At 41.7% G+C, this 288,358-nt stretch overlaps 2 protein-coding genes and 1 long non-coding RNA gene across 7 annotated transcripts; 1 reads left to right on the top strand and 2 right to left on the bottom strand.

Annotated features, from left to right (window-relative positions):
- Window positions 1–152,153: 152,153 nt before the first annotated feature.
- On the bottom strand, window positions 152,154–179,235 carry PSAT1 (phosphoserine aminotransferase 1). Its single transcript, XM_010952790.3, has 9 exons — window positions 179,081–179,235; window positions 175,636–175,696; window positions 174,607–174,676; window positions 172,663–172,868; window positions 171,736–171,908; window positions 169,993–170,162; window positions 163,222–163,350; window positions 154,048–154,185; window positions 152,154–153,272 (listed from the first exon to the last, which is right to left on the bottom strand). The coding sequence occupies exons 1-9, from the start codon at window positions 179,138–179,140 to the stop codon at window positions 153,167–153,169; spliced, it is 1,113 nt and encodes a 370-aa protein (XP_010951092.1). The 5' UTR covers window positions 179,141–179,235; the 3' UTR covers window positions 152,154–153,166.
- An 11,671-nt stretch (window positions 179,236–190,906) lies between these two features.
- On the bottom strand, window positions 190,907–233,803 carry CEP78 (centrosomal protein 78). 4 transcript variants are annotated; one of them, XM_074361737.1, is made up of 17 exons: window positions 233,297–233,803; window positions 230,300–230,472; window positions 230,133–230,205; window positions 228,968–229,071; window positions 227,008–227,182; window positions 225,102–225,215; window positions 223,346–223,410; window positions 222,944–223,055; window positions 220,487–220,622; window positions 219,254–219,299; window positions 217,751–217,879; window positions 209,980–210,057; window positions 208,599–208,765; window positions 207,734–207,905; window positions 207,356–207,403; window positions 206,436–206,811; window positions 190,907–203,776 (listed from the first exon to the last, which is right to left on the bottom strand). In XM_074361737.1, exons 1-17 carry the CDS (start codon window positions 233,547–233,549, stop codon window positions 203,772–203,774), a joined length of 2,226 nt encoding a protein of 741 aa, XP_074217838.1. In that variant the 5' UTR covers window positions 233,550–233,803; the 3' UTR covers window positions 190,907–203,771. The 4 variants fall into 4 exon arrangements, with proteins under 4 accessions (XP_074217838.1, XP_074217837.1, XP_074217836.1 ...); XM_074361736.1 differs by lacking the exon at window positions 190,907–203,776 and having other exon boundaries at window positions 206,200–206,811; window positions 217,751–217,876; XM_074361735.1 differs by lacking the exon at window positions 190,907–203,776 and having other exon boundaries at window positions 206,200–206,811; window positions 233,297–233,802.
- An 11-nt stretch (window positions 233,804–233,814) lies between these two features.
- LOC105067299 (uncharacterized) lies at window positions 233,815–272,275 on the top strand. 2 transcript variants are annotated; one of them, XR_012506405.1, is made up of 5 exons: window positions 233,815–233,960; window positions 263,245–263,398; window positions 269,604–269,696; window positions 270,405–270,594; window positions 272,088–272,275. It is a non-coding gene; the product is annotated as an uncharacterized LOC105067299 (long non-coding RNA). The 2 variants fall into 2 exon arrangements; XR_835140.3 differs by having other exon boundaries at window positions 233,817–233,960; window positions 270,484–270,594.
- Window positions 272,276–288,358: the final 16,083 nt, after the last annotated feature.

Below are 288,358 nucleotides of genomic sequence, written 5' to 3'. Positions count from 1 at the left end.
CATGGATATTAATATTATATTCCCTGCCCTGCAAACCTTTTATAACATTCTGTGGTCTGTCAGTCAACAACAGTTATTGAGTGTCCACTCTGGAAAGTTTGTTGCTCTTCTAAGGAGAGATGAAGGAAGAAAAGGGCTTCTACTTTTTTTTTCTTTTTTTTTTTTTTTACACTAGTAAAAGTTCCATCTTGTTCTCCACCTCCTGCTCCTCGGAATTCCTCAACCCCCAGCATCTGCCTCCAACCACTGGAGCGACACCTGCCATGTTTTGGCCCTTGCAAGCACCCATTCTCTTGGTTTCGTAGAGAACTCTTTATAGCACCTATAATGTGGCCAATCCATAGTCAGTTACACCCCATCAGACCCAAAAAAGGTCATAAAAGAGGTAGTGAACTAAAATCCATGAACCCCATTGATGTGTCAGAGATACTTCACATTTCATATATCATTTATTCCTCAAGACTACACACAAGACAGCCAACATTCCCATCTTCCAGATGGTCTAAGTAGGGATCAGAAAGGTTACGTCACTTGCCTGAGGGCTGTGAAAGTAGCAAGGGGGCAGAGCAAACTCAGCTGGCTGGTTCGGAAAAACTTCCACAGAAAACAAATTGATCTTTTGCAGTTGGGCCGGGGAAAATTTCACATTTCTCTATGAAAATTCTGAGTTAGGATTAAGAAATTCAGATTATCCTGTGGACCGGTGCATTTACACTCTAAGCAGCGGTAGCACAAGTCATCAGGGTATAAAGAAAAGGGTTTAGGTTTACACATGGGGAAGAATAAAGAAAATCAAAATGGAAAGCAAGTTTGCAAGGGCTTGAGGAATAATGGCAGACAAATATCAGCAAAAGAACCGAACAATTTCCTGGGAATTATCTGGTGAGGATCCAGCCTGTTACCAAGGTGGATGTTCTTGGGAAGAGCATCGGGAGAAGTGACAGTAGCTGCAGCAACACTGTTCTCGAGGGCAGGTCTCCTCTCTCCTGCTGGAGGCTTCCCTGCATGACTGCCCACGTTGATGCTTCAAGGTGCAGAGCATGAGCTACTGCCACAAACGGCTTCTCGAGAGATAGGAGGGTTGAAATACTGGTGTCTGGTGCTTTTGCTATTAAACCAATCTCAAAGCATCACTGTGACATCAGCTAGCCATACCACTCAAAGCCCAGATGGTCCCAGTCAAAGCCACATGTAGCTACTTTATGACATAAGGCATCGGGAATCAAAACAGTTAACTGGTGAGATCCTCACACAGCGTTTCACAAATGACTAGTTCTCACAATCACTGCTCAAACCCTCTACTTCTGCATTTGTAAAATGGGGGGGGGGGTGTCCACTCAAATGCCGACAGGGAAAGGCAGGTCAAGTTAGCAAGTGGCAGTGGGCAAAGGTAGGACCTTTGGGAAATAGGTGTTAAATGTCTCCTCTAAAGAGAGGAGCCACTACTTGGTGAAGATAATTATTGACAAGTGAGAATAGATGTCCCCTATTGTTAGATTTTTCCATCTTTCAAGATAATCTGGAAATATAAAGCTTACATGCATCCACTGGAGTTTTTCATTTGGCAACTAGTAAAACATTCTGAAAGGTCATATTTGTGCTGGGAGCTATTCCATGTGGCCCACTGACCACAAATTTGGATCACCTCCCAAGTTCTCTTCCATCCTGAATTTCCTTGGTTCTGTCATTGGGCCAGATTTCTGTGCTCAATACAAGGTGTTCCACCCACTAACTGAGGTTAGGTATGCATGTTCTGTAAAACCAGAGCAGCTACTGCCAGTCCTGTAATGCACCCTCTCTCCGCCTTGCATCTCACCTATCAATGTTCAGTTGTCCTCACATGAGCAACCTAAGTACATCCATATGTTCTCTTCAATCCTGTGACTTCGAAGTTGTCCAATTCAGTTTGTTGGTAGAAGTGCCTGATCCCCCCCACCACCACCAAATTTGCTACACCTCTTTTGGACTGTCACTTAAGCTCCTGTAGCCACCAACGACAAACACATAATCATCAGTATCATGAGCAAAAAGTTACTAGATACACTTGACCAAGCTACCTGCCAACTGTATCCTACGATCCAGTTTACTTCCCATAGGTAGTGTTGTATAATGATTACCAGCAAGTTACCTGGGTCCGGCTGTCTGGGTTTGAATCCTACTTCTTTCACTTACTTAGCTGTTTAACTTTGAACAAATCACTCAACTTCTCTGTGCCTCCATTAATGGCCTCAACTTTAAAAAGGTGATTATAACCATCCCTACATCAAAGGTGGGTTGTAAGGATGAAATGAGTTGTTTTATACAGACCCTTCAAAATGATGTCTGCCCCATAACACACGTGATACAGGTTTGCTGGTATTATAATTCCGAAGGATGAAGTGGCATGATTAGTACAGGTCTCGCCAGAATGGGATGCTGATGAACAGAGATGGAGAACTGAAGGCAGAACAAAGGCTCTGAGCTGCCTGATCGAATCCCACTACCACCCTCCCTCCATCAGTCACTCCTCCCCAGGAGGTCACAGAAAGAAACGCACAAAGGACAAGGCAAGGTAGCACTGTAGCACAGACTGAGCTGCAGTCAGTCAGATACTGAGGCTGAGGTGGGTCTGACCCGGGGCTCAGGCTAGGGTCCCCCATGTGGAGCTCTGGAGAACTAGGCTGGAGCCCACAGAGGACCGCCGTGGCCCAGCCTCTGCAGCTACGAGTGGTCTAGAACTGAACTCTACCAGAGTCCTCCTTTTCCCCAAAACCTAAACTTAAACGTCTGATGCAGCCCTGGCTGGAAAGAGGCATCCCCTACACCTACACACACACACACGCTTCTAGAGGCCACAAACAAGAGTCCTCTGGTTTCATTGCACAGAAGGGAATTGGTATAAGCAACTATTTCTGGTCTCTTCTGGATGGACAGCAACTTCTGGAAGGCTGTGGGGAGAAGGGAGAGGAGAGAACAGATGTGGGGCCCTCTCACGTCCCCAGACTTCTAGAGGAAAGAAAACAACTTCTAAGGGGAAAGCCAAGGCAGTCCCTCCCCTAGAGCTGTGGACACTTCAGCGGCCTCGAACTTGGTCATCACTGTTTCTTCCCCACTGGAAACGGAGTCACTACCTTGACCTTGACACACCTTGGAGAGGAGGAAAGTGCGGAGGGCAGAGGCAGAGAGAGGAACCTTGAGGCCAACTGTAAACAAGAAATATAGCAGGAGACACCCTGACATCTTTGTAGCCCTCAAATTTCCTGACCTGTGAAGTGAGGCCTGGACTAATGGTTGGTTAGTTCCTTCTTGCTCGAATGCTCTATACTCTCTAAGGCCATGAGCCCAGGTGCCACATCATACCTCGGCTTAAGTATAAAGACCATATGGCTGTAACCTTGGTCCTTAGAGAAGCTACTGAAAGCTGAGTCACTGAACTTCATGAGCCTAATTTTATGCCTCACTCCCTTTAGGGAAGTGCCTTCACCTTTCATGTTCCTTGAAGAACTTCCGTCCATGGGGGGAGCTTTCAGAGGTGGAACTCTGAGCCAAGCGGAAACTCACTTCAAAAAACAAGCTCTCTGGGTTGTGAGGAGCAGGGCACTGTGTTGGTCAAGGGTACGGGGACATCAGGCACTTCTGACTTGCTGAAAACAATTACCGCTTGTTCTGTGATTCTTCATGCTTGTTCTCAGCTCAAATTCTACCCAGACGTTTCAGAGTTAGCAGAGCATGTAAAGGGGGGTGTTTTTCACCCACTCACAGACATTTTTCAGATGCTTTTGGTAATTGGAGAACTCAAACGTAGCTTTGTTTTAAACCTTCCGACACGTTCTGATATTGATGGAAAAAGGAAATTGACAGGCAAGGGAGATGTTACCCTCATTTTGACTCTTACATGAAAGAATGGGGAAGATTTGAGGAGGGGTTCAGTTTACCATCACAAATATGGCCCCATAATGAAAGAGGCCACTCAAAGCATCATCAAAAAAAAAAAAAAATAGAGCTTCATTTAGGACATAAAAAGGACAGAATCAACAATTCAAATTCTATGTGACAATCCCAGTTTCCTGCACAAGAACAGCTTTAGGTTATGTAAAGCTTTCTTTGCAATGAAAAAAATAATTGAGAGCTGGCTGTGATTTGACACCATATTGCAATGCTGTTATTTAGAAAACTAAACATATGTATATATAATTTTTCAAACAAAGATGTTGTTGTTTTAAGTGTAAAGCCCACAGCAGTTCTACTTGTTACAAACACTGGGTCTAATCCGGGGTGGGGGTGGGGGGGATTAATTTTTCTGCCACAAGAAGTCTTACTTCCATTAGCCCCAGAATCCAGCTTTTCAAAATTAGTCTCCACTTGGACCCCAAGAAAATATGAGGATGGAGAACTGGCTTTAGATCTTTGCTCATATAAATTACTATATTTTAAAGATTAAAAGAGCAGGGAAGGACCCTGGAATAATCCTTAGAAATCAATTCACTTTTCCTTTCCATATAAGGACCAAAAAGGGGAGCAAATAAAATAAGGTTGTTCACAGCATCACTATTTACAATAGCCAAGCCATGGAAGTAATCTATATGTTCGACAGGGGACTGGATAAAGTTGTGGTGTATTTATACAATGGAATACTACTCAGCCATAAGAAAGAATAAAATTTAACACCATTTGCAGCAACGTAAGTGGACCTGGAGATCGTCATTCTAAGTGAACTAAGCCAGAAAGAGAAAGAAAAATACCATCTGGTATCACTAATATGTGGAAACTTTAAAAAAAAAAAAAAAAGACAAATGAACTTATTTACCAAACAGACTCACAGACATAGAAAACAAACTTATAGTTACCAGGGGGAAAGGAGGTGGGAAGAGATAAATTGGGAGTTCAAGATTTGCAGATACTAATTACTGTATGTAAAATAGATAAACAAGTTTATAGTGTATAGCCATTAATTTTCTTAGTAAGGGAGGAAGCTAGAAGACGAACCTAAGCAATGTGGCTATACATTTTTAAACCCTACATCTTTACATAGTGTCCACTACATGCAATGCTAAGACTTTGCTAGATGCTTCAAATTTATCATCTCATTTAATCCTCAGACCACTGTAGATTTCCACACCCCAGTTTATAGGTGAGACAAAGTCGGATCAAAAGGACCTAAGTAACTAGGCAAAAGGTGCACAGTAGGTAAGTGGCAGAACCAGGATTTGAACCCAGACCTGCCAGATTTCAAAGTTTATACAAAGTTGTATGTCATGCACCCTGTGCTGGGAGCTAGGAATTCATGGAAAACAAAAGACATGGTCAATGTGCATGCACAAAGGTTACGCCCCACCTAGAGAAGACGACAGAGAAGGAAAGAGATGTTACAGTATAGTGTGATCATTGCAAAAGGTCCGTATTTTGCAACCACTAGACTCAGATCTTAGAGTTTAACAGTAGTTTCTTATTCATCTTCGTAACTGTCCATTGAATATATGTCCTGGATTAGTAGGTGTACCATGTTTGTTTCGGTGATTTTCTGAAGTATAGAAGCAATCCCAGGCAATCTATGACCTTCTCTAATGCATTCAGAGATTCTATTCCAACACTTTCCTGACAAAGCAAGTGTAGCCTGAGTTTTTCAAAATGAACTCAGTAGTTCTGAGAGATTAGAAGAGTTACATAAATATAGAAAGCTTGAAGACAGAATTGGAGACTGAAATAATGGGAGAAGAGGAAGCCAGGAGTCCTACCAACTTGGCTGCTGGGACCAAATATTTCATTCTGTTTCTAAATTTGGTCCTGGACGTATAACCAAAACTAGGGTACTCTGTCTATGTGAATGAACACTGGTCCTTCTGACTTCCAGGTGTGAGTCAGACGGTGAAAAAAGAGTGAAAAACTTAGACCTATCTGCTTGGATGATTGATAGTGGGGAAAAAAACCCATCTTTCACAAATTATGGGCCCTTTTTTACTGCTAGTAATGCACAGAAGATTAAAGTGGAGTCTATATTTCACAAATGGGAGGACCAAATGATTTAAAACCTTGGTTATAATGACCTACTTTGGAGTGAAGAATCAATTTCTTTTACAGCAAGAATCTGTTAATTTAGGGAAAGGGAGAGGGAGGTAAGAAGCACAGGGACTGAGCAGAAGAGAAAAGGAGGAAAACAGTGGCGAGAGAAAATAGCTTAAGAAGTCTGCTAGGGTTCTTCTTGCTGCTTTTCTTTATCAAGCCACTGAGAGGTCACTTTGCATACGGAAAGAGGATCAACTTTGGAGTCTGGTTTGTCACGGCTCTGTCCTTAGGTGCTGTGTTAGTTCCCTATTACTGCTAGAACAAATTAACACACATTAGAGGCTTAAAACACAAACGTATTATCTTTCAGCTCTTTTGGTGTGGAGTCTGACGCAGGTCTCACTGGACTAAAATCTTGGTTGACGGAGCTGCATTCCCTCTGGAGGCTCTGGGAAAGAATCCATTTCCTTTTTCAGCTTCTCCGGGCCCTCCACATTCCTGAACTCGTGGCCTCCTCTCATCAATAAAGCAGCAATGGCCGGGGTTGTCTTTCTCGTATCACATCACTTTGACCCTGACTCTTCTTCTGCCTCCCTGGCTCATGTTTAAGGACCACTGTGATTACACCGGGCTCTCCCAGATTACCCAAGATAATCTCCCTCTCAGGACAGCTGATTGGTAACTAATTCTGTCTGCAAGCCTAATCCCCTTTCATGTAACCTAACAAATGCACAGGTTCTAGGGATTAGGACAGATATCTTTGAGGTGGGGGCATTATTCTGTTGTGGGACCTTGGCAACTTAGCTATTAACCCTCAGTTTCCTTATCTGTCAAATGGGAATAAACAAAACTGCTTCATAGGATATCTGCAAAAATTCAACAATAATGCATCTGTAACTCCTCAGGAAGACTGGGCTGCAGTAACTAGTGCCTAACATTACCATTATTAGCTCTTAATGAACTTGTGGCTTTGAAGAAGGCAGCAATGTCTGTGAACCCTATCCTAATGACCCGAGGAGTCACTTCACAGTATGTGTGGACAATTCTATTTTAAGCTTTTTTCTTCCTTTTTCATTATCTCAAGCTCTGGAATGTGTCTGGCAAGCTGCCTTCAGCAGAAGTACATCCACATGCTCCCGCAGCCTGGCCCAGGCCTGGCAGGAAATAGCAAATTCGGTTTTCCACTTAAGCCAAGGGGCTTTTTCCACCTTTGCTCTCTACACAGAACCCCACCTGGAGTCAAGGGGAGCTGAGAAAACGGAAAAGAACACGTGTCACATGAAGCAACAGGATCTCCCCAGCAGGAGCCCCTTCACGTATCAGTAGGTCCAAAGCCCCTCGGTGCCCTGCCAGAGGAAATGGCAGTGCCTCTCACTATAAAGGTAGAAAGTTCTAAATCACAGAGGAGAAAAATAAGACAGCTGCCAAGCACAGGCACCTTCCTCCTTTCAGCACTACAGTGAAGTGGCTCTCAAATATTGCCTAATTATTACCCCAACATCCTGAGTGAGCTCCCCTTTGGTGGGGCTAAGCATTGCTGGAAGTTCTGCCAGGTGCCCACTGACTAACTAGATCCTTGATTTCACTCCTACTGGGCCTGTCTGAAATTCAAGGAAGTTGTCCCAAATAGTTAGCCAGGTGCAAGATTCACCTGAAGATGGAGAAAGAGCTTTTGGAGGTAGAGCCAAGCCACAGCTGATCAGGGGTCAGGAAATGGAGGGTTTCTCTATGGTTCCCATAAAGCTGGTGACCCCTAACAAGCACTTCTGGGTCAAATCATTCTGTTCCCCAAAACTATGGATACTAGGACCAGTAGCTAGCACACACCAACCACAGAACTCCAGGGACCTTAATTCCCCAACAGCTTCTCCCCAGGCCCTGTCCTACGAGCTCCAGCCATCAACCCTTTCTGTCGTGGGGTGGCAGCCTTCCTGTCAATGAATGAGTTGAATGAATAAATGAATGTTTCAGCCATGGTCATCTGACGAAACAGAACTGAAACTAAAATGACATCTCATTCTGTAGCTTTTCCCCACCATACCAGGATGCCCATTTAAATTGAGGAAGGAGGAAGAGCAGGAGGGTGAAGGGAAAAAAAGAGAAGGGAGACAGGGGGAGGAAGGGGAAGAAGGCAAAGAAGAGTCTTGTAGTAACCTATGGTGAAAAAATATGAAAATGAATGTATGTATGTTCATGTATGACTGAAGCTTTACGCCAGAAATTGACACAACATTGTAAACTGACTACACTTCAATTAAAAATACACATACAAAAAGGCAAGGAAGAGAGGAAAGTCGGGGGTGGGGGTGAGAAGAGGAAGCAGACGAGGAAGCAGAAGCAGCCACCACCATCAGAGTATGTCCAGGCCAGTATAATGTAATAAATGGTATTTAGTGTCATTCACCTTTGACAGGAGTAAAATTTTGCATTTTTCCATAATCCACAATCCACTGGTAGTCTGTTCTCTTAGAGAAAACAAACTCTCCAAATTATCTGCACCCTGCCTCTGTCCTCTGATCTATTCTCGAAGGCTCAGGGAATAGCACACTCCATGGCAGCTTCATCCAGCATCTGGGAGTCAGAACTTCCCAGAATGGCAAGGGCAGTAACGGGTAAAAGCAGAGCCCTCAAGCCAAACACACTCACAGACACACACCCCTTCAGGCAGCTGAGGCTGCGCACGGAAAAGTGAAAGGCGAGGATTCCAGGGCCAGAAGAGGGGTGGCAGCCAACCAGCCATGCATCCGATGCTATCTCCCTCTGATACACGCGTGGAAGAATGGAGCAGACAGAAAACAATCAATTGTCAAAATGGCATAACTTTATGCAATCACTGAGAGCACTAATGTGGCTACACACACACTCACAAGTCCTGTGAAATACAACCTCATGCTGCCTTATGAATTTTCACACTCCTCTGTGACCCATCACAGCCAATATTACATCCCAACGACCATCTCTCACTAGGAGAACCACAGGCAGGCACATAGCACCAAGAGGACGCGCACTCCTGAAGGTGCCTCCCCTGACTTCTCACAAGCTATGAACTGAGAGCTCACTAAGGAACAACAGACTAAGGCAGCAGGCACTGAGTGGCACCTGCCTGGGGGTAGGGGCAGACAGGGCGCTATGTCCCAGTTTGGGAATTTATCTGCACCACACGCACAAAGCCAGGAATGCAGGGCAAGCCCTCAGCAGATTTCTACTAAACAAAGTCTTGCCTTTCTCTGTACCTCGCTTTCACACCTGAGTGACCCTGGAAATGTCCCAGTTTCTGGATTTTCCTGTGGAGGCTCCCCATCTTCCATCCATGAAATGGGCACCTTTAAGAAATTCTGAATTGAGTCCCCAGTACTTCCATTAGACCCTTCCCCACCTATCAATCTAGGGGCACAGGAGAAACAGTGGGGAAAATTAAACACGAGAGGGAGGAAAGACAAAAAAGACTGACCATGACCAGCACCTCCATACATATCATCTCATATCATCCTCACAACAATCCTAACAAGAGAGGATTATTTACTCTCATTTGACAGATGAGGTTAAAAAAAAAAAAAAACAGATTATTCGGTTTGTCTCTATGGTGAGATTGTTTCATGCTTTGCTTATTTTCTCAGAAGGGCAGCCAAAGCTAAGGGCAAGAGGCTGTGGTCACCCCACATCCTCAAGAGGAGTGGCTGGACCTATTCCTGCATCTCTCACTCAGCGGTGGAGCCGTCACACCTCTCATCCTTGGTACTGAGACCCAGAAGTTTGTTGAGAAGCAGAAAGGGGAGGAGAGTCATCAGCCCAACTAGGGGTCTCCAGGATGAGGAGATGGAGGGTCCAGTCCTTGGCTGGAGGCTTGCCGAGTCAAAGAAACTCAGTAGCCCTCCTGGCACAGCACACCAGGGGGGTGCAGTTCAAGAACGCTAGGGAAGGCTGGCCATCTGTGCCTTGGTGTCTGGAGATGAAACCATGGTGTGGTTACTGCCTCAAGGCCAGAAATGCAGACAATTGGGAGGGCAGGAGAGGTCCAGCCTGTTCTCCCTGAATGCACATGGTGCACCTCCCACAGGCCCACTACAGGCTGAGAAGGGGACCTGGCCTTATGCGTCTGGATGGGACCCAAGACAACTTCCTGCCAGGGCAAGAAGACCCAACACTGAGAGGCTGAGGGGTAACGGAGCCCACTGCAGGGAAAACATGAGGGGGATTTAAGAGAACAGCACCAGAATATTGTGCACTGCAGGCGGCCCCATAGGGTGCCCCTGAAGAACCCTCAGATGGCATGGAGAACATGATAGGTGCCATGGTAGCCAAGGGAAAACTGCAAATAGGACCAGCCAGGAGGAGTATCTCATCTTACCAACTGAAGAAAAAAAAAAAAAAAAAAGCACAACCTAGAAGTTGAGAGTTTTGTTTTATTCGGTGGACACTTCTAAGGACTTAAGCCTTGGATACAGCTTCTCAGATAGCTATAAGACTGCTCCAAGGAGGCAGGGGAGAAGCCAGATAACATAGGAGTTTTTGCAACAAAGACCAGGTAGTCAGAACATCAAAAGATTACTGTTAATTAAGGAAAACCAGTTACCTGAATGAATTTAGTGCTTCTACAGATGGGAAGGTGCAAAAGCCTGGGCTCAGTGAAATCGTTCCTTTGATATGCACCTAGCTATCTAAGGCCAGTACCCTGTTCTCTCCCATTCTGAGTTCCCTTGGGGTGCACCATTGGGGGTGGTGGCAGAGGCCAGGCTGCTGGCTTGTCTCCATCCTGAGTTCCCTCCACTCACTGTCAGGGGTGGCAGTAGTGGCTGATGATTTGATGGCCACAGCATCTGTTGGTTACTGATATGGCAAGAAATATTTTTCACTCACAGTCTCTTTTCCTCTACCTGCTCCAACTCTGGAAGATCCACAAAACAGGGAGGGATAAGAAATAAAGTAAGGAGACAGCTATAGGAAACCATGCCCACTTCCCCACTGCAGGTCTGGCCTAAGCTAGGGAATGGTAGGGATGGGGAAAGGGCCTGGAGAGGAAGAGAAAAGCTTCCTGGAACACGTGAGCCTCAGGTTTTAAAATAGACTGGCCTGGAGTCTTTAAATGTCTGAAAATGAGTCCTAATTGTCAAAATAAATTCTGACAATGGAAAGGCATTGAACAGCTTTGGGATCCTGGAGTGAGAAAGTGGGGTACAACATAACTGGATGGAAGGTGGTGTGAGAAAAATAGGAAAACACTGTTTTCCAACTTGGACCCTAACAAAGTCGGCCCGGCCAATAGGTTGGTTACAATGAAGGTCACAGGGGTTTGCAAAGTCAGAATATGAACTTTACTTTCCAGCTCCTAAGGCAGAGATCTTTCTAGTCCTACGGGGATAGAAATCAAAGGCAGTGGAAGTAATTAAAATTAGAGTGAATCCGATATTTTGGAATCACTTTTTCCTGCAGTTAGCAGCAGCAGCATAAATCTACTCCAGGAATTAAGATCTCCTTAAGTAATTACACAGGGGTCTGTAGTGCCAATCAGTCCATTCCCAAATAATTTTTTCCACTATTGGGTCAAAGTTGGTAGGTTGAGAACACCTTGGCTGGTCAACTTACTGAAAGACACCGGGAAGTGCAGTTGACCCTTGAACAATGCAGAGGTTGGGGCACCAACACCCTCTGCCGTGTACTTGAAAATCTGCATGTAATTTTACAGTCGGTGCTCCCTGGCTAAGGTTCCTGGGACCCAAGGTGCATCCTGGGATTCAACCAACCATGGATCGTGTAGTAGTATAACAGATACCGAGTGAAAAAAATCCACGTCTAAGAGGACTTGCACAGTTCAAATTCATATTGTTCAAGGGTCAACTGTACTAAGACTCCCCCCTTAACCTAAGTTTAGTTAGACATCTCTGAGCCCTCTGGATAAGGCCTCAACCTTGGGTAGATGAATTCTGTTTTTAGCAAGAACTGCTACATTAGTTTAGCAAGAATCCCCTACCCTCAAGGGACCAAATTCCTCATCCCCCACCTTTGGTGTCTAAATCCTTGTCCTACATTTAGCAAGAGTCCTGTTTGTCCAGTTTAGCAAGAAACCTCGTACCTTTGGCATCTCTTCTTAGTTATTTTCTATCTACTGACCCCCCCATTCTGACTATAAATTCCCAGCTGTCTTTGCTGCATTTGGAGTTAAGTTCAGTCTGTCTGTCTGTCTCTCTCTCTCTCCACCCCCCTATTGCAAATAGTCCTGAATAAAATCTGTCTTGCCCTCTTCACCAAGTGCCTGGTAAATAATTTCTCTTTAATAGTATATACTTCAGCAACTTTCCTGACCTAAACAGTGCAGAATGGTGACGATAACGGCTGCCTCTCTGACATGTGTCTGTGGTTTTGCCATGTCTGTTTTCGTTCACTGATGCCAAGTGCTTTCTGAATTTTCTCATCCTTTTCAGCTGTTCTAAAGAAAGACAAAGACTTGAAAAACAAACTTAAAAACATGAAGAAAATATTAAAAAGAAGCTGAGGGAAAGGATCAATTAGAATGCGTGACAGAGAGGCCCTGCATTAAAGGCATTAAAGTGAGGAAGGGGAGAGCAGGGACAGGAGAGGACGAGAAAGAGGTTTTCACCAAGCCAGGCTTATGGACAAAATGTTATAGCTTTATAAATTCCCAGAAGTACAGAAAAGATCTCAGTATACATAAAGCTTTTAAAAGTCACAGAAGGAAAAAGGAAATGAATTCAACTCGCTTGCTTTTGGGGCTGTCTTAAAAACAAAAAAAGAGGCAGATAAACGTTGCTAACAGAGCTCTTTGCAATGTTTCAAAATGAATAAATAAAACCTTCCCTGCCAACTTTTTTTTATTATTATGTCTGTCTCTGACTTTTTAAATGCTTTCCTTAAAAATGTTTTCATGCTTCCTTTTCCCTGAACGTTTTACAATTCACCTTCTTAAATTTCACTGGAGACCTGCAAATCAAGTTGCATCTTGCTGATTTGATAGCTGCTTTTACGCAGCCCAGCGGAAGGCAATGCCTTGGCATCACTCTTGCTGGGAAGAGGGTTTATTAGCAAGCCCTCTTCTGCGGGGCTGGCAGGAGGACGTGCTAGTAAGGCCAGACTGGGCTCGGCCTGGCCCAGGGGCCAGCTGGCAGGTGTCTGGATCTGGCGGATCAGGCCACTCTACGGTGACCTTCAGTCTCATAGCAACAACAAAGGAAATTACCTCTTTCTTCAAACATCATTAGCAACCCCTCGCTTCCCGCCCTGGTTGGGAGAGGGGAAGAGAAAGTAGGCAGAGGCAGCAGAAGAAAAATCCTTGTTTTGCAATCCCTGTAATTAGTCCTAGAGGATTTCTCCAACTGCTACTCCTGGCAGGAAGGCCTGGGAAAGGGAAGTCGCCAGGCTTGCTACACCGGACACCGCTGAGCCCGCTCCCTACTTGAAATTCAAATGAGAGCAGCTCTGACCTTTCCTATCACGTCTTTTATTTCAGAGACAGTTTACAAGGCCTCTCCACCATGCAGGTCATGTTTTAGTTTAAACAGAAATACTCTCGTCGATGTTAGATGCAAGTTAATGATTACACTGAAATCATTCTAATTAGGCTCTGTTGTTACATGCTGCCCTTTGGGGGCTGCCGCTGTTGTCACAGAAAGTATTTTGTAGAAAAATAATTGGTCTGAGATCCCTTCCTCCCTCTCCAACATACCCATCTCTCTCTCTCCCTCTTTTTTTTTTTTTCCTAAATAATTATTGATCTTTCAGCCTTTGATCAGGAAGATCCTTCACCTCCTAGTCCCTGTGGACCTTCTAAAAGGTATCAGGATTGTCAACTGCATCCAGGAGGTAGGCAGCTGTGGCCCATCCTTGGCCAGTCCAGGTCTGCGTGACCGTATGTATCAAAGGGGAAGTGAGAATGAAGTTTCTATTAGGGCTCTTCCAATAGAAAGGGCAGCCTCCTATTTTTGTTTTGTTCTGTTTCATTCTGGGGGAGCCTTATTCAGAAAGCTGTGTCATCCTCCCAGGCTGTGCTCGGTGTGAGGAACGACCAGGTGGGAGTTGGGGGCATTGGTTTCCCTCTGTGGTTCATTTGTCACTGACATACATACACCATGCCCAGCTCCCTCTCCAGCAGTTTTCAGTCGTAATACTGTTGGAATAACCAGTACCGGTATTTTTTTTTTTCCTTCTCTCAATTTCGTTTTTTCTCATTCACCTGGAATAACTGCCCCAGTGACTTTATAGAAAAAACACTTAGCAATAAGAGAGGCTATATTTAGCACTGCAAGAAGAATAAGTTGGAGGACATGAGAAGGGCTGGTGGGCCAGAACCAACAGCGTCTGTTCCAGAGAATGGACAACACTGATGAAGATGAGAGGGACCATTGCTTGGAGAAAAAACTATATTTTTCCTGAACCTCTGACAGTTAACAGATTGGCTGAAGAGTTAAGAGGAGCAGGAGGAGGCTTCAACTGAAGGAGAAAGGATTCAAACAGGGTAGGGTATGCTAACCTAATACCCCAACTAGGCTGAAAGGGTGCTAAATATCCCTGCCTATAACTGAGTTGGCTATCCTCTCTCAAATGGCTTACAATCTTAACTTATTTTTTTTAATTATCTGAAGCCAACCTGGCCCAGCTACTTTAACTCTACCTCCAGTGTCATCAGAAATTCAGAAAAATTAAAAAGAAATGAAGTTTTTGCATCAAAAAGCTGTTTCAGGCAGAGTGTCAAAAGTGTACTCATTCTAAATACAAAAAAAAGTGTAAAGAATAAAAAATTATAAAAGCAGAGCTATTGTTTACCTATCTTAAAAATTCAGTATCTCTAGGATTTACTGTCTGATCCATTAATCCTTGCTACTCAAAGCATGGTCCATGGACCAGCAGCTGGCTTCACCTGAAAGGGTATCAGAAACCCAGAACCTCAGGCCCCACACCAGACCTTCGGTATGAGAATTTGCACTTCACCAAAATCCCAGGTGATTCATGGGCACATTAAGTCTGAGATGCCTGATTTTCCACATTCCTACCTATCAGAATCACAGGATTTTCTTCCCCCCCCCTTTTTTTTTTTTTTTACTGTAGCTTAAAAAAACACCTTTATTGAGCTATAATTCACATACCATAAAATCCACCCATTTAAAGTGTACAGTTCAGTGTTTTTATAATCAAAGTGTTGTGGAACCATCATCATGCTCTAATTATAGAATATTTCATCACCCCCAAAGAAATCCCACACACATTAGCAGTTACTCCTCAGTCCCTGCCTCCTCCCAGCCTCTGGCAAGCATTAGTCTACTTTCAGTCCTTATAGATTTGCTTTTCTGGTCATTTCAAATAAACAGAATCATACCACATGTGCTCTTTTTGGCTGGCTTCTTTTACTTAGCGTAATGTTGTCAAGGGTCATCCATACTGTGTCATGTATCAGTACTTCATTCTTTTTTATAATAGATAATACTCCACTTTGTGACAGAATCACAGGATTTTCTTATTCCCTACATAAGCAAAGGATTCCTTAACTCTGGGACTCAATTTCTCTGAAATCCATCTCATTTATCTCTTAACCGTAGGAAGGCATCCCAGCTCCAGCTTCTCAGTTTCCCCAAGAAACTAAAAACAATAAAACAGAAACTCTAATTGGATTTTCAAGGAGAAAAAAAAGGCAGTAATGAAAACTTTTCTTCCTTGAGATATGTGCAGTGTGTTTTGCTTTTATTTTCATTTTGGCATGGGGGGGGGTGGGTATTCAGAAAGCCTTAAAACCCTTCAAAGAAAGTCATCAAAATTAGAATACAGTGTTAGAGACCTCACATCCTTTTTATCTTAAGAGCTAATGTGAGTCGTCAGTCCATAAAAATCCTTGCTTTTATGAATAAACATTCTGCCAGTGAGGCTAAGATTTCAATTAACATTCTATGCAAGTATGAGAGGACTAGTTTCCCACTGATTTGATTTGTTGGCACTTTGTAAGGATACAGTTTTGAGTTTTGTTTTCCCTAATACATTTTAGATAAAAATTCCCTCAAAAGCATATATAGAATACACTTATATTTATATGTATGTATATGTAGACAGCTAAAGACCCTGCTCCCTCTTCTCAACAATTAAGCAAGTTTATTCCAAGACCCCCCCACGAACCCTAGATCCTCCTGCCTGTCAATGCCTCCAATTGCAATGTATGTTGGTGGCACATTTGTCACTGCCTAAACAAGACATCAATAATTAAATTCCCATTTATAACAAGAGGAAATTATTCATGCCATCAGAACTCCCCATCAATAACAGGAGGAAACCTAACTATCTCATTACCCCATCACACTGTGTGCAAACACAACTGCCCATTGTTGACAATAAATATTTGATAAGTGAGGAAACAGGAAGGATAAACCAAGGATGCAGAGAAGGCAGCTTGAGCTTTGCCAGGGATCTGGCCTCGGGGTTAGGGTTTAATCTCATGGATCCTCCCCCAGATGGGCTTCTAGATTGGCCACAAACTGACCAAAGCTGAAAGGAATGCCGGCCATCTGGCTGCTTTTGGATCACACAGCCTTTCTTTATTCATGAGTAAAAATAAAAACAAACCTTGGTTCCCCTTTTTCCTTCTTTGCTTTTCCTATCAATTCCTAGAGAAGTTTCTCAATTTATGTTTTTAAAGGAGACTTTATATTTGAAACATTCTACTCAAACTCAACATCCTGACTGGAAGTTTAGAGGGAGATGCAGGGATCAAGATCAGTAATGTCCAGACCCACACTCTGCCTTCCTACCAACCTGCAAGGGAATCATGGGGAAGCTGCTTCACCCTTCTGTGCCTCAGTTCCCTCAATGCTCAACTGAGACATTTGGAAGACCTGGTTTCTCTCAGCTCTTAAAAATGCAAAGTTTCTTCTCATGGAAAGCCTCCCCCCAGAAAACAGAATACAGTCATCACTAAGTCTCCACGGGGGATTGGTTCCAGACCCCTGGGGACACCAAAATCCAAGGATGCTCATGTCCCTTGTACAATAAAATGGATTGGTACTGTCAACCCTTCTCATCCCCACGTTCCACATCTGCGAGTTCCAGATATGAAAGACCAACTATACAGGAAAATCACAAATGACTATAAAGCAGGGAGTGTCCTTTTCAGTTTGGTATTGACTTGGCTGCTGATCTTGAAGGAGTAACTCCAGCCCTTGTGTTTCTCTGCTCCACTGAATAGCTATAATGCTGATAATTTTCTTTGGTAAAATTACTCTCTGTGCCAACCCACCATTTATTCTTCACCCCATGGACCTTTCTGATATCTTGGGGAACTAACCTCAGCAGGCAGCATCATCCACTTTCCCTTGCTTTCTGGCTTCCTGTTGAAATGGGCCAATGGAAGGCTCCAACAAGAGTTCAGAAGGTGCTTAAGAATGCTGGGCTATGTCTTCATCACTCCCTCCCTGTCTCACAACCCTTCAGCAGCCATGTCTCCCCATAACTGCAGAACTCCCACTGAACAGCTCCGTTCTCACTGAGATCTGGAAGCCTATTTTGTCCCCTTCCACCCTCAGTCCTAGACATAGTAGAGCTCCCCACTGCTGCTCGCCTCTGGCTTCTTTGATCCAGCCCACATCTCTGTAAGTAGCCCTTCCAAAAAAGGCCCCTATTTCAGCCATATGAGGTCAGTTCCATCTCATGCCAAAAAAATCTAAGCAATACACAAGGTAAATATTAAGACTAACCAACTTGAAATAACTTCGGTACTGTATCAGTTTGCAAGGGCTGCCATGACCAAGTACCACAGACTGGGTGGCCTATTTCCTCCCAGTTCTGGCTAGAAGTCCAGATCAAGTTGCAGGCAGGGTTAGGATTTTAACAGGACACAATTCAGCCCACAACAGGTACTTTCAACTGAATTAAGCCACATGTTGTTAAGAATGAAACTTGGCTATGTTTTCAGCATATCCTCCAAGTTCTCCTAAATCATAAGCCCAAACCACAACCAGTGCCATGCTCTCAAGAGGATAAGTGGCATCAAACATGAACTCCTATCACATATCAGTCAGTAAGACTGGTTTTACCCAGTTCAGCCAGAGGAAACTGACCAGAAAGGGGGTATGCCAGGGTGGGACAGCCTAGTTGGGAGGCAGAAGATGGGGCTTCTATGCACGTGACCTTGACCATCACTCAATGTCTCAGATGCTCCATTTCTGCATTCATAAAATAATACTAGTATCAAATATCAAATATCTCATGAGGTTATTAAAAGAATCAAAGGAAATAAAGATAGTACATGAAAACTCTTTTGCAAACTTAAAATATCATTCTTCTATAGCTGAAATTCTAGAACTGAACCTAGTAGTTTTTTGTGTGACTTTATGTAATTGAGGACTTTCCCCCCTCATTGTCTAAGTATGAACATTTTTCCTACTTCAAGGATTTATTAATAAATTAAATAAAGCCTCTTTAAAAAATCATCTTAAGTAAATAATAAAATTGTCCTGAATTCAATCCCAGAATTTTCTGTTTTTCAGAGCGTTAAGTGCTCAAAAACAAATTCTTTGAAGGTAGGAAATTTGGTCATACGCTAATTTTATTTCTTCCAGGGCCCCTAGCTAGGCACATAGTGGACTGCCAATACATATTACTTGAATTAAAATTTCAGGAATGTAGTGTTTATCAAGTCACTATTAATTAAAAAGCAAAACATTCAACAAAGGCACCTAGTTTCAAAAGATGAAACTAAAAATATCTATTAGCTTGCCCATTAAAAATCAAGTTTATGAGAATTTCCCAAAATTTTTGCCAGTATCTTTCTGTAATATTACATCAATACATTTAGAATGTATTCAGAAAAATATTTATCAGTATTGCTTCCAGGAGCCATCAGATTTGGTGTATAATTCTTGTCCAATGATGCAAGATCACCTGCAGCTTCCTAATCAGAGGGGGCCTTCCCTGTAATTGAATTTGAACCCAGCAACAGTGCCACTCTCTCATCACATCACAGGTTCACACTTACTGTGAAATTTTATTTTATGGCAGATTTAGCTTTGCATCACTCTTACATTATATTAAGTGGCACTGATTGCGGGAATCATAATTCTTCTTCAAATGAGGGAAACTTGAATGCGGGAAACTTCAATGACAAATACTAGGGATATCTAGCTGGAGGTAGGAAGTATCAAATGATGAGAATTGGAGATTACCAATTGAGATTTTTCACTCCAGGAAAAATACTTTTGAGTCTCAAGACCTTCTCCAGATCTCTTTCTACGAATCCCTTCATTTCAATTCACTACCACCTCACCCAGAGCATTGTGGGAGGTGGTCTTCCCTTGAGATAGGGCTGGTAGGTTTTCTCTGGTTTTGCTTAAGTATTATGATGGAAAGTATGATTTTTAGTTGAAGTAGAACTGTGATGTATGTTTCACTGTTTACATAGGAAGGGTTCCAGATAGGAAAGCAGCTATTTTATAATATTCCTGTATCATTATTACCAATCCACAAAAAGAAAGGGAAAGACAGAATTATGGAGACTTAACTGGCCTCCAACGACCTCCCACTTCAGATGCTAATATGTTATACTACCAGGAATGAAGAGAAGTCAGGAAAAGCTGAAAGACAGGGAAAGGGGTGGCTGGGAGACAGTTGTTTTGAGGGAAAGCAACAAAAAAAAATATATTATTTCTCCTGTTCTTGGATAGGAGAGTAAGGATGAACGTGATGGTGAACACAACAGGATATGAGCTCTGTAGTCAGACCAGCACGTTTCAAAGCAGGCCCTGGCACTTACTAGCTGTGTCAACTCGGGCACATTTCTTAACCTCTCTGTGCCTCAGTTGTCTCTTTTGTAAAAACAGTTTGATATGAATCCCTATTTCATAGGGTTGTTCTCTGGATTAAAAATAGCTAATTAATGTAAAGGGCACAGAACTGAGCCTGGCAAATAATAAGGTTTGAATAAACATTAACTGTTGTTGTTACTGTTATTTTAAAAAAAATCTTCAGTCTTCCTTAAGTCAGAATTTTGCCACTGGTTAAGATTTTTTGAAGTGCATTAACCTTTGACTTAAATATAGGAGGCACATATTCTAGTCCTTTGACGGTAAGGGCACTGGACTGGTCTAGCCTTTCCTGGCTCTCACATTCTCCTACGAGGCCATCAGATCCACCACCCCCTTAGGCTACATGTATTCTAGAACAGGAAGTAATCTTAAGAATAGTGCTGTCCATTTCACATATTTTCTGATGAAGAACATAGGTGAGGCACTGGCTGGATTTCTTATAAAGGTCTATGTGTCAGGCAAGGGATGGAGTGCGGATAACCTGGCTGAGCTCAGCAGTCCCTCCTCATTGCAAACCCAGCTCTGGCCACAACCCAACCACTTTATGAGTCCTTAGCCCAGAGCTGGAACAAGCAACCTACACCTGGCTAGACAGAAAGGTGATATAGGAAACCAAAACATAAGCTTCTTGAAGACCACAACCATATCTTAAAACTTTTGCCTGTTTCTCCCAGAAAACCTAGCACTTTGTCTCACACACAGTAGGTCTTGAAAAAAATGTTGATTGCAAATGCTTAGTTTGATTTGCGATAATATATCTACCGTCAAGCCCTCTTCACCACTAGCATGATTTGACATATGGGCATATGGAAAAGACCAAGGAAAAAAGTTCATAAAAAAATTTCAAATTTCTTTTATTTCGGAACTCGTATCATATTCTTTACTACAGGTAAAGGTTAATAGCAAAACATATACATTTTGGTTTCCTGAGGGGTCACTGCATCAACACACTGATATTCCCTCACAAGTCTTTCCACCCACATGCATCACCAGCTGCCCACCTTGGAGGATACATCCACCAGCTCACATGAAATTACTCTGTCAAATCAAAGGCATTTTTGGGCTTCAAATTAAATGCAAACCTTGGATGGCTGCCAAATCCTATTTATCAGTGTAACAAACAATATTTACCTATTGCTTCATTTCCCTAAATTGTTTTCCATCCTCAGGACATGTTGTTTGCATCTTAATTTAGCACTAATTTCCCTGTGCCAGACTTCTCCCGTGCATCCTACCTTATTCCTGCTTCCAACAAAAGTAAACACTGACTAGGACAGCTCTGGCAACCTGCTAACACAGTAGATGACTGCATTCTGCCTTAAGCAAAGTCTTTCTTTCCACCCTTTAGGGACTGGGCAGCTATCAGATGTAATTTTGATTCCTGCTATTTTAGCAATCATGCATGGGACTTCTTTAGGCATGTGAGACAGAAATCTCTCTCTGACAACACGTTGGAACATGTCCCACTCAAGGACACAAACACAGTTGCCTCTAAGATGAAGGATGCTGAAAAGGCAGGCATCTGTGGAAGAATGAGGGAGAGAATCAACTCAGAATTTAGTCCTAAACCTGGGATGTGGTTAATCTTCCAGTCATTGCTCGAGTTTTTCATATTGGCTGCAGCCTGGACATCTAGGACCAGAAACCAACAAAGCACTGAGATGAACAGAGATGACAGCATGATCTTAACGTCAAATTAACTTCTTTCTCACACAGACAAACATGTTTACACAAGAGCGCACCTCAGAGGGACCCGTTAAGATATTTCAAGGCAGATCAGGTAAGCCACAATGAGACAGCAAGTAGGTTAACCTGGCTTGGATAGGGGAGGGGGCATGTCAGGAGAGAGAGCTGCAGCTGAAGGATAACTCAGTAAGCTGCAAAGTATAACAGAGCCTTGACCTACGGTTCTTGGAAGGTGGTACTTGGGAAAAATGAGAAGAGATGCAGGTGTGCAGGTGGCTGACAGGCACACGAAATGATGCTCAACAGCATCAATTATTAGAGAAATGCAAATCAAAACTACAATGATGTAGCACCTCACACCAGTCAGAATGGCCATCATTAAAAAGTCTGCAAATATTAAATACTGGAGAGTGTGTGGAGAAAAAGGAACCCTCCTACAGTGTTTTGGGGAATGTAAATTGGTACAGTCACTATGGAAAACAGTGTGGAGTTTTCTTAAAAAAATGAAAATAAAGTTACCGTATGATCCAACAATTCCACTCCTGGGCGTATACCTGGAGAAAACTCTTAACATAAAAAAATACACACACCACAATGTTTACAGCAGCACTATTTACAATAGCAAAGACATGGAAGCAACCTAAATGTCCATCAACAGATGACTGGATAAATAAGTGATGTAGATAAACAACTGAATATTACTCAGCCCTAAAAAACAATAAAATAATGCCATTTGCAGCAACAAGGATGGACCTAAAAATTATCATATTAAGTGAGTCAGACAGAGAAAGACAAATATCATGGTATCACTTATATGTGGACTCTAAAACAAATGATACAAATGAACATATTTACAAACCAAAAGACTTACAGACAAAGAAAACAAACTTATGGTTACCAAAGTTAGAGGTTGGAGAGGGATAGATTAGGAGTTTGGGATTAACAGATACACACTACTATATACAAAATAGATAACAACAACCTACTTATAGCACAGGGAACTATATATAATTTCTTGTAATGGAAAAGAATCAGAAAAAAATATATGTATGTATGTATATGTGTAACTGAATCACCTTTCTGTACACCTGAAACTCACATTATAAATCAACCACACTTCAACAAAAAATGAGAACTTAAAAAAATGTTTTTTAAAAAAGATGTAACCTCTCCAAATGAAGACTTCTTAATAAGCTTGAGAATCACAGGCTGTGAGGAATATAAGCCAATGTTTACAAAGTATTGACCTTATAATATATATATTTTTTAATCCTCCAAAATGTTTTAATTGACCATTATTTCAAAATTAGGACATTTCACATAAAATCCAAACTCCAAACTTTTCTTGGAAAAGCTTCAAATCCAGGAATTCTGTGTTCAGATTCCTGTGGACCAGAAATTGCCTTGGGATAAATAAAACCAGCTGCCTCCTTCAGACAGTGCTGGTGTGGTCCAAACTACTATAGTCACCAACCTTCCTCTGGTGTCCCCAACACTTACAGTGAGTGTTAACTGTCATACTAGATGGCCATTTTATATCTGATAGAGAAAAAGCTGCTGGGACTATCAATCTACCAAAGGAGAGAAATTAAAAGATAGACCAAAAAGGCTTGTTTCAACAAAAATTGGAGAATATATGTGCCTTTGAAAAAGCAAAGGATATGTCTATGTTTAACATGCAAACAAAGCATGTCCATGTCTTTTCTCATGCCCCACCTTTCTCATTCACTCATATTGGGTCTCATGGCCGATCACATTTGTGACTGTTGATATAGGCCTAAGTCAATGTTTGACCTAACTATAGTATATCAGTCAGGTGGGCTAACTTATGTTGCAGTAAGGAAAAGCCCAGTAATGACAAGTATTATTTCATGTTCATCCTGCATGTCCATTAAGGGTCAGCTGAGGACTCTGCTCCAGGTTTCCTAGCTCTGCCTGGTAGAGCAACCTCCGCCTTGGATACAGCAATCACAATGATAAATAGAACAAGAGTTTGAAGGAGGTCTCCCACTGGCAACTAAATGTTCCAGGGTGAAAATGCCACATACTGCTTCTACTCACAACTCATCAGCCAAAATTAGTCATATAACCCTAACCCAACCACAAGGAAATACAAGCCCACCTTGTAACTGAGGGCAAAGAGCTAAAAGTAAGTGATGAACAGCACTGAGGCCCACCCCCACAAAGCCAGCGGTACTTGACCTTGGAGCACAGGGAGCTGCCAGTGGTGGTCACTTTCCAGAAGTGCTGCCTGGATGTTCAGGTGGATGGCCAGTTGGTCCAGGACAGCTTCCATTCAAAGCCACTGCACAAAGAAGAGCTCCACTTTGTTGCCATATTTCACGACTGCTAGAGAAGTATAAGATAACTGAGTAATTCTTCAAAATTGTGGCTAAGCCCTGAACACCTGCACACCTTAGCCATCTATAGCACATCACTAAGAATGATGCTCTGGCCTCCAATTTAAGCCACCCTGTTATACCTGGAGCAACAGCAAGTCTACCAAGCCATACAGGTAAGAACTTTATCATGAGAGATAGAATTTGTTCAGGAGCGAAGCAACATGACAGGAAACATGCATGAGAGGAGCTCGTTGTGCAAAAACCATGTCTAATTCAACATTTTGTATGGCACCTTGTATACTGTTTGCTTGAAACTGTTAAACAGCTTTAATAATATCCTTGAACCTGATTCCTCTCCGACAGGCACATCATAAAAGCCATCTCCAGAAGTGCTGCTAGAAAAACTACACTTACTGCTTCATGTTATTTCTAACAAGTATCAGTACACTACTTTAATTTATACGAAGTACTCATTTAATTTTCAATAGCACAATGAAAAAATCATAATCAAAGAATAGGAATACATCTTTGAAGTCTGTGATAAGGCCTGACCACTCAGAGTATCTACATGAACATTTCTGTATCCGTCCTCAGAAATCAGCAAACTCTCCGGAACATACTCAGCACGACTTGACTTGGGTCCTCTTTATTCACAGTGGTGAAAACATCCGCTTTTATTACATGCATTGACATTTCTCCCATAGTCTCCTTGTGCAGGGCAGCAAATATTTTAATCAGAGTTCAATTTACTACCAAGAATAATGAATGCTTTTAAAAAGCCCAGATAAAGGTAGCTTTAAAAATAAGCTAGGACTTTCTTAAATTGCTACCTGCCGAAAGGACACAATGAGGGCCCTGTCATAAAATCCCAGTGAGATAGTAAGTTTTACTTAATAAAACCTGGTGACCAACTGAACACATATATTAAGAATTATGCAATAATAATGCCTTTCTGTATATTTCTTGCAAGTGACTGTGTCAGAAATCGAGACAGTATTCCCAGTGAGCCTGGCTGGAAGAGTCATAGCCAACAGCAGGCCATCTTGATGTCTGTATTAAAAAGTCCAGTTCAGTTATTGGTCAGTCTCAGTGGATGGCTTATGCAGGCAAGACATCTGAAGTTTTCAGAGTTTGGTTTATAATAAACACTGTCACAAAAGCAAGAAAATGGATTTCTATGAATTCTTTTAAAATTGGAATCCTAACGTGTGTTCTAGAATGACCTAGGAAAAACAACAGAACAAAAAGTGGATGGGTACTTCAGGACCATGAAAACCTTTTGATTGAAGAATATACTTGATTTTATTTGGAAAGGAATTTTGGGTTTTTTCCTTTTTTTATAACTTTTATTTTTTTTTATTGAAGGGTAGTTGATTTACAATGTTAGTTTCAGGTGTACAGCAAAGTGATTCAGATATATATATACACACACACATATATACACACACACACACATATTTTTTTCAGATTTTTTTCCATTATAGATTATAAGAAACTGAATATAGCTCCCTGGGCTATACAGTAGGTCCTTGTTGTTTATCTATTTTACGTATAGTCATGCATATCTCTTAATCCCAAACTCCTAATTTATCCCTACCCCCTTTCCCCTTTGGTAACCATAGGATAAACTCCATTTCTAATATCATGAAAAGATATTTTTTAAAATTCACTCACACACAACAGCAGATGAAAATCCCAGAATGCACAGACTATTCTGGAATCACTGAGATTTTAAAGGACTTGATATTCCATTCAGAGGGTCCCATTTTACCATCAGATAGCCACACCTGGCTTCCCAGAAACCACCAGCCTCTGATATCCCAAACTAGTATAAGAGTCCCCAAACATTCCAGAGGATGATAGAGACAGAGAGGTTTTTAAGCTCAGTGATTTGGAACCATCATGACATGTGGGGCCCCATGAGTAAGCCTTAGAGGGAGAAAGTGGGGAAGAATGGGAGACTGTGAGGCACTGGAGTGTCCCCTGGCACAAAAAGTTGATGCCCAATTAGATTTAGAAAAAGTGACAAAGAGTTGATGCCCAATTAGGTTTAGAAAAAGCTCCTCTCTGTAAACCTCAATTACCTGTGATGCCTTATGACATTCAGCATTTACAAAGTATAATTACACAATAGTGTCTGACATTTAACGTCTATGGATAATTTAAAAGACTTCTACTTCAAAAAGGCTGCTCATGAGCAACAGTAATCACTTCAATTAGCTTGGCACCATTACAATGTAACAAGACCATTTGACTGCCTATTAGAACCAGCCAAGCTCTTCAAGTGTGTTAATTTAGCAGTCATTGCTAATTTCTGGGCTTTGCTGCATTTGCATAGGAAAACACAGCCCTTGAAGCAAGAGGAAGTTTCATTTCTGAACTGGCTTCCTATTCTTAGAGGGGCTTTTTATATTTTCACATAAAAAAATCAGGAACATATTCAATACGTGGGCATCTCTAATAGCACTGGGTAAGATAAGACTCTTACCAATTTTAAGCAAAACATTTGTTCTCCAAATTTCATAGCATACATAACGTATACATATGTAACTATACAGTATGCAAACATATATATATATATATATATATATATATATATATATATATATATATATATATATATATATATGATAGCCAACATGTGACATATCTTGGATGTTACATATTATAATATCTAATATATTTGTAATGCCCAATATGTTATATATGACACCCAATATATAATATATGCACTGTAATGTATGTAGAGTCAGCGAAACAAAATTCAAGTTGGAAAAAAACAAAGGCTTTCGCCTCTAAAACAATCTTCAGTAGCAAGCCAATTAGACAGCACTGGAGTTATGGATGTGCAGCCTTTATTATCTGATTGTCATTTTTGTTACTGTTATGCTTATTACTGAGAGGGCCCTGTTAAAGGAATTGAGTTTTTTAAAAAATTGTATTCTTATACATGGATATAATTTGCTTCTTATCACAAACAATCTCCATTTTACACAAGAGGAAACTTATCCACTGTGTTGCAGTATATGAAGTCCTCTCTCTCTCTCCCCCCACCACACACAAACACACACACACACACACACACACACACACACACACACACACGTAGAGATGACCACACAGGCCTTTTGTCTTAAATTTCAATAGAAATGTATTCAAATGTTCCATGGCCAGCACTGTCAGGTGCTAGAAGCTTATGAGCAGAAAATCTCATCAAATAATTGTCACATGTTCTTTTGCCAGGATGTCATCTTCTTTTCTAACGGGGTTCTCCTGATTCTAATTTCTTTGAACTCTGACCTTACCTATCACTATTTACCTATTTATTTAGGAAGCTATTTATATCACACTCCCTAGTATACAAGTTTTTATGTTGAAAAAGCCTCCGAAGATTCCTCTATTTTTAAATGAGGGATAACTCATACAACCTCGTATCACATAAAATTTACAAAGAATAGAATCCCATGGTTCTTTTTATACTCAAAGTTGTGCAACTATCATCACTATCTCATTACAGTTTTTTTTTTAACCCAGCAAAGAATCAAGTAGCAGTCACTACCATTCCCCCACCCCCACTCCCTGACAGTCACTCATCTACTTTATGTCCCTATGAATTTGCCTATTCTGGACATTTCATATAAATGGAATTGTATCATATGTGGCCATTTTTCTGACTTCTTTCACTTAGCAGCATGTCTTCAAGGTTCACCCATGTTGTACTGTGTATAAATGCTTCATTCATCTTAATGACTGATTAATATTTCATGTTATGCATATACCACATTTTGTTTACCCATTCATCAGTTCATGGAAACTTCGGTTGCACCCACTTTTGGGCTACTTTGAACAAAACTATTAATATTTGTGTATAAGTTTTTTGCATGGGTGTATATTTCCATTTCTCTTGGATATTACCTGAATGGAACTGCTGGGTCACACAATAAGTCTATTTTTAATCATTTAAGGAAACGCCAAACTGTCAAAGTGATGGCACTATTCTAGATTCTCACCAGCAGCTCATGGGTATCCCAAATTCTCCACATCTTTTCCCACATCCTAATGGGTATGAATTGTTACCTCATTGTGACACAGGATGTCTTTCCATTTATGGACATTTTCTTTAATTTCTTTCGACATTGGTTTGCAGTTTTCAGTATACAAGGGGCATGACTTCTCCACTCAGCCAGGCAATTGACACCTCTGCCTTAGCCTTCACTTCCTGCTTGCACAGAACCTCAAGGTCAGCGACAGTGTGAGTGCAGGGCCTTCTTAGTTAGGTCTTTACTGTTTGTGTGCTGAGCCTTCAGCATGCATACACCCTGTACCTGCACGTGGCCTTATAGATTCCCAAGAATATGTCAGTGTTTCAAAGCCCAGGTGGACACCTCATTCCTCAACTTTTCCTCTTAGCATTTGGTTATCCAATTTTTGTCCTATTATCCCCACTTCAGGCAGCCTCAAAACTAAACTATAAATATTTCTGACAAATACCCTTGGAAAATGACGTTTATTACTAAATGAGCTCCGAGTCAGAACAAACAAAGGCAGCCTTGCGAGTGGGGTGCTCCAGGGAACTGGCAGACAAGTCAAACAACAATTCTCTAGGAATGGAACTCCTAGAGAACTCCAGCTTCCTTCTGTTCCCTCTGGTGGCTCCTGGGTACAGGTTCTCACTGTGATTGTGGGCTCCTGGCTTTAAACAAATACGGTAGAGCTCAAGTAAGGGAAATGGGAATAAGGCAAGTTAAATGCCACAAAGATCATTGTTCTTACTTAGATTTAGTGAATTTTTTAATTGCTACAAGCTTTTGGTTTTTTCCAGAATTATGAAAAGCTGATTCTGGCGATTTTTTTTCTCATGGGAAAATGAGAGAAGAGAATTTTGGAAGGTCTTTATTCTATCATTTTCACTAAAGTCATTCCAAAAAGTCTTTTCTAACAAAAATCCAAATTCCTGAATTTGATTCAAATCTCTCCCCAAATTATACTCTAATCAAACTTAATGTCTCCTCCTCGTCCTCCTTCAATGACATGAACTCTCCCCTCCAACCAAGTTGATTTTCTTCCTGTGGCCTGAATACGTGATGTTCACTCCTGCCTAAGGCCTTCTTCCTATGTTCTCCTCACTTGCACTGTCCCTTCCCCTCCTCTCTCACCACCAAAACCCATCTGTCCACTGAGTACTACTCACCTCCTACCTCAGTTTCCCTGAGCACGTGGGCCCACACAGGTCTCCTCCTCTCTCTTCTGATGGAACCTAGGTCTCTTACATTTAGTGTGTCAGCTGACTTATATTCTGGCACATGGCTCTTTATTCATGAGTCCTGTCTCATTTAATAAACCAGACATTAAGCTACTTGGAAATGAGTCCATCTTACAATTCCATACTCAAATTGTGAGTACTCCACAGCAGGTGTTCCATAAAATTTCACTGAATTGAATCAGACAAAAGTGACCAGGTTCCTTGGAAACTGGTTCACAGCTACTTTCACATCTTCACCCTTCCACCTGTACTTTCATAAAGGCAATTTTTCTTCTGGGCACAAATGAAGTGCCTTGGCATTCCTTCTCTGTAACAGGAGAAGGGGAGACTTTTAGGGAGTAGAATTGCACCAACTTGCTGTTTTCTGCGATGAGCTTCAGAAAGCAGTAATGTTAGAAGCAAACTTGAAAAATATATGAGTAAGAGTGAATCTCCCCCACCCAATTTTCCAAGCAGATAAACATGGGAATTGAGCAAGCATTTTCTTTAGGTTGATTTTCCCAGTCTGGCATGTGGTTTATTTAACCTAGTTGCTATTTTTTTTCTTCTTTATTTCATTATGTGTGTCCAGGGGTCTACTAATGACACAGTAAATTCAAACCAATTTGATTCCAATCATAAGGAATGCATGCGTGCATGCATGTGTGTGTATTTAATGCTCTTTGGAACACCTAGTAGATGGCAGTTAAGAGATGAATAATCATTATCAATATCATCAATAATAGCAGTTAAAAGAAATTCTCATCACTGAGATTCCCTGAGTCTGTCACAGTCAAATCCCAAGATGTTTAACGTGGAAAAGAGAACAGTTATTATACAGCAACAACAGAGCTATGGGAGAGTAACTGACAATAGTAGACTATTGTACATATTAAGTGATTATAAACAGATAATTATATTTCTATAGACTGAATGTATCCTCCCCAAATTCGTATTTTGAAATCCTAATCCCCAATGTGAGAGTATTTGGAGGCGGGGCCTTTGAGGGATAATTAGGTCATGAAGGTGTAACCTTCATGAACAGAATTAGTACCCTTCTAAAAGAGATCCCGGAGAGATTCCTTGTCCCTTCTGCCATGTAAGGACACAACAAAAACATAACTATGAACCTGGAAACAGGCTCTCACCAAACACTGCACTTGCTGACACCTTGATCTTGGACTTCCCAGTATTCTGAACTGTGAGAAAAATTAATGCCTGCTGTTTATAAGCCAGTCTGTGGCATTTATTTTATAGCTGCCTTAACGGACTAAGACATGTATGTACATTGTACAAATAATAATTAAATCTTGGCTGTCAGTGCACCAAAAAACTGGGCTCTCATGGTGAACAATAGAAAAATAAAAAATAATGGACTTTAAGGCCACATATTAAGAGCCTCATGAAATAAAACAGTGCTTTATAATAAACTTATTCAAGTTGCTCTTAAGGTAGCAAGACCACTTCTCTCAAGTTCCTTTTTATTAGATTTTTAAAAACATCCATATGCTTTGGAAAGCTACAGCTCAAGTGGTTCAGATGAAATAAGGCATCAGTGATCTTCAACCATCCTTCAAGGCTTTGTTTTCCTAGTTTGAATGATGGTTCAGATAATATTGTTACCCTGATTGTCAAGTATTTCAGAGTATGTTTTCCTATATTGAAGTGCCAAGACTTCTTCCATTTTGCCTTCTAATAGCTTCTGTGGCTCCCTGCTCTGACCTCATGGGAAACTATTCCCCTGGTCCTGATACCGGTTATGCTGGTTTTCATGTTTCTGCCTCAGGGCCTTTAAACTTAGTGTTCCCTTTGCCTTGAAGGCTCCTTCCGCAAGTTCCTGCAAGATGTACTCACTCTCCACCTTAGGTCTCTGCTCCAGTGTTACTCTATCAGAAAGGCCTCCCCAGACCACCTATTCAGAATAGCCACTACCCCACTCTCAGCAACCCCTACCCAACTTCCCTGATTTACTGGGGGTTTTTTCTTTAAGTAGTCACTATTGAGCAAAACACAATATACCTCAATTATTTATCTGCTTTTTGTATGTTACCCACAACTAGAATGGAAGCTAGATTAAGATCGGGGATTTGGATCTCTTTCATTCACTTCTTTAGCCTCAACATCTTACACAGATGTTTAGGTGTCTAAAAGATACTGGAATGAATGAACAAACACATTCACAGAATGACTGTAGATCTAGTACACAGGAAGGTACACCCCAAGGGTACTCAAGATAAACTCAGATGCCTTCAGGGGCTAGGCAGGTAAAGCCAATGTGAGAAAAAAAAAAATAGGGGACGATGAGGGCATGACAGACACTTCTGGCACCATGCTGATGGGGCTGACAGGAAAGGACACAGCATCCCTACTCTCTGCACCCTGTGTAAAGCTATTCAAAGCTGGAACAGTCAGGTGGAAGCTATAGTGTTCCATGAGCTCTCAGAAAAGATGTGGGTCCCAGGGTTAAGGGCTAGTTCTCTTTAAGGCCACCCAAGGGACAAGAGCACAGCTTTGGATACCCTTCGACCAGAGCCAGAAACAATCATCTTGAAAATGCTACAAGTCTCAAAAGACTATGCCATATGCAAAACTGGAATTAAAACAGAAACAAAAACTCCCACTGGCCTGGCAATGAGAAAAAGTAACTGTCCATTTAGATTTCTCAGCTCTTATCAAGAATGAGAGTAACAACACACACACTTTCACACAAAACTATGAGAGTTTCCTACCCAGAGATGTCTCCTGAGAGAAATACAAAAGAGTGTACATAAGCAGGAAGAAAACTGATCCTAAACATACAGAGTAGGACGTGAGAAGCATCAATGAACAAAGAAATGGGTAAAAAAAAAAGTTAGAAACTAAGCGGTAATTAAGGGTAAAAATAAAATTGACTAATTCAGGAATTTGTTTTATTGACATATAGTTGGTTTAAAACGTTTCAACTGTACAGCAAAGTGATTCAGTCACACATATATATCTATTCAATTTCAATTCTTTTCCATTATAGGTTATTACAAGCTATTGAATATAGTTCCCTGTGCTATACAGTAGGTCCCTGTTAGCTCTTTTATATATGGTATTGTGTGCTTGTTAATCCAAAACTAATTTATCCCTCCCCCTCATCAAGAGTTTTTTTTAAGTGAAACTAAACTAGATATAATATGAAAGAATGCTGGGAAGATATTGGAATTAAAGCATTCTAAGATTTTACAGTTTTGAAGAGAAAAATAGAGATATTGATAAACTCTACGCTTTAAGCATATGTGTGGCAATTTTTTTCATCCAAATATAAATAACATATAACTCCCAAAGAAAAAATTTAACTAATATAATGCAGAAAATTATTTTAAAGTAGACAAAGCAGCACTGTAAATAGAGAACAAATTACTAATGGTAGAATAAATCTAAATGTTTCAGTAATTTCTATAAAAGTAACTAGAATAAACTTATCAGTCCAAAGAAAGAGCCACTGATATGAGATTATTTTTTTTAATACCGTTATTTTCCATTGACGTGGTTATCCTGAGATGGGAGGGAGGAAGCTATTGACATGAATGGAAACTTTTTAAAGTAATGGAAATTTTCTATGTTCATCTGACTGAGGGCTACATGGGTATATACGGAGAAATTCTGGGAGCTTTTCAGTTAAGATCTGCACATTTTCCTGTATGTAAATTTTTAAACAATGTGACTGTTAAACACACATATAGACAGAAAGTTAAATATTAAATATGCTTTTTAAATTAAATATTTATTAATTTCAACCTAGCTGATTTCTTTAAGCATTTTTAAGATAACAGATGTTTCTGGATCTCCCTTGTACAATTTCCCCACCTCTCAGCAGCCAGAATTTGAAAGCATATATGTGAAAACATATGTACTACTCCGAAATGGTACAAAGAGGTAAGTGGGATTTACCAGGAGTCAGGGAGAGCTTGTTTTTGGTGGGAGGATCAAGGCAGGCTCCCAGAAGGAGGTGGTTTTAGAACCAAGCCATGAAGCATATCTGAGATATAGACCAGCCAGATGGGTGGGTAAAGTGAAGACATGCCAAGTGGAGGGTCCTATGTGAGCAAGTGTGAAGGTGGGAATGTTAAGGAAAGACAAGAACTAAGGGGTTTGGGGGTTTGGGCTTTTTTTTTAGCTTTCTGTCATTTATTTATTCCCTCAATTATCTCTAGCATGCTGTACGCTAATAAGCACTAGAAATAGTAAATAAGAGGACACAGAGCCTGTTCTCAAGAGGTTACAACTGATCATGATTTATGGATTCTGTATTCGCAAGTTTATTTGCAACTACAAGTCAATATCTGCGGCACTTTCAGTCATCTGTGGACATGGGGGCAAAGTGGGTGCAATCTGAGTCACTAACATCCATTCCCAGCTGAGGTCAAACACATCAACGCCCTGCCTTCCTGTTTCAGATTTCGTATTATAAACAAGCATCCTTTTTGCCCTCTATTTAGTGCCACATTTTTGTGCTTTTCATAGGTGATTTCACTGTTTTAACTTTATTCTTCCATTGAAATACATTTGACATATTGTATAAATTTAAGGGGTGCATGTTGATTTGATACAGTTATACACAGTATTATGATTGCCACTGTAGTAATAATTAGGATCTGTTAGGTCCTAATAATTAGCAGGGACCACGGGTTTTGAGTGGGAAAGCGATGGTGTTCCAAGGAGAGCACACTGCAAGAATAAAAGAACAAAGAAGGAGGGGAGGATGGGGCTGTCCTCCCACCCAGGAGGAGGACAGCCAGGATGGAAAGAAAGAGCATGAATGACAAAGGGGAGCCCCCAAGGTTTCTGAGTGGGACAGAAATGTGGAGTCTGCAGCAGGGGGCAGTGGCTGGGGATGAGGTGTGGAGGCTGCCAGTGCAAAGTGCCCACTGCTGACCTTGAACCTGGGCTGGGGAGCCTCAGCAGCAGTGGGTGGAGCCTTCAGACAAAGTCAATTTCCTCTGCTCAATTCATTCAACAGTACAGAGTATAGAAAGGAAAATAGGTAACCAGTTCATGTAAACACACTCTTAAATGTGTATCTGAACATGTATGCAAGGAAATTATGAGCCCAGGGATAAAGCCAAAGAGGCAGCCAGTAAGATAAGCAAGCCCTGCAGATACCAGATACCAGTCTCAGGGGTCAGAGCTCTGTGTTTAAGAACTTCACATTTTATAAACAGAAGGTGAAGCCTGGAGCCTATCCCAGACAGAGAATTGAACTGGAGCCCCCTTCTAAAGCTAGATTCTCAGACGGCCATGCCCACTGAACAAGAGGTAACTAATGAAAAAGTCTGTGCTGCAGAGGCATGCAGCCAGGAATCTGTGTCCATGGGCCAGCCATCACATTCACTGTGTGGTCAGAAGAACTTTAAGTGGACCCAAGGTGAATGTGCCCCTAGGTCCCTGGCACAAGGGTCTGTCAAAACGGCCTCAAGGAATTCCTTCCAAGTTCCAATTAACATGAATTCACAATTAAGTTCACAAAACTCACAAGGGAAAAATGCACCATGGACAAGAGTCAACAGAAACAACCATCAACAGAAGCAGGCCTCCCCCTCAAAAGACTTTAGATATCAGAATTCTTAACTATAGAGTATTAATACTTATGTTTAGTATGTTCTAAGAAAAAAATAATTAAAATACATGATACAGCACTCTAGAGTAGGAGGTTAATTAAATTAACAGCTAATTTTCCCTCCCTTCCAAAACCGCAGAATCCTTAAAAATCTAAGTAATAAGCAGCACCACCTAATTCTGAACTGGAGGCTGAGAGTTAGGGAGAAGAGGCAAGGCCATAAGAAGAACTAGGTGAAATCTGTTTGAAAATCTGTTAGGTCCTAGATCTCCACTTCCTCCCCCACGCCATGGGGTAATTACTCTTTCCCAACCCTAACAAAGGTCTCCAATTTATTCTCTGTGTAAAACAAAGGGTCTCTGACCTAGGGGGCTAGGCACAGTTGAAGACCTGGATACTGAACCAAATGTACATAGATTCGTTACGACGTACATGTAGCAGTGAGACCTTCCACCTCCCTCCAGAGGCTCCCAGTACCACCATGCAGGAACATCAGAAGCCAGACCCTTATCTAACAGTAGGAGATCCATAGGTATTTCTTTGGGAACCTGACCTACCCAAATGAAAAACCTGAAGAAAATGACATTGGGGGTTCCAGAGCAAACAATTCACCCACATCACTCTTGAATGAAGTTCAAAGTCAAGTTTCCCACTTCCCATAGGCTCAGAGATTTCAGTGTATTTTCAGTACATTATTCAGTCCTCATTATAAATCATGAACAAGCAACCAAGGATTACCAGAAATAACATAGGAAGACTTTAAAATGGAAGAAAGAGTGTAAAATAAACAAAAACAACTTAGAGGAAAGGTAGGCTTTGCAGGGAAAAAATAAATGTAAAATTTTAAAGCTATCACTAATATCCTCAAAGAGATAAGAAAATCTATTGAATCCATGAAAGGAAAGGATGCTCTAATAATAAATCACAAGAGCTCTCAGAAGAATTTTGCAGAATTTCATATATTGGAGGAACAAGAGCTAAGAACCAGTGAAATTAGCCTTGGATTGTAATTTTTTTCCTTGAAGAATTTTTTTTTTTATCTTAGAGATTCTTAAAATTTGAGATAGAGACTCACTTCCATTCCATAGATGTGAAGTCTTGAAAGATCAGAAAGATCACAGAGTATGTCCCAATTTGCCTGGACAGTTCCCAGAATACTGTATTGAACACCCTACTGATGGGCATCCCAGTACTAACAGGGGTGATCACCACAAGGCCCACTCAAAAACTTGGCCACTATCCCTTCAATGAGCATTAAGGCTCTCTTTCCCTTAGGGCTACTGACTCTAGTCACAGGATTCTGATCCTTTCATAATGGTGCCCTTTGTATTATTAACTAAACAATGAAAAGCACAATCTCAAATATAGAAACCTCAGGACAGATTCAAACTCAAAACATGGTGTCTCAAAAGAAGCAATACTAACTTCTGAAAACAAGTATCTCAGTTTGCCTTTATACACACAGATGGAAGCCACGTGCTCTGAGACTGACACTATCACTGCTCTGTCACCATAAACTGTGTGCCCACAATCAAGGCTAAGATGTCCTAGAAACATTCTCTGTCCAGATTGTCTTTTTGACCCAATAATGAAGGGGAAAAAGGACAGGAAGGGAAAAGGTAAGGGGACGTAGAAGATTTTAGAAAATTTTTGCAGTTCTCATTTATTTTCTTAGAAGAAGCTACTTTGAGCCCCTGATCAAAAACAACGTGGTCAGCAGACAGAAGACTTTATTATTGTTCTCAGTTTACAGATGGGAAAGCTGAGATTCAAAGACTTGATTTTCCTAAAAATCACACAACTCATCTGCTAGAAAGCTAAAACCCACTACCAATTCTGAGTCTAGATACTGTAGTCTAACTATAACCTGCTACCACTTTCTTAAGTTAAAAAACAAAAATGAGAATTGGGAAGACCTAGCTACTATCAACAAGACTAATCAAAGTCCTTTCGAACAATGCAACTAGCGTCAATGAGTTATGGGTTCTTAGGCAAATCATCAGAGCTCTGTGTAATCCATTTCTTCATTTAGCAATTATTATAAAAGTATTAGCTAACATCTTTCTTTAAACATGAATGACATGATATAAATAGGAAGATACATTACACAGTGTCAATTAAATTCATTAATTAGATGTTTATATAATCTTATTTCAGTGTGGCAGGGACAATTTTGGAATTTGTATTTTGTTCCATTTGGATTTTTCTCTGGGGGAACATAAAAGGCTTTCAAATTTTTCTCTTCTATCAGATACACTTTGTATTCTGTCAGAGAGGGACTGCTCATCCACCCTCAGGGCCAGGAACACTCTGAAAAGGGATTCTTAGCAGAACTGATACCTTAGGATGTGCACTGCCCCTTGAGGGAGAAGGGCAGAAATTTCTTGGGCAAGCTCAACAAACTTGCCCCTTACTGTGTCCATGCTGGAGTTGCTTACACAAGCCTTTCTGGTTCAGCACCTTTTAGAAAATCACAACCCTGTGCTTACATGTAAGCCCATCAAGGCCCATTCAGATACCACAGAAAAAGTCAAACTGTCACCTTCTGAAGAGGCTGCGCAGTGGAATGCCAACAACATGAAAAGAATTTGTCTTGTGCTTTCCTTCAGGCAATCAGCTTGAAAGGCAGTCATCATAATTCTCAGTCACCGCAGCCAGTACTGGGAACACTCTGAGCAATTTCCAAAGTCAACACTTACTCCTCCGTAACGGCTCAGAATGGCGTTTCTCCCTGGGTGCAGTGCACTATCATTACTGTTTTTACCTCTTGGTCAACATTGAAAGTTTTCTCATCCCCTTTTTCTGGTAACAGGCCTGGCCAATCTAACCTCCAACTCAGCCCTCCCAGGCAGTGACTGGTCCAGGACATGGGTGTGTGATATCAAGAGTGATCCTGACTGTAGAGATAATCTCAAGGCTCTTTCCATTTAAGTTGTTAAACAGGGCCACTGCAGCCTGGAGCTCCAGAGGCCAGGAGGACAACTACTTTGGGGAAGGTTGTGTACAGATAGGAAAATAAGCCAACACATATGCAGTAGTCTGCTCAGGCTGCTATGGCCAAACAACACAGACCAGGTGGCTCAAACCAGACATTCACTTCTCCAAATTCTGGAGGGAGGAAAGTCAAAGATCAAGACAGACGCTTCTTCTCTTGGCTTGTGGGTGGCTTTCATCTCACTGCGTGCTCATGTGACCTTTCCGTGTGTGTGCGCGTGCACAAAGAGAGAATGAAAGAAAGAATGAGCAAGCTCTGGTGTGTCTTCTTACAAGGATACTTGTAAGGACATTATAAGAGCAGGGTCTCAGCCTTACAACTACATTTAACCTTAATTACCACCTCAGAGGCTTTATCTCCAAAGACAATTCCACTGGGAGTTAGGGTTTGTTGGGAACCAGGGCAGACCACTCAAAACTATGCCTACTGATCATTCTGAATTAAAGTTACTTAAGAAATGGCCAATTCCAAGAGGGACAATCTGACCCTCCTTTCTGTCTCCCTGAAAGCAGGAACTCAATCTCTCATGTGCATCCGGAGCTAGGACGCCCTTATTGCCAAAGACAGGGAATTCGGGCCAAAAACTTGTATAAACAAACCGTGTTACTTCTTTCATTTACTACCCCAAGCCCAAATTCTGTTTAGATCCTTCACTAATTGAGCACCCAAAACTTAAAGTTTCTTTGTCCTGTCAATTCCTCACGAGTGTACTGTTTCTTTGTCTAAAAAGTATAAAAGCTGACTGCTTTGGCCACTGGTTAGATTCCATTTCTGTGAGAATTCTGCACACACAAATTGTTTCTTTTTCTCTTGTTAATCTGTCTCAAGTCAATTTTATTCTTAGTCCAACCATAAGAACTCTAGCGGGATAGGGAAGGAAATTTCCCCCTCTCTGACAGGCTTTAGTGTATGAAGCTCAGGGGCCCACAAAAACATTCAGTTCACAACACATAAAATCAGATCCTAGCAGAGATGAGAAATGGTTACACAGCCAGGCTTTGCGACCATGGCTCCGGGCTCCAAGGCCAGATTTCCTTCAGCTGATCCTTTCCTTCAGGTGATCCCTCATAACTGCTTGCTACCCTGGTGTTTCTCCCAGCTGTATAAGCGGTATCATTCATTTAAACTCCAATCTGTATTTGGTGGGTTTCTGTTGGTGGCACCTACAACACCCGGATTAATACATTGGACATACTGACAACCAGAATACAGAATCTCTAGACAAAGACTACAAGCATGCTGGCTCCACTGAATGAACACCATCTTGCACCAGGACGAGTGGCTGGCTGGGAGAAGCATCACCCAAGATCCTTCTCTCCCACTGGGTAGCAGTCCCCTTGAAGTTAGAACTCTTAACACTACTTTCCCGTAAGAGATGAAAAAGCTAACATTCTCTAGCTTCTCCTTTCTCTTCTGAAGCCTCAATTCAAGGAGTGTGGGCTTAGAAGTGAGGAGCACTCAAGTTCTAATCCTGACCTACTGCTTACCTGTGGTTCTCCTAAATTACTCGACATCTCCGAATCACACCCTTGCCATCTCAGCAGGAAGAATAGCAATACCCGCCTCATGAGGATGGCATGGGCAGAAAGGAGAACAGGTATCAAGAGCCCTCCCCTGGGACCAGCACTCCAGGATCACTCAACATGCACTGCTTCCTCCTCGACCAGCCATACAGATGCCAGTGATTCTGATGCCCACCCCTCACACAGGAAGGGGCTTCAGCACTCTCACTGGCTTGTCTGCACCTGAAAAAGCCTCCTGTGGGAAATTCCAGGCCTCCAAATGTCCAGAGTGCATGAGAGGAGGCTGGGTCTGCCTCCCAACAATAGGCTTTTTTTCATTCTCCTGCTGGAGGACGCGGGGGCTCCATGCAGAACCTTTCACCCCGGTCTCTGTAAGCCGAGTCTAAATTCAATTACTGTGAAATTAACTAAGCATTAAACGAAAAATCCCAACCTGGTCGTCGTCACCGCTAATTAACTGGTTCCCGCTCACTGCTGCTGCCTGCCTTTCAGCGGTGGGCTGACAAGGAGAGCTGTCAAGCCCCTGCCCACGGGGTGGGCTTGAGCTGCTGGGACTTGATTTGAACTGACAAGGCACAGCCAGCTAATATCAGAGCCCTCTTGAGGTGACCCACGTGACACTTGAGGAGCACTCACAGAATGGGCAAGGCAGTGCACACACAACTGGCCAAGACACAGAACAGGGGTGGGTGGGGGTAGGGAGGGGTGTCAAAAAGAGGGGTGATGGCCCCAAAAGAAAGTAGGGTACAAAAGTGGTTCATCAAGTTGCAAGTCAGCATTATGCTAGCATCATCTTGATACATTTATGATTTATCAGTAATTACTGCAGGAACTAATAAATCAATAAATACTGGTCAGATGGATGGATGGAGAGAGAAATGTCATAAAAGGAAGGAACATCCTATCTCCAGCTCTCATTTTTTTTTAAGAGCTTCTAAAATTCCATCTCCTCTCTTCCAAGGAACCAATTTGCTTAGAGAAAGGTATTTCTTGCCAAACTCTGAACATCCCTGCCTCAGGTTCCCTAGCACTTGTCCCACACAAAGTAGAAGGGCCATATATATACCAACTTATTTGAATGGATGTGTATAGCTCTGTCTCTGCTTGACAGATATAATAGAGCAGTGGCCAAGTCTACATAATCTACTAAGTTCAGCAGCCACATGTAACTGGGGACACAAGCCAAGAGGCAGAAGTCTGGTTCAGGCAATGTTCTGCGGAGGGGTTTTTGCTCATTTGGGCTGTAGGGCAGTTCCACACATCATCTGGGTCCACCCTGTCCAAGATAACTATCTTTATACAAACAAGACTCTTTTGAGCTTCCTATGAAAATGTCAAAGGGATCTGTTAAGAAGAACCAATTACAACTGAAGAAAGAACTCCAAATAGTTTACTCAAAAGTTAAACTACAAATATTGCACAGAGAAAATTACTACAAGCATCTGATACTAAATAGCAAACCATCAACAAGACAGTTGCCAAAAAAGCCCACTTTTTAGCACACACAACGGCAATGGAAAGGGTTCTGGAATTTTCCCAGGCTCTTGTCACAAGAGAAACAATTTCAAACTGTTACTTCAGAATCCTGTCCCCAGTCATCACCCATTACCCCAAAGAACAAAACAATAACCACCCAATAGTAACTACCCAGATGTTACGACCTATGTGGTTCTAGGGAACGTCCCCAGGGCTGTGGGGTTTTGCTTCAGGGAGAATTAACTGTTCAACTCTTTCACATCTTTCTGTGTTAACAGGTGGTAACAGTGGTGCCATTTCAGGAATTGCTCAGTTTGCAAGTCTGGAGTGATACTGATGACAGCCAAGGGGTCTACAGAAGTATATCAACGGCTATATTTGAAGGCTGGCGTCAGCCTCATTTTCTGAAACTCGCTGAAGCAGCCACCAGTAAATTACATGATAATATTCTATTGTGAAAACTTCTACTGACTTTGGAAATAAGGGGTTCAAGCCACCCCTGCTCGGAGCTGCCCTGCTAGCCAGCTCTCCAATTTTTAACAAGTCCATGCCAGTCTCTGAGCAGATGTCCCCAGAGTCAACATTCTCTGAGAGACGGGAGGATGTGAATGGCTCCCCAACTTCTCAAGCCTGAGCCTCTGCCTCCTTAAAGTTGGGCAGTGGTCCCAGCCATCAGGAATCTCAGAAACTGACTTGTAGCCCAGTTATGCTTCTTTTGACCCACAGTATTTTTTCACTGAGCCCCAATATGTAAATATCAGATTCCACTGCATCTCCTGCATTCAGTGATAGGCCAGCCTCCCTTGGAAACAGATTTGGTAACACTCATCCCATGGTTCTCCCTGGCCATGGCACCACTTCCGGCAGAGGGGAATGGACTCTCACTAAATCACAGTCTCCATCTCCCCTGACTGTCTCACTGGACTGGATCACACACTCACACTGTCTACAAGCCTCCAGCAGTGCCCGTCTGCAATTGTGCAAAGCAGGGATTGCAAACTCAGATGCCTTCATGGTTCAAACAGGCCATATAAATGTGTGAAATCACTGAGTATAAGACAACAGTAAGACATCAGCCCTGTAGTCAACCGAAGCAGGCCCCAGCCTAAAGTCATTCACATGTAATTTAAAGAGCTACTATTTTTTTTTTTTTACTGAAGCATAGTTGATTTACAATGTTGTGTTAGTTTCTGTTATACAGCATAGTGATTCAGTTATACATGTAAATAAATTCTTTTCATATTCTTTTTCATTATAGGTTATTAGAAGCTGTTGAATATAGTTCCCTGTGCTATACAGTAGGACCTTGTTTATTTTATATATAGTGTTTTGTATCTGCTAATCCAAAACTCTTAATTTTTTCCTCCCCCATCCCCTTTCCACTTTGGTAACCATAAATTTGTATTCTATGTCTGTGAGTCTTCCTGTTTTGCAAGTAAGTTCATTTCTATCATATATATCACATATAAGTGATATACTAAGCAACTTTCTTCACTTAGTACGATAATCTCTAGGTCCATCCATGTTGCTGCAAATGGCATTCTTTCATTCTTTTTTATGGCTGAGTAGTATTCCATCGTATGTTTCTGAACAAACGAACTAGTCTGCTACTAGAATAGCTTGCCACCAGTTTGCAAATAGTATTTAAACATTCAAGTGTAAAAGCTGGGTTTAAATCCCAAGTCTGCACAAGTTGATTTCCAACCTTTCTGATTAGTGCATCCTGGTCAGTAAATTACATGCAGCATGAACCCCATTAGATGCTCACAAACTGCTTTATAAATGATACTAGTTTACCACTGCACTAGAGAACTAAACATTGAAAACAAATCCAAGGGAATCAACCAACACAGACACTGAAGTACCTTTTATATTCCCCCTTCTGGCCTGACAGACTCCCCAGCTGCTGGAGAGAGCCTCCTGGCCCAAGGTCACACCCTTCCTCCCAGAGGCAGCCTGCATCCAGGACCCATCATTTACAGGACTCTAAAGGGCACAACTTCTCAGCAACTCGAGATGACTCTGAAAGGCTTTCCCAAATCAGAGAGCCCTGAGGGTGAACTGAGGTCCCTCCACTTCTTCTACAGGAGTCAATCCTGAGAGCCACCCACTGACACACTCCCCATCTGTTCAACTCTATCTCCAAGTCTACTTCCTGGAACCAGATGGCATAAATACACGTTCTGACATTTTCTTCTTCACCACAATGGGCTGTCTTACAAATCCTTTGGGTTAGTCTCATTGGTTTGGGTGAACAATGATCTAAGCCAGTGTTGTGAACAGAACGTCCTGGAGTGCACAAAGTGTCCAGTATGGCAGCCACTAGCCACACGTGGCTACTGAGCACAGAATGTGATTCATCCAACTGAGGAAGCAAACGTCTTAAATTATTTAATTAACTGAAATTTAAATAGCCACGTGGGACTAGGAGCAACCAGTGTAGGCAGAAGCTCTGTGTTCCAGGTGGACAGACTGAAAGAGTCCAGAGTTGTTACTACTCCTCTTTCCATTTTGAAAAGTGTGCTGCAATGAATAAAATATATAGGCAGAGAGCGATTTAAATTAATTTAATCATCGTAAGTTGTAAAAAAAAAAAAAAAAGAGAGAAAGAGAAAGAAATTGCTACATCCTCTTGTCAGATGAAATATTCAGTAGCATCCCCAGACCACTCCTCTGAGCTGCAGACATCAACTATCATGGCAAGTTAGCCAGGGCAGGTGCTCAAGGGGTAAAGACAAGGCCTGCCATCTGCTTCCGTTTGATCAGTCCTGTTCTAATGCCAGTGAACATCCCCTGATCAGTTTTCTTCCCATGAATGCTAAGCTTCCATTTAAGACATCTGACCAAGAATCAGCAGCTCCCACCTTGGCAAAGTGCTGCTGCTCACCCCCAACAAAGCTGCACGGAGTCTGTTCACCCGCAGCAGAGTGACCATTTGGTGGATTGGGAGGGGGTGGGGGGGCTGTTTGGAAGCCAAAGGAGATTTTGTACCTCTGGACATCAAATATAATTGCCTGATGACTGTGTTGGGGCCCTGGGTAGGCATCCCCAAAATGTGCCTTAATGGCATATTGATTATTTTAAATTCGTTACTTAAGAAATGGCCAATTCAAGAGGGACATGCTGACCCTCCTTTCTATCTCCTGAAAAGCAGGAGATAAATCTCCCACATGGAAGGTGCCCTCCCTGAATATGAAGATAGAAGGAAACGCTTATCGCCAGAGATGGAAAATTTCTCAGGCCAAGAAGCCTATATAAGCAAATCTCACTGGTTCTTTAATTTACTACCCCAAGCCCAAACTCTGTTCAGAGTCTTCCCTAATTGAGCACCAAACCTAAGTTTCTTTGTCAATTCCTTACAAATCTACTGTTTCTTTGTCTAAAAAGGATAAAAGCTGCCTGTTTTGGCCATTTCTTAGGTCCTGTTTCTATGAGACTTCCATGCCCATGGTTACAGTTTCTTTCTCTCCAGTTAATCTGTCTTGTATCGGTTTTACTATTAGTCCAGCCACAAGAACTCAAGAGGGGCAGGGGAGGAAACTCCCCCTCCCGACAACTGTAAGGGAAGACAGCCCTTAGTAAGGTGTGGCCAGAGAGCACAGTTCCGTTTCCCTGAGAGATGCTTCCTCATCACCCTCCACAGCCCCGCCCTTCTGTTTGAAGTAACTTCCTGGGCGGTGATTATAACAAGTGGGAGACACACTCAGACCCAGGAGACAACCGACCCCACTGTGCCCTGGGAGCTGGTAGAGAGGTTTGAGGTGTTAATGCACCATCTAATTCCTCTGGAGCAAGGTTAAAGTTTGGGCTTGAATCACAAGTGAAAATGAGGTCGGTGGCCTGGTTGTCGCCCCTTATAGACATTTATCCACAGTACTGAAGCCCTGCCCAGCTGGTGGCCTCAGCTCATCAAAGCAGTGAGACACATGGGGTGAGGTGCCCAGAGTGCTTTAGAAGCATAACACAGGCTCGCTTTCTCTTCCATGAAGCCACGCATGTGGAGGGAGGCCTCTCTGGGGCAGCAAGCTAACCACAAACTCGGCCCCTCCCTTCTCAAAAAGGCCTTGCCTCTGATGTGCCTGTGCCTCATGCAGGATGGACCTGGTCTGTAAGGCTCTCCCTTCCCTGTCCCTTGGGCCAACTCCACCTTGCGAACCAAAATTCCGCTCCCCTAATGCTATCATCCAACAAATGTTTCTTAGGCACAGCCGTGAAAAAGAGTGACTTGGTCCCTGCTCTCAGATGATAATCTGTCGGGGGAGGTGGACAGGAAACCAAAAAGTACCATGGAGGAGGAGACAAGCTGGGCTGAGAGGGAGGGACAGGGAAGACCTGAGCCCAGGGGTCCAGGGGAGCTTGTTTAGCTAAGAGGATTTTTAGCAGATGCTCACTTGGCCCTGCTCCCCTAACGTGAGGTTCAGTCCACCTCAGTGGAGATGAGTACCCTGTGCAGACCTTCCTCAATCACTTACCGTGGTGTCCAATCTCCCGGGGCTGTGGCTGTCTAGGCCCTCCTGCATCCTAACTGTTGTCACATGGCTGTCCACAAATGTTCCCTCTCTCCTTCCTGCTAGGTGCTTGTCAGGACTGCACTTCCCACTCTCCCTTAGGAAAAGTCTCTTGACTTGCTTCAGCCAATAAAACATGAGCAAAAGTGGGATGTGTCAGCTCTGGGCAGATGCTCTAAAAGCCAGTGTGCAATTGACCGTGATCCTTTCGGCAGTCACAGGAACCCTGCGGAGGTCACACGATGAAAGAAGTCTCCCAAGGGCCTGGCAGCCTGTTGGTCTGCAACCACGGAAGCTTCTCCAGGTGAAATCTGAAACGGGTCCCCGTAAACAGAGGGCAAGGGGACACCCGAGAAAAAGTCAGGCCACTCCAGACTGGTAGGTGGCAGTTTTACAAGCAAGGCTTGTCTTGGGCAGCGGCTAGACAAGTATAATTATCCACACCCACTGGCAAGAATCTTAAAAGTTTATATCAAGGCTTTAATGGGGTTCAGCCCCATACTCGGTCCAGATGGTCTCAGCAACACCTTACTCTCTTAAGACTATGTCCTTGAAATGGCTGCTGGCATGGGAATAACAAGTGTGATGTACATTTCAAGGGCAGGGGAGGGGGTGAGGAGTCTGAGTGCCCGGGTCCAGCTCAAGGGTTAACCCGTGGTAACATCCTCTCAATGACTTCCTCCCAACAGAGCCTCCTGCTGACTACTTGGATATGAAATAAGAACACAAAATAAATGTTGACTGTGTTAAACCACTGAGATTTAGAGGGTTGTTAGTTTCTACTGGACTGTGAGCTCCTTAAAAACAAGAGTTGCTTATCTATCTTTCTACCTCCAGTGCCCAGCACATGGTACATGCTCAGTAAGTGTTTATTAAATTAATGCTTACTTGAGCTTAGAAAGTTTTTTAACAATCAACCTAATGGAAGCTCAGTTTAGACAATGTTTTTAAAAAGTGCTGAAATAATCAGAAAATTGATCACTGCCGGCAGCCAAGATAGGAAATGATCATTGTGGAATCAATGGAGGCAACATCACTGGATGTGACATGGGTCTTACAGCACGTGTCATGATCTACAGTAACGTTTATGTAAATAGCACAGTTATTTGTTTAAAATGCTGACTTGCACTGAATACAAATAAGAGCAAAGTGAAAAAAGTTTAATAATGTCCTAAATCACATCCATTATTTTTGTAATTGCATCTCTATCGAACTGACACTAGGGGGAATTAGCTTCATATTCATAAACCAAGGAGAAAGGATCAGTAATTAGGAGAAAGAACCAATTCCCCAAGGGTTTTAAAAGTTGGAATCTACTCAATTACTTCCCCTTGAAAAACTATATCCATTTTTTGAAAGCAGTTTTCAAGTTTCTGAGTCATCCTATTTATAATACTTTATCTGCAATTACTTTTCTCATTCTGTCTTTCATGGAATACATTTCCAATTTCCTGCTTAATTCCCTGTCTATACCCACGGGTACCCAAGACGAGCCATTTTGGGTTGGAGCATATGTAAAGTAATAATGCAATACTGTATTCCCCTAAATAATTAAAGGGCAAATATTTATTCCTCAATACAACTTGCATTACCCATTAATTTGGAAATAGATCCTTTGCTGAGAGGAGCAAAGCAGAGTCTCCCATAAATTTAGAAAGGTATGTCCTTTTCCAGACTATCTCTGTGAAAAGAAGTCATTAATGATGTTACCCTTTAGCACAGTTTCAATTTACATGTCATTGAGGAATACGAATCACCATGAATTCCAATTAAAAGGTTATTATGCAAACCACTGTTAAAGGTAGGCTAATTGCTCTAACAAACAGACCTAAACATGCAATGTTCGAAACAATGGCAACTTATTTCTTGCTGGCTTAACAGTTCTAGGTAGGCGTTCAGGCATTTTCGGAACACAGTCAGCTCTCCTCTATGTGATCGTTCCAATGTTTTCCCACCAATTCACTGGCTTTTATTCTGATCCACATTCAGCCAGCGGGAAGAAAAGAGCATCAAGTAGCACAGATGGGGGGTCTTAAGGGAACAGACCTGGAAGTAACACCCAGCCTTTCCACTAATATTATTTTTGGACCTCAGTCTGATGTTCATATCTAATGCAAGAAAGGTTATCTAGGAAAAAGAGACAATGGATTTAGGGAACACCTAGTGTCTTGCCCACAACTCAACTTCAGACTGACATGTAAATTCCAGTGAGATTTGAGGAAACAGATCAAAGAGACAGATATGAATGAACTGGGCTTGGTTATTCATTTGATTGGTATCTTCTAGCTCCAGCATCAGTGCCACAGGATGATGTCCTGTCTGACCAGTTGTGATCATTTACCATTTTCCCTCCCATGACAGATCACCAGGAGGTGGGTAACACCATATGGTACAAATGGACCCTTCAACTGTTGGTCCAGCAGTTTCCAAAGTGTGGCCTATGGACATCTAGTTGTCCCTGACACCCTACCAGCGGAGCTTTTGTAATACTACTAAAATGTAATCTGCCTTGTTCGTTATGCTGACATTTCCACTGATGGTGCAAAAAAATCAATGGGGGTAAAACAGCTGGTATTTTTACCATAAATCAAGGCATGTACTCACAGTAAAAAAAAAAGAGGTGGGAGAGTGGCAGGGCAGAGTAGGTTCTTAAAAATCCTCAATAGGGGCTGAGGGGTATAGCTCAGTGGTTGAGCGTCAGCTTAGCATGCACAAAGTCCTGGTACTTCCAAAGAAAAAAAGAATTCTTGATGAAGCCATAAAAATTGTTATTTTTATTAAATTTCAACTCTTTAGTACGCATTGTTTTAATATTCTTTGACAAAACAGGAAGTATACGTGAAGTCCTTCTGATGCATGCCCAAGTAAGATAGTTCTCTCGAAGAAAAGCACATGAGCAATTGTTTGAATTGCACCAGCCATTTTTCATGAAACAACATTTTTACATTTAAAAAAAAAAAACACTGGCCAGTGATAAAATTTGAGCTTTCAAGTGAAAATTAGAAGTGCAGAAATTTTGTATACACCACCATGAGCTTATTAACAGCTTCCCAATGCTTAAAGACTTCTGATAAAAATCAGTGATGATATTAATAAATGTTACTTTTTCTTTATGTACGATGACCCGGTGTCAATATTTGGAAGATCTGCATAGCTCGGTAAACCAAATGAACAATGCATAATGTTCCAAAATCATGCCTGGGAAAAAGTTTCAAAGTGAAAGACTAATGGATTTTAATGTAATCAAATAATAAAATGTCACTAATATAATTTCAGTCAGATTCCACATAACAACTTTAAAGAAATTACCATTTTTCAAGTTTTGACATAGCATTCAAAATTAACATCAATAATTATCTGAAAATGCTTTGAAGTATTTCCCCCTTTTCCAACTACCTATGTGAGGCTTACTTTTCTTAATATACATCAAGAAAAACATAGCAACAGATTGAATGCAGAAACAGATATGAGAATCCAGTGTCTTCTATTAAGCCAGACACGAAAGAAATTTGCAAAGACGTAAAATGATGCCATTCTTCTCACTTAATTCATTCTCGTTTTGGAAAATATATTTATACTGCACAACGTATATGTTATCTGTACATTAAACTGTGATGACTATATTATTTTTCTTAAAGAACTAAAAAGTCTTCCCAATTTTTCAGTTTTAGTTTCTAATATGGTTAACATCACAAACAAAAGTTCTTTGAGAACCTAATCCAACTCTCTTATTTTATTAATGAGGAAATCTTAACACACATAGGTTATTAATTCTGCAAATACTGAGAACCTACTATGTTTTAGAACCTGCTGGGCTACAAAGACCAATAAAGCATGGTTTTTGCCATTAAGTGACTTGCCCAAGGTCATGTGTCAATTTTTATAGACAGATATGCAATCACACAGAGGTTATATAAATGCCTGAGACATATCACCTCAGAATCAAAAAGGCTGAAGTCAGATAAAGAACATTTAACTTGAGTCTAAAAACCTGCTTTCAAGCTATGATTTGCTTTTTGTATTTCAGATCCTTAATTTCTCCAGTCCATAAAATGCGACTAGTACCTACCCCACAGAAGTGATGTGAGGACCAAATGGAGCATTTGTGATCTCTAAAGTGAGATACTAATGTAACTATGTGATTACCATCATTCTTTTTAATAAATCAGGCAAGTGGATGTGAGGGAGTGAGGGTAGCAGAAATACTACAGTTTGTCATGTTACCATTATAAAATCCACAAACTGTAAATTCTGAAACAAAGTGGCCTCCAGGGCTTTCAGGTAGAGATCATGGGCCATTTATCTTAGTTCAAATCATAACAGAACCAAGAGCAGACAGAACGCTTTTCCCTCATTGGCACTGAACCACGGACCAGCGTGGCCAGCCAGCTTGGAATCTTCCTAACTACAGGTCTACGCAGATGTCACAAGTGACTGCTAGGCATTCCCATGACCTACAGGCTTTCCATCCTCTATTACAAGCAGCATGCTTCCATTAGTTTGCAATGACCAGTTCTCCAGGACCCCAAAGTGGCTCAGAGTAATAATCAGTTTCTAAGTAATCACAAATCATCTGTTTAAAATTTGTTTTTATCATCTGAAAAATCTCTCCAATAAAACTCATCCGTGCATTTTTTTTTTTGTCATTTGAAAAATCAACAGTATTTTCATGTATTCAGTTGATAAATGTATATTAAGCACTTAGTTTGTGGCACTTTGCTCATCAATGGGGATGGAAGATGAACATGATTCTTACCCTCTCAGACCTGACAGTCTGGGCAGGAAAAACAGGCAACAGCAAGGAAACATTATAAAGTATAAGAACATATGGTAATACAGGCAAGTCTGATGTTCTAGAAGCACATTTTAATAGCACTCCATGGATCTCACAGAAAGACGAAGTGTAGGAGAGTCATCCTGGGGGGATTCCTGGAAGACTATCAGCCTAGACCTATAGGGTGAGTGGGGATCAGCCAGACAAAGAGACAAGGGAACAGTCTTTTAGGCAGAGGGCACAGCTGTTAACATCTCTCCCTCCAGCTATGACCTCAAGATTTCACCTCTTTAGAGCAAAAATTCAAGAGACGTATTTTTAGTCATTTTTCTTGGCTCACTAGTGTATATTTTGGCGATCCCTGTTTCCTGAAACCCTGGCTTCCCTTAGCTTCTGTGACATCACAACACACTACTTGTCCTCCAACTCCGACTTTTAGTACTTTTTGTAATTGTACCCTCTCCTCCATGAGACCTTGACTTCCCTCAAGGCTTGGTCCTGGGCCCTCTCATCTTCACACTATGTTCTCTCCCAAAGTCATTGCATCAAAACCCCCAATTTCAATTATGAATTCTGCAAGTTGTCTTACAAGTGTCTGTCTCCAGCCTCGACCTGCCCTCAGAGCTCCAGAACAATGATCCTTCCTGCCCTCTGACCTCATTTGCCCCCTCCACTTGCATAGCTTGGAGGCTCCTCCTACTCCGTCCATCACCAAACTCATTAACCCATCTGATGTTCCTCCGTGGCCTCCTCTACAAGGACTGTCTCCACTGCCATCCTGTGACCCACCCCAACACCTGGGAGTTTTCTTGGACAGACCCTTCTTTCTCACACCTCCTGTCTAATCTACCACCAAGTCCTATCGACTTTACCTCCAGAGAATCTCTCAAAACAACTACTCTCTGCAGCCTCCACAGCCACCCTAATCCACACCAGGGCATCGGTCTCCTGGACTACTACAACCACCACCGGCAAATGCATCACCCCCATCCTTTCACAGCCTTCCTCTCCCAATACATTCTGCCGACAAAATGATCCTTCTGAGATAGTTATCCTGCTGCCCCTGCTCAAAATGCATCCGTGACTCTTAGCCACCCTTAGGACAAAGGCTCCTTTTTTAAAGGCTGCAAAACTGAGTGTGATCTAACTCAGCTCCACCTACCAGTCTCGCTGACTTCCTTTCAGTTCACCATCACTACAGGGTTCCCTGCTGCACAGGGCTCTGCCAGTCGTGTTCCTTCCTTCCTTGGAGTATGTTGGGAAAACCCTCCCTTCCTCTTCTTTTCCTAGTTAATGCTTGTCCTCCTCATTTTACTAGGGAAGTCTTTGACCTGGCAGACAACGTATTTCTCCTTATCCCTGCCGTAACATTACCATTTGTTTGATTATTCAACAGTGATTTGAGTAATTACCATCTTCCTTCATAAAGACCATGACTCTATTTTTATTCTCCTTTTTATCTCCAAACACCTAACACAGGGCCAGGCTCAGTGAGTACATTGTTTGAATAAGTTCATATAACATGTGCAAAGACTCAGAGAAAACAACGCCTGCTTGAGAGGCTGGGAGCTCCTGAGGAGGAAGAGGACTGCAGAGAGACTGAAGAGAGGCGGGGCAAACAGCCACCATCACTGCTGAAATGAAAAGTCCCAGCAGTGATCTTGACAAGGCAGTAACAGGACCAACTCTGACACCCCTATGAAGATGACACAAAGGGAGACAGAGGGGTGGCTTCAGCTCTTCGGTAATCTGGGAGGTGAATGATTGACTCGAAAATAAGCTAACAGTAGCAATGAGAAGACTGGAGAAAATTGGATTGATTTGAAAAACAGAAAATGAGGAAAACTCAACAAAATTATGATGTCCTTTGTCTTCCAAATGATTCCATCATCACCTAATTTCAGAATCCTGGACCTTGTCTTTTGTGGCCCCAGAGACTCGAATTTACTGAAAGCAGCCAGTCCCTCTCCTATGACCTTGCATAGCTGCTTGACTGTCTGGGTCTCTGAAGATCATGCTCCCTGACAGAGAACACAGAAGTCAGGTTCTGCTAGTTCTACTGGCTCCCTACCTTGTGCCAACATTATACCATCAGTCCTAATCATTGTCAAAGCTCTTTTAATTTCTTAATGATCTACAGCATTCTTCAAATGTCTGAATTCATCTTAATAGTATTCTTAACAGTTCATGCAATTACATTTACACATTTTATTGCAAATTATCAACCCTTTAAAATTCACCCCCGATTAAATTCCACCTTTCATCCACTGACATTTTTTCTCACACCAGAGCACAGCGGAGAGTATCCTTCCCTCAGTCTTGAACCACTGATTTAGCATCTGTTTCATGCTGTGCACTTTCTAGTCACTGCAGAAAAAATGACAAATACTACATGGTTCCTAACCTCAGTGAGTTATATAGGCTAGTAAAAAAATAAATAAATAAAGAGGCACATTTAAATGTTGCCCAATAAATACACTAATGATATAGAAACACATGCTTTAGAATCCCAAAGACTCTCCTGGGAGATATAGGGACTAGTTTGTGTAACAAGGGACTTTTGATCTGAATCTTAAAAGATGCATGAAGTTTGAAGCACAAAGAACATGTGACAGGCACAGAAGCAAGATGGACCAGCACATGTAAATTCATGAGATATGACAATGTGACATGATCAGATATGTTTTTTAGGAAAGTAACTCGAGCAGTCCTATCAGTTTCCTTAGCCACCTCACACTTACCCTCCTTATGATAACATTTAGGATTATGCTGTGAATTTCTTTTAGAGTATCTCTCTACAGTACCTTTCCTTTTAGAGAAGAACTAGTAACAGGATGTAATGTATCCCTTGCTCATTTCACTGAATCAACCAGAATGACCTCTGTGGGCCTGCACAGATGTCTCCAGACGGAGCTGGTCTATAGAGGCGCTGGGTTGAGTCAGTAAATCTGGCAAAAGGTCCTCAACAAGACATCTCTCAATTTCAAGAAAAAGACTGCTCTTTGCTCACCAGTTTCTAAAAATCATTTCAGAAGAAATGACAAATTCCAAAGAAGCAAACGTACTTATGGGAATCACACATCCCCAGGTACTATACAAACCATTAGGGAAAAAAAATGGTCTTTGGTTTTCATTCCTCTTTAATTGCAAACAAAATCTTCTGTGTTTCTCCTTCCTCCTCCTCTCTCTCTCTAAAAGAAGAAAAAGCACGTTTTTAGTTAACCACTAACCTAGGAAGTAACTATGACTTCCCATCTTGAGCAGGAATCTGGGCCTTTCGACTTCAGCTAAGTGCCTGTGCTTTGTTCCGGAGCAGCCATGAACTTACAGTCCCTCAGTCTGTATGTTGTCCTCATTTATCCTTCACACCCCTAGACTTCTGCGGTGCAGAAATACCCCTCACACTGCAACATTTCTCCCTTCATATACTGGGTGAACTCTTACTCCTCCCATCTCTAAGACACATACACCCGTCCTCCAGCACCAGAAAGCAGGGATTTATTAAAGAACACAGGAAGAAAAAGACTCCTTAATGAGACCAACAGCTCATCAGCAACCATCTCTAGGGAAGCTCATAAATGCACCTATCCCATCATCACTCTCATTAGATACGAAGGAGAACGTAAGATAGAAGGGTCAACAGCACTTTTCTGCCTCTGCCAGGAAAAGATAGGGTTTTTAAAAGCTGAGAACAGTCCCTGTTGAAACTGTCATTACCAGATTACAGCTAGCAGTACCAGGAGCACCATGGAACCGACAGAAAATCACCAAGCCGGCTCCCAGGGAATAACATGCTGCCTGTCAGCAGGCATCTCTGCCCACGGAGCAGTGCAGCCGGGTGGCTGCAGCTCCCACATCGCCTGACAGCACCCTCTCCAGAGGCTCCGTATTATTACATTCTGCCCTTCTGCTGGCATGGAATTAACTTGTTCTGACCGTATGACAGTTGTGACGACGACACAGTCTGAGGCAAGGAGCTGGGTCCCATGCTGCTACATGCACAGGCTGTCATTAAGTGCACCACGGAAACCAGACAAACCCTTGTCAGGGGGGATCAGCTCCTCTGGAGACAGAGGTAAGTGACTCAGCGCGCAGCCCGCTCGTGAGGGGTTTGTTTAGTTCAAGGACAGTATCGGCTGACACAAGGACCTGACATTCCAGAAAGATACAGTCGATGCTAGCCAGAGGCAGAGAGGCAGAAAAAGAAAAACACACAGGGACAAATTCAAGACTGACGAAAGAGGGAGGCTGTTAGGAGACGGCAAAAGAATAGTGTCCTCATTTTTGAAAATCAATGATCTCAACTCCCAAATCACACCTACTTCACAGTCATAAAACCTCCTGACAGAATCGAGGGCAATCAACGTGGGTTTCATTATGCACGGTACCCACTGCCTGCCTGACAGTGGGCGAGATGTTACAAAGGCCACAGAAACGTAACATGTGCAAGCAATATCCTAAGTAGCCATCCCATGGCTGCCCAAACTAACAAGATGGGCTCTGGAGGTTTAAGTATTTATCTGGTTTGTTAATGTAGTCAACTTAATCTGAGTTTCCATTTTTCTTACTTGCAAGGATTGATGTAAAAAGGAAAAGAAATTACACAGACATGTCTAGCATGGTGCCTGGTATTTGGTAGACAATTAATAAAGGCTGGTTGGTTTTAATCCCCTAATAATGACACTGAATACCTAATTAAGTGTTAATTTTTATGTACAATCTCTAAGTTCTTAATACAGTTGATTCTCATTAATTCATGGATTTTGCATATATAAATTCACCTACTCACTAAAATATACTTCTAACCCCAAGATAACTACTCGTGGCACTTCTGTGGTTAGTCACAGATATACACACGGTGGAGAAAAATCTGGATCACCCAATGCACACTTTCTCAGCAGAGGTGGATCAAGGTGAGGCTCTGCCATCATTCAGCTCATACTGTAAACAGGTGTCCTTTCCACAGTGTATTCAGTGTCATATCTTTTCCATGGGGGGGGGTGCGGTTTGGGGTAACTTCACTGTTTAAAATGGCCCCCAAGCACGGTGCTGAAGTGCTTTCTAATGTGCCCACAGACAAAAAGGCTGTGATGTGCCTTACAGAGAGACATTTTTTAGAGAAGCTTCATTCAAGTATGTGCTGTGGTGCTGTCAGTCGTGAGTTCCATGTGAATGAATCAGCAATATGTATTAAATAAGGTGTCTTTAAACAGAAACCCACACCAACAAATGAACTGACTGGTTGACAAAAATGTTGTAAACCAGGGGCTCACAGGAACCTAACTTGGTATTTCCTTTAGGAGCAGTAGTTCTGGATTTGCTAATTCAGTGTTTAAGTCTCTTTAGAGAAAATAACTACCAAGAACAATGAGAATCGACACAGAGCCTTTCCTCATTATATCCTTTCCTCATTTAATCTCCACACCCCTCCTCTGAGGCCAGGGGGTAATCAGAAGGGCCACCAAGTTCAGCAAGAAAAGGGCACAACATTGATCTGAGTATCTCAGGGTCTTAGAGAGTGCAGAGGACCTTGGGAGAAGGGGGAGGTGGGTGGACAATGGTAACAGACAGGATGTGCTCAGTGGAAAGTGAGGGGCTTCACTTGACCAGAGCACAAAGTGAATCCTGGGCCTTTGTGGGACATTTATGCTTCCTCTGCATTATTCGTAAGTCATCTGGATAGATGATACGCGTTCTTCTTTCCCTCAAATCTCTTCTAAAGAGCGTAAGCACTTCTATGGCCCTTGTCTATAGTTATACACAGAGCAGGTGATATGCTAAATCTGGGACAATTTTCCAAAATCAGAATCTGATGATGTATCAAAAACATCAGAGTACTTTCATTTATTCAGCCTCTCAGCTAAACTCAGGCAATGAGGACAGAAGATTCAGAATCTCCACGTGGCCATCATCTCTTCTTTGCTGTCATTTCCTACCCTGAACATACCTTCTCTTGGACAGCAAAGGGATTTAAACAACCCTAAATAAAACTCTTCTTTCAGGGAAGTTTAGAATCACTGTTTATAGAGACAGGAAGGGAGCTTGATAGCTATCAGTTTCAATTCCCTGTATTTCAAATGAGAACTCTGAAGCTCTGGGAGTTAATGTGACAGACTGGGAACCATAACCTATTTCTCCCAATGCCCAGTTAAGTGGACTTTCCGTATCTATAGTTTACATATCTGCAGATCTTCCAAGAGAGCTTTTGATGTGAAGAGGTTTGGTCCCATCATTGCTCTAAGAATACTAGTACCTGTCAGTCTCTGGGCCCTGAATTTGGGATCAGACAACATGGTCAGACAACGACTAAAGCACATTTTATCTAACTTACTGCTAGACTTTTAGTTCTCATCCTCCTGGGGCTGTTTACTTAATCCTGCAGCTCCTCTTGTCACTTTTGTATGGATGATCCTCTAATCAAGTAAGAGAGTCAGAGAATTTAGAAAAAGAAGTAGCCTGCTGGGTCATTTAGTCAATTCCTTCATTTTACCAACAGTGGTGAAGCTGAGTCTCCAAGAGGCCAAATCACAACCAAAATCACACAGCAAGCAAGACAGAAAGTCAGAATGCAATACAGGCCTCCAACAAATACCATCAAGTACAAAGAAACTGGTTAACATACTTGCTATTTCAACATCTTGACGGGCCTAAATGTTGCAAGAACCTCTGAAAAAGCATTACAGATATATTCATACAAAACAGTGGCAACGATGGAGACTTTCGTTTGCCTCCCAGTTCAGAAGCTATAGGCTTGGTTTCCTTAGCAGAGCAACACTGGCCTCTATCATGGAAAACAATTGCCCTGAAAACCCACCTGCAAAAAGGATCATGAAAATATTCACCAGGATTTATATAATAAAAGGAACACCCTGAACAAAACACAAATACCTGGTCTACATTTTATCAACACTTAAAAGTTAATTATCATTTCACATCAGAAGTGACAGCAGTGACACTGTCAGGCTCAGCCATAAATATACACAATAAACCTAAGCTCTCAGGTCACTCAGGGAGCCTTCTCAAGCTGCCACCTGGGGAGAACAGGTGTTCTAAATGATTAAGAAAGCAAACAATAGTTTGTCCTCCATGAATCTGTGCCATTAAAGAAAAGCATCATTTAAAAGGCAACACTGGGTTATCAATTAGGGGGTATTGGGCGATGGAAGAGCCTGGAGACTATCATCATACTGCCCTTCCTCACAGAGGATGCCCTGATAACTGGATTTTTCATCTGCTTCCGCAAAATAGCTGTCACTGCAACATCTTCCCTGAGCTCCCTGATTCACAACTCTTGCCCTTCTAATCCATCCTACGTTCTTTTGCCAGACGTTTCTGCATGAAACATGTTACTCATTCCAGTCCCTGCTCAAAATCCTCAGTGACGCAAAGGACAGCCAGAGCTAGAAAGTGCCATCTGGGACAGGATGCTACTCCTTCACTGATGGCTTGGGGTGATGGCCCATGGCCTTTCCAAGGAAGACAAAAACCAACATGGAAGATGTTGTTATCCTAGCACAGCCAAAAAGCCACCTCGGTTCCATGTTGGTTGACCTCATGCTTCATTTTGCCTGGTACATTCCAGTTTGTGCCAGTCACCATAGTTAACAGCATCCTCTCCAACCCTAAAATGTGTTCTAGCTTAGATATGTTTAGAAATACTATGATAACCCCAGTTGTGAGCATTACATTGCCAAACATCCTCCACCAACAAACATTTTACCTAAAGTTACAATGCAGTAAGAAACCCCTCTGTACAGTTTATTACAGTCCTCTGATCTCACCCTCTACCCAGCACCATAGGCATGAGAGTGAAGAGGAACAGCATCAGGACCAGCAGGATACATCAGCTAGATGATGCAAGCTTCACCCTCTGTCCTGAAGTTGCATCCCTTCTTTTCCCCATGTGTCGCTATCCGAAAACACAGAAGGATTCAGACTCTACTAGACATCGTGATGTTTGTCCGTCTCCTGCAGGTCCAGCATCACTAGGTCAGCAACTAAGTAACCAGAATTACACCAGCCCCACGGATTATCCAGGGGAGAGGTTCAAGCTTTCCACCCACAGGGAAAGAAAGTAGTCACCAGAAGACCCTGGCTATAAGTTTTTCTTTTTAATTGTCAGTTGGAAGGTGTAACCTGGCTGAACCTGGAATATTTAAACTCCAAATCCTGATATTTAAATGGAGGACCCAAAATATTGCCCCATATATTTCCCTTGAAATTCTTCAAAACCAAAAAAAAAAAAAAGAAAAAAGAAAGAGAAAACATTCAAGAGTCAAATCCCCTCTATTTTGAAAATAGTTTGGAAATAAATATCCATAACCTATCATACAGCTACTAACATTTTGTGTATCTCCTTTCAATGTTTGTCACTTGTGTAACATTTTCAAGTCTGCATTGTACTATACATCTAATTTTGTATCATGCTTTGATCACAACCACTTTTCCAAGTTGTTACAGAGTTACCAACTGTAATTGCAGGCACTTCACAATTTTTTAATTAATATATTACAATTCAATAATTTTCTTGATTTCAATATTTTACTAAACCCTGGGAATAGTAAAGTTTACTAATAAAAATAAAAGCTTTAACTAAGTAAAATATTTGACTCTTTTTGAAGACCAAATTTTGAATTCCTGAAACATTAAAATAGCTTTGGTAGCTTTTTCACGTATTAGTCACAATAGTAGAAAATAAAGAAAATGGGAAAGGAGCGAGAAAAGGAAGCAAAGGAGAGCAGGGGGAAGGGTGCAGGAAAAGACAGAGCAGGGAGGAAAGGAGAGGGAAGGACTTATAATTACAAAGATAAATTGTGGGTCTTACTTCTGTTCTGACATTTGCTTCATGTAAATGATGAAAATACCATACCAATTCATTTGAATACATGTCAAGTCTCCCCATGAATTATAATAAATGTCAGCATCATTCTAATATTTAAAAACAAAAGCTATCTATAATTCAGACATGACCCTTCTCCTGTTGTCAGCTCCATCATGTAAAATACCCACCGCCTGGCCTTTAAGGCCGTATATACTCCAGCCCACATAACCAAACCAATTTTTCTCCACACAAAACCTCATCTCTAGTCAGAAAGCCTTACTGGGAAACCAACACAGAGTTTGCAGTTTCACTCATGAAGAAGTAGCCTGCATCATAATACATCTCCTACAGCTAAGAATTATAGTCTCTGGATAAAATTATTATAAAATAAAAAACCATCTGAAGGCACTGGAGAATAAGTAGAAGTACACCTAGACTGGAGGGTGGTAAACTCTTGGAAAGGGGGAAATGAACCAGGTCAGGTCATCACTTGTAGCTTTTCTCTTAAGTGAACCCCCCAACCCAAGAGATGCTGACAGGTAGAATTCAAGCAGAACTGCAGTCTTAGTGACTTCAAGTGTGTGAGAGCAGAGTTCAGGGCCCCCTGAGTAGGTGAAGATTCAGAAAGGAAGTCTAGAAAATGAAAGCACCACAGGAAGGAACCCCCAAATCTGACACAGACAGTCCCCTCAAGCTGTTGGCTGACTTTGATATATCTGTGCAGGAAGATGGCAGGACACCCAGCAGAAAGCAAGAGCTGGAAGGCTAAGAGATGCGCACAAGTATTTGGGGCTGCCCACCATAGAGTAGGTAGAGTCTGAAGTTTGAGTGTTTCCAAGTTAGAGGGTCTCAGTAAACACCTTGGGCTTTCCATTGAAACCCCAGAAGGACCCATCTTAAAGTGTATGTCTCTGAATTAAAGGATTCACCCTATCAATACTAAGGGCAATATTAAAACATACCCACCTTAATAAAAACCAAGCCTCTGTAAGTTCAAGGGGGTCAGCCAGTAACTTTCTGCCTGGAATACTATTAATTTACCATCCCAAGAGTCTGTGGAATCCTAAGCAGAGTGAGAAGAAAATTTAACCGTACCTAAAAACATCATAGTTAACCCATTGAAAACCAAAGGTTAAAAGAAAACCATATAGCATTCAGAGGGGGAAAACAAGATACATTACTCACAGGGAAACAATAATGAATATGAATACTGAGTTCTCATCAGTATAAGTGGAGGCCAGAAGACAAAAGAATAGTATTTTTAACTACAGAACTGGTGGGGCGGGGTGGGGGGATGACAAACTGTCTATCAACCTAGAATTCAACATCAAGTGAAAATGTTCTTAATATTATTTCATGATACTTCATGACACTGAAAACATGATAAAGGCATTCATCATCAGAAATAAATTACAAGAAATGATACAGGAAATTCTTTGGAGAGAAATGAAAGCAAATGGAAACTCAGATCTATAGGAATGAATGAAAAACACCAAGAATGATAAACACGAGAATAATTATAAACGATTTTTTTCTTCTCTTAATTTCCTGGTAGAGGTGTTAAATTGTGCAACCATTTAAGAGAAAGTTTTGACAGTCTCTCAAAGTTAAATGCACATCTGATCTATAAATGTGCATATCTAGTATTTACCTAAGAATAAAATGTGTGTCCACAAAAATACCTGTAATCAAATGTTTACTATTCGTAACTCATAATAGCTAAAAACTGAAAGTGATCCAAATATCCATTAAGAGGAAAATAAAAATTGTGGAATATTCAAATAATGGAATACTATTCAACAGAAAACAATGAATTTTAATGACAAACATGGATAAATCTCAAATATTGTGAGTCAAAGAAGTTAGATTCAAAAGAATACATATTGTATGATCCCACTTATATTAACTTCTAGAACAAGGAAAACTAGTTTATGGAAATGGAAATCAGGAAGCTGAATTCTACGGGAGGGGAAATGACTGGAACTGAACTGGAGGGGAACTTCCTGAGATGATGGAAATTTTCTTTATTAATGATGGTAGTCATGCAAGAACATACATCTATCAAAGCTCATCCAGCTGTCCTCTTAAGAATTGTGCATTTCACTGGATGTAAATTTTTTTCTGTACTAAGAGACTGTAATCAACACTGTCTATTTTCCAGAAACACTTCTCTCCACCCACTTTTGGGTAAGTCTATCCAGACCCTCCAAAAGGTCACCCCCCTCCAGAAAGCATTTCCTGACAGCGCAAGTTTTCATGGAGCTCTCTCCTCTCTCAAGTGGTAAGTGTATATTAGCTTTATCTCTGCTAACGGATGGCAAGCTTCTTGGGGGCAGGGATTGTACTTCATGCATAAATGACAAGGCTAAGGGCACACAGGAAATATGATTTAACTCATCCATGGGCAAGGCACCTTGCTGAGTGTTCTCAGGTAAGTGAGGAATTCTTACACAACTCAGGCACAGACTCAGCCCTGGAGGCACTCACCCTCCAGTGAATGACATGAGCAGGCACTTAAGCCATCACAATGCAATTCCTTGGGAAAACAAGTGTCCCATGAGAATTGGGGATGGAAAATCAATTCCAACTTAGGAGATCTGGAAGTTCCAGCTGAAGAAGTGTGAATTTAGTTAAGCTATTAAAGGGGGAAATAATATTCCTCTTTTATTCAACGTGTATTATATGTCAGGCACGGTGCTAAGTACCTACATATGGATGCCATTTGGTCATGATAAAAATCCCACGAGGTAAGTCCTGTTGTTTCCCCACATTATGAATGGCGATGAACTCGGTCTTAGAGGTCACGCAACAAGGCCATACGGCTAGTAAGTGGATTCAAACCCAAAGATGCGTTAACTCTGGGATCCAAGTTCTTAGCCACTACACTGCACTATATTTAACAGGGAGAATGAGAAGAGGACTGAGGTGTTGCACACAGGAAGACAAGCAAGTCACAGAAGAGAGTGCATGGAGTGGCAGCATGTGATTATTAGTAAGTTGGAGGACCTTCAAGAGCACGTTCAAATTTCTGGACTTTTTCCTCCATGCCGTAAGTATACTCCATCTGATAACTCTTCTCTGGTAGGTTTTGTAAGTAACAAGCCAAGAGATCATTTTCGGAGAAATAACTTAGTAACTACAGTAAATACTTCATACAGTTATTCTGTTGTCTGTGAGAGCAGGCTCTGTCTATTTCATCACTTCATGACTTGCTGCATCTATACAAAAACGGCTTCATGACAGGCCTCTGCTCCCATGAATTCACTGTGGTTGGTCCATGTCACCGAATTTTGCAATCAAAAGTTAACACTCATCATCTGTGTACCATCAAAATAAGTCTGAATAAATGAGAGCAACTCAGCATTGGGAAAACAAGAAACTCATCCAAACTTCAGCGGAGTAACCTCGGGCTAATTCTCTGACTCTCAGCCTCCCTGAATTCCACTGTAACCAACCTCCACCCAACTACCAAGAGATCACTTTTCCCAAACGGGACTATCCATTCACTGGAGTTATTAACCACAAGAGTCAAATATTACCAGTGTTTTCTTTTCCCCTTTGATGGTTTACCATTTCGTTCAACTAAGACAGAAACAGGTAAGTTATTCTCAAGTTTAATCAAAAAGAAAAATTTAGTGCATTGATCAAAACTTTAACAATGGATTAATGCCCAATATGAGTCATCTGTACATCATATACAACACTAAAGGTAAAGAGTATGCCTTATTGCATGCTTTAGACCAATCACATCCCCCTCTCTATTTAGGTATCAATTTTCAAAAATAATTATACTTATTTTGAATTCAAAGCTTTGGGTCCTATTGACTGAAGCCCTTGAAATGTGCACTGATTGCAGTGCCAACGTAATGTACATTAGCAGAGAGCTCAAGTATTATACAATAACCTTAAATCAGAGTTACAAGAGGGTAATAATGAAGATGAAGTAATGCTCAAAGTACTAGCCTTTTATTCTGAACTCAAGAAATGCATTAGAAGATATATTTTAAGAATAAGTCATAGAGAACATAAATGCAAAGTAAAGAAAGGAAAAGGGGAAAAAACCCTGCTGGACTAGGGGAGGAGAAATGGGGAGAAGGAGCTGTACCTTAAAAGGGTAAGTTTAATTTAGAGAAACAGAAGAGAGGTTTGCCATCCATCTAGATATTGTGGAAACCACTAACACTGTAACCAAGGAGATCCTTGAAGCAGCATTTGAATTTGAGGGCACATTTACACAAAAATCTTCAATACTGCATTCCTATACCATGCTCTTAAGACCAACCCATCCTTTCTACCAACAGTTTCACTTCCAGAAGCCCACAATGACCTGTCTGAAGCTTCTGACATTTTTAAGCAGAGCAATGTGGAAAATAAGTAATGAAATCCCTTACAAGGGCAATAAGAACAAAACATAAGACAAGGCATGGGGAAATGTTAATTGTCAAACTTTCTGTCTGGTGATCCCATTTAAATGCTGAAGGTGAACTGGAAATTTAGTGCTGGGCTTCCTATAGGTTATATGGTGGCTTATGTGTTACATCAATCAATATTTATCTTACTAGCAATTGCAACAAATTTTTAATATTTATAAATTCACTTTAAAATAAAGCATATTGACATAGACACAAGTTATATTTATGAAAAATAAATATTTTCTCCTTAAAAACTTTTTTAGAAGATTGGCATTTACATTTTCACAGATCTTGTTCATGTCTGGCTTAACAGAAGACAGCCTGAATCTCATATGTGCTCCTACATTCAGTCTGTTGTGTTATCATGTGTGTGCAGCCCCTGGAAAACTCCACTATGCACTTATGAGAGAATAGATGTACAGAAATCAAAAAGCACCTTCCTGTTATTAGGAGCACAGTTTCCACCTCAGACTCCCATGGATCCCTGAAAGACACTTTGAGAACCACAAAGTTTCAGGAAACACAAGTCCTGTAAGAAAAGATTGCTCAAGAGGTATGTGGTCTCTTAAAGAGTGAGTTCTAAGAAAATTCATTCCCTTGTGTGATAAAGGGGGTGAAATGTAATGTGGTCAACACCAACTCAGCACCATCCTAATAACAATGCAATAGTGAGTGGGGTATGATTAGCCATTCAGAAGATAGATAGATAGATAGATAGATAGATAGATAGATAGATAGATAGATAGATAGATAGATAGATATACACACACACATACACATTCCCTATTTCCCATAATTTATAGCTTCTGGACAAAATGTGAGTTAATGAAATCAGTACTTCCCATAATTGATGTCAAGTGCACTTTGTAATTATGTTTTGTGGTTTGTGACTTTTATGAGCTTACTCCATAAAGCTAATAACTCCATAAAAACACTTTGACATTGTTTTTTTCAATTAAAGCCTTCTGCTATTTCTGTTTTGTGAAAAAAAAAAAAGGAAGAATACCACTCAACTTCTTAGTACATCATTTCTCCTGCCTCTCAACTATTCTAATATGCTTTTTATTTATAAATTCTTAATAGGCAAAATTGCACAGCAGTTAAGAGAATAATTTCACAGTAAGGCATGCCTGCATTAGAGTCCCAACTTATCTCTTGGTTTTGTCACCTTGGAGATTTTACTTGACCTCTTTGAGCATCAGTGTCCTATGATGTGAAGCTTTATTGGTAGTATTCATTCCCATTTTCAGCAATTAGTTGATAAATTAGAAATTCTGACTTAGGTCCCATGAGCCCAGTCAGCTCTGGGAGAAGGGAGTGGAGTAGCAGTAGTGATTATTGCTCAGTTAATAGTCACTACCCAACTCTTCCCACTGTGAGTACAGTTTGTGTCCATCCCATGTGTGGGGCTTAGCTACAGAACCTGTTTTGGTCAGTAGGATTTAGTAGGTGGTGAGTTACAGGATTTAAATGTGCATGCACAGTGTGACTTGGCTCTTGCTCACAGCTGATCCATCATCAGAGAAGCTGTCTTTAGCAGTTGCTGTCCTTCAGCCCATGCCCCAAAACAAACACCTGTGAAGCAGAACCTGAACCCAACCCATAACCTAGAACTGTTCCCAGCAAGCCCTGCAGACTAAAGCAGATCTGCCCAGCCTACAAGACTCAAACCACAGTTTAATTCTGAGTATGAAAATAGATACTTTTTCTTTACCACAAATAGTGGGGTACTTTGTTACTCAGCATTATTATGGCAATAGCTGCATGATACAAATGGTTAGGCAGAGTGTCTGGGAAAGATTTTTCTAACTCTTGAGAAGAGACATACCAGAAGAAAACTTTGGACATGATACCTGGACCTCCTGCAGCCATCTTACAACCATGAGGGAGCTAGCCTGACACTGAGGAGGCCTTGTAGTCAGTATTCTTGGTAACAGTCAGCCCACTGATGATGGAAGACCTGTTGCCTGCCCTCCCTCTGTTATCAATTTTTTTTTAATGTTCTTAATGTTTAGGCCAGTTTAAGATACAGTTTTTTATTTACTGCAGGAATCTTCTGATATTTTTGCTTTGTTTAAAAAGAAAAAACACACAGTTACACAATGCAAAGAAAGTATAAATATACACTGCTGGCCATAACAGGATACAGCCATTATCTAATATCTTAGAATTCTATTCTCTAAGAGAGGTATCTTGGGGCCTATTGATGTCAGTCGGTCTGATTCTTAATATTCTTTTCCTGTGAGGCAATTTTATTTTTGAAGAAGCTTCTGGACTGTGCTCATCAGCACCTGCGAAACCAGGCTATCTTATGCAGTAAGATTTTTCACAGGGCAGTTGTCACTTGGAACTAAGGAAGCTGATGAATGTGTGGGGTAACTGAAGGAATGGGCCTGGGCTCGTCACTGAACCTCTGCATTCTAGTTTCCACATCTGTTAAATGAGGTCCCTTTTTACTGGGGTTCCCCATCAGCTCTAAAATCACTGTAAGTCTACAAAATGAGTTTCTCATGGGTTTCTTGCCCTAATTGCCCTTAAGGCCTCAGTGTAACACTCAGCAACTGCCCATAAAATCTGGCTTCCAGGGGCCCTCCTGGCCCCCAAGATCTCAGTTTCATGAGGGTTGCACCAAACCAGTCTGTCTGAACTTCCATGCCACCCACACGGGTTCCTGGCTTCTCTTCTCATCCTCGCACTGCCAGCTTCTGTGTTCCCTCTTCATGCTTAGCCTTGCTCTCCTACTGACACTCCCTGCAGCACAGAATGGTCTTCCAGAATCACTGTACCATGTGATCCGGACCAAGTCTGTCTGCAGTTTCTCCACTCTGCCCTCTTTCTGGAAACACTCTGTCCTCAGCTATCTGAGGGCACCTGGCCACTGCCACTCTGGCTGATGGCCCACACAAAAAAAGCTGATTTGTGGGGACAGATGTTCTCTCTGGTGACACCCCAAACCTTAGAATCTGAGAAAGAATAGCAGGGGAGGGGAGACATTACTCTTGCTTACTCTGTGCTGGTCTCTGTCACCTGAGCCCAACTGAGACACTGATACACAGACTTCCTGAAGGAAACAGACTGCATGACAATTTTTCTTCCAAAAGCTCCACTGCCCAACTTGTGAAATCAACATTCAGTTCTCCCCCTTACAATAACATAAGAGATGCATTCATTCAACGAAGAAAATTTGGGAAATACAATAAAATTGTAACATCCTCTGCCACTGGGAAGCACTTACCACTGGGGGAAAAGTAATTTTGCCTGGCAAATAGGTTTGGCCTGGAGAAGGAAAAGGAAGATTACTGGACTTTCCTTCACCAACTGTCCACTCCTGTCAGAACACTCTAAACATTACAATTCCGTAACCCCATGGCCAAGGCATTACTGGTGCCTGTCTCACTTAAATTCTCTGATCCTGACAGCCACTTCTCAAGATTCCCAGCCCAGCAGCATGAAGATAACTGGGATATCCCACACTACCAGACAAGTACAGCGTGCCAGCGGGGTGGAGCGTGAAGTCAATAATCCCTCCTACATTCAGGCGGCAATTACTGCTGACAGTTTCCCAAATCTAGGCTCGCTCCCTTTGAAGGGAGGCCAGCGTGCCTGATACTTTCTGACCAGGTCTTAGGAGTACCGGGAACTTTTCTACCATGCACACACACATTTTCAGTGTATCAAAATGGGCCATAATTACCCAACTAGGATCTGTCCCACTTGTGGACTCTACCAGCCCTTTCTAAAGGCTCAGAACCTATTTCTAAGTCTTCTTTGCCTTTCAATAAAGTTCTCTTCTTGGTGAAGAATCCAGATTTCACCAATCTAGCAAATGTGCACTGACCCCCGACCATGTATAAGCCATATGCTAGTTACCAGATCCTTCATCAGACCTTGCAATTAGATACCGCCACACTTGCACCATTGCCCTCTCCACCCTGCCAGGGTCCAGAGCAAATGCTTAAATACGTAAAGAGCACTCCTGACACTCTGTCCTGGAGCCTATTATTTGATCACTGCAAGCACTACACAGAAAATTTAATCGAGCTGTTAAATCACATTTCAATATCCATTTACTTCCTGGAAACTCCTCTTTCTCCCAAAGACACAACTGATAATTGGAAGCAATGAAAACACCATCTACGCCAAGCTGGTCAGTTCTGTTCCTTGAACTTCAGTGACTAGAGATCCATTTGCATCAAGAATGGGAGTATCTTCTGTTCTCCCATGAATCAGGAATGAAGTGTTCCAAAGGCTTATTAAACCTTGGCAGATTTCCCGTAAAGCAGCCACAGTCATCTTTGCCAAGTGTAAATAAGATCATGTCACTCGTCTCCTACAAGAAATCAGTATTTCTTACTTGGAATTGTAAGGTCTTCATCCTCTTTAAAACTACTGCTCTCATTTAGTCTCTTCCACACCTCTGTCACATAACTTTCTACCACTATCACTATCTGAAACCTCTTTACTAATTTATGTAATTGGCTCCCCTTAGGATGAGTGAGCTCCTTGAGGGTGGTGAGCATGTCTGTTTCATTCACTGTCACTTGTTTAGTACCCAGCAGAGTGCCAGGCTCACGGCAGGCAACTGGTAAGTAGTTTTTATGAGTTGCTTTCTTAACAGATGACTGGCCCTCCTTCACATTTTATCAACACACTTGGGGGAGGGAGATAGCATCCTCCATTTCAGGGATTCCTGTTCTTTCCATTGGCAAAGCCCCAACAACCACGGTCTTGGTCACCCTCGTGGTACTGGCCATGGTTATCATTATTCCTTTACATTCTTTTAGAAATCAATGAGCTCACTGAATTCGTGTGCATCAAAGAGCTTTGTATGGAAAACAGTATGGAGATTCCTTTAAAAACTAAAACTAGACTTACCATATGACCCAGCAATCCCACTCCTGGGCATGTTACCTGGAGGAAGCTCTAATTCAAAAAGATGCATGCACCCCAATGTTTATAGCAACACTATTTACAACAGCCAAGACAGAGACAACTCCACTGACAGAGAACTGGATAAAGAAGTTGTGGTATATTTATACAATAGCATACTACTCAGCCATAAAAAAGAATAAAATAATGCCATTTGCAGCAACATGGATGGACCTGGAGACCGGCATTCTATGTGAAATAAGCCAGAAAGAGACAGAAAAATACCGTATTTATAATATCACTTATATGTGAAATCTAAAAAAAAAAAGACACAAATGAACTTACTTACCAAACAGAAACAGACTCACAGACATAGAAAACAAACTGACGATTACCAATAGGAAAGGGGATGGGGAGGAAGAAGCTAGGAGTCCGAGATTTGCAGACAGTAACTACTATACATAAAATAGATTAAAAAACAAGTTTCTACTGTATAGCACAGGGAACTATATTCAATATCTTGCAGTAACCTATAATGAAAAATATGGAAAGGAATATATCTATGTATATGTGTAACTGAAACATGCTGTACACCAGAGACTGACACAACACTGTAAACTGACTATAATTCATTTTTTTAAAAAGAGCTTCATGAATCAACACAAAAGTGTGGCTAGGTTCAACCCAAACCACAGACGCTGCAATATATTGGTTTACTGCCTGGATTTTTTTTCCTCCCAAGACACAAGATCCTCCATCTAAATACAAGCCAAGAAGACACCTTCACCTTCCTTCTCTCCAATAACAAGAAAATATGTATGAAAGTACTGTTATGCATTTTTAATGTTACCAGATCTGAGTCTTTCCTGGTTCTTACATGATAACTCAGTGTGTGACCAATAACTCAATTCTTTAAAATACTTTTTTAAATCTATGGATTCATTAAGGATTAACTCATAACTATGGTTTAATTAACTTTAATGTCAAAAGAACTTGTTTTCGAGGGAAAGAGAGTTCAATTATCCAGGTAGGCTTGCCTTAAAGATGGGGTCAAAAAGGTGACAAAAAATGAGCTGGCATCAGGGGTTGTGGCAAGTGTTATTGCTGTCCTCAAGTTGCTCCTCTAAGTGTGGGGGCAGCTCAGCACCCAGTCCTTCCAGCCCAGAGTGACTGGGGACTCGATGACACATAGTACCAGCCAGTGGACAAGCCCTCAGACATCAGCTTGCCTCCACCTCCATTATAAACTAGCCTGAATTTTTTTGGCCAAGGAGGAAAACTCCACTGGGGATGAGGAATAACTACAGAAGAGACCATTTCTCTCACCACTGCCCCTGTCATGGCTGGACCTGGCAGTCAGCTTCATCACAGGGAACTGCCGAGGACTCACAGACTCTCCAAGATGTGTTTGCTCTCATTCCTTTCACTAAAAGTCACGGTGAGGGCTCGATCCAGTGAATAAACAGAAGTACAAATCCAGTTTGTCACTGGGGATGGGAGGGCATGAGTATAAGATAAAACCTCTGAAATCTGTCACTGAGAAGGGGGGGAGAGAATAATGGCGGATGTAGAAACACACGTTCTGATCCAGACCCACGTCTTCCTCTGACTGAGACCCCAGGATGTTCAATTCATTAGCACTCTGTAGTAAAGGGCAGGGTGCGCGGGCTGAGAACACCAGTACATCCTATGCCCTGGAGAAGGCAGAGGCAGGGAGACCGCTGTTCCTTTCAGAGGCCTGGATGGAGTGTTTCAGAAGGCTGTGTTGCCTTTGTTATTAAGAAGCTGTACATCATCAAAGCAGGCAGAGAAAGACCATATTCCCGCAGGGTCTCACCCTCCTCTCCATGCAATGCCTCAACAGGCTCGTTTATTCTCATCTTCTTCATTTCCCTCTGGCTGATACCAGGGACCCCAAAATGTTCAGCTCCAAAGTTAATGCACATTTACAGCCAGGGAGTATTTTCCTTCCACTGAATTGGGAATGAGGAGCGGGGAGGGGAAAAGGAGGTAACTGAAGCTGCTCTATTGTTGGGAGTGAGGGGAGTAATTCTTGCTTCTATCAGCAGCTTGCCGAGTTCCACCATCATTCCTGCCCCCCCTTTATTTTATTTATCCCTTTACAGCCTATCTGATAATACGATAACCATTTCCTGTTGTATACTGGCTGAGGAAGCTTTCTTCAGGCCCAAGAGCAAATCAATAAAAGTAAGCCAGAGCGATTCATAAAAATAAAATTGTCATCATTATTGTTCAATTATTGCTGTGTCTGTGGAAAGAATCTCAAGAACTGAAGGTTTCTTGGCTAATATTTATAATCTGCGTTGAATGGTACTAATGAATGTGTGGGTGTGCATTAGACTGAAATGCGATGGTGTTTGATTTATACCAAGTCCAGGTCTGATTGCTAATGTTAAATCCATTAAAGTGTCTTAGATCTGCCTTAATGTACTCCCCTGCATATAATAGAGCTTAAACATACCCGTTTACTTAGCTTTTCATTATTGGTTGAATATTTGTCTTTATTACATTATCCCCATGATAAATTTGACTTATGATAGTTTAAAAAACAGCACTTCGGAAAAGCTAGGCTTTTAAGAAGCTACAGAGGTAACTCCAGATTCCTCAGTCTCCTCACTGATAAAAGAACAGAATTTCCCCGAATAATTATTTTTTAAAGTTCAAACTGTTACATCCAAGCATGTCCCAGATCACAAAATCCAGGCACTCAGGGGAAGGAGAAGTATTTCATTCTGGAAGGAAAATAACCGATAGAGGAATGAAAGCTATCTGCCTAAGCTGCCACCTTTGGAGCGTCTCTGGGGTGGAAAGCTTTTTGTATTTCTTTAAAACGCTTCTCCCTGAAGGTATCCATAAAGCACAAGTGTACACAGGAACAACACGTTGAAAAGACTTAGGCGTAATCATCGAGAGTCTCCTCGAAGGTCAACCATTTCACAGGGATTCTGTAAAGGACAGTGAGTATGAAATCCATCCACTGCCTACACTCTCCAGCTTTCATCTACAAGAGTTCTCCATTCACAGCCCAGGCAGTCCCAGGCGGCAGGTGCCAAGTCAATTTGGGGTGTATTTCTGATGCTTCCCCCGGTCCACAGGTTACTGCCTTTATTTGAAAGCTTGGCTTCCTGCTAAGTCTGTATTTGCTGATATGTGTCTGGATTAGCACAAGGAACAGAGTTCCTGTTTATTTCTGACAATGCGGCAGCTACCTCCAACTTCAGTGCTCCAACCCACCCTCGTGCAGAAGACCCAAGACAGAGAAGGGAGACACCACGGAACCCGGAGGCTCTGGATAAGATGAGGCAAGATAAACATACGTTAAATGAATAAATCCCACCAGTAACACAGCAAAACATGAACTGCAAAGTAACAGGGAGGTGATTCCCTAAATACCTCCACTTTTATTTGGTTCCTACCCAGGGTGTGGACGAGATGACTCCAATCAACAGGTACTCAGTACGCCCATGCTGGGCAGCAGGGGGAAATTTAAAGAACAGGTCACTGAGCTCCTGCCCTCAGGGTTTACAGTTCTGTTTTGAGGAAACTGAGAAACATATTTACTAAGTTGCATAACAAGGAATAAATCATGCAAAATCTCAACTATTGCAACATTTGTACAATGGTTGGGGATACAATGGCTGCAGGTGGTTTTGGAGGTGGAATCAAGATGGAGAGTGGAGAGGCTCTGTGAGAGAGGTAGGGAGTGAGCTACAGCAGTAGAGAGGCGCGTGGAAGGAGCAAAGCAGAATATATTTTGACTTAAATTAGGCATAATCCTATTTTGAAACTGAAACACAAATAGATGCACACACAAATGAAATTACCAAAATCCAAGTATTCATCACACATCTTCACTGAACTAGTACGTTTTGTATCATCTGAGATAAAATACTAATAGATTTTTTATTTACATAAACAAATCTAGTCCTGGATTGGATCGATGGTCAGCTCTATTTTTGATGGCTTCAGACTCCACGATGAAATTGTTACACTACTTAAAGACAAATATTAAAATTAAACTTTATTAAACTGCAAGGGTATGGTTTATATAGTTATATAGATCTACAGACAGAAATTTAAAGTCCCTTGATTCATTTGTTTAGCTTTGTTTCATGAGGTACTAGTTAAGAATGTAAAAAGAGTAACTTAAGGCTTACAACATGTATTGACAAGGAGTTGCCACATTATCTGGCAGCTGAAACTCAAAAAACACTTTCCCCATCATAAAAGTTAGCTATAGAACAGAAAGGTCCTTCTCAGAGTGAAGTATAGCAAAAAGGATTGTTTTTAAAACTGTACACTGTCATCTGAAACAGTGCTACTGACCCTCTTTTCACATGTTATCAATGTGGAAGGTTCTCCCCAGTAACAGGCATGAGTTTGCTCTTCCAATTTTTCTTGTGTCTAATAGTGGCACAGATCTGGAAGTTGATTGACTGGTTAATGATGCAGTGAATATCCCAATACATACAGGACAGAGTATACACAAAACAAGTACACAGCTTGAATTAGAAATGCACACAGGCAGGAAAGCAGTCAGGGACAATGGTCTGGGTTATAGTCAAAACTTCTACCAATGAAACAGATCCCCGAGCCTAAAGGACTGTTGGACATAATGACCCCAGCATTCCTTCCAACCTCCGAGGTCCTGTGATTCTTCAATTACTGGGACAAGAAAGGACAAGGATTCTTGGCAAGGTCAGGAAAACAAAGGGAATGGAAGATGGGGACTAATATTCATTAAGCACCGACTATTTATTAAAGAAGATGGTAAACATTTACACACAACAGCTAACTGCATCTTTCCAATGTTCCTATTATGCCCATTTTATTGATAAGTAAAATAAGGCTTAGAGAGGTTACTTAATGAACACGTGGTTACATAGCTACTAGGTGGCCAAGCAGGGATTTTAGCCTCGGTCAGTATAACCAGGATTGATATTCACAATATTTACCAGCCAGTATGACAAGGATACTGGTAAATCAGAGTAGACACAGCAGCCAGTCAGAAGAAATGCCAAGTGTCAACATCCAGCACAAGACCTACAGGAATCAGCACCGGTTTAACTCCGTGCCCAGGTTCCTCCCCTTAAACATCAAAGACAACCTTGAATTCAGTCCTGAACTGTTGTTTTGTCTGAGTATTCTCATTTACTTATTCAGGTACGTTTTTGATAATTTTTAACACTTTCCATAGACATCCATCAATCCACTTAAATAACTCTTATTTTAAGAGGTGTTTTTCCTTTCCTGTATTAAAGCAAAACACACACAGACACAAACCTGAAACATTTTATCTGCACTGGAGTATACAGGATATGCTTCAGTTATCATTGGCAAATAGTCAAATCATCATTCATTTTCTCCCAATGCTAATACCAAATTAATCTGAAAAAAATCAATAAATGACTTGACTTGTTTCAAAACATAGGTATATACCTTGCAAAATGCAATCTGCATTTACCTCTACATTATACAGTAATAGCAAATCAAGACAAATTTACTAAGTTTAAATTAACTTATCTTTATGGAATTTGATCCTGCAAACGGTATTTATCACCCAAAAATAAATCAACATGGGGAGAACCTACAGAGACTGACCTTTTCAGTGACACCATTCACCTATATAATGTCAAAAATATTAAAAGATACATGACAGATAATTATAAAAGTATTTTATTTATCATGTGAAGACATCATTGCTATCATCAGACCTTTCCAAAAATTATACAGTGACCTTGCATTCACTATGTAACTCAAGTTAATCCCTGACACTGAAATTTACCACCTCAGAACAGATTCTGGCATGGAACGTAGCTGTGGAAAAATAAATAAGTAAAAGTTTTCTTTTCAGAAGATGCAAGCCTTAGGACATAAATGCTTTATAGGGAGAAAATGAGAAACTTGCAGAGATAAGACCCTTTTTTTAAAAAATTACATAGCAATTTCAATTACCCCTGTGTTCTCTAGCAAAATCTGAAAAAGATTCTTCTTAATCAAGAATTTCTGAACTTTCTATGTAATCAACATGATTTTCCAAAGACAAATGGATCCGTGACTGAATAGGCCATAACACTTCTCTAGAGAAATTGTTTAAGTATTCCTGAAATTTCTTCCAGGGGAATTGCAGCAATGTCCTTTCCCTCACGCCAGTGGACTTCAGTGGCAAGAGCAGAAGATGGAGTTGCGGAGACTGGAGCCCAAGTCCCAACAACAGCTCAGCCGAATGAGTTCGGTCAAGCAACTTTTTCTGTGTGTCTCAGTTTTCATCTAAAGTGGAAGTATCACCTCCTTCTACCAATGTCTAGCAGTCACTGTAAGGACAGGAAGAATACATATGCTTGCCTATCTCCAGGGGTGATACTCAAAATGCTTCGCATCTAGTGTGACTTGCGCACTGAACACCAACACCACTTATCCTCCACCTCATCCTAGGAAGGACTCAAGGCAATTAACAAAACACAATACCCTACCCACCCCCCAAAAAAGTCATTTGTGAGTTAAAGAATTCAGGGCAAAGAGAATGTAAAGATCAACCATAAAATGAAGAGCATCTAATCTGGGGAGACCTTTCTCACACGGGCCCTAACAAGGGGAACTTTGAGAGGCACTAAGTAGACCCTCTATGCAGGAGAGTCTCAATTTCTGAGTTATACAATCTGTCAGCCTCTCCTGCTGTGATCTTTGGGTTTTCCTCCAGGTGTTCTTTGAGCCTCTGTGCCAAGGAATAAAAGTAAAGAAACATTTATTTTACGTCTACTGTTCCCAATACAACCATCAGCCCTATATAAATGGTATCTCATATATTACTCCCCCCAAGGCCAATATAAACGAATCATTAGTCCCATTTTACAGATCACAAGAAACAGAGGTTTCAAGAGGGTAACTCTTAGAGCAACCCAAGTCTGAAGTCTCAAAGGTTTACTTGGTTTATTGCTATCACCATGAGTTCAGATGAAAGAAATGAGAACAAATAACCTTAAATAATTATTTAACCAAGAACCCTGGACCCTGAGACAGAAATATGTCAATGTCCCCAGCAGACATAAATGAGGAGGAGAACCATCTTTATGGTTATAATACAGTAAGCCATCAAAGAAAGCTGGATATGAACACAAGAGATATTTCTACTGTAAAAACTATTATTGACCCTAAAGAAATACTTGCAATTAAAAAATTTAGATATTTTAATTCATTTAAAATTCACATTGTAACTTGCATCATACAATAGTTCATTTGCCACAAGTTTACAGAACACTGATAATGCACTGAGCATCCGAGAGTGCAAAAATGTAAAGGCAAACAAGATGTAGTCTTTACCCTGAAGGAACCTATACCCTTTTAATAATTGTATGTTTAGGTATAACAGATAATATGTTAATTATATTTTTAGTTTGCATTTTGACCATGATTTGTAATTGATAGGTTTTTTTTATTAGTCTATAAAGACTGCAGAATCAGATCTCAGAAACATGAAAAATAGTTATTTCTTGAAAACCTATTACATTCCTAGCACTGGGTTAAGCATCATGGAGCTGATAAACCATTAAACAAAGGCTGAATATGAACCTCCAATCATCCCCGTTTATAATTAGGCTGAGTCAGCTACTAGGATAGTTGACTTAGCGAGACTAAACTCCTTGGCACTGACACTCAAGTTGGAAGACCATGGATTGTTATGTTTTGCCATCACTGCTAACTAACCAACAAAGCTATTCTCCCACTACAAGCAAAACCTCTCAGTCTACCTCCCGTAGAGCTCCTTTCTTCAACTCTCCCTCTCTCCATTCCTAAGCCTCAGCATTCTCCTAACTATCCCACTACCTCCCACTTGACCCGACAAGCTCTCCTTTTTGAAAGTTCATGGCATCCACCCATTCTACCATCCCCTTCCTTTTTACAGTAGTTGCTTCCTGCTTCCTGGCCACCCCCTCCATGCTACACCCCACTTTGCATCACCTGGATCAGTGTCTGTGTCTCAGTCCATCTCCTGCCATCATCACGATCAAATTGAACATTCAAGTTCAAGATACTTTGACACTCCATAGGAGCTACACCTACACTTGATCTTCCTGCCTTTTTTTCTCTGTAATCTCTTCCTAGGAACTCATTCATTTCCATGGCTTCAATTATTCCATCTAAAGGCACCAAAGCTCTATCTTTACCCTCAAATAATCCCCAGAGCCCTAGACATATATTTTCATCTGTTTCACAGGTATGATGGTAGGTGACTTGCTATGTGTAAATTAATTCATCATCTTTCCTCAAATGCCCCAAACCTACCATTCTGCCCCTGTCTTCCTCGTCTCTCTCAGCTCTAGTACTCTCCCCTCAGGGGTTCAGATGACCAGCTTCACTTGAACTCTGTGCCCTGTCACATCCAGTATGTTTCCAAGTCCTACAGATTTCCCCCCCAAAAATGTCTGTCTTTGCTTTCTTGCTGCTGTCACTGATGTCTTCTTAACAGCAATGACTATATTGTGTCATCTGTGTTTGTCACAATGCATACAATATCGTGGATGATTAATACACATCTCTTAAACTCAATTCTACAATACACTTTTTCACTTGTTGCCAGGAATGGACCCAAGTTTGGGGTCCTGATGCTTACCAAGCTTAAGGAAAGTTCTTTTAATATTATGGGTACAAAATTAGATACAGCAGGACCTTGGAAGGAGCCCATATAAGCAAAGGGTCCTGAATATTAAGATTCATTGGTTTCACTGTAATGTACATTTTAATTCTGATTTACAGGTACATATTCTAATTGAGGCATATGTTTATTCTGATTTTTTACCCTAAAACTTTCCATTAAAGTGATACATTGTGTAATAAATGGCATTTTAGAATCAAAACTTCTATCCCTCACCAAGCTTTTATAACAGCCTTCTAAAGCTCTATTCTCATACTGCTCAAAACTTAACTCCATACAACTTTCAGGGTCTCTTCCTAATTCATTACTTCTAGCATGTCATGCTCCCTTCAAAAACTCCCTCTGCTCTCCCATTACCTTGGATCAGACTACAAGTCTCACAGTCTGGTATTCAAAGTCATTATTAAAAACCAGAAGGATGCTAGTTCTGAGATGTTAACTACTTTTTTCCTCTCTCCCTCCCTCTAGAGAGTCGAATCATTATTTACTGCTTTAGGGGAAGATGTGGCAGACAGAGCAGAAAGAGCCTTCCGATATATTCCTGGCCCTTCCTTTCAAAAACTGCAGTTCTCAGGCTAAAGGGAATGATGCTGGGTGTAGTCAAAATATTGGGAAGAAATAGAATTTGAGGAGAGAAATCTTTCCCCAGCTCTGAGGGTACAGGAGAGAAATAATCTGATTTCTATTTTCCATAGAGAGACCTCCAGGTCTCCAAAAAGGTTTGAAAGACCCAAGAGCAGAGGATCTGCACCCTACCTGTCAGAACATTAAGGAAAGGGGAAAATCCACCAAGCGTCCTAGTAGACTGAGCTACGCAGCAGCCTTGCTGAGACTCCCACACCACGGGGAGGCACACAAGTAGCAAGTGAACCACCGGCTCTAAAGCAACAGCCTGTGTGGATGGTGAAGGGAAGACCAAGATGGGCCCTGTAGTGTCCAGACCACAACCAACCCCTGGGTCTTCACCACTATTCTGGGCAAAAATGGGGGTGGGGGCTAGGAGGACACTTGGACTCGACTGAGACAAGCTTTTTGCCTTGTAAGAGCAATAACAATTAAGTTGAACTTCAGAAAAATGAAGAAATGTATGTTTCTTGCACACTTAAGTATGCCTTGAGATTCATAGCCATACAAGTGCTGATGCAGCCCGAAGATTACATATTCAAGCTATTTCAAATTGAAGGCATTAACTTCAACAAAGTCATCTCAGAACTGGCCTCCCTAGGCCCCTCTGTGCTCAGTCTGCACAGGCACCCAGGTGGTTTCCTCTCAAAATATCTACATCTGAAAACACAGTCTGGATTAGCCTCTCTTTACCCAGAAGATGTACATCACAGTAGTTCAGCACCTCAACAAGAGGGCTCTTCTTCTTCTTCTTGACAAAATTCAGAGATTTGTGGGTCTCTTCCCCTTAAATCACAAAACTGAAGACCAGGAAAGGCTGACCAGCAAATAATTCCACTAAGAAAACAGCATCCCATTCTAGGTCGGATTCAGATGACAGATGGGCTTACTTTCATTGGATAACCCCCAATAAATAATCCTTTTGGTGATGCACGGAAATGATTACCTTGTGTAAATGTCACCCTCCCAGATGGGTGCAGGACAAAAGGGGAGATTCATTAATAAGGGAAAATTAGACCCAGAAGACAGCCCAATAGAGAGAGATAAATGAGGCAGGAATGCCAGCCAATCTACCGTATGTGAGTTATAAAGAAGCATCAGCACTTGGTTTTGCAAATCTTATTTCCCTACTTATTTTTTTTCTACTTTACAAAATGCACCAAAGCTTACTTCAGCTGTATTCCTGTGTCACTAATAGAAGAAATAAGAGCATAGGAAAGTGACAATAATACGGCTCGACTTCACTTTTATCTTCACGCCTTTCATCCAAGGATCTCTCTGCCCTTTAAGAACAATTGGTTAAATCTCACATCCATACCAAAGGTGTCCTCTGATGGGCCCAGACAGAAGCAGAGGGAAGTGGAGTGGGTCAGATCATCCAGGTTCAGACCACAGGGCTGTAACAGAGCCAGAAACAGACCCAAGAGAATCACCTCCCATTACCCACCTATCATCACTGGCAAATAGCCTGGCTCCTTGGGATTGCTGGCCAGGCTACCTCCATGTTTGGAGTTAGCTATGTTTTTCATTGAATTATCTTCAGGACATCTGCCTACGACAGCTGTTCTGAGAATGTGACTAGAGAATTGCCCAAAGGCTTGCCTGTGGCCTCCAAAGAGTGTCACCTCCCAGGATCACTGCACAGAGCCTGCAGGTAGCACGTATTAAGCACAGGGCAGTCATTGCGGGGGCTGCTGCAGAAGCACTTTCATGCTGACTAATTCATCTCTAGTAATTAGCACTCAGATGTAACAAGTGTAGCCTTTAAGGGTCATAACAAGGGAAATAAAACCTGCTCTTCAGAAATTTGCTCAAGAGTCTGCTTGCCTTTTTCCAGAAAAATAATGGCACCCATCCATTCAGACACAAAAACTAGAGTCAGGCATTTACTCCAGAGGCCCATGCTAAGTACCAACCAAAAGTCCCCTGAAGAATGATACTAGGTCTAATTCCTTTAAACTTTAGCAAAGTCAAAGAATCCTAAACTTATAAAAACTGGAAAGAACTTCAGAAATCATCTAGCCCAGCTTTTTCTTCCTGCAGATACAGAAATGAGGCCCAGAGACATGAACTGAGCCACCCAGGACCCTACAGCTGGGTGGGACAACACTGACACGAGAAAGGGGGTCACTGAGCCTAATGTTTCACCACATCCCCCGTTTTCTTACATGAGCAGGTGTGGACCCTGCCTGACGTTGGGCATCCTTGAGAATAGCTCTTGAAAAGGAGCCCTAGCAGCTGACTCGGAGCCAGAGGCCATGAGACCAGGACAAAGTCTCTCTTTGGCACCTTCCTTCATCTCTCTCAGCTTGGGCTCATCAGGCTCCTACCCTGGATCTCATTCCTGGAGCGCCCCACTCTCAGACTCAAGGCCAATGTGATCCCTGCAATTAGAAGGCACACCCAGCACCGGACTATGTGTGTTCTCCTATAGAACCCCGAGTCCAGGGGTTTTTTTTTTAATCTGCCAAAGGGACAAAGCTATGTTACACACATGTGCACATGCAGAGAAGGAGGTGGGTGGAGAGAAGGAGAGACAGAACATGCCCTTCCTCTGAATATCCCTATGACCATTCTAGATGGACACAAGTATCTCGCCCTCCTATGAACCTCAGGGCAAATGATGGCACCCACGGCGAGTCATCTCCACCTATGTCTCCCACTCCCTCTCCCTCTGCTCCTCTGTCCAGACCTCTGCATTCTCTTTCCCTCCCCTGGCCCCAGATCTCATTCCCCTCTATCGCCTTCTCTGAGCCAAGTTATAAACCAAAGGCAGGCACTAGTCAATGGGGTTTCTCTGAAAGGGAGAACACTGGAGACCCTGGCATCTGCTTCCCATGGGAGGCCTTGCCCTACCCAACATTTGAGAGCAAGGAAAGCAGGGAGATGGGGTTTGGACCCCTCACAGCCTCACCTCTGAATGGTGCTGTGCTAACTATCCCTCAAGTAGGGAAATTCAACTCCTTCTGGGCTGGAGTTGGACTAGAAGTCTTACTACCAGTACACTGTTATCCTTTGTTATTTATTTTGCTTTTGCTTTTCCTTTCTATGAGTAGAAGGTTTAAAGGCAAATAATAAACCCTTCCAGAGTTTTCCCATCCTGTTCTCATCTTTTGCAGCAGCCAGCTCAGCACGAGCCAGCCCTAGCCTTAGAGACAGTGCTGAAGCCCTGGACAGGTCCAAAACGAGTGCACAACTTAACTACCTCCTAATTTCTTTATGCTTCAGATTCCATCTACAAAACGCAGGAATTAGATTAGATGTTACCAAAGGTTTCTTTCAGATATAAAATTATAGTCCTGCCTTTTTTCCCACTGAGTATGTACTGAACACCTACTGATGCAAATCGCTGTCCAAAGTACTGAAGATACAGACGCCAATTAAGCTTCAGTCCCTGCCCTCAAGGATCTCATATACATAAAGTGGCCACATGATTTGAAAAATACCATAGAGTCAAATCTAAAGGCTGGGGTCAACGGCAGTAAGGTTGTGGAGAAGGGTGGGGGAGAGACCTTGGAAGCCTTCATGGCAGAGGGGACAACTGCACTTGGCCTTGAAAGACAAGTTGGAATTTCTAAGCAAACAAGACCTGAGGTGGGCAAAGGACAGATAGTGTTCCAGGTAAAAGAACCTTCACACTCAAAGGCCAAGGTTAGGGAATCTCACACATAATGGTTCAACTAAGGGGAGAGAAACGGCATAGGTGAGGGGAACATCGCACTGAGAAGTTTAGACTTTGTATGTGGTGTAAGTTTATAAAATTGCTCATGTGTCAGCAACATCTACAAGAATAAATCTGATTTTACTTCACTGCTGAAGCGTTGCATGGGAGTGGTATGGGAAACCCTCATAAAATCTTAACATCTTCTGGTCTTACTTCAAAATGTTTTTTTTTCCCTTTCTTGTGGAAAACAAGACACTAACCGACTCAACCCATTGTTTTTAAGCAAGTTCTGAGAAGATCCCCAAGATCTTGTCCCAAAAGATAAGCTGCCAGTGGAAATAATGGAGGGGAGCAAGTAATGACAGCAAACTTCCTGGTTAAAACTGCTCTTCATATGAAGATCATGCTCCTCTGCTTTCTGTTTCTATTAGAGAAAAAGAAATGAGCCCCCCAAGGTCCTGAAAGTGGTCAGAGGTAGGCTCACGATTCCTGCCCCAGGTACCACCTGCCCCTTTTTACCCATCTGTTCGAAAAGCCCACAGAGCTTGGCTGTGGCTTGAGGGCAACCCCCTCCATGGTCTGCCCCTCTGCTCTTTAAATCACATCACGCCAGCTTAAAGGTCCACGACTGTTTAACACATAAAGAAAACCCCACCATTTGCCGAGGACTGAAAGCAATGTAGCTACGCACTGAGTTTATAAAAAATAAAAGGACAACGGATCCCTTGTGATTAGGTACAATCTTTTGATGTCCTGGAAACTACTGCCCCATTACAGGAGAAAGGTTTAAGCAGGAAGTAGCCAGAGAGAAATAAAGCGCAACCCCGAAAACCAGGCAGATTCTGAGAATGTCTATCATATTGTCTTATTATAAACCCAAAGTACAAAAGAATAAAAAGCACCCCTTTAACCTTCATCACTGGTCCCAATCCCCACCCAGCAGTTTCGTCCACAGCTTGTTATGTCTCCTTCAAGACCATTTTCTCTATGTCCCCAAGGACTTCTCTCTCCAAGGCCAAGAAGATCTTAGCCTGGTGTAATTAACTTAAAATTGCAGGTCTGGTTCTAGGCCAGGGGTCAACAAATTATTCTGAAAGGGCCCGGCAGTCAGTATTTTTGGCTTCATGCGCCATTGAGTCTATCGGAACCATTGACTCTGCTATTGCAGCGTGAAAGTAGCTTTGGACAACTCATAAACAAAGGAACCTAGCTGTGGTTCCAGTAAAGCTTTATTTTCAAAACCACCACGGCAGGATGTGGCCCACAGGCCATAGTTTCCTGACCCCCTGACCCAGACCATGAAGTCTGTGGGCCCTTATATTTTATTTAAAGTAGAAGGGAGGTTCTTGTGTAAGTGATGATCCAGACGTGAGCAGAGTTTACTTATCGGACATAATTACAGAACCACGCAGGACAACAAATCACAGGTATGACACTGGGGACAGGATTCCAATACCCACTGAAGCTCAGGCACTGGAACCTCACTAGGTTGGAGCTGGTGAGGGAGAATGACCTTGATCCTTGCAGGCGGCCCATTTCCAATCCTCCTAATTAACTCCATTCACAAATGGCTTGGAAAATGTTTGTGGAATGAAGCAATTGGGGAGACGTGTGAAATGGAACGTGGACCACTAGCCTCCACCCTCCCCCAACTCACCACTCCCCAGCCCAAGTGAACACACTGGAAAACAGAAGCATGCACAAGCATATTCTCAATGATTAATCTCACTGTTTCACTTTGAAACCTAAAAGGGAGAAAAAATGGAAGCATTCCTATTTCCCATTGAAAGTAATCACAGCTCTATATCCCTCGGTGTTTACATAAAGAGAGCTGTTTATTTAGAATCCTTGCTGATAAGAACAGCACACGCTCATGACTGATTATATATTCCCTTTCCATTTTGTCTTTTTTTTTTTCTGGGGCGGGGGGAGAATTATGTATATTTTATGATAACCCAAAATGACTTATACATAAAAAATACAGACTTTAAAGATAAAAAGGATTAGTCGCAGGTAATGCATTTTCCATGAGTGGCTATAGGGCTCTGGGTTCCAAGAAGTACCGGCTGCATACAAATGAATTGATAAAAGCCTGATGCCGTGGATGGGTAGCGACGCTCATGCTTTGCTGGAGATGATTCTTAAAGTTACAATAAATCAGACAGACAGTGTCGGCCTTTGAGGATAAACCTGTGATGGCTTGTTGTGCCTCTCTGAATCGCCTCAGAGGCCCAGGGACTAAAAAGTGCCTAGATGTCACATTAAATCTACCGGGAGGATGGAGCACTTCAAAGACGAACGCAATCAGATCTGATGGAAAATACATTTTCTGAAAGCTACTGACAAAAAAGTAATCTTTGATGTGGATGTTGAATAACAATTGATATTGTCTTTCCTGACATTTTTCATTATTGCCGTCTTATATAGCCTACTTCATGTATTAAAGCAATATTAACTGTTTGACAGGGACAAATCCTCCAACTATCACATAAGCAATTGTTTCTGAATTGTCCTAGCCCACTGCCTGTAAAACCTGTCCCAATAACTGCTTTTAAATATGACGGCAGACTCTTTTTCCCTGACTAGCTAGACAGTGTCTGAGCTCCAGTGTAGTTCAGTGGAGCCTGGGGAATATTAAAAATGGTTAGGTGGTTACAAGGTGCCATTTGATTACAAGGAAGGAGCAGGAGTGTTTTTTGAAGGTGAGTTTTAATGAGAAAGGTCTATAAAAGTTAGTCCTTATTACTCCCGCATCTTTGGGACTCATGTATATCAAGCAGACGTGTACAAATCTCAGATCCACTGCAATTCTTGTCGCTCAAAGCGGGGAGATAGAGGAACATACAGAAGATCTTTGTTATTTATGCAATGAAATAAAGCAATCTCTGGCTGTGCAAGAACCTAGAAAATATGCTGGAACTAAGTCCCTCAATATGCTTCTGGAAAGCAATCCTAGCAGATCTGGGAGGCATGCATGTCACTTTCAAAACCCAGAGTTCCTCCTGGGGCTTGATGTCTTAACATTCAATTGTAAATACATGTGGTTTCACTGTAGGTATCTGCAAAGCTTAAAATCTCTAATTTTCTGATGACCTTGAGCTTCTTGAAAAATGGAGAGAAGAAGCTACACAGAAGAGAATTTTTTCATGAAATGGGACTAATTGCACCCCAGAGTAAAAGACAGAAAACTAAAACCCTGCAATTCAAAATCACAAAAGCATGACTATCCGTGCTGTAAACCCTCAAAAGTTATCATTTGTGGCTAAGATACTTAGGGGGCATGATGTATATTCTTCAGTTATATTATTATTTCCTTACCTTCCCTGGAGTTTCCAGCTTCCACACACCTTGACAAAACTGTAGTTCACTTGCATTTTTATGATGCAGAAGTTTTTCTCAAAGTCTCCTTCTCTACTGGGATGGGGAGGTCAGGGGGCTCAGTCTCCTTTACAGTATTTGCCATAAGGCAGGTGATCATGGGCAAAAATAAGCAAACCACTCCCCAAAAGTGAAGCATTATAAGATAAAGCATTGCCACTTGGGAATTCGCAGTTTTTTTAATTTAGACAAGTCATCTACCCATCTTGGCTTTCCATCAGGGCTCAGCAAGCTTTTTCTTCAAGGGCCAGACAGTAAATACTTGCGAGTTTGTGGGCCGTACTGTTACAAATATTCAGTTCTACCATTACAGCATGGAAGCAGCCATTGCCAACACATAAATTAGTGGCACAGCTATGTCTGAATAGGACTTTAATTCAGATAACAGGTTAGTGAGCTAGATTTGGCCCACAGACCAGAGATGGCTATCCCCTGCTCTGATCCCTTTTTCTATAAAATGAAATACTCACAGGAAATGGAATCTAATGCTCTTCACTGCTGAACAGATTAAACTAGTTCACAAATGAGGCAGTGTTTCTACTTCAGACCGAAAAAGGCTACAGGAAAAAGTCCACAACACAGTAATTACTTTCCCAGAATCATTTGATGAATATATTTATCTTCCATTAATAAAATGAAAAGGCTGTATCATTGCTTATTAACCCATTCAGTCAATTTTTAATGACTGTCTATTTTAAGGTTTACCACAGCTATCTTCTCTCGAAGTCCTCTACAAACTCAGGAAATACTTCATATAGTTTCTCATGTGGTCACAAGGAGAGGGAGGGTGGTGAAGTGTATTCAAATTGTTTAAGAAGAGAAGTTTCTAGGTAGACACAGGAAGTTGCCCTCAGGCAGGCCTTTTTTGATGCTTCAGTAGCCCTTCCTAGTAACACAAACGTAAGATAAGAAAGTATGCATTCCTTTTCAGGGTGCAGGAAGGACTGCAAGGCCAGCGCCTCCCCTACAATGACATAAGGACCCTATCACAGTTAGGACCAGCAAGGCTGCACTGCACCAACAGGTAACTCGAACATCTCCAGGACTTAAAAGGCAACAAAGGTTATTTTTGTTCTGTGCTGCATTTCTATCTTGGGTCAGCAAGATGGCTCTGCCTGTTGAAAGCACTCAGGGACCTGGCTTGACAGAGACACAGTCTGATCCAGGCTTCTATGGTCAAGAAGGCAAAGGAAAAGTAAGCATGCAGAACTTCACCTGGGCTCTTAGAAGTGGTGCACATTGAACTTCCACTCATGTTTCATCGGTCAAAGCAAGTCCCAAGGCCAAGTTGGACCTCAATATGGTAGGGAAGTAAAATCCTTCACTTGTACACAACAATGGTGTCTACCATAGGGACCATGAGGTTATCTTAGTGGAAAGAATAAGGAACTTGACTTGTTGGCTCCTGACATGTAACTTCATTGGAAACTCTCTACTGATCTGGGAAGACATCTAGCTGGGAAGAGCACAGAAAGCCTCAAAATGAGGGTCACCGTGGAGAAAGGAAAGGGAGGTTGGGCTGAGGCTCCAGTCCAGGGCCAAGAGGCTCACAGGCGGGGCTAGAAGCCTCTCCAAGCTCAGCCTCCATGTGTATGTCCCAGCTAAAGAGAGCTGCAACCTGACATTTCCTGAAGCCTGAACAGGAGTCTGGCCTGGGCCACCTTCATGGACAAACAGAGCTGTCCAGGTGGGCCCAATTTTCATGAGTAACACTCCAAAGAAAGGACAGAATATCAAGACTAAGGTCCTGAGTCTCTGGCGGCCCCATCATGTTCTCAAACCCAGTATCTCTGTCTATAGTGTGGAAGCACGACTCATCCAACTGGCCTGAGTCCACTCCTAGAATTTGGTGGCAGATGAGGTAGATGTCAGAAGTCACACTGGGGCAGTGAGCATGACCTGACTACGCTGGAGGTCAGCAAAAGGGTCTTACCGGTCACACAGGGAGGAGGATCTACTCTTGTTTTTCCCTGGTTTGCTTATCAGTATCACAGTGTGAGCTGAAGTCCTTTCCTTCTATCAAATCTGTTGTCAGGCTTCCCCCCCAGCCCTAAGTGAGAATTTATGTTATGCAGCTGGCTGGGAGGAGAGATCAGTTTTGCCATTTAGGCGCTAAATATGTAGAACAAAGGCTCTGGGAAACAATAAGGAGAGATGGATTTCAAAAGCTTTCCAACAAGGCCAAGAGGCTATAACTCAAGGTGCAGCCAGAGGGGGTCCTTCTCTAGCCCCTGGAAGCCATACTCACGCCTTCATATTCCACCTGCGAGCCACCTGCAGTTGATTCCAGCTCACTTAACGGATTCCCATCCAACTCAAGTCCGTAGTCAGTGCAAGGACTGGGAGCACACCTTTCTTCCCAACAATGCTGCTTTTCTCATTTGCTGACACCTTAGCTGCCCTCCCAGGGTGAGCTATCATCACCAGCCAAGGGGTGTGCTTCCCCCATAGCAGTGAGGCTTACACGTAAGAGCCTCTAAAGTTTCAATGCAACTTCTATGCTACAAGCTGTGTGGCTTTGGAAAAATCACTCAACCTTTCTGTGCCTTGGGAGTCATATCTGCGAACAGGAGATAATCTTCCCTACCTCACGGGGCATTCAGCAGAGTGTCTAACACCTAGTACCTGCTACACCATCAGCCATCACTACCATTTGCATCTAATCACTCCTCCAAATTCGCAATTCTCATGCCTCTCCTCTCTTTAGTCTTCCTGGGACAATGAAGACAATGGAATTGCTAATTATTGAGCAACTATCATATGCCAATAAATTAATATATTTAATCTCATATATTTATGTGTTTAATTTTATTTCATGTCTGCAAGAGCCTAGACATACTTGTGCTTGTCTTACAGATGAGGAAACTGAGGCTTGGGTTAAGACACTTATCCAAACCCACAACTAGAAAGGAGATGTAGAAGCAACTCTGAAGCACTTGTGCTCCTTCACTGGAGCATCGATCCTTCTCCCCTTCCCTCCCTGAGCCAAGCAGAGCAAGTCTTGAGGTAAGGGTGGGAGAGAAGGGACCTCCTTGACTAACAAATCCTTCTATCAAAATAAAATAGCAGAGAGGAGGAGGGTACTGCCAAACAGACTATGGGACAGCAGTGCCATCCCGAGCCCTCGGGAAGGGGGCTGTCTTATCTCTTAATTCCCTGAGGATCTGTAGCTGTATAATTTCACAGGCAGGAGAGGACAAGCATATCCCTTGTGAACATCTGTCTCAAGTTCATCTCTGCCCTCTCCACACGCCAGCCGCCTGATGCACAGTCCCCAAGACCCTCAAACTTTGACCCCCTCTGACCTTCCTCCCCACTGGAGACACAAGCCCGTCTGGATTTAACAGACATCCCTGAGTTTCAAAATAAAGCAACTCAACCAACCAGAACCTTTGTGCAAAGTCCCCGGGGACATGCGTGCTGCCAGGCTCGGCTGAGTCTACAGCAGTTGGAGCCTGAGACTCAGGAGGCCTGGATTCCGGTCCTAACTGTCACCAGCTCACTGGGGCAAGACCCACCCCACCTCCAAGCTTGAGGAGCCCCCTCTTCACTGTGCTCATATGCCCCGAAGGAGCAAAGGAGATGATCACAACGGTTCCTCCAACTCTAAAAAGCAAGTTCCAAAACTAACCCCTTCCTTGATTAGGTGCCCTGAACATCCCTCTTCAAGCTCTGGAACGTTCCCAAGTGGAATACAGCATCATCACTATCAAGCAGTGCTTTTGCCCTCACTTTTTCCGTTTAGTTAAATGGGTCAAATTTGATTGTAAAAATGACCAGCCTTAACAGAGGAGAGAAATGGTTTGTCAGTTCATCTCAAATATCAAAATAATTAAAGCTGGACGAATGCTACTGAGCTATGGAAAGAGAGCAACAAAATGCTTCTCTATGTAGAACACCACAAAGCAAAGCTCTTGTCCTGAGAGAACAAGCAGAAAACCAGTACAGAGAGGAGATTTTGTGCCAAACAGTAAGTGAGAAGACGTTTGTGAAAATGCTTGAAAACCACCAGGTGTATACAAATGATCACCTAAGGCGTGGAGATAATGTGAACAGCTGGAGTGCTGGCAAAGGAGCCTTGTCCTCAAGCTTGGTTATGATTCTTCTTAAGTTACGGGGGAGAGGTGGTACCTGGAATGCTCTCTCAAAGGGGCAAAGAGAAGAGAGAAGACCTCTATAGGGCACCAACTACACCAGGCCCTGTGACAGGTGCTTACTTACTTTGCCTCATGGAATCCTCACCGCTATTGTACACAGGAAGTACCTCTGCTATAAATTAAATGTTTGCATCCCCCCAAATTTCTATGTGGAAATCCTAACCCCTAAGGTGATAGTACTGGGAGGTACTGGGTGACAAGGTCATGAGGATGGAGTCCTCATGAATGGGATTAGTGCCCTTATAAAAGACACTCCACAGGGCTCCCTTCATTTTTCCACCAGGGGAGGTTACAGAAAAAAGATACCAACTAAGACTCAGAAAGAAGGCTCTCACCAGACACTGAACCTTGTCGGCACCCTGATGTGGGCTTTCAGCCTCTAGACTGTGAGAAATAAGTTTCTGTTGTTCATAGGCTGCCCGGTCTCTGGTATTTTGTTACAGCAGCCCAAATGGATTAAGGACCCCTGTCCCTAATTTTCAGATCTAGAAACTCAACTTTGTAAAGGTTATTAGGAGTCTGAAACCACCCAACCAGGCAGAGGAGGATCTGAAATTTAAGTCTCCAATTTCAGATGCAAGTCTATCAGACCCTGTCTCCAGCCATGGTGTCATGAAGTAGAGCTTAATGCAGCAGAACAAAGAGCTTACATGCAGCAGAACAATCAGAAAGCCATATAAGTATAGCAGACCAATTGTTTTTGCCACTCAATATCCACACTCACCACTCTTTCAGATGAAAAGAAGCCATGCCCAGTGGGCACGTTCAGTACTGCTGTTTTTACTTCCCTGGCTTGAGGGGTAGAAAATGATGATCCTGCCTGGCCATTGGCACCCTGACCGCCACCCGCGCCACAGGGCCAGCTTTAGGAACAGCTGGATCCTCCTGTTCAAATCAAACAGGTCTGCTCTCCATGATGTTGGCTTCCAATTCACACAGCTGTTCCCACATGGTAGCAAAGCTGGCCCCCAGCACTAGCTAGCACATATCCCACCATCCTAGCAATCCCAACAGGTTTTTTAAAGTATTTTTTTCCCAAAGCTCCAGTTAAAAGTCCTAGGCTCATTCCAATCCAACCTTTGGCCTTCCTCTTTAGAACAAATAAGGTTGCCATACAAAATATAGGATGCCTCATTAAAGTTGAACTTCAGACAAAGTCTTTTTTTGGTGTAAGCATGTTTCATGCAATATTTGAGACAAACTTATTCTTAAAAAACCCTAATTGTCTTACCTGAAGTTCAAATTTAGTTTGGCACCCTGTTTGTTTTTGTTTATTGCTGTTGCTCTGTAAATTCTGGCGACTCTAAGAGTCAACCATGGTGGCCGAGCAAGGTGGACAAGCAGAAGATTGTGGCCAGAGCCGGGCTGCACGCCCGCCCCACAGCACCTAAGGACAGTGGGGTCGACTTCACCTAAGTCATGTGAACTGAGATGGGGAGGAGGGGAGCTCCCCCAAAGAAAAGCAGGTACCCCTCCTGGGAGAGAGGAAAAGGCTATTTAGATGAGCACTGGAATAGAGGTGGGTGCCTCCACAGAAGAGGAGCGTATGTTGCGAGTGAGGGTTGGGGTGAGAGCCTGTGGACCCGCTACGTGGGGAAACGGGAATGCCGGCGCCTCCTCAACCTCCCAAGCCTGTGTTTTCACCCACACACATTCACCAGATTGTGCTAAAAAAGCAACAGCTGTGGAAACTGACAGTTTACAGTTGTGCTAAATCGCATTAGTAAAGTATTTCAATTAAAGTCAAATCTAACTAAAAAACAAGAAGTCATCTCTGAATAAATCTGTACTCCCATTCTGGAGCCCCCAAGCGGAAGATTCGAGCACTTACCCGCCCTGCTATTGTTCTGCTTGCCCTGCAGGACAGTGCCTCACACTGCGTGGCACAGGGAAAGCTGCAGAACAGGCCTTCCTTGAGATACATGCAAAAAAACCCAACCTGAACTGGGGCACTTACTTCATTCCTCTGGGGCATTTATCAATGACTTAAATCCAAATTTGGTTTCACATCTGCCTGTCATTTCCCTGATGTCAGGAGAGAGGGCACTGGAGAACCTTCCTGGGGGGGGGTCTGCCTGTCCAGCCCCATGAGCAGCCGGGTGGCAGGCCCCACAGGTCAGTGCTCTTTCCCAAGCCAATCCGTTGACATCAGTAACATCTTTAAAGAAAGTCAGGGATATGTCTTCTCCAACAGATTCTTTTCTTTTCAGTTTTGAAAGTCATTCGCCTGAACAAAATGAATGGTCTGAAGACATCACTGAGCCTCTTTTTCTCCCAGGGTCAGGGCCAGCACAGCCCTCAGACCACAGGGGCCCAGGGTCCCACAATGGGCTTCAAGGCCTTCACCTCCCATGTCCTCCCCTCCTGCTCTGCACTTCCTCCCACAGAAATCACATCCCTTTCTCTCAGAGCCCCACTTCAGCTTGATTTCCAGCAGATCCTTTACCCTGGCAGTTAGTAATTCAGGACTAATTAGGTGATTGCTTTCATTGATGGTAGCAGTCCGGAGGAGGGGATGAAATGGCATTGCCCCTATTCTTGTTGGAAAAATAAATTACACCCATTGTCACTTGAGATCTTATTTTTCCCCCCAATCAAGCAAATTAGCAGCTTGGTTCATTTTCCCAGCATTCACTCCTGGGCAGACGGCAGCGCCATGGAATGTGGCTTAGAGCTGTGTGGTCAGTGCAATTGTCTGGGGCTGTTTGTGCCAACAATGAGAGGCGACGGCTGTCTCCTGAAAGATGAGGGGCACTTGCCTTGCTGAGACCAAGGAATTGCTGTGAGCTGCCCCAAGCCTGGTTTCTGAGAAAGATGTACACCGCCATCTAGTGGAGATTTGGGCTCACTGCAATGTGCTCATTTCCCAGCTTTTCCTTCGGGTGGGTAAGGACCAGTAGTAATGCTTCTTCTAAGTTCCTAAAAATAGGGAGGTCTCTTTTTATCACCAGGAGTGAAATGTTTGCCTCAAGAGCTGTAATGAAAGTGAAACATCATGCGTGCATCACGTTTCTCTTGTGGGTAACTCTCTTTTGTCCCAATTCAGGTCCAAGACAGGGTTGTCACTGTCTGAGCAATGTGTAGCTCTGAAGCTGGTGAGTTCTCCCCTAAGTACTGTGGGAGCACCTACAGGCAACAAGCTCCTTCATCCCTGCAGCCTCGCCATCACCCCTCATCTTGCCCTCAGCAAGCCTGATTGCCAAGTGCACAAGGTGGAGGCACTGGGAAGTTGGCTAACTCGCCCAAGTCATTGCCCTTTCCCAGCGAGAGCCAGAAATACACTCAAATCCTGACTTTTTCCAGTCTTGGTGTTGAGGGGGGTTCCCCACTCTGTCCCCTGACAACACACTAGTTTATTTTTTCCCTTTTACTCATTCTACCTATACGAAAAGCACATTTATCTCCTCTGATTTAACACAGGAGCCATGATTTTCTTGGTTTATATACAGAAGGGAGGGGAGAGAGCAAATAAACCCCAATATGGAAGGGTCTGGAGCAGTGGTTCTGAATCAGGGGCAATTGTGCACCCAGGGGACATCTGGAAGTGTCTCAAGACATCTGGATGGCCATGACTTCAGGGGTGCTAAAAATCCTTCCATGCACAGGACAGCCCCTGACAAGAAAGAATTATCCAACCCAAAATGTCACAGTGCTGAGGCTAAGGAAGGCTGGTTCCAGGTAGCAAAGATTGCCCTCCAGTAATCGGGTTGTAACACTGATTGTCCTCAAATGAGCCGCAGTGCAGAGACTGGAGATAACTCACCCTCTCCCAAGTCAGTATTTACCACCGTTATTCTTCCTTGAGACTCTTCCATATTAAACATAATTTAGCTGTCTTTTTTTTTCCCCCCTCTGTGCTACTGGGAAGAGAAAGGGTTGGAAAGGGGGGTGAGGGGGAAGCGACAGAAAAGGAGGATTACAGGCATGACCTGTTTCTCCTGGAGAAGCCGGGCACATTCCTCACTCCGATGTGCTTTGTGACCGAGCAGGGTACAATTAAAAGCACAATAATTTGCTTGTTATTCAAGTCAGGCATTAGTCCGGGTAATGGCGTGCTTGGTGGAGAGATGGATTTCCTTGTTAGGAGCTAAGCACGGGATTAGCTGAATTCTCCATGGAGAAATCTTGATTTGTTCAAGGTCTTTCATGTTTTCTACAGAGAAGGGATTATGTCTTCTTAAAGAGGGGCCTCGCTTAAAAAGCTACAAAGTATAAGAAAAGGATTTAGGGCAGAGGGGCCTGTGGTTAAGTAGCTGAGGGGTACAGGGAATTTTAGAGCAAAGGATTATTTAAAGCCATAAAGTTCAAAAAATAATTGGTTTAGCACTACTGGGTCAGACCCGGCGAGTACACTGTAAAGGCAATTAAGCATGAGCTAATATTCATTTTACTTTGGCTAATTATTACATGGAGCCAGGAGAGAGAGGGGAAAGGAAACATGCCCCCTCCCTGACAATCAGGGAGTGCGTTGTTTTGGGTTTCTTTGCCTTATCAGCACGCTTATTAGTTGGGGTGCCCAGAATCCCAGCATCACAAGGGTCTTGTTAGTTAAAACACAGGAAAATTGTTCAAGGCAGAACAGTGCAAGCTCTGCTATCCCAGTGACCAAAGAGAAGTCACTCCTAGTTTTAACTCCATTGATATTTGCCAGAGATGGCAGGAAATACACAATCCTGACTTCACCAATGAGCCTGCTAAGCCTGGGTCAGGGGCTCTCAACCCAGGGCAACTTAGCCCCCTCAGGGACATTTGACAGTGTCAGGAGACATTTCTGCTTGTCACAACTGGGGAGGTGCTACTGGCATCTACTGGGTAGAAGCCCCAGGATACTGCTAAATATCCTACAACGCACATGACAGCCCCCACAACAAAGAATTATTGGACCCAAAATGTCACCAGTGGGGAGGGTAAGAAGTCCCAGACTAGACAGAACCAATTTTCTCTCCTTGAGTAGATGAAGGTCTTCAGAATCTCTCCTTCCTCAAATACATAATGGACAAGTAATCAGATGACCATATTTAATGCTAACCAACACACTTTTCCTCCCCCTTTTCTACACTGGGCATTCATTCTCACAATTCAGAAATCAAGTGACGCCAGGAAAAACCTGCCCTCGAAGAATGGTTCCCCGGGGCCACCCAAGATTCCAGTCTGTGCCTGACTCCTTCCGTGATTCACACACACCCAAGACAGAAACTAGCTAGCTTCTCTGAGATTCCCAGGTTCAGAGTTTTGAGGTCTTTTATTTCCTTTTTTGAGATTACTCATTCCTCCCAGCTCGAAGGACGTTTTGTGAAGTCATTTGTCCTGCAGCTTTAAAGGAGTTAAGAGCCGGCAGCTACAACATATCCATTTTCTCCCGGGTGAGAAACAACTCATCCTGAGGGAGGTTAATGCTCTGGACAGGAGCGTCCATGCAGCTGGTTAAGACCAAGAGGCTGTGAATCAGGACTGTTTCAAGGCAAGGCCATCAACTCTCTGGGAGATCCTCAAGGATGCACTTAACCTCTATTTACAGGAAGAGAGGAAGGCAGGTGCTGCAGAAGTGGGGGGAGGGGAGACTGAGGGTGAGAGGGGGCTACTCCCAAACTAAATCCCATCCAGGCACCCTCCAAGAGACAAAACGCTTTCCCTCAGGTCCCCCGGGCCCCACCCTCACCTTCTCTGCAAACCTCTCCAAACTTGTTTTTCTGCCGTGTCCCCTCCCATTCAATCCAGTCTCAGTACACCGGTCACAGTGGTCTTGTTAAGTCTCAAGCCAGATCGTGTCACTCCTGAGCTCAAAACTCTTCAAAGACTCCCCACCTCAAACTAAGTAAAAGCAGTCTCCCCCCTCACACATACCCCTACTCCTCCTGACCTCACTCCCACTGTTCTTCCCTTCCCGGTACACTGGCTGTGCTGTTCCTGGCTGTTCCCAGCAGCTCCCTCCCACTGCCTTCCACACTTATTATTCCCTCTGCCTAGAATGTTCTTTCTCTCCCTATCCACTGGGGCTGCTCCCTCGAGTCTATCCCAAGCATCCCCTTCTCATTGGGTTACCCCTCTTCCTTTTTCCTGCTTTATTTTTCCCATAACCATCATCTGGTAACACACTAAAAACTTTCATGCTCTTATTTCTGTGTCCTTCCCTTCCTCACCTCTCACTCACATATTGCAAGGATCTCTGTATGATGTTTTCACTGGCAACTCTCCATGACCAAGTATAGTGCCTGGCTCCTAGGAGACACTCAGATTATAGTCCATTGAAGAAATGCAAACGAACCCGGCCACTTCGTTTCAGAAGCTCTTTCGTGGAAGTTCCCATCCCTCAGCTAGTTGCCTGAGGAACAGCAACCTCACAATGAGTCAGCTCCAAACTGAACTACAAAAATACTGTCTCCGAGGTGCATTTGGGTTGTGTTTGTTAGGTGCATTTCACCACAATTTAAAAACAAAACATGCAATTTTATTAGCGTATCATTTTTCAGTCGAGAGTTTAGAAGTGTTAAATACCTTCACACTGCTGGGCAACAAAATCTCTGGAACACTTTTCTTCTAGCAAAACCACAACCCTGTGCCCAGGCAGAGACTCCCCACTCCCCCTCCTCCCAGTGCTACCCACCACTCTGCTTTCTGTCTCTACGAATCTGACTCCTCTAGGGACCTCATAAGTGGAATTTACAGGATTTATCTTTTGGTGACTGGTTATTCAGCATAATGTCCTCAAGGTTCATCCATGTTGAAGCACATGTCAAAACTTCCTTTTTAAGGCTGAATAATGCTCCATGGTGTGTACACACCACATGTTGCTTATCTATTCATCTGTCAATGGACAGCTGGGCTGCTTCCACATTTTAGCTATTGTGAACAATGCTGCTAAAAACATGGGTGTACAAATATCTGAAAACTTACTTTCAATGATGTGGGGTATATACCCAGAAGTAGAATTGGATCACATGGTAATTCTATTTAATTTTTTGAGGAACCACCATACCACTTTGCACAATGGCTGGACCATTTTACATTCCTACCAACAGTGCACAAGGGGTACAGTTTCTCTATATCCTCATCAATACTTGTTATCTTTTGATGGTAGCCACCGTATTATGGATAAGGTGGTATCCTATACTCTTGATTTGCATTTTCCTAATAATCAGTGATACTGGGCATCTTCTCATGTATGTAACTAGCCATTTGTTTATCTTCTATGTGGAATGTCTAAATCAAGTCCTTTGCCCATTTTTTAATCAGGTTGTTTGTTCTATGGTTCAGTTTCACGAGTTCTCTGTACACTCTAGATATTGATCTCTTAAGATCTGCAAACATTTTCTCCCCTTCTGTGGATTGCCTCTTTCCTCTGCTGATAGGGTCTTTTGACGTAGACTTTTTTTAATTTTTCATCAAGTCCAATTTCTTTATTTTCCTTTGGTTGCCTGTGCCTTCGGTGTCATACCCAGGAAATCACTGCCAAATCTAATGCCATTAAACTTTGGGGCATTTGTGGGTTTTTTTTTTTAAAGGATTGTTTAATGACAAGTTCCCCAGTTTGGGGTGTTCAGAGCTCCAAAGCCTAAGAGTTCCCAATTCACAAAGTGCCTAAGAACCAGAGGGCTTAATCAATATTTCTGTTGGCAAGCAAGGTCCCAAGGAGCGTGTAAAAGCACAGCAGAAGTAACTCGGGGAACTTTTAGGAATGCTCTCCGCCACCTTTGTTCCCTGTTTCTTCACACATCCCTTCCATTTTTCCTTCTTTCAAATAAGGTGTCTGGGGTTGGATATGGCAAAGAAAATACTTTTACCTCACTGCCTGTAACACTGACAATGCCTCCAGCATCAAGAAGTCCCATGACCCTTGGAGAAACTGTTTGCCTAACTGGGAGAAATTCCACGCAAGCCCTGAGTGGGATTCAGTTCAAATCTGCCTGACCACAAAGCCCATGGTTCATGGACCTACCTGCTTCTATTGTGTTTTGTTTTGTTTGCTAAGGATACATATTTTTTTGTTTTATTTTTTATTGAAATGTAGTTGATTTACAATGTTATTTTCAGGTGTACAGCAAAGCAATTCAATTATACATATATTTTCTTTTCAGATTCTTTTCCATTGTATGTTATTACAGGAAACTGAATATACTTCCCTGTGCTATACAGTAGGTCCTCATTGTTTATCTATTTTACATACAGTAGTGTGTATCTATTAATCCCAAACTCCTAATTTATCCTTTCCCTTTTGGTAACCACAGTCTGTTTTCTATGTCCATGAGTCTGTTTTGGGGTTTATAAATAAAATTCATACCTTTTTTTTTTTTTTTTTAAGAGTCCACATATAAGTGGTATCATAATATTTGTCTTTCTCTTTCTGGCTTACTTCACTTAGTATGATAATCTCTAGGTCCAACCATGTTGCTACAAACAGTATTATTTCATTCTTTCTTATGGCTGAGTAATATTCCATTCCATCCATTCCATATATATATATAACATCTTTATCCAATCATCTGTCGATGGACATTTAGGTTGGTTCCATGCGCAGCCATTATGGAAAACAATATGGAGATTCCTCAAAGAACTAAAAATAGACTTATGCTATGATCCAGCAATCCCACTCCTGGGCATACATCTGGAGAAAACTAATTCAAAAAGATATATGCACCCCAATGTTCATAGCAGCACTATATACAATAGCCAAAACATGGAAACAACCTAAATATCTATCAAAAGACGACTGGATAAAGTCGTGGTATACTTACACAATGGCATACTACTCAACCATAAGAAATAATAAAATAATGCCATTTGCAGCAACATGGACGGACTTGGAGATAGACATTCTAAGTGAAGTAAGCCAGAAAGAGAAAGAAAAATACCATATGTCACTCATGTATGAAATCTTTTTAAAAAATGACACAAATGAACTTACTTAGATAAGATATAGAAAACAAACTTACGGTTACCAGCAGGCAAAGGAGGTAGGAAGGGATAAATTGAGTTCGAGATTTGCAGATACTAACTACTATATGTAAAATAGATAAACAAGTTTCCTCTGTATAGCATAGAGAACTATAATCAATATCTTGTAGTAACCAACAATGAAAACAATAAAAATGAATATATGTATGTATATGTATGACTAAAACATTATGCTGTACACCAGAAATTGACACAACATTGTAAACTGACTATACTTCAATAAAAAAATTTTTTAGAAGATTCTCATCCATTTGAGATGCTACACACCAGTGGCTCCCATCACTACCTCTCCTGTTCATTTCTGCAAAGGCAAGAACTACTAGAATGATATAGAGGTTGGCTGGAAAGTTGGGACTAGGCCTCACAAATGATGTTAAGGCCTAGGACGACCCTAAAGTAGAGATGGGGTTTGGACAGTCAGCATGGAAGCTGGAGAAAATTCCACCTGGGCAAGGAAGGCGTGAGCACTGTATATGGGGAACAGGGGAGAGACCAGAACATAGGGTTTGGACTGGGAAGCGGAGAAAGATGCTGCAAGGTAGATTCAAGGGGTGGGTTATAGGGATTGTAATGTCCAGTTAAAAGTGTTTAAGCTCTACTCTGTAGCACTTATATGATACAAGAGGATTTACTTCAGCATGAGGTAAGATTTCAGAGCTGCTTTAAGAATTTCACTGAATGACCTGGGGACCAGAATACTAATGTATTATCATAGATACCATCCTACTGGGGGGGAAAAAAACGTAAAATGGCATTTTAGTCTGCTTGGGCTACCACAACAGAGTATCACAGACTGGATGTTTAAACAGAAATTTCCTTTCTTACAATTCTGCAGGCTTTAAATCTAGAGTCACAATGCCAGCAGGGTTGGTTTCTTGTGAGGCCCCTCTTCCTGGCTTGCAGACAGCCGCCTTCTCGCTGTGTCCTCACATGGTCTCTCCTCCATGCGTGCATGGACAGGTCACTGAGGTCTCTTCATCTTATAAGGACACTGGTCCTATCTGATTAGGGCCCCACTTTTGTGACCTTATTTAATCTTTATTACCTCATAACAACCCTATTTCCTAATACAGTTACCCTGGAGTCCTGGACGTGAGTGAAGGCTTTCACACATGAAATGGCAGGGGATGGGAGGGTTATAATTCAGTTCACAACAAATGGTATGAGATTGGACCAAAGTATTGCAATGGAAATGCAAGGAAAAGGAACACACAGAGACTTCGGAAGGACAAACGGAAAATATCTGTGAAGGGTAGAGAGGAATCAAAGACAATACCAATGCTACTAACCCAAAAACCTGGGGGGATGGAGACGCCTCCCAGAACAGAAGAGTCCCCTCGCAGGGCTTTCTTTGCCACTCTCCTCCTCCTCACCACGCTCTCCTGCAGGGTGACTTGTGCATTTTTCCAATGCAAGAGCAGCCTATCTTTTATCCTATCAGAATTGTTAGGACCAAGTACAAAGTTTTTTTAGGGTTGTGCAAGAGACTGTAACTAAGGAAAATGAGATGATATTAAATGAAGGGGATTTAGACTTCAGCAAAAAAAGACCATAATATTGAGCTCTGTTCGACAGGATAATATTCAGTTTCCCAAAGGAAGTAGGAGCTGACCCAAAGCCACCAGCGACCCAAAGCCAGTTTCAAAATTACACTGAAGCATGTTCGGCAAACCACTGTCAGAAGCCTTGAAGCCTCTTCCTTTTTCATCTACCACGGTGCTGAGATCCAACATCACTGGCCAGACCATCCTAATGTCCCACCTGACAAGCAGTTACTGTAGCCCTTCATCATTTTAGTTAAAAGCTCGTTCAATCAAAAGCCTGACTGTTGTTCACAAGTTGGCTTAGACTTCATTCCCCCAAAAGCAGACCCTGAGATGAGGATTCGTGCATATATGGTTCATTAAATACATGCCCCCAGGGAGATTGGCGGCGGGGGGGGGGGGGGGAACGGGACGGGGAGCAGGATGAAGATGGGAAGAAGCCAGCAGGTCCTACCAAGGGTAGCCCCATCCGGGTCTCTCAGGGCACCCTGAATTGCAAGCTACACCGCGAGCTGGGGCAAAGGAGCTGGGCTTTCCTTCTCCCTCATCCATCCACCAGTGGTTAAGGGCTGCACCAGAGTGATTTGCAGGCACCACAGTAAATCTCCAGGCATTCAGTTTCTCCAGGTGTGAGACAAATTCCAGTATGCCAACTGCTATCCACCCCCAACACCAAAAAAAAAGGCCCAGGTACCTACTGGGGCCGCTAAAGCACATCAAAGCCAGTGGGAACACAAGAGCTGCAAAAAGGAATTCAAGGGGATCTGGGCAAGCACATGGAAGTCTACTTACTAAAACACAGGCAAAGGAAAAAGTCATGGATGTACAAAGACGGAATCTGGTATGTTTGCTGCAGTGCTACTTAAGATGCATGTGTCACCCAGGATGCTTTGGTTTCAAGTAACAGAAACCTCAACTCTAACTGCGTTCAGTAACAAAAGGAGTCTGCTAGTTCACCTCCTTTTTAAAGGTTAAGAAGGAGTCTGAGTTTCCACCATGGTTCTACGTGGGCCCGGCTTCATTTTCCACTTCTCCTGGTTCCACCCTTCTCCCTCTGCTGACTTCACGCTTAACTTGGCTTCCACGTGCCTTTTTTAAAATGGCTGCAGGTGTTACAGAAGGAGAGGGATTTTTCTCTTTTCCCAACCACAGAACACTGTACCGAGCTTCTTTCCAACGGAACTAACTTAGGTTTCTTGCTCGCTCCTGAACAGATCATTTTGGCCGTGGGCAGCGGGCCACCTTGGTTAGTTTACACCTAGCGGGGCTGATTCGGGGTGGGGAGGGAGAAGGAAAATCCCACCCTGACCATGCAGTTCATAGACAATGGACAAGACAATGGAGAAAACCAGACAAAACTGAAGATAACCTAACTATCCATAGATTGGGCAGTGGTTTTACATGTTAACATATCTTCATTCGGTGGAACACCATACATCCATTTAAAACATTTAACAATACAAAAAGATGTTCAAAATGTGCTTTATATGCTGAGTACATTATAAAACTCTTGGAAAGACATACACCCATTCATTAACAACAGTTCTCTATGTGGTGGCATTTTGTTTGGTTTTTATGGTTTTCATGTTAAATTTTTACTTATGCTTATTCATATTTTCCAAAGGTTTTAGAACACAATGTATTCCTTTGTAAAGAGAAAAATATCCATGCTATTACCTTCATGCTTTTCAAGGGTCTGCATATTTCTCATCTCATTTGCTTTTCCCATTATCCTTCTAAAACAGGTAGTCTAGCATTTATTTCATTATGAAAGAAATAGTTCCAACAAAATAAAGGGACAAGCCCAAGTTCTCACAGTAAGTTAGTACAGGGATCGATGTTAAAATCAGGGTATTCCAGTTTCCATCGCAATTCTGTTCCAATCTCCACGTTCAATGGTGCCTTTCCCGGAGCTGATAAGGAATATTCACACTCTTGACACTGGCTCCCGACAAAAATCAAGAGCTGATGAACGGACTTCTCCACTTGGCACCAAAAAGGCTCAACATTTCAAAGAAACATCAATCCCTCTCTTTTCACTCCATCACTAGTCTGGGGGACCCAACCCGATGGACAGGATTTTTAATGACACACAATAAATGACACCCTCTGGAAGCCCCCATTAGCAGTGTGCAGCTAACTATTAGGGCCAACCCTGTTGGAATGGGAAGTCTGACTCCATTTCCAGGGGTTATTTTCTTCTTCTTTGCTCAATTGTCAGTGCCCGCGGGATGGAGAACTGACCCAACTATCAGGGAGCAGAAACTTCTCTGGGCTCACAAGCCCAGAGATGCACTGGGCTGTCTTTCCAACCTCCCCATCAATAGCAGTGCCAATCCCTCCCTCGGGAAAATAACACTTAGAGAAAGATCAAAATACCAGATCTAAGTCCTTAGTAAACCACACGAGATGGGATTTAGATAAATGATTGTCACACCTATACCCTCATTACCAGCACCGAATCACTCAAAACATTAGGAATCATCTCATTTATACTTCATAAATTTTCGATGAAAGTATCAGCCTTATTCTAAATTTGGGCCATTACTTTAGACTACCCAGGCCACACAGAACCCCAAAATTCTGAAGACTGATAAAAAAATGTCAGGTCTGTTTAAGGCTTAATGTAAACTTCACCCATCTTCTGTGGCTCCAACATCAGCTGACTTTCTAGAGGACAATGAAAATATCAATTTTAATTTGACCCAAAAGTATGGGTTTACTTTCAAATTGATGGAATCGTTTTTATTTAACTTGTCATAGTTTCATAATCTACCTGCCTTCCCCTCTTGCGTTTCCTCCCTGGTTTCAATTTCCATCCTTTTCTGTCCTGCATCTTCATACTCTTACAGTTAGACTCAGGACTAAATTTCAGCAGTGGACACAGGCCCCCCCCCCCGCCAAAAGGGGGTGCCATTTACATTCTTTACTGAAATGTGCCTCTAAACTCATTGAAAAATACCCAAGGAATAAAACAGAAACTGCAAGTAGGCTGTCACCAATGAGACAATCTCATAAGGGCTCTACAATGATTCCAAACATCATGTTTCACAGTGTTGCCTTTCTATTTTTTTAAGCAATTGAAAGCACCCCCCCCCACCCCAAATAAAAAGTTAGGTTTTAGATCTGGGGAGGAGATCCAGATAAGAACAACTATCCTTCTGCCCCGCTGTCCCACCTCCCCCCACACACGTCTGCCACTCTGGTTTGACTCCCAAGGGACCCCAACACACACCACACGGGCACTTATTCTCACCCTCTGGCAAATACTCTTGCCCCTGATTCTCTTTTCTACCCAGAGCCCAGTTCAAATGCCACCTCCACCATGAAGCCCATGAGAAGTTCAACCCACTGGGATGTTTTTTCTTCTAAGTTTCTGTTGGTCCACACACTCAGGATGGGGCTGTTCTATCACCATTTCCATGTGGTGAGTCTTGCTCCTCCACCTAGCCACCTCTTACACATCGTTTTTATCCCCCAGAGTATCTAGCATATTGGTCACATAGCAGAGGCTCAGATTAAATTTGTTTAGATAACTATGTGTAATAATGAAACATGGAAAATTGGATGACAAAAAGCCAGAAACTTTAGGAATTAAAATCTGGTTTCCTAAATATAAGCAAACATCAGTCTTAATTGTGGCAAACCCAACCCCAATGACCTGATTTGTCATTCAAGAACCCATAAATAAGTAACTTTTAAGTATCCTTTGCTTCTTGGAGGCAACAAAAGGTTACAGCCTTGAGCTCTGACAATAACCCACTAACACACTCTCTAGAACAATGCTGCCTGAGAAAAGCAACCCAAAAATCCTGCCCAGACTGGAGTTCTTTATGGGGATACTAGAAGGGAAGCAAGGGCTCCACTGTTGTGATACTGATTTTCTGGAAACCCTGGTTTCAGGGGTACTAGGTTTTGTCCATTAAGCAGCAACCGCTGCTGAGCATGTCAGACAAAAATTCCAAGAACCAAACATTAATGGGCTTTCATGTGAAATTCTGAAATTCAATTTAGTTACGTTATAGAACAGGAATCTGTCGCCATCAACAAGGTGACTACCCAACAACAGAGGAATAGGTGAGTTAAACGTAGCAGATGCTGTTGGTGCCTCCCTTCCTGCCTTGGGTGGGAGCCATGCTGCTGGGGCAGAACCTCCCCACCCCCAAGGCAAGCCAATCCAAATCATCTCATTCTCCCACCCCATACAATGATTCTATTTAGTCAGGGGCAAAAACTCAGCTCTTCCATTTGTGGCATTCCCTGGCTACCATGACTGGTTTCGTTTAGTCCAATCAAAGTAAAAGACAGAGCTTTTGTTTGATGGTATGTGGAGAAGATGTCTGTCTGGGAAGTCCAACGCCATAGACTGAAATGCATCCCCCTACTTAAAAATTCATATGTATAAGTCCTAATCCCCAACTTTCAAGATACAGCCTTCAGGGGGAAATGAGGTGATGAGGTCATGAGGGTGAGGTGCTAGTGATGGGATTAGTGCCCTTTTAAGAACAGACACCAAAGTGCTTGCTTCCTATCTCTCGCCACCCACAGGCAGCAAGTAAAGGCCATGTGAGGACACAAGAAGGCAGCAGTCTGCAACCCAAGGAGAGAGCCCTCACTAGATACTGGCCCTGCTGGCACCTTGATCTTGGATTTCCAGTCTCTAGCATGGTGAGAAATAAATTCCTGTTGCTGTGGTACTTTGTTCCAGCAGTCCAAGCAGACTAAGACATCTGGTACGCAGGTGTCAAGCTTGCAACAAGAGGAGTCATTTGTAGCCCCTGAAAAAAGCCAGCCTGAAGATGGAGCCTTCTGGACAAGGGCAGACCTCTCTTTCTTGAGAAAGAAATGGAGACAATGCCCTAATGACATCACATCTAATCCCACTTGAAGTTCAGGATTATTTCATCAGCTAATAAAAGCCTCCTAACATGAACAAATTATACATGCACAAGGATAAGTTTTAAAAGAGATTAAGGAAACATGAAAACATTGAATTTTGAGGGTAGGGAGAGTTGAAGTAAGAGAAACTGCTTACCAGTTCACCTTCATTAAGAGCTCACAAATGGTCAGTTAAATGCATTACCCCATTCAATGCCCATTTTACAAGGAGGTAACTGTCACTGCAATTTTAACATTGTTTGTTCCATAAATTAAAACTTACACCTTAATAATTTAACTGTTAACAGATTTTATGTGCTCCTGGAAACCACTCTCCTATAGAATGGTAACAGTACAGAGGTTGGTTGATACGTAAGAGTCACTCCATACAGTACATGAAGGGCAGACAGACCACCTCTTATCCAAACAAGTTTACAAGGCAAGGTAGCTCCAGCTGACCCTCAAGTAATGTCATTTAATCTCACCCTCTATTACAGTGATATCAGTATGGTTCACAGATAAGATGACCACAGTAGTAGGGACACGGGAAGGAGTCAATAAATATTTGTTGAATTTTATTGACAACCATGCAGTTAACCTTATGTAATGTATTTCATTCCTTTAACAGTGTTTATTCAAATGCTTCTGTTTAGATAGCATTTCCCTACTAGTATGTTCACCTCAGTCTACATCAAACATACTAGTAGGGAAATGCTACACAAAACCATCATGGTTAAAAGTTACGCAGTTGTGGGAGATGTGTCTCATATGTTGACTTAGTGGCAGAGCATTAAATCTTCAGTTGAGATATCTAAATTTTTTCAGATCTCCATAGAAACCAAAAGAGAAGAAAAAAAAACTTTAAGTCACCACCCAGGGTACAGACCATCTTGACTTTTCTCCCCTCCACCACTTTTAGGATTCTAAGTCTTACCCCTACCCAAAAGTGACAATAGGTAAGAGGAAAAGAACACTTGCGATTTACACCTTACTTTGTGAGTCAGAGATGGAGGAGTCTGGGGAAAGCCTTAGTTTGGGAACAAAAGGGAGGTAGTAACTTCAGGAGAAGGGAAAGCATTAAAAGGACCTGGCCCTGAGATTAGGGGGCACAGGGTGTGAGAAAGAGGGAGTGTGTCCATGATGCAACACCCCCTGCTGGCAGAGGGAACCTCCCCATGGAGATGCCATGACACAACACCATCACGGACAGTTACGCAGCTTTTCCACCACAGAGCACCATATCCTGTGTCAGTCAACAGAAAGGCCATATAAGCAGCAGTCCTGCTGAATCTCACTCAGATCCCAAGTTCCCACAAGGGTACCTTGGAATGATTAGCTGGACCAGCTGTCATGCCCTACTTTCTAACTTCAAGCTTCTATAATTTGGATTCCATCACAATGAACACAAAAAACAGATCAAACCTTGTAGGAGTTGTGTGTGTGCTACCTTAACTTACTTCCCATTAAAGGCTCCCAAGATTCTTCCACATCAGTAATAGACAGGTGGAAGGGACTACACTGGGACTGGCCAGCAACGTTCCCTCAAGAGCACCTTAGGTATGTGTACATACATAATCTGAAGTGCCTACCATCACAAAAATCTGGACCTCCAGCTGCTTTCAGAAAAAGTCATAAAATCTGGCCACACTGGGTTCACATTTCCAAAAAGCCACCATCCCTAGAGCTGAGTAACAGCCATGCCCTTCAACCAGGTCTTCCACCATCTGCCTCACTGACTTAAATCAAATCCTGGTTTCTGGAACCATCTGAGTAGGCAAAGCCTGAAAACTCGAGGAGTTCCCGACCACTGCTTCTTTTCCAGGGAGAAACAAGGATGCTGGTTGTCAGGTGATACCGCAACCTTTCCAGCTCACTCTAAGGAGGAGAGGAAGTATTTGGACCCTTGTGCCTGAGGGACAATCTCCCTGATGACCAGAAGGGACATCAGCTTTACTGTTGTTGATCAACAGAGAGTAACATTTCCCGGGTTATAGGAAGACTTCTACAGAAAACTGGGCTTTAAAGTTCCGTATTCTGTCTCTCCATCTAGAGAGCTTTAAGTTCACATAAAGCCACTTAGGAAAACTCCTTAACTTTCAAGTAACAGGCCGTTCTAGGTTTGACTCTGCACTGGGTCAGAGACTGGGTCTCTGACTACCCCATCTGCTCCTCCACCCCACCCCAATCCCATCCTAGCAAGATGCTGAGAAAATGTGCCCTGACCCCGCAGTTCAGCCCCTTTGCTTCTGGAGGTCCAGGTTTGCCCTGCATTCACCTGTCTTTGGAGCTTTGCATCACGCTCCACTGGGCCTCTGACAAGAAGAGGAGGAAAATACAAGAGCTTTTTGTGAAACAAAGGGGAGTCACTCCTTTCTAAACTCTGTCAGTCTGTGATGAACAGAAACAAGTGCAGCCCTGAGGAAGCCTTGGCTAACTTCTCAGTCCAACAGCCTGTGGAAGCAGGGAGGACCTCTTCTGCCCTGAACAATGCCACCTCCCCCCTCTACCTAAAGCACCTGAAACAGCTGGCATTTATTCCCCCACGGCAGAGTGCTGAGGGCAGAGCCACATCCTTTTTTAAACTTGGGAAGTCTCCCAAGCCACCTCTGAAAAGTTTTCTAAACACAGCATACAATTTTCAGGGTGGTTTTGCGATGTCTAAGGTTTTAAGGATTAAAGGATGAGTGTTAACTTTGAAATAGGATTCCACAGCACTGAAAATGACACTGGATGAATTAGCAAGGAAAATATGTGGATATGCAGGACCTCATACTAAACCTTTGTCACTCTGCTGGACAATGAGGCACCACCTGGTCTGCACAGAAGGGTCCCGGCAAACATCCTGGTTTAGGGGGAGGCAGTGGGCGGGGACTCAAAACAACATAACTGAGCAGTTCTTCATTAATATGAATCAAGCATTATTTTTTATTCAAAAGATAGTAACTAAAGTCTGCTTCAGTAACAAGTATGCATTTTTTTAATTTCTCTCCCATTAGACTGTCTACATGAGGTCTGGCATTCATCATGGGCTTGTTCAGACCTACCTACGATTTCCTGTCAATAGAAAAAAGCTAAGTGTGGGCCATAACAAATCAGAGAGGAATGTGTTAACCAGACACCACTCTCAAAGGGTCATTCCACAGATGAATGCGTTTATGTTCACAAGGTTCTCTGGGCTGCCAAACAAGCAAAAAGATATGCTGTGCATCTGGTCCTATTAATAACTTCTTTGGCTTTCCTTTGTGCTCGGCCTACAACAACAAGCAGCGATGTAGCCTGCTTCATTCATACATTCATTCACTTTAAATTTATGCAGGAAAGTAAACACTGGGCCCTCTCACTTTTTTCAAAGCTACATTTAAATAGAAGAGGGGGGTAAACATAAATACAAGGTGGGGAGAAAAAAATCTTTTTTTATCCTTCCTTAAATCTAAGTCTGTAACTCCTTATAATTAGCCTTTTTCTGGGGATCTAAGGTACAGCATGGTGACTAGTTAGTGCTGTATTATACACTTGAAATGTGTTCAGAGGATAGATCTTAAGTGTTCTCACCACCAAAAGAGTAACTGTGAGGTGACAGATGTCAATTAGCTTGCTTGTGGTAATCATTTCACAATGTATACAGATATCCAATCACCGTGTTATACGCCTTAAATATATGCAATTTTCATTTGTCAGTTATATCTTAATAAAGCTAGGGGAAGGGGCAAGGCAAATCTTCAAGCAGAAAGCTTCCTCTGTCCCAAAGGCACCATCAATTTCTGGTACCTGGCTCTCAAGTCCACCGCCACTAAAGGAACTCTACGAAGTCCAAACCCAAGTTTTTAAATTACCCAGCCCTCTCAACTCCTGAAAGAAAGGAAAGGAAAAGTGAGGGAAGGTGAGAGATGATGGTGGTAAGAACAGTGCTAAAGCAGAAACACAAACCAATAAATGCAAGTAAGTTCAGCCTCGAGGCCGCGACGGAGTCTTAAACCAGGCCCGCCCGTTGTGTTTTCATCTTGCAGAAGCACATATGGTCTTCCATTAGCAGGTCTCAGAGCAGTGGGCAGTGTTATCATACCATATGTGCTGATCGCAGCAACGGGGCTGATTTATGTTAGGGAGTGCAAGGTTCTCTCTTTGTATTTCATCTCCTTGTTATTTCAAGAGAAATGTACGGGTAGATTTATTCTGCCATTACCGAGAGGCTTCCTAGAGTTTGTTTGCTTAAAGTTCATAGTTTCCAGTAGGGTGAAGTAGATCTGTTTTCTACAATAACTTGGTGAAAGCTAGGAGTTCCTCCTCCTCCTCCCCTAAAGTAAAAGCAGATTTACCGTCATCCCCACCCCAAAGAATCAAGGCAAGAATATTGTAGAGAATCATCCTTCTGTAACTTAAATGCTTACATGTGGCCTCTCCTATTTTTTCCTCACCATGAGGATTAACTCTGACCAGTGGTGAATGACTTCACAAGGCTCATCAGGGAAATCCCAAGGGTGTCAAATAACTAGGTAGAAATTTTGCAGACAAGAGGCAAGCTCTGCTACCTTCATCTCCCTTGAAGTCATTTAATTGAAGTGGGACAAAAAGATGAAAGCAGAGGTTCCAACACTAGCACATGGAAAAGGATGTGCAAATGAGATGTCAAGAGCTATCACCATATGGCCCACAGGAGTCAGTCATCTCTGGTCCCTTGAGGCTGGAAAAGCATTTGCCCTGGATATCTCTAATCCTCTGTCCCACCAGGTGCCACACCCACTTCTGATCCCCAACCAGCTAGCACCCTGAAGTCCCGCAATAGCCTAAAAATACACCTGCCCTCCCAATGCAGGCCTCCAAAATTCTTTCATCAGATCTCCTATTTCTTCTCATCAACAGACACCAAATAGGTGGAGAGCATCCTAATGCTTAAGTTCACTAAACCCTGAGGTGTGAGTGGCTGATAGCCATTCTAGAGCTAGCCTCTGCTACAATGTTAACTGCTTGTAGTAAGAATGAATTTCTAATTGGTAGAAAGGCAGAAGGTGAGACAAAGCAAAGAATCTTCTTAGACATGGTGTGAAAGAGGCTCACTTTTAGACCCAACTCAGTTTAAATCAGACTAGATCTACCTCCTACATGTACTCCATTCACCTCTCTCTTCCTCACTACCTTTTCCTAAAAAATCAGAAGTAAGATGGAGCTCTGAGTTAGCAATTAAGTTAAGGGCAAGAATCCAGTGTTTGGAAGAATCTTTATTGTTCAGCTAACGAATCTCCTTGCCTGACAATAAGTAATCAAGTTCTTTCCCTCATCTACTGCTTTTAAATTGAGGGTGTGATTTAAAGAATCAAGTTCAGAGGTGGGCATAGATCAGGGGGTAAGGAGCATGCTTAGCATGCACGAGATCCTGGGTTCAATCCCTAGTACTTTCATTAAAAAAAGAAAAAGAATCAAATCCTACCTCTGTTATGTAACAAGTATCCTGAAAAGCAAAGTAAGGTGTTTGAAAACAGACATGTTGTAAAGAGGTAACAAGTATACCTTTAGACTCCAGCAGATTTAAGCTCAGCTTGGGGCTTTTTCATGTATTACCCATGTGATTTAGTTACTACCCCTCTAGATTTCAGTTCCCTCATTATAAAATGGGGTTATTCATACCTACATCATGAAGCACTGAGCAGACTGAATGAGATGAAGTCTGTAGATACTTGTCAAAGTGCCTGACACATTGAGTGCTCAGTAGCAACTGGTTTTTGCTGGGGAGGGGGTTGTGGCTATGACGTAGCCCATTCCCACCACGCTCAACACTAGTCGAGAGGCATCGTGCCTGCTCTCCTTCACCCCAGTACCATATGCAGAGTGCACGTGCAATCAGTACTTGCTGAATTCAACAGCACAGTGGGGACAGTAATGAAGCCATTCAGCAAGTATATTTCACACAAGACCTTAAATTCAGGAGATGAAGCTGAGAAGAAAATAGATAAACTCCATGTCTTCGTAGTTACATTCTAGAGGCAAAAGGCAGGTAATCAACAATAAATTGTATGATCTCAGACAATACGGCAATATCAACTATGAAACCTTAAAGAGAATTACTGAGTGGAGAATAACTCGGGGGTGAGGAGCAACACCATGCAGATACATTAATGAAATCATCTCTAAAGAAGTGGTAGTAACTCTGAGAACTGGACAGTAAAGGGTTAACCACGAGCCAATCTAGAGGCAGAGGGTTCTGGGGATCAAGTATGAAAACCCAGAGTCGGGTACAAGGTTTTCGTATTTGAAGAACAGAAAAGCAGCCTGCGTGGTGACAGCCTGGTGAGTGTGTGAGCCGGTGTGCTGTGGGGTGGGGGGAGGAGGCCAGGCAGAGGCAGAGGAGTCTGAATTTTATTCTCATTATGACAGGAAGCAAGGCATCACAAGTTTTCAGTATTTTCTCAGAAAAAGATTCCTGTTTGGTGCATGATTATGTGACAAAGCAAATGAGGCTGTTCCAGCTCCTGCCTAATTGTTTCATCCCATAGAGCATGCAAGACTGTCAAAGCAGTTACGTCAGTGGTTGGTACGCAGAGTTCTTGTATCCAAGAAATGAATGTATTTCCTCAGAAGAAAAAAAAAATCAGGACTGGCTTTTAATTTCCGAAAATAGAGAATGAAGTCAAACCTATCAATTCATTCCATGGTAGACAGCTAGAAAGATTTAAGGGAGTGAGGTAGAGGAATCTTGCTTTCAACCCCTTCTCCATCAGAAAAGTTATTACCTCTGTAAGAGACTATTTTTCTCTTTGTATTAAAATTCAAACACCACATTTACTAGGATTCACACCCTAATGTCCAGGAAGTAAAACTTTCTCAGGGTTAATTTAAACCTCACTCACCCAGAAAACAACGAAAAATTCCTGGGAATGGGATTGTGCTGTACTAGCCCTGTGTCATTCCATGTCTCATCAGGAAAACAGAAACCACTATAGGAATTTCAGAGAATGTAACACAGGAAACAAAAATCTGGTAAGAGCTGGCAGAGAGAAAACAGGTGAACTTAACCAGAGGCCAGTAATTCCAAAGAGCTGCCCCCATTCCTAGGACTGGAGGGACAAAGGGAAAATATTACTTGGAGTCCATGATCTCTATGCTATTGCCAAAACAGTTACTGTTGGAGTTTTTGGAACAACAGCCATGGTTTCTGTGCATAAAGTCTTGAGCCTAAATCTGCCCACAGCAGTCACTGTTCCTGCAATCAAGTCTACAGGTGATTTGCTGCTGGAATACCCACCACCTGGGCAGGAGGCCTCGTGTCTAGACTCATCTACCACCTCTACTGTCTCCGCTGCACTGCAGAAGCACAGAAAACACTGCTTCCTTCCTTATGCCTCCAATCTCTCACCAGTGCCTCCAATTCACACAAGGCAACTAGAAGTCATGTGGCAGGGGAATTTTAGAAATGTAGTTTGCAGGCTTCTAGCCCCTCAGGATCCACAGACAAGGATAAGCTTGTGAGACAAGCAACAACTGTAGTTTAAAAAAAAAAAAAAGCAACAACTGTAGTACTTCCTTTGTATCTCAATCTACTTCTCAAGCTACTCTCTTACACCAGTATCAATCTATTCAAGAAACCAACCAAGCCTCATTCACTCTAAAATCTAAGTGACTGACAACAGTTTCAAGAAAAGCCAGTACAGGAGGCAGGAAAAACTTAGAACTAAAGTCATTTTTAAAGTAAGTAATCCTTAAGATGTTCTATATGCCAGAATATAAAATCCTGCCCTTCAGTTCACACAGTCTAAGGATAGAGACTCGGTTCAAATAAGTAAATTGTGGAAGATACACGAGATAAGTACAAAGGAATAGCAGTACAGTGAAAACTGATCTAAAACTCAGCTTCAGCACTACTGACATTTCAGGCCAAGTAACTCTTTGTTGTGGGGAGCCGTCTTGTATACCATAGAACATTTAGCAGCATCTACGACTGGTAGCACGCCCAACTTGTAACAATCAAGAATTTCTCCAGACATTGCCACATGTTTTCAGGGAACAAGATCTAAAATATCTTACAGAAACTTAAGTGGAGAATTAGAGTATATGTAGGAATTGCCTAATGATAGAGAAACGGAGGGTTTTTAGGCAGGAAAAAAAAACACCAAGTATGAACGTAAAGAAACACAGAACAGCAATGAGCCTGGAGCATAGTGTGTAAGGAAGGGAATGGAGGAATGAAGCTGGGAGGTATAAAGTGTTTACTGTGCCAGGTTAAAAGTTTGAGCTTTCATCTCTAGACGATGGGGAGCCATTGAAGGATCTGGAGTAGGGTTATGATTTATTCAAATCAGCATTAGGAAGTATTTCTTTGGTAGCTGTGTGGAAAACAGAATAAGGGTAGAAAGGAAAGGAAAGGAACCCAGTTACCTATCTGCCATCATCCTGACCAGATAATAAGGACTGATATGAAGGCAAGGTGAGTCACACTTAGGAAAGGGAACCTATACAATTTAGTGATTAAGTGAACACACAGAGCAAGGAAAAGGAATCCAAGAACTGCAGGCTAAAGGCTTTAAACAGGAAAATGGAGCAGGATGAGGTTGTGCCCTTAGGTTGTTTAGGTTGCGCTTTTTTTTTTTTTCTCTTCTTTGACAGGTCCTCCTTTGGATATGTAAAATTTGAGATTCTGTGGGACATCCAGGTCAAGATGTCTAGTGGGCAATTTTTTATATTGTAAGCCTCTTGCTAAGGAAAGGGGTCTGGGCGAGAGCTGTTTGGGGGTCTTCAGTCTAGGCAGCACTTGACATGGTCATGACTGGCATGATGGAGGTAGAGCAGAAAGTGTGAGAAAGACCTCAGAACAGATTTCAGGGGAACATTAAGATTAGGGAAAGGGAGAAGTCAAGGGAAAAAAAATTAAATGATTCTGAAAAGAAACAGGGATAGAAGAGCTGGTAGAGTAACAACTAAAAGTCAGAGGGAAGGAGTCCAGAAAAAACAAGCAAGGACTGAAAACCTGTCCAACCACTGAATACCGTCATCAGGAACCCCTGGTAACCTTTGTCAGGAAGGTCCAAGAATCTGATTGCAATGAGCAGGGGAGTAGATGAGAAAAAAAATAAAGTGAGACTAAGTGAGATACATACAGACAACTCTTTCAAAAAAGATAGCACTTTATTATTTTGATGACAAGATTGAGCATGTTTATAAGTGGAAGGTATGAACTCAGAGAAGGAATGATTAATACTGGTCAGACCTTAAGGAAAAGTGTGGAAATGAAGGGTGGAATTGGTGGTATGACCAATTTGAAAGGAGCAAAAGACATCTCAGACAGACAGGGTTTGAAGTAGACATGTTCAAGTGACAGTATGTTCACGCCTCTGAGAAAGAAAGCAGGGCCACATGCTAAGAATTAGATCAAATGAGGTCCTTTGAGAGCAAGAGCTAGACTGGGCACTCCAGGAGCGGGTAAACCTTTCTTGTAACTACCGTAGGAAGTGGGAGAGAAATCAAACACAAGAGAAGGCAGACCAGGCAATTTTGATGACCCAACTGCCATTTGAATCCACCTGCTTGGGGCGGAGGAGGGGGCACTCTGTAGGGGTGTTAATTTTTCTGAGCTGCACTCAGCAGCTCAGTTTAGGAGTAGACTGCATTTGTGTAGACCCTGACTGCACTGTCCAATATGGTAGAAATGATGCTATGTGAGCTCCTAGGTCAGGCTTTTAGACCATGAAGGCTTCTTATTCTAGTCTGTAGAATACACACTCTGAGCCCTGAGCAACCAAGTAAGGAGTTCAGCCCTGCTGGAGGGACCACGTGGAGAGGCTGAGACCACACACAGATAAGCGGGGCCAGCTGAGTCTTGCATCCAGGCAGCCCCTTCTGTCAAGGGGCCAGGCATGTAAGCAAAGCCAACTAGGACCCTCCAGACCAGCTGAGTCCATGCAAGATGCTGAGTCCTGCCCAAATTCCAGACCCACAGAACCATGATAGGAAGTGACGGGAAGCGGTGGTCTCTAGGGAGCTAAAGACTTCAGAACTGGGGCTATCCCTAGTTTGGTATGGACTGGGGTCTCACCCTGGGCGGGCTGGTGAGGCCAGGTGGTGATGTGATCCTGGAGGTATTACAAATGTGGGGAGGGGGAGGAATTGCTGAAAAACTGGCGAAGAGGGAAAAAAAGGCTTACCAGGTTCAAATTATTGCTAATCATCCCTGGCTGTTCTTACTCTTAAAAAAAGGATTCAAGGAGGAAAACTGTTCACCAGCAGTCACCTCGGCTGCCACTGTGATGCCTGGTGACACGTAATTAGAAAACAAACGACAGATTAGTTTAGTAATATTCATTAGCAACTAATGAACCTGACAGTGTTTCCTATTGAAAGCAGGTTGGGCTGTTCGTCAATTTTAAGCAAGTTCTGCTCCTCCCCTCCACCCTCCCTCCCACCCTCCCGCCCTCCCCCATCATCCTTTCAGCTAGAGGCTAGGGGAGGGGGGTATTGCAAATGGGTCATAAAACAGGCCACAAAGGGTGAGATGGTGGAGGGAACAAAAAGAACAAGAGGAAACAGAATCAGAGTGAAAGAGGATGTTCCTGGGGGTCCTGAGAGGAGAAGAGATGAAGGAAGGTGGTGCCTGTAAACATCCCCCCTCAGCTGTCTCCAGACCTCTAACTGCTGTCAAAAACAAAATTTCCATTTGCCTCAGGGAGGAAATGGTTAAGGAGGGGAGGGGAGAGGAATTGGTGCTTCTTTACATTGTTTTTTTCTTCCTTAAAAAAAAAAATTGATCCTAAGAATTTTAACGATATGCAGAAATCATAGCTGTCTTGCCGAATCGCTGTAGGACTGACCCCCCCTTGACAGTTCTTAAATTATTCAGCTATCAAGGGCCTGCTAAACATTAAATTAAGCATCCTCTCTCCCCTGTCCTAAACCATTAAGTTATGCAAATGCACAGATAATGGGGCATATGACAGCTGGAGGCATTAATCTCGCAGCTCTGTCTCTGGGCTGTTGTTATGTAGAAACCACATCTGCCAACAGCCGAGCAGCCACAATTAGATCTCACTTAATGGAATGAGGAGACATTACCTGGCCCTCGAGCTGTGTTAGGTTGTAGACCCGGGAGTGAATAAGGCACTTGGGAGATCCGCGGGCTCTCTGCCTCCCTCTCCCCTCTGCTCGCTCTCTTTTTAATACCTGCTTCTCCAATTGAAATGAAAAATTACCTGTAATTGTTATCATTTGCAAACAAAACCTGTCAGAAGATAAACCTGCTGTTTACAGTGGATGTTTCTGTTGTTCCCCAGTAGGGCTCTTTGGGGGGATTTCCTTGATTTGGTTTTTTGTTGTTGTTCTTTTTAACAAATTCTCTTCAAGGGGAAGCTGGGGCTTGGGAGGTGGAAGAAACCGACTGACTTCTCATCACAGCCTCCAAACTGCCACCTGGGAGACCAGCCTGACGCAGCCTGCAAGGCTGTTTGCTGGAACCTTCCCCAGGTTACCGGAGCTCTCCTGGGGCTGCTTTGCTCCCACCAGCACCTAACCGTACATACAAGAAAGAAGGCGGGCAGAGACTAGGCCGGGATCTACCAGCTCTCTCCACAGTAAGGCATGAATTAAATGGACTGGGAGATATCCCACCATTTTCCCAAGAATGCTCATTGTGCTTCCTCATGATTTAACACTCCATTTATAGCTTCTACATTTTTTAAAATCCAGGTTGTTAAGCAGTTATATGGCGGTCAATTGTTTTCTCTTTTGTCTGTTTTGCAGGGGTTTTTTTCTTTTAGTTTTACTCTTAGGGTGTGAGGATAACACTGAGTGCTTTGTAGGAATATATGATTTGCTAACAGTTGGCATCTTATATAGGAGTTGACAGATCATTTTATACCAAAATGTTGATTTCCAACTGGTGTCTCGAGAACCCTCTGGTTCTCCAGTCCTGGGTAAGTAGGAGGCCCACTGTGGGGGAAACTCAGTCACCACCCTCCCCACCCCCAAACAGCAGCCTCAACACCACTTGACACAATAGCTCAGTATGTGAAACAGTTTTAAGTTCTCCTACTTAAAAAAATAAGTTTGGGAAACCACTGTTCTCAAGTGAAGTCATGAGACATTTAGGCTTGGCCCCTGGTAACAGGCATTCAATACTCAGATCTGTTCTCCCTGTTTGCTAAATACAGAAATCATCTAAACCTCAATCAATGGTACTGTTTTCTCTGTCCCTCCCAAGTTCTCCAACACTTAGGATGTCTACTTATGCTTATGAGCAAGAAACCCAAGTGGAAAGGAGGGGTGATGATTTCCAATAATTGAAGCTAGCCTGCCCTCTCCTCCCACCCCACCCCCCCATTAACTCCACTAATCACCATTTAAGGCCAATTAGCTCTGAGCTGGGTCAGTGCACCCCTGACCTCCACTTGCCAAGACAGGGTATCTGTGCAAGGAGAGGGAGCAGGTCAGCTGGGGTAGGGGTGGGGGATCCCTGGTTACTATGGGAAATGCCCGAGTTTCCTGGTAAGTTTCAGTAACGTCAGCTGCAGCATACAGAGGGTATATCGTGCTCCTTCCAGGCCTGCCTGCTGTCCTGTCTTTTCCTAAACCTTCAAGCAGCTCTTCTTCCCAAGGCCTTCTCAAGCTCCAACCACAAGGTTTCAGGTCCTTCTTGCCTCATCTGGGACTATGGTCTCCTGAGCGCTGCTGCACCATCCCCCAAAACATCTTCCCACAAACCCCTCAATGCATCAAACAAATCTATGGAAACTTTCCTCACTGTGCCAGCTTTGGTGTCATTACTCTAGGAAGCCCTTCCTTGACCTTCCACTCACCCCATCCCACCCATGCCAAGTGACATTACTCACACCCTTTCCTACACTCATAGCCCGTCGTTACTTGCTTATAACTCTCACATTAAATAGTCATGTATTCACATGCCTGTCTCCATCAACAAACTCGTAATCCAGATGAGGGCAGGTTCCAGCTTTCCTCACTCCTATCTGTTGCCTAAGCCAGTGCTTCTCAAATCATAAATCATGGGGATCCTGCTCAAAAAGCAGATTATTTCAGCAGGTCTCAGGTGGGACCTGAGACTGCATTTCTGATAGGTTCCCAGGGATGCTGATGCTGCCTGTCAGGGGACCAAGCTCCCTGTAGCCAGGCCCTAAGCGACTTTCAAGTTGTGCCACTCTGTCATATTCTCAGTGCTCTGTACACAGTACAAGGTTTGAATAATTACCTCCTCCAACTAGTTGTTAAGGGACCAGCTGCCACTTCTACCTAACAATTCCCCTAACTAGCCCACATCAAGACTTTACTCATTTATGCTACTTGCTACCAGAAACCATTCAGGTGCAAATGGATCTTGAGTCCTCTTACTCACCTCAAGGCTCACCTCGACAGGGACACACTCCCCAGTCCCTGGACTCGGTCTACTCTGTCACTCCTGGCAGGTCTAGCAGCTATCTTCTCCCTCCACACACTTCATTTTCTTTGGAGCACTACTACTCAATTTTAAAAATCATTCTATCCACGTATCTCTTCCCTTGCTCACTGTCCATCTTCCCACTGGAGGGCCAGGTCCATGAAGGTATGTCTGTCTCTTGTCCTTCACCTCATCAGTGCAGAACACAACGCCTTGCATTTAGGCATCAGAAACACAGGGCAACCGAACCACTGGTCTTCGACAAATTCCGATGGGCCCACTCCTTCTTTGTGTGGAAACTTCTGAACCACTCTGGTTCTTGCTATAAACACTAAATGACTCCAAGAGTCAAAAAGGCACAGACCCCATGAAAAACTGTTTTCACCCTGGAACAGAGGCAGGGATTCATCTAGAGAGCACTGTTTTCAACCTCAGTTTTTAAAATGTTGGAGTCCTCTGGAAATGCGTGTTTGCATGAAAAACAAACAAGTATCATCCTTTGGTGATGATCTTTATTTCTGAGGACCCTAGTACCTCCTGTGCTGCTAACATGTGCTCTGAGGCTGCAGAAAGCTTTCCATTTTCATCCCAGTGCTTCAATCTTCTAAGGAAATCTGTTTAACAAAGAGCCCGCCCAGGAAGCTTGGCTGGGGAGGAATAAAGCTGGAAGATGATTTCACTAAGGCAGCTCTGAAATTTACAACAATTCTTAACACTGCAGCAGGGAAGATCTGCATTTTCTGGCAGTAAGAACTGGACTTAGATCTGAACACTGAAAGTTTTACTATTTTCCTTAAAAATTAAGTTACACAAATATCAGAAATTGTTCAGTTGGAGAAAATTGAGAAATGGGGTAGGAAGGACAAATATAGGCCTGTCTACCCTCCACTCCCCATCACAGACTTTACATATTTACTAAATGCATGGATGAATCAATCATCAGTGCCCTGCTAGACCTTCATCCCAGAGCCACACAAATCCAGGGGAGATGATCCGTGACAATGTGACGATCACAAATGGAAGAGTTCTGGCACTTGCAACTCCATCTCTAAAAGAGTTTTCACCAAATCCCCCACTATATACATAAATTTATATATATATATAAAATCTATCTATCTATCTAAAGAGCCAGGCAGGGAGATGTAAGTGTTCTAAATCTTTGCTTAAGGACACTGATGACACCATGTTGCTCTTCTGGTGTAGGCAGATGGATGATCCTAACCCAGAAAGCACAGAAAACAACCAGTACACACAGAACACCCAACACCCAGCACCCAGACCTTGGAACTAGACCACACCGGTTTCAATCAGTCCGTCCAGTGTGACCTTAAACAGGCGCTCAACCTCCTCATGTCTCAGTTTCCTGTCTCAGCACTTACTTGGAGGGCTGCAGTGAGGATTAAAGTTAGTAAGTGAGAAGTGCTCAGAGCAATGCTTAGATCATAGTAAGCACTCAATAAATATTGACTGCCATTATATTCCTAGTAATTGATACTTAATAATTCCTCATCCCACATCCTTTCCAGCCCTGTTTCAGAAGCCTCCTCTGTCTTCTCATCTCAAGGGTCTAACAAGAGAAGAGACTCAGCAACACAGAAGGAATTACTGAAGAAACTATCCAGAGAACAAGTGTGAAAATTTCTTTTTATTGGTATTAAAAGGTAATTTTAAGGCTGTAATACCAACTCCTTATTCCTCAAAGGGAAGCAGTCACTGTAATGACGTACTTTGAGCCACACGTCTAGTTAGCACCTTCCTTCTACATTGGGGAACCATGAAATCTATTATGTTCCCTTAGGAGGGCAGTTTTCAATGAGAAATTGCTACATTTGTAAAGAACATATTGACCATGATGAAAAGATTTTATCCACATCTACACAATGATGACAAAATTGGACATGACTAAAAGGTCTGGGCAGCCCAATTCTCAGGAACAAAATCTAGAAACAGATGTCATGATACATGTGAAAATGCCTTGATGTGTCACAGGACACCAATCTAAGCCTTTAATTCTCATGCCAGTGCAGATGGCCTCAAAGGTGTTTCAGATCAGCGGTCTTTTTTTTTTTTTTTTTTTTTTTTTCAGCTTTTCTCAAAATCTTACATGGAACCCAACTGTGTCAACAAAAAACACACTGCTGAGCCACTCTGGGTTGAAAGCCATAGGATGGTGGTTCCACCAAGCAGTGGCCCCTGAGCTCCTGAAAGAATCTTCCAGGCTTCATGAGGTCTCTTGAGCACCCCACTTCATAAACTCTGATATTAACTTGGAGGTCAAGAATAATGGAGGAGAGGGTATTGCAGCAGAGGAGACTGGGCAATTATTCCCCAAATACTGATTACTTGCTAAAGGGACTTGACAATTATTGGATCCTACCAAGTTCTAAACCACATTAGACTCAATAGCATTAATTTTTTTCCCTTCCAACTAGTAAATGGGGCTCTTATGAAATAGCAGAGACCAGCTTTAGGCAAAATCTAAGTAAGGAACTCCATTTTATCTAAACATTTCAGTTGTAGTTTCAGTAAATTTGCAACTTGTGTGCTAAGGACTTCCTCATCCTAGATCAGGATTTCCCAACTCCTGCACTAGCTGCATTTGGGGCTGGATCATTTGGGTGATGGGGCTAGGAGCTGTCCTGTGCATTCTAAGATGTGTTCCTAGATGCCAGTAACAACCCCCAAGTTATAAGAACCTAAAATACCTTCCTTCATTACCAAATGTCTCTTGGGGAACAGTATTGCATGCCTACCCCATCCCCACCCCCACACTGAGAACTCCGTTCCAGGCTCACCCCTCCCAGACCATTTCTCATAATGGCAGGAGAAATCCAAGACAAATCTAACCAAGGGCCTCCCTGGCTTGAAGTCCTTCCAATCATTCATTCATACAGGCATGTGATAAACACTTGTGAGCACCTGCTATGGGCAGGAACTTCCATTGTTCCATATGGCCTACAGAGGGCACCCTTTGACTCCAGGCCCTTCATGACCTGAGTCCACCTCCACTGGCACTTTGACCTGTAGCCCTCCACCACCTGGCCATCATGCAATAGCTGAAGATTTGTTGACACTCTTGGGACTTTGTACTTGCTTTCTCCTATATCTGAAATTCCCTTTCTCAACACATCCACCTCCTTGGGAGCTTTTTTTAAAGCATCAGACAAAGCTCTATCTATGCGAGGTTCTGGGGATTAAGTTTGCAAACCACACACAATTCCTGCCCTGCCAAGACAGCTACCACAATACAACCAAACATCTCTGTACTTACTGCAATGTAGGGCTAGTCATCTGCCTCTCCCAAGGGACTGAAACTCCGTGAGGAGTTCCTGCATGTTCAGCATCCACAACTGTTAGAATAACTTTAGTAGGATAACATTTTCCTACACTTATTCAAAAATCTGATGGCCACAACAACAGTGTTAATGCCACTAGAGAGGATAAAAAGCAGAGAAACAATCCACAAAGGAATATTTCAATAGGAAAAGACGCTACAACTTCTTATAATACATCATAAGAGCAGCAAAACCGCAACAGGCATTAGATTGGAGAAATGGGTAATCAACTCATTTCGGTTCCACTGATTTTAAGATGGCTGGAGAAAAAGAACCCTGGCTGAAGCTAATTTTGAGCCTTCTCTTCAAAAGCTTTGTACAGCCAAAAGCTGTGTATTAGGCTAAGTCTCTGCTGGCTTCTCTAAATTTGTGTCCAGACAAATTGCAAACATCACACCATCCAGTGGTCACTGTGAGTCTGCTTTTCACAGGCTGATTGATTTTTATAATGTTCCAGGCAATTTCAAGTTGTCACTAAGAACTAATTCTGTCTCGTTACTGCCTTCACTCTTGGCAGCTCCGTGACCACTTATTGGTTTTTTGTCTTCATGTTCATTTTCTCCTGCTAATTCTGAAGGCTTTTTTCCCCTCTCCAGCTCCATTCAAAGGTCTGCAGCTGTCATCACAGGGAGCCTCCCAGCACGGTTACAGGTGAAAGCAGTGGCTCTTCTCACGGGCTCCAAAGTTGAACCCAAAAGCCCTGTACCCCACGAAACCTCCTGCCAAACCTATTATGGACTGCAGTGCTGTATTACTTCATCAATCCAGCAGTTCTGCAGTTGAAGCCCTGTCTCCAGTTGATATTAAACCAACTTGTCAATCTCTAATTGTGGAGCTCCACGCTCTCCTCTGGCACAGCTGGGGATTAGGAACTGGCTCTGACAGGGCTCTCCGTGTATCACCATACAACCTGAAGTAGGAATCATTTATCAGCTCCTTTACTCAGAATCTGTAGAGCAGGTGAAGCCTCAAAGTCATGAGCTCTTAACAAGCACATTATCTTGGTAGGTGAATTATTAAATATACCCCTAGTAGGGCTTACAGACTCAGAATCCAATTCTTGCCATTAAGCAGGAACACAGGCAATGCCTCCCTTTCTATCACATGTACTTTTTAGGCAGTGGAAACTGCTGTTAAGACCTGTGCTCACAAGAAACACTAGCTGTCCAGCACGCCCAGCATTTTAAATAAAATGCTCTAGGCCTTTTCCCTAGCGGATGAGAGCTATGTTTGAGGAGGAAAGAACAACAAGTCCTTTGACAGCATCAAAGACGTATCTCACCCTATGTGATTACCAAGAACAAAACCTTTCGGTAGAATAGGATGAATAAAATAGGCTGTGCCCTTGGGGAACTCAAAGTCAACCGAGGCCCTTAAAACTGAGACATGCCATAAGGACTGTACAGACTCCCGGGGCCCGTCAAGGAGGAGACCACAGATCCCCCTAGGGGTGCGTGTTGGAGGGGGCCCCACAGAGACGAGGCAAGAGCTGGGCCCTGCCCAGAGAGGATCCTGGGAGGTAACTGGAGATGAGGAAAAGCTAGCAAGAGGTAAGCCTTCACAGCACTTCCCAGAATGGTCCAGACACGGCCACAAGCGCTGGGGGCATCAGCTGGCCTCAGGAGGCAGGGTGGATACACATGAGGCTGTAGACTAGGAAAAGATCTCGATTATCCTGAAGATGTTAGAAATATAAAACAAAGATGATGTTATCTGTTTGAGAAATTGGCCAAGATAGCCTTAATCCCCTCTGCTTGACTCAACTTTAGATAGGATTTTCCCTGACTCTAGGCGCCCCTGACTCCTCTTTTCCTAAAGCATTTTCTTTAAAAATCTTGTAACTGCAAATTCTCTCTCTGCCTCCTTTAAAATGTACATGATTCTTTTTGTAAAGCCTCTTAGTTTTACATCCCAGGACTGTCTTTCTGAGGTACCTGGGGACCTTCTCTTGAAATACTATCAAAGGGGCAGGCACCCTCATCACCCAGTTTCTACAAAGTAGCTGCCTAACCTCAGTGGCCTCTGTCCAATTTGTAAAACTACCTCCTGTCATCAAGGTAAGAGAAGTTTATTCTTCCTTTGGGTAAAACCAAGTAGCCAGCATGGATGGCCTGTAGCGAGCTCCCTCTCACCACAACCCTAAAAGCTCCACCACCTCTGCTTCAGCTTCTGGCCTCTCACCCCTATTGCAATAGCTTTGAATGAACTCTTTCTTGCCTATTTAAAACTTGGTCCAGTGTAATTTTTGCTTTGACAAAATATTCTCTTGGATCCCACATTCCCCTTCAGCTACCTACCCATTTCTGTTTCCTTTTATAGCAAAACTCCCATTATAGTTTTGTCTATAGTCACTGTCCCCCTCCTCTGCTTCACTGACTTTTACCCCAACCACTCCACCAAAGTTGCCCTGTCAATCCCATAAATGACCTCCCCTTGCTAGGACCAGGGTCACTTCTCAGTCCTCATCCTACTTGAAGCATCAGCAGCCTGTGACCCAGATGATCATTCCATCTGCCCAGAAATGTCTTCAGCTTCCAGCTTGTGATGTTCTTCCTCTTATCTCTGGCTGCTCTTTTCCAGCCTGGAGCATTCCCGGGCTCAGTCCCTGTACCTCTTCTCTCCACCCATCCTCAACCCCAGGGCATTCTCATCCAGTCTCACTGCATTTAGCACAATGTATTTGCTGACTACCTCCAAGTGCTTATCTTCAGCCCGTACCTTGCCCGTGAACTCCAGATGTAATGTAATGCAGACAATGGGTTATGTCAGTGATTACTAAACGTCTCCACTTACGTATCTAACGGGTATCTCAAACTCAACTTGTCCAAGGCTGAGCTCCTGTTCCCCTCAACCTACCCCGGCAACCAAACCCACTCTTCCCAGTCTTCCCCATTATAGTAAAAGGCAGCTCCATCCTTCTAGCTGCATATTAAAAAACCCTACAATTATCCTTGATGCTACTTTTTCACATAACTATATGCAATGTATCATGACATCCTATTCGTACTTTCAAAATTCATCTGGAATCCAGTCAATCCTCACTTCTCCCCCTGCAACCACCTTGGTCTAAGCTGTCATCTCCTGCCTGGATTATTGCAGTGACCTGCTGCTAATGGGTCTCTTCTCTTCCCTTCCTATACCACCTCCACAATCTACTCACTGCAGCAAGTAGATGGATCCTTTTAAAACGTACATTCAATTACATCCATCCCCTACTCAAGACCTCCCTGACATGTCCCACCTCACAAAACGCAGCCACATCCCTGCAGGGGTCCAGGAGGTATCATGTGACTGGGCCCCACTCCTCAGTGACTGCGGCCGCCACTACTTCCTCTGCTCTGTTTGCTCTGATCCTCTCTTCCTCGCTCCTCTTTGACCTTTCACAAACCGTCTCCCACCTCAGAACCTATCTACAGGCTGATCTCTCTCCCTGGAGAGCCTGTCCTCAGGGCTCCACCTAAAGGTCATGTTCTCAGAAAGGCCCTCCCAGAAACTCTATTCAGAGTTGTACCTCTTCTCCTTTCCCCAGTTGATTTTTCTCCAAAGTTCTTATTCTCTCCTATACTGCCTATTTTTCTCTGTATTTTTTTTTTTTTTTTTTTTACTACTTAGCTCCCTTGACTAGAATGTCAGCCCCGTGAGGGCAGGATACTGTTGTACCCCCAGCAACAGAAACAGTGCCAGTGTCTAGCGTGCGTCCTCAGCTGTGAGTGAAGGGAGGTCATGCAAGAGGAATCAAAGAGGGCAGGAACAATGGGACGTGGGGACACTAGAAACAAGGCTACTGCAGAGGTCTAGACAATGGAGGAGTCCTGAACAAAGGCAGTGACAGACAGAATAGAACTGTAGACACAAATCTGTTCCTCTAAGAGGGGGAGTGTCCTAGGAGGGCTTCCCAAACTTAATGGCCATGGAACCCTTCTGGGTGGAAGGGTCTTACAAGCCTTTAAGTTCCGTGGAACCTAATGTGGAAAACCCGGGATTTGAGGGTCTCCCAGTGCTAAAGTTCAACAATTCTGGGTCAAAAATCAGACGACTCAGTACCTTTCAGCCACGTGCTCTCTTGGTTACATACCAGTCACAGTTGCAGAAACCTGTCTGTGATGTCGGGCTCTAATCTCAAAGACAAGGATGAAAACTGCTGCATCAGTCTGAATCCTTCCAGTCTCCAGTAACAAAACCGGATTAACAGAGGTCGATGTGAAAAAGACATCTAACGACCTCACATAATGGGAAACCTGGGGGCAGACAGTCCAGTTTTAGTGACAGCCTGTCACTCTGCTTCACCTGGCTTCTCTGATGCTCATTTTGTTCTGAACTTAGGGTTGTACATGGGCTGCTGCTGCTCCAGATGTTGTATCACCATGACAGTGGTCCACAGTGGAAAGAAGGGGTAAGCATAAGGCTACCTCACTAGGTTCTGTCTTGATCTGGGAAATTTTTTCCCCCTAGAAACTACCTGACTCCTTAGTGAGTGTCACACTGCCACAAAGAATTGCAAAAGAGGCTGGCAAAATGGAATGGGTTTATTACAACTGGCCCAGACCTCCAGATGTCATCCCTTAGGCTTACAAGAGGGGCCTCTGTTTCCTAAGATCAAGATCGCCACTCTACTTGAACAAAATAGGGGTCTCTTAATGGGTAAGAGGTGGGGACGATGGCAAGCTGCATGGGTGATGAGCAATGGCCCACGGCTGCCAGGGACTGTGTCTGATGGCTTGGAGGCCACCACATCAGTCCCAGCAGCTCCTAATAGTGTGTGGGATGCACACCACCCAACCTTGCCTGACGGTCAGCGACACCCTGGAAATGCTGGGATGGGAAGCACCTACAAGTGAAGCACTTGTAGGATCCTAGGGAAGAAGTGCTGTGCTTTATAGCAAAGGCTGTGACACAAACGGCATGGGGATGTAGCAAGCAGCATGGTGTCTGTATCACAGATCTTTTCTCGCAGCTGGGTAGCCCTAGCCCGTGATGGCAACTCCTATTTTCTTCCTCCTAGAATATCAGCCCCCACCCCACTACGCCAGCTGCCGCTTCCTCTGACTCTGAATGTCATCTGCTCACACTAAGGAGGAAAGAATGACACCCAGGAGAGGCGTAGGCAGGTGGAATCCCACATTCCTCCTGACATCTGATTGAAGCACAAGTGAAATAAGGCTTCTGCTGTCCTCACCGGGTTCTCAGCATGACGGACTGTACTAAACACACAACCCCAGAATGAGAACTGGAGATACAAAGTTTGCAAATCAATGTTATCTGAAAAACTGTCTCAAACCTGAAATCACCAGCATTTCTATACCATTTTTAGTATGTTTTTATGAACCATTTCAGAAGCACCACTATCAGTAAGTCTAGAGCATTCACTTCCAGCTCATACAGTTTTATGCAAACTGTTCAACTTCTTTGGCTAGATGAGCCCAAGAAAAACACTTCATTTACTACAAGGGCTGTGTTACAAAGGCTTGCCCCACAAGAACACAAGAACCACGAGAGGAGGGATTTGGGGCTGGTTTGTTCACTGTCCCCAGCACCTACTCCAGGTGTCTTCACACCAAACCGTTCAATAAATATTTGAATCATGGGAGGAGGGTATAGCTCAGCAGTAGAGTGCATGCTTAGCATGCACAAGGTCCTGGGTTCAATCCCCAGTACCTCCACTAAAAAATGCTGTCGGATGACTGTCCTTGTGCTATGCGCTATCAACTGCATGACTTCCCCCTTGAGGTTTAAGATATTAACGGAGCACTCTTCAAGGTCAGTGGCTTTCCCTAGGTGAGAGACACGGATATACAGGAGGAAAGCTTGCAAGTCAAAGCTGTCTATTCCGTCGTAAGTGGAAACTCAAGAGACATGCACCAAGGGAGCTGGTTGCAGGCCCAAAGTAACAGCTCTCTTTATAAGCTTCTGTGCATGCTAGGAAGTCACCTAACATTAATAATCACAGGAAACACTTGGGTGTCAGGCCCTATTCCAAGTGCTTTATTTAGATTACCTCACTTAATCTTCACTACAAGGCTATAAAACAGATTCTATTACCATCATGTCCCTTTAGCAGATGAGAAAACTGAAGCACTGAGTTATACCACTAGCCCAGTGTCACATCCACAGCATCAGAACCCGAATTTGAGCCTAACAATGTAGATTAAACATCTGTGTGTAACATCTGCACTGTGTGGCCACTTTGGCCTCCCAGGACATCCTGGCTTTCATCTTCCTGTCTTGGGGTGGGAGGCAGGAAGGAATGATGAACACGTCAGTAGGCTACCAAACCTTCTCAGCTGCCTTTTTTGAAAAGAAATCTTACCTGGCTAGTCAGATTCATAAACACCATGTAAAGTGGTGGTTATCAAGGGTTGGAGGAAGGGGCGGGGGAGAGGGGAATTGTTATTTAAACAGAATAGAGTCGCATTTAGCAAGAGGGTAAAGCCTGGAGATCTGTTTAAAATAGTGAGTACACTTAACACTCCTGAGCTGTACACTTAAAAACAGTTACGATGGAAAATTCTGTTTATGTGTTTACCACAGGAAAGGACAAAAAGGATGGATGAAAGGACTCTCAACTGGCAGCTCAGTTAAGTAAAACAGAGGTGGAATTGCTGATTCAGTGGGAGCAGAAGCCTAAGATCCCAGCCTCCCGGCTTCTTCTCCCAGACTCCCCCACCAGAACAGCCCCTGGCACGGCAGGCAGCGGGGGGGAGGCATCAAAGCAAAGGTTTACAACCACTGGACAGGACCATTTCTCAATTCTCTTTAAGACTATTTCAAAAGCCTTAGGTCAAATCATATTTTCAGATGTCTCCATCTCAAAAACTCTCGTGGCTCTTCAATGCAGAATCAGTTCACACTCGCCACCAGGGCACCTGAGACCTTCCACAACGTGTCCCAGCTAAGAGAGCACCACAGGGTCCCCCTGTGCTCGGAATGACTAACCACAACAGTGTCTGGGGCCTCTATGCGTGGCCTACTTCATCCTGGTTTGTGAAGCTAGAGCTGTGTGCTCAACCACGAGCCCAGCTCCGAAGGCTGCTTCTACTCCCACCTTAGTTGTAGGTAAGGCGCTATTTCCACTCCACTGTCACCCGCACCAGGTGTCCAGTTCCCCCACCCTGTCTGTTCTGGGGGCTTCATAAGTATCCAGGACTCCCAGATGGAAGGGTTGATGGGGAGTAGTTCAGAAGAGACTTGTTTACAGCTGAGGACTGATGACACCCCATCCCTCTACCATGGTTCTGGGCCCAAGGGACAGGGAGGGAGTGAGGGAGGGAATGCTGCAAAGGCAGCCAATGCCATCACCAGCTTCTAACAATAAGGGCCAGAGAACTCCAAGATGGAAGTAAGTGGGGGCATTGGCATATATTTTTCAGTAAAAAAGAGGACTCCTAACTCAAGGACAGACAATTATTATCATTGACTGTAGAGCTCCCTTTACATCTTCCTTGGGTACCAAAGTGACCTGTTTTCATCACATGTGCATTCCATCAGCACCCGAAACTTACCTCAGCACCCGCGTTATACTCTGATTCAGCTCACGGAGCTGACAGAAAGACACAGAATAAGAAAACAAGGTATCTGAAAGGGAAATCCATGCTTCCTAGCTCAGTTCTATACCAATTTCCTTGCCCACCACTACTTAAGCCAAGTGACCCATCTTTGTTTGGGAACATGGCGATTATACTCAGAGGGCATAAGTAAGATAAAGGACACACGCCTGCTAGATTTTTCATTTGGCAAGCAGAATAAAAATGCTTTTAACATATCCCTGTGGAAAAAATAATCAATTTTTCATAGACTTGTTCTAGGTTTCACAAAATATATTGCACACGTTTTTAAAATAAAGAAAACGGCTTTTTAATGATACTTAAAATATATGGCATGGCAAGAATTATTTAAAATGTGTTTCTGAGGCCTGAAGTTTGGTACTGCCTGCTAAAATATAGATGATTTGGATAAGGCTGTCTTCTTGGGATAAATGGGAGACCTAAGCTCATCTTATTATAAAGCTAATATGAAGGAACTGGGTATTCAGGCAGTTAAATAATTGGTATAAATCCTCCCAAGATTAGATCTTGTGCCAGTTAGCAGTTGTCCATTGGCCTATGTGCATTAAAAAAAAAAAAAACTCCTCTTAACCCCCAAGCCAGCAACACATTGTTCACAGAAAGTCAACAGCAGAGCAAGAGGAAGCACACCTGAATCCAAAAGATATATGGCCATGACTCACCCAACAAGTGTTTCCGGAGCAGTGCCTCAGGCCTGGGAAAGCGGGACACGTCCTACACGTGGTCTGGATTCTCCGTCCCCGATCCACGCAGACTCCGTTTTTATGAGCAAGCAGCTTGGTTTTCCACATTGGTGGGCATGCTTTTCGCAGGAACACATCTCCAGTCTAAGTGGAAGGCCAAGTTGCGCCGATACCTGACTCCAGCCAGGGATGAGCGCGTATGAACGTGCGCGTGTACGTGTGTAGGCACCCACGTGCGTATGCGTGGCCAGCTGGGTAAGAGAATGAATGAAGAAAGAATTTTCATGTCTACTTGAAGCAGATCCAATATATGACGATCTACGTTTACCAAAAAAAGTCATTTGGCTTTAATCTTTTCCATCGTGCAGCAAGTTACTGAAATGTTACACTATCGTGTCTAGCATCTCCCTTCAAGGAGTTCTGAAGACATTAAGCATCGCTGATGTCAGAATTCAGAGTCTAGCTAAAAAGACAAGTGACAGACCCCAAACGGAGACCACATCAAATGCATGAGACCAAGTGTAAAAGTTTCAGGAGCTGACAAAATCGGAAGTCACTTCAGGCTCAAGTTGGCCGAGAGGACTCGGAGCAGCAGGCATGAAGGACAGGGAAGATGGTAGGCTTTAGAACACTAAAGGGGTGGAGGTGGCATTTCAAAGAGGTTGGAAGACAGAAGTAATTTAGAAACAGAAATAAACCTTCTGTTTGCTGATAGCAACTACCTGCCCTGATCAAAGCAGCAGAGAACAGGGCTCATTATAGGGCGTGGAGTCATTATGAAGGGGGAATAAGCTACCCAGAGAAGTTGATTTGTTACATTAGGGAGTCATTTTAAGATCCTGAGTGGGAAAAACAGGGTGTTCCTTCTGTAGGGCGGGAATTCGCCCCAGGGTTCCTTTAAAGAGCATGGTCCCCATGACATTGAGTTAATGATTTCATTTGCACTCCGCTTTTCAATATCCCATCTCAGTGGTTCCCAACTTATGGGCCACAGAGTTATGGCAGAGGTCCCAGAAGTCAGATAAACACTGCCTAGAAACAACTTGCTCCTGTTATATTGCCACTATCTCCTTCAAATATATGTAGATACAGTGTGAAACATAAAATGCAAATTCACTCAAAAGCAACAGTAACCTGAGTTGCCCCAGGCGCCAGCCTATGGCCACACATGGAGTCACTTTAACAATAACGCAAATGTCACTGGCTGCATTCTCCTGCTGTTCCTGCAGGACTTCAGCCTCCAGTAAAATGCCCCTTAAGCATTTCTTTGAGTTCCCAGGGATTTTGTCTCTGTATCTGCAACCAAGGCCATCCTCTCCAGCCAGCTACTGGGGGGCGCTGCGTCCACACCGCTCCCTCTCCGGCCTTCAAGCACCCCCAAGGCCTCAGACCCCAGCCAGGCCAAAACTGCAGGATGGTTTATATGGAAGAGGGGGAAACACCCCATCCCTTCTTTCGCAATATCATGCCCAAAGCAGTCATACTGGTGCCACACACAATATTTTACTGAGGTTTTTTTTTAGAAAAAATAGCTCTTCCAGTTTTTACTTACAACTCCTAAGCTATAAATGAAAACTCCACGTAAACGTGAATCAGGGACGGAGCCCATTTTATGCTTACAATCATCCTTCCCATGACCTTCTATCACAATGTCCTGTTCAACCCAGCAAACTCAACTTCCAAGTGTACAAGGAAGTGGAAAAGCAAAGGAGGATCTTCACTGCAGATTATCTGCCGGAGTGAAAAAGAAGAAACATACATCTAGTACAGAAGGGGTTTAATTATGGCACACTGCCTGGTGGAATACAGGCAGCTGTTAACAACAGTGACGTTGCCTTGTAAGTACTCCTGAAGATCTATCTCCTCGATGTACTGAGTAAAACAAACCAGTCAGAAGACATTAGGTACAATGGGATCACATTTCAAAAACGTGGGGGAAGGGTAGGGAGAGGTACATATGGACATTTTCTGTCAGGAACAAAACCTATTTAAACATTGACAACCCTTCCCCATTCCCATTCCTGAAGGGGAATCTTTTCTTACCATTTAGATCCTTTATGGAACCCATCTGGGAGCCAGTACAAGAGATCCTAGTGTTTGAGTCCTCTGCTGGCCAAATAAGTCTTCATTTGAGATGAGAGGAAAGAGGAAGTAGTGGATGAAGAAACACAGGTGGCCAACAGGGAGATGGAAGAAAAGTAGTACCTGGAGTTTTTAGAAAGAAGGGGGAGATGAGGCTCCTGGAGCAGTTACCAACGACAAAGTTTATGAGACAGAAAGCTGAGTGAAGTGGGGTTCAAGTGTGTTTTGCTGTGTGACCCCTCCAGAGTCTGCATACACTCAGGACAAAGATCTAGAACAGCAGTGAGGTTCTAAGATGAGATGTGGGTTTCTTTTGCATGTTTCTGTGCTGCCCATGAGGTGAGAACAAAAAGCCTAGTTTAAGGTTGTCCATGTATGAGAAACACGGGGAAGGACACCCCCAACTGTCAGTGGTAACCTCTGCGAAGTTAGGTACTGGTGGACTTTGTTACAATGAAGTGTATCACACTTATAATTTTAAAGGGTGCATATTTTACTTTCAATCAGGACAGGGACTTGGGTGAGGCAAGCGGAGTGACTAGGGTGCAAAATTTAAGGAGGCACTGACTCAGTCTTGCTGGCTCAGAGCCCACATGTAAATGCTCCCGTGAGGCAGTGCCTCCTTAACTTTAGCACCCTACCACCCTGCTGGCCTCACCCCACCCTGGCCCTGCTTACTTTGCTAAACATAGTTCTGAATCTCATTTAAGTTCAAACTGGAATGCTATGTGCCTCATCACTTTATACAGAGTGCACTGCCATTCCAAAAGCACTTTCATATACATATTTCACTGGCTTTTCATGACAATCTCAGAGGAAAATGAGACTGGTATTATAACTCCCATTCTACAGATGGGAGATGAGAAAAGGTGGAGACTTGTCCAAGGTTACCCTGCTAAGTGGCAGCAAACTCAACTCAGTTCACCTGACTCCAATGATTACCATCCCCTAGTATTTCCTTGACACCAGCCGCACACAACACAAAGCAAAACAAAAATAATTCTCTCTTCTGGGGAGAATGTATCTCTGAAGTGAACCTAGCCCAATCATTCCTATCTCCCATCAAATTAGGCGCTGCATCTCCCCTCTGCCCCCTTGGAAACCACAGGAGACGGATCCCACAGAAGATACAAGCAGCCTCTGGCCAAGATGGCCGCCCCATCAGGAGCAGCTGCTCTGACTTCTCCGTTAGCAGCAGGCTTTCACCGGGGCTCCAGGCACATCCCTGGCTGCTGGCTGGCACCAGGTGTAAGCTATAGAAACTCTTTGCAATTTTGGAGTGGGGGGTAGGGAGGGTATCTGCACAGGAGACATTAGTCTAAGAAAATCTCTCAGAATTGGATACCCCTAGCAGGGATACATGCAGCTACTGGTGGTCAGCACTTGCGGCTTTTCACCTTGAAATGAGCAGAAAGGAGTAATACAGCATCCGTAGTCACCAACCTGGAGCTCAGCGAGGTGGGCTGGTGACCTCAAAATTCACTAGGGAGTTAGTTCAGGCAGACCCAGAACTACCAGTTCATCCAGCTGTGTTTAGGGCACTGCAAGATTCCAACACTGCATTTAATCAAAATGAAGACTATCCCTCCCCTTGCAGATTTGTTCTTCTTGGTTCCCACTGGTACTTTTTTAAAACAGTTTAAAAATAAAGCAGTCAGCAAAGCATACTCATTTGCCAGTTGTGTTTTTCCTTATTTCACAAAACCTAAATCATACCTGGCAGAATTCATCCTGTTCTTTCACCTGTTCCTCTAATAGGGATCCCTTTCCCCCTAGCCTGGGTTTTAGGGTCACTGTTTAGCCAAGCCTTTGCCTCCCTCTTCTGTTAAAAAGAGGAAAAACAGAGCAAACTCAAGTTCTATATTTGAGAAAACATCAAGAGGAAACTCTACCCTAGGATGTTTACACAAGCTGTGTACAGTAGCTTTAAAGAGGGCCTAGTATTACAGTATTATCCATACTACATTCGAATTAATACTTCCCAGAAAAAAGTAAACTTAAAATAAGATCAAATCAAGATAAACTGCACACCCACCTGAGTAGCTGAACAAAATCAATGGAGTGATTCTTTGGTCATGGACTAAAAGATTCAAGATTGATTTTTTCCCCCTTTTAGTAAAATATGAAACTCCCTGGTAACCAGCAGTATTACTGGAGTCCTGTATCTTGCAAGGATTAATGGGTAATTTAAAAACTGTCTTTCAACAGCTACACAGATGGCTGAATTTGCATGATCTCATCAGGCAGTTTTTTTTTTAAAGTCATTAACCTCAGAAATAGGAAATATATATGTATGTTTCCTGCAAAGTACCAGAGTTTTCAATTATAAAATTAAATATTCCTTTGCAAACTCAGCTATATCCTAAAATAATAATTACCTCTTGCAATACTCAAGTGTTCTGTGGGGAATCGAGTTTCTCAAGGGCCTCATACTGTCCTGAACCTAATGGAAAAGTCCTTTAAGAGAGTTCTCCTTTCTGAGGAACACAACCGCCACGGTGGACTGCCGAAAGGCCCTGCTGGGCCTGCCTCGTTTGCGAGCGGCTTCCACAGTGGGGTCAGCTGTGTTTCCACAGTTCTGCTCCTCTCAGTGAAGGTGGCTACCCCGCGCACTGTACCAGGCGCTCGACGTCCCCACACAACACGGCCGACCAGGACCATTCGCCTCATTTCTCGCCGAGCAGAGTTAAGTGTAACTTACCTAAGTCTCGCCCAGAAAACAGAGTTAAATGTAACTTACCTAAGATGGCGAAGTTTGGTCAGAGGCAAAGCTGCGACGCACTCCCAGACCGCGGCGTCAGCGGCGCAGTCTCGAGGTGCAGTCTCGCGAGGTCTGGGCTCTTGGCGGCAAACACCGCCCCAGCCCACCCCGCCTCTTTTAAAGCGTCTTCCCTTACCTAGAGGGCAGGCACACCTGAGACCAGTAGTTCCCTGGTGATGTGAAGCACCCAAGCTAGTTCACTCTACCTTCCCAGAGCCCCTATCCTGGAGATTCTAACTCAGTGGTTCTGAGCTGGGCTTAGAAACTGTATGTTTAACAAACGATCCAGGTGATTCTTATCATCAGGGAACTGTGGGAATGGGCTTAGGCCTGGGGTCGGCAGCGGCCAGAGAGTATTTTGGTCTTTGTGGGCCATAAGGTCTCTGTCATAGAATAAAGTCAGGGCTGTGTCTTCCTGTCCTCTTAAGGGAGCAGCACTTCTAATGTCAGATGCAGGTTTGTGACCTCTGTGCAACTCATGACGTAGGGGAGGATATTAGTCGGTCAGGTACAGGCAGAGAAACAAAGTTTTCACGTCGGCATGTTGGTGAGTGCAGTAAGTGGAATTCTAAGATGGCTCCAGGACTTCCAGTCCCCACTGAATACACACCTTCCTCCAGGTAACCAATCACGCTAAGTGCTAATTTGCAGGATTTTGTAAATGTAAAGGTCCCAAGCCAGTTGACCTTATGATAGAGAAATCACCCGCAATGGGCCTGATCAAATCAACGGAAGCCCTTCAAACCTGAGTCTAGAAGTTAGAGAAGTCAGAGAGAATCAAAGCAAGAGAGGATTCAACATGGAGGAAGGACTGCATTGCTGGCGTTAGAGATGGAGGGGGCCATGTGGCAAGGAAAGTGGGTGACCTCTAGGAACTGAGAGTACCCTTGCTGACACCCAGCAAGGAAAGGGGTCCTCAGTCCTACATAAGGAAACGAGTCATTCCAACCATTGGGAGCTTGCAAGCAGATATTGAGCCCTAGCCCACGCCTTGACATCTGCTGGTGAGACCTCGAACTGAGTAGAGAATTGAACCATACCATACCGGGACTTCTGATCTACAGAAACTGTGAGATAATAAAGTTATGTATGGCAAACTGCTAAGTTTGTACTAATTTGTTACACATCAATAGAAAACTATCACAGAGAGGCCCAGGGCTTTGATGTTAGAATTACTGCTAGGGATTTTTAAGTCCAATCACTTCTGGGTTTAAATGTAGATGGATGTGTCAGCTTAGATCCATATTCACTCATTCTGTGGGAATTCTCATGTGGCTCAGGCCAGTGTGCACAGCCCACCTTTCAGGAAAGTGATTATCAAGATACCAACTGCAACGATGTTTACCCAAGACCAACTTGCGGGCTTATTTCAACACATGTGTCATATGCAAAGCTTCAAACCAGATACTGGGGGTGGATGGGTGATAGGGGATGAAAAGATAGATAGGGGTTTACATCTTGGATGAGGAACAGATGTTTAGAAAATTAACTGTCAGGCAGGTATTATAATTGAAGTGTAAGAAAACCATATGTGAGCTCATAAAGCAAGAAAACATGGAATTTACACGAGAGGATTCAGTCTAAGCCAGAGAGTAGAAGTGTACTGTGTTTTAAAGGACAAGAATGAGGTGGTAAATGTAAGGTGCCGGTGGAAATTCTTTATGCAGTGGACCCCCAAGGACTCCCCAAATTCTTCCTGCATCCTGATCCTGGGAATTAAGGGTAGCCTGGACCACCACATAATCTTTCAGGGTACCTATTGTTACAGTCTTTTTTTTTTTTTTTTTTTTTTTTTACTCCCTCATGAGGATGACTGATGCTCAGCTGAATCCAGAGGAGCATTTGATTTGCCTGCCATCCTCTGGGGATCCCCTGCTAAATGCATGAGAAGTCGCTCAACATCAAAGATCATTCAGCCATGGATGTGAAAGCTGCTGTCACCTTATAGCGCTTACAATAGCCAGTGTCCTCATAAAAATTTCCCCAGTGCAAGATACAGAGGTGGGGAGGGCTGGAGGGAGCACAGGTTAATACAGTGGAATATCTATTGGCACCAGCTTCAAGCAGCTCCAAGCAGTCTTTTAACAGAGATGTTTAATTGATCTTTATTGAGCAGAACCTTCCCTTCTGCTTATAAAAGAAATGATTGCTCTTCCCCCTGGTTCTATCTGGAGGAGTTAATAGCCCCAGTTTTCTCTTACAGCAGAGATACTTAATGACCAGGAGACTATCATAAATAGAGTTTATTGCCCAAAATACAAGCCCTGTTCTAATCAACCTTCACACTGAGATGGCCTTGTTTGTATCTGTTGCTATTTGGAGGAGCTTTTTCCAACTGACGAGCACACTGTTCTTTCCACACAGGGTCTGTTGTTCAATTAACAAATGCCTTTAGCAAAGTAATCTATAGGCCTTTGCCAAAGCCCCCTGAGGATGCCCTGATATGTATCAATTTCTCCTCTCACACAGTAGCTCCTAGATGAGGCCCAAGGGCTGAGCCATAATCATTTGCATGCGTGATGCAGGAATATTTGGCAGGTATGAAGACGATCATTGCAATGCTTCCAGGATGCAGAGATGCTTCCAGGATTCAGTGCAAAGAGAGCCACTGCTGCTTAGTAGCTATGAAGAATGATCAGGGGGGAAAAAAGTAATACTTTCCAAGTTCCTTTAGTTCATTTATAAAGGGCTTTACTGATATTAGCATTACTTTTTGAAATAACCTTTGAACACAACAAGCAGCTATTCATATTTCTATTTCACAGCTAGGAAATTTTGTATTAAATGTTCCAACCACCATGCTTCTTGAGGACTAGATTGAGCAGTAAACTAGAGTCAATTACTCGCTGCTCCAGTAAACTATTATTATTGGGGAATTTGTTCTAGAGTTAGAGATTTTCTGGGTCTTTTTCTTTTTTCTCTCCTTCTGGCTGCTAGCTTCACTCACCTGTCACCTGCCTCCAAGTTGCCATCTTGGCATGATAGGCACCGTGCCCATAATTTCTAAACCAAATTTTGGAACCTGTTGTATGAAAAATACAAGTGTTCTTAGGTGGACAAGAAGACAGAATTTCTGAAACCATGAGGGTCCAGAAAAATCTGAGATAGTAAGTGTCACTCTAGACATATCCCCACATGGCTAGCAAAGGACAGTGTGGGGAGAAAAACACCTACCTTTTATTGACACTTAATAGGAATATAATTAAGGCAGGTGGAAGACCTGGGCCTAAGTTCCTATTTGGAATGTGAGGGAGGAGGAAGGAAGATTTATACTTGAAATGTTGGATTTCTTCCCCCTCCCCCACCAGTTTTACTGAGATATAATTGTTATATAGCATTGTATTAGGTTCAGGTATACAACATAATAATCTGAAACGTGTGTTTATTGTAAAATAATGATCACAATAAGTAAAGTTATCATGTATCACCTCACATAGTTACCATTGTTTCCTTGTGAAGAGAACTTTTAAGGTCTACTGTCTCAGCAACTTTCCAATTAAAAAACAGTATTGTTAACTGTAGTCACTATACTGTACATTACCTCCCCAGCATCCATTCATCTTATAGCTGCAAGTTTGTACCTTTTGACCCTCTCCCTCTATCCTCCCTGCCCTCTCTGGTAACCACTAATCTGTTCTCTGTTTCCATGAGCTTGGTTTTCTTAGATTCCACATACACATGAGATCATACAGTATGTCTTTCTCTAACTCATTTCACTTAGCATAATGGCCTCAAGGTCCATCTCTGCTTTCTTTTCATTTGGTATCACAGTTCAGTGTTCAGGACCACGTTGTGTTGTTAACAGGTCCTTGTCAGGTGTTAGGGGCTGAGTTGTGTCCCCCGCAACTCCCAGTACCTCAGAATGTGACTGTATAGGGAGATTGGGCCTTTAAAGAGGTAATTAAGTTTAAAATGAGGCTGTGAGGGTGGGTCCCAATCCAATCTGACCTCATAGAATGTGGAGGTTAGGATCCCCAGAGAGATCAGGCATGCCCACAGAGGGGAAAGGCCATGTTAGGACCCAGGGGAAGATAGCCATCTGCAAGCCAAGGAGAGAGGTCTGGCACAGATCCTTCCCTTACAGGCCTCCGAGGAAACCAACCTTGCTGAGCCCTGGATCTTGGACTTCCGGCCCCCAGAACTGTGAGAAAGCGAACTTCTGTTGTTGAAGCCACCCAACCTGTGGTATTTCATTTGGGCAGCCCTAGCAAGCTAATACACATACCAAAAAAATGAATGTGGAAGGACTACCACTGATACAGAGTTTGCTACATGCCAACTACATGCCAAACACTAACTCGACCCTCAGCCTGGGAAGCCCTGTGAAGTGAGCACTATCATTCTCACCCCCATTGTACAGATAAGAAAACTGTGGCACAGAGAAGTTCAGTGAACTGCCTCAACCCAGACATAGAAAAGCTGGAATGTGAACCCAGTCACCAGTCTGGGAGTTCTCTGTTTTGTCTCAAATTTCTGCCTGTATCCCCCAACTGATCATCCCCAAAACCTTCCAAACTCAGACCACGAGGCAGCATGGAAGGCAGATCTGAGGATACTGTGCCCTACTTTTGAGAGTCAAGGAATCACAACTTGAGAAGCTTTGGAAAGACAAGGAGAGCTGGTTCATCTCAGAGCCTGTGCATGGAAGGAAGGGACACCTAGGCCTGCTTAACTGAGGGCCTGGAGGCAGGAAGGCTTTTCCCATCATGACTGCCACCCCGATCCACAGCTTTAGTGGGTAGAGCCCCGCCATCAGGTAGCCTTGGGTTCCTCCAGGCATGGTGTCCCTGCAGGTATGCTGGAACACACTGGATGTGGAGTCAGAAATGGCTCACTCCCTCTCCAGCAGTCATTTCTCCAGAACTAGCAGGGAAAAGATGCGAGAGTTAGGGAGGTTCTCATCCTCTAGACCAGGGTTTCTCAAACCCAGCTTTAATGACAAGTCAAGCTAAGGAATTCTTTGTTCCATGGGGCGGCCATGTGCACTGTAGGATTGTTTAGCACCATCACTGTCCTCTACCCACTAGATGCCAGCAGCACACCGCCCTCTTGCAACAACCAAAAATTTCTCCAGACATTGCCAGATACCCCTAGGGAACAAACTCACCCCCACTGAGAAGCACTTCTCTATCCTCTAAGAGAAACAGAAAAAGATACTTCCTCAAGACACTTATTTCCGTCTGTCAGAAAGTTGTCATAACAATATATGCAAATGTTCTATCTATGATGTTGTCTCGTGAACAACCTGCCCAACTGCTCATGGTCATCCTCCTCCTCTCTCCTTCTCCTCAAGCTTCACAGGAAAATGAGGCTAATCTGCCCTACACTTTGTTACTCCTTTCGAATCCCCCTACTTCTAAGATACTATAAGGAATCTGAAGGCCTCCTGACCTAAGCTTAGTGTTGGGTCGGGGATTGACCATTCTCTTCCCTGAGATGAAGATTAAGAAAATAAAACCTGTGCTGATCCTTCTAATTTTCTAGTTCAGCCGTTAATGTGACAGGCATGAGGTGCTAATAATTTTTTTTTCTCTCATTGCTGAAGCAACAGATAGAACAATTTTATAGCTGTGTCCCCCCATCCCTAAAGCAGGCAGCATTAATTAGGAAATAAAGCAGTGACAGGGTGTGCATTAATAGGCTATTAGTGCCTACCGTGTGTGCCCGGCATGGTCTGAAGCCAAAGGCCAAGCAGATTTCCACCACCCAGTAAGCACACTAATAGCCAATTAAAGTCCATTCGGGATCAGCTCCTTCCACTTGGTCTGGAGTTTTTTCAATTTAAAAAGCAGTGAAGTTTCCAAGTATGCATAGGTTTGTTTTAATGCATGGTCCTTTCTCTCTTCTTGCAATAAGAGGTGAATCCCCCCCACAGAGGATAAGGGGGAGAAATCGACGAAAGGACTGCAGTGACAGCGACTGACATACTGGCCCTGAAAGCAGTCCCTTGACCCTGTTTGCTGGAGGCAAGAGGCCCCTATGTGGGGTTTTTCACTCCACCCATTTCTTCTCTGTATGTCCAAGATGCAGGAGGGAAGGAGGCTGACATTTTTATAGGAGCTTTTGCTTTAGAGAATATTTAGTCCTGTTGGCACCTTATCTTCAAATACCTGTCTCCTAATAAAAACAAGAGCTAAGGTAACACACACTGGGTGTTTATCATGTACCAGTGCATGACCCTGTATGTCCCTGAACCCCACAACAGTCCCCCAGAGAGAGGGGGGACTGATGGACAATAGGCACAGAGAGGTTAAGTTATCTACCTAAGATCACACAGAGGGCAGGAGAGCCAGTTTTTAAATCCAGATCGTCTGCCTCCAATTCCAGATGTCATGAACCAGGCTCGACGTACCGGTCTCTTCTGCTTGCCTTGACCTGGTGGTGAGTGAAACCATGGGTAATGCTTAGTCAAACCCTGTCTTCATCAATCAAGGTAGTTTTAAGAATTCATGTCCTCCAAGCAGCACATAGCATAAACAATAAGATGTTTGCCCCAGTTATTTGCCAGGAACTTGGAGTCAGCTGTGTCTAGTTAAGCTGAGTTGGTTAAGACTGGATAAAACAGCTCACCCTCCAACTGGGCTTACGCCTTTTGACTTTTTGCCATCAGAGAGCCCAAAACTGCAGCCTCAGAAAGTGCTGAGACCTGTAGCCTACTTACGCCCGCGCAGAACGGCTGTTACTGCACCTTTCTCCCATCACCTCTCTCCAGGCTCCCCATGCCTCAGACTGCTCTGCTTCTTTATTCCTTATCCCATATATACCTGGAGCCTCTCGCCTGTGGGGAGGCAGATTTGTGACTTAATCTCCTGTCTCCTCCTTGTTTGGCCACCTTACGAGTAAACTGTCTCTTGGCTGCAGACCTCAGCATCTTGGTGTTTTGGCTTGCTGCGCCTCAGGCAAAACAAACCTGGTTCAGTAACAGTGGTGCAAGCTGCTTGCCTGGGAAGGAGGTTAGTATTCACACTGCAGACATTTTACCCTCCTGCAGGCAGACATCTGACTCCACCAAAAAGAAGGGGGAAAGCAGGAACTAGGGCCTTTATTCCAAGTGTGGCCATGACCCAGCAGCATCAACAACACCTGGGAGTTTGTTAGAAATACATAGTCCAGGCCCCACCCCAGAATTGCTGAAGAAGAACCCACATTTGACAAGAGTCCCCAGGAGAGGAAAATCGACATTAAAGTTTGAGGGGCATCGAGCTGGACTCCAAATCTCATCCCTAGGGGCACGCTCTTCTCTGCAGCTAATTAAAAGGAAGCAAAGATTTGAGGCTACTCTGTTCAGACACTTGGATGTCACATGAGCTCATTTCATCCTCCCTAGAACTTGAAAATGAAACTGAGGGTCAGAGTGGTCAAGCACCGATGTTCCATGAAAGAACATAACCAAGGCTCCTTGGAGCCCAGAGCCCATAAGAGGAGAGCCCCTCAGCACAGCACCACACCACAGCAGCCCAAACCATGGGTCAGGAGGGCAGCCTGGCTCCCCACACAGAGTTCACACCATTCCATAGATGCCCACAGCAGACCACAGGCAAATGTGAGAAATAAGTTTTTATTGTGGAGTCTCTGAAATTTGACATTTAAAGGAAAAAAAATCTTTTCCTGGGCTGGTTAAAACAGTTCTACCAAGGAGTAAAGAGAGGGCATCTCAAGGTCCCTTCTGGACTTACAATTTAATGCCTATTTATTGATAACCCCTCCGTGCATTTGCTCAGCCGTACATCAAAACGGAGTTGTTCTCTGTGCCCTAAAAGGTTCAGTTCTAAAAGGGCCACAGAAATGAGTGAGATGTGAAAAATGCCAGAACAATGCAACAGCCTTAGTCAGACTATCTTTGCTTTTTTTTGCTTATAAGTCACTGGCTTTAAATTTAATATAGTGTCATGTCTTTATTTTTCTCGAAGTTTTTCTTTTAACATCATATAAAGATTTTCTTCCATGGTAAGACTTTTATGCTGTATTTTTCTTAAAATGGAGTATGGTACATTTACTCTCCATCAGATGATTGCTTATAACTCACCTTGCTTTATTAAGAACATCGCTAGAGGCTTCTATGCCCCTAGTAATAAAAATGTATTTTCAGGCCCATTCATATCAATGAAAATCTGAGTTTTCAGAGCACAAGATAATGAAAATTCTCTAGATCGGTGTCTTTTACTACTTTTAATCTGTTAACAGACCCTAAGTGTCTCAGATGAAAGGTACTCTGGCATGAAGTGCCATCGTTAACAGCATTCTATACAGGTAACTCTTGATTATTCCAATTTCTCACAAATTTGGACATTTTTACTGCCTCTATAACATCTCTAGGGGGTGTGAAAGAATAAAGAGGCCTGTACAATTTATTTCTCAAAATACACACAGAAATATTTTGCACATACGCACAGGGAATGCTTATAAATAATGTATGAGGAGCAATGTAATGTCAATAACAGAACCACTCCTTTAGAAAGACGACACTTGTCACAAAGCGCCCCCTCACCAAAACTGATTGGGAATTTTTAGGGACCGCCAGACTAGAGATGGAGATTTATGGGAACCTGGGGATATTTGGAAAATGAAGGTTTTGGATGACTTCCTTGAGGAAAGGCAGCAACTGTCATCCAAAATAGCAAAAACGGCTCCACATTGACTCCTTGTATCCTCACTCTTTGCAAAGTGACTTTCCAGCTTCTCCCATCAAGTCAGTTTCCCCACCTCTGAATCTAGGTCCACTTTGTGACTTGCCACGGCCAATAGAATGTAGCAGAAATGATGGTACCAGTTCAGAGTTAGGTCCCAAGATGTCTTGCAGCTTCTCCTCTCCCCCTTGGAGCCCTGCTACCACCATGAGCGTTAAGCCCCAGTTACCAGCTGGGGCGTAAGAGACGTGTGACCCAGGCAGGCACCCCAGCCCAGCTGACAGCCAGCCCCCAGCTGACCGCATAGGCGTAGAAGCAATTCCAGCCATGCTAAACTGGGTTGTGAGGAAGAATTAAGAACATTAGCATATGCTGAACAATGACTCTGCCAACATAAGATATTACTTTTCAAAAGCATTTTTGTTATTGTGAATCCGTGTGTGGACATACTGAATATAGCACTCTGAGGATTGTTGGAAAGCAAAGGATGCAAACTGAAATTGAGAGTAAAATATACCAGTATATCCAAATTCACATATTTTTATAAATTAGTAGACAATCATCTGAAGAAAAACAGACATGAATGGAAAAAACAATCCCAAGAACAGGAAGTGTGAAGAAACACGTCAGCTTAACAGCAACTAGTACATCCCTATGATGGAAAGTAAATGTTTGGTTCTTTGTTTAATTTTGATCACAAAAATGTTATTTGATTTGCACATACTTGGAAGAAAACAAAACATTAAGATTATCTGTTGGTTTGAAAACTGGCCCCTATACACAGAGGGCAAGGAGACACCAAAGAAAGAGGCAGACCTCTCCAGATTGGCAGGTGGTGGATTTAACAAGCAAATGAGCCTACGTACAAGGCTTGCCTTGGTCAGCCAAAAGACAAATAGGTCTCAGCACCCACCCACCAGAATTTTGAGTTATACAGAGACCTTAACAGGGGTCAATCACCTATATTTTCCAGATGGTCTCAAGAACACATTGCTCTCTCAAGGTTGCATCCTTGAAAATGGTTCCCACTGTGGGAATGGTGGGCAGAATGTACCTTTCAAGGATGGGGAAAGAGGGGAGAAGCCTCTGATCACCCAGGTCCAGCTCTCGGGTCAACTGGCGGTCACGTCGTCTCAATGACTCTGCCAACATATCAACAAGGAAGGATGCCAGTAAAGATAGCCTAGGGCAGAAATTACTCAACTTATTATAATGAATGCCAGGGCAACCCAAGTAAATAGGTTTACAAGCCTATGCAGGATTTGAGAGTGGGAAGCATTTGAGGACTACCCCTGGGTTGGTACTGACCTCCCCCCACCCAAAGGGACAAGGAGAGCAGAAACCTGGGTGGGGTCAAGAGAGAGAACAAAGAAAGGCAAGGCTGGATGTGTAGCAATCTGTGGATCCACGAGTGTGTGTTTCAGAACTTTTGGGGCTCTGCAGACCAGCTACTCTTCCATTCTCCTTGACCCCATTAACTCAGGGCTGACCCATTCAGGCTGCCAAATCACTTCCACTTGTCCATGGAGTTGACAGTTACTTGCTCCAAGTGAACCAGCCTCTCTGGACCTAACAGCTACTGCAGGAGGGGAGTGGTGGAGAGCAAGTCGACAACAACAACCAGACGAGACGGAGGAAGAAATGCTCAGTGGCCCGACTGCGTGCATGGATAGTGCAGGGTTAAATTCTGAAGAGCTAACATTTTGTCTAGGGCAGATGTAGACAAAACAAAAGGGAAGGGGAATCATGAGGATACAGTCAAGTCCTATCATATGGCTATTTCGTCTAAATATTATATACAAATTTCATTAAATTTGCTCCAAATAAAAAAAGAGGGAACAGAATTACCATGTAAACCATGTGAGTGATTTTACTTACCATCCCACTCAATGAGCTCCTGGCCCAGAGTCAGAGGGAAACAGAAGCTGTGAATCTGCCAGTTCTCAGGTCACTGAGTCTCAGGTCACTGAAGCCTCTCAGAGACAAGATATCTCACCTTTTGCATTTTCATAAAGCAACGTTATTCCTAAGTGCTAGTCGCCCTTTCATCGGTTCCCCAAGAAACAGCAATCTCTCTCAATGCTAGAGGAAAAAGGGGCTACTTTGGCTTTTTGAAAAACAATATGTAGGTCTCCCAAATGGTATAAACCCTAGGGGCTTTTTGAAGATCAACAATCCTCAGTGATTATTTTTGTCTTCATACAGCATATGACCCAGATGTGCTGGGAAATAAAAAAAAAAGACCGCAAATGAATGGCAGCTGATCCAAGGAATGGAGGGGCAACCCCAGAGTCTGTGTGGAAAGCTAGAGGAGGAATCTCCGGGGGGTGGGAGCTCAAGACAGGAGCCAGTCTTCCTTGGGCTCGGAGGCCACCCTCTCTTCCTTCACCTTCACCTGCTTTCTCTGTGGGCCCCTCCCACCCAGTGAAACAGCCCCGAGGCTCTCCCCTGGGGAAACGCCCTCCTCCTCCATTCTATTCCCGTGTCCTTCTACCCACCCCTCTTCTCTTTCCCTTTGCCCTCAGATCTTTTGACTTGACCCCCATCACTCCCCTCCCATCTACACTTCAGCCCACTGAGATCTGGTTTCTGTCCCTCCACTCTCATAAAACTGCTCTCCTTGAAGCCCGAGATGATTTCTTTGTTGACAAGTCCAAAAGACTACTTCTCAATCCTTATCTACATGACCTCCACTCCAAGTTGTATCTTAAACAATGTCTTTGTCTTGAAAATCTCTTTCCTTGGCTTCTGTGTCACCCAACCGTCCCGATAGTTTCCTCTCTCTCCCCGTGCCCTCTCAGTCTCTTTCTGCACTAACCTTTCTTTGGGTATTTCTCAGGGCTCTGTATTAGGCTCTCTGCTCTTCATCCTCTCAGCCAACTCCCCGGAGGAGCTCCCCACTAGTTTCAATTACCTAAATCTGTCTTCATCTAAGACCACTCTCTGCAGCTAAGCAGGAACTGGAATCTCAAGGGGTGGGGGCTGCCTGGTGGGGCAGGGACTCAGGGGCAAAGCAGCCACCAGTTCTGCTGCAGGTGCCTGAACAGAGAGCAGAGGAGGAGGGAGAAATCCATTGGTTTCTCCCTTCCTTCTGCACTCTAACATTTGGCCAGTGCTTTCCTCTGGCTGAACCTGCCTGGGAAAGAGGTGGCGAGGAAATCCAGGAGATGGGGTTTGCAGGGTCAGCCCCGTGACACGAAGCAGAGCAGGGGAAATGTAGGGAGTGGGTCTGAAGCAAACAGGCAAATGGCATCAACATACCCACTTCTCCCTGCCTCTCCTGTCCCATTGAGTGGAACCATCTTCTGCTCCTTACGTAACTCATTCTTGCCCTTTCTCTTCCCCTCAGCTCCCACATCTAATTGTCCATCCTCTAAGTAGCTCATCCATTCCTCTCTCTTCCTCACAGCATGGCCATCACTTACCATCATGACTACCACAGGCACCGCTCTCCCTTCTCCCATCTCCAGGCCCCTCGTCCAGTCAGTCACTACACTCCAGCCAGAAGGATTTTTTTCTCAAATGCATAATTTCCATCAGTCTGCTGCTTCAAATCCTACAATGGCTGGCGCATTGTGCTTAACCAGTCCAGATTCCATGGCAGGACTTTGTTGCCTCTCCAGGTTTCCCTCTCCTGGCCAAGTCCTCCAACCTCCATGCTCCCACGTCCTGAACCTCATGCTCCTGAATTTCCTGGGGCAGCTCTCCAGTCTGGGCCATCACATGTGCTATCCTCTTACTTCACTGGACACTCCCCTATCCGCCGCCTCTTCTGACTTAACCCCTGATTCATTGGCCTCAGTGGCAGTTCTTCTAGGAAGCCTTCCTTGTGCCCTCCACTTCCCTGGTGATAGGGTTAGCAGATTTAACATATAAACCATGCAAGTTTAACTGGGCATCCTGTATTTTATCTGGCTACCCTACCTGAGACGCACTTGTCCTAGAGTATGACAATTGCATGCTTACTTTTCCATTTTCCTTCTAGGCTCCAGATCACTTGAGGATAATAATCTTGTCAATACTGTTCCCCACTTTGCTAAATACTTGGATGAAGGGATGAGTGACTTGTGGATGGGAGTTTTTACTTGAAATCATACAGGACTGACTTCAGCCCTAAACAGGAGAGATGCTTAAGAGACTAAAAGGAGGCTAATGACAATGACTCACCCAAGCTGAGGCTCCTAGGTTAGATCTGGGCCAGGCTTTCAGGGTGTGAGAGAGGGACTTAGAGGAGGAAACTGCAGCTAAAGGGAAACGACAACAGAGTGACACTGGAAATGATTACTTAGTACTTTCAGCCTGCACAAGCTCACGGACTAACTTCAGCTGGTTTGGGGATTGCTCTGACTCAGTGCTGAGTCCTGCACACAGCTATAAAGTTTGTGCTCCTGCTGCTGGGGATAAAAGGGTGGGAAAGTCCAGAAGGGTGATGCCAACAATCATCTGACTTTTTTTACCTTTCTAAAAGAAAGCTTAAACCTTGCTATTTTCAGATGCAGTACCCAAGGGTCAGTAGGGAACAAATATGAAAGAAGCAGGCAGGGTGGAAGAAAGTCCAATCAGAGCACACTATCAAAAGAGGCAGCATCTTCTGGCTCCAGATAAATGTCAATGCTGAAATGCAGGCCCAAATCTCCTACCCCTTCAGGAAAAGACGAGAATCTAGATGCTAATGCTTCATCTCATGATTTTCTATGGGGCCATGAAGTTAATAATAAGTATTGAATGATTTGAACAAAACACAACTCTTAGTACTCTGTGTGGGCTTCCAAGACTTGACAATGGAATCAATATGTATCTCCAGGCTGAGATCCCCTCAACCTGCAAACCTCAGGCAGATGTCAATTCAACTTGCAGGAGCCTCTAGTTGAGAACGAATGCTCCGCAGAACCTAGCGAAGCATTTGCTAATTTGCTCTGGGCCGAAATCTTCTATTAACATCAGTCAGGCCTGAACATAGATAATCTGCCCATGCTATCAATATAGTCATCTATATGCTTAGTCAACATTTATTTATTTATTGAATATTACACAGAGAGGGTCTGGTGGTCAGTAGATAGTGAAAAGAGGTCATTGAAGACTCTCTATGTTGAACAATATACCGCTGGGAGAATCAGGGAGGTGACTGGGGAACATCAGCTGGAGCCTTAATTTGAACTTAACTCTTTATAAAATACGTTAGATCACCCTAGATTAAAATGTATCAGAAATTCAGAAGTATTTCCCCCGGTATAACTTACAGCAGAGTATTTGCTGCCTGAGGTTATTAACCTGCTCACTGGTCATTTCCCAAGAACTCCTGAAGATTTCTGCTTCACCCCCTGGACTTTCAGCCTAAAGAAACTACGGTTTTAAAGTGCGGAAGGAAACAGAAGGAATGATTCAGCCTCTAACTGCTTTTACTCTGCTGGGATCTTTATTTTTTTTTCCCCCAGAATAACCTGTAACTTCCTGTATTTCTTACGTTTCAATTTCAATTTCATTTCTTGGGCATTTAAGATGGCATTTCACGTGGCTAGATAGAAGTCAAGATTTTATTTTTCTCTTGGGAGCTATTCTGCTAGGCTAGCATCATCAGAGGCAACTTTAACTTTAGGTTGTTATATAGATGACATCTTTCAAAGTATAATCAGGCTCTGTGGTTCATGATCTGGTTATAAGATTAAAGGCCTGTGTGGCCAAAGGGCTATACTTCTAAAAATACTGAGAAATAAACAAACTTGACTAGACAGGTAAGGAAAAATCTACAAGCTGTTCCCTGTATCTTGACCAGGGGATTCTTTTCCTTCTTTCCTCATTCACCAAAAAGCACACCTGTCTGTCTTATTTGCATTCTCAAGATATGTTTGTTACTCTCAGGGCTCCTGGAAGATACATCCTCCAACGGTTGCCTTTCGACTTCCTAATGAATCGTTTCACACACTTTTGCTTGTATTTTAGGATTTTTTCCCCACTCTGGAAGAGAGGAGAGTGGGTTGTAAAAAATACTAGTGGAAAATAAGCATTAAAAACAACTTCACCTTCGCCATCAAATAAATCCATCAGTATTATCCATTTTATGGAGTAGATACGCAATTCAGAAGTTTGATGAAGAACAGGATACTTCCAGAGTCTCAAAATATCTCTCTATAAATTACTCTTTAACTTGACAGTGGAGAAACTTCATGGGCACTACGTTAACCAAGAGGCTAATGAGACAGACAGCCATCAGATGCCTCCTGCTAGGACGCATCAGGGGACGCACCATCACTTCTGTGGAGCCCCCACCAAAAGCGCATAACCGGAAATGATCACGAGGAAGCAGAGGACGAACCCAAACTGAGGATCCTTCTACACGACGACGAGCCTCTACTCTTCACAAACTGTCAATGATGTGAAGAATGAAGAGGCTGAAGAACTCTTTCATATTTGGACCAAAGTCACATGAGAATTAAGTGCAATGCATGATTGTGGACTGGTTCCTGGGCTGAAAAAATTAGCCATTAAAAGATGTTACTGGAATAAGTGGCAAAATTTGAACATGGACAGTAGATTAGTCAACAGTATCAACGTTAAATTTCTGACTTAGACTGTTGTGCTGTGGTTTTGTAAGAAAATGTTGTCCTTAGGAAATAATCACTTTTTAGAGGTAATGGGGCACAATACCTCCTTCCTTACTTTTGAGTGGCTAAGGGAAAAGAAACATGTATATATGGAGAGAAAATGAAGGCCAAAGCAAACAAAGCTGAATGTTAATAATCAATGAATCTAGGTAAAACACACACAAGAGTTCTCTGTAGTAATATCACAAATTTTCTTTAAGTTTGAAGTTATATCTATCTATAACTATTTATCTACACCTATATAGATATATAGAATGCACACACACAATTTAAAATAAATGTATAACCCAGTGCATCATCCTAAAACCCAGCCTGTTCCTCAGGTATCATTAGGCAATCTAAAGAGAAAGAAAGGCTAGGATACCAACAGGGGCCAGGTCTGTACATCAGTTTCTACTAACTGAAATTATGCTTTCATTTGAATGATACCTTTTAAACTTCCTTAAACTCAGTGCCAATTACTTACACATTTAGACACTCAACGTACAAATTCCATACTTTTCCCCAAGTGAGGCCCAAGGTTGTCAAGATTCTCGTGTGCTAACAAGTAAGCAAGGCCAGTTTCTATAACCTAACTAAAGAGCTTCCGTGTACACAAACTTTTTCTAACATGCCCGGTTCATTATTTTCTTTGAAAATCCTATTTACATTTCTGGGATTTCAAATACCAAGCTCTTGCTTTTGTCACATCCAATGAACTGTTTTATCTGTAGCTTCCTAAGAAGAAATTCAATAAATATTTGCTCACTGCTAACTTTTCTGTCTCTCTCCCAATATCTCCTTGATCAAGCTTTTCCATCCACTCTGGAAGAATCCAGGGATAATTAGAATGTTTTACCTTCTTTAGCCCAAAAGGAGCCAATTTGTCACAAACTGTCATGGATTCCAATTCTAAATTACCACGAGCCCAATTACTAACAGAGGCAAGGAATCTTCTTTCCAATTAAAGTGATTGATTTCTTCGCAGACACAGTAGCATTTCACTCTTTAATTATGTTCATTCTGATCAAATGTGAGAAAATTCTTCCTCATTTTATTTTCCTTCCAAAGAACATGGTAAAACAAACATTAATCACAGCGTGATACAAGGCCAGACCTGCTAGTGCCTTCGGCAGAACTCGACATCTATCAATGGGCCTTGTCCATTTTATGGGTTTTAGTGGCTCCTGAAGCTCTAAAGGGGAGAGAAGGGAATAATTATTTGTTACATCACATGGTTCACCCAAGGGCTTGCCAAACCTTCCAGCATCTGCTAAGTTGTGATGAGACAGCATTAGCTGTTTAGGTAAACATAAACTAGGATGGAACAGGGCAGTTTTATTTCCTGTGCAAAGAACAGAACCACAGTGCTGGGGACAGAACAGTGAGTGGAGGTAAATTAAAGCAACACGGGGACAAATTTGCTTTTTCTTGCTTGGCATTGACGATTATGCACTATCAAATTTTGAAAGAGAAAAAAAAGTTCAAGATAAGTTTGGGGGAAGAAGGACAATTTGGAGGATCTGAAGGAACCTGAGGCCACCAAGCCTTACACAGATTCCCAAAGGCCTGAAAGACGCTTGTCTGTCTACTTGGCTTTTAATCTTCAAGACTGGCCAGTTGTGGCTCCCACAGACAGCTGACCTGGGAGCCTGCATCCTTATCTCCCCGTCCACCTCTCTCCACATGTCAGCAGACGGGCATTAGTGTGTTCACTTGAGACATACAAAGGTCAAGGCTTTCGCTCGGTGAGTACCTTCCAGAAATCCGTGCTGCAGAACCTCCGTGTCCAGACAACAGTGACTACCCTTTCTTTGTACTTGGATGAATGCAGTTGCCGACCATTTTCCAAAGCTTTCACAGGTATCTCAAGATGAGTCTGGAAGCCCACCAAGATTCTAAATTTTAGTAAAAAATGAAGTTGTACTATATATTCAGCTTTAGAAAATTTTTTTTAAAATCCATGTACATGAAAATTTTTTAAAAACCTGCCTTTACTGTGGGCTGTTTGTGAAATTCAGGAAGATCTGACTTCCCCATTCATTAAACAGACAGTTGAGCACCTCCCAGGGGCCAGGCAGGAGGCCAGGTGATGGAGGTAGAGAAACAAGGCTTGTTCCACACTGCTCTAGTGGGAAAAGAGGATAAGCAGACACCTCAGTACGGTAAAGAACAGAACAGAGGCACTGTGATGGGATAAAAGGGTCACCCTTGTAAGAACAAGGGAAAAGAGCATCGCTCCAATGGAGGAGACATAAACAAGGTCAGGAGGCTGGCAGGTATCTTGAAGAAAGGTCAGTCTTGCAGAGTTGGGGCAGGAACTCCAGGCTTACCTGTCGTATTATGGGCATATGCTTGTCACATTCCAAGAACCAGAACCACAAGAAACCACAAGAAAGAATAAGCCAGACCAGATGCTACAAAGCTGTGACTTCTGGACTAAGAATCCTGGGCTTTTTTATGTACCAAGGAGGACCGTGAGGGGAAGTGATCATCCAATCGGCCGTGCTGGTAGAGGCTGGTGGGGGCAGATAAGGCTGCCGAAATGATCCCCTGAGAGCCGACAGAGCTGGCTGTGGCAATGAGAATGGAAGTAAGCAGAGATTCAAGAGATGTGGGGCTGCTACAAACCACAGGGACTAGCAACCATCATATGAATGGATGAGGAAGGAGGAGAAATAGACTCTGAACCTATTCTATGCGAACACCTCGTTGGATTCCATGAGCTGGCTGGCTTTTGCTATTTAAATATTTGTTGTGGTTATTGTCCACACCCTGCACTGAACCCTTGTTTTAAGCCCTTAAACATCCCTGAGATGAGTAAAGGAATTATTTCAACCCTCCTTTTTACAGATGAGAGAACCAAGACTGGGGAGGCTTAGCCCTAAGCAGGGGAACCCAACTAACCAGCTAATGGATGCAGAGCTGGTACCAAAGATCACTACAGTCCTCAATTACACAAGCTAACACAACGCAGAGATAGCTCAAAACCGTCCTCCTGGCATGTTTCTGGCCCAAGTGGGACAAAGTTCATAGAACTTTATACCGTGGGCTGTGTTGTAAGGTGGTGTGTTGATAATGTCCATTCCAAAAGCCAGTGAAAAGCTACCAGCGTGCTGAATCATTAAAAACACAAATGGGAGGACTCAGGTCTCACATCTTTGGTTGAACAAAAATACCCTTATCAGATGCTACTTTCAGACTCAAGTTTTCCCAGCATGAAGTTTAAAAAAAAAAAAAAAACTGCCTAAAAAGGAGGTAAACAAATTTACTGACAAAGGTTTAGATGTTTTAGGACTTTAATGTCCTTCACATGTTCAACAAAAAACACTGACCACAGATGAACAATAGGGGAAAAGACTCTTCAGCAATGATCTTCCAGAACTCACAGCATCACTGGTCAAATACCATAAAGAGAACAGTCACGTGAACAAACAATAAGGGAGTCTAACAGACACTTTCAGCTTAACAGCATAAGTGAAAAATGAAGAACCGATCAACCATCCTTTCTTCTACCCACAGAAATGTAAAAGTGAATCAAGGAGCTTCCAAATCTTGTGAAACAGCTCAAAAAGGGAAGTGGATGTGGGGAGGAGGGACATAACTGTCGAGAATGCAACACTATAACGCACAAGGTCAGGGAGCCTAACAAATTCTCAGAGTCTCTACGTATATCATCGAGAACCTTGTTATTAGAAATATGAATTCATAGAGCTATATAAACTATTTGGTATTAAAAACAGACCTTGCTATAGAAACGAGTATCATGTGATTTTTCTCTCTTTATGATAATAACAGTATAAAGAAAGATCTCCAGTTTGCTCTTTAGTCTAGAACTCCTAAACAGTCACCACACGGCTGGAACCCAGGAGACCTCACTGCTATCATTTTCCAAAGGCTCAAAATTCCCACCTACCCTCCATGCTGTGTGCTTGTGTGTCTCTAAACATAATTATCTGCAATTTGCATCCTTAAACCCACAGGCAGCTTTGAATATGAGATTTAGGTAGAAAAAGTAGCAGCAAAGACCACATAAGCTAGTAACCATTAGAAAAGCAAGAGGAAGATTTTTTTAAAATGCTTCCAGTTCAAGTCAGAATTAAGGTTAAGTCCCAACAGCTTTGCAGAGCTGTGGAATGTGTTGCTGTTGTTCTCTGAAAAAAAGAACCTATCATAAGTATGTTCATTCAAGAAAAATACCGATACCGTGCTTGTGAAGTGCTTGTAGCCATTCCCTAATTACTTTCAATTTTGTACATTGTTCAGGGCAGAGTATATGTTGATGAGGGTGTGCTCATAGCTGGTGCATCTCCAAAAAATTCTTCATGAAGGCCGCCAGCTTCTGGACGTCTTCGATGGTGACAGCATTATACAGAGAGGCCCGGATGCCTCCCACAGACCTAGAAGAACCACAGATGCAGCCATTAGGAACAAAAGCATCTGGGGAGAGGTATAGCTCAGTGGTAGAGCACATGTTTAACATCTACGAGGTCCTGGGCTCAATCCCCAGTATCTCCATCAAAAAAAAAACAAAAAAACAAAAAAGAATGCAAGCATCTGATTTAGCATCAAGACGACTCCTCCTTCCAGTCACCTGCTCCTGGGAGTCATGGTACCTGACCATCGTGTCCCACCTCCCATGTGAAAGCCCCCACAGGTGGTCAGACATCTCAGTCACTAGGAAATTCCTCCTAATGCAGTGAAGGACCATCATGCTCACACATAGCCTAGATTAACTTAATGATTCGGTGAGTCTGGGTCTGGGGGGGCGGGGGGCTGGCTGGCAGCTACTGTTGTGAGTGAGCACATATATTTTTCACTGCACACGTGGGATGAACGACTCTCTCTGATGTTCAGCAGGACCAACAGTGATCTGCTCTTACACTGAACAGGGTGGTGCCAGCCGCACCAGAGATAAGAGGGTGACCTCTGTGCTGTCAGAGCAAAGAGATTTTTCAAAGGTAATTTTGAGAAAAGCCCCCAGAAGGCATGGCCCTGCCGTGCTCTCCGCCCAGGAACCATGCTAAGGGTTACACAAGCAACAGGAGGATCTGATTCTTCCCAACAAGTTACAGTAACTGCTACTCCACGCTGAGATGGTGCCCATGTGTGTTTCCTTCTGCATCTGAACACTAAACTAACTCTGATAAGCTTCTGGATGGGACATGTACTCACCTATGCCCTTTCAGGGAGATCATGTGGAGTTCAAGAGCTTTATCCAGAAATCTTTTTTCTAAAGCATCATCTCCTTTGCTGTTGCCAATGCGGAATGGAATATTCATCTTGCTTCTATTCTGGGGCTCCACTGGACATCTGAAAAACATGTTTATGGTTCCAACTACTTTTCTGCAATGTGCAACTGCCATGAACAAAACAGAAAAATTTAAAAAAACATTTCCTAGATGCAAACAAGAGATTTAAAAAAAAAAGATCTGCCCAGAACATTTATAATTTACTCAGGAAGACCACTCTTGCAGGTGGAACGTGCATTAGCATTTTCTTATACGACTTGTACTTAATTTTCATAAGCCTCAGTTTCCTCATCTGAATATTGAGAATATTAATAATCCCTCCATTTCAGACTAGTTGTGAGATTTCAGTGGTACAACATATACGAAACTTCCAACCCACAGCAGCCACAGCCACAGGCCTCTGTGAGGGACTCTTTCTCCAAAAGGCTGCAGAGGAAAAGTAGTAAGTTGGTCCTAATAGCAACTGTAAGACTTAAAAACAATGAGCAGCAGCTTTCAAAGCACTTAGAACACGGTATTGCCCCAAGCTGCGTGACCTTGAACAAGTTACTAAATCTCTCTCTTGTGCCTCACTTTCCTCATCTATTAAATAGCAGGAAGGCTAATGGAACCTAGCACTAAGGCTGATGAGAGGATTCAATGAGCCAGTATTTGCAGATAATTTTTGTGGTACATTTAAAAATGGCCACAAATTCCTGCAACCCTCCCAGCAAGAGGTGGGGTCTCGTTCTTCACACCTTTTGAATCTGGGCTGACCTTGTGACTCACTTTGGCCAAGACTGCAACAGAAGTGATGCTGTGCAACTTCCAAGCTGAGGCCTCAAGGAGCAGGCAGCTTCTCTACCTGCCCGCTTAAAATACGGCTGCTGTGTAAGCAAGCCCCAGCTGGCCTGCTGGAAATAACAGTCCCAGCCAACAGCCGGCACCAGCCGCCAGACAGGTGAGTGAGGCCATGTCAGACCACTGCCTCCGGTTGAATAAGCGATCCCAGGGGAGACCAGCAGAAGAAACCACCCAACTGAGCCCAGCCCAACCTGCTGACCGAAAGAATCCTGAGCAAAGACGATAGCTGTTAAGTCACTGTCTTGGAGTATCCTATGATGCAAAAGTGGATAGCCAATACAATCTAGAACACTGTCTGGAACACATTAAGTACTGTTATAGGGATCTGTTCAGGTCAACAAATTTGTCTCTTTTTTCCCAGCATCTTACACAGAGCTCGTACAGACTCTCAAAAATGAGTGATGAGTCCATTTCCATATAGAATAGGTTAGTATTTGACTTCAGTTTCTGATCTGGAAAGTAAGTATGCCAGAATTATTTTCCACTGACAACAAAAGGAGACAAATAGGAGAGTGGACATGCTACTCCGGAATAAAAGAAAAATCTGTAATAACCCGCTTTTTCCATTTTCTCAAGTACACCCTGTTTTATTCTTGCACTTCTACAGGAAGGGATTCATTATAATTAAACAGCAAATAAAAGCAGCATGAGGAAGCCCCCAGAGGCTCACCCCTGAGGAAACACACATAATTCCTGTTAAAGTTAAAAGGAGTCAAATGCACATCTACAGGCAGAAGAAATGCAAGAAGGGAAATCAAATAGCTGGTAATAGGCTTTGAGCCTGAATTCTGGGCCCTCCTTTTTCATAGGTAGTAGGTTTCCCGGCCGACATTTAAATTAAAATTTTAGTGGCTACCCTCTTTCGATATTCTGCTGCCTCGGGCTCCCAACGTGAGGGTCCAATTATAGAGCTGGAATAGCAAGAAGGACATCTGACTTAAGGGGGAAAAAATGGAGAAAGGGGAAGAATTCAGAACCTGGATTTACACAGAATCCTCCTCCACAAAGGTACTTGTCCTATTGTGAAAATAAATGGTATTCATGATAGCAATGATGTCATAAAAACTAGACATTGAAGATGAAATTGGCATGCAACAGATATTTGCACAGCGCCCGAGTGTCTCTGGTATGGGGCTGAAAGGAAGGGGAAAAAAGATGAAGGGAATTAGCTGCTCCCGACCCACGGAGATGGCTGTGGAGGGAATTAAAATTCCACGGGACCAGTGCTGTGGAAGCACAGAGCTGAGTAAGTAATTCTGCCCGAGAGAAGGCTGAACGTTTCAGAGGAAGGGACATGGGAATGGTTAGGACAGGGTGAGAGGAAGGAAGAGCATCTGGCAGAGAGCTGAGTCTTCAGAGGCATGGAGGACCCGGGCAAGTTCTCTGCAGCAGCTGGAGTACTGGGTGCCTGGTCGAGGGTAGAACTGCAGGCTGTGGACAGCCCAGCAGATCTGCACTCCTGGGACCTGGACTGGATGCTCGAGTGATGGGGAGCAATCAGGTTTACACAACAATGAGATCTGGGTTTTAGAAAAAGAACTATGGCACACAAAGAGGCTGGGGAGTGGGGAGACCTGCTAGAAAGCTCTTACAAAGAACTTTCTAGGTCAAAAGAATTAGGACCTGTGACCAAGCCAGAGACACTGGGGAGTTTCAACATTGGCAGCAAATTCAAATTCCATTAGGGGCCCAGCTGTCATATAAATGTGTATCCCTGGGCCCAATGAGACAAACTCAGCACAAACTCCTGAAGATACACATTAATTGTGAGTGCCAATTCTTTACTTCCCTGGAGAAACACGCTCTCCCTTTTTTCATGAAGCATATGGCCCTCCCAGTCTGTTTCTTTTCTCCCATCTTCAGAGACACACAGATTATAGAATAAGAAATCTGGACTTTAAAACATCTTCCCATGTTCCAATAATAGTTCAAATGGTGTGTGTTAGACACTGAGCCCCACCGAGCACCACTGGAGTTATCACTAAATTTCAGAGGGAGAAAGGGCTGTTGCCGGAATGAGTCGAGGGGCAGGTAGAAGGTGCCAGGGCTGGCAGAGGGCTAGTATGGAGCCAGGTGAGTGTGTAACCAGCCGGGTAACCTTAGAACTGCAAAGATTTCCAGACAAAGTCTGAGCAGTGCTTCTCAGTGTGTCTATGCTGGAAGCTGACGTGGGTCTTAACAGGTATTACTGGAAAAGCAGTTCCATGGGCATTGAAATTTAGGAAATGCTGTAATAACAGGTCTAAACAGGTTTCTTAATTCGACTTCCTGGATCATCTCAAGAGCTCATGTGAATTTTGAACTCCCAGGAGGGTAATTCACACAGGAAGGCAGTTTTCCCCAAATGTATGTGACTGAAAAACCCTGTGTATCTCTGGGATTCGTGTTCTAGAATGGCCACTGGGAAACACCGGGACTTCCCAAGGTACCAGAAGGGTAAGTATGAGGGGAAAGGCACCATCTCACAAAGGTGGGGAGGGCCGGGAGGAAGACTGAAAATCGCAGGCTGTCAGCCACCAATTACAAGATGCTCATTTCAGTGATGTCCACTCTAAAGGACATTCCAGAAACAAGGGCGTGAAGAGGGAGAGGTGCATCCTGAGGTAAGAGAAGCCCATACCAGGCCTCTCCTGACTGCCTGGCTTTAAAATAAAAGATTAATTTTAAATTTGCACATGATTAGGAATATCTAGAGTAAAACTACGGAGATCTATCACCCCCTTCCACAGAGGGGGCTTCCACGAACAGTCTCTTGTGCCTGCTTCAGGATCTTGGTAGACACACAAATGCATATATGTGTGTGTATATACATATGTGTTTAATTATGTATATGTACATATATGGTGTTTACAAACACAAATGTTGTGGGTTTCCAAGCGGAATAATAGATAAAACCTTTTCTACTCCCACTCTTTTTCCTTTCGATCTGATGACATACCAAGTCATCTTCCCACGTCTGCTCACACAGACTTTCACCGGTCTCCATGCACACACTGTTCCGTACTACAGACAGACCTTCATTTCCTTCATCAGACCCCTCCTGAGGGCACCTGGGTTAGCTCCAGATTCCCCCCTTACAGAAGCAACCCACATCAGACTTGCAGGTGACTGATTTTGTGCACAATTCTGTGCCCGGCAGAGTACCAGTAGAGGGCAGAAGGTAAAACTCCTTGGTCAAAGAACAAGAGTTTGGAATTTCGGTGGGTGCTGCAAACCTCACTCCAAAACTGAACGAATTTATACATAGCATACCATCAGTGTCTTCCCTTGCCAACACCCGATGTCATCAGTCTTTAGAATTTCTGCTGATCAGAGGGGAGAGAAAATCCCATGGCTTTAAGCTGCATTTCCTAAAGAAGTTGGCTCCTTTTCATTTGCCTATTAGCCAGCTGTTTCTTCAGAGTTGTTTGCTCATACTGTTAGAAACCACCCCTTGCCTTTTTTTTAATTTGGTGATTCTTTTTCATTAGTTTGTGGGTTCTTGCCTAGATCAAGAATAGTAAACTTTGTATGTTACATGCTACCAAATTTTTCTCGTGTCTGTCATTTTGTTTTGTTTATAATGTTCAAGACCGAATTGTATGAACTGTAGAAAAGTTTTAATTTGCATGTAATTAAATGTCTTTTACTTTATGGCTTCTGAGCTTTATGGAGTATTTAGGAAGGTCTCTGTACTCCCTATACTTAGAAATTCTCTCCTGTATTCTGTTTCTTGCATTTAGATGCATTTGCATTTTTCCAAATGATTAGAATTTGTGTATAGTGTGATGCAAATATTTAACTCTAATTTTTGTTTAAATGAATTATCAATGCTTCAATCAGTTATAAACATGCTTTTTTGCTTAATTCAAAATGCAATTCTCAAGTAAACATGTACCTGTTTCTGGACTTTTCCATTGATCTACTCTTTCTGCCAGTGGCTTCATAGTATTTTAATAGATCATATGTTCACATTACACTTTACTAATGTTAATATCTACGTTTAAATTTTTTTCATTTCATTTGCATTAACTTTCCCAGATGAACACTGAATTTATTTCTAGATATTTACTAACTTTCATGACTCTCGTGAATGAGATATTTTCTCATTGTTTTTTATTGTTATTTCTGGAGTATGGGAAAGTAACTGAGTTTTATGTATTTAAATGTAACTGATCACAATTCTGAACTTGATCATTTCTACATTTTTCCATTGATTCCTGCATTTTGAGTAGAAAGTCACATTATCTATGATTTTTGTTGTTTCCTTAGAGTAGTAGTTAAAGGCTCTGGAACCAGCCCTCTGTGACCCTCCCCACGTTCATACCCTATCTGATCCCACCTCCTCACTGCACCTGAACCTGTCTGTGCTGCTGTGAAATAGGCTTACTGTCTGTTCACAGGGTCGTGATGACAATAAAATGTATTAATATCTGTACTATATATAAAACAGATAAACAACAGGGTCCTACTGTACAGCACAGGGAACTATATTCAGTTTCTTGTAATAACCTATATTTAAAAAGAATATGAAAAAGAATAAATATATAACTGAATCATTACGCTGTACACCAGAAACTAACACAACGTTGTAAATCAACTATGTTTCAATTAAAAAACAAACAAACAAAAATTGATGAAAAGGAAAAAAATGTATTAATACCTATAAAGCGCCAGGGGCCCAGCCTGCTTCATTTTATTTTCCGGTTGTCACTAGAACCATCATGTGCCTCCTTCCCTTTCCTAAGGCCTGGTCCCCACATGAAGGTGGAGAGAAAAGGTGACCTCAGATCTGGATTTGGACTCCATCCCTTGGACCTCTCTGTCATATTAAAATTAATATCTAACATATATCAAATAAACACTGCATGTCAGGATCATCCTAAGTGCTTTCCATAATAACCACAAATAATATTAAGAGCTAACTCTTAATGGATGCTCCCTCTGTGCCAAGTATGGTTTCTGGGGCTTGACACAATGAACCAGCGGGAGAGCCCATGTTCTTAACCTCTACTGTATATATTCCTTATTCACATGCATTTTCATTTAATCTTCATGACAGTCATAAGATATTACGGACAAATTGCAGATGAGAAAACTGAGTCTAGAGCTACTAGGACGTTCGCCCCAGGCCACATGCAAGTAGGCAAAGTGGGGCTTCTAAGGCCAAGGTGCTAAACTGCCCAAGTGGGTTCAGCTCACAGCCAGCCAGCGCATGGGGATGGTGAGGCTATGGAATGAATGCAGGGACTTCAGTGGTAGCCTTCTCAAGTCCCAGACTTACAGGCCAGGGTCACTGGCAGAGCTGGTACAACCTCAAGCAAACCACCCAGAACTGTGTTCCGTAAAGGGGCTGCCTTACAAGTCAGGGGTCACCAAAGAGGGGACAAAAATGAAGAGCAAATGTGATGTTGGATGGCAAATTCCAACTCTAGGTTACTTGGTATTCCTCTTAAACACTGCTCACCCCTCACCCCCTGCCCCGCCCTGCCTTCGGGGCCACATTTCTACAGGGAAGAATTTCCTAAAAACCCAAGTGCATCCAGGGACAGCCAGTGGGCGTCCAACTGCAAATGCTGAGGAGACAGGGCGCAAAGCCTACTCTAGACCCTGGTAACAAGGTCCCACAGGAACACCGTGAGCCAGGATGACATTTTCCGGGCAGGCAGCCCAGCAGGGGAGTGGAAGTTCTCCAGAAAGAGATTTATTCAGAAGACGATGCAAGTTTGGGGTGAAGGCTGTTCATAAGTGAATGAGGAGTTTTGTGTGGGAAGGTGATCAGATTCCCCAGGAGACAACCTGCCTGCTACACTGGCTTCAGCAGGCTGCCTCCTCGAAGTGCCAGCTTGGGTGCTTGGAGTTGAAGGACCTCAAGGGGCAGAAAAGCATTAGGGCATTCCCAGTGTCCCTTCTACACTTTGTTTCTAATTTCCTGGACTTTTTCTGGAGGCATCACCGTTCTTTCAGTCCTCCCATTTTGTGCCTACGCATCTCTTGGGAAATACATGGAGACAAAAGCTACTAGAAAAATTGGTCTCCTATCCACAATAGCAGCCAAGGGCTTTCACTCACATTGGGTTCCGAGCGCTCTTTGGGAGTCAGGAAGATGACTTTTTCCGGGTCCTAGCACAAGGCCAGCCCAGAGCCGTGCTGTGGTGCCATTTGCTGGATGGATAGATGGACAAATGGATGGGTATCAGGCAGACAAATGGATAAATGAACTGGTGAATTAAACATATCTTCAGACCTTTCCACAGACTTTCTTTCCATTCCCAACACAAGCCATGCCCTCTAGGCAGCCCACTCTCTGCTCTCCAAACACACTACTTTCTTCCCTTAGTGCCTTGGCAAGGGCCATTCCTTGTCTTTCTGAAAACTCCTAAAAGTAATTTTGGAAAACAAAATTGAAAAAAAAAAGTAATTTTGCCCTCTTCTCTGCCTCATTCTGTTCATGCCCAAGGTTCAAATTCATCCAAAAGCCCTCCCTTCACCTCCAGCTAAAGCCGTATCTTCCTGCCCCCAGCTCATGCCTCGCTATTTAGCCTCTGGCTGTGAACTCCTGGGATCATCTCCTGCTAGTCATGCGAGTTAAAATGGCTCCAGTAAGTGCCAGCGGAGCACCCTAGCCTCCCCACTCACACATCGGGGTCTGAGGTGGAAAATTCCCCAGGGCCAGCCTCCCAGCCTGCACTTGCCTCTGGTGCACAGAATCACAGAGCAAGCAGAAATGCATAGTCTGTACCCTTCCCCCAGATGGCATGTGGAAGAGGACCCCAAAGGTCAAGGCATTCAGCCAAGCTGGACTTACTGAGGGCTTGTGGCTGGAGGGTCACAGCAGGCCAGGAACTCGCAGGAGCAGACAAGCATTTAAGGGCAGAGTGGCAGCAGCAGTAAGGTGCTGCCCCCAAAGACCCCCCAACCCCTAACCAGGGATGGTTATGGGGATGTGTTAGCATGTCCTGGGAAAAATACACAATTCTAAGTTAGGACTGCGGCATCATTTTATTCTGTCCTATGTGGCCCACTAAATTCTCAAAAGAGAGTGGGAATTCCCTTGTTCTTGTTAGCCAGATATTTTTGTTACAACTCACTGAACTCCAAAGAGTAAAGGCCACTAAAAGCTGGGTCCTGGCGTGGTAAATGGGGTAAGTGCTCACGCATGTGGCTGTATAAACACGCATGCACACATAGCATCATCACGTCTGGTCCTCATACAGCTATCCCTACCTTGAAGGAGAGGAAAAGCAAATGAAAACATCATCTATTAAGCCCCTTGTGCCAGACACTCTACTGGTATTTCACATCTGGCATTTTGGAAAGAAGCCCATTGTGGGGGATTGAGTGGCAGCCTCTGCCAAGTTTTATCCACGTGCTCACCTCCAGAATCTGTGAACATGACTTACTTGGAAAAAGGGTCTTGGCTGTTACAATTAAGCCAAGGATCTCTAGATGAGATAAATCATCCCGGATGATCTGGTAGGGGGGCACCCTAAAGCCGATGACCCAGAAGAGAAGATATACAAGAAAGGAGGCCATGCAAAGGCAGGGGCAGAGCATGGGGTGAGGCAGCTGCAAGCCAAGAAACGCCTGGAACCCCCAGAATCTGAAAGAGGCAGAAATGGATTCTGCCCTAGAGTCTCTGGAGGAAGTACAGCCTTGCTGACGTCTTGATTTTGAACATCCAGCCTCCAGAACCGTGAGAACAAATTTCTCTTGTTTTAAATCACCGTGTTAGTGGCACTTTCCTCCGGCAGCCCTAGGAGACAAGTCCAAGGCCCATACATTTTCTGTACCCCTCACAGGCACCAGTCCAGCGGGCAACACATGTTCATGAAACAACTGGTCACAAAAACGTTTAACTAGGAGTCAACTCAGACCACAGCCAATTCCATTCACCAACTGCGGGCCGGGATGAGAGCGTTTGTCCTGTAATAAGGGAAACAGTAAACTTTCCCCAAAGAGTAAACAACCCAAGGGAGGGGCCAGGAGGGGGCATTTACACTGAGGTCTCCAGCAGAGTCCTGAGCTAAAGAGGAGAGCTTCCAGCAAGTATGTGTGCTTTGCCCCCCAGGGGACAAGAGAGGAAGCAGGCAGCAGGAGAAGGGGTCTGCCTGGGGATGAACTCAGACTCTTCCCCTGGGTGATTGATGTCTCTCGTGCTCCTGGGGACTTCAACAGGATGGCTGCACCCTTTTTCCAAGAGGACACAGCACATATGCATTTGTAAATTCACAAGTGGCAAAATGTGGGATTTAAAAAAAACCCATTGACTTACACGTAAAATCCTTGAGAATTATCAATAATATCATAAATCATTCGCGATTTGGTGGAGCTAAGCTTCTCCATGGCTGCTGCACCGCCGTTGTTCTTAATCCACTCCAGGACCAAGCCCATGACATAGATGCTAAAATAAAGATTAAAAAATACATACATTCATTTAGTTCAGCTTTGCAGAAGTAGAGAGACATTCAAGCAAACTGCCTGAAGTTGTACTAAAACAGATGTAAAGACACCACTAGGAAAAAAAAAAGTGAAAAAAAAGGAGACACCATTAGACATAGACAAGATGAAATCAGGCCATGTGAGGACCAAGGGCAAGAGGGTGTCATGAAGCAAAAACTAAGACCAACCCAACTCTAGGCCCCTGAGCGCCCTTCAGAAAAGAGGGTTAATTAGACTCCTCACTGGAGGTCACATTGGTCCCCACTGTCCAGCCTAAGCCCTAATGCAAACTCTCCAGGACACCTGGAACACGCCACACCTGGTGACAGTTTAGCCCTGCCACAAGCATCCTCAGACTCTACAGTCGTGGAAGGCTGGAGGCCCAGTATTAACCCTTTCTCCCCCACAGCCCTGGTGCAGGGCCCTCCACCTGGCGGATGCAGGGTGGCGTGCTGCTAAGAGCCTGGGCTGTGGGTCAGAGTCCTGACTCCAGTCCCTGTGCTGCCACTTACTAAACAGATTACCTGGGATTAGTCACTGTGGGAATCCAAACCTCAACTTTCCCATTTGGAAACAGAGAGACCTACCAGCCTACGGTGGACACCCAGCATTTCAGCTGCCCTGCTCTTCCTAACTCCACCCTCCCACCCTACAGAAGCCCCAGCAGGGTCCCTTGCTCCCCTGGTCTCAAAGCTGGGCAGGGGAATTAGCTGGACCAATCAGAGCCCTCTGCTGGGAGTGAGAAGAGGAAGAATTGTGTGTTGGTGACACTGTGAGATAGGAGGTGAGAGCCCCAGAGGGCATCTGAAGGGGGGCTCATCTGAGGTATAGGAGAACAGATGGGGTAGGATTCGGGTCCCTGGTTCCACGAGGACCTGCTGCGCCTCAGCCCCTCACAGAGCTTGGGAACATCCCTTTCTGAGCCCAGATTTCAAGTCTGTCACCTGTACAACTCAGAGCTCTTGTGGGGACTGCAGGGAATGGGTTGGGTGAGGTGCCTGGTGCAGGACCCGGCACTTGGGAGGTGTAGTTAGTAGTATCTTCACTAGTTAAGTGCTCAAAAGTAAGCCCAACACATACGCCACTGAAGAACAGTGATCTGCTGAAAGTCCCTCTGTTTAGAAAGGTGCTGAGGGCTCCGTGCATGCCTCACTGAATGCCCATGGGGCCAGAGCAGAGGTCTCCCAGGGAAAAGACACCATCTTCCTTGAGCTGAAAGTTTGGAGAAGGTCAGTGTTCAACTATGCTCTCTCCACGAGTGGGACTAAAGGTCCCCTACAGGAATTTGTGTAAACTTAGCTGCTGGGCATCAACGCCCAGCAAAGATGTGGGGTGATGACCCCTGGACACCACTGTCTCCTCATTTATTAATGCCCTGAGCCTTTTAACACCATGAAGGTGACAGAGTAGGGGGGAGGCGGGGGAAATCACTGGGTCTGGAAAATGTTCCAACACCAGAAGCTTGTCCTAGGGATTTTGTCCCAAGATACTGACTGGCTCATTCACTGCCTCCAGGTGGGCAGAGAACCCACGCATTTCTACCCCCAGAAGGTAGCAGACGCCAAAACTGGGCTGCCCAGCGGGCACTGGGCAGAGAGTCGCCAGCACTCAGACCCACGTGATAGCCTCTCTAGAAGCTTTTCCAGCCCAGTACACCATAGAGCGCTGGGAGGAATGAAAACCGGCAGTGAGTGGTAGAGGGAAGGGAGAACAAGCAGAACACAGCCCCTGAATAATTTATAGCCTCGGAGGTAGCTCTCTAGGTAAAGACTAAGTTAGAGGGACAAAGGAGAAAAAAGAAAGTAAGAGAAGGGAACATGGGCCAGGCACCCTGCTAGTTGCTCTCCCATCTACTGATCAAAATAATCTGGTCAGAGCTGCCATCTCATTTTACAGATGTGGAAACAGGCTCAGAGAGCTTGACTTGGCTAAAGTCAGCCCACAAGTGGCTGATAAAGTCAGGATTCCAACCCCAGTTGTCCTGACTCCAAAGCCTAAGTTCTTTTCACAGTAACAAAGGCCTCTGGTTTCCTAGGGGCTCCAGGACCCTCAACCACTATCTCACCTGCTAACAGGGCAGCCAGGTTGGCACCAGGCCTCACAGACACAGCTGCCAGAAGCAGCTGCTATGGGGCATCACAACACACATGCACATATGTGGGCACGTTTGTGTTCCAGGTACGATGCTGCCCTGGACTCCTCCGTTCCATGAGACTCTCCAGAATTTCCATCTAATTCAAAATGGCTCACTTCTCTACAAACCACAGAAACACACCCTGCCACATTATCCAAGCAGAGTCACATGCATGCACCTGCCTATTCACTGACAGTGCTTTTCAGAGGCCAAGCATCACCTTGACCTGCAGCTCTGTTATCCCAGGGTTCCCAAGCTGTTGTTCCACTAATCAAATCAAGGCTACAGCAAAGGCTCAGGTCAAGTCGACAGTCTCACCCAGACCTCGGCACCCAGACATTTCCCTCTTGCTGTGTGACTCACTGCCCATGCTTGATGGCTAATCTTAATGGGATGTGAGCAAGCTCAGTCAGCAGAAAGCCCATCCACTCTACACACTGCCCAGAACCAGCAACCTTAGCCTTGGTCTATGAGGCCTCAGCGTGAGGCAGATGCTTCAGAGGGAAGCAGGCTCTTCTGGAGACCAGACACCCCCAGAGTGGAAGGATGTCTGGCCCTGCGACTCGACTGGGACTTTCAATTCATTTTTTTAAAAAGATGATATTATTATCATCACTCTGCCACTCAGCTATTTGCACCCCTCCCAACTTATTATTAACTCCTGCCTCTACCCTCATGCAATCCAAAATCTTCAAAACACACGGGCCCTAAAATGCTTACACAGCTTTGCCATTTGGTCTCCATTCTCCCCACTAACAACCAGGGTAACACTTTTAACTGATTTATGCCTTTGCTTCTAAAATGCCACCTGCTGCACCCAGCACAGGTGGACTGTCCATTAAATGACCACATAAATCACAGTAGGTCCACTCGATGGAATATCATACAGCAATTCAAAGGGGAAAAAAGGCAGGCATCTGAGCCGGCACGGCAGTGTTCACAGTACACTGCTGGGTGGAAAAAAGAATTCGCAGAACAGCCTGTACAGTAACGTTCTATTTGTATAATTAAATACACTGCTCTGGATATTTGAAGACGCCCAGTTAAGGGTCAGGGCACACAGCAAGCAGTTAACAGTGGTTACTCTGGCAGGCTCCGCCTGCTTCAGAAATCTCTGCCAAGATCATGTGTTATTTTTTTAAAGCAATATGAAATACTCTCCGGGCACTAGGGATTAGAAAAGCATGCCAGAAATTCCCCTGGGAAACTCGCTCTGGCTGTTCTGAAGAACAAGCCTCCTGGACAGGCCCACACTCCCATTCTGATAAGAAGGGTGGCCTGGGTTAGTGGGGTTATTTTGTTTCTCATTAGTTACCTTATCCCATAATACAGCTAAAGCCAATTTATACTTACAGGTTCAGTCAGTAATGGTAAGTAAAACTCTCTTGTGGGGTTAGAAGGGAAGTTTAGGCATCTTTTTGTTTGTCCATTAATTGGGCTTAGTGTGCTCCACTAAAGGGTTAAGTAGAAGGCCCAAATGGTCCTTTATTCCACCCCAATTCACGGCTCAGGGCCACAGGCAACTATGTACAGGCCAGCTGTCCAGCTCAGTTCAAACAAACCGCCCAGGGCCTATGGTCATTTGGCTCCGATTTTAAAAAAACAGAAGAAGAAGAATGAATGAATGAATGAATGAATGAATGAAAAAAAGCTTCTTTTCAAATGTGAGAACTTTTCAAGGACTTTCATGTGTTACAAATTCTGAAGGGTTCTGAATGCCTCATCAGCTCACATCCAGGGATGGTGGAGGGTGTTTTGCACAAATCTTCTCTCTACATTTGTTGCTTGTTCTCAGGGGGGAGCTACAACTTCCTAATCTTGAATGCTTAAGTAGCCCAGATGAAATAGAAACTTCTCAAGTCATGGATTTAGGGAAACTACAGACTTTTAATTTTTGCCTTTTCTCTTCTTTTGGAGTAAAAGAAAACAAGATATCAAGGGGTGTCTTGGGTCAGAATGCACTTAACCCAATCTCTTTCATCTTTCACATTTATAGGATTGTGTTTTAGTATTATTAGCAATCCTTTCCCCGAGATGGTCTACTTCCACTATTCTGATCTGTCTGGAGAAGAAACTTTACCCTTTTCCTGCCCTTGTTTCTATGTCTGGCTCGGTCTGCTCCTCAGGCAGGAAGACTCTGGGCAGGGAGTGTCTGCCGTCCCCTACACTTGTCCTCACCGCCAGGTGAGCAGGTTGACCAACAGACCCGACTGATCGACTCCCGGGGGCTGGGGCCTGCACAGGGGCCCCTCTATGAGTCACTGAAAGAGGGACTTTCCCTCAGGGCCACCAACAAGTCTGACTTCAGACATTTTTATCTTCCATTAGACAGACTGACCTGCTTTCCCACCATCCCTGCTGACTTTTCACTCTAATGTTAACAGACAGCATTTTAACATATTCACGACATTTAAAAAATGTGCTTCAAGGTACCTTGTGGAGAAGGTACCCGAGGGTGCGACAGCTCCCCCTGCTCCTCCAGCCTGGGCTCTCATCAGGATTTGCTGGCCTTCAGGCCACATTTCAGGGCCAGGGCTCTCCCTGTCTCCTCACTCCCAGAGACATGGGAGCCTCTGCCTCGCCCTAAAACACTCATCTGCCTGCAAGCCGGGCCCTGGCCGCACATTCTAACAGCTAAGGACAAACAGCTCCCGCCAACTCCTGCCACTGTGCAGCCTGGCGCTGAAGCCCCTTCCCCAGGGCCCTGTGCTTGAGGGTCCCCCACTGTCCTGCACCGCCCAGCACAGCAGTGCTCCTTTCCTAGCTGGTCAGTGATCAATGGTCTTCCCACTGCCTGGAACTCCAGCAGCAAGATGGGCAGGTGAGACAGATTCAGCCCTGCCCCCAATCCCTATCACACACTTAGAAGCACTTTCCACAGGGGTGAAAGAGTGGGATTGACAGGTAACCAGCACAGGAAGCACCAGAATACCCGGCTCCCCGAGGAGAGAGGGGACACAAAATGAGGAGCTGCTCTGTCTGGCCCAGGTGAGCCATGCGGAAAACCAGCAAAACTTCCCTTCAGAGTTCTAGCTTTGAAAAAGCTCCTTTCTTTCCTTTGGTAAATTACATGGAAGAAGTTTCCTACAGGCAGCACCTCATAGTCTAACAAAGCCCCAACCCCATGGGGCAGCGACCTGAACCAGCCCGAGACCCTCTTCATGTGCTTTTATAAGAGAACTTCCACCATCACTGGAAAACCCGACCAAGTGGAAGAGCTGGACTCCAATAGTGATCGATTCTCCTGAGATGGGATCCTTTCAACACAAACCCACACTGAAATTTTCGCTTGTGAAGAGCACTAAGGTACAGGGTGCATATACCCAGGCTCTTAAGCCAGGCTGCCTGGCTGGGTTCAAACCCTGGCTATGCCACTTTCTAGAAGTACAGCTTTGGCTTCTTCACTTGCAAAATGGGACTAAGAAGAGTACCTCCAAAAATCATATTCAATACCTTGTAACAGCCTATAATAAAAAAGAACATGAAAAGGAATATATATACATATATATATATAACTGAATCACTATGCTGTTCCCCAGAAATTAACACATTATAAACTGACTATACTTCAGTAAAAAAAAAAAAAAGTACTTTCCAAGTATTTACTAGGTGCTTGGGAGATTTAGAGGGTCATATACATAATGTATCACTATTTTACATCATAGCTGCCCTGAAAAGATGAATATAAACTCTGGTTCTGTCCACCTCTCTCCCCAAAATGTAAGGCTCTGAGAACTAACAACAAACAACAACAGAAACACGAATAATAATAGAGCAGCTAACATTTATAAATCACAGAGAGCCATATCCATCATTCAATCCTCACAGCAACCAATTATTCCTGGAGACATCTGCTGCACAGATAGGTTATGCAACCTGCCCAAGGTCACATAGTTATTTAGTAGTAAAATCTCTCAGGCAACTGTGAAATCCCAGGTGTCACAAAGAGTTTCACAAACTACTTGAGTCTGAGAGTTAAAAGATCGTACTTCCCCTCTCACTTGGATAACGGGAATCCAGGCTAACAGGACCCCTACAGACTGGGTGATAAAACAGAGGTGTTTGTTCCAGTCAGTGTGTTCCATGCCGGGCAGCCAGCTTCAAGCAGGCTCAGCAAGAAAAAGAAAGGAAAGCTGGGGCAGTCTGGCCTTTTAAAGTCCTTCCAAGCTGCACTGGTTGTTTGCGATGCAGGCATGACATTTCATGTGCAAAAGCTTTTGGGTTAATGGTAAACCACCAAGGCTATCGCGAGCAAACAAAAACACCCCAAAAAGAAAGGCAAGAAAAGCTGATCAAACACGCACAGAGAGTAACGAGGCAGAGGACAGCTGGGCAAAGAAGCCTGGTAGGCTACCTGGGCTATGAGGTCACCGATTCATGGAATCATGTCCTACTTTAAAAAGTCACCTTGTATTGATGGGAAGTACTGAGACCCCCTCACTGGTCCCCAGCCACACCCCAGAGAGTTACCTGAAGCAGGGAGGTGTGTTGTATAGGGAGTTATTGCCAGCCTGCACTTTATAGTCCAGGACGGAGGGGCACTCCCTGAGGGCGAACCCTAGCAGGTCGTCTCGGACGATCACCACCGTGACTCCCGCAGCGCCAACGTTCTTCTGCGCACCAGCAAAAATCACACCAAACTGAAAAGGAGAAAACCTGCTGTATTAGACACACTTGGTCATTTTTCATCAATATAATCAAACTTCCCAATCTCTTTCCAAAGCACAATTTTTATGAGGAAGTGACTTTTCTAAGTGTTCAGAGCACATTCCCTTCTCTAAAGGAATCTCCATCTGGGACAGAAAACCAATACTTGTGAGTTCAGAGCCTACAGATTATGAGTCTGTCTGGTCCTTCTCCCCATGAAGGGGCCAGCCCAAGCCCATCACTGTGAAGACCTTGCATCTATTCAGATCCACTATTACACCTTTTTACTACATCCAAGCCCATTTTTAAAATAAGGCTGCTGTCCTACAGGGTTACAAACCTAAAGAAACCAAATTTTAAACTTTTTTTAAATTAAAAAAAAACTTTTTTAGGTTACAAACCAAAAAAAAAAATTTTTTTAGCCATTTATATTTGTATAAAGGGACAATCAGAAGATGCACAGAAATGAGACAAGCTGCCTAAGAGAAAAGAAATTTTAGACAAAAGATGTTTAAAGGTGCTGCAGGAAATTTTTTCGTGTACGATACAGAACCCTGTCCCATTTCTCCCCATGAAATCTTTAAGAAAATTCAGTGGCACTCCAAGTAGGAGGAAGGCGGACAGCCTGGCCTGGCAGGGAGGAGAATTTAACAGTTGACATTGTTAAGAATTTTCAGTGCACAGTGACTGATAATAAAAACAGGCTATAAACAAAATACTGTACATCCACAGAACAGAATATTACTGAGCCCTTAAAAAATGAAATCTGACACACACTACCATGGGGCAAACCTTGAGAACACTATGCTAAGTGAAATAAACCAGACTCAAAGGACAAATATTGCATGATTTCACTTATTCGAGGTACCTAGAACAGTCAAATTCACAGAGAGAGAGAGTAGAATGGTGGTTGCCAAGGCCTGGAGGGAGGGAGGACTAGGGTTGTTTAATGGGGACAGAGTTCCAGTTTGGGAAGAAAAAGTTCTGGAGATGGATGGTGGTGATGGTTGCACGACAGTGTGTATGTACTTAATGCCACTGAACTGCATGCTTAAAAATAGTTAAAATGGTCAATTTTATGGTAACTATATTTTACTTCAATTATTTTTAAAAACACTTGTCAGTTTGTTTTAAATTTTTTACAGATGCCATAGCCCCCATGGCGCGCACCTGGGTGCCCTGCTCCCACTGCCCATCCTGGTGAGCTGCTCCTAAGTCTATGAGTCCTGTCGATGCTCTTGGAGCTGAGGTGGGTTCAAGGCCAGGTGGGGCTTCTTCATAGCCCCCCTGAGCTTGGATAATGTGAATTTTCCCTTGAAGACAGCAAGCAACTCCCCATGTGTTGACCCAAAAATTCTCAAAGAGCCACTCTCAGAGGCAGGTAAATTCCCCAAGAAGTCAAGTGTCATCCTGGGCTAATCATTAACACAGGGCTGGGAATGTCAGGACATAAACATTCTGACAACCAACACTGCCGGCTTTTCCCTGTTCTAGTGTACATGAAAATGCCCTTAGACAAACAGAGATTCCAGGTTCCCTCCCACCCAGGCCTCTTTTACACTCTACCTTGGAAACATCCACTGGCTTGGACAGGAAGTTTGAGGACATGTCACAGACCAACACTGCTCCCTTGACATCAGGGATAAAGTCAAACTCCACTCCGTGCACGGTCTCATTGGCACAGTAGTACACATAGGAAGCATCTGGGCTGAGGTTCCAGGTGCTCGGATCTGGAATTTCTATCACAGGAGACAAGCTGGGGACATGTTTACTCCCTTCTTCCCTTAGGTAGATGGGAGTCTACCAGGAATGACGCCCCTTCCCTAGCAACGGAAGACTGATCCCAGACTGTTCACAAGTGAAAGTTGTTACTGGGGGCAAATAATCTTCAAGAACGGCATGGTGGGTATTTGGGGTTTTTCCTCATCACCCAGTATCCATCCATCCTATGTCCACTGACAGTTTCCTGTTTGGGCACCAGCCTCCCCCACCCTCATCCCATGTAGCTCCAGTGGTGCTAATTCTACCCATAGCACCGAAGGTAGAACGCAACTCAGGCGTGGCCACATGACTGACGCGGAATGGGACACAGGGGACATAGACTGTTACTGGGAATACTTGAGCAAAGGCGCTGAAATGTGGGACAATATAAGGTCAGGAGCAGCTGCAGCCACCTTCTGAAAAGGAGGGGCAGCTTTCCTAGCTGTGGAGGAGACAGGGAGAGATACCAGGACTGGGAGACACCATGCAGGGAGCCCCTGATCAAGCTATACCTAAAACCAAATTAGCCTCTGGGCTTTGCTAGCCTAGGAATATGCTTTCTGCAGCAGCCAGGTAGTTATCTTAAAGGTACAGCCATCCAGTCAAAATGGTATCAAACTAACTACTGATGAGGAGAAAAAAGAATTGCCCTGGGCAGGGGTAACCTGCTATCTGAGGAGGGACCACTTGGCAACTAGCATCTCACCATCCAGCTCAGCTCCCAGCACTTACTTGTGTAACTCCCAAGTTTAGGGTGGACGATATTCACAGTCCCAAACTTCTTGGCTTCTTCTGCAGCCTTAGCTGACCAGGATCCTGTCACCACATAGTCGGCACACCTTCCTGCTTTCAGGCCAATCAGGTTTAAGGGGACAGCACTGAACTGGCCACACCCACCTCCTTGCACAAAAATCACCTTGTAGTTGTCCGGAACGGCTCTGGGCAGAAGCACAGGTGACAGTAAATAAAAACTCAAGGGGTCAAAGTTTGAGAATGAGTGATGCTCTACCAGCGCTTGACCTTGAGTGGATAAACTACGAGAACAACAATAAAACCCACTACTACTCTGCCTTCCCCAATTCAGTCATTGATCTACTCAATTCCTTGCACAAATATTTACTGGGCCCTGTCATGGAAGCTCATGGTTACTGTCTGGACCAAAGCTCAGAACACTCCGCTGTTCCTTTAGGGCCACTCTCAGTCCACCTGGTTCAAAGGTGGCCAATCCCAGCTCCTGGGGATGAGCATGTGACCCAAGCTGGCCAGTGGGGTTTGGTTCTGAGACCTTGGATCAAACTTCTGGTTAAGAGGATTTGTTTCTATTGAGGAAAAGAAAGAACTTGTAGGAGCTCATCTTGCAACCACAGGTGGTCACCTGGGGAAGCTAACACATAAAAAAAGCAGCAACAGGAGATGGAGAAAAAGACCCTGACATCCTGTGAGCTTCTAAATCAGTCCTGCCCTTTTCTGTTACATGAGGTAATACATTCCCTTTCTCACTTAAGCCAAGAGCTGGGTTTCTGTCACTTGCAACCAAAAGCCTTAAAAGTATGTTCGTGCTAGCCCAAGCTATGGACCAAGTGGATACTGGAGAAGAATCTTGGATAATGCTTTAGGCCTAAGCATGTATCACCTCCCTGATACACATTGAGATTAACAGCAAAATTATTTGACTCCAGCAGGGAAAATTAAGATGATGGTTGGAATGGCTACAGGCAGTACAGTAAGGCCTGCTCCAGAGGGACCAGGCCATGGAAACTGGACCCAAGCTTTTGAGCAATTTCACAGCTTGGGAACAGGTTATCCAGAAGGCCAGGGGACAGAACTCCAGCACAGAGCTATAAGGAAAGCACCACAGGGCAGGGCAGTGTGAGCGGGTCTGGCCCGCATGAAGGGTGGTGTGCATATACCTGGCCCTGAACTGTGCCTGCCTATATCGAGTGCTCAGGAGGACAGCAAAGCATGCAGGCAGGTCTTAGGAGGCTCTAGCCACGCAGTGCTCAGCAGCTAGGAGGACGCCAGCCCAAGGCAGGGTTCCTGATTTACGTTATTCAGGTGCAGGGCAGTTAATGAGGCCAAGAACTAGACGGTGGGGCACCAAACAGAGGGCTAGGGACAGGGTACAAAGTAGAAACCTGGTGAGGGGATGAAGGAATCAGCCCATAAATTGAACCGGAAGTCCAGGCCAGAGAGGCTCACGGCTGTGTGGGTCAAATGCCACATCCTTTGGGCCGATATTCCAAATCCCCACCCCATGAAGGACAGGATTGTTCTGCGACATGACAGGGAACCCAGAAGCAGCCCCAGCATGCTAAGCCAAGCAGATGATTACTGGTTCTGAATACACACATTGCAACAGGCTTCAAAGGCTCCTCACAAAAGTGGCACCAAGCCTGTCCCATCTGAGGCACTTTATCAAGGTAATTTAAAGGGAAAGTGCTGAAATCATAACAATTCCAATTTTGTCTATGAAATAATGCAAGGGTGACCCTAAAGCATTAACAATGATTAAAACATTATGTACTGATTTAGTGAATTGGGGAGAATCTTAAAAAGATGATTTTTAAGTATGGAATATTCTGGACAGTCAAGTCCAGTAAATAATGCAACAGACACCCACATATGTGGATTAGCAACCAAGAGTAACAAAATTTGTCTTTAAATTTTTAAACTTACAACAATTCCCGCACAAGATTCTCTGTGTTGCTGATAATCTTAGCGAAATCTGATGACCTGTGGCTCATTTCTGTGGAAGGAAAGACAGATAAGAAGGAAAAAAGTTCCAGTTTAAAACCAAACAAACAAAAGTTAATGCTGATGTAGCTACAAAATTTACAAATAAAATAATAAAGGGAAATGTCAGTTATTTTGCATTCAAAATTGTGGGTCACATTTCCTATAAGGGAAAATCCAAATTGATTTTCAAACTGCAAACAGTTTAGCCTTACAGTCAGAGCACAACAATTTTTCAAGTGGCAATATTCATTGAATGAGCCATTTATTAATTTATCCTTCAGTTTCTGATTTTTCTCATCTTTCTCACAAACAGGAATCCGTGTGCAAAGGCTGCCTTTTAGGACAACAGCACAAAATTGCACACTGTGCTTTCACTTCACAGAAATCTAAGAATATGTGCCAAATCCACAGGCACAAAAATTAACAGCAATGAGCACACAGTGAACCCTATGGTGTCTTAACACTCTGCAGCCTTTGAAACTACCAAAAAAGAAAAAGAAAGCTAAACTTTAAAAAAGTAAAATTTCAAACTCAAAGGTCCTCTTTTTCAATAATATAGGGGAGAGAAACTTAATGAAACTTAATATGCAAGATCTTCATAAAAGACTTGTGTACTTTGAAATATTTAACGAGTTCACGTGTAAGTACAGCAAAAACTGTAAAATGAATGTGAAGCAATGTTGTAAATGTTTGGACACTGTTATGCAAATGTATAGTATCTTCTGATCTCAGATCTCACGACAGCAAAAATTAATTATGGAACAATAAGCTGAGATGTGAACCCCTCACCAGCATTGATGTTGATTTCAAAACTGCTTCTATCAAACATGTGATGGAAGTTATTAAAATTTAAAAATATATCTGCAAACGCCTGTAGGAAGACTCAGTAGAAACTGTAGGTTTGATGTTGCATTTAAATCAGTTCTCTCTGAACTCTGGACATTCACGGAAACCAAAAGTAAATCTTACCAAGAACACTAATCCCAACTCCTTTGTAGTCTAATAATTCTTTTTGTACCTCTAACAATACCTAGGAAAAAAAAAGAAAAGAAAAGAAGATGATTTCAATATGCTGTGCACAACTCTCTCTGGACATACAAACCGGGGAGGGCGAGGGGTGGGCGGAGGATCCACCCACCAGGCCAGTGAGGAAGCTTCTGTCCCTGCCCACAGCCAATTCCCTTCCTCTTCCTGTTCCCAGAGCCCTGATGATGCAACTTACACTCAAGTTGAGTGTGAAATTATGCAATGTGACTGATGCTAAGATACAGTTTTTCCAAAGGCATGAATTTACCTAGACATAAAAATCCACTTGGACTTTAAAAACAAAAATCAAGCATAGAATTTTTCTGATAACAATTCCTTAACTGTCAACTTAAGACCTTTGGGGAAATTCTGATTCCCTAGAAAATGTCCCCTTCACAACTCTCTGAAAGAAAAAGCACAAAAAGCATAAAGTTCTGGGTTCAGAGAACAACAAAAAAAATCAATTAGGCCCAGATTAAACTGATAACTCACTTTTCCATCTTTTTGGTATACTGGGATGGGTGGGGTGGGCAGGAATTATGAAGCACCTGCTGTGGATTAAGATTTGGCAGGGATATTTATGTACTGATCTCTCTCCCCAACAACAGCCATGAAGGTGATACTCTCATCCCCAATATGCAGATGTGGAATCTCAGCTGAGGCTCTAAAGGTGACAGTTGTATGCCCCTGCCTAGCCCCTTGACCCATCTTACAAGATCACTGAAACCCTATAACCGCATTTTACCTTACTGGGACAACTGGACAGGTGGGACCCATCTAATGGCCAGTCCCCTGGTGCCAGAAAAGGCAGGGAGGAGGGACACGGCTCAGGACTTCCCCCACCCCCTCAAGAAAACACAGCTTGCTAGGGAGGCACCTCAGTGTTTTTTCCCAAAGGCAAGTAAAATGCAAATTACTACACACTGAAAAGAAAAAGACCTGTTCTTTATTTATTTGTTTGTTTATTTATTTATTTGTGTGTGTGTGTGTGTATACTTTTTTTTTTTTTTTGAGTAAGAAGAATAGAAAGCCCTTATCAGAGATGCATGCTGAAGTGTTTAGGAGTGAAATGACATATCTGGGATTGGCTTTAAAATAATCCAGGAACAGAACTGGAGAAAGAGGGTATGGGGGAGGGGTACTGAAACAAGACTGGCAAATGTCCTTAGTTGTTAAATCTTGCATGGATCCATGGATTTCATTATACTATTCCCTCTCTACCTTTGTGTATGAGAGAACTGACACGAAGTAAAAAAAGAGAAAGAAAAACTCAAAAAAATGTACACAAAATAGGTGAGAAGCATCCTGCCCTCAAAGGAGGTTCCCTTAGAAGATCCAAGCTAAAGAAGCCCTCATAAAACATAGTCTAAACTGGATTACAACTTGTCTGAAAAAAAAAAGAAACATTTTAACAGTAAGGAATTAGACCAAAAAAAGTTCCCCTGACAAGGAAGTTCAAGAATTTGTCATCGTTTTTGTAAACTGCTAGATGCTTAGTAGCACTGGCTGATCAAATAAACTTTAGCAAATCCTTTCCATTAGTAACAGAAACATCCATCTCTGCCACAGCCATCTTTGAACTTCTGTTTAGGCTGTATTTCTCTTACAGATAGTATTCTCTGAAAAGACATCTATAAAAGTTTATAATCAAGATTATCACAAAGACTTTTAAAGACTTCTACCCATAAAGCACACCCCTCATCCAGCGGAATTTACTTTTTTCAAATTGCAGATTGCAATCGCTTTCGTGGGTCACAACTAATTTTTTAATAAAATAGAACAGACTAGAGTGGAACAGAATACAAAATTGTGCATGTCATAGTTGATTAGGCTAAATATTTCATAAGGCTTTTGTTTAAATTATAATTATGTGCAGGTACCTGGTTGTCTTGTGAAATATACTTTTCACTGTGGTTACAGCCCAAAAAAAGTCCGAAAAGTTCCTCTAATACTTGTAATTCAACTAAACCAAGAAGACACATAAAAAAGCAACATTTGCCCCCCAGGTTAGAGAGCACATATGGGGGCATAAATTCTCCCAGGGAAATAAAAATTAATAATTGTTTTACTGATGACAATCACCTTTATTTTAAAAAGCCCGAACAGATTACACATTAAACAAATACACTGAAGACTCCAAAACACGGAGAGGGGAAAACCGTGAGGGTAGAGGAAACGCTGGCACAGCTCTGGGAGGGAATCTCGCCTAAAATGGACCGCAGTAACCAGGAAAAAAATAATCCCTGTTCTCTCAGCTACTGTGAGCCCTGCCCCTAGAAAAGCAAAATGTCCTTTTCCTTCTAAAATTGTGAGATTCTCTGTTCTTACCACAACACAGAGCAGGCTCTGTCCCAGGGAGATTTCCACTCTATTCAACAATAGATAATTGTAAAGCACTTGGCTATGCCCCATGTTGCTACAACATATTATCAGTCATCCTGGATAGAAAAATAAAATTATAACAGAGGGGGCAGCTGCTCAACGCGTTCAAGGCACATTAGAGATCTGGCCTCTTTCACAGCTCGGGGTGGGGTGGGATGGGTTTTGGGGGGAAGGGGAGGAGCTGGAACCTGGTTGGGGACTGGGAAGGCAGGGAGTGAGTTCCACTTGCACTAGAAAAAGTCTAGTTATGGCTCAGGGGAGAACTGAATCATTCATTTGCTCCAGAACAAAGTGAAGCGAACTGGGCGAGCCGCCCAATGCCTACCAGAGTTTGACTACTAGAATGCCTTTAGGGGACACGCCAGTTCAAAAAAATTATACGCGTGAAACAGAGGAGAGAAAAAAGGTTTTAGGGACAGGTAGTCTCTGGGGGACAAGGAAGGAAAGGCTGGACAGGACTAAAGGCTTTTAAATTTACATTTCTAACAAGCAATGTTCCCAAGTGCTGGCTACAGCCAACGAGGGGTCGTGCGTGGACCTCCAGTTTGCAATCCCCTCCAGTCAACGCGATCCCCATTCACCATTCATTCAGCGTCCATTCACGCTTCCACTCAACACTGCCTGGTTCGCAGCACTGCCCAGCAAGGCGAACGCAGAGAGAGCTTTTTCTTTTCAGCCGCGCCGCCGGCCCGGCCCCACCTGGGAGAAGGCACGGCGTGGGAGACTGCAGGTGCGCTGAACCGCAGGCCAGCATGCCCTGGCTGGCCAAGTTCTGCAACGCGGTGCACAGCTGCACAAGGAAGCCTTGTGGAGCTTCCTTCCTCAATGTATTCTTCCAGAGGCCCACCTGCGAGAGATCCTGAACTGGCTTGCACGTCCATTCGAGGCGTTTGGGGGACTCGGGGCGAGGAGAAGGTATCCCGGCGCCCCGCGCAGGGATGCACAGCCACCCGCGCTCCTGCTCCCGCCCGGACCGCACTCCCCGAGCGTGCTCTCGGGGACTTACCGAGCGCGGCAGCTTGGCTGGCCCAGGCCCGAAGTTGACCACCTGCATCAGGGAGTCCATGGTGCGACAGCCGGGACTGCGAGTCAGCTGCAGGGTACGGATCGCGTGTGCAGCGCGAGTCTGAGATCGGCGCCGACTCTCTGCCTTCTTCCAGCGCCGAGCCGGCGCCCCTATTGGCCCGCGCTGTCGCTGGCCCTCCGCTGATTGGTTCGTGCAACGGGGCTCTCATCGCCATTGGTCGTGCTCCCCAGCTGAGGCTCGGGAGCAGTTGCTCCTCCTCGCGTTTACGTTCTCAACCCCTTTTTAATCAATGCAAGGCGCGCGGGAGATTGCACCAGCCAGGCAACTCGGCTGCGCGCCCGCCCGAGAATCGTGGGCGGCGAGAAGAGGCTGCCCCTGCCAGCTTGCGGTGGTGCTTCTGCACCCTTGTTGAGGCCGGTTGCAGTTCTCCAACCCTGACTCCAGCCCCTTTCTCTCCGCTGCAGGGGGAGATGCGAAGTAAACCACGCCCCTTACCCCCACCCACGTCTAACCACATCTTCGCCAGACCCTGAGCTGGACTCTGATTAATTTGTTTGAACCAGCGGCCATTAATTCACCAAACTGTCCTAAGCACCCCCATGGGCGCCATATACTCCAGTGGAGAAGCAGGGCCCCCAAGGATGGAATTGCAGAGTGAACTATGAGCCAGGGGTGGGTGAGTAGCTAGGGGATGACGTTCTTTGCATGTACACAGGGGCCAAGAGTTCCAGCGGGATTAACGGATGGAGGCGGCCAAAGACGGTGAGAGGTGCATTGGCCTGGGAAGCCTGGATGCCCCCTAGACAAGTCCTTTTATGTTGCTCATTCTCCATTTCCTCTTGTGAAAAGAGCTAGCTGGAACCCGGCAATACATCTCAGGTTGCTAGGCACTGACAAGCTGTGAGTTTAGAAACGTGAGGAGACATTAACAAGAACGCAATACCCCTGGGGAGTCGCAGCCCAAGCCAGGGGAGAGGCCCAGAGCCAGGCCGGGCGCAGGGCCAGCGTGGTTCAAACTTTTCCACAGAAGTATTCCTCTCAAAAGAACTCCAGTGGAGACGCACACGGGGCTCAGTAACAGCGAGACCCCCTTCCCATTTCTTTGAAGTCTGGAATTTCATCATTTTTTTTAAAATGTGAATTTTGCCTTTGACTCCATAATTTAACCTAGTTTCTTATAAAAGTATTTCCCCAGATCTCTGAGCAAAAGTGATGTGCCAGGAATACACACAGTGCCTGCCTTAGGGCTTTCCATCATAGCGGCCACAGTGTCAACTACCCTGGTTTGAAAAGGCTTGTAAACTGACAGGATTATGACTTTTGTTTGCTTTTTGTGGTATGTGGGAGGATGGATCTGGGATCAGAGGCACTGCTTTAGGTTTGGGAGTTGGAGAGCAAAGTTTCTAGAAAAAGCTGAAATGAACGAGGTCACTGCCTTCCTCAATATCGTCATTTACAAAGTTGCAAAACTGAGTAGAGGGTATGAATCTCAGTCCATCACCTCAGATGTGCAAGAATTGTCACATACCTATTACTTCACATAACGACTTAGTTGTAGACCCCTAGCAGCTAATCTACTAGGGGAGTCGGGGAGAGAGCCTACCTCCTTCCTGGAGTCCTTAATCCCAGGGATTTGCACAGTCCCATGGTACTGGGACAGAGAGAGAAGCACTCATTCATTTGGTCCCCCTTCCCCAGAAAATTTGGTTGAGTTGTCTCCACTGCTGAGGTTTATCTGCTGCTTCAGCTCTCTACTGCTTTTATGACCCACGGATGAACACAGGAAATTTGGGTGGGGTGGGGATGGCTATCATCCCATCTGCCAACACATGCCATGCAGTCCTTCCTCCGAGGGTCTTACAGTTTCCTAGATGACATTCCAGGGAAGGAAGGCACACAGACCCTCTGCTCAGGGACCTGCTTGACCTCTGTCTCCCTCTCTCTCTCCCTGTCTCTCTCCCAGCCAAGAACATCTATTTTTCATTCTAGAAAGAATCCATCTCTTTCTTTTTTTTTTCCTCATACTCTGTCCACAAACACCTTAAGCCAGGGCCACTCAGGGATAGGAAGGCAGTGGTGGGACTGTGGTGAATTGGAAAGCATATGCCCATCTCTGGCCGAGTTGCACCAGCCCACCACACATTTATGCTCCCCCTACCATGGAGTAGAGTCTTTGCCAGGAGGTTGCTGTTCAGGCAGGCTCCACATTTCCCAACTCCTCTTGCATCAGGGCGGGTCATATGACTGGGACCTACCAACGGAATAGAGCAGAGGATGTCACTTTCAGACCAAGGTGGTTGTGGTTGAGAAATGGTGTGCTTCTTCACTTTCTTTTTCCATTCCACAGGCTGAAATCAAAGACTCCAAGACCCAGGAAGGAAGGAGCCTTAGTCTCTGAATCACCTGTTCTGGGCTTGTTACACATAAATGAGAAATCAACTTCTCCTGGGTCATGCCACTGAAATCTGAAGGGCTGTGCTATCCTAACTAATACACTATTCTCAATGCAACAGCTGTAGCTCAGATCTAGCTGCTTTTTGCCAGGTAGGCAAACATAGCTTGATAGGTTATTCAAGCTATCGCCCCATTTTAAAAGAGAAACTAGAAACCCAGACTGTTATGTGAAGCTCCTCAATTTTTAAGTGTTGACAAATTTAAGTTTCAGACAACACTGTACAGATCAATATTATGAGGGGCCAGACCTAGCTTCTCTGCAAGTCTGATCACCAGCTCTTCTTCTAAGGACTGCTTTATAGTGTTTCCTCATGAATTTCCTCTAATTCAGCAAGGAACACCCTCGGCTTCCTGCTTGAATAAGGAAACAGGAAAAGGGAAGACACTGGGGGAAATAGAATTTAATCTCAAAATATTATTCTGTCACCTTGCCTATTTTGTAGTGCAGCTGTATAATGACAGCCCACGGAACCCTTGCATTTAGGGAGGGCACCTCATCTCCTAGTAGATTCTCATTTAGCAGTTTAAAAACAGCTTCTTTATGAAACTCATGATTTGTGAATATCAATTTTCAGAGGTATTATTTATTGAGCCATTACTATGTCTAAAAGATGGGCTCTGATGCAATTTCCAGTCAGATTGCTGTCCTGTTTAGAGGGGAGTGGGAAGGGAAGGCAGCTCTGAGGAAGGAAGAAAACCTGTTTGAAAGAAAGTGAGATTATTTCTGCCACCCATTTTGTAGTTAGAGTTGAAGATCCTTTTTCCTTATTGTTCATTATTTCCAGAGAAAATGGAGAATAGAGCGAGGGAGTCATCCCAGTTTATGTAGCAAAAAAGAAATAGTCACAGTCCTATTACACTCTTCATTCTGACCCCAACTGACAGAAAAAGATACCCATTTTACAACCCCAGTTTATTTCCTCACCCTACTTTGCTTCTTTTTTTTATTGTGATAAAATATACATAACACAAAATTTACCATCTTAACCATTTTTAAATGGAAAATTGCAGTGGCATTAGTACCTTCACATGATTGTGCAGCCATCAGCACTACCCATCTCCAGAACTTTTTCCATCTTCCCAAAATGAAGCTCTCTGTTCCCGTTAACAATGTACCCGTTAAACAATACCTCCATCCCCCCTCTCCCAGCCCCTGAAAACCATCATTCTACTTTCTGTCTCTGAATTTGACTACTTTGAGTGAAACCCAGCAGGACCCTGCAGGGCTTTCCTGAGGACAGACCTTTTGCGTCCCCCACCTCTTGTTTATAGGAATAGCTTCTTAGGCCAAGTTCCGAAGAAGAAATTTAGTCAGAAAAGTAAGGAAATGCAGAAACAAAGGAAAGCAGTCAAGCAAGACAAAATTATAATAGTTTAGCCTTAAAACAAAGTCAAGGACCTTTAGTTCCTCCTCAAGGGCTGTAGATGATATCCTGAGCTCTATCCTTGAGCTGTTTTGCAGATATTAAAACCCCCACTAGGTGAAAGAAGTTAATTGCATGCTGACTACCAGCCTGTAGACCTAGACGGGCTGGAACCAGAAGGTTGATGTGAACTCCCGAAATACCACTCTGTTACCTCACCACCAACCAATCAGCATAATCTCCACGAGCTGATCAATCACCCCACAACCCTCACCTCTAACGTAGCCTTTAAAAATCCTTCCCTGAAAGCCAGGCGGGGAGTTCCAGGTCTTCTGAGCATTAGCTGCCTTTTCTCCTTGATTAGCGCCTTGCAATAAACCCTATAATTTTCTTCACCACAACCCAGTGTCAGTAAAATGGCTTTACTGCACATTGGGCTAGTGGACCCAAGTTTGGTTTGGTAACATAAGTACCTCCTACCAGTGGAACATATGGAATTTGTCTTTTGTGACCTACTTATATCACTTAGCACAAGGTCTTCAAGGCTCATGAATTTTGCTTTACTTTTTCAACTTTTAAAAAAATAGACTATCTTTAGAGCAGTGTTAAGTTCACAGCAAAATTGAGAGGACGGTACAGAGATATCCCATCTACCTCCCACCCCCACACATGCATAGCCTCTCCCGTGATCAACATCCCCCACCAGAGTGGTCCATTAGTTACAATCAATGAACCTACACTGACAAGTATTTATCACCAAGAGTCCGGAGTTTACATTAGGCTTCGCTTTGGGGGTTGTACATTCTATTTTGGATGATGACATGTATCCACCATTACCATATCACACAGAATAATTTCAGTGCCCTCAAAATCCCCTGTGCTCTGCCTATTAGTTCCTCACCATCCCCACCACCACTTTCTGCTTCATTTCTAAATAATTGGTACAGAGAGCACTCTACAGCAAATTTCATCCAAGTAAAATCTCTAAGGAGGTCATTTTAAGAGAAGTGCTCTCTATGGGTCAGTGGGCAGAACTACACAGTGAACTGCACACTGCTTCTATCTCCTGACATCCTAAAAAGATTCTGGTGTAGTAAAAAGCATCAGAAATTTAAAAATCTGATAATGTACTTATTTCACTACTTTTTCTAAGGAAAGTAACAAAACTACTGGTACCATCTCTCAAGTTTGTAGACACACTATTCACACACATTCAGCACACAGTGTGCTGGCCCTGGTTATACACATACGCATTTTTTGGACCAGCACTGTTCACCTCAGCTACTTCATTCATCCCAGAGCTCCACATGGAAGCATGAAGATGGGCCACAGAGCATTGGTTTAATCACCTGCTCAAAGTCTATGAGCACCTATTACAGAAACCATCAAGTCTCAGTTTTAGAATGACTTTTGTAGTGTTAATAATCTGGTGGTGATTTTGTTCTTTTCTTGTCTTTCTGGGGGTAGAGCAAATACAAAGACAAGGGAAGAAGATAGAGCCAAGCCAAGGATATTGGCGGTGGGGTGGGGGGAGAGGGATAGGTGGAGCCAGTGCAGTAACTCAGAACTTCCTGCTTCTCCCCTTCTTCTTCTCATACCCTAAACTTAGTCCCAACTCTGAAGGACCACACACACTGCCTTGGAAATAAACAATGATTATGATTTAATTTATCTTTTGGCTTATGTCTGGTACAGGAAGGAAATAAAGATGAATACAAAAATAAGTATTCAAATTCAAAGCTGCCATGGGTGAGAGCCATTTCCGTAATCACAGAAATGAAATGGAAGAAAGCAAGACAGGCAGTATGGCTGGAGGGGAGTGACTGGGAACATGGGGAAGACTGGTTCAATGTACCATGGGTTATGCATATGGTGAAAAGCTAGACCATCCTCAAAAGTGATGCACATGAAGACTTTTTAATGACAGAAATATCTCAGTATGAAAAATCAAATGAAAACAAAGCTGCTCCCTGTTATTGGGACAATTAACCATCCTCATTCACACCTCCTTGTAGTCACAATTAATACTCAAACTTAGACAACAATTTATAATCCCAAACCAGAACATTTACAAACACATTCAGACTCATTCATTCATTCAACAAATACTACATTCTTTCCATGTATCAGGAGAATTCAGACACAGTCCCTGCCCTCCTGGAGCTTCTGGTGTTTGACATGTTGACATAGACCCCTTGTATATTTTATAAATGTCATCTGCTCAGTGAGGCCCACCTTGAACACTCTGGTTAATATCAAAACCTCCTCCTCCATGCCGGGTGCTCCTGATTCCTTGTACCCCGCTACCATTTCTCTTTTGTCCATAGCACAGATCACCTCTCACATGCTACGTAATTAGTTCACATATTATGTGTATTGTCTGTGTGGTAGAAGGAAAGCTCAGTGAGGGCAGGCTTTTTTCTGATTGGTTTGCTGATACACCTAGAACAGTATCTAGCCCAGGTGAGCTCACAATAAAGATTTGTTGAGTGAAAGACTGAATGTATAGGTCCTAGATCTACTGTGATAATTTTCCTCAAGCAAAGAAAGGTGTGTCCCAAAGCTGAAGTCTTCACCTCTAGAGACAGAAAACCACTTGCCATTATGAATGAATTACCCCCACCCCATTCAACAAGGTTTCAAAGCAAGTTTTATCTTTTCTCGTTGTCTTATTCAGTCTCTTAGCAAGTTTGTTCCACATCAAAACTTCTCCAGTCCATCTACTTCTATCTCCTTCTTCTATCTTGGTCACCTGCCTAGTCCAAGCTCCCATGGTCTCTTCTAGACTCTTAGACCGGCTCTCCTTGCATTCACTTTGCCCCCTTAGAATCCATTCTCCAACCAGTAGCACTGTCATCTTTTAAAAACATACATGAAAAGGATCTAAAACTGCCCTGCTTACAGTCCTTAACAGCTTCTCATTACCTTCAGAACCGAACTCCTAAAGGGCCCACAAAACCCTACCTGACCTGGTCCTTGGTCACCTCTTGGCTCAGCCGGTGACTTGCTCAACCTCCAGACTGCTCCTTCAGTCCCAGGACCCTCTCAAGCTCCTTCCCTCCCCAGCGTTCTCTCCCTCCAGCCTCCCCAAGGCTGGCTCGCTCTCTCAGCCCATTTTAGATGCCATCTTCTCACATCTTGCCTGACCACCTTATCAAAAGTGCCCCCAGCCCTCCTTCTAGTTCCTCATCATCATTTTTCCTGGACCCTATCTCTCACAACTTGCCTGTCTCGGAAACACTCGAGTCCTTATTCACTGTCCATCCGAGAATGTACGTTCTCTGAGAGATGAGACTGTGCCTGCCTTGTTCACAGCTATACCTCACCATCAGGTACGCTATGTGCTTGATAGATACTTCCAGAGTGAATATAAAGGACAGGAAGAAAGAAAGAAATGACAATTCTGATAGTCTTTGTTGCTGGGAGGAAGAAATTATTGTTTCTGCAGAATCTTCCATAGTCTATATTCAACACTTAATCATCACCTTTTAAAAAGTCGGTTATTTTTAAATAGTGGGGTGAGGCTGGGCATAAGACCACGGAGAAGCCGTGGCACTATTGGGATGCTACTTTGCAACTTTTGAGAGTCTGAGACTGCTGGGGCCTCTCCTCGCTACAGGTGTTTCCACTGAGGCTGAAAGGCTTGTCACTACATCGAGTACTAACACGTCCTCCCGCAGTTAGAATTCTAAGTCAGTGTTTTCACTGACAACTGAGATGATGGAGTCACTTCTCTCCAGCTGCCACTGGATCCAGTCACACGTCTCTGACTTTGCACAACTACCCAAAGTTCACGACAGGTCTTGGCAAGTTGGGAGTTGTTGAAGGGATGTGTTTTGTGGGGGAAGGAGAGGTAGTTAGAGGAGCAGGGCCGGGGGGGGGGGGTGTCAAGTGAGATTGTTTCTCAAACTCACAGAGTTGGAAGGAATCTTGGAATGTCATCTGGAATCATCTATCTGAGAGCCAGTCTCTCCCAGCACAGTCCTGGAGCAGTGGGTGGGTGAATTAGATTCCCCTATAAGTCGGCACAAAGCCCTTCCCAGATGGTTGCCCAGAGATTGGGGTGGAGGCTTGTAGAACTGGGACATGGGATGCAATTAACATCATCTTTATATTAATGCTGTCTATATCAAAGTATTAAGTATTTTCAGTGTGTCTCACACACATTTTGGGGGTATCTGTTTGGAACTCATAATGTAGATCTCAGGAATTGAGTGCAACGCCTTCACTTTCTGATGAGGAAAGTGGCCCAAGGGGTAGAATGATGCTGTCTGGCTGGGCCAGTCCTGCCAACTGTGGCTCCACAGGCATTATCCCCTGTGTCCTGCTGGTAACCCTCTTCTCCCATTTCACGGAGGGAAAAGCTGAAGCCCAGCTCACAGATCTGTCTAGGGTCACCAAGAATCTGGTAAATCAGACCAAGGAGAAGACACCATCACCCTTCTAGTCCAGGGAATATGATCATCTTCTTCACACTTCCCTGCTTTTTGAAACGATTTAAGGCTGTCATTACCGTCATCTGCATTCTCCCAGAAGAGAGCAAGCTCGGGGAAATACAAGCTGAACCTGAGCAACAGACAAGATCTAGAAAGCAAAGGATGTGAGCAGAGGAGGCAGCCACACAAGCATGGGCAAGCGCTGCCTTGTCCATCGCCTCGGGATGCTGCCACTCCCTGAGGAAAACGCTGCATCCTCTTGTAACAGCAGGAAAGGGTGGCAGCCCGTGTTCCTGTGACTTTCTACTGGTGCTGCTCCTCAGTCAGCCAGCCCCAGGGTTGATCCATGGTACCTCAAGCAGTCTTGCTTAAGCTTTTCCATTTTTCTCTGTAGATCTATGGTCCCTTTTCACTCCCAAGTTACTTCTTACCTCCTTTCGTCTGTTTATTCTCCAAGTTGCCATTATGCTGGTCTGCAGTCTTTCTGCAACTGCTCGGTGTCATGGGGATGTTTTAACTGTCCTTCGGGCGATGGCTTAGGGGAGAAGCTTTCTGACTGGTTTGCATTATAAATTTTTGTTTGCAATATAAATTTTGAGACGTGTTTATACAGAAGGCCCAGCAGCTGGGAGATTCTCTTCTTTCTATTTTTTGAACTGGGTGTGTTTACAGCCTGTTTTTGGCCCCTGGAGACACATTTGGGACTTTGCCTTTGTTTTCCCAGATCTCCTTACATGGGAAAAATGTTGATGGCATTTGTTGTTCCAAAATGGCTTTCTCCCTTTTTTTAGTTTTCCTGAGGCAAATGTAAAACATGATGGCTTTAAAATAGACAAGCATTGCAGAAACTCAGTGTAGACAGAGAATGTCCAACCTTCAAGACAACTTTAGTTTAGGTATCTTCTTTTGAATTGATAATATAGTCACATGATTCCAAAATGAAACATACAAAAGGTGCATGATGAAAACGTTCTCCTCCACTCACCTAGGGCCCACCCCATCTCTATTCCTAGCCCCTTTTATCATTGCTTTTGCATCTTTCCAGAGTTTCTTTAGCAAATATAAGCAAATACAAATATATACTTATTCCCTCCCTCTCTTTTACACAGAAGACAGCGCACTACATGCACCATGTGGCACCATGTGGCACCATGTGGCACCATGTGGCACCACGTGCTTTTTAATTTTACAACAGATACTAAGCAAACTTTGAGAATGTAAAGAAACCAGAAATAAAAGGGCCAGATGCACGTGTGTGTGTATGCACACACACAGACACACACACTTCTTTTTCTGGCATAACTAAGCAGGATAAACTAATGGAGCCAATAACTGTTCAGCCTGCTCCTCCTTCTGGGCCTTACGAAGAAATGAACCAGTGGGATGGTCTGATGTTATATTTTTGAGGTGATAATTTTAGTGTGACAGATAGTAGAAGAAGGTGGAGGCAGGTGGGCCCATCTAAGAGCCCAAACCACTCAGGTTCGTGTTCTGCTTGTTCAAAGACACTGTGAGACCCAACTCTTTTGGGGGCCAATCAAAACTGGGGAGGCCTCTCTTCTTTGCACAGCTCCACCATTTGATTCTTATCAGCAGGGAACAGAAATCACAGCCTACCAAGGACAGAAACTGGAGAATGGGCTGCTGCTTGTTAACTCTCTATTAAACACAATGTCAGTGCAAGTACAGAACTCATCATGTGTCTGAGAGTGAGACTTTTCAGCTGTCCAGACTGTCCCAGGGTCCAGAGCTGATGAAGTTCACTCCTTAGCAGGCAGCCAACCAGGGGTTTTGCTGAGAAGTTCAGCTACGCCTCTGAAAACATAAGTGTTCTGAGAAATCCTCTGACCCATCATTTCTCCCAACATAAAAACAAAAAATTCAGTGTGTCAATCAATCACAACCTTCCTTAACTTCTTTTGGGTGTGTGCGTGCGCACCTCCCCCCCCCCCCATTTCAAAGGAACAAGCAAATATATTTTTCCAGAGGGACTTAGCCCTTTCAAAAGACACCACAGTACTCTTTCTCAGAACATAGACAAGATATTTCCTGAAAGGAACTCAGAATCCTAAGAGTGTTTTTGCTTAAGAACAACAGCCCCAGTTCCATTAAAAGTTCCCAGTCTGTTAAAAGCATCCTACACGGTTATGTTGAGGGAACTCAGAACTACACAGAGAATTTTCCCAAGAGTCTTCCATAATAGCAACTCAAACCACTCTTCAAACAGCAGAACTCAACTCCTGACTACACATCCCTTCCATCTTTGGCCGTTTCTACCCTGGGGCAAAACATGAGCCAGTGACTGCCTCCATCCTTGGGGTAAGAATATACCAAGAATAATTTGAAATTCTTCTTTCTTTTGCCTTTTTTACGCCTTATACTGCCAATAAACAGATATCTATACTTTATTAAATAAATGAGTGTTCAGTTTAACTTGGGGAGATATAGAGTTGCCATGTTTCTCTGTCTTAATTCCTCTAGCCAACTCAGGAAAATCAAAGCTTAACCCCTGTTAAATAAGGGAGCACGACTCCAGCAAAGAACTGAAGGCAGAGGTGGGGTCAAAATCAATAGAAGACTCAAAAATATAAATCACATTGAGAGTTAGGTATTTGAAAAAATATAAGGGCTGAAAGGGACCTTCAGACAGTGGTGCCCAGCCCCTCATCTTACAGAGGACTAGGAAGTAACTCATCTGAGAGCACACAGCACATTAACGGTGGAGGCAGAAACCAGATTGCCCTCCTTTGCTCCTTGTCCAGATCATTTCCTGTTACTCCTTGTTTCCTCATGAGGGGAAGGCAGAAGCCAAATCCAGTCACTAGTCCATCTTCAGAAGACCGCTGGGTGGCCTGTGCTCAATTTATTTAGCTGCATCCCTGGACTCTTTTAATTGCAACTGACAGAAATCCCACTCCAACCTTCAGAGGGGAAACGAATCCATTTGCTGAACCTGGAACCAAACCTCAGGTCAGGTGGGCAAGGGTAAGGCTTTGCTTCAGGGGCAACCCAGACAAGAAACCCATGAGCTGGGATGTGTACATTTGTATCTTTGTCTCCTGCCTTTGCTTCTCTCTTCACATCATTTCATTGTTTCAAACTGCCTTCCTCCTCAGGCCTATTACCATGGCAGGAGGCCGTTCCATCTTTGCCATGAGAGAAAGAGGGATTCTCTTCCCTTGTTTCTGCTTTGAAAATCATCTTGGAAGCTCTCCAGGGCCCTTGGGTCACAAGCCCACTCCTGCACTCAAGGGTGTAGAGCAATAGGATTGGCAGCACCCATTGAACCATGATACTGAAGTGGGGTGGGATGAGTTCAACCAAAAAGGGGATGCTCTTGTCAGAAGAAAGGCAGGGGGCATTTCCCCCTCCCCTTCCCTCTTCTGTGCACAGCTTGGCCTGGTGACCTCACCTCAACTGTGCCAGTGATCAGAACCCTGAGATGTTTTGCTGACATGCCCGGTCCTCCAGACATTCTGGCTCATCATGGTGCAGACAGACTCCTTAGAGTGAGATATTAGCCCAGCAGAAATGCAAGTTTCAACAGAAAATCAATCCTGAACATTTTATTCTGAACCAAAGTATTAAGTGATATTACAAAAGAAAGACATTTTAATTTTAAAATCACTAAGTCCTTACTGCTACAAATTGCACATGAACTTAAATGGCTGAACTCAGAAGACCATGCATCATTGGGAAATATTGATCATAGGCAAGAACACATTCTCTATCCCAGAGCTTCAGAAAAAAAATCTGTCTTTCCTGCACTCCTTGTCCTGTCATTTCAGATAGAACTTCCGAGATTTACTAGTTTTATTCTTCTTTATTCTTCTCAATAAGAAGAAATATTTCAGTCTTTCCTTTAGACCGGTTAAAAAAGCTACAGAATTATTTCTTCGGCAAAAATCTCAAAGATTCTGCAGTTCCATTAATGAATTTCTTTGCCACAAATATTTTTCAGCCACAGGATTCCAGAGCTTTCCAATACCTCATTAGTTGCAAATTATAGGAAGGCCAGCAGTAGCAGACATCTGCGGCTCCTCCCTCTGTATGAGAGCACGCTCAGCTGTTCTGGGCTCACTCTGCCCTTAGCCACAATTGATTGCTTTAAGAGTCTCCCCTGATCCACGGGGTGTTCATCAAAAATCTTTTCCAGGATTTAAAGAAATTGCAATGAAATGCATAGGACAGAAAATATACAATCTTAACCATTTTTAAGTGTACAATTCAGTAGCGTTAAGTACATTCACGTTGCTGTGCAACCAATCTCCAGAGCTCTCTTCATCCTGCAGAACTGAAATTCTATACCCATTAAACAACTGCCCAGTCCTCCTTCCCCCCAGCCCCTGGCAGCCACCTTTCCACTTTCTGTCTCTATGGATATAGAAGTGCTTCATATAAGGGCAATAATACAGTATTTGTCTTCTGTGGCTGGACATTTCACTTAGCAGAGTGTCCTTAAGGTTTATACATGTTGTAGCATCTGTCAGAACTTCCTTTTTAGGGCTGAAGAATATTCCATTGTATGTATAGAACACATTTTGTTTATCCATTTATCAGGAAATAGACACTTAGATTGCTTCTACCTTTTGGCTATTGTGAATAATGCTGCTATGAATATGGGTGCACAAATACCTCTTTGAGACCCTGCTTTCAATTCTTTTCGGTGTATATCCAGAAGTGGAATTGCTGGATCATATGGTAATTCTATTTTTAATTTTTTTTGAGGAATCACCATACGGTTTTCCATAGTGCCTCCCCATTTTACATTTCTACCCGTGATGCACAAAGATTCCAATTTCTTCACATCCTTGTCAATGATTGTTACTTTCATTTTGCTTTTCTGTTTTATGGTAGACATCCAATGGGTGTGATTCGGTTTCCCCAGGATTTCTAACTGGAACTGAGAAAAGAAATCAGTCTCTCCTGTGACCGAAGTTATGGAGGTCGAACGCTAGAGTTGTCATGTTTCTTGACATGTGAAGGAAGACAGCCTGTGTTGAGTTTTTAGAGTTTTTTGGGCATTAATCAATCCTACCCCTTTCCCCTCCAAAGTTTGGAAGCCAACTGAAACCTACTCACAGAAGCCATCTAGACTGCAATAGGGATCAAAACAGCAAGCATCAGTACTTTTCAAGGAGACTAGAGACTATGACTGGAAGCCAAGTCCAGGCTAGTCTTCCCATCCCTCTTCCCCCACCAAATGGAAGTTACTCATCAGACAATGGCAGGCCTGCTCTGCCCCACCTTGCAGCAGAGGCACAGAAGGCCCCAGTGGATTTACTATAGAAAAAGACTGCATGTCACCTGTGGACAGACAGGATCCACAAGAGGACCAGAGGGAAGGGGCTGTGCTTGTGTAATGACCCCTTTGCCAACCCCACCAGCCAGAATAAACCACTCCTTCTTCCTGGAAGGAAGGAGAGAGTCTGAAAAGAAAAATGGAAGCTTAGTTCCCAAAACGTCCGAGAAAGACACGCATCTTTGTGGACTTAAGCTGACACATGAAAGAAGGAGGAAATGTCCTTCCCCCACCTCCTCAGTTGTTCTAACATTTGAGTTTTTTAACACACAGGACTCAGCACTGCACAAATGCAGTTGTTCTTCCTGGGAAAGGACGCTGAGTGCACCTGAGCAGGGCTGCTCATCTCTTGAGAGGCTGCTCCCTGATGTCATCACGAATCCTTTGTGAATCCTCCTGAAGTCAGCCCCAGCAAAAGGCTCTGAACTGGGAATGCACAGGAAAATAGGCTAAACTTGCTGGAGGCTATCCCAGTGCCCTAGCCCAAAAATTCACTCCCCAATCTGTCTTCCATTTCACATTCTCCCAGGTAGGACATTCAACAGAGCTCACTGGCGATTATGCAAGGAACTCAAATGACAGCATGAAATGACTCCAAATGATAAATGCCAGCAATATTAAAAATGCCCTGATTTGAACTATATGAAATGCCTCACATTATTAAATTCTCAGGGAGGAATTAAAGTCCAAAAAGATAAATATCCTTTCCCTTGAAGGTTGAGCTCTACAGAAATTAAAAGTCCACAATTATTTCCTGCCCAATTTCTTTTCGGTTCAGGGTCAGTCAGAAGGGTCTCATTCAGCGATGTTGGTAGAGTCTGGCTCTCTCACAGCTGCCTCTACTGCATGGGAATCTTGGCTTCAGGCTCTCCAGGATATCAGTCCCTTGGCCAGTTGCCTGGCATCCATGACTCGTGAACTTAAACTCAACTGGGAGAAACCCACTGTCATGGGGTCAGTCCTGCCGCCGTGGGCCCTCTCCTCGTCTGGCGGAGTCTAAGGCTGGCCTAGGTCTGTGTGCCATGGCGGGAGATCTCCTCAGAAGCTGCTTCTCCTCAAAATTATCAAGAGGAAGCCCACCTCAAGGAGGCATCTCTGCCTGCTTGGAAGTAAGACTTTCCCAGCTAGAGCCTCTTCCACATGGGACACGGCAGTCCCTGAAGAAAGGAAGCTGTTTTTTTGTTTCTCCAAGAGTGTCTCCTGAAGGGAAGCCTGCATGCTAATGTCACTGGCAAGGCCTGTCACGGGAAGAGCCGCCTTCATACGATGTCATAGATGTGGAAGGCCAGCGACCTGCAAGGCCACAGCTCTCTAACCCAAGACCCAAGGCATCTGACTCTCCTTCAAGGGAGAATGGGGAAGATGGAGAAGTAGTTAGTTAAGAGGTATCTTTTCATCGTGGAGAAGAATTACGTGTTTCAAGTTGACTAGACATGGAGAGAGCCTAAGTGATTACAATCTCTCTGTAAATTGTGGAGAAGAGTTACCTCTGGATAGTGGAAAGTTCAATCCTTGTCCTCTTTGAGAAAGGAAATACATGCAAGCATGCCAAAATTACAGGCAACTGAGGGTCTTAGACCTGAAGCTTTATTTTAACCTAAATTAAAGGTCTAAAATGTTAACCTCCCCAGTAAATGACGCAGGGTAAATCTATTCCAGTCAGTGAGAGAAAACACCAAATTTTATCTTGTCAATTGTACTAAAACCTAAGCCTTATAGACTATGGACTTTGCTCTATTTAAGATTAATTGTCTCTGCAATAATTATTTAACTAAAAAATTCTTATATTTAATTTTAAAAATGAAATGAATGGTTTACAAAATGGAAACAGACTCACAGACATAGAAAACAAACTTACGGTTACCGGAGGGGGAAAAGAAGGAGTGGAAAGATAAATTGGGTGTTCAGAATATGCAGATACTATTATATATAAAATAGGTAAGCAACAGGCCCTACTGTACAGCACAGGGAACTATATTGAGTAACATGTAATAGCCTATATAATGAAAAAGAACATGAAAAGGAATATATACGTACATATAACTGAATCACTATGCTGTACACTAGAAATTAACATGACATTGTAAAGCAACTATACTTCAATTAAAAAAAATGGAAAACTATACCAAAACTTTTTGAGGCATTAGCTAATTTAAACTTAGTTATTATATTAACTAAACTGAGGAAGAGAGCAACTGTAGAAAATGATACAAGCTTACATGTCCATAAAGAACAGGAAACTAAGAAAAACACGGCTCATAGCCTCACAGTTACTGTCCTAGCTGCTCATCACAAAAACAGCCCGCAGTTGACTTGACTGTAAGCAGCAGCTTGCTACCAGGGTATGACTGACATGTGGTATAAAGAAGACACCTTTGACCCCGTACAAGTTTACGAGTCTGGAGTAACGTATGACAGTGTCTCCTATCTGGTATACAAAAGGCTCTTGATTCTTAGGAAAGATTTGGGTGACGTTTGACTTTAGCATATAAACAAATTAGAGCTGACCATTTAGCAAACTGATTTTGGTGTTTTGTTTTTTTTTTAAATTGAAATATATTGGACATACAACATTTCATAAATTTAAGGTGTACAACATGTTGATCTGATACATTTATATATTATGACCGCCACTATAGCAATAATTAGCACCTCTATCACATCACATAATTATCATTTCTTTTTAGTGGTTGCAATAGTTAAGGTCTAGTCTCAGTAAGTTTGAGGATTATACTACAATATTGTTGTCTGTATTCACTATACTGCGCATTCGATCTGTGGGGCTTAATGCTCCTGGTTTCAAGTTTATGCCCTTAAACAACATCTCTCCTATCTCCCCACCTGATTTTAGTGTTTTCAAACCCTAGTCAAATGTTACCATTTAAGATGCTGACTTTGGGGTGATCTAGTTTTAAGATTTTGTAAAGTTTTGTTTTATGTCTTCCAGTTTTTTTAAGAGAGAGGAAAACTTCCTCCACATTTCAAGGACTTTGAGGATTACTTTCTAAGACCTTAAATAACACAACTAATCTTCACTGGTCCCTTAGGAATAAAGTTAATGATTATTTGGTCTATAGGAGGTGGCCTTACCTACTTCCAAACTGCTTGGTGGTGGTGGTGGTGGTTGTTTTAATTCACACTTTTAAAGTTTACTAACTGTACTAAGAGAACATGGGCATTAGGTTGAGCCCCTTCAACCCTGTAGGACGTGATGTGCCTTATGGGCAGCCACCCATACCAAGTGGTTGTCTGAAGTCACAGGGTACTTGAGCTCTTGTTTTTTAACTGTTTGACCAAATTATATTTTAGGCTTCTCCTGTAGATGTGTCAACTCGAAAACTCAGGCTTCCAATGTAACAAAAGGGTTTTTTAAAAGGGGAATCTAAGAATTACCATAAGACTATTAAGAGTTAAATAGCTCAAGAAAGCTGGGCTTTGGAAGTAATAATGCACAAGTGGAGAATGACTTTCAGCTGTAAAATTAGAAAGCAAATGTGGGAAAGACTTGGGTTCTCCGTGCAGCAGTTTTGTCAAAGATAGAGCAAATGTTGGAGGCATGCTAGCCAGTGTTTTCAAACCTTAGGACATAACCCGTTAGTGGACTGTGAAACCTACTTAGTGGGTTGCAAACACAATTCTCTTTAAAGGAATGAAACAGAACAGAAGACGTCAGAGTGAGTCATGAGAAGTACAGTAAGAGCCGCCTGATGAAATTTTCCATTCATTATGTGTGTGCACAGGTAGGTGTGTGCAGGACAATTACCTTTCACTTTGCATAAAATAGAATTTTTATTGTGGGTTGTGGCTTTGAAAAAAAAAGTTTGAACACACTACTATGTGGAAACACCTCAGGAGTCCAAAGCTCAGAGAGGAGTTTACACAGTAAAGCTCATTTTCCACAGAGATACTAGGACAGACACATTCTGAAAAAATAAATGGACCCAGGACATACAGTATAACAGATTATATACTCGCATTTTCCAGGTTTTCTGTGGAAAAAGAAAATTTCTTGTCATCCATAAAAACTTGCTTATTAAAAAAAATCAAAAAACCTAGAAGTAAATGGAGTATATTACTCAAAGCCTCCGTTCATTCCTCCTCTCCTAATCCTAGTGCCTCGGGCAGAGGAAACCATCAACAGCTTGATATGCGTTATTGCAGAATATTTTCTAGGTGCGCAGACACACTTATATGCTATATATATGTAAACAGGTTTTTAACCATAAAAATGTAGACAGGAGTGTGTGATAAGTGTTATTGTGCAACTTGTTTTTCACATCAGTATGTCTTAGAAACATTTTCATGTCCACACTTTTAACTGTTGCAGAGTATTGCATGGTAGGAATTGGTATGTACTAAGTCAACAATTTCCTCATTTATGCACAATTACCTTGTTTCTAATTTTTTATTATTTCAAAAAACGCTTCAATACACATTCTTATAGCTGATTCCTAGGACACTTGCATGACTATTTCTTTAGGCTGGATGCCTATAGTCAGAATGTTAAATCGAAGGCTGGACATGTTTTAAATACTGATGTACACCGCCAAATTGTCCACCTGAAAAACTATGTGGACTTAAGACTTTCTCCAACAACAACAGAGTGCTGATTTACTCACATTATCTCCAGCACTAGCTATTACCGATCTTTTAATGTTTGCCATTTCAAAGGATAGGAAAATGGCATCTCATTTTAATTTTTGATTGCTTATGAAGTGGAAAGCTTATACATGTTTGTTTATATTTCTTCTTTATAAAAATATTTTTATATCCTTTGTCCATTTTTTGTTTGGTTTGTAGGTGCTTTAATGTTAAGGATCACTAACTTTTTGCTATATTTTACATTTTCTCCTAATCTTTTGTCTCTTACTTATGATATTTAATTTGTGTGCAGAAGTTTTTTAAATGTAGTTAACTCTATCAGTTTTTTTTTCTTTCATGGCTATTGGGCTTTCATCTTGCTTAAGAAGACCTTCCTCACCCCACATTTAATAAAGATTTTTTCACAATATTTCTTTCTAGTTCTTTTTATATTTCCATATTTAATTCATCTGGATTTTATTTCCTGTCCATGGTATGAAAGAAGAAAATATTTTCCAAGCCGTCAATAATGTCAATATTTACTGAATAGTTCAACTCTACTACTTATTTGTAATGCCATTTTCAAATATTAATTCCCATATATTTATACACTGCTCCATTTCGGGATTCTCTCTTCTGTGCCTTTAACCTATTTGATTATTCCTTTGCCCATGGTACACTATTTCATTTACCCTGGCTCCATGGATTGCTTGGATAGCAGAATTGTTCTGTGCATTGTCTTCCAGATGAACTTTACAATTAGATCGTTATAGCCATTTAAAAACCTTGCTATGGTTTTATGAAATTGCTTTGAATTTATGTTAATTTGATAGAACTGACACTGATTATGTTGGGCCTTCTTATACAGAAATGTGGCATGCCCCTCCATTTGGGGGGTTTGCTTTTGCACCCTTCAGTAGAGATTTTTAAAGTTCATATAGGCCTTACAATTCTCTATCAACCTTATTTCTAGATGAATGCAGTCTTTTCCCCTATACATTTCCTATTTGGTTACAGCTGGTGTGTACAAAAGCTTTTGATATTGGTGTGTTGGTGTTGTGCCCTCCCTCCTTAATAAGCTTTCTCATTAGTTTCAGTAGCATGCTAGTAGATAATTACGAGTTACTTTTCTGTCCAAAAAACCTTATTTGTAATGATAGTTGTCTCATTTTCCATCCTGTATACTTTTTAGTACTTCTTTTGTCTTCTGAGTTAGAAAGAATACTTCAATTTTTTCACCAAATCTTTTTTTTTTTTGCTGTAGATTTCTGATAGATCCATTTACTCAAGCTACAAGAAGCTAGCAAAGTTTCCTTCTATTTCTAGATTGTTGACCACCAAAGGATGTTGTTTGTTTATCAAATGCTTTGTTAGCATTGAAGATACGTTGTTCTTTAATCTGTTAATTTAGTTAACTACAGTGATTTTGCACTTTTGTTGAGATTGGTCTACACTTTTCCTTGTTTTATTTGTGCAGTTTTGGTATCAGGATTATGCTAACCACATGGAATGAATTAGGAAGCTTTACATCTTTTTTTCCTATCCTCCAGAATAGTTTATGAATAAATGTGTTCCTTGAAGATTTGTCTAATAGTGTTTACCTTTTAAAAAGAAGTTTCATACTACTCTTTCAATTTCTTCTAAGATGTCTGGTCTCTTTACATTTCCTATCTCTTGTCAATATTTCGAATCTATGTATTTTAAAAAACTTATATTTCATTTAATCTTTCAGAATTATTGGAATGAAGTTATACAACCATATTAAGAATCAGTTATAAACAGTACTCACTTGTAACTAAAAAGTCTCTGTTTGTAGGTATCTTTCTAAAAATTATTCCTAATGCTAGTCATTTATTTTTGTTAATTACTTCTTGCTATTTTTCTTTATCATATTTTTCAAAGGTTTGCCTTTTATTGGTTTTTATTTTAAAAACCTTTTAATTTTATTGATCAAAATTTGTTTGCCTTCTGTTTTGTTTATTTCTGCTGTTAAGTTTTACAATTCCTCACTATTACTTTCTTTTGGTTTATCTTTTTTGTAGCTTCTAAAGTTAAATGTTTATTTCCTTTATTTTCAGTTTTCTTACTTCCTTCCTGAAAAATAAAATCTACAAAATTTCCTCTTAACACCTCATTTGGCAGAATCTTGTAGGCTTTGAAAAGTAGTTTTTATTAATTCTAAATAGTCTGTAATTTGTTTTGAATTCCCCTATAAGTGAGTTATTTACAGGATAATTAAAAAGTTTCCAAGTGGTGGACAGGCCTTTTGTTATTGGTTGTTTTATGTAAGGAGAACAGGATCTGCATTCTGTATGCTTTTTAACCATTATATGAATCATTTTTATAAACAGCTTGTAAATTTTCCTAAAGAATGTTTTGAATTCATGATGGATACAAATGTTTATATGAGACGATGTCTTCCCTCTACTGACCTCTTGATGGGAGGGAGATGGACCTGAATTTTTTTGTTTTAAAATTATTAATTATATGGTAAAAATGATGTGGGTTTTTTTGTAGGGGAAAGGGTACAGGTCCATTAATTTTAACTTATGTGTGGATTCATGTTACCACCATCACAACCAGAATACAGAACAGTTCATCACTGAAAAAAACTCCCTTGCACAGCCTCTTTGTAATCAAATCCTCCCACATCAACACCTAGCAACCACTGATTTATTTGTGATCATTATAGCTTTGCCTTTTCAAGATTATACAAATGGAATCATAAAGTACATAATCTTTTTTTGTTTTTTTTTTCTTTTGTTTTGATTGAAGTATAGTCAGTTTACAATGTTGTGTCAATTTCTGGTGTACAGCATAATAGTTCTGTCATACATTTAACTTTAAATATGTTTTTCTAACAACATGTAGTGGCAAATATTATATCCTTGCCTTGAAAAAGACAAGATCCTAAACATCTGTTCACTTTCTATATCCTACCCTACCTCCATTCATGGTAAAGCCATGAAATTTAGTTACATACACATAATATTTACTTGTATTTTTTCTACTTACATTTTTTCTAATTACAAGCATTCCTGGTGATTATTAAAATCTTTCATGGATTCATTGTTCAGTTTTCTTAGTAATTCCTAGAGCAAGATTTCTTCTAGTCATACCGGTATCACATAGTATAATTCAACAAATATTTGTGCACTTACTTATGCCAATTACTGTGTTGAGTCTCACTTCTCTTTCATAACTTCTATCTCTCATCCCTTTGCAGTGTATATTAAGGGATTGAGTCTTCCATTTCATGAATTCAAGCTTCAACTCAATCTGATCTGCTATATAGTCCATTTTCTGAGTGTTTTATTTTCACAATCATATCTTTAATTTCCAGAAACTAAATTATTTCTTTTTCCTACCATCCTATTCTTGATGGCTGCAATATCTTCATGAATCTTTGAGGATCTTAACTGTATTGATTTTTAAATTTCTTCTGTTTCTTTTAGTAACTACTTTCTTGAACAGGTTAATTTGTTTTACTTTGGTGTCTCCTTTAAGTTAGTGGTTTTCTTCAACTTTGATGATTCTTGGAATTTTTATAGACAAGGGCCTAAGAACTAAAGTTTGAAGTGCTTTTCCTCAGCCAAATGAAAATTCTAGTTCAATTTCAGTGAACACAAATTCTGATTACAGGCACCTCTGGTGATTATACAGGGAGTGGCAGGCCACACCATAGCCAGGGAGTGTGGCAGCTTACTTTCAGTTCCTCCCTGTAGTCATTCTGGACAATCCCCCTATTCTCCAATCTCAGTGTTCCTTGTATCAGAAATCCCACTTCAGAGAGCTACTTTCCTAGCTGAACTTGGTGGCAAACTCCATAATTAGGTACTTCAAAGAGTTAAGTGAAATGGCTTAGCTGGTCCACTCTTTAATTGATTTTTCTTTAACCTGCTTTTTATCTTCTAGAAACTCTGCATTTTTAATGTTCTGGTTTTCAAACTCTGCTACTCATTTACTTTTATTTTGATATTTCTCCAGTCATTTCAGTAGCATTCTGGAAGAGCAGAATAATGTGTTCAGTCATCCATGTTAAACTGTAAGTTCTAGCATGTAGTTTATTATCAGGATCTTCTAAAAAATTAATCATGTCCTTTCTTGCTGATCTTCTAAAAATCAAGTGCTACTATTTTGAGGTTAGGGATTAATTCTGTAAATATCCATTTGAAATTAGACTGATTCCTGGACATGGTGCTGGATAGGCACACAATAGTAATTTTTGACCAAAAGTAATTGTGGTAGATTTAGGGCAGGATAACAAGCTCTTTGCTACATTATCACATCTGACACTGTTAAAACCCCCAAATTCCTATCTGCACGGATTGCATACGCTCTGGTAAACACTTAGCAAAGGTACACAGTAATTTCTCAGTAAAGGTACAAACTTGTAACCTCTAACCCAAATGAAAATACTTAATTTTAATTAAGTGATACTGCTTTAAGTTTAGTATTGAAAGTTTAACAAAGTACTAAAATTGTACATATTCAAGCAGAAAAGAATCCGTAATTATAATTTTTAATGGAATCATCTCAAATGATTAATAAAACATGTAAAATGTGAAAGAATTTTAAAACTATACTTATGTATGTCTATATATGTATCTTTAAAAATCTGTGGTCAAATAACCCTCCCAGACTTCAGACAATACTAGAGAGCTACAGTAATCAAAACAGTGTAGTATTAGCATAAAAACAGACATATGGACCAATGGAACAGAAGAGAGAGCCCAGAAATAAACCCACAGACCTATGGTCAATTAATCTTCAAGAAAGGAGGCAAGAATATACAATGGAGAAAAGACAGTCTCTTCAGCAAGTGGTGTTGGGAAAACTGGATAGCAGCATGTAAATCAATGAAGTTAGAACACTCTCTCACACCATACACAAAAATAAACTCAAAATGGATCAAAGACTTAATATAAGACAAGACATGATAAATCTCCTAGAAGAAAACAGGCAAAACATTCTCTGACATGAATCTTAGCAATGTTCTCCTAGGGCAGCTTACCAAGGCAATAGAAATAAGAGAAAAAAATAAACAAATGGGACCTAATTAAACTTACAAGCTTTTGCACAGCAAAAGAAACCATAAGCAAAACAAAACAACAACCTACAGAATGGGAGAAAATATTTGCAAATGATGTAACTGACAAAGGCTTAATTTCCAGAATATATAAACAGCTCATACAACTTAATAACAAAAAACAAACAACCCAATCCAAAAATGGGCAGAAGACCTAAACCAGCAATTCTCCAATGAAGACACACAAATGGCCAATAGGCATATGAAAAAATGCTCATTATCACTAATTATCAAAGAAATGCAAATCAAAACTATAATGAAGTATCACCTCACACCAGTCAGAATGGCCATTATTCAAAAGTCTGTGACTGGTAAATGCTAGAAAGGGTGTGGAGAAAAGGGAACTCTCCTACAATGCTGGTGGCAATGTAGTTTGGTGCAGCCATTATGGAAAACTGTATGGAGATTCCTTGGAAAACTAAAAATAGACTTACCATATGATCCAGCAATCCCACTTCTGGGTATATATCAGGAGGGAACTCTAATTCAAAAAGATACATGCACCCCAATGTTCATAGCAGCACTCTATACAATAGTCAAGACATGGAAGCAACCTAAATGTCCATCGACAGATGACTGGATAAAGAAGCTGTGGTATATTTATACAATGGAATACTACTCAACCATAAAAAAAGAATAAAATAATGCCATTTGCAGCAACATGGATGGACCTAGTGATCATCATTCTAAGTGAAGTAAGCCAGAAAGAGAAAGAAAAATATCATATGATATCACTCGTATGTGGAACCTAAAAAAAAAGACACTATGAACTCACCTACAAAACAGAAATAGACTTGCAGACATAGTAAACAATCTTGTGGTTACCAGGGAAAGGGGGTCAGAAGGGATAAATTTGAGTTTGAACTTTACAAATGTTACTCACTATATATAAAAATAGATTTAAAAAAAAGTTTCTGCTGTATAGCACAGGGAACTATGTTCAATATCTTGTAGTAACCTTTAATGAAAAAAATTAAAAATGAATACATGTATGTATATGCATGACTGGGACATTGTGCTGTACACCAGAAATTGACACATTTTAATTGATGGTACTTTAATTTAAAAAAAAAAAAAGGAAAAAAATCTGTGGTCAAAGAAAACTGAGGTTATCAGTATAAACTCATTTAACTTCTATCTCTTCTTAGTTATTTCCCTCCATACATACCAATATCCATCCAACTCTAAGAGCACAAATCATTTTATATATTGTGCAAGATTTTTTTCTTATACATATTTCAATTCCCTAAATTACTTATCATTTTGCACTGCCCACCACCTCAAATTTACCAAGGAATCAATCTACAGCCTCATCTGTTTAGATCACTTTCTCCCAGCCTGAAGAGCATCAGTGCACCTCGTGCTCCTCCATCTCAGATCCTGCCGCACAGAGGAGTCTCATTCTTCAGCATCTTCATGATCTCCTTCAGCTGGTTCCTTCCTTTCAACCTATAAAACAGAAGTCCTCTCATTCTAAAAAAATTTCTTTTTCTAATTTTTTTCTCTTTTCTTCCTAACTCCTTCAGAATAGCCTATCCCCACTGTCTTCACTATCCCCCTGGGGCAGCCCTATCCCCTCTATTTACTGCAATCTGGCTTTCTCATCCACCATGTCACTGAACCACTTTCACTAAAGTCAGCAGGGACCTAACTGCCCAAATCCAATGGACACTTACATTCTCTGCAGCAGGACACCATTACCTACTGCCTCCTTTCTGGATATCACCTCTCTTCTTCCCAGAATCCTTCCTTAGCTTATTAAACTTTGTCAGTCCCCATAGTTCTCTTAATGTCATCCATTTTTGTGATTTTAACTACTTTTTATGTATGCTGATGACATTCACATTTTTATCTTTCCATGTCTTTGAGTGCATGTCCAGTTATCTACCAGTCATCTCCTGAATTCTCCAGGTGTCCGAAAATTCAACACGTCCAAAACTGAACTCCTCTCCTCAATGCAGTTCTTCTCCCATTTCGTACCTCAATGATACCACCACCCAATCTTAGTCACATAAACGGGGGTGCAGCCTCTACCTCCTATTTCTTTACTTCTCACAACCAAGCTATGTTTTATATTATTTCCTAAATAAAACTAGAACCTACTTCCTCCCTTCACCTGTACCTTACTTCAGACCCCTGTTCTTCTCGCTATCATCTAATCTAGAAGTTACCAAATTGCTGTTTGGTGGAACCAGTTGTTAGACAGTTCAAATACAAAAGGATCCTATAATGTGTTTGAGAAGGGCAGCACACCACATGCCTGCTGTGAAGGTCCACAATGAAAATTAGCCTGCAGCAGCCCTGAGAAGTTGTACGGTAAGGAAACCTGCCTAACTTTACTTCAGTGGGGGTCTCCCTTATGTTTGCCATGTTAGCCTTTCAGGAGGGACAGGAGAGGCGGTGGGGGCATGTTAAGTCCTCCTTGAAAATAAAAGAAAACACTGCTCCTCAGAACAGTGTGGCATAATTATCTCCAGGCTTCTTCAAAGTCATCTTTCACATTGACATTAATGATCTAAAATGCAGACTTGAACGTGCCATTTCCATTCTCAGCTGTTTTCTGAGAAAAAAGAATCAGCTCCAGCTCCATGCAACATGGATGTTAGGACCCGCTCTGACACCTTGCTGCCTGCTGGAGCATCACGTGCTGAGCATCACACTGCACTCAGTCTAAGCCCCGGTACCTGTGGTTCCCCCAAGCACACCACTTGCACTCGCGGTTCTGCACCACTGTATATGCTGCGCTCTCTGCCTTGAGTGTCCCTTCCCTTCACCAACTTACTCACCAGCTTTTAACAAGGCCTTTAAGACCTAGCTTAGGTATTCCCTTTTTAGATGACTTTTCTTTGCCCCCCAGTTTTTCCTCTTCTTCCCTAAACGTGGACTAAATTCCTGAGTATCCCCATCAGAGTGTTACGCATATCTTTAGGGAACCCGCTGGTATGGCTTCCCCCCTCACTCTACTGCCAACATTACATCTCGTTTCTTGTTTTACTCCTGAAACACTCAATCCATGATCCATGAACTAAACAGTATTTAGCAGCCCTCTTACGAACAATCAGGGAAGACCTTCCAGAAGAAATCTGACACTCCAGCTTCTCTCTGATCTCAGCTTTCAGTCTGATTGAACTAAGGACTTATCTATGATTGTATTACCAGGGAGGCATAATTAATTAGAGATATAGGTACATATACTCTTATGTACTCTTAAAAATTCTGCTCCAATGGGGAAGACAGGCATGCTTTCTGACAGCTCCACTCTCTCGCACTTCTTGTGCTCACTAGCTTTTCTCTTGGTGTTTTCCTCTCTCAACAAGGAAACAGGATAACAAAGTAATGAAGAACATAGGTTTCAGTCCAATTCTAGCTCATCACTTACATATAGCTGTTACAATTTTGGGCAACTCACATGTTTTCTCAGATTCCTCATCTATAAAATGGGCACAGTGACAATTCCCTACCTTATAAAGTTGCTATAATCCATAAACACCATTAAGTGCCTTGGTAAATATATGCATTAAAATGCGTCAAGGGCTTCTGGCCATACAATTCATAACATTTTGACATTTAACCAAGTGATAAAACTATTCCATTTATTATCTCCATCACTTTCTAGTCCCCTTACCCTGCTTTATTGTTTATTTTTCCTCCCACCAGAATATTAGTTCTGTGAGGGTAAAGGCTTATTTTGTTCACTGCTGAAAACAACAGCACTCTGAAAAGTACTGTACATATTAAGCCCTCAGTAATCACTTGAATGAAAGGTGCAAAGTATCAAAAGGAAAAATACACCAAAACTTGCATTATAATAAAAAGTATACATAAATCTTTCTCTAATGGCTTCTAGTCATGTATTTTAAAATACCACATGCTATAATAAAAACATAAGTAATTTATTAAAATTTGAAGGCAGAAACATAATTTTAAGAGATTTAGACCTATGTCAGGTGTGATAGAGTACGGATGCTTTCTTGAAATTCAAAATCAGATCCAAGAGTATCACTTTGAGAGTGTTCTGGTAGACTGAATTTACTTTTAGTTGTCTTAGATGAAACAGTCACTATCCTACTCTCTTTCTTAACAGAAATGTGTTTTTTCGAAGACTCACTTTTAATTGGTTCATTAACCAAAGAGCTATTTTGCCCGATTCCTTTGCTCTTCCGCTTTACAGGTGAGTCAGAGCAGGAAAGCAGGTCCTTTCCAGAGTGTGTCTTAGCAGAGTGTTGTTTGGTCACTTTCTCTGAAGAAGATCTACTATTTCTTGGCAACTCTGCTTCTTTTCTCTGACTTCCAGTTCCAGAAATCCCCTCCGCTGAAGGAGAACATGCTCTCGCAATGAAATCATCAAAAGACTCCTGCCGCTGCTCCGTGCCTGGGACTCCCAGGTTGTCTTTGGAAGTTTCTCGGGCCTCCTGAGTAGAGACTGGGGCATGCAAGGAGTTGAGAGGCAAAGGAATTCTAGCGTCACCTGTAATTTTCTGAAACTGGAGGGAAAAACCAAAGAAAAGACAAATTCAGCGAACAAAGTCAACCATTAAAACGTAGAGTCCAAAACTTTAATGTTACTCTATGATCGTATTATTAAGACAGGCAACTGATTATTCAGAAGATCTTAGAGCCAGTTTTTTCTAATTATACCTTGCCACATGATTCTCAACTTATTTAGCTAATCCAAGGCTATGTCCACTACAGTTTCAGACTTTGGTGTTTGGAGTAGTTATTATCCATTTTCTTTCCCTCATTAAAAACAATAAAACCCTATTCTGTAAGAAATGTAATTCCTTTTCTATCCTCCAGGCACATGTAAGCAGTATCCAGTTTATGACTAGACTGTGTTCTCAAGTTGTCAGTTCCCAAGACCAGTCTGAGACTGGCTGAGGCGGGAGATGGGGGCTCCAAGTACGGTTAGAGGAAAAGCTGATAGGTTTTCCCCCCAACCTCCATAACCGGTGACTCACTATAATATATTGCCTATTAGCTACGCCTGGATTGCTTATCTTAAAAAATTATCTGTATCAGTACTTGTACCTTCATTAGTGTTCCTTCATTGTAAGCTGACTGCATACAAATAGAAACCTAGATAAAATATGAATAGAATAGACATTTATACAATTTCAAATTTGGAATGTTTTCTCTAATATTTTCTTTCTTTCTTCACTGAGGATAGTTTGCTTTAAATCATAAATTTTCAAGAGAACTTCCAGTTTTCATATTTACAACAATACAGTATCATGAAATGGGCATAAATTTAATAATCTCAGATTTGGAAAGGATTCCAAAGAGGCTTCTAGCTCCCAAGCATGTGAACTGTTATAGAGATTGATCATTATTATTTTCTCTCTGACTTGGTAGTTCCCTTTTTGCTAATCCCTCTTAGAATCATTAAGTTCTGTTCTGGCCACTTACTTGGATATTTTGCATTTGTCCTAGGGCAGTCTGCTTTGATTCTGGTTCTTCTTCCTCATGTGCCTTCTTTTCTTCTTTAGGTGGACTACTGACAGTAGAATTCATCTGGGGACAACCTAGTAAATGAAAATCTGACTGATCTATACCAGCCATTGTGGCAAGCTGCCCAAGTCTGGACAAGAAGAGGAAAAGAGGAAAAGACAAAGGTTAGCGTAATCACATCAGCGCAGCTTAGATTTCAAACACTGCCTCACTAGCAGCTTCGACACCTACCACACACCTAGCCCACTGCCTCTCATCTACATTCCCACACTTCTTTACCAACTCTCCTCCAGTATCTAAAGATGTGCTTGTTTCTTCCTTCCAAGCCCAGCTCATTCACTTACAAACCACCACTTCATCAATTATCAATCTCCAATTCCCTCTTTCAGCAAAATTCCTCCTTGTTGAGAACCAATGATCTCTATCCTTCCTGCAGGTTAATAATAATTTTTTTCTGTCTAGGACAAAAATAAGTTTAATTCAAACTAATAAACAAGCAAAATAAATAAAAGGTAGGAAATTTCCTATGTATTCTGGAATATTTTCAATTAAAATCACCTTGAATTTAGTCTTTATGAAAACTATTCCTACCAATTACTCTATCTACAGGTTACTCTTATAATGGGCTCCCCACTCAAAGTAAATTCTCCTATTTGCATTTCTTTAAAAATTTAATTCCTCATTTAAAAAAAATTCAACCATATTACCTAAAATTACACTAAATTTAGCTAAACATGGCTATGGAAGTGAGGAAACCTGCTCAAATTCCTCAGCAAACTACCATTATAGTCACGAAGAATGCCGGGAAGAGAAATGGACTAACCCAGCGTCTTTAAGGAGATCCAAGAAAGCATGGAACTTCCGAAAAGAATTCTCAATGCTGCCTAAAACACCTTCATCATCCAGGATCATGCTTGTCAATGACTGTGCTTGAAGGGCTTCAGACAAAGAGAAATTTATATTTCTTAACTGGGCATTTTCATGTTCCAGCTATAAAAGAAGATTGAAAATATCTGACATGATTTTTTCTCATTGTCTTTAAAAGAAAACAAAAGTAGTCTTGTATAAACAAAACTAAAATAAAATACTCAAAATGTAATTTATTTGTAATTAATCTAACTCTTCATCAATACAGAGACCATATCACATAATAACTGAAACCCAGAGGCACCCAACAAAGTTTCCTATATAACACTCAGGTGGTATATAAATAAGCCAAAGTTACTGTTTTATTAATGATCTTTCAAAAAAGATCACATTTCTAACTGGTTAAATTCATAATGGATCTTCATTCCACATTAGAAAATTACCTGCTCTAAGTTTCCCCTAAATTAGAAATGAAATACAGAATCTGATCTGAACAAAGCATATTACAACTCTGCTGAATGTTGAGGATTAACTTCAGTGAGCAAAGTTTTAATGTGTAAGTTTAAATGTCCTAAATGATATCCAACCCATTTTATTAACTGTATAATCAACACTAATCTCCCTGGCTTCTTGAAAATACTCACTTTCCTTGTACTCCTCCCCTCCATCATCTATGCATTTAAAACCCCACATTAGCCCAACTCCAGTATTTCTCAGAAAGGCCATCATGTTCATGATGCCTCTTTTGCCTTACGTAAGCAGGTGCTCGGTACTTAGATTGACTAAGTGTCTTCCAAACCAATGTATGCACTTTCAAAAATACCTCCTTAAACTCACCCTGTAATAAATTGTATTTATACATAACTTTTTAGCTGATGCCCTGCTTTCACGCACATTATGTAATGTAATTCTCATAGTATATATTTTTATCTTTCATTGCTTTCTTAGCAGTTTTCCAATGTCTTTTACTTATTTAAAAGATTCACTTTTGTAATTCACTGCCAGTAGAGAGTTTCATCATGTCTTTTATGTTACTGTATATACCACAGAAGCATAAATGCTTTCTTGAATTGAAGCATCATGAACAGGAAATAAGATAATGTCATATGAGGGCATACACACAAAAAAAATCTCAGATTTTTACATTTTTAAAAACATGGTTTCTGTAATATAGATCATATATAATCACCAAATACAAGTAAATGCAAAGGTCCATATGGTACAACCAATTTGCAACATATTACAGTTTTAAACTTTACAAACTATGTGTACATGGCTTAAAATCAAATTAAAATAAAACCAAAAGCTCTCCAAAGTATAAGAAGAAACCTGTTTACCTCACTGACTCGTTTATCAGCCTTAAGTCTTATTACTCGCTCCTCCTTTAACTGCTTTAGGCACTCCTCCAGTTTTTCCTAGTGTAAAGAAACAGAGTAAGTATTATAACAAATTCATAGTACAATATCCAAAAGCCTTTCTAGCTAAAGATCTCACCAAAGATTTAGGTGCAGGGCCAGAAGTGAACTCAGATTTTAGTCCACTACATGTAATATTATACTATGCTGGTGAAACTCATTATCAAAATAAATCAAGTAAGTATATTAAAGATTTATTTAAATCCTACTCTTTCCAAAATAAATTTGTGGCAGCTCATCATAAAAAGCATAGCATATGCATATAACATAGTAAGTCAGAAATAAAAAATTAAGACCAAGAAAGAAAAATTCTGTATTTATTTGTGGGTCCCTGTATAATAGGAAGCCCTATTAATAAACATGTTTAACACACCTGAATTATGTAACTGCAGATTCAAATACATTTTTTAAAAAGTAAGCACTTTTACAACAATTTACTATATGCCAAGGACTCTTCTAGGAGTTCCCTAGCCGTTAAATAATCCAATCATGCAAACCCTAGGAGGAAAGAATAATTATTAACTCTGCACTATTTTACAGAAGAGAAAACTGAGGCAGAGAGGAGCCGAGTAAGGGGAGCAACACACCCAAGGTCACATCATTAGTTAAGTAGTAGAGCCACGCTGTGAACTCAGGAAGGTGGGTGCCATTTGTGTTCACAGAGGTGTTAATCTTCCCACTCACCAAGGTCAATAAAATAAAATGAATATTGGTAAACTCCCTTATGATTTATAAGAACAAAGACACTGAGGTCCTTGAAGTGCAGGACACTATGTGTGGCAGGCAGAATACTAAAAGAGCCCCTAAGATTCCTAATTGCTGAAGTACACAAACCTCCCAATTATTCAATCAAACACTAAACCTCGGTGCTATAGTGAAGGGATTCTGCAGATGCCATTAAGGTTCCCCAAATCAGCTGATTTTAAGATAGGGAAAATATTCTGGGTGGATATGACCTAATCAGGCAGCCTATTAAAAGGGACTGGGCTCTTCCTGGAGATGTGAAGTACAAAAAGGACAAGAGGGAGATTCTCCATTGCTGGCTTTGAAGAAGTCAGGTGTGATGCTTTGGGAAGGAATGCAAAAGGGAGGCCCCTAGGAGCTGAGGCTGTTCCCCGACTTGAGCGCCAGTAAGGAAATGGGGACTTCTGTCCTGCAACTGCAGAAATAGGATTATGCCAACATGCTGAATAAGCCTGAAAGTATTCCTTCCCAGAGCCTTTAGATGACAACACGGCCAGACTGACATCTTGACTTCAGCTCCATGATACACATGAGCTATGCTGAACATCCAGTACAAACAAGAAAGTCCAATGTTTGGGGCTCAATGTCTTACACTTAAATTTCACATGCTTTAACACTCTAAGGAGGGAATCCACATGTTCCTGTGTGTATCTGAGTAGAGAACCCAGTCATGCTGTGCCTGGACTTCTGACCTATGCAACTGTGAGCTAGTAAACAGATACTGTTTTAAGTCAATAACTTAGTGAAAGAAAATTAATGTGTTACTCAACCCTCAGGCTCATGAACAAAACAAATGACTGTCATTGTTTTAAGCCTCTGTTTTGGCGTGGTTTCTTATGCAGCAATAAACAAACAGACCACCTACACTTATTTAAACAGTAAGTATATTTATACACGCTAAACGCTTTGAACAATCACTTAAAGCATTTAAAATTCACTATGCCCACAGTGTGTGTGCGTTGAGGGGAGGAGCTCTATTATATGCCATCACTGGGAGAGGAACTGGTACCACTTTCTAGAGAGTAACTTTTAGTACATACCAACAACTTACATCTAGGAATTTACCCTAAGGAAATCATAGATGTGGGCAAAGATTTATCTACCAACATGATGTCATAAGATTGTTTATAACCAAACCCCAGAAGAAAGCTAAGAGCCTCCAAATTGGGATTGGTTTAAATAAAAACAGCACATCCACATGAAAAAACACTCTGGTGAAGCAGCTAAGAAACAACAATGATGACAAGAGGTCTCAACCAGCATCAACGAATGGGCTTCCAGAGTTCTACGTTCAAGACAGATCTGTCTGTTTTTCTTGAGAGATGGTCAGTGAGCTTAGTCAGATTCTGTGATGTAGAAGAGCATTCAGTGACATGACAAGCATTTCTGATACCTTCTTAAGACAAAAGAGTAGATTAGGTGTGTGTACACACAGAGGGGGCTTTTATTTCTTTTAGTAAGTTGTTCACTGTTTTCGGAAATTTGCTCAATGAACATATATTTTTATACTAAGAACATGTTTACAAAATTAAGTCTAATAACTTCAAATTCTGTGGTGTTTCATTACTAAAGTCAATCAAGTTTTAAATGGGGAAAAAGGGAAAAAATTGTAAGATTCCTCTACTTTTAATATAATGACTTCAATAAAAGCTTAAAAAATGATTGTATAGAAATTCTAAACGAATGACCAAAATAAATAAATAAATAAATAACATAAAATCACCCCAGAGAAAAGCAGACTAAAATACTCCATCTTGACTGGTTCTAAATAGCACATCAGGGGGCAATTACATGAAATAGTTTCTCCCTCTAGTGGAGGGAATTAGAACATAGTGTTAAATTTTTATGAAAATGTGTACCCTCCTCCTACAAAGTTAATTCATGTCCCTTAAAAGGAACTATGGAACCAAAAAAATAAGAAAGCAAAATTGCTTAATATTCTATTACTTAAATAAGACTATGATGAGGCTCTGGAATAACTCCTTCCTGTCATCTGCTCTCTCTCTTCCCTTCTACACATCACGTAAGTTGATTTTTCTGGAATGAAGTTCCCGTCATACTGTATGCCAAATTTTATGTTGAACTTTTTCCCATTTAACATTGAAATTAATCATTTCTCATATAAACAGGGGATTCATAACTTTGACTTCTTTTTAGTGCGTTACAAAGGATTCCACTGAGTGGGTCTATTGGTTAGCCATTCCTTTATGGTTAAATATTTAAGTTCTTCCCAACTTTTCAATATTGTAACCTTTCTATGAGTGAAGGCATCTTCTTCATATTTAAAATTATCTTCTTGCAATAAATCCATAAAAATGAGCTTGAGATCAAAGCAAACGAACATTTTTAAGGCTCTGAGGTACCTATCTCCAAATTGCTTTCCAGAAGATTTCTAAGATTTTATACTGCCATCAGCAATATATCACTTGGTATATAACCTCCAAATAAGTGCACAGAACAAAACTGTTACTGTGACAAATAAAAGGAGAATACTTACATAACCACTACTCAAAGCTGCAAGTACTCGGGGCCTCTCAAAAACCCTCCATCCCTTTCCTCAACACAAGCGCCTTCCCTCTTAGCAGTCAAACACCATCCTTACTTCTTGACAATCATTCCTTTAACCCATATGCATCCCTAACAATATAGCTTAGCTTTGCTGACATCAAACTTTATGTAAAGAGAATCATAGTGTATACAGTCTTTTGTACCTTATTTCTTTCACTCGACATTGCTGCCTGCAGCTTTCATTCATTCAATTTTATTGCTTGATAGTTTTCCCAATGTATAAATACATACGACTTGTTTAATTTTTGACTCTTAAAGGACATTTTTTTTTCAGTTTGTGCAAATGCAAATAATGCACACGAATCCTGTTGTACCAGTTTTTCTTGTGCACGTACCCAGGGCGGGGGGAGGGCTGCTGGGTCACAGGATACTTACATACCTTCAGTATATATACGTGCTTTCCAAAGTAGCTCTGTCAACTTATACTTCTGAATAACCAGGGTGGGAGATTCCTATAGTACTCCAGGTCTGCAATGTCGATTCTATCAGACTATTTTTTGTCAATCTGAGTGGCATGCAGTTTCATCCGTTTTGATTCACTTAATGAGGCTGGACACTTTTCTGTGTTTACTGGCTGTCTGGACTTCTTTTTATGAGATTTAAGTCAATTATTCTTGTTTTTAATTCTTTTCTATTTCCAAACAATAAGCTTACATGACTACTTTATGACTAAATCTTAGGCATTATCTGTTACCTTTCTACTTTACTAAGTAAGGGTTCAGTTCATTTACACTCTTACCTATGTCTACACCACTCAGTAAAGTTATGTCACCATTAGTTGTTTCCACAGGTTATGACCTCTTCGACTTGTAATGATACACTTAAAAATCTATATTGTTTATCAACTATAAATTACCTCAATGACCCAATTTGTAAAATGAGGACATTCATGTCCTTTTCCCTTTTTTCCACCTCCTATCTACCTTCCTTCCAAATCTGGCTTTCATGCTATCAAAGTTGAAATACATACTGTTCTATGTACAGTTAAGTTTTCTGTAATTTGAGAGAGTATGGAGTAGTGTTTAAGAGAACAGGCAGAAAGCCTGAGCTCAAAGCCCTGATTCAACCCTAAATGAGGTACAGCTTAGGCAAGTTCCTTCCCTGTTTTAGCTTCCTTTTCTGAAAAGTGGGGATGATATTAGCACCAAACTCATAAGGCTATTCAGAGGGTTAAATGAGTTAACATATGCAAAACCACTTAGAACACAATACATACTAAGTACATATAGTACACAATACATACCAGTACATACTATGTTCATACTAATACATACTAAGTATAGTTTAGGTTAGTTATTTATTATTGCACGCAAGTTGACAATAAAAGCTGCTAACCAAGACAGTATTTCCATTGTTGTGATTAAATTAACATGGCCCACTGCAGACATTTCCTATGTATAGAGACCACGGCTCCTTCTACACTGTTTCAGTGTCACTGCCCTTGTATAGGGTGACTACATATCCCAAGATACCTTGGGCTGTTCTAGTTTATACCTGTTGTTCTAATGTTGTATTATAGCACCTCCTTACACTACTTAAGTGTTCTGGTATGGACAATAAATTAGACAGGTAGTCATTACCTCTGTGTCACTGAAAAGGGGGACATCTATAGTGTCAAGTTTACGTAGATTCTTTTCCTGCACACCAATGGTAGTTTAAACATCTACCATAGTTTTGTTTACTTCATGTTGATGTCAGTATAGCCTTTTCTCCTCTGAAGTTTGAGTTCCTCCTTCTCTTCCTCTCCCTCCTCCCAACATACACAGCAAGTACAAGATCCCCAAGGTGTTTCTAAACTCTCAAGCACACAAGCAATGGAAACCTCTCAAATCTATACTAGCTGCTCCCTGCATGGAATCCAATGTTTCCTGAATCCCCTATTACCTTCCTTCTTGGTTTATTCCCTCATTTTGCTGGATTATTTCTTCAAATAACTTAAGGTGTAGTACAGGAAGTAAATTTTTCAAATTTCTTTATGTACAAACTACCTTATTCAGCCTCCACGTATGACTGATAGTTTGGCTGGATACAATACCTTAGGTTGAAAATTATTTGCCTGAAAATCTGGAGGTATTTTTCTAATGCCTTCTAGGATCCATGGTACTGATGAGAACTATGATAAGGTTGAATTTTAATTTTTTTCTTTTTAGGTGGCTAGTATTCTCTCTGGGATGTATTTATCTTCTTGGTACCACAATGAATGGTATCTAGATATTTGAGTCTATTTTTGTTCATCTTGCTCAAAACTTGAGTAGCTATTTTCAATTTGAGGCCTCATGTTTACTTTCAGCTGCGGGGAATTTTCTTGCCTTTTGACAGCTTCCCCCCATTTTTTTTTCTGGGTCTGGAATTTCTAATAGTAACACGTTGGATCTCCTAGATGCAGCCTCTCTCATTCATCATTTCTATCACATTTTCCATTGTGTCTTTCTTTTTTATATACTGAGAAATTTATTTCCTACTGAATTTATTTCAGCAACTATATTTTCATTTCCAAGAGATTTTTCTTGCTTTCTGATCACTTCCTTTTGAATTAACTTATTTTATAGTTGCTAGTTTTTTTTTAAACCTAAGGATACTAATTAGGGTTTTTTCTTAAATCATATTGTTTCCTGAATCATCCCTAGTCCTACTAGAATGTATTTTTACTATTTTTTTTTTTTTAAATCTCTGTCATGTTGTAAGCTTTACTCGACTATCAGACAAACCATGGTTACTTTCTATTTAAGAATGAGAGCTGGAAGTTCCCTGGAAGCCAGTAACTGATTGGCTTCTCTTATGCATGGAGAAGTGGATAGTAATTATAATAGGATACCCTCAAATACTCTTTTCTATGGTGCAAAAATTCAAACAGCTGCCCTGATTCTCCACAGTTTAATTTTTTTCAAAGTGAATTTATCTCATTTCAGAAGAGTGAGGGTAGGGCTGGGAGTCAACTCTTGCAAGCACAAACCTTCAATGATCACTCCCTACTTTAGTCACATTTTAAACTAACTCCACTCTCTCTTGCCCATGCACATCTGAGCATGGAGCTGTTTCTGCAAGGGGACTAAGATTCCCCCTCAGCTGCAGGCAGTCCCTGTACTTACTCTAGGTGATGGTTTGCCTCTGCTCTGCTGCTTCAGTTTCACACTCTTCCGCCTTTCAAAAACATGCAGTAATCTCTTGTCTTGACTGTTGTGGGTTTATGTATGTAGCACTTTGATACCATCATTTTAGTGTCATGTCAAAATGGAGAAGAGCTGAAGAAGTTCTCAGTGCACCTTGAATAAAGTACTCCGTAGTCAGTTTCTAACCCTGGTCTTCCCCAACGTCTATAATCACTTTTAGAAATACAATCTCCTAGTCTACTGGTGAAGGAAACGAATACAACACACCTGAAAAGATAATGAATGCGGGACAGATGCTCTAGGGTCTTGTCTTACTCTGCAACTTACTAATAAATCACTTAAGTGCAACAAATTGTAGGCACTCATTTATAAGATGAAAAGGGGGTAATTCTATATGAACTATAGATTCCTCTTACTCTAACATTCTACAATTTTCTAAATACTTTAAAATTTCTCTATATTATTACTATTAATTTTAGTTAAAAATAAAAATCTAACTTTCCCTTCTGAAAGTCAAGTAATAATTTCCATGTCCTAAAATAATAGGATAACTAGTTTTAAATCTGTCAAGTTTTATACTCAAAGAAAATATTAAAATAATTTAAAAATTAAACATGGACTTTGTAGCACAAAGACAAGGTCCCCTCAAATGGAGTTTCCCTTATTTAGTACAAATCATCAGCTCTGCATTAAAGTTGAAATAAAACGAACACGTTATTTTTGAGGTACAAAAATTTGTCATGAAAATCAATTTTTCTTTTGTTTACAAAACAGTATGGAATGACATTAGATGCCAGCTTTTTTAGGCAATACAGTGTAGCTTCTTGGTATTTTTTTATTTTAGGTAAGGAGAATATCAGCATCAAAACTTTTTTTCAACTTTAACTTTATTAAAAACAAAATCCTATTTTCCTATTATAAAAAGGGAGGTCAACTAGAACTGTCAATTTTCTCATCTGTGAAACAAGAGCACTGAATCAGCTGACTGCATTCACTCAAACTCAAATTCTTTGAGGTTATCTTATGATCGTTAAGGGTCTCCCTAAGTCTAATATTCTATGGTTCTAAGGAAAGGGAAATGTATTATTAACACATATTTTGATTTTCATTTCTGAGAGCTCAAACGTCCATCAGTCACCTTGGTCTAAGCTAAGGGGGATACGATGCAGATGGGAGGGAGAACAGAACCTCACACAAGCTGCCCAGTGGTGCAATCAGCCTTCCATCTGAACAATCATCTCCTCTGTATCTTTCAAGTGATAACTCTGTACCTGCAGTGCTTCCTGCTTTACGCTGATTTTCTCTGGCTCTTCCTGAACACTTTCTGAAGAATCATCGACCTCTTCGAGTTCTGAGGAGGAAGGACTCTCTACCGTCACAGTCACAGGAAATTCTGACTGCTTAAAGAAAGAAGTTGTATAAAATATAAACCAGATGCCAAACATTAAAGAACATTTAACAAAAGTGATCTGAGGTATCAAGTTATTATTTACAAATCTCTTTCACTGCTCCTTAGTCTAAAACAAGCAATGACAAAGTAAAATTACATTAACGTATTTTTGCTGTGTTACTCTAGAGAATTCTCTTGTACATGGTTAAGATTAATTTCAGAATTGCCCATATTATTAATTTTCTTCCACAGAAGCCATGTGAGGAGCCAGGGCAAACATTTTTCTCTCAGATCAACTTTACACTACAAATGAGAAATCGATTCTTCATCACTGGACACAAACTGGAAGAAAATGTAGCTTCTAGGAGAAAAATGCATCGGTAAAGGGACTGATAAAGAATCAGATGAATAATTAGAAAGTCAACGTATCTAAACTCTGAATAACAAACATGAGAGTTTTAAAAAATAAATCACATACACAACTAAAATTGAGCCATCAAAACATCATCTTCTCATCATCCTTAAGCTAAAACTAGCATAACAGTAACACCATTCTCCTGTCAACCTTCACTGCCACTGGAACATTGTTCAATATGATGTTTCCAAACATTTAAAAACTGACCTGATCACAACCCCATAAAGTCTACAGATCAAAAAGAAGTGTGCTGGGATTATATAACTGAATAGAAGACAAGTCACTAGGATATCATTTTGATGACAAGCAGCAAGCCCTGCAGGATAGGAAAATCCCAGCGGTGGAACGAGGCGTGCATCCCTTCTTCTGGGCATGCGAGGGGGCAGTACTGACAGCCAGGGTGCTCTCCTCTCACCTCAGCCATGCTGCCTTTCACAGAGCAACATCAGTCTGCCACGACAACAGGGAAGGAGAATCTGGTGCTGACAGGCTTAATCTGCTCCAAGACCCTGAGGCAGTGTGAGGGGGACTGTGTGTGGCCTTGGTGAGAGAGGGAGAAGTGCTGATGCAGAGGCTCTGGGATGTGCTGCTCTATATTGGCTTTAAGATCAGAACTTGTACAGAGAGCCCCTAGTCAACATTTTCTGAAAGCATATGGACATTCTTGAGTATGACAGCTCCAAGTGTGGGATCAGAAATGGCAGTCAAATTCATTTCACTGGGTAACAGCTGATTTGTGGACTGCAGAAACGGCTTCCTTGTTTACAGACGTAACCTTGAGGCTCCCAGAGTGGCCCATATCCACACAACTCCGCCGTGGCGCTGGCAGAGCCACCCGACAAGTTCTAGATGATTTATTTCAGAAAGGGAAATGCTTCTTGGAAGGCTCTGTTCAGTTTAAAAAGCAAAGAGAATGACCTTCACTTTTCTCACTTAAACCCGCTATAAATTAGAAATAGAACAACATACCTGCAACTGATTACATACATCACGAGCTTTGATTAATGGAAAACCCCTGAAAAGACATCAACAAAATGAAGTTATATTTGATGTAAATATGTCACCTGTTAATCCTAGTTAATAAAACTAATCAGTATTATGTAAAATATCCACTATAGAATTGTGTATAAAAATAAATAAGCTCAAAATAAAGACCTGGAAGGCTCTGCCATGGAGAAAATTGAACAGAATTTAGCAGACCAGCTTTATGATAACTCGTTGAACCGCCGAGAGGTCCCTTCAGTTCCTAGGTTCAGGATGATTGAGATTTCAGTCTAACTTCTTTAACTGGTGAAAGTAACCATTTTCTAATTTATAACTTCTTGTGATAAGGATGGACCTGAGATTAGTAAATGTCTCAAGAAGAAGATATGAAACCACAAAGTTGTGAAACTAGTGAAACTGGTGACTTAACACTATAGTTTATGCAATAGTAATTCACATTACCATTTGCAAAAGAGTAGTTGTCCAATGGAGATTATAAACATCAATTTAATGTGAGCAAATGAACAGATATTTTACACAGTACCTACTTCAAATGCTATTTAAAATCATTCTCTTTGTTTTCTTAAGCAATTGTTAATCCCCAATATCTTGAATACTAGCAGTAAGTCATTTGAAAATAATCTATAGCAATCTATTTCACTTAGCAAGCCTAAAGCTATAATTCAACAATTTTATTTACACTGCTATAACAAAAATTACTATGAACAGCTATCTCTTGGGTAAGTAATCAGCTAAAGCAAGCTAAGTCTAGTTTGACTCACTAAAGCTGATTCACAAAGTTAAGCCAATTGATTTAGATTAGGTCTAATCCATACTTCTCATCCATTCTGCATTAAAATATTCCCATAAAATGTCTTTTTTCCCCATTCCTACATATCCAAATTCCCACTTCTGTGCTGAAGGGCTTGCTTCACCTACACCTGCCTTTAATGAAATCTTTCTCACTTGCAGAACTGGAGATAATTTTAGTCTCTTCTTGATTCCCATAGGGTTACATCTGTTGTGACACTTGAGAAACAACTTGAAACTCCCGATTATAATTAGTTTTTGTTCTTCTTCCTTAGAGGACTCATTAGGCAGAAGCCATGTGTGAGTTATCTTCTCCTATAGAAACTATCAGAGACCTCCCACATAATAGCAGCTCCAAAATAAAGAATTCTGAATGACTGAAAAAGACAGGGAATGAAAACACCCTACCTGTTCCTGTTTGCACGTTCTGCAGTACGCCATGGCAGGAAACCAGACACACCAGGGGGCAAAGGTTCAGGAGCATAACATTCTTTACCAACGGACTGTTTTCTTCCATTACTCACAGGTTTCTTTGTAGCCAATCCTATGTTTGAGAACGCATGAAAAGAAGGAATCAAGATGCACCAAAGGTTCTACAGAGCAATTATCACATGTGTACACTTTGAAAGGAATCCAACAGGCACTGGACAATGATGTCAAAGCCATTAAAAACAGGATTGTTTTGTAACAACGTTTTACACAGGCCAGCAATTTTTAAAAGTATTAAGTTCTCTACAGTAACAAGTTATTTTAACTAAAACATAAGTATTGAGATGTGCAGGACATGCAAAAATAAATAAAAAATATCCCCCAAAGAATGACACATTTTGTATATCACGCAGAAACATTCAAGTTTATTGAATCTCAGAACACTTTTGGCATTTCTGAATCTCAAGGATAGAGAAACAAAGATACACCCATGACTCCTGACAAACAGAATGTTCTGAAATTAGACCAAAATTTCAGTTTAAGATTAAAACAATCAAAGTAATGAGATTTCAAGTTGCTGGCTGGTAGGTAAGCCAATGTTACCCTCCTGTAAGTGTTGACCTTCACTGCTGATTTGATTTCATATAGAAAACACACAGAAACCAAATGAAATCCATTGGATGAAAGAGGGAAATGTGGAGATTTAACCTACATTTCAGTACTGAAGAGTCAAGTATCTTTACATGAAGTATTTGTAGTAAAAACTAGACCTACATGTTAGTATTTTATTTAGAACAAACTATGTATTCAAATTCACATTTAAATACTTAATTTTCTCTACTGTTACTGAAAACAAGCATCATAAGTTAAAATGGTTCTATTAATCCTTCAAATCTACTATACAAGACCTACTTTAGCAGCATTAGGATGGCATGTAAATGTGGTAACGTGTATGTGGTAATACAGAACAACCTTATTGATAATCACCGCATGATTCTATGTGATTTCTCTGGACAAATTTACATGCCTCTTAAAATATATAGAAGCTCAGTTCATCTTGCTATTCTTTTTTTGTTTTTTAACTTAATTACCCTCAAAGAATGTTTTATGTATGTGGTTTGTATGTGTATAACTTTCCTTTCAGAAACTAATGCAAATATATTTTGTAATTAAAATTTTTAAAAATTACACTTATTTTGTTAGGAGATAAAAAAAATTCTAACAAAAGTTCCAGTCTCTTTTCTGCATACATAATTACAATATAAATGTGACACAATTCACAGAATTATTTAACCCCTATATTCACCTGGATCTAACTATATAGGCAGACATTGAATTGGCTTACCTCTATGTCTCCAAATAACTGAGGCAAATAAAAAAAGCCCAAGAAATAAAATTACTCTTAAAAAAGCTCAGTGAGCTTGTAAACTTCAGTCACATTTCCACTTTGCTTTATCATGCTAAATAAGAAAAAATTTTAAATTGTTTTATTCTTATTCCATGATACCCCTACAACATACCACCAGGTACTAAAATTAGAAAATTCCTGTTATATACACATGTTTTATTTATATATATTTATATAATGCCACTCTGCCATTCACTATTATTATGAAAAATAAATGCTATTTGCAACTAAAGATAATGTGTTCCAGAAAACAGACAGTTAAGGTCACTTAGAAACAATATAAAAGTACCAGTAGAACTGGATTATATCAAATTTATATATTCAAGAGGATGTGAAACTTAAGTCATTGGTGGTTAAAGAGTTTTAAAAGATTTTTATTACATTTGGTCACAAAATTATAGGCTTAATTTTAAAATCCTGGGTTAAGTATTATTTGGAAAATTAAACATACATTAAACATTTAGAAAATGTTTTTCTAAAATGTTCCATCTAGGTCAATAAGCTTCTTTGCATAATCTTTTATAAGGATTCTATATATTTTAAGTCTTTTTAGTCATTGAGAGAAGCAAGGTATTACCTGATTCAATAACTCTAGGTAAGAATTTGCAAAGAAGGAAACAACAGGAAAACTGAAACTGGGAAGAAATTTCATTTCATTAAAAAAAAAAAAAAATCATCCCTCAAAAGCACCATTGCTAAAACTGTCACAGTGCAGCCCAAACTTAACTGCAAAGTATTAGAACTAATCATCAATCAGGAAATATTTTCAAAATAATGAACTTTCTATAAAATTCAAACAATGAAGTTGGTTAATACTAACATCTCTTTAATTTCATTCAGTGTTTTTATACTCTAAAAATTCTCATAATATGTACCAAAACAATTATAATTCTCCTAACATGCAGACATATAACATCGGTTGTTACCAGTATCACATGAGAAGAGATATTAATTTCAGCACATCAGAATGCAAAAGGACTATAAATTCTAGTAGCATTAAAAAAAAAAAAAGTAAAGAAAAGGGTTACCGATTCTAATAGTAGCTTTTCCTTTTCGACCACTTCCCAAAATTATAGTTCTCTTTTTCTGTCTGGCAGCTTTGGATGGTTCCTTCACTGATGGAGAAGTTATCCACTGGTACTGAGAGAGAGATAATAAATAAGCCATTTCAGTTACAGGTAATTTATGAGGTTTTGTTCTCAACTGGAAATTATTAAGATATGCTAAGTTAGTAAAATGCTTTCAATCTGCATTTCTGGTAACCTAAATTAAAGAATCATACAGTATTTTCAAAAACAGAAAAGCCATTTGATTTGACTAACAACTTAAGATGACAGAAAAGTACCTTGATAATTTTATTTTATTAGAAAAAGGAAGAAAAACAAGCAATTAAAGAGAAATGGTTCCTAGAGAACTAAAACATGATATACCTCTGACTTGGCACTCCTTCCATTCTGGAGAACTTTTTTGATAACTGCTTTCATCACAGAATGATCTAAAGTGAAATAAATTGAAATTAGAGTAACTGTTTCCCCAGTAAGTGGCTATTCCCATTTAAAAACAAAAACCAACACATTATTGCTTTTCCCACAAAATTAAACATGAAATTTACATTATGTAATTATACATCTACTTTTCCCTTTGTGTATTTTAATCTCTTCCTCAAAAATCTAAGATGCCACCTTGCAGACTGCCTTCAATGGCTGCTACTTTGGCAGCAGCAAAGGTCAAATTTACACAAACACTTTGTATCTAAAGTGGCTTTGGATACTTTGGATAGAAAGCAGAGAATCTGAGCACTGTCTAGACACTTAGATTAAGATAGCAAACCAAAGTCCTGATGTTCCCTCAAAGCTGCTCCTCCTCTCAGCCCTCTTCTAAGTGGTACCACCCAGTTGTGCACATAATCATCTGGGACTTGTCTCTTTATTACTATCTCCTTCATACCCCACGTCTAATAGATCTGCAAGTCTTGTTAGCTACACTCTCAAAACACAACCTGAAGTCAACCACTTTTCACTTGCTCCAAACTTCTAGTCTAAGTTAAGCCATAAACATCTCTCATTCAGACCGTGGTGACAGTGCCCTACTTCGTCTCCCCATTTCTCTTCTTTATCCCCTCAAGTCTACTCTTTATATCAGGGTCATCTTACCAAGACACTATTTGGATCATGCCTTTTTTCCAGCTCAAAACCCTCTATGCATTTAGAATAATCCCTATCTTTACTCAAGCCTTCAAGACTTTACAAGATCAGGCCCCTGGTTAGCTCCTTGACCTCACAGCAGACCCTAGTCTTCCTCACCATATTGGCCTCCTTGCTTTTCGTTAAATACTCCTTCCACCTACATGCCTGCATACTCATTGCTTCCTTATCCTGGAATGTGCTTCCCCCAGACCTTCCATGGCTTGATCCTCTCTTCACTCAGGTCTCCACTCAAATGTCTCTTTTCCAGTGACGATGTCCCCTAACTAGCCTATCCAATGTAGACCTACCTGCCCCCCTCAGTCTCCTTACATTAAGGTATTTTGAACTTCCTACTATCTAAAACTACATTACTTATCTGTTTACTCATTTCTATCTGGACTCCTCTACTAGAATGTAAGCTCCATGAAGGCAAGACTTTGTCTATCTGGTTCACTGCTATATCCCTAGTGCCTAAACTCACCTTCTCACACACGAAGGTATTCAAAAAATTACTTGTTAAACTGACAAGTGAATAGAGTACTCTTTCCAAAAATTCAGAGATTCCACAAGAAGGAAATAATGCTCTTTGTAGAAGCAGGCTTATTATCTAGGTTTACCTCTATGCAGAGTAGCAGCCAAGAACAATTTACAAGCATAATTCATTTTAATTAGTAAATTATCTGCTAAAAACATAAAGGAAGTACAATATTAGAAAAGTACAGCTGACCCTTGAACAACATGGGTCTGAACCGCACAGGTCCACTCACACGCAGTAAATGTGTACTAGAAAACTACAGGAACCAAGGCTGGTTGAATCTACAGATGCAGAACTACTGACTGTAAAGTTATACCCAGATTTTCAACTGCACCCCGCGTTGTTCAAGGGTCATCTGTATAAGATTAAGAAAGTAAACTCACTAGGTTTTAAAAATTGTCAATACATGAACAAATTCTTTTTGTTTTGCTATTTGTTATCAATTAAAAAATTGTGACCACATACCAACAAGTGGATTTTTTCTTATATCCAGAATGACCAAAGTTCTGTTGGTTTCAAGGGCCTTGAGTAAAGCCTTAGCTCCTTCATTGGTGAGGCCACACTGCTGCAGGTCAAGTGCTTATGATGAAAGACAAAAAGGTCACTTGCTTACCCTATACAGATTTAACATAGAGACGACTCTCATTTACGTGTGTGTAGAAGAGTCCTACACAAGACCAATCATGGCTAGTTTTTACTTTTGGGTATTCCAAAAAAACAGAGTCATATAAGCACACACATAACACAAAATCCAATTAAAAAACTCTTCTTGAATGTGCAATGATTACCCTGGCTTGAGTACCAATAAATCACCAAGATATTTTACAATTACAGAACTGAAGAATAACTTTATATAACCATTGAGTGAAAAACATCACAAAATGAATTAGTTCATAATTAGCAAGGGCAGCAGCAGCAGTGCAAACTTCACAGGCAAAAACTGGTGGGGCTCAGAAATTTCACTGCATTCAAAAAAAACAACAAATGAGAATAAGTTCTAGTAGTTACGAGGTTGAACAACCTACTCATTTAAACCAAAAGGATCATCATGAAAGCACAGGTATAAAAAATATTACATGAAAGGAAACTATCATGAGTCCTTCTTTTTAAAGTGTCATGTATATTATTACATTAAAAAACTAGAGTCTTGCAAAACCCATGACACACAGAAATAGTAAATCAAACATATGGATCTGACCAAAAATGATGCAACTCTTACAAACTTTTACCGCAGAAGAATGGACACAGAATATAATTAACCAACTAGCCAAATTAATACAAATAGCCAGTAAATCTCACTAGCAAATCAAATGAATACAAAATAAAACAAAATGTGGTTATTCTCCTATCAGATTAGGCCAAGATCCTGTAACAAAAGCCCTTAATATGTGCACACTCTTTTGATCCAACAATTCTTTATGATAATTTAACCTGAAGCATTCTTTAGAGTGTAAGCAAGGATGTTTATCAGAGTACTATTTGTAAATGAAAAACTGGACAGGGCTTAAATGGAAGAATGGATAACCAAGTGTATTATGGCAGATTTATATAATGTAACACTGAACAACCACTAAAAATGATGTAGCAGATGTAAATTTATTGATTTGTTAAGATGCTTATGGTATACTAACTAAAAAAGTTATAAAATTTGGAGAAATTCCACCTGCATAAAAAGGGGGAAGAACAAGTTTTGTAGTTTTACAGTTTTTGCAAGTACCACAAACCAGTATTTGTGAGGATGTAGGCCTCACATACACTGTTGGAATGGACTATAAATTGGCACAACATTTACGGATGGCAATTTGGCAACATGTATCAAAAGTCGTAAAAATATTCCACATTTAGTCATTCCACTTTTAGCATCATATTCTACAGAAGTAATCCCAAAAGACACAGAAATATATATACAACGTGTTCACACTGTTTCTGACAGGGAAAAGCAAACTCTAAATCTGATTGCAAAGAACTGGTTAAACAACAGAACATCAATATAATGGAGTACTACATGATACATCATTAAGTAAAAAAAGCAGAGGTATGAAACAGTAAGTGCACTACAATTCTATTTTTGTAATCCCTAAGTGTATAAATATGTTTATAAGAAAAAAAAAAAAAAAAAGACTGACAGTATAGTATATACACCAAAGTGAACAGTGATTGTATCTGGGTACTAAGATTATAGGTAATTCTATTTTCTTGTTACCCTATATTTTCTATAAAGAATATATGCAACTTTTAGATAAAGTTTAAATGCAAAATAAAAGCAATTGGGAAAATGAGGCTTTTAAAAAAATCCTATGACAACAGTATCAAGCCAAAAGCTAACCATATTTAATATTAAAAATTCAGTATTTTCAATTTTAGAACTTACCTCTAAGCCATAAATCCTCACTAAGAGATTCTGCAAAAGCACCTGCACCGAGGTCACCAATGAGCGTGTTGCAGTTCAGAGTGATGCGCCTCAAGCCAGCCATGCAGTCAAGGTCAGGTCTCCTGTAACGAAGACTCTCAGCCCAGGTTTCTTCGTGCCTTCTGATGGTCTGATACTTCAGAGATTTAACAGGATGAAATTAAGATGCTTGAATAAGGAAAAAGGGTATGCCTGCTGAGTATGGCTTATTATGTTAGAGATTTACATATATATACCAAGTTTCTGCGCCAGGAGAGTCAACCTAAGAATTAAACAGTCAGTTCTGGTTTAGGAGTCCAGTGACCCAGATTCTCCTGTCAGTGATTAGACTCTAGCCACTGGCCTATTTTTGATTAGTTACGTAAACTCTGACAACTCAATTACAGTTTATGGATTTTATTTTCCTTATCTGCCAATGCAGGTAATTGGTTCTACATTTTATCATTGCTGAGTCTCTAAATTTTATCATTCTGTCCTCCAATGGTCTCCAAACACTTGATTGGGCATCCCACAAGTAAACTTTTTAATATTGATGTTATTTATTAACAAATTATATACAAGAAGTTCTATACACATAACTTACATACATTATAAATTACACAGATTTTTTTTTAAAATGATATGATGTAAGTTAGAAAGGTTCTAATATTTTCTTCTCCTAACTCCTAAGGCATTATTTTAAAAACTGTATTTACAAAATGGATCTCGCATGCTACTTAGGGTACGTACACCAACTTTGGAAGCCTAGACTATGCAAAGTCAGTTTGATGTGCCTTAGGAAACTGATGGTTTCACATTTAACCACAAGTCTTGTCTTAAGGACATACTCAGCTCTTTTTATTCATAAAATAAATTTTGGTAACAGGGAACACTGACTTCAAAGGAAGAAAATCTTAATACATTCTTAAATGAATAAAAGACTCAAAGTTTCTTTGACACTCTGAAAGGAAAATCATTAGTGTCATTCTTCTATTAACAATAACTTATAAAGGCAACAAGCAAAAGTAACAGCAAACTCGAGGTGCTTAAAATGTGCCAAGTACTACTTATCATTTAAACCTCATAATGAGGCATAGAGGTAAAGTAATTTCTCCATGGTCACCAGCTATAATCCAAGAGATGGAATTTGTACCTAGGCTATCTGGCTTCAGCACCCAAGCTCTTGACCATTTTCTATCCCTGGGGTCAATGGACTTGCCCTGTACAGGCTCAAAGAATTTTTAAATTTTTAGATTTAAATTGAAATTTTTTCAGCTACTCAACTGAACTTGAGTAACTACTCAAGTTGTAGTTGCAACTACTCAACTCCATTGGTGTAGGGTGAAAGTAGTCATAGTTACCATGCAAACAATGGGCATGTTGTATGTTCCAAAAAACTTTCTTTACAAAAACAGGTGATGGGCTGAATTTGACCCACCAGCCATAGTTTACCTATCCCTGATCTGTAACATCAAATTATTAAAAAGGCTTCATGTCCAATTGTTAAGTACTTTCAGGTTTAAACACAGTGATTATAACCACTGTAAAGTTGTTAAGACATAATTTTTAAAACTATATTTACAAAATGCTAACGTAGTGATTTTTATTAGTTTATAAATTAGAGCACCTAATAAATACTTGATTAAGTCCTGAAGACTATAATGGCATACTTTCTTCACAGTACCACAATAAATGTTTCAATAATTAAAATACATCAAAGTATTACTTACTGTGTGTTATATATTAAATCTCTTATTTCTAAGATTGAGTGGACTACCTTTACTCAATGGTACAACCCCAAACTGATAACTGGTTATAGTCTTTCAACAAAACTAAAGCTGCACTCACATGTATCAAAAGACAAAAATTATTGCCATTTGTATCAACATATTAATGTGCTTCAATCACATATGTTTTCATGAAAATTTAAACATAAAATCACCTTTAAGATCTTGGCCATGTGATCTGCTCCCTGCCATGTCAGATTACACCCAGTGAAGTTTACTGTCTTAAGAGTGATAGAGTTCTTTATACCTTGACAAATAACTAAAAGGGGGAAAAAAAAAAAAACAAACCACACACACAATAAGATGAAGAGCCTATACATTGGTCAATCTTGACTTATTTGCTTTTCTTGAGTCAATTGGAGGTGTATAGCCACATTTTTAAAATCACTGTCTACAATCTTCCCAAACAGGTAGCTGATGAATTGGTGCATTCTAAAATATGTCAGTAACAAAGCATTATTCCAGTTTACAGCAACAGTTTAATTTTATTTACATACTAAAATTGAATACACTGATTACTTCAAATTTTATTCCCAATCACTCAATAAAGTACAACAAATCCTTTGAGACGTGGGGGAAAAAAAGAAAAACCTAAAAAGTATAAGACTCTTCTTATTTTCATTTCTAATGGTACATCCCAATCTTATCAATCAAAAATTTAAATGTCAACCATAAATCCAGAATTTTATTAGGTGCTATGCAATATGAGACAGAGGACCTCAAACTCTCTGTTCCCTGAAATGGAAATGCAGGCTTCCTTACCCTCCAGACTACTAGTGGGCACAGCGAACAAACACTAATGCTTCAGGACCCCAACCAATAGTCACCTTCTCTTGATTAGGTCCATGATATACCCCACCAACACCCCTGAGTTTGCTGGCCTGTTATATACTCTTATAGTACTATGTTTATATTTCCTATTTTGATACATACCACAGTTCATTATAATTATGACTGCAGATTGATGTTTTAACAATCTAAAGATAATGATGATTTTTTTGCTTTTTATATCTTGCTATTTTCCTTCCCATAATATCTCTTGAAGAGAAACCATAAAAATATGAGCAAACACAAAAAACAAAATATAAAATAGTGTGTATCTGTGTGGTTTGTAGCTTAACACAACCTTAAGTAAAATTAATTCAGAGAGTATCTAGCATGACAAACTTTCATGGTACAAATGAGACTGGACTAAGGTTTGAGCAGTACAGGAGACAATCCAAGTAGAGACAGCACCAAGAAAAGGTACAGACAGGAAGTAAGGGGTATAGGGAATCAAGAGACCAGTGTGATGGGAAGAGACTTAAGACTGAAACTTACTTTCTAAACCTCCATCTCCAATTGGACAATTTGCAAGAGACAGGTGCACCAAAGTAGCTGATTTATTCAATCCCTTAAGTGGGGAGAAAAAGTTTAAAAATTTATTGGTTTAGTTTCCCCCAAAAGCAACTATCAAATGTTCACAGGACACATTGAAGGCAGCTTACCTTTGTTAAAACAGTTAAATCTCTCTCTCTCAGAACCAGTCCATTTAGCTCCAGGTTCCTCAGTGCACTTGACGCACTTAAACAGCATTTAAGGGCTTTACACAACTGAAAGGTCACATCTTTATTTCTTATCGCAGGAACACGACTTCTGCAAACTTTATTTCTGTCACACCCTAAAGCAAAGTTAGTGTAAAATTAGTGATTTCAATCATACATTTTATCATCATTAAAAAGCATCTGCTCTGTGCTAAGGATCAGAAATGACCGCTGCCCTTAAAGCCCTTTTCAAGGAGGGACATGTGTAAACTAAAAACTTCAACCACAGGAGATACAGAAACATAACCTATGTGTGCAGAGGTTCCTACGGAAGAACAAAGTTATGCCTAAGTGACGGCTTCAAGATAACCCTGAAGCTGAACCTAGAAAGACAAGACCACATAGAGTCAGAGCAGGAGGTGCATTAAGGGCAGAGGGAGTGCCTGTGCAAAGACACCCAAGCCTGACACCTGCTGGGCACTGTAAATACTGCAGGTGGGGATGACTAAAGGCCAGGGTGCAACTGGAAGACACAGAAATTAAAATACGGATGTTGGTGGAAGCAAGCCTAGGAGAGAGTATGGCTTTTATCCCATAGGTAATGAGCACTGGGACTACCACTGGCTCTGTAAGGGTGCCTCTACTGGTTAGGAAAAGATGCCCCGCTGCTAAAGGACCAATTAGATAAACAGAATGATTAGAAAAACGCACCTACTTCAGCTAGATTAGAAAAAGCACCCCTTCCTCAGGGCCAAATAGCCCCATGAAGCTTGGCAGAGCACATTTTAGATTTCATGCCTATCTGCAGAACACAAGCCGTGCAACAAATGAGCACTAATCCTGTGCAGGCAAGCCATTATAAGCATTATTTTAAACACATCTTTTCATTTTCAAAGATCACTCAAGCCAAGCAGGCAGATGAACTTAGAGGAACTGAGCCCAGGGCAGCAAAACCAGCTAGGAGCTTCTGCAATAGTCCGGGCAAAACGTGGTAAGGATGAAGAAGCAAATCTAGGAGACCAAAATCTACAAGTGAGACCCAATGGATGCAAGAGATAAAGAAGGTTCCATGAAGGAACTCTGAAGTGAATGAGCTCTGCAATAAATTTGTCTTACTTTCAGTATAAAGTATTAGGCAAAATTAAGTACAGTGGCCTTGACTCTAAGGTCCCTTCCAGCTGTAATTTCTTTTGATTTCTAAGTTATTGCTTTGATTAAGCCCCTTCAGTGGTACAGAACAGTTCCTACACCTGAATGAGATGCAGAGAATAATCTGACTTCTCTCCACCAGGGGATGAGTTGAACTGTCCTTGCAGAAGAGATAGCAAACGGTGTGAAACCCAGGTCCTAGAAAAGGACCAGGAACACGATAAGTATTCAGGTTTTTAAAAATCAGTCAACCATCACTTCCTCTCCTAGATCTTCACACTCTTCCTCTGCTGGCTACTTTCTCTCAATTTATACACATACTTGAGTGTGACCACTTAAAAAACATCTCTCAGACCTATGATTTTTGGGATCCTCTTTGTAGGTAACTTAAGTTTCTTTCATGCCTTCAAACACTTGTCTTCCCAAACAGCTCAGCTCTGTACCTTGGGGCAGAGACTTGTCTACCAGGCCCTCTAAACACTGAAGATGAAGTAAGATCCTCTCCCTACCCCCACTCCCTTCTTACTGTTCACTGTATCTCACAGGAAGATGCTGCTGTAAACTGTCACCCACCCAACTTTGCTGCTCCCCCTCTTCTATCTGGTTACCAGGCCCCATCCATTCTGTCTCTCCGATCTCTGAAACTCAGTCCTCCCTTTTCGTATCTTAACTTGGACCCTTAGGTAACAATTCATCCTCCACCCAACCAACTGCCTTCCTAACCGAGGTCAGGGTGAGCTTCTAAACCAGAAGTCCACCTCACCCTTCTTTAGTGTTTCCCACAGCCTTTAGGACAAACATTCAACCTTCTCACAGGACAAACAAGGCCCCTTTCTGTTTGGCCCCACTCAGATTCCAGTATCAACTCTCACTTCTTTCTCAAACCCTGAGTTCCAGTCCTATACCTTAGTTTTGCCATATTTTCTTATATTTCTCAAACTTTGACACAGACTGCTCCCTCCTGTGATGCAAGAAACTTCTACACATCCTTAGAAAGGAAGGCACCTCCTCCAAGAAGCCCACCCTGAACCTTCCCTCCAAGATTCCGTGCTCTGTAGCACCAGAGCCCACCTCTTCCAGAGTATGACTACTGTGCTTGTGTTTACTCGCTGCCCAGTGGAAGAGGAGACGCTCCAGGGCAGGAGCTTTGTCTCCAGCAGTGTTTGGTTCTGACTGAATTCATTCAAGTGCCAGGATACTTTACATACATAACCTGTTTCATTCTAAGAATCTATGGAAAGAGTGGTTTTTAATACCACTTTACAAGTGTGGAGATTGCAGTTCAAAAGTAACCTGCCCAGGCCACAAGTAGAGTGTAAGCCCTGGAATTCAAACCCTGGGCTGCCTGCACAGCTGTGTTCTTGTCACTCCATACACGACTATTTAAAAAAATTTTTTTTTTCCTGAGACCTGTCTTAAAACAAAATGAAGCTAGGATATATCAATTTCTTCATCGCTTTGTTCTACGCCAGACGACGTCATTCAATAAACCAGGTAACATACATCGAACGATTAACGATGCTCTAAATTGTACTCAGTGCTCTACAAACATTAACAAAGTGAGTCCTTGCAACCACCATATAGAGTGGGTCCTGTTAAGCCCACGTTACATTCAGAACACTAAGACCTAGAGGCTTTAAGGGGCTTGGCAGGGGTCACCGAGCTGGCAGCAGCCCTTGGCCGCACGCCCCGTCTATTGTACACATACCCGACACTGGGTACCCGTGCCAGCGCGCAGGCTCCCCCTTGCACCGTCTAAAATCCTGCTTCTCGACGCTGACACGAGGGCCCCTGGAAGCGGGAACTACACACCTATTTCGCCGAGCCAAGGCTGGAAGAAGCTCTTGATAGAGATCAGGGGCAGATCTTTATTAATCTTGAGGGTGCTGAGGAGCGGTGCCCAGTCCACCACGCGGAGGCGGTCGGCGTTGAAGTCCAGCACGCCTTCCCGCAGGGAGGCGCGCACGGCGGGCAGCGGCACCGAGTCCTGTAGCGCGCACAGGTACTCATAGTGCGAGAAGAAGTCGGCCGCGCTGTCGCGGCGCAGCTTCACCGAGTCGATCATGGCCTGAAGGCGGCCTCGGGGCACGCCGGCAGCGGACACGGCGCCAGCACCCGCCTGAGGGCCCAGGTGGCCGCCGGGCCCCTTGGGCGCCCACGGCCCGGCGGCTGCGGCCCCGCAGCGTGTGCAGGAGAAGCGGCTCGACCAGAAGACGCTGGGCCCCGGGCCCCAGCTAGGCCGGCCCCTGGGTGCCGCGCTCCCGCGTCGCCTCCCGCCCAACGGCGCCGGCCGTTGGCGCCCGCCTCACCGCCCTCAGCCGCGCGGGGCTGCGATTCAAGCTGGCGGGCGGGTCCCGGGGGGCGGTGCGTGAGGACGTCAGCGCGCCCGCCGTGCGTCAGCACGCAGGCCCCGCCTCCCGTGGGACAGGGCCTGAGGGGACTCGGCGGGAGCTTCCAGGCGAGGGCGATGCAAAAGGTAGGTTTGGGAAACTTGGCGTTTCCAAGAAGCATTTACTGATTGATCCAAATAAAAGTGAGATATGGATGTAGCAACGCATTTTAAAAGTAGTCCAAACTCCCGGTAAGTTTCTGTTTGCACCACCCAGGAGAGATAAGGGGTATCTCCATTAGCGATGCATGAACGGCTGAGTGAACGTTACCTGTGGTCCATTACATCGTTCACGTCTGTGTTACTTTCTGCAAAGAAGTCTTAGATCCTGTAGTTTCTACTTACCTCACACAGTTGTTGGCAAACGGTAAAGTGTTCCACGCATTGAGGACATTATCGTGGTTACTAATTATCACTTTATTTTAACTGATGATGATGATGGCTATCTCGGGTAACTAGTACTTTCTGCCTCCTAGGTATTATTTTAAGCTGTTTCGGTTTGAAATCATTCAGTTTTCCTAACAACTAGACATAGAATTTACTATTGAATATCCACTTTACAAGAGAGAAACTGAGGCACGAGAAGTAACTTAAGTGGAAGAACTCAGACAGTTCAATTAATCAAACAAGGAGGTAATTGGACTGATGTGGCTTTAATGATGTGGTGGCCTACATAAACCAAGATCTAAGCCTGTAAATGCCTCAGGGATATGAAACTGAACTGATAAGGACAACCAGTCACAAACTGCTAATTAGGCTTTATGCTATAGCAAATCAATCATTTCCTTGCTTTGCGTCCTTCCTTTTTTAAATAAAAATCTCACTGCAGCTCCTGTGGATGGATAGCTCTTGAACACTTCCAGTTTGGTTTTGCCCTAATTGAATCTATTCTTGCTAAAATAAACTATGAAAAATTTCAATATGCTTCAGTTTTTCTTTTAACATTGGTCTTAGAACTTGGATTTGCATCCAGTTTCTAGAACAGTGGTAGCCCTCTAGTCAGGCCTTAGACATTATGTTTACAGCATTCCTCTTCTACCCACTACTGACACACACACATACACACACACACTACATTACACTAAAATCCCCTAGATGTGGTCGGCGATGACTTTTACATGCAACATGCTCAAATTATAATATAGCAAACACTCCTGTATCCTCCAACCAGTTTGTGAAATGAAACATCACCTTTCCTGTTGAAGAGTCTTGTGTAACCACTTTCTGAATCACAACTACTCCTCAAATGACCCTGGGTAACCACTTTTCTGAACTTGATACTCACCATTGCAATGTATGTCTTTATATTTATGTTACATTTGTAAATATTCTTAACCAGCATATAACATTCTACTACGTTTTCTGCTGCTGCTTGCTTTATGTTATCTTTGCTAGGATCATCCATGCTGACATGTAAAGATCTATCTAGTTCATGTTGCTCTATAGGATGCCCATGTAGGAAAATACAGTCATTTATTTGTGTATTTTCCTGTTGATGGAAATTTAAATTGTTTCCAATTTTCATTATGCTTTCTTTTTAATTAAAAAAAAATTAATACAATTTTAAAAGGTTACTTTCCATTTACAGTTATTAAAAAATATTGGCTATATTCCTTGTGTTATACAATACATCCTTGAGCCTATCCTATACCCAGTAGTTTATATCTTCCACTCCCCCACCCCTGTATTGCCACCCCTCCGTTGCCACTGGTAACCACTCGTTTGTTCTCTGTATCTGTGAGTCTGCTTCTTCTTTTTTTATTGTATTCACTAGTCTGTTGTATTTTTCTAGATTGCACATGATATCATACAGTATTTGTCTTTCTCTGTCTTGTTTCACTTAGCATAATGCCTTCCAAGTCCATCAGTGTTGCTGCAAATGGGAAATTTTCATTCTTTTTTTATGACTGAGTAGTATTCCATTGTATGTGTATACCACATCTTCTTAACCCATTCATTTGTTGTTGGACACTTAGGTTGCTTCCATAGCTTGGCAGTTGTAAACAATGCTGCTATGAACATTGGGTGTGTGTATCATTTTGGATTACTGGTTTTGGGGGGGATATATAACCAGGAGTGGAATTGCTGGGTCATATGGTAGTTCTGTTTTTAGTTTTTTAAGAAACCTCCATACTGTTTTCCACAGTGGCGGCATCAATTTACATCCCTGCCAACAGTGCACGAGGGTTTCCTTTTCTCCACATCCTCACCAACATTTATGATTTGTGATCTTCTTGATGACAGCCATTCTGACAGATGTGAGGTGACATCTTGCAGTTTTGATTTGCATGTCACTGATGATTAGCGATATTAAACATCTTTTCATGTACCTGTTAGCCATCTGCATTTTTCCTCTTTGGAAAAATAACTCTTCAGTTCTGCCCATTTTTTACATTTTTTTTTAATGTTGGGTTGTATGAGCTGGATTGTTTCCTTAATTTCTCTTTCTGATAGTTTGTTGCTAATGTAGAGAAATGCAACAGGTTTCTGAATATTCATTTTGTATTTTGCAATTTTACTAAATTGATTGGTGAGCTCTAGTAGCTTTCTGGTGGTGTCTTTCACGTTTCCTATGTATAGTATCATGTCATCTGCAAAACAGTGACAGTTTTACTTCTTCATTTCCAACTTGGCTTTCTTTTTCTTCTCTGATTGCTGTGGCTAGGACTTCCAAAACTATGTTGAATGAAATTGGCATGAGAGGGCATCCTTGTCAGTATGACTTCATTTCTGCTACATCCATTTCTTTAGTCTCTAACATCACTTAATGTAGTTGTCTTTTATCTTCTTAAAGCTCCCTATTCCGTGTTTTCCATCAAGCCACCTGATTTTTTGTACCTCTCTAATTCTTCCTCTCAGTCTCACTCCTGGGTGTCTCTTGCTTTTACCCGATTTAAATGTTGATGTTCTTTAGGTTCCTATCCTCAGCATCCACCCCTTCTGACATTTCACAGTATCTCTGGGTGATCTTATCTCCTGCTTAGGCTTAGCTTCCCCCTCCAGGCTGATGAGTTCTAACAAAGCTATCTCTCTCCATCATTGTCTCTTGGCAAGCCACAAATTTCTCATTGCCCTTAGCATCTGATGTTTATCCCTTAGCGTGGCATGTAAGCTCCTTCATGATTTGATTACCTCTGTTGTTTTATTTCTTGCTACTTTCCTTTCTGAATATATTCTCTAGACACGTGGAACAGGTTGAAGTTTCTGATGTTCTATCATTCTTCCCTGGGCCTTTACAGATGCTGCTCCTTTACTTCAGACCCTCCTCCTTGGCTTCCCTGCAGGTGCTTGGCTTGGGAGGGACAGGCCTACTGGGCTGTACAAGAGGTGGGCTCTCCTCCTTCAGGGGTCTGGTGTGTGTAAGTTTGACTAGAATACAGTTGATCATTTTACCTCTCATTGCCTCTATTCTCCTCCGGGTCCATCACGACAACATTATACTCAGGCTTCCAAGCCATTTTATCTCTCCATGGAGCCTCAGTGCTGATGCTTTCTTCTCATCTCTAACATTCATCTTCTCTGCACCTACCTTCTGACCAACGAGTTTTGTTGGATCCAGTCACAGAGCTATGTCAACAACATAGCCTGTCTTATTTTAACTGACGTGTGGTCTCCATTTCTTTCTTCCACTCCCTTGCTTATGGCTACTCACAGTGGCTCTTCCAGACCTCCTCCACTCTGGTCATGTCTCCACTAGACTCTGTGTCCCTGCTCTCTCACCTGAAGAGGATACCTCTTATTTCACCAGGAGAATAAGTCTTCAGACATAAACTTCCTCATCTTCTTTCCGTTGACTCTGGCTGCCTTCCAATCCTTGCTCCATAATGCAGCTGCCACCACTTCCTCTTCAAATCTTCCTGTGATTTCCCATGGCCCCTAGGATGAAGACAGACCTCCTCACAGAGGTCTAAAGTAGGGCTGCTCAGTGTGGAGTCGCAGGCTGGCTGCCAGTTGAGGTGTTGCTGCTCTGTAAGATACGGAGCTTGCTTCAGAATGTAAATCATATCTGCACTAAACATACTGTTTACTTCAGCAGGCAAGGCTTTCTTGACGAAAGAGCAGTGTGTTGAGTTGCATTCTGGAGCAAGCTTCTCATCCTGCTGTGCGCTGGCCCTCTGAGTGCACTACTCCCCAGGGCAGGGCACCCCTGGGTGTGATGGAGCGCGGTCTCTGCACCCTCGTCTTGCACCTGCCTCCCTTTCATCCTCCGTTGTCCAGCCCATAGTGGCCTCCTTTCAGACCTGCACACTTACAGTGGCACATTGTCCATGCGGCCCCCTCTGCATGAAATGTCCCTGCATTTAATCTGCCCCTGATTAACGCCTCCTCATCCTTCTCATCTCAGCTTCTGGGTCACTTCATCAAGAAAGCATCCCTTTACCTACTCAACGTGTCAGATTCCCTTGTCATAAGCTCTCATGATACCATATAACTCTCGTTTACGGCCTTCATCCCATTCCACATCCACTTTTAGATGTGTGTTTACCAGATGGTCCATGAGGAAGTGCTCATGTCTGTTTTGCTTCCTCTTTCATCCTCAGCACCTAGCACAGTTACTGATTACATGCGTTAAATAAATAAATGAATGTGTCCAACCAATGACCAAGCCCTGACGGTTTTTCTTTATAGCATCTCTCATTCTCCTCCCTTCCATCTGTGTTGCCATTACTCCCATTCTACCATTTATTGTTTTACACCTGAATTACAATGATTGCCTCAGAGAACAGCATGCCTTCCTCCCTTCAGGCTCTCTCTACATCCTTTATTACTCCTCCCAATGTTTTTTGATTGTGCCATTGTCCTGTTCCAAATCGTCCGTGACACCCGTTGCCAACACAATACAGGCCAAACTCTTAAGATTGACATTCAAGACCCTCCATAATTTAACTTTAATTTCACTTTGTAGACTTAAAAAAAATTTCTCATGGATCTGTTTGTCTCTACATCTTTGTTCCCTTCCAACTCTTCCTATTATAGTATTAAAAATTTTTTTCTAGTCAATCTATTTTGCATCTCCTTCTCTGGGAAAACTTCACTGAGAATCCAAGCAAAATATGGATCTCCTCTTCCCCTGAACTTATAAACGATTTAATAGGGCACATCTGGAACTGCCATAAGGCATCTCCATCTTATCTCCCACTCTGGGATCTAAGCTCCCTGAGAGCAGGGGTACATCTCTGTATTCTGTGCAGTTCTCAGCACAGTGTTATACACACAGTCAACCTGCTCAGTTCATTTGGTAAATGAACAAATGAATGAATGAGTCACCATGAGAAAGGTATTTTCTGGTTCTTTCTCTCTTTTTCAGCTTTCTCGTTTCTGTAGTTAGTTACCTTAGACAGCAGGCTGCTTCATAGCAACACAGTATCCAAGTTCACAGAGTGCTGGGAATAGCTGCTAAGAGCATCTCTCCATTGCTTTAGAACAGCTTGTCCTCCCGCTCATGTGGAGAGAGCAGGGTTCAGTATTTACTAAGTGCCTTTGTCCACGTGACATGTAGAGGCACTGGGGGTATCAGTGCTCTACATTAAGTGAAAAGCCTATTTTGCTTGTAATTTTCCCTTGTGAATAACAGCTGTCCACAAAGATGTTACTTTACCATATTCCATCTTTTTAAATTCATAAAGAGCATTTAAACTACATTCAAGCAGAAAATGAATAAAAAGAGCTTTGTATTCCATTGAATAAAAGTTCAGGGAGACGCCTTTATGTACATTACTTATTTGCGGAAACTTTAACCATGTAAAATGTGTTGGAGAGGCACCAACAATTCAAGAATTCTCAAAACTTCTGAATATGCAATTGCCTTATATGTAGGCATGGTGGCAGCCATCTGCATAACAATAATTTGGAAGATGTTGTATTAGTCAGCTCTTGCTGTGATAATTCTTTGAAATAAATCACTCCAAAACTCAGTGACATAAACAAGAATTTGTTTTTCTTGGACCTATGGGTTAGCTGCTGTGGCTCTGTTTTAGACCTGTAGATGACTGATTTTGCTCCATTCTTTGGGTCAGTTTGAGGTGTGTCCCACACATCTTGGGGCCCAACTGTGGGGCTGTGGCTCCCAGGCAGTCTTCTCACAAAGTTCACCGGAACACAAGAAGTGAGCCCAACCACACAAGCCCATTTAAAGCCTCTATGACATCATGTTCGCTCACACTCCATTAGCCAAAACATGTCACAGTTCTAAGTAAAAGGATAAAAAAAGACATCATGCAAATAGAAACCGTAAGAATTCTGAAATGGCTATACTAATACCAGAAAAAATAGACTTTAAAAGAAACACGTTATTAGATATAAAAAGGGATATTTTATGCTAATAAAAGTGTTAATCCATGAGGAAGATGCAAAATTATTAATATATGTGCACCAAATAACACCAAAATACATGAAGAAGAAAATACCAAAATACATGAAGAGCTGAAGGGAAAAATAGATAATTCCACAATGTTAGGTGGAGACCTCAATACCCCCACTGTCAATAATGGATAAAATAATTAGGCAGAAGATCAACAAAGATATAGAGGACTTGAATAACACTATAAATTAACTAGATCTAACAAATGTCGATAAAACACTCAGCCCAACAGTAAAATACGCATTCTTCTCAACAGCATAAAAACATTTTCCAGGGTCATTAAAAAAGTCTTAACCAAGAGAAGCACAAGATTGAATAAACACAACAGATAATGCCTTCCAAAAATAGATTTAAAGTAGATAAAGATTATAGCTATATTTGGTCACTTCATTTATGACAAAGGTGACACTACAATGGATAAAGGTTTCTTTTTTAATAAATGGTGATGTGGCAGTCTTCATGTGGAAGCAATTCATTTTGATCCTTATGTCACCTCATGTACAAAAATCAATTCAGATGGATTGTGGATTCTAAATTATCAACAAAATAATCACTAAAGACTGAAAAAAAAATCCAAAGAATGACAGATCTTTTCAATGTCTATTTCTGAGAAGAACTTGATTCCAGTTTATATAAGAACCCAATAACAAAAAGACAACTTGACAGAAAAATGGACAATGCTTAAACAAGCATGCCACACAAAAAATAAGCACAAAATAACCAAAAAACATGAAAAGGTGCTCATCCCAATGAGTGAATTGAATGTTAAATAATTAATTAAATTAAAACACATTAATTAATCAAGGAGATGCAAATGAAAACTACAGTGCGACACAAATGCCCATCAAAATTTCTAAGATGAAAAAGAGAGCCGACAAGGATGTGGAGCAACTGGCACTCCCACACACTGCTGTTGGGACAGGAGCTTGACACCAGCACTTTACAAACTGCTGCAGTGCTGTGGAAGTTACATAGCCCGTGACCTGGCAATTGCACACCTAATGTATTCAGCAGATGTGTGTGTATGTCTCAAAAGGCATGTAGAAGAATGTTCAAAGAAACGCTGTTCACATAGCCCCAAACTAGGAATAACCCAAATATCTGCTAAAAGGGGAATACACAAACTGTGGTAGCATCATACAATAGAATACAGTGAAAGCAAATGAATTCTTGCTATAGGCAAAAATATGGCTCAATCTCACAAATTTAATGTCAAGTGAAAAAAGCCAGATGCAAAGGAGTATATTTATATTATATACTATATATATATATATAGCTTCGTAACAAATTACCACAAAATTTAGCAGCTTTAAACAACACACATTTATTAGTGTCTCTGTGTCAGGAACTCAAGTGTGGCTTAGGTGGGCGCCTCAGCCTCAAGGCTGGAATCTAGGGGTCAGCTGGGGCTGTGGTCTCATTTGAAAACTCAAGGAGGATCTGCTTCCAGGTGCTTATGTGGCTCTGGACAGGGTTCATTGCTCTTAGGCTACTGGACTGAAGGCCTCAGTTCCTAATTGGCGGTTGAGTGGTGACCCCCTTTATTTCCTTAGCACATGCATCTTTCCTTAGGGCAGCTCAGAACATGGCAGCGGTCGTCCATCAGAGGGAGCAAGTGAGAGAACAAGGTAGGGCTTTCGTAAACGAATTTTAGCCATCACTTCTGCCACATTCTATTTAGAAGTCAGTCACTAGTTCCAGTCCATATTCAACGGCAGGGGATTACAACAAGGACATTAATACCAGGGCACAGAGGTCAATGCAACTCATTTAGAAGCTGCTGTGTGATTCTATTACTTGATGTAATTCCTTTGTTGAAGTTCTGAAACAGGTGAAATAAATCCATGGTGATAATAAGCGGGATTGTGATGAATTTTGACAGGACTCTGGGTTGGTGGTAATGTTGGAAGTTTTGAGTGCAAAGCTCTGGTCATGTGTACATTATAAAAATTCATTGATGTGTCTGATTTGTGCACTTTTTCTGTATGTATGTTACATTTCTACTAAAAAATTTACTTAAAGAGTTCATCTTCTCCCCTAGCAGTCCATCCTGCTGATAAGCAACTTTTGTTGTCTCTCATCATCATCTCCCGCCCTCTCGTTGGCCAGGCAGGAAAATGTAAACCCAGTTTATACTTTGCCACTTAAAATCTGACAATTTAGCCCAAGAGTGGACAGCATTGTATTTGGGAAAATTATGGTTTAAGGAATCAGATTAGGGTCCCGATCCAGGTTTTATCACCTACTGGTTGTGCAACATTGGTCTTCCTCTTCCCAACCTATATTATTAATCAGCGTCAGAGGATTGCATGGCAAACTAATAACCAGAAATCACACGGTATATACCCATCGTAAAATGACTTGAAATTCCCCCCAAAGACTTGTAATGGTTTCTAATTGCAATGTCTGTCCAACTTTCTCACGTTAATGTGATCTTCATGCTCACTGTGGCCTGACTTCCATACCTTTGTACACCCTCACCAGCAAAATATTCCTGAGACATCCTCATAGGTTTAACATCAGGTAGGTTGCTCTATTTATCCCTACGTATCTTCATCCTAAAACGTAACCCTCTCTCTGTTGGCCTCAGAGAACATACTCATGCAAAGATCTAAAGAAGATACTGGCTTTATTTTCTCCTAAGATATTTTCTTTAAGGAATCAGTACTTAATCAATAGGAAAGTGATTAAATGAATTATGCTACATTCATTTTGTGGAATGGTATGTGGCCCATAAAACATGCAGTGAGTTTGCATATGTGGCTGTAGCAAGGTAGCCATGGTGTATTGTAAAGTGCAACAGGCACTACACAGGATGGTCAGACAAGTGTTATGCCCCTGGAATGTACGATACCGAGAGCAGAGACCACGTCTGCCTGGTTTATCTGCAGCATCTAGTGGACTCATAGCCACTGAATGTTAACGGCACAGAAAATGATCCGGAAGAGTAAACATTGCCTTGTTATCAGGGTTACTCTTCTCTAAAGGAGCAGCATTGCTGGTGAGGACTTGGCATTTTTGGTCCTTATCATTTCTTCTTTTTTTTTTTTTTAATTGTATAATCAGTTTACAATGTTGTGTCAATTTCTGGTGTACCTATTTCTGATGTGTCAAGTAGTTTCATTAGAATGTGTTTATGTTTTTGTGCTTTTTGGCACCTAAAAGACTTGGCCCCCCAGCAACAGCACCCGTGTCTCTTTGTTGCTAGGGTGCCTTCAGCCTACCACAAACAGCTTTGCTGGTGGCCTGGAGAGCAGAAGCGGCTGGTCATTTGTGTCTCTTTCCCCTCACCCACAGCTTTTAATAAATAGCTGACAGGAGGAGTATTAAGATCCCCACAGTCTAGCCCTTGATTGGGCAACTCAAAGGCATGTTTTTTGATTCTGTGCAGCTCCCCTGAAATTTAGCCTGAAATTTATGGACCTCAAGGATTTTTACTTAAAATTGCACTTTCTTCCTCGCCTTCCAGTTCAGGTCCCCCTGGATTTTCCACCCTCTCATAGTCTCCTCTGGGGACCCAATCTCGGTCATTTGTGTAATTAAAAACAATTTTAAAAATTTGGTGCCTTTGGGAGGATGAAATGAGTGACTTCTTACCTCAAAGTTTTGACCCTCTGTGGCTTTAAATGAATCAGAAGAAATGTCCGGGCACAGCTCCCTAACTTATGGGGCCCAGGGCCAAATGAACTTGCGAGGTCCCTTGTTCAAAAAATGGGGGAAAAAATTGCTATTAGCAATACTAAAATATAAAACCTTCTCTTTTTTTCCAAAATATCTCTCTCTCAACTCATCAGGTTGTTTTTTATTTGCTATGAACTGTTGTTCTAAGTAAAGAACAATTTAAATTTTTGCGTTATTGGTGTGAATTTTACCATTCATCTTTCTATTGTGCAATGTGAGTTTAAAGTGCAACTATAAGAGCTTTTTGCTTGTATGCAAAATTACGAAAATTATACAATTTCTAGCTCATAGATTGTACATGCATATGTATTTTTTTTCTTGCCCATACTGTGGGAATGCCACACAAACCTAACTCAACTGTTTTACTTTCATTTCTGAGCACATGCAATTTCTACCATGATTTTCTGTGTTCTGCTTAGTGTTGTATAAGGAAAGAGTGAGAGAGAAAGGGATGGGGGAGTGGCCCTATCTTTCTATGCCATCACTTTCAGTGTAACCAGTTGGCTAACGCAGAGAAGTAAGAGTGAGGAAGAGTATGACAGGTTGCTTGTCACTCATGTTTCTTAGAACACCCTGGCCTTCTCTGTGTTGGAAGGCAGCCTCTGATTAGAATGTAAAGCATGGCCTCTTGGGACCGTTGGCACCTCCACTTACTCAGACATACGGGTAACTCACCTTGAGTCTTGCTGAACTTCCACCCGTCACAGGTCCATCTGAATTCTGGGCACATGGGGCATCACGATTGCTGTGTACAAATGGGGTGGCAGGAAACAGTGGCCGTGCTATTGCATGTATCTACTCTCCTAACATGCATGCTCTATTGTCCCATAGGCTTCACTTAGAAAACACAGCTGAAAGATAAAATGAAGAATTTCAAGATGGTGACAATAGATTATCAAACCAAGATCGAGGCCCTTCTAAGGGTGGTGTCCTGGGTGACTGGGTCTTGCTCAAAGTGAGGAAATGAGATGGTGCTTGATTTCAGCAGTGTAAGATCTTAGGGAAGCTGTAGGCATCACAATCTGTCCCACTCCATTCCAGGGGAGTGAGGGGAAGCCAGCTGGTGCAGAGATGTCAGGGAGGCGTCTTGGAGCCTTGCTCACCCGCTGCTCCCACAAAGAGGTGCTCATTGATGACCTGCTTTCCCTCCATGTCAACCCTAGTGAGGCTCAAGCAGCTGAGTGAGTGACACGGGTGCTGAAATGTGGGCAGTGACCTCAGCTATCTCCTGCTGGGCGCTGAAGCCCAGGTGAGGGGAGGGTTAGTCTCCTTCCTCTCCTCCTGCTTTCTCCAATGGGAGGATGCCAGGGAGTGAGAAGGGCAGAGGAAAGTCTTGGCAGAGCTGGAGAGGAAGGAGGACATTCCAGGGTTGGGCACAAAATCTTTACACGTTACCAAATGGCACTGGGTCACTCTCCAGCTCCAGATGAGAACTGGACTCAGAGGCATGGACTTGAATATTGTTTCATGGTCTGGTCCAGCTCACCTGGCTGCCCACTCTTGGCAACTATGCAATAGCAGTGCTGAAGCAGCTCAGGGACAGGAACATTTTGTTGAAAACTGCCACTTTTCTGTATTCTAGCAAACATAGCCACTGTCCAGTGGACACAGATCTGGTGGGCCTTGGATGAGGGTGTGTGTTGTAGTAGGAATGTTGCTCTGGTTATGGCTGGGAGGGCCAGGGCAAGGCCTGGGAGGAGGATCTGTTGTGCCCGGAGAGTCAACCTGTCTGGGGACCCATCTGAACTCAACCTTGAGGTCTCCCGCTGACTGAGCATCTTCTCAGACAGGAGTCCCTCCATGGTACCTGGGTTGGTAACTTCTTGCAGGGAAAAGGGATCACCTTTCTGTTAGTGATGGGAGTGCTCATGGAACAGCCGCATAGAACCTGAGGGAAAATGAGACAGAGAGCGAGGGAAGCTTGATGGATGTTTGCGTTGGAAAGAATGAAAAGGTGAAAGAATGAAGGAGCAGGTGGGACAGAATGAAAATGTTCCCTTTCTACATTTTCTGGGGTCTCAACCTGCCCTCTCCTGCCCTCTTGCCTACCCACCCCCAACCTGATCCAGGCCACAAGACATTGTGCCTCACCAGATCAATGTGCAGCCCTGGGGTGCCATCCCGGCAGAGGTGTGAATGGCTTTATATGTGAACACAAGACAATATCTGCATGTGTGGATGTTGCCAGGTCAGACATCACCCTGTCTTGGGACAGTGATACTGGTGCCTTTTCCAGCGTGTAGGAGGACAATTTGTTAGATATTGTTCTTGATGCGAACTGTGCATTCATCACAGTTGGGTTGCCACCTAGTGATCTTCATGACTTTGGAGGAGCCAAAACAGATGTCCTGCAGGGCCCTCTTAGCTGGTGTGGGTCCTGCCACCTGTGCTGAGAGTTCAGTGATCCTGGCCTCCCCTTGGATCCCCACTCAGCCTGAAGTCAGAGTCCAAAGGCACCCAGTGCTTCCTCACCCTCAGCCCCCTCTATGTGATCTGGGACACAGAAATACCTCTCAGACTTCAAAGAGGTTGTGGGGGTTCCCATGAATGTGTGATGAAAGAAGCCACCAGAGTCACCTTTCGTACCAATGTTGCCCTTTACTCCCAGAGGGGTGGAGAAGTGTGGGGCAGTGTGCTCCCCCGGGGCTGCTCACCTGCCTTAGCTTCTGGATTGTGGTCCTAGGAATGCAACCTTTGGCTCCTACTGAGTGAGGCAGGCTTAGAGACCAAGCAAAGTCTTGAGTCTGGGAAGATTAATTTCTGATTTTAATTATCTATTGAACAGTCCTGCATATCCGTCACTGTGTTTGAGTTTTCCAACTCAAAGTGCAGAGATTCTCAGAGACCTACTAGGTAGAAAAGGCAGGAGTAGAGACATGGGGGAGGGGGGTGAGGCTTCCATACCAGTTATCTCTCTCATGTACTTGGGTCGTGGACTTCTCACCAAAGGAGAGTTTGTGGCTTGAAAATGCTCAGAGGCTGGTCTTTTGTTACATAGAAAGTCACTTCTGGATCCTGTATCTTTGGGTATCTTCATACTCCCAGGTGATGAAACAATCGGACAGGATTTCTATACTAAGAGGGCTAGTATGAGATAGTTCCAAATGCGGAGAGGGGAGTTGTCTAGGAGAGATGCCCTGGTCTTTCTCTTTTTCGGCACTGTGTTTCCCTCCTCTTCCCCACCTCTTGCCCATATGGGAAAACATAAATGCAGTAAAGCTCAGTGGCTGAATAACGGCAAGAGGATGAGGGTGCTGGTACTAGGGAACATATTCAAGTGCTTTGTGTCCACTCCCAGCACTCACAGGTGATATAATTTAGGGGCCATCATTCAGTTTGTTCAGAATTCTGCAGAGTGCAAAAAGCTATTTCTTAGCAGGTGTCACTGACATTAAACACAGGGAATAGGACTCCCTGGACTTGTACACCACCAAATCTCACATCCCACAGTTCATGTCAGGGCAGCCAAAATGCATGAATTGGCTGTATCCTGGGAGCAAAGTGCACAACATCCTCAGAACCCAGCTCCTTGGACCACAGAGTTCTTTAAATTAGCGTGGACAAGTGGGTAAATGTTCTGGATTGTCACTAGATTTATGTCAAATCATATACTGAAGTCCATTCAAAACTCTCTTTGTAGGAATGAAAAAAAAGGAAAACGTTTGTAGTTCTTACTGCCTTAGTTGGGGTGGAGGGGAATATATATATATATATATTATATTCCCAGGATAAATCTTCACTTATGAAACTAACCCCAGTACATAATCTGGCAAGAAGGGAATTCTAACTTCAGTATCTTTGCAACATCCAGTTAAGAATACCCTGAAAACTTTAGATATCCCAGCATATAGAGTTTAGCAAAGCAGCTGCCCAAAGATGCTCAAGTCTTAGGGACTGGGATTTTCGACTGGTGGCAGATTGTATTTCCCAAAAATAACCATAGCAGTATTTCAAGTCCCACATTCTCTTCCAGAGCTCTGCTAGCCTCTATTAAAAGTTGGAGGGGGATAGGGTGTAGCTCAGTGGTAGAGTATGTGTTTAGCATGCATGAGGTCCTGGGTTCAATCCCCAGTACCTCCATTAAAAAATTAAATAAATAAAATGTGTTTGGGAGCTCAAAGAAGCTCCTCAAGCTTAAAAAAAAAAGTTGAAGTCTCTTTATCTTTTCCTTAAAGTTGGGTGGGACTTCGTGGCTGCCTCAATGAAGAGAATGCAGCAGACATGTATGTATTACTTTCTTAGCACTGCCGTAACAAAGTATATGGGCAGCTTAACAGAAATGTATTCTCCTACAGTTCTCAAGCCTAAAGTCTGAAACGAAGGTGTCAGCAAGGTTGATCATTTTGGAGAGCTCGTTGCATGCCTCCTTCCTAGCTTCTGGTAGTTGCCAGAGATCCTTGGCATTCCTTGGTTTGTAGATGCATCATTCCAATCTTTGCTTCCGTTGTCACATGGCATTCTTCCTTAGGTGCCCTGTGACCAAAGTTCCCTCTTCTGAGGTCATCAGTCATTGGATTAGGGCCCACCTTGATCTAGTATGAGCTCAATTTGATTACATCTGCAATGACCCAGTTTCCACATTAAGTCATACTCACAGGTACTGGGGGTTAGAACTTAAACAAATCTTTTGAGAGGACACAGTTCAACACACAACAGTGAGGTTAAGTGATTCCTGAGGTTAAGTCATAAGAGAATCCAAATTCTGTTTGAATCTTTTTCTCTAAGGATGCTCACCTTTGAAAGAATCTGGAAAAGAAAGAAGTATGTATATGTATAACTGAATCACTTTACTTTACACCTGAAACTAACATTGTAAATCAACTACACTTCAATAAAAATTAAAAAAAAAAAAAAAAAAAAAAAAGGATGCTCACCTTTGAAACCCAGCCACCATTTTGTGAGGAAGCCCAGGATACAAGAAGAGGCCACATACAGGTGTTCTGGTCGACAGCCCCAGCTAAGGTTCCAGCCCAGTCCACAGCTAGTATTAGTCATTGGTCATGTAAATGAAGAAGCCTTCAAGATTACTCTGACCTCAGCCTTTGAGCTGCACCAGCTGATGCCAAGATGAACTGTCTCCATTGGTCCCTGTCCAAATTGCAGATTTATGAGCAAAATAAATGTAGTTGTTTTTTTAATCCAAGTTTTAGGGTAGTTTGTTACACAGCATCCATTGATTACTGGAACGCTACCCAGTGTCCACTGCCCTAATTGAGATATCTGGAGTCTTCTGTGGCAGGATGACCCTCTGTAATAAGAATGCAGCCCTGGGATCTGGCTGTGGGTTTCTTTTGGATTCAGCCATCCTTCTCTTAGGACACAGTTGAAGTAGGTTGTCTAGATATGTAGGCATTAGCTACTTCAGGCTGGCTTAAGTAGAGATGTAGCCAAGTGCTTAGTTTTAAATTACTGCCTTTGCTAATGAGGCATCTCTCCAACCCTCTGGAGAGTGACATTGAAGTGTAGCTCTGACGTTTACTAGCTGTTTGATCTGAGGCAAATTTCTTTAGTTTTCTCATCTGTAAAATGGGCATAATGATACCTCTCTTATGTAAGCTTGTAGCTCAATGTCTATCAAGTGTTCAATAAGAAATAGGTGACTGCTTGAGAGTTAACTGTTTAAACTTTTTTTTTTCTGTATAAAATAATCCCGTTGATGGAGGTTATACAAATTTGTAAAACATATCCATATTTAGTAACCAACTGTAAGACTACACTACTTTGGAATCATGATTCTCCGGTGTCAAGTAAAGGACAGTAAATATTTATTACAGCAACATAATCTTCATTACTACAGCTCACAAGGACATAGTTCTTAAAATTGGTGGCACTAAGCCAAGAGTGACCATTTAAGTTAACAAACAAACAGAAAAAGCCCACATCAAATGCTTGGGAAATTCTGACTAGTTTCTCTTCTCTGATGGCAAGATTTATTCCCAGTATTAGAAACACACATGGCATGAGACTTTGTGAATTTTGTGGGAATGAGTTTAAAGACTACACAATTAGCTAAATTTGCGGGAAGCACTTAGTCCTGGAATCTAAAGTGCAAGCCAAGCTAAATGCTTCCAAATCATACTGTTTTTATATATGAGATTCTATGTATTAATTGCTGGTAGTTTTTATTCATCCTTTTGCGTATATCAGCAACTTAGATATTTTATGAATTGCAAAATAAACATGAAGTTCATCCACATAGCTTTTGGCAGAAAGAAGTTTCTTTCAACAAAGTTTATTTCATTTTGCTTGTTTTATTCTCATACTAACCGGTGCTTACTACAGGGAACCCATTCTTATTTATATTGCAGTGCTTAGGTAAAAATCCTTTCCACTGACTTTTCACAAACCTAGGCTCTACTAGTAAGTGACTTTTTCTCCCTGCATTCTGTGGAAAGCTTACAGGTCCTGAATGCTAAGTGGAAAGCAACCAAAACCCAATCTTGTAAATCTGTGCACTTGAAAACATGTAGCTGGAGCCCGTCCTTTGTCTGGAGTGTTGATTCTGTTGCTAGGTGGCAATGTTGCCTCACCAAAAGGGTGGCTATTAGAGTCTGCAGGTCCCTTTCCGAAACAGAAAGAAAAACCGTGCTTTATTGCTTCTTCATTAGCAACTTTTCAGCCAGACTTCCTGGTTTCAGCCCACAGTGAGGCATCAGCGCTGTCTGAAATTGCCAGGCTGGAATGATCAAAACAAAAATTTCTTCCTGCTGGCCACTGTACATTGCAAAACTGGGCAGTCTACAGTGTAAAGCACATGGTTGCTTCCAGTAACTATTAAAGTCCACTCTAGGCAGGGACCAGGTTTATCCCAGGCCCTTGTAAACAAGTGGTATAATCTCATTTGTTCAGTGATTGGTGGTATAGCATTAAGTTCCCCCAAATCTCTAGAACTGAGGTCATGAAACATTAGTGTATGGTGTGCCTACGAATTACTGAAGGTTCTTTTTAAAAAGAGAGTTTATTTCACTTCATTATCAGACAGGGTTGCCAGATTCAGTAAATAAAATATGGGACAAACAGTTAAATTTGAATTTCAGATGAACAATTAATTTTTTAAAGTTAGGTTTATTGAGGTATAATTTACATACAATAAAATTCACCCTTTTAGGTATACAGATCTATAAATCTTTACAAACATATACATCATATAGCTGCTACCACACTCAAGATATAGAACATTTTCATCACTCCCCAAAGTTCTTCCATGCCGCTTTTTAGTCAGTCCCTCACTCACCCTCTACACCCAGACAAGCAGTTGTCAGATTTCTGTTTTTATAAGCTTACCTCTTCCACAATGCGTTATAAATAGAATCATATAATACACAGCCTTTTGTGTCGGGCTTCTTTCATTTAGCATAATGCTTTTGGGGATTCATCCATGTGGTTGTAGGTAGCAGAAGCTGAATTTTTTTTTAAATAAGTATAATCCATAGAATAATTGAGACTTACTTATAATAAAAAAGTATTTGTTGTTTATCTGAAAATTTCTAAATCCGTGGGCCTGAGTAGAACTTGGAACTTGCATTTTAACAAACAAAAGAACCATGGTGTTTCCCATGCAGGTATTTCTCAGGTCCCGCTTTCAAACACCAAGGATCTGAAGCAGTGGGGCTGTGAGTCTCCTTGGGAATCTGCTTAACTCCATTGAGTCTTTTACCAGAAAAACATTCGTAGAAGATCAGTACTTTCACAAAATTTCAGAAGGTTGCAGTTTTGACCAAAAGTTCATAAACTCTGCAAACCCCAGGTTAAGAATGGTAGTGTTGTCATCTCATGTGCTTACCTGAAAAGCTCAAATCTCCTACAAGTGAGGGAAACAAGTTCATATCAGATTCTCCACTCCTTCTACTCATTCTTTCCCCACACTTCTCAGAGCAAGGGGATTTTTTTTTTTTTTTGTCTTTCTTCAAGCTCTGAAGTCTTGCAACTCTCTATTCCTATTTAAATTTTTATTTACTAAATCAAAAGTGGATTAATCATTTATATATTGTAAAAGCCATTCGTAGTTATCACAGAAAGCTAAAATTGCAAAGAAACTTAGAAAATGAAAAAGAGGAATGGGTAGTCATACCACCTAAAGAGGTAGTGAGATAATAACTTTATGTAGTTGTTTTTTTTCGTAAATATGATGATAATGTAATGGTGCCTGGGTCCTACTCCACATATTCAGATTTACTTGGTAGGGATGTGTTCTGGACTCAACATTTTTCTTACTTTCTTTTTTGAATTGATTGAAATATAGTTGATTTACGATATTATATTAGTTTCAGATATATGGTGTAGTGATTCAATATTATTATATGCTATACTCTATTTAAAGTTATTACAAAATAATGATTGTAGTTCCCTGTGCTGTATAATATATCCTCGTTTATTTATGTTATACGTAGTAGTTTGTACCTCTTAATCTCCTACTCCTATCTTGCCCCTCCCCTCTTCCTCTCTCCACTGGTAACCACTAGTTTATTCTCAATGTCTGTGAGTCTGTTTCTGTTTTGTTATATTTGATTTGTTTGAATTTTTTCATATTCCACATATAAGTGATGACAGTGTTTGTCTTTCTCTGTCTGACTTACTTTACTAAGCAAAATACCCTTTTGGTTCATCCACATGGTTGCAAATGGCAGAAGTTCACTCTTTATATTGCTAAGTAATATTCTATTACATATACATATATTCCATTATTTAAAGATATATAAAGAAGATGTGAGATATATTATATCTCTATATAATATTTCTATATAATATATCTCTATATAATATCTCTATATAATATATCTCACATCTTCTTTATCCATTCATCTGTTGATGGACACTGAGGTTGCTCCCATGTCTTGGCTACTATAAATAATGCTTCCGTGAACATTGGAGTGCATGTATCTTTTTGAATTAAAGTTTTTGTTTTCTTCAGATATATACCCAGGATTGGAATTGATAGATCATATCATAGTTCTGTTTTTAGTTTTTTGAGGAACCTCTGTACTATTTTCCAAGGACTCAGCATGTTTTGAAGGCTCCATGGGTTATTGTAACATGCAACAGAATCTGAGAGCCACAACTCTGTGTACCTGCCGTTGACTTATTCTCTGTGCTCTTTCTATCTTCTTGGTTAGTTGGGCCTTGCAGAGTGTTTTGTAGAACCTGCTGGGAATCAATTGTAATCATAACTGTGCATCAACACGAAAGGGAAAATCTTCTAATCACTAGTTCATGCTGGAGATGTGTCAACGATTGGCCATTCATGATGAAAAATAAGGGAGCCCTTACTTGGAGAAATAAGATTAGGTCAGAATGGGAGAAAATTATACCCAGGAATTATTAGATTTCACCACAAACCCCTGGAATTGCCTGAATTCTGTGATTAGTCAGAACTACTCAAGGCTGAGGAAGAAAAGGAGTCATTGATCGCAACACTCCAAGAGGAAGACCTAATAATAGAGTTAAGATTTGAGCACCAAGGCAGACCCAAGCCCCTGGAAGTCCCTGACACAGGCATGCCCAGGGACTCAACGTCCTATCTCCAGCAAGCAAATAGATCATAGACAGGGATATTTTCACGAGAGAATCCTCACGGCTCCCCCATCCCAAACTTTCCCAAGGCTGGCATCGAAGACTCCAGTTTGCTTTCCATGTGGTGATATTTATCACAAGTGAAATCACCATGGAAGTCCAGGCAACAGCCCTCTAGCATTCACTAGTCTAAATGGCAAGAGTTTTAAAATTTGGTGGCAACCTTTAGGCTGGCACTGAACTTTGAGAATTGGATTGAAAGAATCTTGAGGCTTATTTCTTGAGAGATCTCCAGGAAAACCTTATGATTGGTTGTACCCATTGAACTTCATAATCACAACAACTTGCCTCCATCCTTGGACCCTGGAGGGAAGGACTGAAATGGTCAGGGGCCTTCTTGGTGCTTCTCCTTCTCAGGGGGCCACCCATCGGAAACAGACACATTAACCCTCGTACTGACAATGGAGGAAATAGGATGGAGAGTTTCATGTGCACCTCACATTACCATTGCTACAGATATATTGTAATATAATTTACCGTAAAATTATGGTACTTAGTAGACCAGCTGTTAGATATTGTTATTTATTAATAAAGCAGCACATATATTACCATAAACATATTATTTTAGTGCTTTGACAACTGTATTTCATTATCTTTGGTATTCTTTGTAATCCTATGTGTTTTATTTTATGTATTTGCAAACATGAACAGGGTTTCATTTTATATTAATTTCATTCATGATACTTGTCACTTTTGTTTTTTAATTTAGAGGTGTTTTAAGAATTGGGAGAAAACTAGCAGGTGGAAATAGAGAAATTTTATGTTGTTATAGCCTACTTTTTTAATTCTACATTTTGTTTTTTTGTTCTATGGGTATTCTTTTTTTAAATTCTGATAGTATGATTTTCCGTATGCTAATCTGCTTTCTTTAAGAATCCCATTTGAATTAGCAAATAATTATTTGCTTCCCAATGGGAGGCTAGAATGACTCCTGCTGGTTCTATTGCAGAATCAATGATAAGGTGCGTTAATGAGTCTCAGAATCGCTCCCAGGAGACTTTTTCTTTCTGTGCTCTATCCCATTGATGTGGCCTCTCCTTTTCACAGCATTGGGAATTTTAACTCATTTATGATCTGCTTATTAGCTTATTGTCTGTGTCTCCAGATCACATGGAGACACATGGAGGTGGAGATGTGGCTTTTAAAAGCATCTCGTATTCAAAGTTCTAAAATCAATAGTAGGATAAGCCCAGAGGTGGTTTGTGTACCACTGTCCTCATTGATATCCTAGGGATAAATGTCAAGAATAGACGTGGAAATTATCTATTCCAGGAGTCGTAGCCATAAATATTCTCAGGGCTATTTGTATTGGGGAATGTGCTGCAACACTGCTCCTGAGCTCTTTTCTCAGATGGACACAAGCCAGGATGGCATCTCAGAAGCTTGTTCTATCAGACATAACAGTAAAGGAAACTTACACTGGTACTAGTGAAAGTTAATGTTCAAAACAAATAATGAAATGTGTTTGTTTTAGTGTTTATTAACACCTCCCTATGTAGTGAAGAAAATTGTATTTTCACCATATGCTTTTGAGAAGTCTATGTAATTTCCTTCCCATTTGTCTTTTTTTTTTTTTTTTGGTGGGGGGAGGTAATTAGGTTTATTTATTTATTTTTAGAGGAGGTACTGGGGATTGATCCCAGGACCTCATGCATGCTGAGCATGTGCTCTACCACTTAAGCTGTCCCCTCCCCTCTCCCATTTGTCTTGGAATGGTATGAGGTCAGCCCTCCTCCTACTCAACACCTTTGATGAAATACCTGGAGACAAAAGAAAGGATGTAGGGGCAGATTAGTATGTAATGCCGTGTAGTTAAGTAGTTCTTCACTATTCGCTTCATCTTTACTTGGGTCTAGAACCTGAGAGGAAGCTACAAAGGTATCTTCTCTGAGATTGGCATTACCTGCTGAAAGAGAACTGAGGATGCTAGCATGGTCAAGGTGTGGCATTTCTTGTGGAGAATGCTTCCCTTCTTATTTTTTGAAATTATGTCTCCTTGTATTAGATATATATATATATGTAGAGAGAGAGCACCCTCCTTTATAAATATTATGTACTATTTATATTCATTGTAATGGTGCATTAGGTTTATAGATGCTTAAATAAACAACTCACATTTTAATGGAGAGTGATGATTGTGAGGGAATGTTTCCCCCAATCTATCTTTTTTTAAATAAAGGACACAAAAGAATTTCATTCTCAAAAATTTATTAAAATAGTTATTTACACAGAGTTCTGTTTGAGTAGATTAATTCCTCTTGCACTATGACAGGTAATAATACTGTGAAGAAACATAAACACAGTTGCATATGATGGTGCACATCTCTGTGAAAGGCAGTGTCCTGTGTCCCGCAGGGTATTCAGGGACAGTCTCTGCCTTCATGACTTTTGACTCTTATAATGGGGAAGACATAAATACACAAACAAAGCTCAAAGCAGAGGGAGGTAAATGACATAGAGAGTTATAGACAAAGAACTTTGATAGTTCAAAGGAAGATGAACCTAAATTTCAGATCTTAACCCGCAGAAACTAATTTCGAGTTTGCAGTATGGCCCCAGAATTTGTAAGAGGCATTTCAGAGCATCTTATGCAGGTAGTCTCCAGACTACACTTTGAGAAATACTGATCTAGTGGTCTTTTAAACAACAGAGTTCTGCTTTCGTTTGGGTAGCTTTTTATTATTCAGTTTAAGAACTCTATCTTGTAAGCAAGATTTAATATTATCTAGAACATAGCACTTATGCACTATGAAAGAAAAAGTTCTTTGCCATACCTTCTTAAATTACTACAATGTCCACAATCCCTTATCTGCAACCTTTTTGGCTAGGTGTGTTTCAGATTTCAGAATTTTTCTTAGAAAGGTGATAAACAGTCCAACTCTAACACAATTTTAACTTACATTCTTCCGTCAGAATCAAAACTCTTCAGGATTTATAATCTCTCTAATTTTCCCAATATGACCCTACACTACAAAATCTTCCAGCGTTTCTTCTGAGCTCTTTCATGTTTTTCTGAAATAATCTACAAATTTAGGTCTAGATTATCAAATTTTATTTATATTTTGCTTCTATTTTCATTGGCTGCAAACCTTAACTTTCACTTATACGGCCTTAGTATCAACAATTTTTTTGGATATAATGATGTATTTTTTACTCCCTATTACTTCTTTTATTCCATATATTCCTCTTCTCAGGTTATATTTTATTCTGTCTGGAATACACTCTTGCTTAAACCTTTATTAAAGGCTTTATGATGATGAGTTTTATGGAAAACATTTCTTCTGCCATTACTCTTAAATACTGATTTAGAATAATGGAGAACACTAGGTCAGAATTTCCCACAGAAACTTAAAGATGTTACTCTTTCAAACTCTTGTGTCCTGTGTTTCAGATGAGAAGTTTGAAGTCAGTCTGGCTCTTTCTCTGTTACACTTTTTTATTCTCTCTGGGTAATTTAGTATATTCGTTTTGTGTTTGAAGTTTTACTAGGACTTTTATAGATATTTTAAAAATTATTTTTCTTCCTCACCATCTGGTAGACAGACCTTTCTAACCTGAATGCTCAAGGCTTTTTCCAACACAAAGTATTTTCTATTCTTTAATTTTTTTCTTCGCTCAATTCTTCCTGAAACTGAGACTTTACAGACCCAGGAAAAGACCTCTGTGTCTTTTCTCTTTTTTCTAACACTTTCTTCTTTTTTCTTTTGCATATTCTGCAAGAATAAAGTAGTAGATATTCCTGCTCACTAATTCTGTCTTCAGTAGGGTCCATTCTGCTATTCAGCCCTCCACTGAGTTTAGTTTTATGTTTCAGGAATTGTATTTTGAATTTCCAAAATTCCTAAGTGCTTATTATTCACAGCAAATTTTTTCCCTTGTTAAAATATCCTGTCAAGTCTCTTTCATGTTACCGGCTATATTCTTCTGTTCCCTGTATTGACTCAACTTCTGTGAGAATTAGTTCTGTTTATTGAGTTTAATTAATTTTTCCATTAGCAACTCTTTCTTTAACTCTATTTTTGAGCTTGGGCATATTTCAGGGTTCTTATAACATTTCCTTTTTTCTCATATGAAGTTGAGAATTGTTCATTTCTGTTGAGTTTTTGCCATCAGTCCATTCTCTCTGTTTTGTATCTTCCAGAAATCCCTTAGGGTTTTTGAATTATGGTGGCACACCTTCAGGCCTGCAATACACAGGTGTAAGTTTATGGTTGTATGTGTCTCTTGCTATTAATAAAGGGTTATGTTATTTCCCATTTGGTTATTGCTTCTTGCACATATATGGCTTGAAATCCCACAAGGAGGAGAGGTGAGCATTGGGACAGGATTGTTGGATACTTGGAAGTAATATTAGCATATAAAACCCCACTTTCCCCAAACCAGTACTAACTGATATCCAGTGTCTGCTCATGTAGGTATCTTCATAAGAACTGGTATTTAGGCCAAAGTACCATGTAAGGACGTTTTTGGTGCCCTTGTGACAGCTGACATTGTAACTTGAGTTAATATTAGATTTTCAGGAAAAGAGGTCCTTTTAGAGTCAGAAAATGTTCATCTCAAGACAGACAGAGCTTCAATATACAGGGTTTTAGGTCCTGATACTGGGGTAATTTGTTGTTGTTACTAGAGCTTGTGTTCCCCTTCATTGTATTACTTAGTCATGACCGTGGGCCAGTCACATTTTAAACTGTAAAAGGCTTTTGAGTCCTGAGGACTAGAGAACACTAGAGGGAAACATTTGGAATTCAAATTCTTATTGCTTGGCATGGGTGGGTAGCACTAGAATGGAGGTTCCAAATCTAGTTTCTCTTTATGCTGTTTTGAAGAAGATACAAGAAAAGGGAAATCACTGTGGAATTCAGCTTTGGATTCATGTGGCTTGTACTTAGGTCCTGGAAATCACTACCCTGGCCCTCACCATCATGGTCTCCACTAGCACATTGCCTCAAAGTGCTTCTAACTTGTTCATTTCATAAGCTCAAATGATAGCTGTGAGCTAAGTTTGTGGGTTCAGCTGTGGTGGGATGGGATTAGGGGTTAGCATGAAAGGTGATTTTGTTTCAAACAGACATTTAAAGAGAAATGAAAACCCTTATTAGTCAAGTTGATATAGAGAAAGAAATTCAGTGAGATTATTAAAAATCTAAGAGCTAAAAAGGAAATTTAAAAGCTTGTACCCAAACACTGCCTCCAAGAATCATGTTTGCTTCAAAACTCAAAAAGGAATGTGATCATCTCATAAAACTGGGTGTTGGTCTTGTATTCAGAACAGGAAGAATATGAAACATGTTTTCTATTTTTTCTGTCTCCTGCTTCTTTGCCTACCCACCTTTCCCTAAGAAAACATTAAGTCTCTGTTATGTTCTTTGACTGCCAACAGCAATGCAGTCTGGATCATACCATGCGCTGGGATCTAGAGACATGACTTTGCTTGGGAATGAACTGCTGTCACAACTGGTATTCACATGTAGTTTGTGAATGTAGGCTGATTCATTGATGTTCTTGTATGTCCTACTGACCCTACAAATTTCAGAAAACCAGAGCGTTGAGGCCAGTGGGTCTAAATTAATCTAATTTTAGAGGGCTTTGTGGGAGCTCCACCCGTCCCAGTGGAAGATGTTCCAGGCCACCACTGTGAAAAAAAGGAATTGAGATGCCATGTGAGTGCAGCAATTCCAACTGGCCAAGAGTGAACAAAATAAGAAACAAGGATGGTGAGAATAATGGACTATAATATCTTTCAGACTTTAATTTCAACAAAAGGAGCAGGGATTTGTTTTAGGACTTCAGTTTCTCTATAGCAAATTAAATGGGAGAAAATTCACATTTTACAGATTGGGGGTATTCTTTGTTGTTTTACATAGACTTGAGGTATAAACTCTGGTGAGCCAGTCTGAACGTCGTGATTATGCATAAAGGATGGAAAATAGAATAGAAGGTGAATTTCTTGCTTTGAGTGACAGAATGCGAAGAGGCAGTTACCTTAAGACACATCTTGCTAACATATGCTCAAAACAAGTCAAGATAAAGCGCAGATGCTCACAGACATAGTTCAAAGCTATGGTGCCTTGATGCTGAGATGCTGAGTGTAGTTCTCGGGGAAAAAGCTTGGTGGTGCCACTCTCAGTACTCAGAGTACACGCTGCCTCTGCCTCTATCAGGGATCCCTGCAAGACAAACACTGACACTCTTTTCATTTTTTGCTTTTTTTTTTTTTTTGGCAAAGTCCTCAGATTTTTTTCTGTAAGGGAAGACGGGAATTAATATAGGTCTTTCGTAAAAGTGAAACGGCATAAAGCAAACTTTTGAAGTGGGGGATATCTTTAACAATAAAGGAAAGAAAACAGGAAATAAAGGAAACTGATAACAAGTGTGGATGTAGACCGTTCAGATTTCAATACTCTATGACAGAGGTCTAGAAACTTTTTCTGTAAAGAGACAGACAGAAAACATCCCTTACTTTGTGGGCCATAGGTTTTGCCATTGTCACAGTGACTCAGTTCTGCCACCGTAGTGTGAAAGGAGCCACAGATAACACATAAGCCAACATGTGGGGCTGTATTCCAGCAAAAGTTTATTTACAAAAACAAGTGGTAGGTGGGTTTGGTCTGCTAGTGATAGTTTGCTGATCCCTGCGTTACGTTATGCTAGGAGGCGACAGTAGTGAAGTTAAGATTGTAGAACATTGCTAAGCTAAGGCTGTCTGGTACTGCTTTGGGGGGAAACATTTCAGGATCACCAGTAACCATTACCATTACCATTACCATTAACTGTCCCGATTATTATTCTTTTTTACTGCTATCCTAACACTTAAGACATGCTCTACTTGTCTGTTTCCTTGAAGTGCCTGTAGATACCTTTAATGTCTATGTCCGTGTGCCTGGTTTCGTGCTTGCCCTATAGCAGAGATTCAGTAAGTGTTCTTCGGATAAATGAAGGAATCCTGGAATGTATTATGGATGCACAAAGAACTTTATCATTTAGACTAGAGATACAACTATTAGATGTGGTGTCTATAACCTAGAAAACAATGCAAAGATGTATAAATAAAAAGTTAATAAGCTCTCCCATCCCATCCATCCCCACCACACTTGGCTCCCCAAGGTAACCCCTGTTCATGTCTGGTTGTATCTCTCCATGCTCTTCTTCATATTCATACAACTTTATACAAACACAGAGACACATTATGTAGTTTTTCATATTGTTTGTTATTATTCACATTGTCTTACTTTCCATTTCTCTGCAACTTGTAAGCTAGTACAGGGATAAAAAGCACAGATTATGGAGTCAAACTGATTAGGCTTAAATTCTGACTCCTTGCTAACTAGCTCTGATATCTTTGGAAAATTATGTAACTACCTTTGTGCTCAATTTTCTTATCTATAAAATGAAGTAGGAGAAATAATAGTTCTCATTATATAAGATGATAAAATGTACACCACAGAGCTGGCAAATACATAGTGAACATTCTAAAAGTTCTAGCTACTATACTTACCATCAATAAATAGGGATTGAACCCACTTTTATTTTTTTTAACATTTTTTATTGATTTGTAATCATTTTACAATGTTGTGTCAAATTCCAGTGTTCAGCACAGTTTTTCAGTTATTCATGAACCCACTTTTAAATATAGCTATATAATATTCCACAGGACAGAAGTACCAACATTCATTTGATCATTCCTAATAAAGGCCATTGGTTGTTTCCAGTCTTGTGAGTGCTATAAATATTGCTACAATGAACATTTTGGGACTTAAATATTTGTGCTTTTACTTCCATGGGATAGATTATTCAAAGAGGGATTGTTAAGTCAATTTACTTGAATAGATCTAGACCTGGCGGAGGAAGTAGGTGTATCAGTCTCCATGGAACTGAGTCTCAGAGATTAACTACTGCAATCCTAGCCTGTTTGAGGAACTTGGATGGAGACCAGACAGCCATTCTCCATAGCCAGAGGTCACATGAGCTGCCATAAGTCGTATGTCCATCTTACTTTTGGTTAGGAGTTTAGATCGGTTCTTTTGATCTGGGGTTCAAGCACCTAGTGACTAGAACTTTGTCTTTTCTCTGAAAAAGCGTGAAAAGTCCTCTGAAAAGAAGTTCTGAAAACTTCTTTTATTTTTATAACCATGTAGGTGACAGTGTCAAAGAAATACCCATTAATGAAATCACACTGGAGCCATCAGTTTCTTCAGCTTAGAAGGGTGGCTGTATAAAATAAAAAACGCAGAAAGAAATAATAGGTCAATCCTCTACAAATTGGGCATCCCGTGTTCTTTCATATCTAATGCCTTAGGTGACTCAGTTCTTAACTGATCTTCCACTTGGAAATCTATTGGTAATTCCAACAACCCTGCATGAAAATGTCTGCTGCCCAGTACAAGATCTAGGTCCCATGTTTCTTCAGCGGAATAGGCTGTCTCCTTTCTAAACTGGGTTCTTCTCGTTCCTTATTTTTCATTTCCGCTTTCTGTTGCATTTAGACCTCAGACCCTTGGATAGGTTCACAGTACCACCCCTGAGATATAGAAATAGATTACTTTAAAATTGCCATTTCCTGATTTCCCAAGCACTGAGCACTTCCAAATTTCCTAAAACAGAATATGTAATATTCCTTGACATGTTCTTGCTTATCACTGATCATCCTTTCTAAAAAAATTTTTTTTTTATATTTTTTGCTCCCCTTCTGTGGGAAAAAAGGGTCTGGCTTCCCTCTGCTACTTTCTAGTGGAAATGAATGCCAGTGTGCCTCCCAAAATAAACAGGCCTCAGGCATCCATGAACACAGAAAAGCACTCAACCATACAGAGTTATTTGAATCTGTACTCAGCAGCCTTTTTTTTTTTTTTTTTTGTCAGTGTGAAAACAAAACAAAATGAAGAGGCCAAGTCCTTAGTCTTTATGAGTTACTCCCAGCAGCCTTTTGTCAGTCTGAAACTGGAGAACATGGGGCAACAGATATAAACAGTATGAGGGAAGAGGAACAATTCTAACAAACTGGTTTACTTTAGTATTTTCTGTCAGAGGTTTCAACAGCAACAATGAGGCTTTTGGAAACTTGGCAGAGCCCTAAAAATGGACTGATAATATTGCAGTTGTCTTAAAATAATTTCTGTGGGGGGTTGTTTTTTGTTTAAACTGCTTCTTATCCTGACCTCTTTTCTACTCTGACTCTCACTTCAGACTCTGACCACATTCTACATAAATGTATTTTTTGAAATATTTTTTTGAATCCATGAACTGTTTTTTGATCTGTCTTACTGATTTTGCACACTTTTTAATTCTTTTTTTTTTTTTTTCTGGTGGAGGGGCAGTTAGGTAATTAGATTTATTTATTTATTTTTTAATGGAGGTACTGAGGATTGAACCCAGGACCTCATGCATGCTAAGCACACGCTCAACCCCTGAGCTGTACACTCACCCCTATACCTGTATTTTTTTAACTAACTTATTTGCAATTCTAGTTTCTGGCCTTGGAAGTAGAAGAGAGAAAGGTTACAAGGCTGCTCAGGCTACTCCCACAACTCGAAGAGCACACCTTCTGAGAAAGACCGTTTCAGAAAGCTCCTTAGGTTAGGTCTCTTTCCCAGATGTCTTTGTCCCTGGCCAACTGTCCGAACTACAGATTGACGTGGTCGCTCTTTCGAAATACAGTCAAATGGGCTACGCCAAATTTTCTAACTTCCTGTGAAAAGACAAACTCTTACTTAAGCCAAATGATTCCTATCTTATCTTTTTCTAATTTCCTTGCTGTTCCAGGCCAAGATGTACAGACCTAAGATGGATGTAGCCTGTCACACACAGGAGTAAAATGTCCATATTAAAAGACACTGCCTTTCAAATGGAGTTTAAAATACCCTGTTGAAAACAAACAAAACAGAAGGATTAAAATAAAAGGAAGGGCAAAGTTATGGTAAGTAAAGACTAATAAAAATAAGGCATATGATAATATTTAGTTAAACCTACCAGAGTTAAGAAGTAAATAAGTAGGTTAAACTAAGAAGTGTTTATTGAGAAAAGGTAAAATCCTCCAAGAAAATATAAGAGTTATAAATCTTTATGCCTCAATAACATAAACCTAAAGGGAATACTGCTATAATGATAAAAGAAAATTAAAAATGCATGATGACAGTGGCAAACTGTATCATAACTCTATTGTCCTTGGCAAACCAAATACTCAGAATTTAATTAAGAATACAAAACTTTGCAAATTTAAGTATCCAATCAGTAAGAATGACTTAATAGATAAATTGTTAACTGTGTTCCCAATGAAAGGAAAATCACATTTTTTCTAAGAGCTTTGAATAATATGTAGCTTTGGACCAAATATTAGATCACAAATGAAATCTCAATAAATTCTAGAGAAATATACTAGATTATATTCTTTGATCATAATTAAATTTTAAACATTTAATTAATATTAAAAGGTAGCTATGTGTGTGTTTATCACACAACTAGAATAAAGAAAGTTTTAAAAGTGAATCTTGCTTTAGAGATTTTTAAAGTTAAAATTAGAAATAAATTAGAAATAAGTGATTATGAGAAGTCCATATACGGTCAATAAGAATGTAGCCAAAGATACAGACAGCAACACAGATTTCAGTGTGCAGGGTATTTTTTCAGGATGAATCCCTGTGGAAGGGAGAAGACAGGAAGACTGGGCAGAGAGAGGCCTGTCAGCAGTCTCCTGCATTAGACCCAAAGGGTTGGACCATTTTACCACTGCCTTGATTAATCACTGGATTTGGGGCAACCTGGGAAGGGTGTGCTCTTGGCTGAGGCAGCTCTCTGTAGCTGAGGGAAACCCTGAAAGAACTGAGAGCTGTAACAACAGATTCCCTTCCTTGAAAGGGAATCTGGACAGTGTCTCCATACCCACTATAACTTGATGAAAAAAAAAAAAAACACGGTGACTCAGAATCATCTCTGAAAGTTTGGCACAGTGGTCACTAATACGACGACTGTCATAGCAAACATAAACAAAGCAATAAAAGAAGAAAGTAAAACTGGTAAGAGGCTTACATATAAGTAAGGCAACACTATTATTTGCTGGCAATATGACTGCATATGGGTAAAATATAAGAAAATCAATAACAAAAAAGGATATTTGTTCTATAAGATAAGCAGAATACAAAATCAACAGACAAAACTTAGTAGCTTTTCTAAACATCCATACTCCTAGTTATCATCTGAAAAAAATTTAAGTCGATTCAAATATAAAAGTAAAAAATAAAGCTATAATAAATGTTTATAAATAAAATGTTTGAGTAACAGGGTAAACTGAACTAATATAGACCCCCCCCTCCCTCAACCACAAGCACATTAAACTGCTGGACAGAATATGAATAAAAAATTAAGCACTTACCAGAGCTCAAAACAAAGGGGAGAGCTCTGATGAAATGTGGTCTCTTGGGGCTGCACATTTGGAATTGAGCTCCCACCAGCCTAGAGGAAACAGAGCACAATGCAAATGCAGGCAGAACGACAGTTCCCACATGAATGGCATTCCCTGGAGGTGTGCAACAAAACAGCCTGATTGAGAAGGATAAATCCTGGAAAAAACCAGGTCTCTGGAAGGGCTGCCACTTCTAGAAAAGGAAAACTAAAAAAACCATGCCCACTGGTTCTGGGAAGCCAAAAAAGGATTTGACTCCATGAGCCTCAAGATAGAAATCAAACATGTCTCTGTAAGATGTCAAAGCCTCATGTCTGGACCATGCATAACATGGAATTAACATTTATATTACACATTTAATACAGCATTTCCCACACTGAAATATTAATGTAAAAACAGGTCTCAGTGAAAACTCGGGAATCACAGCTGAAGCAAACATTTGAACAAACAAAACCATAGACCACTTTTACAATTCTGTATTTATAAAACTCCCTACAGGGAAAAAAAGTCCTCTATGAAGATTTGCTCATTATCAGAAAATTTCAAGGCACATGAGGAAGTGATCAACTCTGAGACAGTTGCCAGATAATCAGAAGTATTATGACCCTGAAAATATAAAAAATAAAACAATCTGAACAATTCTTTGGAATAAATATTTATTTACTAATATTTACAGAATTAGACTGTTCTAAATGAATAGATACAATGGCAGATATTGTTGATTGTGTACCAAATAGCAATTTCTCCAAATTTCCTTCTTATTGCTCAATGTTACTTTTGTTTACATCATAAGCAGCCATATGTATCAGGGGATTCTGGGCTTCTCCTCAGCCTTAGACGGCAAATTATAATTGGTATTAATCAGTCATGGTAATTCCATTGCCTTTCTTTCTTCCTTCCTTCCTTTCTTTCTTTTTTCTTTCTTTCTTTCTTTCTTTCTTTCTTTCTTTCTTTCTTTCTTTCTTTCTTCCTTCCTTCCTTCCTTCCTTCCTTCCTTCCTTCCTTCCTTCCTTCCTCTCTTTCTTCCTTTCTTTCTTTCTTTCTTTCTTTCTTTCTTTCTTTCTTTCTTTCTTTCTTTCTTTCTTTCTTTCTTTCTTTCTTTCTTTCTTTCTTTCTTTCTTTCTTTCTTTCTTTCTCCTTCTTCCTTTTTTTTTTTTTTTACTGTGCATGTTTTTTATTTCTAAACGTTGGAAATCATCCTAACATTTATTTTTACCAAACAGAGAGGAAAGAGGAGCCTGGAAGGACCTAACACTTTTTTTTTAGTTGAAGTATAATCACTTGACTATACTTCAACTATATAATGTTGTGTCAATTTCTGGTTTACAGCATAATGTCCCAGTCATACATATACATACATATCCCATTGTCTTCCGATTTAAGAAGGGCATGTGGCTCAATTCTGATCAACAAGACACAAGGGAAAACCTGCTGCTTTTGACAGTCTTCATTGATCAAACAAAGGGATATTTGAAGGGGTATTCTCCTTTCTGCCACTGGACAATCTGCATGAGAATGAGGTGCTTAGAGCTGCTGTAGTCATTTTGTGACCATAAGGGAAAAGGCTGAGGACAAAAGCCAAATACTTAGGATGGAAAGCAGAAACACAGAAAGATCCTGGATCCTTGATGATATTACTGATCCACTGAATCTGACTACTATGGAGTTCCCAGTCTCTGCATTTTCTGTTATATGGGATGAACTTCTTACACTTTAAACAATTTACAATGGGCCTTTTTACTTACAGCCCAGATCAAATCAACTGATTGTACCAAGAAAAAGAAAAAGAAAGAAAGAGGAAAGGAAGGAAGGGAGGAAAGAGGAAGAAAGAAAAGAAGAAAACAAGCATGTTGGAAAAGAACCAAATAATTTTTCTAGAAGTGAAAAATGTAAATACTGAAGTTACAAACTTACTGAACAGGCTAAACAGCAGATGAGACACAGCTGAAGTGATAATTAGTGAAATAGATTGAAGATCTGAGAAATCATGCAAAGTGAAGTCTACAATAAGAGAAATACGAAAAAGAATGATAGAATGAAATGGTCTAATTCATATCTAATTTCTCCAAAATAAGAAAATAAAGAGAATGATGGATAAGAGGCAATATTTGCTTATTTAATAAGGAGGAATTTTCAATAATTGATGAAACACATCAATTCTCAAATGAGAGAAAAACAATAAATCCTGAGCAGGACAAGCAAAGTAACTCCTCAATGTACACATTACAGTGAAAGAGAAAAGAAAAGAGGAAAACCTGAGAAGTGATCACAGAATAAAGCAGGATTATCTATAATGAAAAACACAATGACCCCCTCTGCAACAACTATCTCCCTAAATCCGCATACCACTGGCCTACTTCCAGAACTCTTACCAGCATCCAGATTTTGTTCAAGTACTGGATGGAGATTTCTTGATCTAACATAGGGGGAGGGTTTTCACCAGTAAAAATCTAAATTTCTAGTGTGATGAGGCACTTGGTACCTGACTAATATTCCTAAGGTGAAAAAAAAATGAACGTGTAATTAGTTAGTTTTAGGCACTATTCAATAGACCTGTCAGGACTGAGAGAATGTGGCCCCTGAGAAAATGGAAACAAATGAAATGAGGTCCATAAACGCCTTGGATTTCTGGATGGACACGCTTTCTACATGGTGGTGCTGGGACAGGTAAACCAAGCAGAGCATAGTAATCCCAATGAAGTGAAGAGACAGGACCAGCATTCAGGGATCCGGAGGTGGTGGGAATTTGCCTGGAAGACTAATGTAGAGAACAAAGCTATGTAGAGAAGATCCAGAAATCTGTGTAGCAGATCCCTTGAATATGGAATAAATACGAGGCTATTCATTAACAGAGTTAGACTTTATAAGGCCAAAGGGAATTACTACCAGAGAAAGAACAACTAGCAGAGTGCTGTGACGTGCATCCTCCAAGGATGGCACAGGGGTGGGAGGTGTTTGAGTACTGATCAGTACTCTCTGAGTAGAGGGAACTTATTGAACACCTACAGCATATAGTAGAGACCTGTTAAAAGCCACAACTTAGGAGTATGTCTGATCTAGCACTAGGAGGAAAAAAGCCACTTTAGACTTTGCCAAACGAATCTTATAAAGAAGACTTGGAAAGATTAAGCTAATTTTCAAGTAAATTGTTTGCCTTCCAGAACAAAGCCCAATACTCTATAAAGGAGACAACAGAATTTAGATACTTAAGAAATATCAGCTAATATCTAGTATCCAATAAAAAATTTCTATATGTGAAGAAACAGGAAAATTTAACTTATAATGAGGAAAAATATCAATCAGTAAAAAATACCTAGAAAAATCAGAGATGGTGAATGAGCAGACGAAGATTTAAAGCAAGGTCAAAGTTTAAAAGGAAAATAAACACAATGAGGGAATAAATAAGAAGAAATTAAAAACAAAAGTGATTTGAAAAAACTGGAAATTCCAGAACTGAAACTATGAGAGCATGGTCCTGCTGACATCTTGATTTCAGACTTCTAGCCTCCAGAACTTTGAAACAATAAACGTTTAATTTTAACCAACCCAGTTTTGAGTACTTAGTTACAGCAGCTCTAGGAAACAGATACACCAGTCTTCTGGAAGACCAGGTCCAAGAGGTGACAGTCACTCCCGGGAAGCCAAGGCCTGAGTTACTGGGAGAGTAACTTAGGCTCAAAGTATCTCGAGGCCAAGGTGAGAGAGATGGGACAGCAGGATGGTGGGGGAGCAGACAGCTCTGCCAGGCTCCTCCACTCCCCTTAGTTCACAGCAGTTCCCTCCGGCCTGTCTGAAGGCAGGTGAGGGGGCTTCACCCAACTCTACCTTGCTTCTCTCCTCTCCCCTCCCTGCCTCCACTGTCACTACCCACTGCCACAGCCACCGGTGCCTATATTTTTAAACAAAATGTAACTAAAAGAGTATAAATAGCTCGGTATGGCTTTTATTCTGTGATGCTTATAAGGGTGTTTTTGGCATTCATGGAGTTACATGTCCATTCATTCAGCTGTCAAAACTGAAAGAGAAATATCATTCAAGAGAGTGTTCATGTCTGAAAAAATGCAACATAAGTCAAGTGAAAAATGGCTCAGACCTAAATGTTCTAAGCGTTCTGGGAAGCATGTGTACATTTTAAAACTGATTGCTGTTTTAATTCTCTGTGTATGATATTCAGGGCTTTAAAAATTTTTTACTGACTTCCTTGATGAAGAGTTTAGCAAATGCAGAAATTGAATCTTAATTTCTGAATGCTTTGATTGCTTCTAATTGCCTTTTGTTTTTCCACGTGTCTCAGCTTAACATCACAGAAAGCTTTTGAATCATTAGCTCTAGAAACATAAGCCCGTCACTTAATCACACAATAAGTGAATCTCAGGCATCCGGCCAGCCAAGGAACCTGGCCTGGAAGTGTCTTTTGTAAGGCTCAACTGGAAGATTCATCTGTCTTCAGCCACACACATCATTTCTCATCTTAGTGGAAAATTTCTGGATGCCCTCACAGCTATAAATTTCCAGCCTAGTATGGAAATTCATTGCCCCATCCACAACTGAACAGTCTAGGGAATGGAAGAAGCTTTGAGCCATAGTCACTTTCTGAAACAAGAGATTCTTGAAGGTCTCATCTTGCCAACCTCCTCTCCTCCCTCTCTGCACCCAGCAGCAGTAATGGTGTAATGCAGGGAGAGCCTTAAAATGACGCGTGTCTCTGTTTCTTCACCTACAGATGGAGGAAATAATTTCAACCTCAAATGGCAGTGATAAGAACAAACAAGATGATATATATATATAAAGCACATAGCCTGTTTCTCCGCACTCGGTAAGCACACCTGGAATGGTACCTGTTAATGTTGTTGCTACTGTTGTTTCTGTTTCTAAGTTGTGTTCTAATTGTGCTACATGCCCAAGCATCAGCGGAAATCTTTGAATCTCATCAGTGGAAGGGAGTTTTACAATTCTGTTACCCAGTCCACTTTACAGGTAAAGAAACTCATCTATCTAAAATATCCAAGAGGACACACCCTTGTCCAAGATTGTACGTAATGACTGGCATTGATTCGCAGAGCTGAGGTCTCTTGATTTTCAGACCAGAGTTCATTTTACTAGAAATGCTCAAGTACTCTGGTATTCTTCAGTATGTGCAAAATTACTCATCCTGCTTCATATTTTTCGGATCACTTAAAATTTTAGTTCTTGCTTGCGGTCATGTGAACCTTAGGCTAACCAATATACTCATCTGAAAAAAATCTGAAAACAGTGCAACATAATTAGATGAAAAACCTAATGGAAGATAAATATTTTGAAAATGGTTCCAAGAGTATAAAATAACTAGAAGAAATACATAGGCAAAGATGTATTGTAGGAGAATAATGATTTTGTGATAAACGATGATAATTTTCTTTTGAATTTTCTAAAGGAATTTTTCCAGAAAAAAAAAATGTTTGATGCAAAGTCAAATATATACTCTTCATGTGTGTATGTTTATATTACAAAAAATTTTTTTAAGTTTTCCTTTTTTTCCTAAAAGTTTCAGCTAAACAGGGGTGAAGGTTTTGGAGAAGGGAAGGAGGCAAGAGATACTCAGTGCTGTTTTTCCTCTGCGACAGAGGGAGTTTACCAAGAAACAGAAGGTGGATGCCACACTGCTGGGTGGCAGGTACCATGATTCCATTGCCGGAAGGACTTCAACTGAAGCCCAGACCAAAAGAGGGAATTAAGTAAGTGATTCTTGCTGATAGCTGCATCCTTTGCTGGGAGTTGAGGAGAAGCATTCCTCTCTTGTGCTAGTTCAAGTTCAGCATCGCCTTTGCTTTGTTCTCTTGGGCCTCCAGCCTCTTGCCCCTAGTGTTACCCACCCACCCCTGACCTGGGAGAGTGTAGCCCAGGAAACGTAGTGAATACATGAGAACGAGAGGAGTACTGCTGTGGTTACTTGGATCAAATTAAGTAAGATTAAGTAAGATTCCTTTTGTTCTTATTTACATAAGCAAAATGTGCTTACTACAGATAATACAAATAGTATGAAAAAAAGTGAAAAACCAAACCCTCGCTCACAGCACATGATATCCTGCTTTTTTTCACTTGACCATATGTCTTGGAGCTCTTCTAAGTAGTAAATGAAAATCTGCCTCATTTTTTCTATCATCATATAGTATTCCACAGTATAAATGAACCACATTTCATTTAACCATTCTCTAATTAAGGGAAATTTCTGTCTTCTTCCAATTTTCCTTTATTATAAATGAAGCTGCAGTGATTATCCGTGTTTTATTTTATGAATATCTGTGAATATTTCAGAAGAATTGATTCTTAGAAATGGAATTAAGAACTCCAAGAATAAGCTTATCTTAAATTTTGATAGGTAGTTCTAAGCTGTCATCAGAAAAGATTATACCAATTTACACTCTTACAAACTGTGTATGAATTGCCCATTTCCACCTGATAATACTGGTGTCAGTCTATTGAATTGTTAACAGCCTGATGGGTTATAAAGTATATCTTGTTTATTTTGCATTTCCTTTATTATTTTTGAGATTGAGCATCTTCTATATTTTATTAATATTTTAATTTTTCAATGAATTATCTCTTCATTTCTTTTTTCCAGTTTTACATTTTATGTCTTTTAATAATTCTGGGAGCTTTTAATAAATTTTATATATTATACTTTGTTTTACATATTTTACAAAGACTTTTCACTGGAACCTTTTATTTTGGTGTCTTATTTCATAAAGAACTTTTAATATTTTGAAATAAGATCTTTTTATTAATGGCACCTGAAATTTGTGTCTTTCTGAGAAGGCCTTCACCATCCCCTAAAATTACAAAAACTGATGTACTATATTTTAATCTAATTCCTTTCTAATTTTTTTTTTCAGTTAGTGTTTAGAGTTTAATCCATTTGGATTTTGTGTGTATGATGTGATATTAGAAACTAAATGAATCTTTTCAGGATTTCCAACCCTCTCAATACAATTTTTCAAGTCTTTCCTTTTTGCTATGATTTGAAATGCTCCCTTTTTATATTCTAAATGTCCCTTTATTCCTGAATTGTTCTTTCTGGTTCCATTTGCCCATTACTTTATTCTGAATCAATACAGCATTCTTTAATTTACATAAACTTGGTATATTCTGATAACTGAAAAGTCAGTTTCTTCCTCATTTTTTTTTTCTTTAATTTTTTGCTTGTTTTTGTGTGTTTACTCTTCCACAGGAACCGTAAAATCAGCTTATCAAGTTCAACAGATCTGTTAGGATTTGTACTGGGATTGCATTGAATTTATGGATTAATTTGCAAAATTGACATCTTTGAAATATCTACTCTTTCATCCAGAACCATGTAGTTTTCCATCTAGTCAGGTCTTCTTTTGTGTCTTCAATAAAATGTTACCGTTTTCTTCATGTGGACTTTGCAGTTCTTATTGGTTTATTCCAGGCGATTTTTTTTAAGCTTTTGTTGTTGCTGGGAATGGGATCTTTAAGTTTTGTTTTTCTACAGAGAAAAACAAATGAGTGTGAAAAGAAAGTGAGAGCTGAAAAAACAGGAGGGAGAAGAAAAAGAAAAAGAGAAATTTGAAAGGTAAGGTGAGACGATGCAGAAAGGAGACAGGGAGGAGAAAATGTGATTTTTATTGAGTACCTATTATGTGACATGCCCTGTGGCAGAAGCGTTCACAAGCACCATTTCATGCACTCTTCCCACCAGGTGGCTTGTCTGAGAAAAAAATGAAATTTGCCAAGGTCAGCAAGGGAGAAGGGAAAAGGAAGTGGACAGAGAACAGATTTGGAGTGAAATCTGGGAACTGGTCCCAGCTTCCGCTCTCACCAGCTGTGTGATTTTGCTCCAGTTACCTAATTACGTTCCCCGCTTGTAAAAACTTGCATAATATCTGCTCAGGTGATTGTGGGGATTAATTGGAATAACGTATCTAAAGTGTCAGTCACAGAAGATGTTGCTTTCCATGACTGCCAACTGCCACCTGGAAATACATCCCTTCCTGCCCCTGGCCTTTCTGCCATAGCCATCCCAGAGTGTGCTCAGAACAGCACGAAGCCTTCATGTTAATATTCAATGGCATGTTTATTCCGTGAGTGCCTGACACTCAGGAACACATACCTAACATTCTTAAGAAACACTGTAGGAGAAACAGTTGTTAGAAGCCATGATCTGAGTCTGAAAAGAAATCACATAAGCCTGGAGGGGTGGGGGTGGGGGGCGGGAATCAGCCATTTTTACAAAAGGAGGCATTGTTGAAATGTGAATCCTTATTCAAGCCCAAATCCCCAGTGAGAAACATGCTCTATTTCTACCCGAACAATAGTTCCTTGTCTCGAGACAATGCTGGCCACATAGTCCTGGAAAGCATTGGATCCCCATGGCAATGGCTACGTTTTCTCCCAGGGACACTGGAAACAGCATCTGGAGGAACCGCACCACCTGACCTAGGGCCTTGGCCATTGAGAGGAGGCTCGTTCCCAGCCTGAACAGCAGGAAAACACACCTGGCCCTGGTGCCCCGGCTACGTCTTGTGTTTGCTGCAGGGCTCCCAGCCTCCAGAGTTGTCCTGATGAGACAGGAGTGTGAAGTCGAAAGAGAAAGATTAGACAAGACATACTGAAGTGCTCCAAATGAGTGTCCTCTTCTAGACAACGTGTACCTTTGTTCCTAATACTTTGCTCTTATTCATCAAGAACATGTGTGAACCGGCCTGGATCCATCCTCTCACTCTGCAGCTGGGAGCTCTTGAGGAAACTGGCTCACCTCTCTGAGCCTTCTTTCTTTCATCTGAAAAATGAGGTTAATAATAACAAAGACGTCAGAGGATTGCTGTGATGATCAAATCACACAAATATAAAAACGTGCTCATACAAATCAGTTATTCTTTCATTGTACAGGGAATTGCATTCGGAGACTCTCAACGTCTTCAGTGGTTCTGTTTCATTTTCAAGTAGAAGTTTGGTTTCTGCAATAGCCAACCGTCATATGATTCTGGGACTAGTGAATAATGTGTGTGATTTAGCAGAGCAACTGTATTTTTACTTTTTTTAATGGAGTGGTCTCTCATAAATACTGAGACTGGTTCCATATGTGATGTGAACATTGACCTCAACCCGTTGGATCTCTATTCAAATTATATCCAGAAGCCGATCACTTCTCAGTATCTCCTCTGCTACCACCTGTTCGAACTGACACCATCATCATCTTTCTCCAGGATTATTGAAAATAGCCTCCTAACTGGTGGTCCTACTTCACTATTGCCATAAAGATATTTTGAGCAATGGTAGCATCGCTGGCATAAATGTATCATCTCCCCAGAGGAGTGCTTTGACCATCATTATTTAAATATTCACTTACTCAACAAGTATTTATGGAGCCTCTACCGTATAGCCAGCACCGTGCCAGGCTCTGGCAATATAGCAATAAGGAAAACAGATACAGATCCCTTCCTCATAGAATGTGCGTTCTTGAGAGGTGCAGTGACCATTATACAAATAAACAAGCACCGTATGGCCTTTGCCAGATGGTGATGGGCATGGTGGAGAAAATATATGGGGAAAAAGGGGGAAAAGAGCACAGGGTGTAGTGATTGTTATTTTAAACATGGTGGCTGGTGGAAGTGGGGCTGATATCAGGAGTTGAGTTTAGGGAATTGTAAATTTGATATGCTTGCTAGATATCCAAATGGAGATGTCAGGTAAGACTTTCCTTTAGAAGAGTCTAGAATTCAGGGGAGAGTTCTGGGCTAGAAATAAAAAATGTATAGATAGTTTCAAGAAGACTGGCTGAGGTCATTGCTGGAAAGAATGTGGAGAAGAGTTTCAAGGACTGAATCTGTGACAATCAGGCCAATGAGTAGAAGCCAGGGTGATGAGAAGGACCAGAAATGAGAGTGAAAAGTGGCCAGGAAAATGAGAGGAAAACTTACGGAGTGTAGTGGCCTGCATGTTATAGGAAGCAAGTATTTCAACAAGCTCAAGTGCATTTGCTACAAAGCCACCTTGTCACATGTTACCACCAGGTATCCACTGTGGAGGAGGAGATACTGGCTCCCACGGAATATGCCAAATTTTGGTTCCTTTAAGGATGAATGATTGCCACAGTTAAAGATGGTCCAGTGATTGAAATTTATTATTTTGTTTATATATACCTTTGAGCTGATAATGACTTTTGCAACCAAAAAATACAGCATTGACACAGTAATCATTGACATAGACTAGACTCTTTTCTTTCATCTTCAAATGTTCTCCTTAGCTGACTCTCATCTTTGAAGCAAATTGTCCTATTTTGAGAGATAGAACTATAAGTAGTTGCGTGTGTTTGGTCAGACTGCTGGGCATTTGAATGAGTAAATTTGATAAATGTTTCAGGAGGTGCAGTTTTTTTTTAGCCCCTCCCTTTCTTTTCTGACACTGAGTCTTGGAAGTCCCTGGCTTTTCAGTGGGAAAAAAAGCGAATTGTGGAAGCAAACGTTACAAAGTGTTCATTCATCAAGCTCCACACAGCCTGGCCTTTCATCTTTCACCTTTTCTAAGTGCGTCAGGTCGGGAGCAGCCGTGTGGTTGTCATGCTGGGACGTCTGGGGAAGACTAGACGTGAGACCAGGGCAGGATTTGGGGTTGGTGACAAAGAGCAGGGGAACAGCGTCTGGATTTCTTTCAGAAGGCTGAATCGTGGAGGGCAGTCTGCAATCGGGGTTCTGCAATCAGTCAGTGTGGGTCTGAGCAGCTAAGTAGAGGACATGAAGAACACGTGGCCAGAGCCCTGTGCTACTCACCCCGGTGAGTCACAGCTGTGGGCATGTCAGCCCCCTGAAGTTCTTACTACAGGAAACTGTTACTTGCTTCTCTGTGAGGACAGTTGTGGGTAATTCAGAAAGCCCCGAGCAGAGCCATTTGCTGCATCCTTTATCAAGGTAGATCTGATGGCAAGTCACCCTTACTCAGTGACCTAATTATAGAAAATACTTTTCACAGAATTTGACATTGCTTCTTTTTGTGAGTTACAACTTCTGGGAACTCATCTTTAAACACCATATAGTATATAGAAAACATACACCACTGTATGGTGTACACCATATACAGACTGTATATTGCTTTTCTCTTTTTTTGAGCATTTTTATTATTGAAGTATAGTCAGCTTACAATGTTCTGTCAATTTCTGGTGTACAACATAATGTTTCAATCATACATATGCATACATATATTCATTTTCATTTTTTTTCACTATAGGTTACTACAAGATATTGAATATAGTCCCCTGTGCTATACAGTAGAAACTTATTTATTTTATATACAGTAGTTAGAATCTGCAAATCTTGAACTCCAAATTTATCCCTTCCCACCTCCTTTCCCCTCTGGTAACCATAAATTTGTTTTCTATGTCTGTGAGTCTGTTTCTCTTTTGTAAATAAGTTCATTTGTGTCTTTTTTTTTTCAGATCCCATATGTAAGAGATATCACATGGTATTTTTCTTTCTCATTCTGGCTTACTTCAGTTAGAATGACAATCTCCAGGTCCATCCATGTTGCTGCTATTTCATTCTCTTTTATGGCTGAGTAGTATTCCATTATACACCCCTCCCACTTCTTTATGCAACCATCTGTCATTTCCATGTCTTGGCTATTACAAATAGTGCTACTGTGAACATTGTGGTGCATGTATCTTTTCAAATTAGAGCTTCCTCCAGATATGTATATTGCTTTTCAATGTAAGGGAAAATACTACTTGTAACTCACCATTATATTCATCATGTAAATTGGGTAACGAAGACAATGTCCAGCTCTGTGGGTGACATAACTGGTGGGAACTCGACCTTACTCCAGAAGAGTTTGTTGACACACACAGCACGTTGCTGTATGTTACTTCTTTAAGGGGAGCTGTAGATTCTGGTACTCGGCATTCAGCCCCATAGAAGCTGCCCAGACAGATGACATGAAGCTATATTCTGCTTGTCTATAAGGAGAAAACAATTGTTTATGATTCAGGTTTACTTCTCAAATGGGTTATTGAAATAATTAGGACTAGGTATGTAATCCTTCCATGTCTTATTCATTCAACAGATAATTCTATTCTATTTCAGGGACTGAAAACTCCAGGCTTCTTGGACCTTACATTCTAGTGAGGGGAGAAAACAATAACTAAAAACATAATAATTAATTAAAAATTGTACATTGTGTTGGAGGGTCATCAAATGCTAGGGAAATGTAGAGCATGATAGCAGGTTTGGGCATACAGGAGGAAGGACAGTTTGAAGTTTTTAATAGAGGAGACAAGGTTGGTCTCCTTGAGAGGGTGACACTTGAATAAAGATTTGCAGGTAAACTAGTTAAGTAGGTGGATTTCTGGTGGGAGAATATTTCAGGCAGATGGAAGAGCCAGGGCAAAAGTCTTAAGGCAGAAACAAGCCAGGCACCTGCAAGGAACAGCATGGAGACCAGTGTGGCTGGCGTGTAGTAATGAGGGGGGAGTCCAACAGGAGACGAGGTAACAGGTAGACCCAGAGGCAACCCTGCTGGGTAGAGGGCCTCACTGGCCACTTTAAGGACTGCGGCCCTTAGTCTGAGTGAAATGGGAAGCCCTGGAAGGAGTTTGGGCAGAGAAGTGACACAATCTGAGTTACATTTAGAAAGACCACTCTGGTTTCTTTGTTGGGACTAGTCTCTTGAATGGCATGTTTGGGAACAAGAAGACCAACTAGGAGGTTGTAACAGTAACCCAGGTGAGAGATGGTGGTGCCTGAAACCAGGGTGGCAGCCATGGGGAAGGAGGGAAGTGGTGTCAGAGAGAGGAGTCAGATGAGACCAAGGTTTTTGGCACGAGCCATTGGAAGGATGGCGTCTCATCTCCTGAAATGGGAAAAACCTCTAATGGGATTGGTTTGTGGGAGAGGATGAGAACGTCATATTTAGGCATGTTAAGTTTGAAATGAGATGTCTGTGAGGCATCCAAGAGTACATGAGTCAAAAATTCAAGATGGAGGTTGCTTACAAGATAGAAACTTGGGAGTCACTGTCGTTAAGAAAGTTCAGGGAAAGAAGAAAAGCAAAGACTGATCCCTGAGGGGCTCCAAAATGAATAGATCTTGGGGAAGAGCGGGGGATGAAAATGAAGCTCGAGGAGGAATAACCAGTGGTACAGGAGGCAAACGGGAAAGCATATGGTGTCCCGAAGGCCAAGTGAAGAAATGATACTGAGGAAAAAGGCATGATCAACCATGCCCCAGAATTTATAGTTGAATTTCCTCCTCTGTAAAATGCAGGTAATAATAGCGCCTGCCTCACAGGCTTAAATAAGATCACTTAGGTGAATGGCCAATCAGAACGCCTGATGCCAGTGGAAGGCTCACGAATTCTACCTGTTATTTTTATTCCTAACACCTCTGCAAAATCACTGATTATAAAGCTTTTCACTGTCCAAACTAACCCCTAGGGGGCGCGCAAGCCTTCCCTTTGTCCCCATCACTGTTATTCCCACCAGAGAGACCTCAAAATTAGATGTGGAACAAAATGGACTCTTAATGGCAACTGAACTGTTTGTAGTAAAGGCAGAAAAATCCAATGCAGTGGGCGTCAGACTTCCATGTGGAGAAGAATTACTCGAGGGGCCTGTTAAAATGGAAATCCACAGCAGCCCCAGAAGCTAGAGATCCTAATTAAGTAAATTGGGAGGAGATCTGGGAATCTCCACCCCAGGTAATTCCAATGTATATGCTCCACACTGCAGCAGTGTGGGAGAAATGAAAGATAATTGTAGCTGGCTTGCAGCAAATATTCACGTTCTCTCTTCTTCTTGGGACCTTAGAACAACTTTTGCTTCTCTTTTTAACTTTCTCTTCCGTGCAGCCAATGAGGTAAGCCAACCCTGGGGCTTCCTCTAGACCAGGAGGTCCTTACAGGACCAGGATGGTTCTACAGAAAGCGCAGTGGGGTGGGTGGCTTGGGCTAGCTTTTAGTCGGTTCGCATCAGAGGACACAACATAGTGCTTCCCAGTCCTCCTCTGGCCCCTAGGTTTTTGGGGGGAACTGTCCGGTGTTTCAGTAAAATTTAAATTTATTTCCAACATTTAAAATCAGGAGATTTCACACACAAACCCAGGTTTCCTGCTTCTCCAGGACAATGAGAAGGTTTAAAACCTGGTCCCCCATTTCCACATAGCAAAGTTGCTTCTCTTAGGATATGGGCTTTGATCATTGCAATTGCCATTATCCCCTTCATTCCTTGCTGTGCCTCCAAAAATCAAGGCCAAGTGACACTTGCCATTTATTATCATACTTAATCTTATATTTTCCTCAAAGTTGAAGAAAAAAAATTTTTTTGGAAAACAAAGCTATAACAGGAAGGTCTAGTGTTTCGAGAATAAATTTTCTTACACCAGCCCCTGTCTCTCATTTATAGTACTTGCCTGGCGTCTTTACACATTTAACCTTGCTATCTCCTGTCTAGCTCTTAATCCAGAGGTGAAAAAGTTGTTCTTACATTTAAAAAATGATCTGGAATACTATTCAGTATAAAAAGGAATGAATTACTAACCTGCACGACAAAAATGAATGAATTTCAAAAATTAGACTGAGTAGATATAAAAGCATGATAATGTACAGTTCCATTTATACATTAGAATTCTAGAAAAGGCGAGACTAATCTAGAGTAATGGAAAGCAGAGCTGTGGTTTCCTGGGGCAGAGATTGGCTGCAAAGGGCACGTTTTGGCATGATGGAAATAACCTGTTACCTCAATGACAGTGACGCTTATATATGGCAAGATACATGTGTTAAAACTTATCAAGTTGTAAATTTTCAATGTGTGCATTTTATTGCAAGCAAATTATATCTAATGAAGTTGGTTTTTTAAAGTTACCTAATAGAGTTGCCAGAAGATAGAGATGAAATCAGAGGGGCCCTTACCCAGGTCTGTTTGTTGGTTGGTTGGTTTTTGCATCACTGTCTGCCTTACTAGATGGCAGGACAGGATTCAGGACTTTGATTCATAAGCATCATGATGAATATTTAGATCTTGCAGACACGTACAGAATATTTGGCACAGGGCAGCAGATGTAGATGAGCAGGTAGAAATGCAGATGTAGACACAAGTTCCCAGGGGACTTTATATGCAAGAAGAGCTCTCTCAGTGCCTCCTCCCATAAGGAGGGGACCTGCCCTGCCCTGGGAGAGGACCTCATGAGCTGGACCAGGCGCTGGCAGAAATGTAGGGGCTTTTGTTCTTTCCCTTTCCTTCCCCTCTTCTCCCTTCCCCTCTTCCTACTCCTTCACTAGACTCACTCAGGACCCTCAACCTACAAAAGCATTTTTCATATCTGTTGAGTGACATGCCATGTGAAGAGAATGGCATCTGGTCATTCTCCTGGCAAACTTCGCCACTTTCCTCGAGGGACAGAGCAGGCTTACCTCAAAAGACACGGGGCATTGGTGTAGGGGCTATCGGTTTGATTGTGTCTGGAATTGGCAGTAAAACACCCAGTTTTTTCTCCTCTTTCTGGTGTCTTTTAGTCAGGGTTGCAGAAAAGCCTTGTGGGATATGCAAGATGGTGAGTTTTTATGCTAAGGCTGGCCTACTTACAAGAACCCGACAGAGCCCTCAGTGAATTGGGAACTGAAGTACAGTTACATGGGAGTGGAAACAGACACTGCGGGTACCCCACCCATAGAGTCCCCTGCCCTTTACCACTTCCTCAAAGCCTGCCAGATTTCAACTGCAGCACCTACATTCCTTTGCCTGAGGCTTTCCAAAGTGGTTGGACCCCTGCATTTCCAGCAGCTGTATCTGAGATTCCAGGTGTCCCTCATCCCCATCAGCATGGAATTTTTTTAAGTGTTTTTTTTAAAGTATTCTGATAAGTGTAGTCTTCTCTTCATGGTTTTAATTTGCATTTCTCTAATGACTAATGACATTGGACATCTTTCATGTGCTTACTGGCTATCCATATATCTTCTTTAGTGAAATGTCTGTTCCAACCTTCGCTCATTTAAAAAATCAGTTCATTTTCTTTTTGTTGAATTTCGACAGTTCTCCATATAGTCCAGATACAAGGTTTTTTTTTTTTTGTCAGATATGTGATTTGCAAATATTTTCTCCCAGTCTCTGGCTTGGCTTTTCATTTTTTTAGTAGTGTCTTTCATAGAGCAAATGTTTTGCATTTTGATGAAGTCCAATTTTTTTTCTTTTATGGCTTGTACTGTAGGTGTCATACCTGAGAACTAATTTGCCTAACCCACAGTTACAAACTAGAATCAACACACAAATGTTTATGCTTCATTTTGGGTTAATCTTTGTATGAGGTGTGAGAAATGAATTCAGATTCATTATTTACAGAATGATGCTTCTTCCGGGTATTTTTAAATAACATATTTCAGTTTCAGTCCTTTTCAACTATTACTTGCCTTTCTTTGTTCCTGAGATGCAGCCAATATCAAGATCCAGTTTTTACACATTTGGAAATAAATATGCCTCTATAAAACTGAGTATTACATTTATTTTAACATGTTTTTGAAATCTGTGCATCTTGATTCATGTTGATCTAGTTTATTCTTTTTAACTGCCATGTAATATTACATCATGTGAGTATACCACCTTTTACTTCTCCATCTCTTTATTAATGAACAGGAAGGTGGGATCCATTTTTTTACTAATACAAACACTGCTACAATAACCATCCTTGCATCTGCTCCTTGCACCCATGTATGAGTTAGGATATATAACAGAAATTCAGTTACTAGGCACTAGAATGTGCTTGTTCACTAAAATAACTGAACTGATGGACAGTCCCACAACATAGTATAATTTACAATCCCACAGCTTCACCAGATAACGAGACTCTGAAATTATTGCAATCTGAGAGTTATGAAATAGTTTCTTTTTTAACAATTTGTGTTCCTCTGATTACTCCTGAGGTCAGGCGTCCTTATAAATGTTTATCGGTCATTTCTGAATTGGCCTTTTCTGTCTCCTCTTCACATAGATTTTTAATTTAATAAGGATATTTGTCAATATTTTCTATGTAGACCTTTGTACATCTTGTTTAATAAATTATTCTCTACTCTGAGCTCATAAAGTTTTTTTATACTTTCTTATCATTTTTCCCATATCTGATTTTTAGTTGAATATTTTCCCCACAAGTATACTGAGGTAAAATTTTCATAAGTGAAACACACAATTCTGAAGTGTATAGTTTGATCAGTTTTGACAAATATAGTCATGTAACCTATACTGTAATCAAAATGCAGAATGTTTCCATCATTGTAGAAACTTCCCTTATTTCTCTGGCCTCTTCTCAGTCAACTCCCTTCCCTGAATTTACCACTGTTCTGATTTTTATTTTTCTGTCATACATTAGTTTTGCGTAGTCTAGAATTTCCTGTGAATGGAATCATGCAGTGTGTACTGTTTTGTGTCTGGTGTGGCTTTGTTGATTCAGTACAATAGCTTTGAGATTCAGTCCTTTTGTTGCATATATCAGTAGTTTTATTTTTATTGCTGGCTGGTTCCATTGTGTGGATGTACGAGAGTTTGTCCTGCTGATGGACATCTGAGCTGATTCCAGTTTGGAGCTGTGATGAATAAATTTGCTATGAACATTCCCATAGAAGGCTTTTTGTGGAGTAAGTCTTTCTCTTCCCTCAAATAAATATCCAGAAGTGAAATTGCTGGGTAGCCACTTGAATTTTAAGTTCACAGGTGATGGTCGCTGGGCAACTGGCATAGATAGATAGATAGATAGATAGATAGATAGATAGATAGATAGATAGATAGATAGTGCTTGGTGAATGGAAACCATGAAGCTTTTCTCTTTTTTCTCTTTGATTTTCCCTGCCTGTTCCTTTTCAGCCTCCTTCCTCTCCAGCTCCGCCAAGTTCAACAGCTGTACAGCAATGTGATTCCAGATAATGAGACATTTATTGGAAGTATTCTGGGAGCACTACTTCAGCTTGGAAAACACTATTTTATAAGGCAATAGTTTACACATTTTTTCAGAAAGATCAGAACTTCTTTTTCAAATGAAATCTTCTCAGAAGCGCCTAATATATAAAAATATTTTAAAATAGAGCTGCTTTAGTTTTGTGTGGATGCTTCTCTGCTTTTCCCCCACTATCCTCATCTTGCTGAGCAACTCTTCTTAATTTGGGTACCAATAGGGACTGAAAATTCCAGTGAATATTTGGAATACATTTTGAAAAATAAGAACTGGCCTTGCCATTGGAGAATTATAATAAGATAGAGACAAAATACATTGAGTATGACATCAGAAAAATTATGTAAATTATTATTATTCAGGTTAAGCCTAACCTGGTTGTCTGAATTTATTTATTGCTTTAGAAAGATATTTAAAGTTTCTTAAATATTTAAGTAAATTTACATTGTAGAGCCATTTGTTAGGAAAAAAAAATGATCTGTAGTTCAAACACATTGAGAAGAGTTAAATTAGAGTTGTAGCCATACAATGAAAGGATTATTTTAGAATATCTTTCAGGAAGAAGTAATTCATAGGATTAGAATTACATCAAGGAGGAATGTGAGTCAGTATTCAATTATTAATTCAATAAAGAGGTAAAGATAATATTATATATGATTATTATTGTGAGATCAGAATATTTATTGAATTCATCTAGCCCTTAGATAAATCCCATAGCCCTTAGAATAGAACTCAGTAATATTACAACAGACTTTGTAAAAGTGAGGCTTGAACATAGATTCCCCTCCTTCTCCCAAAAAAATCAGAACTACTAATATGGTCTGTAACAATTATTTACAAAATTAGGTGCAATAAGATGAGAAAAAAATTACTTAGAACTAAATTTGTTGATTATTTTTATGATTCTGTCTAGCAAGTTATAGACATCCTCCCCCAACCAACTTGAACTTCATCTAAATTAGAAATGCATCCTGAATTTTTGATAAAATATCTTCTAATTGTTTTCTGTGGGTCCAACTAAATCATGATAACTAACTCCAAATATAATATTTGTGATGTAAGATATTAGCTTCCAGAACTCTATCGGAAGATGGGGGAGTTGAATCACAGCCTTACGTTTAACTCCTTAAGTTTTTCAGGTCAGAAGAACTCCAGTAACCCATTAACCATGTTCCAAATGGCTTATCCTAGATTATCTCTGCAAATCTTTTCACCATTCAGTTCTTGTTCAAAAAGACTTCTAAATGGTGGTTCAAATTAAACTTGAGTTTGATGACCATCTGAACTGGTTTTCAGTTCACATTCTTGTTTGATTTCATCCTGTCCCTCAGATTCTGCAGATCTTGTATTAGCACACCAAATAAGCTTTAAGCTACGGAGCAAGCACTAGGTTTCAAATGTTATAAAAGATAAATCAAGTGCTTGAAACCAGAACAACACATAATATTTTTTTGCAAACACACAAAAGAAGAAAAAAGAGTTTGCTTTTTTCTCTCTCCTATGCATTTTTTTTCCACCAATCAATTTTTTGGTCTGTTTCACTATTCATAGAAATTTGCTTATTGACTTTGATTCTAGTTAGAGCAATTCATCTAATCTTTTTAGATCTGCAGCTTCAAACACCTATATTTTTCTGATAGTTCAAACAGAACATTATAAAAGATACTAGCATGTGTAATCTAATTTCCTGATCTTTCTCATTGTGACATCCTGTAATAATTGCAAAATCATAGTTAAAGACCACTATGATGATGCTCTTTAGTGTACTGACTTGGTAATACAAAAAGCATTTTCTAAAATGTGTATTTCTGTACAAAGTTAAAAGGTAGTCACAGGATTGCAGAATTTTAGAGTAAGACAAGGCCTTTGAAAGAGCATTGAGTCTAACGTCTTCATTTTACAGGTGACCAATGCAAAGTCCTCCAGTGTTCTTCAAAATATCCTTTATTGGTTTAAAAGAGTTATAGCAGCTTCTAAACATAGCCCAGCTCACTTCTGAGTCTCAGCTTTCCTCCTTCTTTCCACCTCAAACATTTAATCAATCATCAGGCTTTGAGCATTCCACCTATTGAGAGCTCCCAAATTTGTCTTTTCTCTCTGTTTCCAACATCACGACTGTATTTTAGGTCATTGTTGCTTTGGGGATGAAGTCCAAAGTGCTTATCTTGGTGAGAGCTCTTTATAGGCTTAACCCTGTCAGTCTCTCCACCATTTTGTCCTCACTTGCTCCTTCTGTCCTATGACCCAACAAGTGATACACTACTGCAGTTCTGTGAATAGATCATGTTCTTTCTCATTTCTGGTTCCATGCACTATTTCCATCTTCCCCCGACATGTCCGTTTACCTGACCAGAGTCTATTCACTCATTAGATCTTAGCCAAGTTGTCCTTCAGTCCATTCTGATTTGAGTGTCCTCTTATATATCATCATAGTACTCGTATTTCTCATAGCACTGTTTCCCTCTCATAGTTTTCAGAACTCTGTGTTGTAGTGTCAGGTTGCTTATTTGGTTTAGACTGTAAGTTCCTTGATGACCAACTGAGATTGTTACCTTATGAGTTATGTCTTCAGAACCTAACTTAGTGCTCAGCAAAAAAAAAAAAAAAAAAAAAAAAAGTGGATACTCAGTAAAGAATAACCAAAACAACAGCAATAATAATAGCTAATTTTTTATTATTTGCTTTTTGTGTTAGACATTGTGCTAAATTTTCACCCACATTGTCAGAATTACTTCTGTGATAGTTAATTTTATATCTTAACTTAGTTAGGCCATGCTACCCAGATATTTGGTCAAACACATCTGGATGTTGCTGTGAAATAAGTTTTTAGATAAGATTAATAAGTAAATCAATAGACTTTGAGTAAAGTAGAGGGCCCTCCATAATGTGAGTGGGCCTCATTCAATCAGTTGAAGGCCTTAAGAAAAAGACTGACCTCCCCCAAGAAAGAAGGAATTCTGCCAGCAGACTGCCTTTGAACTCAAGGCGCAGCGTCATTTTTTTCCTGGGTCTCATCTGCTGGCCTGCCTTGCAGGTTGTGGATTTCCCAACCTTCACAAACATGTAAGCCAAATCGTTAAACACATATATTCTCTCTCTCCATATATATACATATGTATATGTGTGTGTGTATACACACACACTCACACACATACTCACCATTGCCCCTAGACACACACATTCTATTAGTTCTGCTTCTCTGGAGAGTCCTGACTAATAGATTTTCCAACAGCCTTATAATGAAGGTAAAATTATTTTCATTTAGAAATGAGGAAGAAGGATCATAAAGAACTGTCTCTTCATCTAGGAAAGCAGAGAAACCAAGCCCTATATCAAAGGATTTGACTATAAAATTCATGATCTTAACTGAATCTTAACTGATCACTTAACTAACATGAATAATTAAATGAATAAACCAGCAGATAAATGAGACTGGCTCATTCTTTATGTAGACATCACAAGTAGTTAAATGTAATATCTCTGGAAGCTGTCATGATTCGTAATCTTCTATCTGAAATAGACCTTCAAAGTCATCCAGTCATGCAATCTGTTATCTTATGGCTAAGAAAACTGAGGCTCACTGTTGTCATCCAGTTACTGAATGACTTGGGAGTTATAAAATCCAGATCTCCTAAGGGTCAGTACTCGAATCTCTCCACCATATCAACATAAAGCATATGGTCTTTGACTCTACTTGGCTATGGAAAATAGACAGTGTTAGGAAATGTCTCCGAGGTGGAATCCTGGGGCCACCATGCTGCCCAACTCTAGGGAGCACCTTTCCTACTTTTCTCTTTAAGAACTGTAGGAGTCTGGGTACTAATACATGTGAATATCAAGTCTAGCTGCTGCATCCTTCAAACCACAGTGTGGTTTAACCATCTGGGGCAAAACAATGGAACTAAGAAGAAAAAGGAATGTGATTATATGAAGTTGAACTTTTTCACTGAACTCTTCAGCCAGGGTTAATAGCTTCCCTCTTTCATATCTTCCCATAGCCCTTAAAAGAGTACTGTATAATTTCATCCACCACAAAGGCTTTTAATTCTTTGTTGACCATTAGGTTAATGGTGCTTAATGATGCCATATATGCTCAATGAATACTTGTTAAGTGAACGATGTGTGCCTATTCAGGAAGGACAGCTGAACTGATTAGACTGATGGAGATTTCAAGATGAAAGGTAAATTCACTTCAACTTCCCAAATACATCTTTTCCCTTAGAGCCACCAGCATGAATGCCTTGAAGCTGGCCAAATATTAATGAAATCTCATGAAGATGTCAGGAGGGTCATAGTCTCTACTTTCAGGAAGAACATAATGTGTTGTTGCTTATTCATTACAGTATTAGTTTTATGGTAGAATGAGATCTCTGGTCTTTATGCCTAAGAGATCATGTCAATGTGGCAGGAACAACGAGATGCAATTCAGAAAGAGAGGAAAACTGATAACAGCTTACATTCTCTGAGGGTCAAATGGAAACTATCTCAGGGAACATCTGTATTTCTTTTAGTCATGTCTGCTCTCAGTTTTTGGTTGTTTCTTATTCTGAGGAATAATTCACCTCCACTATCCCTAACCTTTATTAAAATCTGAAGGACACAAGAGTGTTGCAATAAGGGTGACCTTAGGGCATGAAGCAGAGGGAGTGAGAGGTTGTGGAAAAATAGAAACTTTTCTTTTGAGAAGCCAGCGGAGGACGTGGAGGGGAGGCCAGAGCAGCAGTTCAGAAGGAACTGTGAGTACGCAACCCGGGACTCATTCCCCAGAATCACAGAAGGTATGAAGCTTTGTTGCCACTCTTCAGAAGTCCTTGTGTCTAAACATGTGTTATCTGGGATGCCTGGAGAAACTGAGGGCATTCTATTTGGATAAGAACACAAAACATTAAGATGACTGTTGTACTTTGAGGCAGACTTCTTGAAAATTATATATAGCTGTCGCATTCCATGGCACTGCAACATCAGTAAATAAACGCCCCCACGTGTGTGTGTGCGTCTGCACGGGTGGGCAGGTATGGATGTGTGTGTGAGTTGAGGGTGATGGAGAGAGAGAGGAAGAAAAGAAAGAAAGAAGGAAGGAAGGAAAGAAGAAAAAGAAAGAGGAAGAAGAAAAGAAAATTCCATCTGGGTGAGTTGGGCTTCTCTTTCGCCAGGAGTTCTTTTCTTCCTATGACTCTCGTTCTCTACTTTGTAACCAGAAAACCCTTCTAAACTTTCTCTTCTATATTAAAGGAATAATAATACCTACCCTGAAAGATTATGGAAAGAATTAGAGCTAAAATACCTTTCATAGTGTTTAGCAAAAATTAGGCACTCTGAATGGCACCTGTTGTATTAAATATTACCATATCTAACATAATAATAATAATAATAGAAACCTGGCCTCCTGAGCATGAAGAGGGTTGAGGGAGTAAGAAAAATCTTCCTCTGTGTCTTTCAGGAAACTCTTTTCGCCCTTTCAGGCAATTAACTTAAATAACAAAAAAAAAAAAAAAAAATTATGGGGATCACCTTTGAGTATCCGGTGAAAGAGAGTTTAGATCCCAGTCCCTGCGAGTCA

This window comes from Camelus bactrianus, chromosome 4 (genome assembly GCF_048773025.1).
Source record: "Camelus bactrianus isolate YW-2024 breed Bactrian camel chromosome 4, ASM4877302v1, whole genome shotgun sequence".
Taxonomy (NCBI): Eukaryota; Metazoa; Chordata; class Mammalia; order Artiodactyla; family Camelidae; genus Camelus; species Camelus bactrianus.
This window is presented reverse-complemented; position numbering and strand designations above follow the sequence as displayed.

Excerpts from the sequence above, each read along its gene's own strand:
- PSAT1 (XM_010952790.3), bottom strand. The coding sequence starts at position 179,140 with ATGGACTCCCTGATGCAGGTGGTCAACTTCGGGCCTGGGCCAGCCAAG. Across the intron at positions 174,677-175,635 it reads AGTTGGGATTAGTGTTCTTG|AAATGAGCCACAGGTCATCA; the intron begins GTAAGATTTACT and ends TTCCTTCCACAG. Across the intron at positions 171,909-172,662 it reads TAAACTTGGGAGTTACACAA|AAATTCCAGATCCGAGCACC; the intron begins GTAAGTGCTGGG and ends CTCCTGTGATAG.
- CEP78 (XM_074361735.1), bottom strand. The coding sequence starts at position 233,549 with ATGATCGACTCGGTGAAGCTGCGCCGCGACAGCGCGGCCGACTTCTTC. Across the intron at positions 230,473-233,296 it reads GCCTTGGCTCGGCGAAATAG|GGTGTGACAGAAATAAAGTT; the intron begins GTGTGTAGTTCC and ends ACTTTGCTTTAG. Across the intron at positions 220,623-222,943 it reads AAAAGCTACTATTAGAATCG|GATTGGCTACAAAGAAACCT; the intron begins GTAACCCTTTTC and ends TCTCAAACATAG.